Below are 288,358 nucleotides of genomic sequence, written 5' to 3' on the forward strand. Positions count from 1 at the left end.
AATGCAAGGACAACGCCCGCAGCCCTTAGTGTCCTTTAATTGCCATTTACATAGTAGGCTAATCATTATTTTTTTATGTCCCCTATTACCCACTGTCACCCCTGTGTGCTCCCTCTGTGTCTCTGTGGGCTCAAACAATAAGCTGTTTGTCACAAGTGATGCTCTGATGCTCCGCTCACTGATGGGGGACGGGGTTTTGAGAGGAAACTGTTTTAAAGTGACACACCGAGTCACAGTGTTTGGATCGATGCTGCACTTTACTCAAAGAGGGTGAACAATTTGTTTTATTTTTAATGCATTTGACAGTTTTATTAAAAGCATATAACTCCCCAAAGCAGCACTTTTACACATCCATGTCCCCTTTATTTATGTTTTCTACACTAAACTTTTGATCAAATAACATGTCGTGCTGGCCCACTACATGTATATCCTACAGTTTATGTCGACTCCCACAGCTTTGCCTTGAATTAACAACTATATGCATCTAGAATTTGTTTTTTTATAAAACAATGTCAGAAAGTAATGTAAATGCTCAACTCATATTACCGAAGCCTGATCAGTTAATGTAAAACTTTTCTTTATATTGCTTGCTATGTCCAAAATCCACAGATTTTCACTATAAAATGAGGGTTCTTTGAGAAGCATCTTCAAAAGTGGTGAAGTCCATGACGTTAATTTATTCAGTTTCTGTCATTGATAATAGCTCAGCAGAGGCCTGAAGGCCGAAAATCATTACATATTTCATAAAAGAGGAAACAATTATTCCCTAATGGGCAATTTGGAGTACAGGGATGATATTAAAAAATAATACAACACATTTAAAACACTAATTCATAATGATCCTTCTGTCTTGGGAATCCAATGGGCAATAATTTAACCGACATAGAACTCAATGTCTACTTTCTTTTTCTTTGCTTTGTCAAGAGTTTTTAGTCAGCATTTCCAGTTCAGTTGTCAAATTGATACTTTTCAGTTTTATACTTAAGAGCATTTGGGCTCACACCACGGAAAATCACAGTTTTTGACCTTCTGCTCATGAACATATAATGTATTAACACTGTTTAAAGAAAGGTCCTGCCTTAAGAAGACATACTGAAGTAGTATCCGCTATTTTCTCATTGTGGCATTCCATTTAAATAATTATACTTGAGAAATGTAAGAAACATTTTGAATTACATTTCAATCTCCCACACGGGTTACAGGCAAACATATTTGAGTCATTTAGAATAGTGGGGTCAACATTCCATTTGTAATATTACAGTAGTACTTTAGCATGTATATGATGAAGTCATATTAAGGCAAACCTCAATCCATTTCACAGCAAAAAGGGTAAACTGGTTTTGAGGAGTATGTGGGGAAAAGTTGAGTGACGCCTTTTGTGGCTCCGGGGGAAACTGTGAGTGACATCGAGTCTGTGTCTGTTAGGTCTGAAGAATACAAGTTTAAAAATGTTTCAAATCTGCTGCTGAAGGGAAAGCATTGAGGCCTTATCTCTGCTGCAGGCTAGTGGCGACCAGCATAACACACCTGAAAATGCAAAAAACTCTGTGAGATTTGTGAGTGAGTGTGAGTTGAGGGTGGGTTAGGTATATAGGCGCCAGGTTTTGACAAGAAAAAGATTACGACGAGTACAAAAGACGACATTTCTGATTCTGCTTTGTTGATGTTTGTTGTTTTGATCAGTGTGACGTGCGATACTAAATGTATGGAGTAGGTCTACTCTTTTGAAAAACATTTCTCCAACCACGGTTTTCCGTAGGCAGGAGCTGATAGATTATTCTTCTTTGGTTGGATGTTTTGCATCAGCATGATAATATTGAGAAACTATAATCCTGTTTATCTGATAACAATGTTACACTTTTCAATGATAGCTAACTTTGAGCAGAAAACTCGTTCACATACAAGCACCCACATGATTACATTCATGCGTAATATAATTCATTTAATATGCTTGGACCCTTTTATCATTCTAACAGTTTTCATTTGGTTTTTTGAACAAAGCTTTCCTGGACAGCATGCCTACTACACTACACTATATCAGAATCAGAATCAGAATACCTTTATTCGTCCACAGAGGGGACATTTTAATTTGTTACAGCAAAAAGAGCCAAAGACAGCTTAATATGACACCCAAGATACATAAATATATAAAAGAAATTACACAATTTTACAAAATACAAAAAAATAGACCTCAGAAACAGTTCTGAGTTCTAGCAGCCAGGTATATATTGCTGTTATTAACGGGGTATATATATACAGTATATATTGCACATAATTGGTATGGCACATTGTATTGTCTGTGTTGTTATATGTATGGGGGTCTACCGGCGGCCATGATGGTTATATAGTCTGACCGCTATATTTTGTATTTGTACTGCTGAAATCATTTACAATATTTTTCAATTAATCCATTTAGCAGTCTAACCCACTAGACCAGAACCCGTTGACATTTTTTAAATTTTATTTCTACCTTAATGTGTTAATATGTATACTGTTTATGTATGCGTACAGTATGTATAGGGCATGTATGTACATATACATATCTTCATATCTTTTTATTCTCCCAGTCTGTGTAACACTAGAGGCAATGACAATACACCTGACATTGACTTTGACTACTATGATGTATTATTAGTGCTGATGTCACAGTGGAGCAAACATTAACAGTTTTTTGGGTTAAATGAATGACATTACATTATATGCAAAGCAACTATTACCTGTAGATCGATATAGCTGAGCATACTATTTCCCACTTAAATAATATGTAGTAGTAGTATAAGGCTGAACAAAACAGAGTAACATACCTGAAATCTGTACTCATAAACAGTGGTGTGGTTAAGTAAATGTACCAAGTTATTATCCATGGCTGGCTCACACTAAACCATTTTTTCTGTCAGTTCTGAGTTTGTGTTTGGACTTTCCGTCTGTTTTATTCTCACTTTAAACTTTGACGATCTGCTTGCTGTGCCAGTGCTACCCCCCCCCCCCCCCCCCCCACCACCACCACCACCGGTTTATCCTCCTCTGCACGCATCACAGAGTAATAATGACAAATCGCTGCAATGTTTGCTAATGATTAGTAGAGATTGTTTCAGCTCACTTGTAAAAGCCATGTTTAGGAGCTATGTTTATTGTTCCATTTGCACATTTTGCGAGTGTGTTTGAGAGAGGACTAATCGTTATTAATTAGGGTCATTGTTCTAGTGGTGTGTGTGTGTGTGTGTGTGTGTGTGTGTGTGTGTGTGTGTGTGGTGTGTGTGTGTGTGTGTGTGTGTGTGTGTGTGTGTGTGTGTGTGTGTGTGTGTGTGTGTGTGTGTGTGTGTGTGTGTGTGTGTGTGTGTGTGTGTGTGTGTGTGTGTGTGTGTGTGTGTGTGTGTGTGTGTGTGGTGCCCCTGAAGCCATACTCAGCAAGCTGTGACAAAGGTCCATTACCTTGTCTGATCACAACGGCCTGTGATCTATTAGCATCATCTAAAAGCTACATTAGGATGAAGTGGAGACACTCATAAACAGAGCGCTCTGATCAGGCCTTTTAATGGGTTCACTGGTTTTACACGAGCCCGCTCTGCCTTATTCCCCCTGGTTTGTAGGTTAATGCATTTTCAAGTACCCACCAGACAACACTCAATTGACAATGAGGTGTGTACATCAGCCATTCAATGCGCCGCCACTGTGGATCCACCAGTGAATTCACATGGAAAGTGAACAGCAGCTTTTGTTGTGGTTCCAGTTATTCATTCTGTATCTGCGGGTGTGCAAACAAATAAGAGAGGTGCAGAAGCATGTTTACCTCTCTGTTAAAATAGACTACTTTTTATTAATAATGTGTGATCAAAGCCGCAACATGTCAATATTTTATCTGATCACAGCATCATTAACATAATTTAAATGGGGCTTTTTGCAGGAAAGAAATATCTCCGTAAAAGTTTTTGCAGTTCAGCATATGTAATACCTTGATACCATACCTTGATACACGGAACATAGATAGCCTTGTGAGTTGTTCCAATCCCTGCAATGATTTCTATTCTAGTTAATATTCAGTCATGGTGATCTGTAGCGCTCGGATTGCCTGAATCAATTTTAAAACTATTAACAGTTTTGCAGGCTAATGCCGTATCTGGGAGATCGTTCCGGTCTGGTGTGACACGCTGGCTAAGTACATTCTGTCGTAGGTCTGTTCTGCTTCTCTGTTTGAGGAATCAGTTCCCTCGTTCGCTTTCTGTCTTGCACTGAGAATAATATTTCTGGGTCCACTTTATAAAATCCTTTCATTATCTTATTCAAATCTCCTCTCCTTCTTCTGTACTCGAGTGATGCCAGTTTTAATATTTTCATGCAATCCTCATATGGCAAGTCTCTTAAGTTGAGTATCAACTTGGTTTCTCTCCTCTGGACCTTCTCTACCTCAATTTGATCTTTCCTATATCTGGGGCGTTTCCGTATTCCAAATGGGGGGGAATTAGAGTGGTGTATAGTCTAGGCAGCGTTGTTTCGTCTATGGTGAAGGTTGCTTTTAGTAGTCCTAGCATCTTAGAAGCTTTTTTTGACTGCATTTATCATTAGTGGTTACCAAAAATACTACTTGGATTCACCAAAGTCTGAGATAATTAAAATCCTACACATTTGTGTTTTACAAAACAAACTGTGTCTATGTAAAAGGTCACATGTTACGCAAGTTTTAGCCAGATAGTGGTTGTATTTTAGCTTTGACAATAATTGCAGGTTTGGTGGATCATCCCTGAAAGAAAATAGAAATTCTTGTTCTTGTTGTGAAGTAGAGCATGTGATATTCGTTCATTGATGTTTGCCCTGGCGTCTTTTGGCAATAAAGTTTCTAAAATTTGAGATTTTTAATGTAACAGGTATGGATACAAAATGTATTTACAAGTTCCAAAGTTTTAAACTATTTCAGGCAAAGAGGGAATAGTTGTGTTTCAGTTTATTTGGAAGCTTGGCCAATAATAATTATAGGGTTGAAGGTTCGATCCCTGGCTTCTCCTGTCCACACTGTCTTTGGTTGATTTGAATTAAAGCCATGTAAATGTAAAAATAGTGGTGGTTGTAAATTGTAGTGATAGTTTGCTTTTTGAAAAGCTTCCTCCAAGGGTCATTGAACCCAAATGAATGCATAATATGTTTCTGTCCCCTCTAATTTTCCTCTTCCTGTAAAATCACTTTTTGTCAAGATGTAAAGTCTTTGATCCTGATTCGGTCATACGACATTTCTACCTGTCTGAACCTTTATACAACCTTTTATTCTGTGCCTCTTACTCATGTTTGTTGACTGTCTTCCAACTCCATGTTTGTTCTGAGCCACACTGGCCATGTTTTCCTTCAAAACAATATTAAAAATAAATATATTCAATACCAGGCTATGAAAAAAGATAAACGAAAAATGAATAAATCATATTCAGCTACTTCAAAGGTCTTGTCGTGCCATTTAGGCCTGAATGTAAATGAGACCGACAGACTAATGCTGGAGGTTGCAGGGACATAAAAGAAATGTTATTAAGAGGAAACAACGCTGAAATCAATGGAGGGAGAACTTGAAACACCACAGAATACATTTACAACAGTACCACAATTAGCGCTCATATCTGCAGCGTGGAATCCCTTCATTATATTTTGCATGATTTCTGAGATCTATGCAAAGATATAATGGTCGGACGAGTCTTCAGATGAGATGTGTATAAACGCTGGTGTTTTTGATATGCAGAGAGGCAGCATTGAGGCCTGCCAGTGATATAAGGCTCACAGCAGCGGCCTTATTGTGCGTGGAATTATCATAACCTCCCACTACCTTTAGGATCTGCCTTTGTAGCAGTTGCTAAGAGCTTCACTTTACAGGAAATGCAAATGGCTGTGTGTGCAAATTGGATTCTCATAATAAAAAAAAAGATAGTGGCAAAGAGAAACCAAATAGCCTACAACGTGACAGGGTAAACAAATAAAAGATGGACGTGTGCGATGATGGAAATAACAGCTCGGGCGATACCAAAGTGTAAAACCTGAGGAGTGTGTGTATTGCTGTGTGTTCTCCATCAGCCTCAGTGGAGGAGAGGCCAGCTGCCATATTGTGCTGATTGATATACTACAGCGGGACATATGGACACAGTGTTAATCCAATGAGGGAGACATCTGTGTGATGATTTATGATTTGGTCGTGATTTGTAAGCTGTGGGTTGCATCCATGACATCATCAGCATTACTCAGAGCCTGTGATGCCAACACTTTTCCTAATTGATGGAGAAAGACGACCTGCGCACAAAAATTCACATTACTGTATGCAAGAAATGTGACATAAATATAGTGTTTTTATACGTATTATTATAAGAAAAACTGATTTTAATTAACACCAGTCACACAAGAAGACAGTAAATAATACAATCATGTATTTAAATACAGTTATTAAATCATGTTTTAGAATATGTTTAAGCTGCGTCTGCATGAAGTTGGTAAGAGAAAAAGCATGGAAAGGAAAACAAGTGATAAAAAACACAAAATAAGGAAATGAATAAAAAAGATAATACAAAACAATAGGACAATATGTCAGGAAAGGGAGGAGATGGAGAGGAAAGGCAAGAAAAGGAAAATAAAAGAAATGAATTGAACAGGAAAGGAAAAGAGAAGAAAAAGAAAGGGAGGGAGATGAGGAAAAGGGAAGGAAAGGGAGGGAACGGAAAAGACATGATAAATGAAAGAAAAAGATCTGTGGACAGTAAGGTGAGAATGGGAAGGAACGTCGTAATAAACATTATGAAACAAAAGATAGGAAGCTTGTTAGAGCAAAGGGAAGGAGATGAGAGGAAATGAAAGGGAGGGAAAACAGGGAAAAGTAAAGGAAAACATCAATTACAAGAGACATGGAAATAAAATAGAGAAAAGTAAAGACAACAAAAGGGAATAAAAGGAAATAGAACAACAGTACAGAGGGGGGAAATGTCAGGAGAAAGAAGGACATTAAGGAAACATAAAAGAAGATGAAATGACAGAAGAAGGAAAGGGAAACAAACAATAGTAGGGATCACATTCTTACCAATTAATGAGAAATGATCCACTGATGGTGATATTGTGACCCTGCAGCACCCCCCCCCACACACACACACACACACACACACACACACACACACACCTCGGATCTTTATCCCCCTTTGAATTTATTTACCTGCTCACCTGAAATGATGGATGGTGCTTGCGCTATACAGCTGTCTAATTGAAGGATTGAGAGGCTTTGAATTAGAATAAGATTTATAATAATTTAGTTGCGTGTCAAATAAAAATGTCTGTAACAAATGGCGAGAACTGATTCAAAGTGACATTCATTTTAAATGATCCTCCTTAGTGAAATATTTTAAGTTACAATCTGATGGATCCAACGCGATGTAAATCATGCAGGTGTACTGTATATATGTAGCATGTAATCCTAAATGACGGATCGGAGCAAGAAGACAACATGATTATTCTACATGTAATGCAAAAACACATAAATAAACCTGTTATTCTGTAGATAACAACTGTAAGGGTGTAATGTAGCGCAATAAAGCCGGTAAATGACACTAAAGTCAAGAAATGCATACTGTACATAATGTAACTGCATAACCTGTTCTTTTACTGAGATGTTTTGGAATCTTTTTTTAAACATATAATGAGTTTTTATCATCTATCTTTCCTATCCAATATCATTTTGTACATAGAGATGCTGAGCTCAGTGAGGCACATGAACAATGAGCCTTAAACTGAACCGTTCACCTGAGCATCACAAATATCACCTAAACTGCTGAGGCAAATTACTCAAAGATCCACTTTGAATTGTCCTACTGGGCTTACCGTAGTTGAAGCAACACACACACACACACACACACACACACACACACACACACACACACACACACACACACACACACACACACACACACACACACACACACACACACACACAATGCTAACTTTAAATCAAAGTGAAGTTGCACAAATAATTATTGTGCACCTTTTTATAGTTTAAGTCTGAATATTGTAATTGCATGACAATCAAAAACTTATTGTGAACTGGAAATTAGTGGTCAGTCTGTTTAAAAAAAGAAAAGCTAATTCATTCATTTTTGTGTATTTTTTGTCCTTTCCAAAAATCCTCCTGAGTGTATCTCTGTGTTTACAATCCTTTTTTTCAATTCCAATTTTTCCTCCCTTTATTAACACAGTAAATTCCACTTTACATTTTAATGGAGCAACTCTAAACAAATAAAGGAAATCATTTGACTCTCACCAGGTAATTGAGAAGGACCTTTTTACTGCCAGCTCATATCCTACTGACACAGCTACTATCGGTTTCCAAGGAGCCTCTCAGACATCACATAATAAGCAAAGAATGTACTGTACATGAGAGATGATCCTGCAGTCAACTGAGATGGAGTAATGCAATTACCGCATACCAAGAACTGCACTTAAATAAGATTCTGAGGTACTTAACTTCAATGTTATGCTACTTTGTACTTCTACCACTGCATCTACTTAGTACCTTTAGTTACTTTGCAGATTTGGATTAATGATAAAAAATATGATCAACACTTAAATGAGACTTAAGTCACACCTGGAGTAAATTCACACGCTGCCCAGCACTTGATAAACACATTTAAACATCAATGATTATAATGCAAACATACAATATATTTGATTCTGAAATGCATGAGTACTTATATAGTAAAAATATACTTAGTACCTTAAGTATATTTTGATGCCAACGTAGTATTTGTCATATTTTATTTTATAGTACTAATTTCTTACATTACGTTTATATTTTGTGTAAATATTGTCTTTAATTTAAAGTTTTTAGTAAAGTCTTTTAAACAGTTTTGAAAATACTTTTTACAAAAGTACTACTTTTTGCTCTTTGTATAAAAAAGCAGAGGTATTCTTCGTTCTGTGTCTCTGTATGAACCATTTGCACCAAAGCAAATTCAATTCTGATTATACTTTTACTGGAGTAGGTTTGATTACAGGAATTTTACTTGCAACAGAGTATTCCTACACTCAGGTACTTCTACTTTTATTTAGGTACAAGATCTGAGTACTTCTTCTACCTCTGCCTACCAGCTTGCAACTTGAAGACATTCATTCCCCAGCAGAGGCAGCAGGAAACTGGTCAGCACTCTTACTAACAGAGACAAACATCTTAACTGCAGCTTTTAAGGGATTGTGCTTTGTAGAGATCTTTTTGGGTCAGAAAAAGAGACAAATTGTGTTTTAAATGAAAGGATATGTCACTTGAGAGGCAACAATAGGCGCCTCTGCATGGGGCTGACAGATTTCAGCCAAACATTTGAAAGAAAAAACAACAACTAATCTCTCCGTTGATCCTTTTCAGGCATGAGTAACAGATCAGACACGTGACGGCAGCATCAGCAGCATCTCCCACTGACGGCTCAGAGTCTCCCTGCAGGGAAATCCTCTTTGTCTGAGCGGACCCTGCCCGCCGTGTCTTTCAACAGGATATCCCAACAGAAGGTGAGGTCAACTATGAGCAAACTCTGCACAATAGGATCTGGAGCTGGATTTGATGTTTCACAAAGCACTGGTCATATTCTTTGAAGATTTGAGCCTGCTACCCCCGTCAGGTTCTGGGAGAGTTAATTAAACATTGGACAGCTTGGGGTCAAGCCTCAGCTGAAAGTGAAAAAGGAAAATACTTTCTGTTTTATTATGTCATCGGAACAGGATGCTGCATGAAATATTTGTTGACGTGAAAATGAATTATCATTCACTTCTGATTAAGTTTTCCCATATTCACGCAAACACATAAATGCATATTGGTTTCTCTGTGCTGTACCAATAACACTTCAACTGCATGTCGACTGAATTCATCTCCTGTTATTCATTATCTTCATTTATTATCTCAACCACTTTTAGTACTGATTATTATTATTATTTTTTTAATCTTTAATGTACAATATGTCATTTTCTACCACTCTGGGACTCTCAATCAAACATTTGGTGGCCGTGTTAGCATCATTGGAGCTTGTCATAAAAAGACAGCTTCTCCAAGTTAGGATTACTTCAATGTTCATCATTCAGGAGTTTTTTTTTTCAATTTTTATAAACATAGGTCGACTCTAAAAAATGAATAGTCCCTGTGATCAAAACCACTGAAAACACTCAGTAATTTACGTTTAAATGTGTTTTACTGGCAGATACAGGGCGAAGTGGATGCAAGCAGGTAAGACAATTAAACTTGCAGTAACTTTTATCATAACTTTCACCTCCACTCAAACTTCATGTATTACCTACACTTAGTCCAGGCTTTAACTCCTTTCAGTAAAACAACCTTAACTTTAATTAGTTTCTGCACTTTTATTTCTTTCAGTCATTTCATTTTAGCTGAGACTTTAACTTCAGCTTTCTAATATGTAAATTACGTTGACCTCTTAATATATACCATCTTTATTAATCTCTTTAACTGACATTTTAAACCCTTTTGAATGATCAGGTCTTTTCCTTTGAGCAACAACAAACAAAAACTTCTTCAGCTCCTCTGACTCTCACACCGTCCACTGTTCCTTTACAATAAAGTCAACTCAACGGCTTTCAGCTCTATCGCTTCAGCTGACACTTTAACTGACTTATGTATTTTAGTTTACACAATTGAACTGATACATCCAGCGCAATTTACCACTACTGCTGAATTGTGTGCACTTTTACTTCAACTTCAACTTCATTTTAGCTAGCTTTTATTCACACTTCAATTTCACCTACACTTAAGTTACGCCTTCCAGTACTTCCACCGTATCCACTATTTAAACTCCTTTCAGTATTTTTAATTCCATTGCCACTTTTACAACAACTTTCACTCAGTTTCTCAAATACTAATGCTATGTCAAGCTGCAAATGTTTTGCTACATTTCAAAAAACGTGTATAAAAATCTAAATCTAGGTAATATGGCTAAATGTCTAAGTGTTTTTAACCCAAGTTATTTTTCATTCCCCTCATGAGTGGGTTTGGCAGGGCAGTAGCAGGATCTGAGCTGTTGGCTGCCCTTCCATGTCTTCTGTTGTTGTTTTCTGGAGGCCTCAATGGGATGGGTAGTTTGTGAAATGACAGGACATGCCAACAAATTGCATCACTTCTGGCTCAGCGGCCAAGGACAATGCCATGCCATATGCCAATCGGGGGGGTCATGGGTAGAGGGATGAATGGGTCTCATTTCCATGTGCTCCCTTCGAAGCCTGACCCCCCTCCTCCTCCAACCCCCCAAAAATGCCGACTCCTAACTCTCTGTTACAGCCACACACACGCACACACACACACACACACACACACACACACACACACACACACACACACACACACACACACACACACACACACACACACACACACACACACCCGTGAAGCCCTGTCGGGAGGCTGATCTTGGCCGGTGGTGTGACACAGACATACGAGCTGACACATCAGCCATTAGCCAAAACAAAACATCCAGAGATTCATTTCAATACACGGGCGGGCCGGAGGAGCCTCATTGTCTCTGCTCATCTCTGTGTTGCTGCAGCACAGAGTCATCACAGTGACACGGACTCTACACACTGTCACTCTCGCACAGAGCATCTTCTGTTGCACTAAGAATCATCAAGAGACAAATAAGTTTGTCTTTATGTTCTCCTCAAAACTTTGTATCTACGTTGCGTTGATATCGAGTTCATTTTCTAATATTGTTCCAGTTAGCATCTACTCTCCAACTTGTCAGATAGTTTACATATTTTTTCTTCACGGACAATTTTTATATTTTCACTCTTTTAGTTCTGCTATTACGAGAAGATCTTTTTCTACTCTTTGTTAATTTTAATTTTAATTATGTGCAATACTTGTTTTAAATGCCGCTGCAATGAAAATATTTCCCGATTTGGAATTTATAAAATATATCTCATCTTATCTTACTTTCTAATTTGTATCTGTTTTTTTTATTTTATCTACCTTACATTAATTTGCATCTATTTTCTCTCTCTGTTTTGTATCTTCCGGGGGTTTTTGTCAACCTTTTTGCCTTTTTTTTCTATCTACTTTTTTTTGTTATCAGTGTCTCTACTTTAGCTCTGCATTCATTTTGTATCTACATCCCGTATTCTAACTTTTTGTTATTTTTTTCCCTTTACTTAACACTTCTCTGTCTCCTTAGTTTCTACTTTGTCTATTTGATGTCTGTTTGCGTTATCTACCTTCTATACTTTTATAATGTAATGCTTGTAGATGTTTATGATGAGAATTATTTAGTTGCAACATCACATGTCTCACTATACTATAATCCTGTATCCTGTAATGTTAGTTAAATGTGCACAATGTGTTTCATTCATTTTTTATGTCGATTTAATGGTAGATAATTAGCCTACTGATAACCAAATACATTTTTCCGTTCTTTTGTTTAAAAAACAATAGATGTTAACAAAATTAAAAAACATAATTACTACAAAGTGATTGCAGTGAAAATATTGAAGACTTTAAGAGGTATTTTTAAAAGCACCTGGTTTGATTACTCTTAATTGTATTAAGCTTCCAAATGATCTTACACTTGTTCTGCAGTAGGACACAGTCCCATTTTGGAAAGTTCACTCCAAACTGTGTCTCTGTCCCATATCTTTGGGATCCCAGGTTTAAACAGTGTACGGTAATTTGACCGGCGAGAGACGAGCCAGTGATTTAGGAGCAGTTTTTTCATTGACACGATACAAATGAGGATGGTGCTAGAAGGTCAAGCAGCCTGTGCCATCGCCATAATCGTGCTAATTGGGACAATATGTGTGTGATAAATCACCACGGGCTGACATGGGATCCTCTAATCGCATTTATTTTGTTTCTAAATGTTTCATTACTTTCACCGCTTTCGCTTCAAAGTGAGCTCTTCTATTGTTTCAAGAGATGAAGTTTTGCTGCTGACCATATGTTTTTAAAGCGCATATGTTCTGTGCTAATGCTACCGAGGGAAGGAGGGAGGGAACTGTGAAAGGGTTTTAACCTTCTACGTGGGGGAAGTTGTGCGGTTAATACTCCAGCCACCTCTTCACTGGGCCGGTGCCAACTCTTCCTCCAGCCTGGGCTCTATGAGGAGGGGTAGGGGGTTGCGAGACCCCACAGATGCTTTCTCTCGGTCCGCTCAACCTCGCAGCCAGATGCCAAGAGGATAAACTCTGGTAGCTTCAGGACCACAACATCAAGGTTGTGTCCAAAACTGGAGCCTGTGATATTAGTCATGGGGAGAGCGTGATGTATGATGCCAGTTTTTGTTTTGGCTTAGCTACATCTAAAATCACAAGACAATACAACATTAAACAAAGGAATAGACTAATATCATTTAGTACGATGTAAATTACAACAGGAAAGATTCAGAAAGTGCCAAAATGTCCTACTAAACTTTTACACATTTATAAAGCGCTTTGTGGGGTACTCAAAGACACTTTACCCTGTAAAATTCATAAAACATCATTAAAACAACACACTTAAAATATACAAGACACCCCGACTGTGGCGCAACTGGCTGGGGCACCTGCACCGTACGCCGGTGACCCGGGTTCGATTCCCGACCCGTGGTCCTTTCCAGATCCCACCCCGACTCTCTCTCCCACTTTCCTGTCACTCTCCACTGTCCTATCCGATTAAAGGCAAAAAGTCCCCAAAAGATATCTTTAAAAAGTATATATATACAAAACAATATAACAGATGAATAGCTATTTAGTTGCTTAACAACACGCCTTGAATCTTTGAATCTCAAGAGTCATTATTCCTATATGGAGCATCATCCAAAAACAACATTTGTACTATTATTAATTCTACATTTGATACCCACTAAACCTAATTTATCTAACTGCTTTCTTCTAGCTTATGTTAGCACTAGTTTGGCTAATATGACTAGCAGTTTTAAGTTGTGAATTCAAGTTGGGTTTGAAGGTGATTGGGATTAATACTAAATCAATCAATACATAAATTAATAAATGAACACTTGCAACACTTTCCTAAAGGTTATAATATGTTATTTGATCAAAAGACGTAGTGACACATTAAAGAAATGCAAGAATATTACTTTTTTGCATTATGCTAAGTTGTTTTATGCTTATCATAAACTAAACAAGTAAGAAATATTGTAAATCAGAAAATGCATAACAAACAATACTGTTGCTGAATTAATATGTTCTTAGCTAGTTGCATTGCTAACTGTACCGAAAGTTAGATAATAGTATAAGGCTTATGTCAGCATGTCAGCATATTAAGCTTCAGTTTAGCTGATTAAGCTAGAAAATGTGGCCAGAACTTTGAATATTTTACTACTGATTCCAAATATTGGACTTCAGTATAATACCTGAAAATTGATTAACTAAAATGTTATTAGGGCTACTGGACAAAAAAGACTTTGGTGAAAAAAACCACACTTAAAAAAGTGTGGTTAAAGTTTGTTGCTGCTATCAGATTTTTGACCGGATGAAGATCAGTCTTGGATCTACATGTCTATTGAGATGATTTTGTGTTTTGGATTGTCCTCTCTGTTTGCTGTTTTCCAAAAGCAACTTGCACCTGCATGCAATGTGCATAATTATGCTCCTTCTACACATACAAATGGAACAAACAGAGCCCAGTTGAAAGTAATTGAAGGCGTCCAGCTTTGCTAATTAGCTGTTTACAGAAAAGTTGTTGCTGTGAGAAAAAAATGCAGATTAACAGTCAACATAAAGTATCACTGTAAAATACCATTAAAGTACCAAATACCAAGTTGGCTGGTTACACTTTTGACAGTATTTTTACAAGAACTGATCTTTCCTTTGATGCAGTGTCTGTCTCGGTGTAAAACTGACATAAAGGAAACAAAAATCATCAGAAAAGCTGTCTCGTGCAAATGTGGGAACATGTATAATTCATACTTACACATGCAGATTTATTCTATCAATCTTACATAATCTTTTTCTCTTGTTTTTTACAGATAACTGTGGGGAGGGAGGGAGTGGGGGGAGACCTGTGGATGATTAGCTTCTTTTTGTCCTCTGTTTTTTCTCTGCTTTATTTTCCCTGAGAAGATTAAATATTTCTGCTTGAGAAAATCTTTTTAAACGGCCACTGACTGCTGTCCCGGCCCCCTCTGTCACTGCCTGAGCACACAGGGTCCCCCTCCGAAAAAACCCACAGTTCTCCCCCATTTTGTCATTCCAAAATGTGGTGAAAAAATGTAATCTTCTTACAAAGAATAGAAAAGGGTGGCTATAGAGGAATTTTTTTCTGCAAGTGGCCTCTTTATTGGGTGGGGGATGGGCGGCGGAGGGCTCCTTCACAGTATCCACACACAACAGGGCTCCAATCTGTCAAATAATTAGCCAGTGTGGGAGGACAAAGGTTTTTATTTGCCCGAATTTCATACATCACTGCTTGAATACATCATCACTGTATTGTGACGGGTCATGGGAACTTCAGCTTAGAGACAGAGACGGAGACACAGACACAGACAGGTCTGGAAAACTCAAAGAGGAATGTAAGGTTTATGAAGATGGACATACGACAAGAGTTTGTGTCATATTTTGAAATCTTTGTAAATTTACTGAGAAAAGTGTTGTCGATTGATTAACTAATGCAAACGTTTATTTATACAAGGCAACCTCACTGAAATTAAACCTTCTATAGGGAGTTTTCTCATATAGTTTTGCATATCCAACCTTCCAAAAGGCCAAGATGATGACTTTATATCGCTTCTTTTGTTTGATCAACCGTCAAAAACACAGAGATACTCAGTCTGTATATATGTATCCTGATATAATACAGAGGAAATAAAACAAATCTTCACATTCAATAGCTGGAACCAGAAAATAATTAACAATGTTTGCTTTAAAAGAATACTGAAGAGATATAAAGTTATTAAAATAGTTGCCAATGGCCCGGCCATGGCGCAACTGGCTGGGGCCCCTGCACCGTACGCTGGCGACCCGGGTTCGATTCCTGACCCGTGGTCCTTTCCGGATCCCACCCCGACTCTCGCTCCCACTTTCCTGTCACTCTCCACTGTCCTATCCGATTAAAGGCAAAAAGCCACCAAAAAATATTAAAAATTAAAATTAAAATAAAATAGTTGCTGATAATTTATAGAAAAAATTAAAAAAGCTAGTTAACTTTTCAGTTCAGCTCTAACTAACTTCACTTGCTTGTAGATTTGTAATATTCCTAATGAAAACTGTTTTAAATAAGCAATAACACCTATATATAAGACAACAAATTTGTTGTCTAATGATTAAAAAAATTACTCAAATGTCAATTAATTATCTGTCCCTCGACAAATCGATTGATTGACTAATAATTCTAAGTGTACCCAATATAAAAATGACAATATAAGATGAATTTCAAAATGTCACATTTAGCTCATCTTTCTGTGAAACTGTTACAAAATAAAAAGTGTCCTGTTCTGCCACATAGGGAAACATGCTTCTACGCTGACACAGAATGAGAAGAAGCACTTCAGAAATAAAGTCTGTATTCATTTTACTGCATCCAAAGTTATTTTGATTCAAAAGAGCAACATTTTTTACATCGCTTAAATTATACATTAGGGCCAAGTTCGTTTCCTAATGATACTTTGGCAATTTGTGAAGCATAAACTATCTTAAGCTGATTTCAATTTTTAAGACGGTCAAGATTATTGATAAATACTTTGAAGCCAAACCTCTGACCACATGTCCGTCCCTATAAGCTAAAATAATTCCACTTCCTCTCAAGGACAGCAGTGATCAAGCCTCAAAAAGGAGGCGTTCGAGTGACACTTACAGTGAAGTATTTTTGATTTCTACTTTATCCTCCAGCAGCAAGTGTCTGTCAATATAAGCTCAGCTTTGGATATTTAGTTGAAGATTAACCTGTAATTGGCCCTCGCTGAAACTCTTCTTCTGTGGAGGTCAGAAGTGATCAGGAGCTTCAGATTGTCTGCTTGTATAAAGTCACTGCTCGTTTCACCCCTGAGAGTGTGTGTGAGGGGAATAGAGTGTGTACGGCCATTGTTGGGTATGATTGCACCGCTCCACACGTTTCTCTGCAGGATTAAATTGATCCACTGAGTGAAGTGAAGTGAAGTCCTGTCTGTACTGTACCCAGCATCACAGGAACCAGGAGGGGGTTAGTGGTCTTGAAGCGCCTTTTGTCCTTTTCTTTTACCGGGAACTGAAATTAATTAGCAAGATTAGGCAACAGGGAATCATTCTGTGTGTGGTGTGGTAAGTTAAAAACAATAAAACAATAAAAAATGAAACGTTTAACAGAACGGGCCTTAATTAATCTACAAATGATGCCAGGAATTATTCAAGAGAGTAATAACAAATATCCTAAAATATACCCATTTGTGATACCAGCTGGATGATATCTTGGCTCAGTGTGTTTTAGGTTAACATTTCAATTAGTTTTACATTAAAACAGACCTGGCTGAGTGTATATTTTGCAGATTATTGTGGATGTGAACCCCCTACTCACTTTTACACACCAGTTAAAGGATATTATTTACAGTTTGTCTCTTAGTTAGATTGCATATTACATTGCAAAGTAAAGAGCAATTTGAGGCCTTTTTGATACATTTGCATCTTATGAAAAGTGGATTTGGGCTCATAACTTTTAACTTTTGACTTAATAATATTATCTAAATAAAAGAAATCGAGATAACCAACAATTTCACATATTCACAATACAAAATGTTTAAATGCGGTCCAGTAATCCTGTTTTGGGTTTATCGCTTGTTATTTGGTGTTTCTTTTGGCCTGCTGGGCCTTTTTATAGCCCATTTACTATTTTTGTTTGTCTATGTTTCTGCTACTTTACATCTGTTGATGTTTTCCTTTATGCTTGGAGTATTTATATTTTGGGGATGCAGTGCCATGAGTAAATGTCAGCATATATTAGAAGCATATAAACAATTCCTGAATGCATATTGCGTTCATCATGCAGGAAGAACACATCTCTGACCTCTATTTTTACATTTGTTTAAAAGCAAATGATATATATTTATATCATTAACAATATAATTGCTGCCATTTCCATAATGAGCACAGCTGTTAACATTATTCCGGCCTCTTTTTTCTTCTTTGATTTACTATACTTCTCTTTTCTCTGAATAAAATAACGAATACAATCAAGACTGACAAAGGGGACGCCATAAAATCAGAAAGCTAAACACACTCCTAATTGTCATGTGTGACTGAGTGACATTCTCAAATCTCGTCTCGGACTCGGTGTTTTACTTTCTCCCTCGTCTTTCTTCCTCCCTCTCCCCTCAGACTGATTTATACACACAACATGTTGCACAATGGGAGCCTTGTTTGCTAAATGGGATAGCCTTAATGGAGACTTATATTTCCAGGATTATATCTGTATTCAGTTGCAAATGATTTGGAGGGGGGAGGTGGGGGGGTAGGGGGGTGGGGGTCCGTTTCAATACTCTTCCTCTGTCTATGAATAATAGTATCATTTGAATTAAGTGGACACCTGGTGCAGTGGGTACGGCTCTGAGGCGCGCTGTTGACCCGCTACCACTGCCAACTTCCCTTTTTCCCAGCCTGTCCTTATCCGCGCGTCCAAGCCTCCGATTTCATTCTCCCCGCACAAAATGCCACACACTTGTAACTTTAGTCTCCCTTCGGCAAAAACTTGCTCTCTCTGAAAGGCTTGCAAAAAAAAAACTTTAAGAGGAGGGAGAGAAGGGAAATTCTTATCAATCTCCTCTTAGATTTTGGGCATTTGAAAGCACGGTGTAATGTTTCAGGGAAAACTTCCAATTAAATACTGTAAAAAAGATAAAATGACAGTATCCCGGTCCCTGGTATTAAAGCCCCCTTTTGTTGATTTATTGTACATTAGCCACTGAGCCATGCAAAGGGAAAAGGGGACATTTCAGAAGGGGATTCTATTTGTATGCATCCTGCGTTCTGCTCCACACACAATCAGGCCTGTATTGCGTTTTGCAAATTTATACCAGGATGTAGGTTTAGAGTGTCCCCACACCCCCCTCCCCTGAAAGAAAAAAAGAAAGTTTTTCAAGTAAGTGTCTGCTTTCATGAGCACAAGTGATTGAGGCTCACAAACAAAGCTTTGTTTCTAAACTCACAGATGTACAGCCCCGCCGTAGCTTTGTCTGCCGCCCCTGAGAAGCATTCATAGATTTCTATTAGGAGCACAACATTGGATTGTTGAGGAAATACTTTTAGAGTGGACATCCAATAATAACCCCGAAAAGCTTTCCCAGGGCTGTATTTTTCACCCAAGAGGAGGAAAGGAAAGAAGGCTTTTCTGCCCTGATATCAGATAAAAAGAAAGTAGCCTGCCTTTTTTTATGTCCTCCTTTTCACTCTTTTCTCATGCTTTCGCTTTTGTAAAATCATCCTGAGAAACTAATGAGACTTCTCTACAAAAATAATATTTAGCACTTAAAGCTTTGAGTGAGATTCTGGGACAAGATAATGTGTGTGTATTTCAGATTTAACTTCCTTAAACGTTTGTGAAATATTTTCATTAGTAGTGAAGGAAATTCCATTTACTCAAGTGCTGTCCTCTAGTAGCATTCTGATGGAGTTTGCTTGCAGTATTTCCATTTCGTTATATGTTACAATTCAAAGGAAAATACAGTTTTCATGCCACAACCTTTGTTCTTTACAGTTTACATAAAAATATATTGATATTCATATAATCCAAACCTGTTTAGCTTGTGATCTCTTTCAAAAACTCAGTGTGAGGCCCCTTATATTTTTCAGTTTTAGTAGCAGTTTCATATCACACGCTCCATTCAATAACTGTTGGAGGCCAAAAAAGCCAAAATTATTCAACAGTTGGGAAGGTGACTTTAAATGTATCCGATTACAATGATTACCTATAAAAATCGGTAAAGAGTGTCAAAATCTAGAAGTAATGCAACCTGATCACTTGCCGTTCTTTTGGATTACTTTGAAATCATGCTAATAAATAATAAAGAAAAGGAATATCATAAGATGTTGTTTACTTCAGTGTATTATGTAAGACAACAGAACAATGTGACCTTAGAAAAGAAGAAACCAACATATTTAGGATCAAAAAATGATTTTATTGAGAGGACAACCTGCCTTTTATTTGGCATATTCAGGCAGCAGCCTGTACACCAACACTGAAACACATGAGCACATACTACAGCTTGCTCTGTTTTAGTTTAATGCACACAGTTAAACTCACACACACTGTTTTATCAACATATAGGTTCAGCTATTGAATCAAAACAGAACAAATTAATCAAAAAAGTGAAAACCATAAAGCAGATTCAGGCAGTAGGCGAATAGATTCACTCTTAAAGTATTACAGAACAGAACAGCTGACAGAAGAAAGAGAACATCTGATCCTTCACAGCAAACACTATATGATCTTTTTAGTTTTTTACATTGTAATCCTGTGAGATATCCCCAATTTCAAGAAAAGTAACAATAATCTGAATGTTTTTTATTTTGCCACTGCAAGAAATACAGTCTTTATTTGTGTATCCTGATTATGTAATCTTGTTACATGTAACTCATTACACGCCAAGTCTGAATGATTGAGTTTGATTGAAAACTAAAACGTAAGACAATCCACAACAAATCTCTTCAAACAGATTATTATTTTTTCTTCGTTCGTCATTTAATATTCCCCCCAAAAAACTTCCACCTTGACGGGGACAACAGTTTAGTGCTTTGCACTGACACATCTGTATTAACAATAAGCCTTTATTTTACTGCAGAGAGAGTGCTTTATTTTTGTTTTCATTTTACTGATAATATTCATGTACTGCATGAATTGTAGCACTTTTCCCGTAATTGAATTGTTCTTTTACTCATTAAACCATCTGATAACTTCCTATTCCTCTGGGAAATTAACTCTGAAAAAAAAAAAAAATTGGCAGATCATTTTGATCAGAACTCAATGTGCTCATAAATACAAAAAGTCTTCCCAAACATACATTTTACTTGTCTAAAATATGTGGATATAAGGGGTCTTGTTACATGGTTTAATTTGTTTTCTCTCTGACAGCTGATGACCCTTTAACTTCAAGAAGTCTTCAACTCTGACACACACACACACACACACACACACACACACACACACACACACACACACACACACACACACACACACACACACACACACACACACACACACTCATGTTGGAGTTAGATGACAGAGGAACAATTATCCGTGTGATTGTCTTGTCGATACAGTTATGTGTTATGCGGTCGATGGACATGTAGTTGTTATCCCTGATCGATGCTGAGACACTTCATAACCCATGTGAGGTGATGGAGGCTGATCTCCTGCGCCACATCCTGATCCCCGTTTAGCTGTGACTGCAGCCGCTGGCGTGAATCTGTTTGGCTGCTTATGGATTAGCTACGTTGGCCCTGAAGAGGCTGCAGTTGATGATGTGATTAAATCAATGATCACCTCTGCGAAGCCTCTTTGATTCCGTCTCGTCTGGCTGCACAGCACAACACAGCCCAGTGTCTCTGCAGCGGGGACAAATTACCCAGGCTGCACTTCAAATGCATGTTCACTGTCTTGGTGTTCGAAAAAAAAGGCAAGAAAATAATATTATTTTTAGTTAGATCTGCAAAAGTGGTATAATGTGTAATACATTTTGGATTTTGAATGCAGTTCATATAAGTTACCTTATACGTATATGTAATTTAAAAAAAATAAACTCAAACTTTTTCAGAGCTTTAAGGGTTTTTCAGACTTTTTACATTTTTATTTTAACATGCTTGAGTTTTAAGATTGTTAGTTTCATGTTTAGAGTGTATTTTAAGGAAACTTTATTAATTATATATTACAGGGAGATCTCAACATGTTACGGTTCAATGGCTTTAAAGGTGTTTTAATTAATATTTTTTCAATTTTTTAGATTCTTACCTACGATTTTATTTAGGTTAGCTTTTATTTCATTTATTTATCAAGATTTGTCAGGGAAATCTCAGAGTTTGGGGAATTGTAATTGCTTTTAAGGTATCCTTTTTAAGGATTTCTTTATACATATCTAGTCATTTCTGATTCATAGTTTGTAGTTTATGATTTTCAGATTTTAACGTAGGATTTTTTGGGAAAATTATTGTTACATTGAATGATTTATCAAGTTTTGTCGTTCTAGGGAAATATAAACAGGTTGTAGATTTTAAGGGTTAGGATTTTTGTATGTATTTTTAACTTTTACTGAATTTTTAGATTTAGATTTTGAGGTTTTATCTGTATTTCTTTTTTAATTTTCAGTGAAATTTAAGCGTATTATTATTATTTTTTACCATTTTCACATTTTACGTTCCATCGTAAAGTCTCCAACATAGTCTAGTCTTTCATGTACGTCTTTTCCTTTGTTACAAATACAAATTTAATAACAGACTGGGTCATTTCACCAATATTTTTCTTCCAAGTGGACAACGTGCACTTAGCACTGTGACTAAATGTTTAGGATTTACTTGTTTTACTGCCTTAAACTGTTTATTTTGCTCCACAGATGATGAATGAACGCTGCTGCAGCCCTGCCTCAGTTGTGTCTAGACTACAGGAAATGCAAAATTGCATTTGTTTACAGCCTCTCGGAGCTCAAAGCGGGTGGTGGTTTAAGAGTGCAGCAGGCAGGGAGGATGGCACAGAGTGGCAGCAGTGAGCAGGCCGGATATGAAAGAGGGTTTTCTGCAGGCAGGGCCCAGGATGTGCTGTAAAACCATTGTAAAGCAGATTGGACTCTTAGCTATTTGCATCTCATGACATTTGTTTTTCTCCCTCTCCACTCCCCCTCCTTTCCCCTCCTCTCTTTCTGAATGGAGCGTTTGACGCACTTTCTGCCATATTGTGTCTGGACGAGAACAAAGTGTGAGGCAGGTAGAAACAGAAACATTCCCTGGGTTTCATTGAGGCCAGAGTTTATGACAAAACCTCTCTTTCTTCTTCATCTCTCCTTTTCATTCCTCTGTAAACACCAGCCTAGTCAGAGAGTGTCAGCGAGCGTCGGCAGTATCATGATATCCGCCAGTTCCTCGCCTCAGGACCAGACATAATACAAACATGAGTATGATGACAGATTTTTTCAGCTGTCGGTCTATCCAGCTATTGATTATCCTTCAGCGGGAGGCCATAAATGACCCATGATCATCTGGCTGAGAAACATACTCCCAACATCTGACCTGTCACTAGAGGTTAATCAAATAAACCGCTCCGGCCCTATGGAGCATGACTTTGCAATTATCCGTAACTTGCTCCTACCGTGCAGCCTTTCATTGCATCATTAATATGTGAGAAGCCAAGGTGACAACTGAGGGTGATAGCACCTCTTAAACACACTGTTCGCTGTTCAACATGCACAATCGCTTCTAAGGAAGTAGAACATGGAGTTGCAACAGAAAAACCTTCTGTCTAAATTCGACTCTAGATGGTGACTTTGAGACCAAAATATATATTGCATCCCCTTAATATCTGCTGTGATGCTCTAATATTTAGGATAGGGTAAATAGTGAGAAGAACGCGTCATAACCTGAAACTGTAACAAAAGCAGCATTTTACAGGGTCATTTTTCCTGAAGGTCATGAGAAACGTCTTACTTTTTATCATTATTTTAGATATTTTGTACACAATGATTGAATCGAGGAATTCTTACTGTACTTACTTTGTTATTTTCACTATATACTGTACAAAACACAAATACAGCTTAGCTTCTCATACCATCTTCTAAGAAACATTTGTAGACTTTTTAGATCCAGAAGTATTTTTTACTTTTTTAAATTATATTTTTCCTTCCATCTTCAAAAAAACAACCTTGAAATACATTCAGCGCAGAATTTAAAATACAGAAGTGTGTGTGCAGTCCATGTTTTACATCCCCTCCCTCCCCCTGTACAGAACAAGACAATAATAAGAGCACACAAATATTCAGAAAAAAAGCAACAACAAAAGAAGAGTAGAAATATCACATAGAAAAATAAGAATGAAGTCTGATCGAGGGATCCTGATACTGACTTACATATTTTGCACAAGGATATATCCATAAGTGTTTGGATCCGAAAATGGCAAATGATATACGTTTGCTTACAGTTCATCGCCGTTGATTTAACATGTTGCTGAAAGGTTCAGCAGAGTCTGGAGAATCCAAAGACTCCAGAAATGATAAAATTAATAAATGATTGTGGATCTTAAGCTTCCTATAATGATTCAAGCCATTACATACTAGTTTAATTATAGGTCTGACGACAACCAGCAGAGGTTGTTTCAAACACTACTGCTGATAAAACCACTAAGCATTGTAACCTCCCGTTACATCAACCAATACAGAGTACACTACTATCCAAACACCTTTCAGTTCAGTCTGTCTGCTACGGCTACAACTAGAGAGCAAAGTAGCAAACTTACCTATGACTTTAAAATTCAGATCCTGTTATTTTTGGCTAAAAGATGATTAAGAAGTAGTGTTTCACAGGCCTGAGTGTGAGCGCAGCGGCAGTCAGACTGAAACCCTGGGAATGTGTGCCATCTTGCATGATAAATATCAGTGATTTGCTCCAGGCTTCAGACGGTTACTCACAGGAAGTCACTGTTTGAGTGGGTTTACACAGATGGAGACCATTCTTAGTCAACATTCACATAAAAATCAGTCTGGGCCCTTTTTTAGTTTCTTTTTCCCTCTCGTCTCCTTTTCATTGTGTGTAGACGGTGGCGGAGCTTTGCTGTTTTACTGGGTGGGGGACAACACCTTTATTTGTTTGACAGCTTTAACTTTTCACGAGGATCTGCAACTTCACACAGACATGAGTAAGCTCAACCTCATCGTTCATGTTCTCACAAAGCTAAAAGATGTTTATCTTATCTGGGAGTTACAATTCCTTAAGACTGCTATCAAGACAGCATGGTTTTACTTTCTGGGCTGTGATGATGTGGCAGCACAGCATTCAGGCTGTAGTAACCAGCAGTTATTGGCCTTCTGGTCTGAGTTATGAGGACACTGTGTTTCTCCTGGTGTGCTTCAAGATGAGTTTACAATCATTATTCTGTCCGCTGTCTGTCTCCTACTGAGTGCCACGCTGGACCAGGAGGCTCAAACATCTTCACATATGTTGCTTTAACGTGACAGAAAGGCCTGCAGGCTCCTCACTGTGTGTTTGCGCCACTGGTGGAACGCGTATTCACATATTAACAATACTACGTGTAACGTAGCCTGACAACTTAGCATGTCTGCAAGATTTAACTAAGGCTTGAATACTATAAGTAAAGCGTATCAAAAGTAAAAGCTCTCATCTAGCTGATGTAGGAGGAAATTATTTTGGGCATTTTATTCGCTTTTGGACATCTTTTAACAATCGAAATGACTTAGAAGTGGTAGAAATGTAAAGAAAAAGCAAATAATATATAATTTAAATGAGTTTTAAGGCCTTCTAAGAATTACAAAAATAATTCAAAATGTTTTTTACATGTAATCATTTTTTTAAAAAATGTAAATGTTTAATTTCATTTTTAATTCAATTTCAAGGGTTTTGCTGTTGTTTTTGACAGTACTTTTGGGGAATTTAAAAGATATATCTATATATATATATTTTTTCAGATGCAATATCCTTAACCTGTTTGATTCTCTCGTGACGTGTATCAGTCTGATAATGTAAATAAAGTAGCAATCTTTTTACCTGCATGTTTCTCGTAAGTGGACTTCGTGAAAAGATTCCACACAGATTCTACATATTAGCATTAGACATCTTAATTTCGAGTAATTTGAAAACGTAATACTCCAGTAAAGATTGTACTCAGAGCATTTGAGTCTATGCACTCTCCACCACTGATGTTTGCTGCATGAAGTCACATTAAGTTACGAAACCAAAATAAAATGTTTGTGGATTTCGACTTTGAATACAAAACCCTATTGGGCACAGCTCTGCATGTTTCCCAGATTAATGGATTGCCAACTACCTTGTATGTCATATGAGTTGGTATGAAATGCTGATTCTGTTAATGCTAGAGTTGAAACAAAGGGCTACCTGCAGGGAGTCTGCTTTGTTATTCAGCTCTGAAAAGACTTCTTACTTTCACTTTGATCTGGAACCATCTATTCTCATTCGAAACGATTGTGTTGTTTAATTGTTCTGGAATAAGAAAGAAGTACCATGCGGATATATTCATGTGTATCTCCTCTTTGTTTTATTGCCTGAAAAGTTTCTCATCATTTGAAAACTGACACTTTCAGCTTCTTCCAGTTAGCTGAAAACTTGGTGTATTCCATGTAAAGAAAGCAACATCATGATATTGTAGTTTTCCTCTGCCAGCCTCAGATGTTTCTTGCTCAAAGCTTGTAATTAAGTACTGTTTTATTGCAGCCATTGTTGTAATTGGCGCGCAAGTTTGTGAGAGGGATTAACTTCCTTTTTTTCCTGAAATGTGCAGCTTTTTTCGCCGTTAGGTTTGTTGTCATGTAAGCTTGCAAGTCAACAAAGTCACAACACACCATTATGAAGCTTTTATGTATAAGAAAACAGCAGCTGAGGACGTGTTTTATCTGCGTCCCAAACGGAAAGATGTGTCCGCACCACCAAAAAGTTCCTTACAGCAAATATTCTTCATTTTCTAGCTTGTGCTCCAACAAATAAATAAACCGCGGTGATTTTATCCCTCACTTTTATTTAATTTTCTGTGTTTTTTTCCTACCTCATCCAATTCCCTCCTTTTTGATCCCAGTCCGCTGGTATCATCAGCTTCTTCATTTCCAGCTTGAAGGCGATCCTGACACTCGGGACGTCATGTGAAACCGTGAAGGACAGGAGGCAATAAGTCGGAGAATAGCAGCAATCTTCAGGAAAGTTCTCCATTCACTCTCACTCCCGTAGTTCTCTGTCCTCTTATCCAGCCTTGAAGATAAAGAGAAAAAAAATCAATACAGAAACACAGTGTTAGATAAAAGCAGAGAGGGGGAGAGAGCAGAGCCAAGTTGGTTGTAGAGAATTAAAGCGATCAGAAATTTCCCGGCCCTCGGCCCTCCGTCTACATAACCTAACAGCCCTGTCTTGGTGCTGTCTATCACTCTCTGCTCTCTGTTCAATCCTGCTTTGTTCACTTTTGATTTCTTTTTGGTCTATTCCCCGTCTGCTTTGTGTTTTGGGATGAAGGACCTGCTCCCATTCAGCTGCAATAACTGCTGAGTGAAGGTTTTGGATATTGCCAGGGAGCCTGTCTGAGCTTCCATATCAGCTTTGACAATTGCTGGTCTCTCCAGAGGGACGTGAGGATGGACTGCAGTGATCAGTCTTTTGTTTTTAGCCGTGTTAGCAGCATGGCTCTAAGGATGGCAGTGTGAGACGGTCAGTCCAACACTTTGGTCCAGACTGAAATATCGGGTTCTATTGGATGGATTGTCATGAAATGTTGTGCCGACATGCATTGTCTTCAGAGGATAAATGCTAAGGACTAAGCTGTTCTTCTGGCATTTCATTTAGTGCTACTATGATGTTGACATTTGTGAAATGAGTGAAATATCTTATCAACTTTTGAAAAGATTGCAATGAAATTAAGTGCAGTGCTCACGTTCCCCAGAGGTTGCATCATAATGACTTTGCTGATGCCATAATGTTGCTATGGAAGCAAGTTGACATTTTGTTTTGTTTTTTTCAACAACTATTGAATAGATCACCATGAACATTCGTTAAGACATTTGTGATCCCCAGAGAATTAATAAGTCTGACATTGGTGATCCTCTGACTCCTCATCTAGTGCTATCACAAAGTTGGTGTTTTCTTGTGAAATCATAACAACTTTTGAATAGATCACCATAAAAAATGGTGCAGACATTCACAATCCCCAGAGGATGAATCCAAATGACTTTGTGGATCTACTAAATGTTTTTTTAGAAGCAAAAACTAATTAAAATGTTTTAAGTGAACTGTCTCAACAACTATTGGATAGAGAGCCTGCATGTGGTGATCCTCTGCCTCTTCATCTTGCGCCATCAGAAGGTTCACATTTGTGTATTTTTTTAAATATCTTAACTTTTGGATGGATAACAATGTAATTTGCTGAAAACACTAATTTCCCCCAGAGGATGATCTGTTTGGCCTTGTGATTCACTGACATTTCAACTTTAACCACCATGAGGTTTTTGGTGAAATATTTTGATAATTATTTGATATACCGCCATAGGTCAAGCTTAGCTGTGACGTTATAAATAGCAAATGTAAGCATGCTCAAACACTACCGATAAGCACAATATACCCCAGTTACATCCAAATATCCTCAGTTTAATTACTGAATTTAGCTGTGTCTAAATGCAAGATGCATTTAAATAAGTCTGCATTTCTTTGAATGAACATCTATCACTCATATGATATGTCTCAAATTTTCATTGTACCACATTTCAGCCTCAGAGCTGCTAGCTGAACTGACTTTGTCTCAGTGTTGTTTCACCTGCTTCTTGTACAAATATATGTCTTCCCTCATCCGCTATGTCTTTCAGCTCCCTCTGCTCCTCAGGCACCAGATCACATCGACATCTGATGAGTTGTAGCAGATATCAGGGCCGCATGTGATGCTCTGCAGGACGTATTTCAGAAGGAGTTGAGGCCATAATTCACCGTTTCAGGGCTGAGGCACCGTCATGTATTAATTAAAATCCAAATACCCAGTATTGATTGTGTTATCAGGCTAGTGCAGGCTGGGCCCGGCGTATTGATCTGGCCTTTGATTTATGATCATTTTCACGAAAAATCCTTTTGTGTGATTATATGAGGAAACAAAGCCTGAGTGAGTGTAATTCTTTTAGATCTATTATGTAGCACGGTCCCGGGGGTTGAGGGCTAAACAGACTGCCACCCTGAAGCCCCCCAAAGGAGAAATATCTTTAACAAAAATTGTTATGATCCAGTTGGTTTCGTGGGAAAGTAAATCAAATGCAGTCGCTCTCTCCACAGTCGCTACTAACTGAGACTGCAGCCTGTGGCTCTAACCCCTTTGACTGTTGCATACTCCTTATTTTAGGACTTGACATAATTCCCCAAGCATACTGTAGAAGGTCAGTTTAGCCACATCTTAAGGGCAGCTGTTTCTAAGAAGAATGGTAGTCCACCAATCGGAGGGTTGGTGGTTTGATCCCCTGCAGTCAACTTGTCGATCTGTCCTTGGTCAAGATACTTAACCCAGAGTGTCTCCTGATGGCGTGGCCAAACATATGTGAGCTTCTGTGAGTGTTATTTTCCCTGAGCAGGGGGCACACTATATGTATATGCCTCTGTATGAATGGGCAAAGTGTTGTATTTGTGAAAGTGCTTATGAAGGGATTGCAAAGACTTGTAAAGTGATATATGAATGCAGTCCATTTTAAAAAGAAAATCATGTTTTCTGACTAATCCTTGGTGGCCGCACCCATGTTACTTTTTTAATTTGTCCCACCACCTGATATCAATGGAGGTGAATGCAATTCTATTATTTCTGTTGTTGGAAATAACAATGATATTGGATGATTTTACAAAAGCCTATATCAAACTTGATCTCAGTAAACAAAAAATGTATCTGCACAGTACTGTACAGTACTTTACTGTAGGTAAAGGGAATGTGGGTACACTGAGATCATGACATGCTGCATCACTGTATTGGCAGATTTGTCCAATATGAACATCAATTCTAGTGATGTTTTGTCGGCTCAAAACAAAAAATAATGACTCTTGGTGATGTCACAAAGATGTCTTACCAAAAAAGACTGACGGATGGGACTTTCAGAAAAATTACAGCCAACTCCACCAATGTTTTCCTGACAAAGGTCCCTATTGTGTTTGTAAAAATAATGTCTGTTTGGAAGGCACGTACAGAGACCTGTTGTTCTTTTAAAAGAGATGCAAGATCAGAAAAAGCTCACAGGGGTTTTGAATGGAAGGCAATGACAAACGCTTATTTTGTTGTTTACAATTTAATCCTGTCTGATAATATGCATATTTTATGTCTCAGATAGAGGAAATATTCTAGATGTCTTATGAATCCTTTATCAGTTTCCTCTCAATTCAAGTTCACATAGTTATTTGCTTTAGAAACTTTTGGATCTCCAACAGAATTTAAAATAAATCTTTTGGATTCGTCTCCTTTTTTGACTGCAAAATAGAGCATGTAATTATCCACCATTAGGTCAGCACGTCTTAAGAGCTGGAATGACTTTTTTAATTTAAAAAGATGTTCCCAAACTTCCCTCGTATTCCAATACATTTGACATGGAAATAATTTTACCTCAGTATGAAGATGTATAAGTCTCAACCTCTTCCCCTGGACTCTTGTAGTGTCTTTTAGCCTGACATATCTCTGCAGAGCTTTGCATTTAGCTGCTGGCTGTCCGTCTCAGCAGCCATTAGCTTGTCATATCTCCATCTGAGGCTTCACGCTCTGCACTGCAGCGCTGCTCTCACATTCCTCAGCTGGCAGCGGCTTCATTCAGCCCCCAGTAAATCACAGCGCTTACTGAAGTCTTCATATAGACTCAAGTCAGTCCCGGGGAATCTTCTCAATTTTGCAGACTCAATTTTCCCTTTTAATGGGCAATAACTCATTTTTGATGACAACCTATCAAATTTGCACACACTGAGTTGAGTTTCTAAGTAACTAAATAAATGTTTAACTTTGACTAAGTCTGGCTATTGAAGTGAGTTTGATGCGTTTTCATCCTGTAACATGTGCTGGAATAAAGTTACAGTAAGTAATTTAAACACAAAATGTAAGATTTGTTTTAATGATCTTACAAAGTTAGTGTTACTTTCACATTTTTCATATTTTCCATGCATTTGATTTGGCATGCCTGGTGAACAGCTTAATTGTCTAATGCTGTAAAATCTGTATTTTCTTAAGGCTTTCACAAATTATTCATCCCATACACGTCTGTTTTTTGTGTATGATATTTTTCCCAAAACTACTTTTACATTAGGGCAGCATGTTACACTAAAGTGTAACATTTGGATGATTTATTTTATGACGTGTTTTGAAGGAAGTTTCAATTTTTTGGAGAAATCAGGTGTGGAAATATAGTTTTCCAGAAATATGATCACTGACTTACTTATATTTTCAAATGTAGGGGCTCTGCTTCATTATTTTAGGTCCAATGGCATTCATTTAAAATGGGGAAGTTCACAAGTTACAAACAATGTTAACTTATTCAAGTTATAGAAAAAATGAACAATGTATAATATCCAATCTGTACATAAACCTTAAACTGGGACATGTAATCCTTTTTTCAGATTGAGTACTGGTTAGTCATTTGCCCCACAAAACCATAGAAAATAAACAATGAGAAAAAGACACCCAAATAAAAAAAAACGTAGAAACAAGATTCATGATGTCAGTATTTCCATAAATCCCTCTGTATGACCCTGCTTATATGGTGATCTAATGCAACTGCTTCCTCATAATAAAGAGTTGAACCAACACTTCTCTGGCACATGTTGACTACAGTTCAACAGTTTATGCTTCACAGTGCTGGTACATGTTTATCAGGTTACTGTGAATAACCCATTGCTGTTTTTGTTCTAGTATTATGTCTGTATGTGGTGTAATTTGATGTGTTCATTCACTTCCTGCAACACTTAAACTCAAAACGTGTGTCTTATAATACCAAACAATGAACATATTGATACATGTTCCTCTACACAATAATTACACTTGAGTGGTGCTTCAGTGTGAGTGCAGTCTGCGTTAGTGTAGGCCAAGTTAGAATCTGGAAGAGATCATGGTCAAGTAGTAGCTAGTTTGATTTTGTGTGCTGCTGCTGGTTACAAGGAATCGATATCGAATCAAGGAGGGTTGAGTTTCCCAGATAAGCCCTCTGCGTCCACTCTGGCTATTCATCATAAGTCTGTAGAAACCTGATAGGTCAGAAGAAATGATATTCTGGCAGGAGCGGGAGCCTCCTTATCTCTCCATAGCAGGGGAACGGGAGACATGCCGATCAATACCGGGCTGTTGTGTAGTACTTGCAATTATCAACAGCTGATTCTGTCCTCCCCCAGCTGCATCTTTTAATACCACATAATTACAAGTTGTGGGACAATGCCATGGTGGAAGGGGATTACAGCTTTACTGAAGTATGCTTCTTCACTCAGCTTTGAAATAGCTACAGTTTGGAAGAGGAGGATCAAACAATAACAGATTTTATTCATAGTGATATTTGGCTTTAATTACCATTGTGATCTTTTAGTTACTTCACTATGTGGTGTTCAAATGTTAAACAACCACAAAACCTTAAATAATTGATGATGAGTTTACCGTCCTCACATCCCTGATCATGGTGGTGTAAAGTAATTAAGACATTTACTCAAGTACTACTTATTTTTAGATACTTGTACGTTAGGAAAAAAACAGTTATTCACTGCATTTATTTAGCTGTCGAATTATTTAAATATTAGACACAAAGTCAATCAGAACTACAACAGTAAAATGCTTCTTGATGCAACAATATTATCTAGCAATATCACATGTTAATATAATTAAATACACACATAAAGGCCATTTTTTCTGCACAATGGTTACTTTTAGTTTTTATACTTTAAGTAATAATTTGCTGAGAATACTTTTGTACTTTTACTTAAGTAAGGACTTTTTTGTATTGAAGTATTTTGACAATAATGTATAAGTTATTTTACTAATAACACATCTGAAAACTTCTTCCATCACTGCTGATCATCACTCAAAGGAAGACAGTGGTGTAAGTAACTACTCAAGTACTGTACTTTAAGTAACATCTTTAGGTACTTGTACTTTACTTGAGCATTTAAATGTTGTGACTTCTACTTCTACTCCACTACAATTCAGAGGTAAATCGTGTAGTTTTACTCCACTACATTTATGTAGTAACAAATTTTGATTAATGATGTGAAATATAATCTACCCTTAAATAAGATTTTAGTTCCACATGGAGTAAAGTTACCCTGCAGTATACAACGTCATTAAAACTAGCTGCACCTTTACCAGCTCTGATAACACTTTAATGCATCAATAGTTATAATCAAAACATATCTTATATATTATTCTGAAATGGACTACTCTGCAGAATGACTACTTTTACTTTTGGTACTTTAAGTAGCCTATATTTTGATGGTAATACTTTTCTGCTTTTACTCGAGTAACATTTTTAGTTCAGGACTTTTTCTTATAACAGAGTATTCCTACCCTCTGGTACTTGTACTTTTACCTAAATAAAAGATCTGATTACTTTTTCCACCTCTGAAGGAAGAATTCTTTAACAACTTGGAGACATTTTTCGCTCTTTTATTGCGCCAAATTGTGGGAGGTCGTAACAAATGAAGCACGGGCTCCAACACCTCCTGCGGTATCCTGGCAGCAGCCTATCGCAGGCGGCTGAGGGGCATCTAATGATGGACCGGAGGCGGAGGCAACAAGGAGAGCGCGGGTGCCTCGGACAAACCAGGGAGCCTCACTTCCGACACACACCGGCTTGAGACAGGACCTATCTGCCAGCTGAGTGAGGTGTTTGCCCTTATTTAATCATTTTTGCGCTCAAACTACTTTTCCAAGGCTTTTCTTGAGGACTTTACGCACTCTTTGGAGACATAAAGCGCTTCCTCCTGTGGAAGGATAACTGTCCAGAGGATCCATCCATTCATCTGGAAAATCAACTTAAACTGGATTGTCTCTTTTGACGCAAACTCGTCAAAAAGCTCCCAAAGAAAGGCATTCTTAAACCCACACGGACACCAGGATGCAGCATTTGACAACAAAGTTAAACCCAGTTCTGCTACTCAACGCACGAGCCACTCACACTTCGGACTAAACCATGTTGGAGTTCCTTGGAGAGTTGTGCGTGAAAGCATCACCGGACAGGAAGTAAACTAATTATTATTTACCCCCATCCCTCATTTCCATATATTGCGTGAGTTGGCTGGACTGCAGCCAATCACCCTCCGAAGGGCAGCAGGAGTCGTAAAAGCGCTATCCTTCCTCCATCACCATCACAGTGACATGCGCAATCTGCACACGGGCATCAGCAGCAGCAGCAGCAGCAGGAACAGTTCGTTTATTCCAGCGGCCCCGCTCCGGCTGAAGGGTCCCACTCGCTGCTCGTAGATGAGCCGGGGGAAGGAGACAGTGAGGCGCAGAGAGAACTCAACATGTCCCGCCGCAAGCAAGCCAAGCCGCAGCAGCTCCAGGCTCAGGGAGAGGCGAGGAGCGCACTGCTTTGCACAACCGGTACGTGTACAAATCACTTTTACTGTGTTTACTGCAGTTGCTGGGATAAAAAAACAATAAGTATTTGAAGAGCTTAATTTAAAGGTTGTTATTGCAAAGAAAAGTTTTAAGATTAAGAATGATTGTGGCCCTATTAATACCTAAAATGTTGGACAAACTCTATTTAGCAAACTAAATTAAGTAATTTAAATTAGTTCCTGGCAACGTTTCAAATTTCAGCATAATTTAGTTTTCACACTCTGAATTTCTGAAGTCTGCTAGATTCAAAAAGTGTCGAAAGGTTTATGAATCGGTTACAGGAAGGGAATTAAATGTTGGACAGTTAAATTGGTTTTTAGTGTTTAAACAAAAAACTGTTCTACATGTATTTATTTGGAGAATAAATATAATGTCGACACAGTATAAAGTTATTACATTAACGTTATTCTGCAAACAGTAAAAGACGATCAAACCTCCCATGAATGAAGCTATTTTCATATGTTATTTAATGTAAGTTTATCCATTTTAGCAGATACATGGGAAAGGCCTGTTGTGAACTACTGTAATTCATCCAAAAACTGAATAAAACCATTAATATAACAAAAAAAGTAATATGTTTCAATTTTTGGCTTGAGGCCTTCTTAACAACTATTAAAACTTTGGAATGAGAAACATTTACCTCATACATCATAAGAAAAATAAACAAAAATGAAATTGTGGCCTTAATGATAATACTTTAAAGATAAAAAAGTGTATTTTACGTACATTCCGGACCTATTGGTTTTAAAGTCATACTTAATTTAAAAAATATAGATATTTTCCCTATAATTATCTTTAAAAAACTAAATATCGAATGAATATCATCATGTCCTATAAAACATTCTAGTTTCGCCAGGAGTGTAAAATAAGGGATTGTTAAAATCATCAGCCCTGTACACATTGTAACGAGAACTCACTTCTCTATCCTATTGCCAGCCTATGGTATGGAACACTAACAACATTTTAATAATTTATTGTTTCAATTAAACAATTACATTCTATCCTCATACTTGCAGGAAAGCTGGATGTTATTTGAACGTTTTAACGCTTTTCATCAGTACTGTTATTATAACATACATGAACCTTCAGTGTATTGGATATGTGTTTATCCCCCAAAAATACTGAATTTTAAATTAAATTTGGCCTTTGGCCCAGTTCATAAATTAATCTGAATGAATATAATCTTGTATGAGTCAATTGATTCAAGTATTTATTCACTGTCGACTTTATTAGCAATAAAGACATAAATCTGAAAAGCAAAAGGCCTGCACATTAATTCAAATCATCGTCCCCTCAGTTGTAGTCTCATGTTCGTCAATGATTTATTAATTATTATTAGTGTGTGTGAGAAGGTGTCGGTGTGCTCGAGTTCCCCCCACAGCCCTGCAGCCAGGCGGGGGGGCTCGGCCACTCGGAGAGGGGCTTTGATTGAGCCTGCTGATTTAACCTTTGTCAGCCTCACCCTGCGAGGGGCAAGTGCTCCACGTCTGCATCATAATACAATTAGTACATGTGAAGCAGTGACCTCTGCAGCCGCGGGTCACACAGAGGCAGGGAGGCATTACGCTGGCCCCAGTCTTGTTTGCTTTGCAGCTGCAGACCCTTTTTCGGGCCAAACCACACAGCGAGAAACACTCATAAATCTGTTTTCTGCTCCTAACATAACGGATTGAGCAATGGGTGACATTTAAAAAAGACATGTCTATCAGTGTTATTATATTTAGACTCTAAATCAAAAGTGATCTTTTCTTTGTTTTTGCTGGAAGTGAAAAAAATCTCAAAATCCACAAGGAAAGTGTTTTCGCTCCTGTGTTTGCTGAATCGCCTTGGTGATCTTCAGACCACCCACATGGAGAGCCAGCCACTCTGATTATTTACCTCTTCACTTTCAAATACATTTTACCCACTCAGCTGTGGTCACACTCTTCTTTTTTTTACACACAAAAAAAAGATTTAAAATATTTCTTTATGACACAGATGTGACACAGTCAAAGGCTTAAGCCTATAATTGAATTAAAACCATATTAGTATTTAAAACAGACATTTATCAGTGTGTTTGCATGAGATTTGTTGAGTGTTCTGCTATAATTGTAAATACAACAGATGTCTCAGTTGGAGTTATAGCTTGAGAACACTGATACTCATCCTCTCAGGTGGTGAGCACACATACACACAAACTACACGGATAGTAAAACACATTCACACAAACTGCGTGCATGTACAGTCTGGTAGCACACACACACACACACACACACACACACACACACACACACACACACACACACAAAAACATAAACACATTCATGGTTAATTTAACACAAAGACAGGCACGTTAAATTGTCCACATGTACTGCGTTTAAGAGCAAAAGTGCAGCACATATGTTGGCCATGCACACACACACACACACACACACACACACACACACACACACACACACACACGCACACACGCACACACTCACTAGATTTCCTTATTCATGATTTTGTTGCATGTTTCTATTTTTCATAAAATGCGTTCTTATTTTCACATTGCAACTCTAAATCTTTTCGACATTCTTTTATGAAATAACATCCATCTTCTTTCTTTGGTGATTTTTAAATTGTGATTCTTAATTTGGTGTAGCGCAGCCCGAGTGTATGTAAAAATAATTTACTATTGATTTCCCCAAATCCTCCATCTGGTAATGGTGTCTGTTCTTTAATGGGGCAAAGCCTGAACAGACGCAACAGTGATAATAAAATGTAAAATCTTTTCTCAAACTACGTCACTTATGGGCTACTGTCAGAGGAGGGGCGGAAAATGTGATGTCAAAAAGTCACTTTAAAATGACGGGAAACCAAAATGTGTTATTCAGCAATGTACTGATGTACAATAAATGAAATAAGTTGATAGTAAGTGTGAAAAAGAAAGAAAGAGTGATTGAATATTGCAATTTAAACATTAAATCCATGGGCTTGATTTATGGAAAAATTGAATTTTCCAAATGTGTTTTTCTGTAAATAAAAAAACATTGAAGGGCCTGACCATGCTCAATCTTAATCTATTTATAACTTATGTTTCAAACTGCTTTGAAAAGCTGTGATGTTTTGCATAAAGCAAATTTACCTTAAATTGTAAGCTGAAATCATCCAATCTGACATAATTTTAGGTTTTTAATCTGGTTTAACAACTATAAACACATTTCAGCTTCTGGACAAAAGTAGAAAGTGCACAGTCGTTGTGCTTAAAGATGAGATACTACTTAAATGTATGAATGCACAGGAAAATCAATATAGTGTATGAGATTTCATTATCGGTCTGAATGCACAATGGAGAGGTCAGATAACTTCATTGAGCTTTATTGATTTTTGGGGAAGATTATTAACATCTGCAAACAGGGGGTGACAGTTTAAAACCTCTGTCAACACTTTAAAGAGATGTTTATTATGGACCCTGTTGAATTCTAGGACTCAAAGTGGTATCATAAAAAAATGCTGCAGTGAAAATGTATATAAATAGGAATATTTTATATTACTGTACATATAGTCTAATTTGAGATATAAAAACAGAAAGAAAGTGTCTAATATTTGCTGTTAAATGGATTCCCATTTATTTTCCCTAGGTAGTTTTATAGTTAGAAAAACACATTTCCACACTGTACCACAATCTTAAAAATATGATTATAATACATTTGTTTTGGGTGAAATAAAGAATTATGACAGGTTTTCTTCTACATTTAATGATCTGTTTCTACATGTGTTTTGCAACATTTTATAAAAACCCATGTTAAAACCAACATGAATTGTTAGTTTTGGACACTGAGATCTTTTTTTTAATTTTCATGTTCAGTGGTTTTGAACAATCCTTGTCCACAACAACTTAAGAAAGATGGACTCACTGCTCTGTGTGTGGGGAATAATTACAGCATGATAGAGGAAAATGTGTCCCTCTGGTGACATATCAGGACGATAAGTGATCAATTATGCATTCCTAATCTGTTTGTTTTCATGTTTCAGACATGGTGGAGGGCCTATACAGAGAGGATACCAATGGAGGCTGCCACAGCAGGGAGGAAACACACATCTGTGAATGTTGCTGTGCGGAGTTCTTCTCCTGGACTGAACTGAGTGAACATCGGAAAGTCTGCACTGAGGTTCCCTTGGTGCTGATAGTGAAGGACAATAACAGGATGCCAGTTCCTGATGAATCACCTGTTGGACCCTCTCCAGTTCCTAGCGTAGCATCCAGTGACTTGTCAGCTGCAGAATCTAGCTGTGAGCTGGGGGAGACGTTGGTGAACGACAACGATAGCATGGACAATTTCGAAGAAGGCATGGAGCGAGATGAAGCCATGGAGCTTGAGCATCACCTGCACGACAAACAAACATCCAGCCCTCATCCTCCAGATTCCGCTGAGTCCCCCACGATGTCAGCTGCTGACAGTCACGGTGTGCCGAGTACAAACGTGACGCTGGAGATCCTCCACAGCACCAGGGTGGCTGTTGCTCAGTTCTCCCAGGGTATCAGCAGCGTGGGGACTGGAGGGAAGGCTTCAGCGGCCATTCCTGTGATCCTGGAGCACCTGCTGGCCCTTCAGCAACAACAGGTCCACCAGCTGCAGCTTATTGAGCAGATCTGCAGCCAGGTAGCCATCATGAACAGACAACCAACACAGGGGGCACTAAAGCCAGTCTTCAGATCTGTGTCTCTGGCACCTATCCCTTTCCCTTCTCAAGGCACCAACCCTCCTCCCATCCTGCCTCTATCAGGAACCATGCCCTCAACCTTCAACGGACAGGCTTCTGTTTCTTTGTCTTCTGTGCTTGAGAAGTCACACAGTCTCCCCTCACAAACTCTATATGGGCAGTCCACCTTCAGAAATGTGACATGTACCTCAACATCTTCAGAAAATGCAACCCCATCTGTAACCAGCTGCAGCAACATGTCCACGCTGCTGCCTCCTTACATGGGCTCACAAAGCAGCGGCATAAGCTGCACTCAGACACTGAGCTCCTCCAGCCCGCTCCCCCTGGGACAGAGCAGCCTCCTCAGCTCACCCTCCACCCTACCATTTCTACCTCAGAGCCCCCCCAGCAGCGTAATTTTCCCCAATCCGTTGGCTAGCATCGCCGCCACAGCTAATGCACTTAACCCTCTCGCAGCCCTCATGAAGCACGGGAAAGGGAAACCACCTAACGGGCCCTTGTTCGAAACCAAGCCCAGCCCAGAGGAGCCCTTCTTCAAGCATAAATGCAGGTTCTGTGCCAAAGTGTTTGGCAGTGACAGCGCTCTGCAGATCCACCTGCGCTCCCATACAGGAGAGCGGCCCTTCAAATGCAACATCTGCGGCAATCGCTTCTCCACGAAAGGGAATTTAAAGGTGCACTTCCAGAGGCATAAAGAGAAGTACCCTCATGTTCAGATGAACCCCTACCCCGTGCCAGAATATCTAGACAATGTGCCAACAAATTCTGGGATTCCCTACGGAATGTCCTTCCCCCCAGAAAAGCCAGTTTCCTCATGGCTGGAGAACAAACCTGTTGTAGCAACTCTGCCAGCCACTATGGGTCTTCCGCTTCCCTCCGCTATTACCAGTATCGGAGGCTCGAATGACCCTGTAAGTGTAACACCATCTGTTAAATCACCCTTCCAGCCAGCTCTTGGTGAATGTGTATCTTTGTCATCTAACCACAGAGGCATTGAGGCTCATTTCTCTCCTGTTTCAGAGTCTAAGCGTGAGACAGAAGTGTCCGATATACTAAAAACCGAGGGGATACACCTGCCCCAGAACTGCTCCCTGATATTGAAAGGCAACCCTATAACAGAAGCAACCAGCACTACTATCCCATCATTGGCCACCACGCCTGAACCCATCACCTCAGCATCCCCCATCTCCGAGTCCCCACCTCTATCGTCCAACTCGGATGAAACAAAATACCCAGGTGGGGGTTTCCTGGACTCTATGCACACATCTGAAACCTCAAAGCTTCAGCAGCTGGTGGAGAACATCGACAAGAAGATAACAGACACCAACCAGTGTGTCCTATGTCACCGCGTCCTCAGCTGTCAGAGTGCGCTCAAGATGCACTACCGCATACACACCGGGGAGAGACCCTTCAAATGTAAAGTGTGTGGCAGGGCTTTCACCACCAAAGGCAACCTGAAGACTCACATTGGCGTTCACAGAGAAAACCCTCCTGTCCAGGTGCTGCACTCGTGTCCCATCTGCCAGAAGAAGTTCACCAATGCTGTTGTCCTTCAGCAGCACATCCGCATGCACATGGTCGGACAGATTCCAGACTCCACGCTAATGGAGGGGCTTCAGGAGATGGACAGCGATATGTCCTTCAACGAGAGGAACTTTGAAAGTGTCAGCAGCAATGACAATGACCTCTTTGATGATATTTCAATGGAGGATGATAATGAGGAAGAAGACGAGGAGGTACAGAGTATTGAGGAAGTTGTAATTCCATCCAAACCCTTAATCTCTGAATGTTATTCACCGTCTAAGTCCACCATTGTTTCAAGTATAGCCGCACTGGAGAACCAAATGAGGATGATTGACTCTACTTGGAGCCTCAACCACTCCTTTGGTATTACATCTATAACAAATGGTTTTAATGACACTAGCCAACCTAATTTTAAAAGGTCTTTGTCTGAGCAAGGCTTGGAGAACTGCGGAATTAACAGCCCAAATGTTTCTGAATCTTCCTGTTCGCCTCGTGTATCAGGGTCTCCGATTCAAAGCAACTTAGAAGGCAATACGATCAAATCACCTGCAGTGAACAACAACAGGCCAGAATCCCACGAGTCTTTGGCAGCCTCAGTAAAGAGAGAGCAACCTGATTCTCCTACCTCGGCATCAGCAGCTGCAGTGGTCCAAGAACCGCGAGGAATACCAGCCAGCAAGCTGTGTGTGAAAGAGGAGACTCCTTATAGTATGTCCTTCCAACTGAGCCGAGAAAGAGGTAATCATGCAATGTTGAAATTCAAATTGTCCTAGCCTTCTAAAGATAAATGTGTGTTTTTCTTTGGAAGATGATTAATTGATCGATCACTTTTGCACTTTAATTTCAGCTGCAGGTCAAAGCATTCCCACCCTGGTTGCCAGCACATTGTCAGGCCTGATAAAAACCGAGGTGAACGGTCATAGTCAACCGAACAATTTGTCTGAAAGGCAGCTCCCACCGTTTAGCGTCCACATCCCCCCAGCTTACGCTTCAGTTGGAAGCCCAGGAATGACCTCTTTGCTCGGCCCCGCGGCTCCCCGTCGGACACCGAAGCAGCACAACTGCAACGTCTGTGGGAAGAACTTCTCTTCTGCCAGCGCCCTGCAGATCCACGAGCGCACACACACTGGAGAGAAACCCTTTGTCTGCTCCATATGCGGCAGAGCGTTCACCACGAAAGGCAATCTGAAGGTAGATAAAGGAGGTTTTCCTTTGTTGTGCTGTCAAGCTGTTAGCTGTGTTGGTATATTTAGTGGTAATAATCTGTCTTTTATGAAATATAGGACGAATGGTTCTCAACAACAACAGTAAACATAAACAAATGACTGGTCAATCAATTTTTGAAATTATATTTTTGTAATCACATCGTAAGTGGGTCTTTTTTAATGCAAGGCAGCATACATAGCAACAACATGACCTCCCTGTTATTTTAGATAAACTAATCATTGACTCATGATGTGTGTTCAAACAAAAAGAGAAAGTAAGCCAGTTAAAGACAGAACATTCCCCCTTTTATAAAAGTGCACACATTCTCACTTAATTACAACATATTTATTCTCATAGGCATGAATTTGAACTAATGTAAGAAAAGCACAACAAAAAATGTTAACATTTAGCCACATGAAATTCTGTAGGAATTATGACTGCCCTGTTAATAATTAGGTGCCACATGTGTCCTATGATATTGTTTCAAAGTATATTCTTCCCCATAAGCCAAAAAGCATGTTTATAGCAATTCAAGTCAAGTCACTTCTGAAAAGAAATCAGTAAAGGGCTGGCATTTACATTATTGATTAGTTTGCAGATACATTTCTCCATGGAATAGTGATATCTTTTTGTCATAAAATGTCACAGAACTTTAAATATGCATTACAATGTGTTGTTAGGTCTAAAGTAAAAACCTAAAATAATTTCTCTAAAGAATAGCATAAAATCTTAACATTCAAGTTAAACAAATATTTAGCAATTTTGTATAAACTAAAACTGGTGGAATTACGCTTCTGTCGGATTTGGTAAACACAGATGAGATCAAATAAAACCTATATCTGAAACTTTTTCATTGTTTCATGTTTTTACTGGGAAATAAAAGCATCCATCAAATATAATTTCTCACATGTGATTTTCAGGTTCATATGGGAACTCACATGTGGAACAACGCACCAGCCAGGAGAGGCCGGCGTCTCTCCGTGGAAAACCCCATGGCCCTGCTGAGCGGAGAAGCCGCAAAGTTTGGAGAGATGTTTCAGAAGGACCTGGCAGCTCGAGCCATGAATGTAGATCCTGGATTTTGGAACCGATATGCTACAGCGATCGCCAACAGCCTGGCCACGAAGAACAACGAGATCTCAGTGATTCAGAACAGAGGCATGTCTCAGCTGCACCCTCTGACTGCAGGCATGGACAGAGTGAGCACCGCAGGAAGTCCAATAAACAGTCTGACCAAGACAGGCATGGACCTGGGGAATAATAGGCATTTTTCTATGCTGATTGATGACAGCAAAGAAATTGGTATCAATTGAAAAACAATGAATGGAGACTTAATACTTATGCAATCTATTATGGACATTAAAATATTTGTAAAACATCTTGTTGTTCGTATGTATTATATATAGACTTAAAAAAATGAACTTTTTATCAATTGACAGAGAATAGTAGGGTATTCACATTTTGCTATTTTACTTTGCCGTCATTTGTGAATGTTTTCTTTTTCCAATACATTAAAAAAGTTGTTTATCTTGTACCTGTGAATTCCTATGGTGCTGAATAAGGGAACATACTGTATGTTCAAATCAATAATGCAAAGAGAAGTGCGTTATCTCCTCCGGACAGCTGCCCAGTGCTGCTAGCCCGTGCAAAGCACAACACATGCTTATACCCACAGTTAAGAGTTGTCAATGTTATGGTGAGGAATTGTCATTCTTAAACAACATTTGGACCCGAATAAAAAGTAGAACAAACAGTCTGTATGGTCAATTCACTCCATCACTCTGGTTAAACACTTTCAATGTTATTTTACAGATCAGAACAACACAAGCTAAATTATTGTAATAAAAAGTTAAACTGAGTTCTTTCATTTTATTTCAGTAATCTTCATCTCCATTACTTTTACTTTATGCATTATATAAGTGAAGTTCCCACAAACAAGCAGGATCAAGCAGACGTAAGTTATAAAACAAAATCCATCTGTTAACATGTGGTTTCTGTATATTGTTTGTCTTTTCTGTTCTCTTTGCAAGCCATCAGAATAACTGAACCCATCTCAAGCTACACTAAATGAACACAATAGATGATGATCTAATAATAATAATAATAATCACAATATTAATAAGCTAATTTATTTTTGATGCAATCAGTTTTCAAGCATAAATCAGTTTTGTGGAAGTGTTGTGTTTTTCCTTTTTTATTTATCTTTTCTCCAAACTGTATGATATCAACGCTCTTCTTAATCTACACTGCAAGAGTTTACAGGCTACTCCATCATTTCTCTGGGGCACATTTGAAAGTGTAATTTTAACTATTGAGGTTTAACTATTCTAACTAAAGGACTACATAAAAGAATCAGTCCAAACGGAAATGTAATTTCTTATTAGCTATTGCGGAGCTTTCAACCGTATCATGGCTCTAAATTCGTTTTCAAAGGAATATAAAGCTGCATTCGCGGACTCTCGGGAATTTTGACTCTCCACATTGTAACATTCAAACAGAACCACTTTTTGAAAATAGTTCAGAAATTCGTAACCAAAGGTCAGGATTATGTTGTGCTACGGTGATAGAATAACTGAAAAACACACCTTTTGTGTTGTCTAACCTAAAATGCAGTAATCCATAACGGGAGGTTCATAGTTACGACATGTCTGGATAGTAAGTAAACGCAGCACAAATCCTAAACGTTTTTTTTTTACGTGACTGCAGGATGTGTACTGCCCAGCCAAGATGGCTGACAGCATCCCGCTAAATCCACTACGGAAGAGCTCGAAGAGGATCCCGTATTACAACTCAGCCAGACTTTCAAGGTATGGAGGAGCCACCTGACATATTTTCTTCTGTTGCATACTTAAAACGCAGTAGTTTATCCAAAACGTTTACATTTTGTGTGCCTCAGTAGCTCCCCGGCTGTGTGTTTGTGTTCTGGTTGTAGCTGTTAGCTTGTGTGCTAGCTCTGCTTCTGACAGCTTCTCGCATTTTCTCCTTTGACAGCTGCTTTGTGAGCTCTCACCAGTTTTCATAAAATTACAAACCCTTCTAATTTTAGTGTACCTTTATTTGCCCAATACCTCAAACTCTATAACCTCTTAGTGACATATGTTTACCACTGCAGTGCTTATTACCCTGCTGGCATTTGATTTAAAGTCACATGATAGCTCCTGGGTGTTAAGTTCGTCACATGTTATAATAATATATTGCATACTTACGTCATCATTCACTAGCATGTTTATTTTTCAGACAGGACAAGCCCTTAGATTCAGAAATGGAAATGAAGGGAACTAGTCGCATTATCAGGTACTTTTAGACTAGATAGTAGGTTTAGTAGTAGTGTTTACATTGTATACGTTGATATGAGTAATGTAGCCCATCACTAGTGTATCTAGCACCATTTGTTTTGATGTTTTCTAATATCTCCTATTTCAGCTTTTAAAGGACACCTCATCCTCTCTGTATTCCTTCCTCTTGCTCTCAGTAATTAGATTCATGTGACAGTTATTTTGGGAATTTGTGTGGCCTGTGTTGGGTCGGAGACATACAGAGCAGTGGGTCCTGAAGCTGGTATAGCCACATTATTTAAGCTTTTGTATTGTAACGGAAAGCAATTGCTCAAATCAACTCCAACTTTATTTATATATCACTTTCCATACACAAATGTAACTCAAATTTCTTCACAAACTGAACACATATACATTTAACGAAAAATAAAAACAAAACTATCACATCCTTCCCAGGTTTAATCCAGTATAAGAATTATAAAAAGGAATACAAAAAGAAGCCTCACTGTCTTTGTTTTCACTTTGTTTATGATTAAAAGGCCAGTGCCAGATGACCTAAGGGTTTTAAATGGCTCATAGGTTAAAAGCGAATCATATAAATAGCTAGGCCCAAGACCACTAAGAGCTTTATAAACCAATAAAAGTATTTTAATATTGTTGTCTATATTGCTTGTGCTTCACTGGAGAGTCATAAAACCTTTCAAAAACCACCCCACGCTTCCATTAGATAAAAAGTTTTGCAATCAGAAGTGGAAGTTATAAACCATACAAACACTTTAGCTGTTATTGTTTCCTGTTGGAAGGTCCCAACCGTTCGTAAACAAAACAGTGGTGAGAAGTTGGTGGTAGCCTCAAGTGCTAATGCTGCTGAGGTCAACGCCTCAAGAAATGATTGACAGGTTTTGAAACCAAATCCAACACACACTACCTCACACCTACCTACCTTTTCAATGTATCATTTTTATAATCCCTTTAGTCTACAGTCCATGCATTTTGAAAAACGTCCCACTTGTTGCAACTAATATTAAGGCATTAAATAGATCTTTGCTTTTCTTTGCAGGCTTTTCAGTTAACCTTTGACCACAATTACAGTTTTGTTCCTATCTTTAGACATGTTATTCTCTTATGCTGCTCATTATCTTTCCAATCCCCATTGAATACGTTACTTTTTACGTGTTGACAACAATAGTTAACACTCGACATCCAGTACTTCGTATTTGTAGACTAGTAGAATCAAGAGTTAGAATAAAGCTAGTTTCCCTACTTGAGGTCCATCAGTTAATGAAGGATTCAAAGCAAAACTATGATTCAGTTATAGATGCATTTCAATCATTTACATCTTGTTATTCACTGCTTATGAACTCCAAGGCTATGAAAATCATTGACTGTCACATGTGTTGAACTCTGCTTCCTCATTGGGTTATCTCGTAAAATTAGATCAGCAAGGGTTATGCAAACAAGACCTTCATATCCACATTTCACCAAAGTGTGTCAGAAGGTAAATCACATGATCCTGTCATTACCAGCAAATACCTCCCACAGCGAGACTCAGTGTTTGACTTTCCCCTTTTTAAAAAGCAAGTTTTATCATCTATCATCTATTTTTGCCATCTGTTTATTACCTTCAAATATTTGCGACACAAAACAGCAATTTTTTTACCGTTGCCATTGATTGAAGATGAGTTTTACTTCAACTTTAAATTTCAAGCGATTTGTAATTGTTTCTCCATAGGATCAAGTATACACTTTAGTTAAAATGTGGACAGCGTTAATCTGTTGTAGCACTACACGGTGAGTGGTGCAAGTTTTCTGAGATAGCTGCAGTTGAGTTCATGAGGGTTTGGTTTGATTGGGGTTAAGCTTGTAACATAATTTAGGGTTTATCACATGATTTAGATACTGAAATGTATTTAGGGGGAAAAAAAGAACTGGGAATTCACAAACCAGTGTTTGAAGCCTTGCTGTCACAATCCACTCTGGCTATGACAAAGATGGAGACGTTCTTTAGGGCTGAACCGATCTTAATTACGAGGCTATCATTATCTCTGGGTCTTAAATTGAACGTACAGGAGCTCTCAGGTGAAACAGGAAGTCATGTTGTAGCAGGCTGTGCTGTTTAGCTCTGGAGGGCCATATCAGTGTGGATGGTTGATGTTAGGCTCCTAATGCTGCTGATGGTAGTGTTATGCTTGTTTACATCATGTATTTTGTAGGTACAAGACAGGGATTTGTGTACAGTAGATTGGCATTTCATGCTATTATATTCTATATTAGATTTTCTTCGAGCATTTACCCAAATAGGTATGCATACACCCACAAATATCTTCTGTTTGTATTGTGTTTTCCTTTAAAGCATTTTCAAATGGCATTTAACATGCATATAATGTAATTCAAATCTTAATTCAGCTTAACTTAAGTCTCAAGCCTATGACTCTACACAGCTGTTGTTCCATAAATAATAATAATCAGTCCTCAGTTTTCCTCATACTCACACCCTGTGTGCACAAAATAGGAAAGCATCTGCCAGCAAATATTCTGATATTCAGCAACACCTGCAGTTAACACCTTGTAAGATGCTCACACTCTGCTTTTCAAGAGAAAAAGAAAAGGGATATAATTAGGAAACCCCACAAGCCCATGGTTTTATACTCTATGTTAAAGTAGGTTTTTAATTTAACAAGCAGTTACTGGAAATGATGGCAAACAGGCATTGTAGAGAGAAGCTAGAGTAGCTAGACTTGCTTCTGAAGGTCAATTTATTTCAGATATGAATGAATATTGTACTATCTAAAAAAAGTAGTTGTGTCTGATCAGTTTTATTTAGCTTTAACAGCAGTCTCGTTATTATCCTATCAAAACCAGGTGTGGGATTACACCATATAAATTGACACTATATATAGCATAACTTGTTGTATTCTCATTTGTTTAAAAAAAGCAGGTAAACAATAGTTTATGCTCAGCTACGGGCCAGCAGAATGGGCACTGGCCTTGACTTCATTTTAGCCAAGAGAGTATATCCTGTAATAGTAAACCTGATCTCCCCTGTGGCATCCAGCACTTCCCATGTCTACAGCATGTGTCTCATTTAGCTGATTTTTCAAGAGAGAACTGTAAATGTTACCTTTTATTTACCTCAATGTAAACCTATAGCTAAACCTTTCCAGCATCAAAATCAGAAATCCTTTCTCCTCCCACAGTGGGGACATTTACAAAGTTACAACAGCAAACGTAAAGAGCGGATAAAAGACAAAATTGCACGTGTGGATATAAAAAATAATGCAAGCACAAATGAATAAGTGCACATCCATGCTAAAACATGGGAAGCAGTATTTAAAGAAAAAAATGAAGAAAACATAACACAGGATCCATTCCTAACATTTGTAAATGGTAAGCAATAAGTGTTCTAGTTAAATGTGTATTTTACTTTATATATTTATATATTCATGTGTTTTGCATAGTCTTTTGATTTATATTACTACAGTGAATGTATAAACTATGTATGCGTTCTCAGTATGTAATACTTTATGTTTACGGCGACTTAGCCAGTAGTTTTTATATTTTATTTTCTGTTTAGCTACAGGCTGCCTTGATTCTATAGCTCATAAATAAGTCATTCTGCGCTTCTCCAGACCCACCAGTGTGTCTCTATAACGTGAACAGGAGAAACGCTCAACAGTACTTAGTGATGGAGGAACTGAGGCACTATGCTAAATAGATTTTAATCTTGCCTTTTCTTCAGACTTTGCACATCTGGTGCTTCCATACCACCAGCACGTATAACCAACACGCATGCTGCTCACCCAACCAACAGCGCCACCTTGTCATTCAACTAAGTTCTTCAGAATATGTACCTATTCAAAGAAAAGGGGGGGAAAAGTCAAATAAACAATGTAGCGGACACACAAATGCTCTTGTTTCAATTTAGTTGGGAAAGCAGGCTTATCGTTACATTTTTACAGAAACAAAGACAAGGAAAGAAGACATTTCTGACCCGTGCAATAAAAGTTGGTTTCAACCCATACTTTAATATAAAAAGGTATGTACTGTGTGTTGCCTGCTTTGATTAATTTGCCAGGGGCAGTGCACATCATTAAAATGTTATGGTGTATGTTTCGTTTAAAATATTCCAGAGTTAGATATTTGGATTTATTTTCCTTCACCTAAAGTTTATATTTTGACATCTTACATTTCAGGCTTGAACATTGTGTGCTTTTGCACCTTTAACACAACATTTTATCATTCCTCATTTATAAAAGTATGTCGCTTTGACTGTCCCCTGTCCTGGCAGATACTCCCTGGAAGATGAGCCCTCTAACCTGGACGAGATGCCTTTGATGATGTCGGAGGAAGGCTTTGAGAATGACGAGAGCGACTACCAGACGCTGCCCCGGGCCCGAGTCAGCCACAGACAGAGGGGCCTCGGCTGGTTCCTGCTGGGGGGGTGGAAGGTCCTGTGTGGCAGGTATTTCTACACCTTTTGCATTATTATTTTTTAAAGCTTTTACTTAATCATGATGCACGGATCTCATGTAGCTCAACGTTCTTCCCTTGCTCAAGTTCAGGGTTTTGTCTAAACCGGGTAACAGGAGCGCTGCGCCCTGTAACTGCCAGCGTGCGCCCTCATACAAAAATGCTGATTCTTCCCGTAAAATGCTTAAGTGATGCCAGAATCCAATATTTCTGTTCGTCAAAAATGGTGTGTCAAATGTCATGTCAGACGGCAGATTTGTTTTTACGGAGAATAAATAGGGGATGGATGGTGGGTCTGCCGGTGGACTGAATCACATTGTTTCTTTCACTCTCCTTTTTTCTGTAGAGGAAGTAAAGAAACCGTAACTCTGGATTTATTTGTTGTTTGAGGTGCAATATATGACTCAGCAGCTTTAAGACACTATTATTTTCCACTTCACTCTAATGCAGGATTTTAGTTGGAAAGTGAAGTTAAGTCCAACTCCTTGTTGAACAGGTTTCCAAAGTAAAACTATAATTTAATCCAGAAAGTTTCTGCTTTTTGCCTCTGCATCATGTATTAACCTCCTAACACCTATTTCCTGGGTGGAAGCTCTAATATTATATATTATCTCTTTTTACACTATAGCATTTGAATGACAGGGTATATACATTTTAATGTAAAATTCAGGCGAATCACGGTCCAGGTTGTATGGTCAGGCTTATTACGTCGTTTTTGAACCCTGCAGGAAAATGCAGGTGTTAAGCAGCAACAGGAATTAGATTGTACAGGAAAAAAGGATAATAAGAATAACGAATATAAGTAACAGCATATAATAAAATACCAAAAAAGGTGACACTGTTGACTTATAAACGGGTTTGAATAGTAATTCATTTGAACTATGTATATATAACTACCTGTTTATTGCGTTCAAACCTAAATAAATTCCTGTTCTGCAATACAAACTCACAGCAGGAGTTATTGTCCTTCCATCCGGACCTTTTACCCACTATAAAAGTTATCGTTCTGTTTTTTCACATTATACACACAATGCAGAGTGTAATGTTAGCGAGTGCGCTGCTGATGCTCAGTGTGGATTTCGAACGCACCAGTAGCTGTGCATGAAGTGCAAAGAGAGGATAAGGGCATGTTTTTTGGTCGAGTTCCTCGATGCGCACCATCAGTCCAAAAAAGATTTTCAGGTCAAACACAGCGCTGTGGTTTATCCAGCTAATGATTAATTTGACAGGTTTTGCCCTCTAAAGATGCTCTTCTTTTTTTTGAAATGCTTGTTCATGCAATAACGTGAAACATTTATACACAAATGTTTGTTCAGTGCCCATAAAGAAACATTTACTAATGAAGGAGTTCCATGGAATACTCTGTGTGTTGTTAGCGATGCATCTCCAGTTGCATATTGATCCACCCCCTCCCTCCCCCCCCCCCACTAATGAACAAATCGGATTTTTCACAGCTGACCAGTTTGATGCTTTCCAGTAATTTTATGTGTGCTTAGTGTGGGATTATAAAACTCAAATAATTCACGCTGAATAAGCCCCGACTGTTCAAATGGCATATCGTTTGAATAGCATTCATTTGCTCAAATAATGGCTCTTATGAAACCGGACCGGGGGTGCACAGAGACAGAGAGCAGTGACGCCAATACAAACAGGACTTTTTACCAAAGTTGATTTATTTAGTTTCATGTTTTGCCAACTTGCTTAAAAAGTGGAAAAGCCAAGTCGATCAGCATGACGGTATACACACACACTCTCCCATCTTTCCCCCCCAGGTGCCAGCACTCTCATTGTAATTTACCCCCGCTCTACACCTCTGTTTGCGTTTGATATCAGATATGCTAGATAAGCTCCAATGTAGTCATTAGCAGGTTGATAGAAAGTCAAATACTTTTTCAAAAGTAAATGTCACAATCCATCAATCTAATCTCTTCTCAGAACTTTGATACAGGAACATGTGGCGGGGTATTGCATGTTGGGGAGAGTCAACATGAGGCTAATGATAAACACAAACATAATGAATGGTTCTTGAGATTGTTCTGATATTCAGTGCCTGACTCCTATAGTGTTTACAACTTCTCCACAATTCCTCCTGGGAATATACCACTGTCAAATAGAGCGTCAGATGTTAGAGCCAGCTTTTATTTTCCAGAGAATAAATATGGGATGGATGTCCGGTTGGTCTGCCGGGGGACGAGTGGCAGGCAGCAGTCTTACTCTGAAACTGTGATCTCTGAATTACATTGTTTCTTTTTGTCTTTAGAGGAAGTAAATATTATTTTCCGCTTCGCTGTTAATGCATTTTTTTTTGCCATACTTTTGACCGCAAGTGTTGTAAGCGCCCTCATACTGTATTTTTGCGAAAAACCCCTGTGTACTAACATTTCAGATAATTTAAATGGTGTTGGCAAAGGGTAAATTAAATTGTGTCAAAATAAGTCTTTAAGATCTGATTCATTAAAATCTTCAAATCCTCCCTGCTGAACAGTTGACAACATGTTTTTGTGTGACCTTTAATCTTTTTTTAGACGTTTTAAGGGAATTTCTCTTTTTATCAAAAACATGAAAACAATGAGATATTTGTTGTGAAAGCTGTTAAAAATGAAGAAGGTGTCAGCTTACTCTTTTTATTAAAAAAAAAAAAAAAATCTTTCAACTAAATTATATTTTTGCATTAGGTCCCTAATGTGTCATTGGTCTTCTTCTGGCCTCAATCATTCTTGCATATTTTTAGAGCTCAAAATCAGCCGTTGCCTACAGCTACATAAATTACTCAATCAAACCCATAATTCTAAGGCATCAGTCAGAAACTAAACTATATTTATGATTTAGAGTCTGTAAATTAAGCAGTACTTTGATTGGTTACATTTTCGTAACAGTTAGAATCTGCTGCTTGACTTTATGTTATGTGTTTGTTTATTACATCCCTTAGAGTTTTGACTGTTGGTCATTCAAAATATGTCACCACAGACATTTATAACAATTCCTGGACTGATTATAGACCCAAAAATAATCAGAGGATGAATTGCTGATGTTGTAATGCTGTTGATTGTTAGTTGCAGCCCTTTCCATTGAGCAGCATGTGTCTGGTGGGGTGTGAACACTGGATAACATGTTTCTCTTTTTCCTCTCAGCTGCTGTGACTGCCTGGCCCGTGTGTGTCGGAGGAGGAAGGAGCTGAAGGCCAGGACCGTTTGGCTCGGCTGCCCGGAGAAATGTGAAGAGAAGTACCCCAAAAACGGCATTAAAAACCAGAAGTACAACATCTTCACCTTCGTGCCTGGGGTACGTTTGATTCCAGAGAACAACAAACCATTGTCCAGTGGGTCATATGTAGCAGAATTCATATTTCATGCTCTGATCTTTGGTACAAAGTTAGAAGTTATGGCTCTTTTTAAAGTCAATGATCCCACTATTATAGCCTTTTATAGTCCAGACTGGCCAGTGCGTCCTTCCAGTTGAAATATGTGTATTATGAAAAGACCAGCAGCATGCACTGGGTCTAATTGTTAACTGTTCTGTCATTAAGGCGAGGGTTTACACTGTAGGGGACATAAGAGATCCATCAGACTTACTTATTAAAAACCAAATGGTTCCATGATTAAGAGGACCGCCTTTGGCCCTGGCAATAAAATGTCAACTGTCTGTTAGAGACGCAGATATTCTCGTGGCTGGCGAACACAACGGCTCTGTTTTGTCCCTCCGCGATGAATTATTAAATACACACAAATTGAGTTTAGCAGTGTGCATTTTTCCCTAAAGGTCACGGGGTTCATTAACCGTTGAGAGCCGCACATTGATCCCGATCTCTGATAATCTGCGACGAGGCGCAGGACTCTCATTATTGCAAACATTATTCAAAATTTGACCTTAGATGAATAGGATACTAAGAGATCCCTGTTGATGGATGGCCCATTAGCAAAGAGCCCTCGCTAAGTCACAGGTGGCACTTTGCTCCGTGTGATTTAAGAAAGTTCCTTCTTTATCCATTATTGTGGTGATCCGTCCTGTTTGTGTTGTGCTCTGTGTTCGTTCTGCAAAGCCTAGGCAACAGACATAATACCAGAGGAGGAAAGAGTACTCAGATATTATACTTACGTAAAAGTAGCAGCTAGACATTTTAAAGTAAAAGTCAAATACATTTTTTTTTTTTTAAAGAGTAAAAGTACAAAGAGTATTGGCATGAAAATACACTTCAATTCCAAAAGTAAAAGCATTGTTGTAGTGTCAAAGCAAATTTCAGTTCAATATAAATACAATCAATGGATGATGCTTATTATTTTTTTCAGATTTAAAATCAGAAGTCCTTTACTCTTCCTGCAGCGGGGAAATGTACAATGTTGGAGCAATAGACGCAGACAAAAGGTAAACAGTAACATATTAAATAGAAAGGCAAGCACACGTTAATATAGAAAATCAAAAGAATACATATCCATGGAACTAAGTAGCAGCATTCGGGGGCGGGGCACTGCTCATTCCTATAAAAGCTGCTATGTGGCGCATGAAGCCAAAAAGGCGAGCGACTGTAGATAATCAAACATTTGGGATTATCAGGGGTCTTGGTCACATCGAGTGTGTGCAGTTCAGTTTTACTTAAGTCCCCACAACTTTTAAAAACAAATGATTTATGTAAGTGCTATTGGTAATCTAAACAAATATCATACGCTGATTTACAGTTTTCTCTTTCCACTTGTAAGTCTATGGGAAAACGGTATTTTTGGCAATGACATCACCGACTGACACGGTAGTTTTAGTACCACTGTTTGGCCTCTACTAAAATTTGCCTTAGCGCCCAGCACACTTCCTGGGTGCTTGGTTCATTACAACTTTTAAATGTGGAGCTTACTTCTATTACTTTGTATACTGCTGCTGGTTATTTTAACCTTTAAGTACTGTATATGTCAATGATTATCTCATAATTCATAAGAAACTATTGATTTAAGCTTTCAGATAAATGGTTCACAAATTGCAATATTGGCTTAATATTTAGTAAAAGTAGTACTTAATGTAAAATACAAGTACCTGAAAATTGTACCTAAGCACTGCACACTACTGCTTTCACAAAGGTACCATGCCAGGGGAATCCTCACCCTGGATGCCATGTGTAACAGAAGTTCTGAAGTGTCCGTTTCCATTAGGTTAATGTAAAGTCAGCAGCGTTAACATGTATCTGGTTCTCTTTTGGAACTGCTACAGGAACCCGTCCGTTGCTGCTGCATCCTCTTTGTCTTCTCTGGCAGCTGTCATTGTCTCTGACCCGTCTCGCTGACATGTTCCCTCACCTCTCTGAATCCTCTCCTCTGCTCTCCTCTCAGGTTCTCTACCAGCAGTTCAAGTTCTTCCTCAATCTCTACTTCCTGGTGGTGGCCTGCTCCCAGTTTGTGCCATCCCTGAAAATTGGATACCTGTACACGTACTGGGCACCACTGGTAAATGCACTTCAGTTTTATCTCTTTAATTGATTTGTATGAAAAATATGTTGGTGTCTTTCTAAAAAGCTAGAAGCTAATTGAAGAGTGTTTACTTTTACGGGCCTACCCAAGACCTGCCTTATTAGTTTGCCTTTAAATTGAATCGTATTTAGTCCTTTGTATTTTCTGTTATGTTGGTTTTCAGTATTTTTATGAAAGACAAAGTCATGAGTTGCTCTGTCGGGTGGTATTTGTTAAGCATTTTTATTTTATTGTGAAGTACTTTGTGTAATCTTTGGTGCAAATAATTGAATTTTAAAATGATTAGTTTATTTGAGAATTGGTGAATTTTCTATTGATTTGATGATAGACAATACTTTTAGTTGCCTATTCTAACAAAACGTTTTGACACTTTGATACAGAATCAACCTGGAGATGAATATATACGTACAATACTTTATAAACATCTGTTTTTCCCATTGAGACAGTTAAAAAAAAAATCAACTGACTGATTTCCAAGTTGAGGCTGTTCTCAGTTGGTTAATAAAGTTAGGAAGGAGCCGTTGTTGTGTGTAAAGGTCAGCTTTATAACTCACGTTCATGAGCTTTAATATTAACGTAGCTTTCTGAATGATCTTGCTGACTTTAATGTGTTTTGTCCTAACTTCTGTGTGTCAGGGTTTTGTGTTAACCGTGACTATGGTGCGCGAGGCTGTGGACGAAGTACGGCGCTACCGACGGGACAAAGAGATGAACTCTCAACTGTACAGCAAGCTCACAGTGCGAGGTTAGCGAGAGAAATCCATCCACTCTCTTCCTCCAGACTGTAACTGTTTGCTGACATTATGATAACGGATATTCTCTCCCCGTGCAATTAAAGAGACGGCACTCCACGGGATCTACACTTGTAACAGAAGTCATTCCTCTCGCTGTAATTGCATTGATTTTTCCTTCTCTCACTTTCTCAAGACCGTATGATCTAAGATCTGTCCCTTTGTTGAACGTGTGGTGAAATCCCCCTGTGTGCTATCTGTGACCTGAGGCTGCAGCTCTCACACTCTCCCTGTGCTCGTGTGCATGTACGCAGTCAGAAGAAGAAGGGTTGTGGGGGATATTGAGGCAGTATAATTGAGAGTGACCCCATGTGCCATTGTTTTTGTCTATGCCTCTGACCAGAGATGCAAACAGAGGGGTATTACATTATCCTGCAGGAGGTAACCAATCTGTTAGAAAGTGAGACGGGAAAAGTAAAAAGTGGGTTGTGGTTTTAAGAGCCAGATTCATTTTAAAGGGCCTGAAATCAATACTTTTAGTTTATTTCAGAGCTATTTAAATACTCACAGTGTCTTAAAAATGAAAGGTTTAATTTTTGTGTGTTTTTTCCTTTAATTGGTATTTTTTCTTAGGTAAAATTCAAGTGAAGAGCTCAGACATACAAGTTGGGGACATGATCATCGTTGAAAAGGTAAATCTTTAGTGTTTCCTCTAGATACCTCTGCAATGATTTTAAAGGGGCCCTTCATGGTTGACCAATCCTCACAGAGCCGGCCAGCTAACCAATCAGAGCAGACTGAGCTCTGGTTTTAGCCGTTACAGACCATTTACATGCACAAAAACACAACCCACTACAGAAAAGGGAATCCCCAAAGAGTATACTAGGGCCTCTTTAAAGTATATAGAGTAACTTCACTGAGTTTAAGGCACGGTGTTGGTTTGATTTGTGTTTCATTATGATATGAAACTTGCAATGTGCTTTCGGTACTATTTAAAACTCCCATCCACTTGTTAAGCACGTGATCTTTAGTTTCAGCCAACATGAAATCCAGCTGCTTCTAGAAAGTAACATTTCCATTACTGCGTGTCACCCTCCGTCCTTGTTTAATTATTCAGGAAGATTCTGCCATAGCGCTCAGTAACACTCCACGATTTAAAACCTTTGTATCTTTCTTTTTGTAGAACCAAAGGATTCCTGCAGACATGATATTCCTGAGAACATCGGAGAAAAACGGTGAGTGTAACGGGCTGAAGGAAGACATTAATTACAGTGTTTAAATCAACTAACATTCTAAAATCATCGAAATCAATTGAACACAAATATACAATTAACAGACAGAAGAAAGCATCTCAAGATCATTTGGATGAGAATGTGACTGATCCTCATACCACCAGTCCTTTGACATGGTCTCCAAGGCAGCTTGTGATTCATATGATTTATGTCACATTCTTCCAGTGAGTGATGATGCGAATTCCAATCAATCAATAAGCTGCGTCAGATCCCCGCTCCCTCCTGAGGGGCATCGGCAGGAAATGTTCTGAGGACATCATTTCCATCAATCTTTGATGTGCCAATATGCTTGGCAGGGAGTTGTTGATGTCTTTATGCCTTTAGCAAACACACACAAACACACACTCTTACATAAACACATCTTTATATTTCGTATGCTTGTACACACACCCACGTGAGTGATGCTTTAGTGCCAGTGCAGCAAAGCATGAATCCTCCTCCTTAATGTTCTCCATCATAGTGATCCCCCCAGGGATGGTTTATAGCTGCCCTTTACCCGCCCCCCCCTGTCAAATAGTTGCTCTCATCCATCAGTTTCATATGTAATATTACCTCAGATCAATACAGGTCACGACTGCTCAACGTTTATCGGACCCTGCGGTGTCCATAGCAGCCACACTCTGAATCTGCTACAGGCTGCGATGTACCATGCAGTTGGTGATAGATATATGATAGTTTATCACAAATAAGAAGATGTTTTTACTTAACAAGGACCAAGCATAACTCAGCATCTCCAAAAAGGAAGAGATGATTTCTGCCAGATTTAGTTCTTAGTTCATTTCTATTTGCAGTCCCTTGGAAGACTCACACATTACCAACAGACACTAAAAACATGACAGTCTATATCACACTAACAATTATAAAAATCAGATATACATGTAATTACCAGCTCAAATATTAGTACAACTGTAATATATCAATTCATTTGAACTAAAAACACAATTACGGTGGAGTTGGTAATCATTCATGTTAAATTTCAACAAGTTACGTATGTGTTTCAAATATTAAATATATCATTTCTAACAAGATGTTTAATAACAATTTGACTAGATTTCTTTTCTTTATTATTAGAAAATGTTCAGAAATGTAGTTACAAGCCTACTTGGAACTTGACACAAGTATTGTATGCTGTATGGAACCTCTTCAGAAGCACAACCTCTTACCAAATCTATAAAAATAGCCAGATGATATGCTGAATAATTTTGATTAATTATGTGTTTGCAGTCATTACCAATGTAACACCCTAAAGGGATTTGCTGCTTTTGGTACTTGCTCTGGTACCACCATTAGCTTATAGTCAGCTATTTTTAGTCATCTTTAGATCGTTTACTAACTGGCATTACCAGGTCAGTTAACAGCTTAATGACTTTGCACTTCTTCAGCTATAAAAAGGCTTTGTTTTAGCATTTACCCTTACTCTGCAAAGAGATAGAAAAGTACTCTTTACTTAAGTGAAAGTATAAAAAAATTAAAATAACTAGTATCTAAAAATACTCCATTACAAATAAAAGTCCTGAATAAAAATGTTACTTAAGTAGAAGTACAGAAGTATTATCAGCTAAATGTATCAAAACAAGTACCTAGTAAGCTGAATGGCTCCTTCACAGTATAATGTTATCCTAAAATATTATGTATTCCTATTTGTTTCACCTTAAAATACATTTAAAAGTATTTTGATGTCAATTGCCAATAAGGATGTCAGTTTATTTTACTTTGTAAAACCGGGACCGGAGCGCTTGTTGATGTTCAGGGATTAGAAAGTTAGCCAAATGCCGCTCTCGCATAGTTAAGTCTGTTTCATAATTGCATGTGTTTCCTCACTATATTTGAAAAGAGTAGGTTAGCTACGTGAGCTAGCTAGCTTACAGCAGATCCACAATTATATTGGAAGGCATCATGAGATCACATTGTTAAAGTAAGCCAATAAAACTTACATTTGAGCTAGGTTTCCTGTGGCAGTTAACTTTAAAATCCCCGAATGTCAGCAAGTGCCCCGGTCCCAGCTGGAGGCGTTTTGTTAATGCAGCGCTTTTAGTAGTTTTGCATATGTTTCGTGAAGTTGGTGACGATGTTCCTTCATTTGCATGTGTTTTGAGTGCGTGTCTCTTAATGGAAGTGTTTTGGGCGGTTGTATCGCGTTTGCACCATAAAAAAGTAGAAAGAATCTATGATTGTTAAATACTTTTAGTTGTGTAAAAATGATGGTATTTGCCTCTGAAATGTAGTGCAAAAGTATAAGTTCAAAGTAGCATTAAATAGAAATACTCAATCAAAATACAAGTATGTCAAAATAGTTGTTAAGTAGGGTACTTTAGTAATTGAAAAGTTACATTCTACGACTGACACTCGCAGTATTTATAGAATTCTGTCCTGCTTTTTCCAGGTTCCTGTTTCATCAGAACGGATCAGCTCGACGGAGAAACGGACTGGAAGCTGAAGGTCGCCGTGGGCTGCACACAGCGGCTCCCAGCAGTGGGGGTGAGGATACATTACGATGTAGTGTATCTCTGGTAACAGACAAACGGATTGAGCATGAGTGAATGAGTGTTGTGTTATCACTAAAAGCATTGCTCATCAGACGAAGTTGTGATGGAAACCTAATCACTGATGACGGACAGCGGGAACATGGTGAACCTGACGGCCGCTTCCTTTAACTGCAGATACTCAACACTTAAGATTTAAGCTCAGTCGATTGTTGCCACTTAGTGTGATCAGAGAATTAAAGTTGCAGCAATTCATCTGATGATTGAGCCGTGGCATCCATATTGGGTTTCAAGAGACGCAAAGATAGCAAGTGCTGTCTTCACTTTAGCCTCTATACGACCTTCTTCTTACAAGGGTATCCATCAAATTGTCAGGATTTGTTTGAGCCTGTCGTACTAACTCTGTGCTATTTTGTGATTGTTTTCACAGAGAAAGTTGATCTTAATTTCTTTATGTAAACACTATTGAGTATGGTCATGCAGTGTGTACAGTAAAGCAGTATTACTTTGAAGTGTCCTGAAAGCAAGGTGGTCAATTTAAGATCAAATAAATTATGATTTCTTTTCGGTTAAGTTTCAAAGACACCAACAACTTCAGAGTACTGTCAACATTAAGTGGTGGAAAAGAAGTATATGTAAAATATATTCACATTACTGTAAAAAACAACGTGTCAAATTTAGGTAGTGGAGTAAAAGTGCAATCTCTCAGAAAGTGATGATACTTAAGTAGAGTTATACTTAAATACAGTACTTGGTTTCACTTAGTTACATCACTGGCCTTATGTGTTATTACTCCCCTGTGTCAGCTCTATATGATTCAATAACTCCCGTTTGTTCAGCAGCCATACTGATCTCTGAGTCTCTGAGCTTTTCTCTGTGAAGTGCTGGAGCAACACTACTCTCCGTTGGGGCCTCAGTAAAATAATCTTCCCTGCTCCTCTCTAACCGCTCTGCCCGTGTTCTCAGCAGGAGAACACTATCTGAGCACGACTGAGGCCGCCTGGCCGCTTCAGAGGCTGCCTGCCTGAATTATTTAATATTTACAATCAATTTTGTTCCACTTGAGGCTAAAAAAAGAGGCGGTGTTAGGTGCTATCCAGGCCAAAGGCTGCAGTCTCACTTGTTAGGAGGACTTAGAGAAACAGATGATTGAACATTTAGGATTCAGTGTTTCTGATTGTCTTTCTTAAGGTTATTTTTCTTTTCTTTCAACTGCTTCAACATACAGTATCTCACAAAGCTGATTACACTCCTCACATTTTTGTAAATATGTTATTGTATCTTTTCATGGGACAACACTGAAGATATGTCACTTTGATACAATGTAAAGTAGTCAGTGTACAGCTTGTAAAACAGTGTACATATGCTGTGTCCTCAAAATAACTCAACACACAGCCATTAATGTCTAAACCACTGGCAACAAAAGTGAGTACACCCCTAAGTGAAAATGGCCAAATTGTGCCCAATAAGCCATTTTCCCTCCCCGGTGTCATGTGACTCGTTAGTGTTACAAGGTCTCAGGTGTGAATGGGGAGCAGGTGTGTTAACGCTCTCACACTCTCTCATACTGTCCACTGGAAGTTCAACATGGCACCTCATGGCAAAGAACTCTGAGGATCTGAAAAATAAAAAGATGGCTTAGGCTATAAGAAGATTACCAACACCCTGAAACTGAGCTGCAGCACGGTGGCCAAGACCATACAGCAGTTTAACAGAACAGGCCTCGCCATGGTCCACCAAAGAAGTTGAGTGCACGTGCTCAGCGTCATATCCAGAGGTTGTCTCTTGAAAATAGACGTATGACTGCTGCCAGCATTGCTGCAGAGGTTAAAGGGGTGGGGGGTCAGTCTGTCAGTGCTCAGACCATACGCCGCACACTGTATCAAATTGGTCTGCATGGCTGTCGTCCCAGAAAGAAGCCTCTTCTAAAAATGATGCACAAGAAAGCCCGCAAACAGTTTGCTGAAGACAAGCAGACTAAGGACATGGATTACTGGAACCATGTCCTGTGGTCTGATGAAACCAAGATAAACTTGTTTGGTTCAGATGGTGTCAATCGTGTGTGGTGGCGACCAGGTGAGGAGTATGAAGACAAATGTGTCTTGCCTAAAGTCAAGCATGGTGGTGGGAGTGTCATGGTTTGGGGCTGCATGAGTGCTGCCGGCTGTGGGGAGCTACAGTTCATTGAGGGAACCATGAATGCCAACATGTACTGTGACATACTGAAGCAGAGCATGATCCCCTCCCTTCAGAAACTGTGCCGCAACATGATAAGGACCCCAAACACACCTCCAATATGACCTCTGCCTTGCTAAAGAAACTGAGGGTAAAGGTGATGGACTGGCCAAGCATGTCTCCAGACCTAAACCCTATTGAGCATCTGTGGGGCATCCTCTAACGGAAGGTGGAGGAGCGCAAGGTCTCTAACATCCACCAGCTCCATGATGTCGTCATGGAGGAGTGGAAGAGGATTCCAGTGGCAACCTGTGAAGCTCTATGCCCAAGAGAGTTAAGGCAGTTCTGGAAAATAATGGTGGCCACACAAAATATTGACAGTTTGGGCACAATTTGGCCATTTTCACTTAGGGGTGTACTCACTTTTGTTGCCAGCGGTTTAGACATTAATGGCTGTGTGTTGAGTTATCTTGAGGACCCAGCAAATTTACACTGTTATACAAGCTGTACACTGACTACTTTACATTGTATCAGAGGGACATATCTTCAGTGTTGTCCCATGAAAAGATACAATAACATATTTACAAAAATGTGAGGGGTGTACTCACTTTTGTGAGATACTGTATTTATATCATTTATGTATGGTTGAATCCTAATATTAAAACCCATAATAAGAAAAATATAGGATTTGAACAGACACTCAACTTAAGTGAATTAAAACTGTTATTAATTAAGTACAGACTGCAAACATTAAACCTTATTACTTTTCTTGTACTTATCTTTATATCAATATTATTTATTATATCCTAAAGTGGTTCAAATGTCACAAAACTTTTTGATTGATTGTTTGATTAATAGTTGCAAAGGTTATTCACAGCACCCAGTATTTTCTCATACTGCCCAGTTGGCCGGCTCGGTTGTGATTTGTCAACCGCTTAGAAATGTCCGTAGCCTATTGCGTACAATGCGTTGGAGCGCCAGCCAATAGAAGCACAAGCTTTACGTTGTGATGTGACTATGTTATAGAAGTAAACAAAGGAGTCCAATGGAGTCATTTCGGGCAGGGGGCGAGTGTGTGGGAGAGAAACTCCCTCTGGAGGGAACTTTGGGATTTTAGCCTTTTGAAGACCATTTACATGCACAAAAACCTATAGAACACACAGGAAAGGGAAACCCTATACAGCATAATAGGACTCTTTAATGTAGACTATACGACTGTGCTTGAGTTTTATTTTTATAAATGAATACTAAATCCTTTCCCTCCCCCTCCTTGTCTCAGGATCTCTTCTCCATCAGCGCCTTCGTCTACGCCCAGAAGCCTCAGCTGGACATCCACAGCTTCGAGGGGAACTTCACAAGGGTACAGTACCTCGTTGACATTTTTATAACCTGTTAAACACATGCAGAGTTTTTCCTATAGAAACTGGATTGACATGGAAGATGTGTATCACTGCAGTGTGTTGACAAGCGGCAACAATGGGAGCTTGTGTGTCCATCTGGGCCCTGTTGTTATCTCCAGCAGGCGTACCTCTTACATCACAGGCAGCTTCTCGCGGCTCCAGCTCCATCCATCCTGCTTGTTGCTCAGTGATTTTCTTTTTTTCTTCTTCTGTTTTTTTTATTTTTTTTATTAATAGCAGATTAGCGCAGCCCCCACAGAGAGTAGAGCTCCGGTACAAAGGCAGGCTTTGTGGTCCTTCTTCACTCTTGGCCACACACCAGGCTTAGTGAGGGAGCACTTCCTCCGCTCATTCATCCTCCGCGGCCTTCCTTTGCATAGCGTGTGCTTTTAGTCCTGGCAGGATGGGAAAAAAATGGGTTCCCACAGATCCGCAGCAAATGAACTTACCTATTTATGAGGGGTTTTCCTCTTTTTTTTTCTCTCCTCGAGACGGATATGGTGGCTTTGTTTCTGCGGTCTTTTATTGAGACCCTGTGCAGTTATGAACACCAATGTCAGAGCGGTCAAGCACTCTGAAACCTGCCATTTATTTTTCATGCCCTTCTTCCCATGTTTGGGTTGGATTGACAGGATGTGGGTGCTTAGGTATCATAATTATCATATCAGGCAGGCAATTTGAGCCGAAACTGGAGCCTTGACTCTGCACTCCTGACTCAAGCCATTTTCGTTTTTATTAAGAGAGATGGGTAAAAGCAGGGACGGGGGAGGGTGAAACAAGAGGCTCTCCTGGGGCTTATTTATCACTGAAATCTCATCTACGTGCACTCTCTATACTGTTTTAAAAAGGAGCCTCTATCGCTATGCCAAATCTAGTGAAAGTATTGATAAAGGGACCACTGTATTGCCTGGTCTGCACTACTGTGTCAGGTGCTTGTGAAAATTAATGGCACAGCAGAGCCCGGTCATTCTGCTCAGGATGTATGCACTCTTACTGAGCTTGTTTTCCTCAATTCGGTAGAGCTGACATTTTATTTCTTTCAGGCAGTTTTGTTGAAGTGATTTGCCCAAAAAAGACAATAGAATGTCAAAAGAAAAATCGTTTTATTGAGCAATTTTCAGCTTAATGCAAAATGTATACCTATAAACATTTCAATATGTTACTCATCCACTTTAACATATAAATCTAGCTAGCGGTGAAGAAAATGTAAGTCAATAAATTATTGCCTAATATTTTTGAGGCAGGTCAATCTCTAATAACGTTCCTGAATTTAAAAAGAAACGCATATAAAAAATCTTGTATTAGGCGTCAGAATAAAATTCAAACAAAAAATGTTATTTTCTGCCCGACTAAAGTGATTCATTAAGGGACCTTTCAGAGTTAAAACCTACACACACACTGTCATTTTTTAACCAACCTATTAACATATTTTGAGCACTGACAAAAAACACTTTTTTTGAACTACACTGCTCAGGAATCATTGTTTGTTAGGAGGTTAAACCGACATACAGTGCCCACACGGTCTCACAGCTTACCTGCTTCACTTAAAAAAAACACAACCTTACAGTATTCTTTCAAGCTTAAACACAAATACACATAATTACAACACAATTGTATTTCCGTCTTATGTTTTCTGCAGGAAAACGTAGACCCTCAGATCCATGAGAGTCTGAGCATTGAGAACACTCTGTGGGCCAGCACCGTCGTCGCTTCTGGTGAGTAAATGACATCCATTTAAATCTGTTTTCATCTTCTGATGAAATATAATATCATTCCGGATGATGCATTGCAGACACAGACATTGTTACAGAGTTCCTGGCAACCAATACTCTGAGTGTCCATGTTGAGTTTAATGTATGGTCCTCTGCCCATTGAAAATGAACTATTGGTAGTCTAATTTGAAAACCTTATACATACAAATTCTGTGTCCCTCAGTTCAAAAGTATTTTTTTGATCTGCCTGTTTTTGTGAGCAATTTTCTTTTACACATTAAAGAAAATCTGTAAGAAATTCAACCTGATAAAAACCAGAAGAAATTAAGAGACCACTGCAGCATTATCAGTTTCTCTGGTTTTACCATTTATAAGTACGTCTTTGCTGAAGTTGTCTCTTAATTTTTTCCGGGGCTGTATATCGGGGCTGTATATCTATCTATATATATATATATATATAGATAGATATGAACTTTAAATTGTTGACAGATCAAACTCCTTAACGTCCCAGCAGCCTGTTCTGCTTCTTCAGTTGTGCACACACATTCATGTCATTCTAGGACCCACTATTACCACACTACCATGACCAATGAAAACACCTCAATGGCCCTGATTCAAGCCCAAACATGGACCCTTGTTCAATCCAACATCCCTACACCCGCGAAGGTGGCACACTGGAAATACCTAAATATAAGTAAATGTCTTTGTATCGGTATATGTATATCTGCTGTCTGCATTTCTTGGTAGGTGCTTGCTGTGATTGCTTTTTGTCTATTTATGTGGGCTACAATATTTTCTGTACATTTGTGAAAACACGCTGCTACCTAAAGGGGTTTATTCAAACATATTTCCTATAACACAGCAGGATAAAGCTGGATCACAAGAGAAACATTTATATTCCCGTTAATGAAACCCTACGCAACATTTGAATAAAACACTTTCACAAATACCAATCCCTGCTTCATGGCACTAAACCATGAAAGATTTGACACTGCTGTGCTCCTGTTTGAAGAACTCTGAGAACAGTTGAGGTAATCCTCCTTCACTCCAACTTAGCGATTCCCCACAGAAACGCTCGTGTCAGTTGAGAGTGTTTGTGACGCTCGCAGCGACGGCCACACCATTGATCTGCGGTGTTGCTCTCCCCTCTGGCCTGACCTTGACCAGAAGAACAAACACCACAGACACACAGACACACACAGACACACACAGACACACAGACACACACACACACACACACACACACACACACACACACACACACACACACACACACACACACACACACACACACACAATTAGCTTGACTTAAAACCCCTTACATCATCTCTGCTCGGGAAAGTCATTCTCCCTCACAAGCCTCTCCTTGACGGACACTTCCTTTGCCTTTAGTAGCATTCTGAGCAGTTGAATATCCCTTTTCCACTGAAAATCTGTTTGGTTCTCGCTCTGTGCTGGTGCTTGTTTAGTTTTCAATATGTTCTGCGTGAGAACGTGTTTCGCTTTCCATCGCCAAATGCCCAAATGGTGCAAAGTCATGACATTTTCTCGACAACAGACACTAGTAACAGTAGTAACTCACTGTCCGACTGTCACACAAGTAACGTCACCTGATGCACATTTCCCAACCGTATAAGTGAATGCTTTCTCGTTTGAATTGACACTGTTTGACATTAAAGTTTCTCTGGTAATAGATGGGTGATGTTAGCATAGCAACCGAAGCTAATCTGACTATCTTGACTGTTTGTTGCCATCACATTTTGGCATAAGCCGTTTCCTGCTGGTACATTTTACCGTAATATTTTTCATCATGAATTTACTTGTAATAGTCGGACATGCTAGATGCTATAACAAAAATAGCTGGAAAATGTGTGCCACTCTGGTCCTGGAACCGGGACAAGGGGTAGAAGTGGCCCCAGGATCAGCGTGCATTCCCTCCCATGCAGGCCCCCAGTCCAGCTGTGACAAGAGAATTAGTCGTTCGCATATTCAAATTGAAGCCCCTCTGCATGCTGAGTCACAAACCATTTGTCACATATTTCTGAAAGTCATCAATTCATCACCTTTCTTCCCCAATCTTCTTCTTCACTTCACTTTCCTTGTTCTGTTTTTCGCCCATTTTTTACTTTCTTGCCATTTTTATAGTTCGGGGATGTGAGGCTTTGCGCCCCCATTAAGCTCATTTAATATTAATGACTCATTAATCCTCCGTAATAAGGCCACCGTAATGAATTGGCAAATAAAGATGGCAGAGTATTGATCAGCTTTTATGAGCTTCCATAGGGTGGCCGAGGCCCTCAGAGTCGAAGCGTATTAAAGTCCTGTCTGTTGCCGTGAGTGGCAATGAGACAAAACTGCCTGGGCTCAGCCTTATTGTGTTTCCTCTCATGCAGTTCATCTTACTTGTGTGTGTGTGTGTGTGTGTGTGTGTGTGTGTGTGTGTGTGTGTGTGTGTGTGATGGCGGGGGTGGGGTGCAGTTAATGAGCAGCATTACTTTCCTTGTCTCTCTCCTTGGCAGGCACGGTGATAGGGGTGGTGATCTACACAGGCAAAGAGACCAGAAGCGTACTGAACACATCCTCTGCCAAGAACAAGGTGAATACTTTTTCTGCTTCTGCAAGAACAAACGGCAAGTTATGATTTGTTTTGAGAGTTTGTGGTTCCACATGCCTTTAATGAAAGGATCATTTCAACATACATTCATGTTATAGGAAGGATAAACGTCATGATGGTATACTATGATCATTTGCCTTTTTCTCCTTATGTGCCTTCTTATTTCTTGACATATCAATTCACTTGGTAAGTGTATAAAATGTCAAAAAAAAGCTAAATATGACACCTGTTTACTTTCACATAACACAAAAAAAACTAAAACAAATCGTCACGGCTGGAATTAGAAATATTTGTTTAAAAAAAGAAATGAGCAAAACAGTTGGCAGTTAGCTTTCTGAATATTAACTAATAATTTGGACTATATTTCAATCAAATTTATTACAGAACTAAATGCACCTTTTTTATTATTTATTTTCTGCATAGATTTGTACCGAACTAATTGGGATTTTTTTTTTCAGGGATATCTTGGTTTGACATGCATTTCATAAATAAGAAAGAAAAACCTGTATATATTTTAATATACAGCTCTGGAAAAAATTAAGAGACCACTCCAAATGTTTCTTAAATCTTTATCTCTACATGTATGGCAGCCATTCCAGTGTCTGTTGAATTCCAGCAAAAATTGTCAGTAGTTTATAGAATACAATAAATGTTTTAACTCAAAGACATGTCTATAAATAATAGAACAAGAGAAACTGATAATGCAGAAGTGGTCTCTGAATTTTTTATATATATATAATACACATTATATATATATATTTTTGTTATCTATTTATTCAATAAGCAATATTCCATCCACATTATAGTATTTCATTATTGTTATTATCTTATATATTACATATACAGTCTACAGTGTATCATGTCATTTGCAACTTTTCTTGCAGCATTCCCATTTCTACTTCTTGCACTAATTGTATTGTTTTATATAATTATATAATATGTTGCATTGTTGGAGGAGCCTGGGATTTAAGATGCTCATTTAAAAACTACACTTTAGCTACTGTGCATATGACAATAAAGCCTTTAAATCTTTGAATCTTAAGCCAGTATAAACATAAATGTTTAGTAAAAGCTGCAGAGGGTGAAACACCCAAAGTAACATCTGCTCCAAGTCCCCCTCCATGCCATTGTCTTCCCCCTGCCTGTAATCACTAATCAATCACTGTGGCGAGGTGCTTTTTTAACCTTGACTTTCTAGATAAAGTTGGACCTGTCAATGCAAAAGGTCAGCGCCGGTTGCTAATTAACCAAAAGGGAAATTAACTAACCGAGGATTTAAATGACATTTCCAGCCGAAAGTTAATCCCGCAGAATCCCCATCGAGTGTTTTGTCCCCAGATTGAGGAGACTAATGAAAATCTGATTCTAAATATAAGATTTTACCTGGAAGATAGGGGAGCTACATAGACACGGGTCAACTGATAGAGGCGGTGTTTTTGCTACATGACTTTTACACACAAAGTTACAAATGTCTGCACCACTAAAGCTCTACGTGACACAACACAGCCCCTTCCTACTGCGGCACAGTTTTGACACCGGTGTCTTTTATTAGGAACGCTGATGTGGCTGGTCGAACGGCGCGTGGGGGGGCCTCTGTTTTGTGTAAGCTCGACAGTTGAGAGGAATTCAATATTTCAAGGAGATGATGTCAGAAGTGCCAATATGGAGACTGGAGATTGGGGGAGAAAGTCGATACAGTGTGGCTAAAGTCTCAAGAACGTTTTGGCCTCATATAATCTGTTGTGACAGCGGCCGGGGACAATGCCTGCACTTGATCAATCTGACAGCACGTCAGACATAGATTCACTCTTTGTTTCAGGATTGTTAGACAGACCTCTGTCTGAGTAAAGAGGCAGAACAATGTCATTTGACAAGAGGCTGCTGCTCAATAAAGATTGTTAGTTTGAAGTACATATGCAGCTCTCAATACTCTTCTACTCTTCACATGTCTCTCAAACTCTTTGAAAAAGTTGTTTATTAAGAACCTACTTCAAGAATCAATTTCACTTTATGTTTTCTTGATTCCCTGGATCAGCACCTCCAAATCTGAGGCCATTGTTTCCCAGCAGGAAACCAATGGACTGTCCACTCCAAGTAGAGAATGAGTTCTTACCCAAGTGGAGCTATTCAAGTATCTCGGGGTGTTGTTCTTGAGTGAAGGGACAATGGAGCCCGAGATGGGCCTGAGAATCAGAGCAGCGTATTGCAGTTGCTTTACCGCACCGTTGTGATGAAGAGGGAGCTGAGCCAGAAGGCAAAGCTCTCAATCTACAGGTCCACCTTTATTTTTACTCTCAGCTATGGTCATGAAAGATTAGTCATAAACAAATGAACGAGATTGCGAACCAGTTTTTCAGTTAGCCGGTATTTACCGGACTATGACCGGAAAGATCTTTAGAAGGCCGGCAAATTCAAATCTTCCAATCATATTGTCTTGGAACCCATCGGAACGGCACTTCAGGAAAAACAATATTCACAGTTTGCGTTTGGGGCCGTACACATGCCACCTTTTGCATACTCAAATCCAGTATTGTGGATTAATTCCCCTTTTGCGCAGTGCGACCTGGCTGCAACGGTTGTGCCCAGAGTAAAAAGTAGTTACACTTTTCTCCGCAGAGACAGAACACACATCTCAGCAAAGACAATTTACGAAAACACTGTCTCGAATACAATCGGCCGAAATGGGTTTCCTCCGGTTGGTGGGTGGCAAGTTCAGTCATCCGACAGGGACTCAGGGTAGAGCTGCTGCTCCTTCGCACTGAAAACAGCCACCTGGTCGCTTCCTTAGCGATGTTTTCCAGGCTACTCCAGCTGGGAGGAGTCGGAAGGGCAGACCCAGGACCAGGTGGAGGAATTCCATCCCCACGCTGGCCTGGGAGCGCCTCTGAATCCCCCAATCAGAGCTGGTTGATGTGACCAGGGAAAGGGAAGTTTGGGGCCCTCTGCTGGAACTGCTACCTCCGCGACCCGACTCTGGATAAGCGGTTGACAAGGGATGGATGATTCACCGGTGTCTCAAGCACCTAAACAAAGTGCTACTCACTCACTGAACTCCTGAAATCTTTGCTTTTTACTCAATGAATATTCATGTCCATCAGATTTCACACACATAAATACAAGCCACACAGGCAGACTGAGTCTTTCCTTTCACTTTTAATGGCTCGTAGATGAATAGGGTAAAATATGCACTTTTTTTTTTTAAATTCATTGATAGCATCTTTAGGTTGAGGTAATTGAGTCCTTCCACCACCCCCCCTGACTGAATGAATAATGACTTCATCTGATCCCCGGCAAGGCTCGGAAAAATTTAGACCCGCCATTGTTCGAGCAGAAGGCGATCCTTTGCTTTTCAGGCGTGCTCTCTGTCTTAATTTTTCTTCATTTTAATCCACCCAAACCCCCTATTTTTCTCAATAGCTCAACCATGAACCATGTAGTGAAGCAGCGGGGTGGGGAGATACCCACCCACTTGCTCCCGTTACCCTTCCCTTTTTTTTTTGCTACTGGGAGTTTAACAGCGACGGATAAATCAGTCACACTGGTCCCCCGGCTCTCGCAGTCCTCAGGGGAATGGGCTCGGTGGGGGTTTGGGCAGCGGAGGAATTCTGCTGCTTTTTTATACGCACTTGCCCCCTCCCCTTCTTTTCAGAGCAGTTCCTTTTATTTGAGGGAGGAGAGATGTTATGTTCTGCTGTTTTTGTAAGCGTGGTGCGTCAGAAGAAAGCCCTCTGTGTACAGGGCTTTGCTGCGAGCGCTGCCAGAAAGGGGAAGGGCACTGCTTTATTTGACATCTTTTTCCCACATGCTCCATTGGCTGGGAGATACACTCGAAAAATAAAAGACAATTCTGACCCCCCTTTTTTGTGTTTTTTTTTCTTTCTTCCTTACATAAAGCCAATCTCAATATGGGAACTTTATTTTTGAGGCCTTTTGACCTTCTGTTGCATTCAAGGACAATACTTCAGCGTGGTAATAAAGCAGCTACAAACCAAACGTATTTATGTCGTACACATGGTTTGCATGATAAAAGCCTGCAGCTAAGAGTGTTTTTCATTGGCTTTGTTGTTGCTCTCTGTCTGGCATATTGTAAGGCTTTTGGGAGCAGATGGGAGTGTCACAACTTCAAAAAATAAATAAATAAATACCGTGTGTACTCCCGAAATCTGTGAATCCCATTGAAGGAAAAACCCCACAATGGACTGTAGAATCAAAACCTAATACACACGATGTATCTTTATGAGTAATGCCGTGCTAATGGGAAATGAGTTGGACAATGATGAAGAAGTATGTCTGACCTCTGACCTCTTCTCTCTATAGGTGGGCTTACTGGATCTGGAGCTGAACCGCCTCACCAAGGCTCTGTTCCTGGCCCAGGTGGTCCTGTCTGTTGTCATGGTAGCAGTACAAGGGTTTGTGGGTCCTTGGTTCCGCAACCTTTTCCGATTCGTCGTGCTTTTCTCCTACATCATCCCCATCAGGTACTTTGAATTCCATTGTTTGCTCTTTTGATATTTTATGACGTATGTACAAAGAAAAAACCAAATATTCGATTGCTGCTTTGAATACCAAGCTTCCCGTTTCCTTTTGCAACATTTTTTTTATAACATACAATATCATTGATTAAGTTTGTGTTGCAGTTTTATTATTATTAGTTCTGTGATAGATAACAGCTTAATTTTTGGTAGTTTGCGTGTAAATCTGGACATGGGGAAGTCAGCCTACGGCTGGATGATCATGAAAGACGAAAACATCCCTGGCACTGTAGTGAGAACCAGCACCATCCCAGAAGAACTGGGACGGCTGGTCTATCTGCTGACAGACAAAACAGGTAGGTGTACATACACACTGAAGATTACATTCACATTCCACAGTACTTGAGTTAAAGAAATTATAGGCCCAACTCGTTTTGCCATTCTGCTTGATAGCAAAATGATGGTGGAATCATCTCATCAATAAAGATCTGACTTTAGAGGAGGTGCTGCAGGAATAAATCCTAAAGCCCAGAACTGAGCATGTAGTTTCTCTTTCAGTTTTTGGTACCTGAAATAAGGTCTGTAGAAAAACAAGTTTAAGAGATTGTTTATTAACGGTTCACAGTAGAATCCCTTCTGGAAAATGTTTAAGGGTTCAATAAACAAATAGCCTATTTATTGAACATATTTATTCATTTTAATTCAAATAAAAAAAGGACAAATGTTAGAACAAATCTACCTAATTTGTGTTCCTTCAACTTCATTTTGCAACCCTGTCCTGATTGTCTAATAACAAATGGCTGCTCTTTACTAATGCTAGTCAATGTGCCTCAGTGATGAACGCCTGTTGTGCTCCTAAGGTGCTCCTCTGACTTACCCCACTGATCTAGGTAGGAATAGATTAGCTGTAGAGCCTATTTGTCCAGGTTGATAGTTAAAGCACACGGAAAGAAGAACGCACAATCAATCGGATAGAATTGGTTAACCCCGTGTCTCTGATGTTTTTGGAAGTGAGATGCCCTCTAATCAGCTTGAAGCTCCATCGCCACACATTATGTCGACCCACATCCATTAAAAAAAGCCATCGCTCTGGATTTCAAAGTTGTTGTTTGGTAGTGTCTGGACGTTCATTCAGTCTTTTTGTATGCACTGTCTGTTAGTCTGAGAGGACATGCACTCCATATTGGTAATGAGATTAGGTTCAATGAGAAGGCACAATGATGCATTGTGCGCAGTCCACTGGTGATAAATGCTGTGTGTGTGCTCGTGTGCTTCACATATGTTAAATATATTTATTTTGCTATGAAACCTTTTGAGTCAAACACCTTTTGTGTTTTTTTTGTTTTGTAAAATACTACTCCACATTTTTCTAGTCTCAAAAAAATTCAAGAGCAAACCAAAGGCAAAACTTTGTTTAAATTTGGAGCTAAAATAATATGTTTTTTTGTCAGAATTTTGCTTGTCAGTGTGGCAGACTGACTTTGTACTGTACAGAGTATGAAATTGAAAGACACATTTTGGTGGCTTTTGATAAAAGCTAGACTAATTAAATCAGCTAGAATAATATATAGTCAGATATAAGTGTATAACAGATATTTAACAAGAAATTACAGAACAAATACATAAATTCCAACCTAGGCCACATGTTATTTGTTAACCTTATCATTTGTATAGTTTATCCTCTAGAAAACACTGCCATGATTTTTTTAAAGATAAACTGTACATTTCCCAGTTAGTATGTACCCCGGTCACACTTAAAAAAAAAAAAGGTATTCTACCAAAATTGTTGTTTCCAAATTTTGTTACACACACTAGCCTCAAAGACCCTGTATCAGTCAGGCTTTACTTGTTATGCTTTAGATAGTTCTGCTATAAAGTGGACATGGGAAAAACCTCAATCAATTAGGTAATGTATTTATGATTTATTGGTTTGTGACATCTTCTGAATTACAGGAACCCTGACTCAGAACGAAATGGTCTTCAAGCGACTGCACCTGGGAACAGTATCCTACGGCACGGACACCATGGACGAGATACAGAGCCACATAATCCAGTCATATGCACAGGTAAGATTTATCACTGTTCATAATTAATTAATTAACTGGATTTTTCAGTAAACATTCAGACCATAAACACAACCCCCTTCCTAAAAACTATAGAATCAAGTTTTAGCGCTAATTTTGAGAATGACTCGGCTACTTTTAATTCCCTTCAGCTATACAACTATATGAATTCCCAATAAATAATATAAAATCCACATGATCCAGTATGTATAACTGGACAGAACCAATCAAAACAAAGGAAACGTGCCAATTGCAACATATAAAATGCGTTTCCAGTCATGGAGAGGATACATTTAGATACAAACGTGTGCGCTCATGTTTTCCTGCTTATTCACGCCTCTCCCTGTAGATCGCTTTGATCAATTTTTATATTGAGCTAAGGATGAGATTTCCAGGAAAGAAGCCCATATTGTTCATTCATCAGGCAGTGTCCCCGAGCGCGTCCTCGTACTGTAAGCAAGTGTTTTCCTCACTGGGTGGCTCAGATGTGCCTGCAGTCTTGACAGAATGATATTGTTCGTACTCAGCCAGCTCCAGCAGCTGCTCAGCACTGAAACCATCTGCCCCACGCCCTTATGTGTAATCTCCGCTAATGAAAAATGACGAGTCCTTTTAGAGCTGCAGCTGAAGCAGTGCAGAAAAGCAATGCCTCTGACTAGCTGCTTGACTATGTTGCTCTTTATTTACTGTGACAGTAACATAATTACAGGAAGCTGTCTATTGTTCATTTAAACATTCCACCCATATTAGGGCAGAAACTAACAGTTGTTGACATTTGTTTATTTATATATAATATTTGTTCTAAACAAAACTTTTTTTTCTCCTAATCTTAAAAAAATGTAAAAGGGGTCCTATTATGACTTATGGTATTTCCCCTGGACTATAGTGTGTTAAGTAGGTTTTTGTGCATGTTAATGGTCTTCAAAGGCTGAATTCACAGAGTTCCCTCCAGAGAGAGTTTCTCTCCCACACACCTGCCTGAAATGCCTCCTTATTTCGACTTCTGTAACATAGTGACATCACAATTTAACAACTCTTTTGGCTGACATTCCAACACATTGTACATGATAGGCTAAGGGGTGGGACATCTCTAAGCGGTAGAACAATCCTAACAGAGCCAGCCAGTTAACCAAAGCAGACTGGGCTCTGGTTTCAGACAGAGGGTAGACAAAGACAAACAGCAACACTGGAACAGGAGAATAATAAATAGTGATTTTAACATTTCATCTGGATCAGGGCAGCAACTAACAACTCACGTATTGTCTCTTTAAGATAATTTACATAACTATATAATATATATCATAAATCCTAAAAAATGTAATTCTTTGTCAGTGATTATCAAATGTGACAAAGAGAAGCAGAAACCATGAAGATCATTCGTTCTGCATTTTTGCTTAAAATATCATGAACACAGCTAATTGATGGTTGCAGGTACATTTTATACAAGTCAACAAATAAAAACATGTGTGTATCTTTAATCCAGGAGAAGGCATCATCCACTTTACAGATGGAAAAATAACTTTTAAATGTTTGTTAATGGTTTAACCAAAAAGCAACAGAAACTTTCCTTAATTGTGTTTTTTTAGAAGGAATGTTTCTATATATTCATAATCTTTCATAAACATTGGACTTCTTCTTTTGTAGTTTTGTTGGACTTGTTGACTAATAATAGACGTCATTATCTCGCAATGTCAGTAGCCTAGCTTGTGTCACACTCATCTGCTGTGTAATAACTCTCTTTCAGTATCCTCCTCTTCATGTTGCTGCAACGCTAAACTTGTCAGACAACATAACCCAATGATCTCTCATCGATCTTTCAGCCACTTTCCATGAAGGTTGTCATACTGTATTCCCCACAGCCCCTCCCTCCCTGCCTGGCAGGACTGAAGTTTAATAATAAGCCAAAATCAAACGCTTCAGCAGAGCGCGTCGCCCCCGTCAGGCGCAGCTGACACAGTGGGCTGCCTGCCTGCTCCGCGAGTCAACCCCCAGTTAAACTGATGGCTGATGTCAAAACAGCGGAACACATAAAAGGTCCTCAAATCAGATATGACGCGATAAAGACGGTGATACAACACTTCCCCTCGCTCAGTCGTTTATCTTGAATAAGGGTGTCAGAGTGAATAGGGATTCAACCTAGGGATCCTTCAGTTGTGACCGTTTTAAATGTATTTAAAAGTGATTTTATTATGTTCTGACTCCTTGGTTCATATTATTTCAGCCGACCTCCCAGCCCTCAAATGGAAGCACCAGCGGCACCACTCCAGCACGGAAGACCCAGAGCTCGGGTCCGAAAGTCCGTAAGAGCGTCAGCAGTCGCATCCACGAGGCTGTGAAGGCCATCGCCCTGTGCCACAACGTCACACCGGTCTACGAGTCGCACGCCATCGTGAACGGAGAGACGGAGTCCGCTGAAGCCGACCAGGACTTCAGTGATGACAACCGAACCTACCAGGCCTCCAGCCCTGATGAGGTAAATAATAGATCCAGGAAACAGTTTCAGCACTTAAACTTGAGATGGAAAAATGGGTTCACTAATTACTTAGTGTATCAGAGGTTTCTCCAAAGACAAGGATGAAGTTAAAATTGCAACACGTTATTGTAAAGTTGAATTGGTGCACTCCAAATCTGTGTTTTAACACTTTGAAATAATTGATTTTTACCAGATATTTGACATATTTCCAAATGTTGACATTGACAAATGATTTTGTTTTCTAAAGCACCATTACACTTTTTTAAATGTCTCATGTTGGTCAAATCGAGCTACAATTTGACTCCAATTGCCATCTTGGCAAGAACAATCAAGGAGATTATCAGGAGAAAAGCCTGTGTGTTTCTGTCTTCATGTTTTATTGGTGATCCTAAATAACCCTGGTTTGTCATAATAGTCATTTAGTGAACGCAAAGTCAGAGGTCATGATCCCCTCACAGAGGTTAAGCTATATAACTGTGTATACTTGCTTCCTGTGAATTTACTGCTCCTGGAAGAATGCTGCGCAAAAACAATCCCCAAAGGCATCACCGCTTCCTTCCCTCTGAGCGTTTCTCTCAAGAGTTTGAGCTTCAGTGGCTGAATGTGCTGCTTTACATATAGCCCTTAATAATCATTTTAAAACCCAAGGAGAGTCTAAACTAAGACCTGGGGAAGCAGGGAAAGATTTTTGATCAGGTAAAGTAACAGCCAGTATTTGTTTTAAAGAGATGTTTAATGCGTATTGAAGGGTAGTTAATCCCCCCATACGCCCCCATTTCAACACTATTTCTCACCCATGACATGTGAGAGCCTTTGTGAGAATGCCGCACTCCGTGTTGAACCCAGAGTCCAGCAGTCTAACAATCAAAATAAAGATAAAAAGGTGGCGAGAGATAAATCTCAGTTGTCCTCCCCCTCTGAGTTGATGTATATATTTATTTATATCCCTGCCCACCCTGCTCTATCTCCCCTCTCTGTATTGTGTCTCACTGCTTGGATTGATCAATATTTAATTTTCTCCCAGAGACGATGAGAGGTGGAGGTCTGTGATTGTAGCTGGAGCCTTCCCTTCCCCTTCTACTATATTCTTTGTTCTTTCTCTGTCCTTTTATCCCCCCCGCCCCCCTCCCTCATTGTCTCTTCACTCTCATTGACTGCGGCATCAGGTTTTGGCTGCTGCTCGTCAGTTGGTGATAGTTCGGCACTGCTCTCTGCTCAGCCTGTCTAATGTAATGAGCCGGCATTAAGGAGATGAAGTGGGCGGCCGCAGAGGTCAACTGACCTGCCGGTGAACAGAGTCCTCCTGTGACCTTTGACCCTCGTAATATCAGACAAGAGCATTGGATGATAGATTTGAATACTGCTATGTCCAGGAAGTGGGTGCCTCATCATTTCCAATTGGATTCCACTGGCAGTTTCAATGAGTCTGATATACACCATAAGGTATCTTAAAGTGGACAAATCATGCTCATTTCAGGTTCATATCAGTATTTAGTATCTCTCCATGCTTTAATGTCCAAAAAGCTCTTTATTTTCTCATACTGCCTTTGCTTCATCACCTCTTTTCACCCTCTGTCTGAAACCAGAGCCCAGTCTGCTCTCATTGGTTAGCTGGCCGGCTCTGTTGTGATATGTCAATCGCCCCTCAGCCTATCATGTAAAATATGTTGGAGCATCAGCCAATAGAAGAGCAAGTGTTATATAGTGATGTCACTATGTAATGGAACTAAACAAAGGACTATAATGGAGACGTTTCAAGCAGACTGGGCTCTGGTTTCAGACAGAGGGTGAAAACAGAGCTTTTTGAACATCAAAACATGGACACATGTCACAGGAGAGGCACAACATACAGATATGAACCTGAAAATGAGCATAATATGTCCCCTTTTTTTCTTGGTAAAACTGTTAAATGACCCCCAGAATAATTCACTTCCAATACCTTTGATATTGACATGGACATTCCATGAGGAGTATTTAACCTGCTAATGGTCCATTTTCCTCATGACATGCTCGAGCTGCCTTTAATGTTAAAGGCAGAGCTGCCATTGTGATTTGCATGATCACTAGACCATTGTGAACAGTTGAATATTGATCCGGTTGTTTAAGCCGGCCATTCTCATGAAGCAGCTTTTCTATCACTGAGGTAACGCCTGATTCACATGCAGTTTGTATCAAAGTTGACAAAGCTTTAAATAGTTCCTGTAGAGCTCAAATAGGAGATGGAACAGCTAGATTTAGGACTCTCAGTTCATGGTGTATGTGTCCATGCGTGTGTCTGTGTGTATGAGCTACACACACAACCACCAGGATAATGACACACAGATGTGTGTTAAGTAAATACAGGCAGCTCCTTTTTACGGAGCTCAAAGGGGGAGCAGGAGAAATGACGGGGTATTAACAGGAAGTTCCAATTTGTAGGTCAGAGTATAATAACAACCTTTGAGTGAGCAAATTGAAAATGAACCCATTGAGGATTGAGTCGTGTGCAGCTGAACACTCATTCGGGGGCCGCAGTTCCTGCTGAGGAGGGAAAGAGGAAAGAGAAACAGATAAACACTTATCTGGAGCTGAAAGAGGAGCTCAGGAGAAGCCGTAACTCTCTCCGGCTTTGTCTTTCAACTGCAAGAGAGATTAGATTCACGCTGCTCTGTGCTCTACATTTTGGAATATATTCAACATGTTTTATATTTGGTTAAAAATGATCATCCCAGAATAAAAATCACCTCTTTTTCACAATGTATTTTGCCAAATTGGCTTTTTTGTTGTATTTTTCCTTTCTATTGAGTAAATTCCTTTTTTATTTGGTAAAATGTGATCATCCTAAAGATGCAAAAAATAAATCAGCTGCTATTCATATATACATTTGCATGGTCACTTGTTTATGTATTATCTATGTGTATTATTTAAGTAAATGCCTGAGTCCTTTGCAAATTATTGGTTTATTGCAGTATATCTCCATCCTAAACTAGGGATGGGACAATTTAGGGGTTTTATGCGGAACAGGAAAGCTATGAATATCTTTACATTTATCCTTGAGTTCTGAAGGGGCTGTTTTAGGTTAAGATAACCTTATTTAGGATGTTTGATTGTAATTTACTTTAAAGGGGGTTTAAGATGCTTTTGTTGCGTAAGCATATGTGGACAGTAATATCCTGAATCATAGTTAATTTTGCCAGGATAAACATGACATGCCATTTAGATCTGTTGTATTGTAGGGATCAGGCCATTGATCTATGACTGGGACATTCATTTACATTATCCTTTTAATCAGTATATTAATTGATCAGCTCTCTTTGATTTATTGAAGTTAGAGCATAAATGTTATTGTGTTGGGGGTCAAACTGTCCCGTTCTAGACTTCTACTACCCCTTTCTTTGTAATTTCTTCCTCAGGTGGAGCTGGTGCGGTGGACGCAGAGCATCGGCCTGACCCTGGTGAACAGAGACCTGGCCTCCCTGCAACTGAGGACTCCCTCCGGACAGATCCTCTCCTTCCACATCCTGCAGATCTTCCCCTTCACCTCCGAGAGCAAGAGGATGGGCATCATCGTCAGGGTGGGGAACTCGTTTACAACAATTTGACTTTTATATGATACTCCCTCATAGAACCAGACATGTATATTATATTTATTTTGGTTTTTATAACCCTTTATCACATTGATGTGTTACATTTTGCCGCTGGGAGATGACTGGTGTAGAGCTATATGTTGCTGCTTCCGTCAACAGGAAGTGTACTAATTGTCATTGATCATATGGATAGGAGGAGTCGACCGGAGACATCACTTTCTACATGAAGGGTGCTGATGTTGCCATGGCGAGCATTGTCCAGTATAACGACTGGTTGGAAGAAGAGGTAAAACCTACAAATCTATACGACATCCTGAGCTTGCATTCGCGTTAGAATGACAGGGAGACTTCTGTTTATTCTGACTTCCGACAAATGCACGATGTTCTCCCACAATGCAATGACGATGAAGCTTCCTGCTTCTATCAACTGTAAAGTAAATTGTGCTGTCAATCAATAAAAACAATGTACCCCGTTAATCACGATAGTAATCTGTGATACATCAGTTAATCATCGCAGAATAATAACAGGAAAACTTAAGTTTATTCTTTCAAATTAATCATGATAATGATTATTACATCATTTTTTTTTAAATTAAGAAGTAAGGTGAATTTATTATGAAGTGATTTTTGAAAAGAATTGACATTTAGTCTGACCAATGCTAAGCCATCGAGTTACCGGCTGTCACAGGGAGCCACTGAGATCACCCTCTGTATAATCTGAGAGAAACAAGGCATATCATCTCTGCTGCTAATATACTGCGAGCACTATCTGTTCCTACAGTATCCAAAACTGTCCAAACACCTGTGCTACTTCCAGAAACTGGTGCATGGTTCAGCAAAAAATAAAACATCTGCCCCAAAACATAAAAAAAAAACTCTTTAATTTTCGGCAAAACATGTAATTCTATGTTTCTGTGTCTGGTTGGACCCATCCTCCAGGCCTTATCTTATGTGTCTTTTAGTAAATCGTCCCTCTTCGTTTGTTATAAGCACCTCTTGATGAAAACTGTAATGAAATAGATAATACCAAGCAATAGATGAACACACACACATCACACACAGTGATATTTTTGCCCCGCTGTATTCAGGACATTCATTGAGGGAGACATCGGGCTGTGTCTACACCAGCTTTGTGGTCGAAGGTCTTGTGTGCATATGTTCATAATTATATTGGCATTATTGAGTCATTTAGCACTGCGGGCGGCGTGTGATTTAATTAGTGACCTACATAAAGTTGAAGTAATTACAGTATGTCATATTCCTGATCAATTGTTCTAACGATGTCCTGTTGGATGTAATATCCCGCAGTCAGATCAGCCGGCGCTACGCTTATTCTCCTGTCAATAACCAATCAACAGAGCAGATTCGCCCCATTGGTGTTTCATATCAAATATAAACCGCCGTCCGCCCCTTTGTTTTACTGTGTCCTCTGAATCACACCAGAGGCTATGTTATTCACTATTGATTTCTCTGCTGTTGTAACAATATGCTGCTATCGACAGTACTGTACATGGTGTACTTATAACAGCTGCTCTGATAGAACAAATTATCCGCCCTATGTCTGATTTATATTCATCTTCGGGAGGCATAATTCATTCAAACCCTCGCTTTGAAAAAGTCAAAAAGGTGTCAATAAACAGCAATATAATAAGATATATAAATATTTCTTTCCATTTTCACTGTTAAATATTGTCACCAACATCAATCCTGATCATAACTACCAGATATTTATTCATTTTAAACTTTAACACTTTTATTGCCGGCTTGTATGAACTGGTTTTTTCCAGAAAAATAAGCGCAAATGTGCGTCCGCTTAAATGCTCCGCATGCCTTAATCTGCACACATTCATACATTTTCACACACAACTTAATAACCTCACACACACTTGCCCTCCAATCAGAGATTCAATGTCCAAAAGCTGGGGAAGTTGTTGTGGATTGATTTTGATGCGTTTTTATATTTTGAACAGGAAAGACCTGATAAAAATTGCTTTCTGATGGAAAATAGTGAAAACAACTATTTAGAAACTTTAGCTGTTTAGTTTAACCCGTTACTATATAGTTATAAAAAATGGCTGAGAATGATCTTTAATAATTAAAAAAACCCCGAAATGTATGCTTTATGCTTTAACAGCCGAAAAACACTAAAATGTGTCTCGAGCGGCACACGTTAAATAACCAAAACCTCCAAGAAATAAAGTTGTACAGAATTGAAGTTGAAAGTCTTTCTGTCTTTTTAAATGTAAAACTACGTATATCTCATAACATCCTCTCCTCTCCTCTCTGTCAGTGTGGGAACATGGCCAGGGAAGGCCTGAGGACTCTGGTGGTGGCCAAGAAGTCTCTGTCTGAGGAGCAGTATCTGGACTTTGAGGTATGGATCATCAATACAGTGCGTGCTGTTTTATACATCTCTCCATACAGTGCATCCTTTACTTCAATGAGTCTTGTGTTTTCTTTAATTGGAACTACAAGTAAGTCTTTTCAACAAAATAGCGGTGTGAGCCTGTTTCCTCTTGGATTTTGATTGTGCTTACATCATGTCAACAGCTTTTTTCTGTCCTTTAATGATAGAAAATATTCAGCACTCTTTTATTTATGTTGACATGATTATTTGTCCCTTGCCTGGTGCACTTTCACCTTACAATTTACCCTCTCCATGTATAGAACCGCTACAACCAGGCGAAGCTGAGCATCCATGACCGCGGCCTGAAGGTGGCAGCAGTGGTGGAGAGCTTGGAGCGGGAGATGGAGCTGCTGTGTCTGACCGGGGTGGAGGACCAGCTGCAGGCCGATGTCAGACCCACGCTGGAGCTGCTCAGGAACGCTGGCATCAAGGTAGGGCTGTCACTATGTCAGATTTCCACCATATCTGTAGGAAACTTAGAAACAATGCTAATGTATCAGGGAAACTCATCTTCAGCTGTTTTTGTTTTGCTGACAAATTAATTCCACCTAAATTACTTTTATTATTATCATGATGTTAATATTTCTGGTATTTTCGCAACATACCTACTTCAAGCTTAACTACTAAATGAACTCTGCCACACGGGCTGTTCTGGTATATTCTGTTGGAGACACAAATATTAACCTCACATACCTCGACAGGGATACAGTAGTTAAACCAGAAATTATATCAATTATAATCATCTGAAATATTACACATCCAAAAAACTGAGTTTATTTAAGACACAATTCAAACTTTAGGTTGAGTTTCAGTTTAAACGGAAAGACAATCAAGGCCCCTTTTTAAATACAAGTAGGGAGGGAAATGTTAAAAAGCCTGTATTTAAAGAAATGAGTAAATACAAAAATATATATATATATTTACTTACTCAAATCATTTAAAATAGAAATATATTATCATCTATTAAAGTAAATAAATAATAAAAGCTTGATAATTGAAAAGCCAATGAGCCCAAACATTTTATTAGCCCTGACATACAGCAGTCAGAACATGTTTGGGTTTTAATAAATAAGAGTTTTGAACATTTCCTTTCTCATGGTTACTTATATTTGGCCTGGATCTCCTTCCTGTTGATTCAGATTTGTCCGTGTTTGCTAAGAGCATGTAACACACATATCATTTCAGATTGAGTATACAACCAGTTGTGTCTCTTTACTTAAACTGCAGATCTGGATGCTGACCGGGGATAAGCTTGAGACAGCTACGTGCATCGCCAAGAGCTCCCACCTGGTCTCCAGAAACCAAGACATCCATGTGTTCAAGCCGGTACGCTGTTTTCCCTTTGATGTTATCATAATGCGCTTATGTATCGGGAGATGACTGAAAGCCTAATGTCCGCACGGCTAATTGTATTGTGTGGCTCTCGAGCAGATCTCCAGCAGAGGAGAGGCCCATCTGGAGCTCAACGCCTTCAGAAGGAAGCATGACTGTGCTCTGGTCATCTCTGGAGACTCCTTAGAGGTACTACAATACACAGCGCAGAACTCAGTGGTGTTTACTCAGGGAGCAGATGATGCTGAGGATGCAGCCAAAACCAATACTTCACACTTTAACCAGAGCTCTGAAGATTTGGAAAGGAAGGCAATCATAAATGTCCTTTTTATGAGGATAAAGTTTTATTTTGTTGTTTTTTAAACTTGTTTGTTTAACTTAAAAAGTGGTGACTGGGACATCACAAAAGATCTTAGGGTTTCTTTCATCAGTATTTGTACCTAATGCGACTTCATACTCGTACCTCTACAATGGAAGCTTTTTATTCTCCACTACATTTATTTTACAGCTTTATTTACTAGCTACTTTATTATAAAAGAAAACAATAAATCATAATGTATTATTCCAGTTTAAGCTACCCAGCAGCATATCAAGTAATTTAAATAAACACCAACTTTACTCAGTGCTACATTGAAGTGATGAGCACGATAATGCATCATGATTGTTAAGCATAATTTAATAGATGTGATTGTGAAGTGGGCCATTCAGCATGATACACACTTTTACTCTTTGTTCCTAAAGTATGTTTAAGTTCAGTACAATTTGAATGCTAGACTTTTATGTAAGTACTTCTTCCACCTCTGGAAGTGCATTGCTTTTATTGAAACCATAAGGGATATTCAAGGTACAAAAGGGAAAAAACTATTAAGATTGTGTAGGAGATTAAATGGTTCACTACTTTCGTAAAAGGCTTGACTGTCATCAGTGTGTTCAGTTCAAGTCCAACTGATAAAGTATTGAAAGAGATCATGTGAATATCTGTAGAACTTTTGGTGTTCAGTAAAATATGATTTCCTGTGTACAGATTTTAAAAAAGATCATATAATCACAACAAAGATAATCTAAATGTATCTCTGTCTGTTGTTTTGCAGGTGTGTTTGCGGTATTACGAGCATGAGTTTGTGGAGCTGGCGTGTCAGTGTCCTGCAGTGGTCTGCTGTCGCTGCTCCCCCACCCAGAAGGCCCAGATTGTCACGCTCCTCCAGCAGCACACAGCCAACAGAACCTGTGCCATAGGTGAGTGTTGACACAGACCTGACACATGATGTGTCTGCAGCTCAGGGAAAAGGCTGTGTATGTACAGCTCAGACCGCTAGGGAGGATGAATGAAATACTCTTCCAGTGATTTATTCTTTTAATGTTTGGGAGATGATGAATTGGATAAAGTGAGTATTTGCCTTCCAACTGTCTGTCATACCCCAGTACGGACTGCATTTATATCTATCAAATGCTGACAATGCACAGACACTGGAGCAAATATATACATATATTATACTTCTCATATCCACAAGATGGCAGTCAAAGCTCACTTACAGAAGCACCCAGCAAAGTTTGCATCTTTCATTCAGTTCAGATCTTTGATGTCAGATTTGACTTACAGGAGATGGAAAAAACACAACATACAAGAGTACATGGGATTCTTCCCCACATTACAGCCTTAACCCCAACACAGAGTAAACTATGTTCATATAAAGATTCTCCAGAATCATATATTGTAAAATAATGTTGTTGTTTTTTCTCGTTGTGTGACAGGTGATGGAGGAAATGACGTCAGTATGATCCAGGCTGCAGACTGTGGTATTGGAATTGAAGGAAAGGTAAAGACCTTCATTTCCTTAAGACCTCATGAGCGAAAGACAGACTGCAGTTATCTTGAATAACGTATCAAACACTCATTTTAGTAGGAAGTAATACTGATATTATTCACACACCTTTTACTTAGGGTTTAATACTTTGGTTTTTTACAACTGCGTCTCTCTTCTTGTGTGTGAACAGGAAGGGAAGCAGGCGTCTCTGGCTGCAGACTTCTCCATCACGCAGTTCAAACACATCGGGCGCCTGCTCATGGTTCACGGCAGGAACAGCTACAAGCGCTCTGCGGCGCTGGGTCAGTTCGTCATGCACAGAGGCATGATCATCTCCACCATGCAGGTATTCAAACTCTCACACAATACCTTTAGGTCCACAGTTATGTTTCAGTTGTTTTGTTCTTGATGTGTGTTTTAAATGAGTGGTCCTGCTTTTAATAAGTGCTCAGCGCTGAAGCCCGAGACAATTTTCCACAGTGTGGACAATAAGGTTCTTAAGTAACTTTATGACACAATTTCTGTTCTCTCTCCTCAGGCGGTCTTCTCATCCGTGTTTTACTTTGCCTCTGTGCCACTGTACCAGGGTTTCCTCATGGTCGGGTATGTACCTTTTCCAAATGTCTTCATGTGGATAAAAATGTATTGTTTTAATTGTATCCTCACAGATACTCGTATATTACAGCACAGATTAGGTGAAATAAGTGGTCCGTCTAAACACTGTTTCTTGTGTGCAGGTATGCCACCATGTACACCATGTTCCCTGTGTTCTCCTTGGTTCTGGACCAAGATGTGAAGCCTGAGATGGCTCTTCTCTATCCAGAGCTTTACAAAGACCTCACCAAGGTACAGCGCTGTTTTTAAATATATTTGAATTTCTTGCATTTCACAATATGGATTCTAAATCAGAAATCCATCCAAATAAATTTTGATTTGAAAATCAAGAACAGGATTAGCCATTTTCCTAGTCCCTAGTTCACCCCCTCTTACTTATATGCATTCGAAGGTAAAAAAAAGCACTTAGCGATAGCATTAAAACACTAAAGAAGATTTATTTCTGAATAAGGGAAGTGTAAGGGAGAAAACCCTTTTTGATCATAAAACAATCGCCTTCAATCATGGCTAACTTTGGCTGTGAGGTAATGCGATCATCTTTCAATCGGAAGCTTTGATCCCAGCCCTTGCAGTCGTCATGTCGATGTATACTTGGGCAAGACACTTAACCCAAGTTTCTCCTTATGGCCAGCGGTGTGTGAATGTGTGTGAATGTTAGCTTACTCGAGCAAGTGGCACATTGCTCTGTATGAATGAGTGAATGATGGCTTGTAAATGTAAAGCACTTTGAGGAGTCTTAAAGGCTGGATAAAGCGCTATAAATACCATTTACCATGTCCATCAGTGCTTTAAAAATCTAATCAAATCCTGACCTTTAAATCTAAAGTTTATTTTCTGCATTCCCTTACATCAAGTCGTATCATGTGTATGTTGTACTTATGGATGATGTTTCTCTTTCAGGGTCGTTCATTATCTTTCAAGACATTCCTCATTTGGGTTTTGATCAGCATCTATCAAGGTAAGGTGTTCATTGTAAAAGTAACCCAATAGCTCTTATATATGTCACTGAGCCAGGTACAGCATGGCTGGTCTGTACAGAATGTGCACTCTGCTACTGTAGACTGTCAAAGCAACTCTTCAACCACCATTTCATCATCTCTCTCTAGCGTGTCTTAATACCAGGGTCCCCGGGCCCCCTTCAAACCCTCGGATGGTCACTTTCTCAGTATCTTAGGTTTCCAACCGCCATCCGCCGTTACATGCAGGCTTTTGTCCGTCCAGTAAATCGATATTTCTGTAATCGCTAAGCCATGCAGCGTGTGAGAAAGATCTATGTTCCTGCCGGAGCGTGACTTCCTGACAGCTCTGGGTTTTTAATTAAAGGCCAATACCAGGTCTCTTGTGGATTGGGGGGGGGGGGGCGGGGTGCAGGTTAATGTAAAGACGATATGAGAGGACAGCAGAGGAGGAGGAGGAGGAGGAAAATATTAGCCGCCAATCTAGCTTAATTTATTACAGAGTTTGACTTGCTGGAATGTGCTGTATGGAGACTGTATGAAGCAGCAATTATGGGATCCGTTGGAGGCCATTGAGCTCAATTTGTGTTTATGATAGACTGAAGAGCTATCAAGATACAGCAGGCGCCTAAAGATGAGCGAGTGTCTGGATACTTCAAGATGTTAATCAGACAGACTCACTAAAGCAAGTTTAACTCTTGTGAAGTTATTAAATCAGTTCTTATCTCCAGACATCCTTCACTCCATGTCCCAGGCAGCTGATTGTGGAGCACACCTGAGAAAAAATGATGAATAAATAATAAATCATTTGAAAGAGACACAGCCTTCTTTTTACAATCCTGGGCTGCGAATTCAATGAAAACAAAATCTGGTTTTATGTCTTTTCTTAACCTCAGTGAAAACGTCCTTGTGTTAATGAGAGATGTGAAGGAGAAATCCTCAGGACTTAAAAGTGCTCAGACGATGCAAAATCTAGTGGAATGAGCGTCTGATGTGGGAAAACAACCACATTTTCCATAGAGGGACTACAAAAAGAGCATGTAGACACATCGCCCCATGTGTTCATATCAAGATGGTTCATTCAGGCTCTATAAACGTGGACAACCAAAAGATTATTTACAGTTTCTTTATGAAGGTTTGAATGAAAAACAAATAGGGAAGTGAAAGGAAATGGTAGCCTGTGCTCACCCTCCCCTCCTCTCCCCTCAAATGCATCATTTATGAATCCTAATAATTATGAGTGTATGAATCAATAATAGGTATGTGCATCACTTGATAGGCCTACACATTTACTACGGCACACATCACCATTCACACATGGTTCATTAAAAAAGAAGAAACAACACCAGTTAACACGGTTAAAAAGTATCTGATGCTTTACAGTAGTTACCGTACCGTTCATAGTTCCTTTTGATTTAACATATTGTTGAAAGTCCAAAACATAAAAGCAGGAAAAATGCTAAATAAGATATGTAAATGACATGATGTTTTTTGTCACAGTAGATTGTTTCTGTGAACGGCAAATGTGGGACAGCGTTATCTCCTTTCCTTTAGTTGAGGATGGTCCGTTGCGTCCTAGGCTACAGGAGATAACAAAGGAAGCTTTGAAGCTCCTTTCCTGTCATCTATTCTAAAAGATCTTATCATGGCTTTCACGGTACTACCGGGTCATTTCACTCCCTTAAAACCAAAATATTATAATAGCAACCCTGGTTTAACTCTCCCGCCTCCTCCCACTCTCATTTGTTCTGGTAATGTCATGTGGTTGATGTGTTTCCTCTGGCGCCATCAGGGGGCATCCTCATGTACGGCGCGCTGGTGCTGTTTGAGTCGGAGTTCGTGCACGTGGTGGCCATCTCCTTCACGGCGCTCATCATCACGGAGCTGCTGATGGTGGCGCTCACCATCCGCACTTGGCACTGGCTCATGGTGGTGGCCGAGTTCTTCAGCCTGGGCTGCTACCTGGCCTCCCTCGCCTTCCTCAACGAGTACTTCGGTAGGTATCCACTTATTCCAAATTTCAGAAATGAAAAAATGTATATATTTTTGGAATAATTCAATGTGTCAAGGTTTATTAAAAACTGAAGGATGATGCGATAATACAGAAATAAATATGAGAGTTGAGACTTTTGGAAACAAGTCAGTTAACTTACATTTTGTTACTGATTTATCTGCTTATTCCTGTCTAAATAGATATAACTTGTGACATTATTTCTCTGTAAAATGTCAAACTATGAAGAAAAATCCTAATTGTAATTTCCTAAAACCCAAGTTAAAATATTACAATTGCTGGTTTTGTCCAACCAACCCATCAAAACCCAAATAAATGTAGTTTACTATCGCATGTGACAAAGAAATGAGCCAATCCTGACATTTCAGACATTGACTAGACCTTGCCTTTTTTTGAATAAATTAATTCTGCTGTCATGTAGCACATAGCTATCACATATTAGAAGCATAACTTCCCTTAACTCTTTAATCCCGTCTTCATTTGACTCAACACTTTCTCTCTGTAGCTGCTTGGTGTTGAATCTGATGTAACACTTCTACACTCCTAATTGTGTGCAGCAGCTGTAGCTCTGTGCTTTACTGCTTCCGCCCCCCCTCTCCGTGTCTCTGTCTGTCCCTGTCCTCACTGCTAACCTTTGTTCTGCTCTCACTGTTCCTGCTGCTTTCTGATGCTTCTGTGCGTTTGCAACAGGCATAGGCAGGGTGTCCCTGGGAGCTTTCCTTGGTAGGTTGGCAGCCTGTCCATTAACCTCCTCATGCATCTCTTTGCACTTCTGTTAGATCCTGAGATGTTTTACCGTGTCATTGTTTTGTGTTTTTTATTTGAGCTTGTTCCTTTTGTGGTTGTACTGTCCTCTGCTGTATGTCCAGTTTTCACGTTGCTTTCCAGTCTTGTTATCAAGTGACGTTCACTCTTTAATTATTGATTAGGTTGTCATTGGCCCGTGAAGTCATAAACAAAACAAAGATGTATATTTAACCCTTAAATGGGCATTCAATATAATGAAAAATTAATTGACTGCTATTTTCTACATGACACCTATATTACACATTAATACACCCCTATTACACCATTGTACTGTTATTATTGCACCCATATTACACCCTTATTATACCCATGTAACATCCATAATACACTGTTATCAGACAAATATTACACCCATGTAAAAGCAATATTACACAATAATGCATCCTTATTACACTAACATTTCCCCTATATTACACCCTAATTACAACACCCATTTCACCCATAAGTATATCCCCCCCTGGATACAGAAACCATTAAAGCTTTAAATCTGTTTTTCTCCTGTCCCCCCCCCCCCCCCAGACCTGTCCTTCATCACGACCTGGCCTTTCCTGTGGAAGGTGTCGGCCATCACATTGGTTAGCTGTCTTCCTCTCTACATCATCAAGTATCTGAAACGCAAGTTTTCCCCCCCGAGCTACTCCAAACTGTCCTCATAAGCCATGAGCTTTCCTATTTTCAGCACTTTTTCTACTCGCCGATCCTCAGTGATGGACAGGTAAGGAACCACTGGAACAATCGAAAATGGAGGGGAATTAATTCTTCGGACTATGTCACTGAGATTTGGGATTACTTGAACAAAATGGAGCACATGAAAAAAAGACTATGAACGATGGATTTAGTCACGCAAAAGAAGGGCAACACGGTGTGAGTGACTGCACTTAGACCCCATTTTCCATAAAGGGTCAATCTGCCTTTTTTTTGTTTTAACACATTTCAAACAATTCACATGTCATTTTATACATTTCTGGTGCATTTATTTTGGATGTTTAAAGTTTTTTATGTGAAGTTTAGACATTTTTTAGTGTCGTTTTTTATTCTTGGTCTTAATTACAGTTGCTGGCCTGCATTTTTTAACTGAGTTGAGTAGCTGTAAGGGACAGAAATGTCTTCTTCGTTACTGTAAATAAAACCTTTACTTGCAGTGTTGATCCTCAATGCTGTCACGTTAAAACCTCACTGCGTTAACTCTTTAAAGAAAAACATCACGACATTCACAAATGCTGGTAAAAACAGAACTTCTGTGCGTTGGATGCTTTGTGTCCTTTACTTTTTTTTACCTGCGAATACATCATCATCTCCGTAGTATGAACCAGCACTCCGTAGCAGCATTAAACGTCGCATTGTCAGCGTATTTAGCATTTGCGATGTTTGTCGATGGCTGCCAATCTTCCTGTTGTGACGTGGCCGCTCGCTTTGTGCCTCATGACGTGTGTTAGTGGCCCGAAGCTGCATCTCACATAAACAATCTTTAGAGGGGTTTGTTTTAGTTACCTCTGCAGCCAGATGTGAGGAGCTTCCATTCTCTGGCTCGTAAAAGTGAAACCACTTCAAAAGTCACAACAAAGGACCCCGAACACTGACGACTGTATATTCTTAAAGCTTTATTGACAATATGACTCCCCTGGGCTTCCATGTGACGTCGTCCTGTAGCAGACGATGACACCGAGCTCTTTTTGAGGAGGAATGAGTTTTATCATTCACTCTGTGTAATGCTGTTAATGATGATGACCTAAGCTCAGTGTTAAACAGAAGGAAGAAGTGATTCTTTAAAATTCAGTTCAGTAAACAGGATTTAGTATAGCTATGTTTATATGTTGGGTTGTCATTTCTTTCTGAATCATAGTTGATTTAAACTCAGGTCAATCATTCCTAAACACGGCTGTTTTATTTAGTTAAATTGTGGCAACCATACTCTAAAATGTAGCTGCACTATAATAAAAAAAGACCAATTTTATTATTTATAAGTGACTACAACTGTTTAATGCAAATTGCATTAGCTTTTAAATTCCTGATTGACATTCTCATGAAGAACAATTCCAAAAGTGTTTACTGCTGAGACGTGTGTTCTGTGTATGTGATGATGTATACACTTTTCTTTCTTGTCAACTTGCTTTCCATGTCCTAAACAGCGATTTCTAACAGTATGTCTTTATTTATAAAGTTGGTATTGAATAATGAATAATAAACAAAGACAACAGTTGCCATACATGTCCCATTTTTACTATAAATCTAAAGCAACAGAAACTCTTTGGGAGAGTTTGTTTTACTCACCATGAAGTTCATCGTGTGGCCACTAGATGGAGATAGAGACTAAGCCCTGGACAGAGGTGGATGTGGATCAAAGTAAAGTACTACAGTAAAATACTTAATCCGCTAATATATACTTATACTTTTACAATTCAGAGGCAAATATTGTGCTACATCCTTCTCTACATTAACTGCCAATTTTTTTCAGATTCATATTATTAATTTATAATGTCAACAAATATATATTTTTTATTTGAGATGTATACATCTTTTTTAATCTCCTGTTGAACATCTTGGCAATCAAGCTTTTTTTATGGAAAAGCAAATAAAGTGCACATTTATTAAACACATTTCTATTAAATGTGACTTATTATTTGTATTTTTATACGTTTTGAAGATCCCATGGTATATTAAGTGAGATGTTGTCGATTATAAAGCATGTTTAGAAGCCATACAAATACTGTAAAAGTGTCAAAATGCTAAATCCAAGTGGAAATGCGAGCAGTCTGGTGTTATGTCTGTGATAGTGATGGTTCTTACTGATGTCGGTTTAAACCATAGACTATACATATAAAGGTTTAACTACATGTAGAATAGCTGGACTGTGCTGGAATTCTGGGAGCAACTTTGTGTCAAACTTGGTAATGTGATTCTTTTAAACATTTGTTGTTTTTTATTTATTCCTTTAAAATTCCACAGTGAAATGCATTCAGTCTGGTTTGAGAAACTGTGCCTTTAAAGGATCTGCCAGGACTCCCGTTTTGATGTCACACCTAAAGTGAGTGGCAGAAAAAACGCTGACCAGTCAGAGAAGAGTACGCTTTTTCGGAAGGGTTCTTAAAGATGCAGGCGCTACAACTAAGTGTTTCCGACAGAGGGTAAAAACAGCAACATTCAGGCCTACATTATGAGAAGCATGATGTGTTTTTGTACATTAAAGCTTGTAGACATATTGGAGTAGAAGCCTTTAATACAAGTCTGAACATGGATATATGCATTATATGTCTCCTTTTAAACATGTCTGCAGGGGAAACGGGTAACTGAACGTTTTGTTGGGATAATGATTTGAATAATGAAACCTCACTGTGTGTAATGAGAGCAACGTTGGAGAACATGCCCAAGCACAGAGTAATTACAGATAGAGATATCAGTTAAAAGAGATTACCATGTAATCTGAGGAAGTCATGGAGCAAACAAATGTGTTATCAATTTATTACCGCAGAGGAGGAAACACTTTGTGGACGGAGGAGTGACCCGCTGATGAATGTGATGGTCCGCTGGCTTTAACATGCCAAGAAATGTTCTCTTTCATCTCCTTTTTTACTTTGTAGCTGTGCATCCAGGGAGTGCTGCAATATTGTGTGTGTGTGTTTTCCAAAGCAGATGCACTTAATTTTGCTGCATGAGGAGCTTTGATGGAGCGGATAATGTTCATGTGACTCGTGATTTATTATACTAACAGAGAACAGTTTGTCTTTGTTGGAACAATCCTCTTTTCATGAAGCTATTTTTAACTAATTTATGGTTACATGAAATAATGTAGAGCTCAAATACTGTATATCTGTCTTCTCCATGTACATTATGACATCTTAGGGAAGAAATGATGACATCATTAGAAACAAAATGTTCAAAGTGGTTACAAAATAGTTCGACCCTTAATGAAGTTTGAATGGAAGCAACTTGTAGACAGTGTGACCATATGTTAATTGCTCTGTACTCGGCTTTAATCTTACTTTAAATATGTTACTGTTAAAAAAAGTGTTTTTATTTTTCATTTCATTTTTGTATACTTTATGTGAAAACATGAGTTTGTATTCTGACAAAAAAGCATTTTTAAGAAAGTGCATCAAATAAAAGTACAAATTAAATCAATATAATTAATAGCCTAAAAAAAACAGAAATGGCTTAAATTGACTCGACACATTTAATAAAAAAGAAATGTTTGCAGAAGTGTACGAGTAAGCGTGAATTGACTTCTTGCTCACGAATGATCGTTTTTTATGCATTCGTAATGTTGATTCACATCTCTTTTTTTTTACATACTTTTTAATTTAAAAAATGTGGTTATTGGTTTTCTAATTTAATGTTGGTGTTCAACTTTTCCTGATCATTTAATAAAACCAACAGCATGTGATCAGACGGCTCTACTGACATTAAACCTTCCCCAAGGCTCACAACGTTGAGTGTTAGACAAAATGCTTGTAGGTGTAAGTGTGAGTGAGGCTGCTGGTACAGGAGTGATGTGTTCACTCGTCTGTGCTTCCCTCATCACTCCCAGCACAGCTCTCAGCTCCGTCTGAAGGCTCAGCGTTGGTTCCCCAGTGAGACAGGAAAACAGAGCTCAAGTATTCTAAGTCATCCGTAAATAACTCTAACAGAGAACAAGGACCAGGCTAAGTGCTCAGTTAACTTCACATGTCCATGGAACCTTAAGGTGCTCTTAAAGATTAAAAGAACTGGTAACGGAAAGAAAATGTTGCTCAGATACAAAGAAAACATCCGTCACAACCATGTCTGAATATTAATCTAAAAATAAGAAATAAATATAGAATTACTAATCATTAGCACTAAGAATAATGCATTTAAAATGTTCCCTTTAAACCCAGCATCACATTAAAAAACCCATTAAATATATTATATATATTTCTGTTTGTATTATTATTGTAATCATTTCTGTCTTTAAAAATATCAGATAATAATAACTTACATGAATTGTACATTTAAAAAAACTACTTGGGTTAAATTATTTTCTTAAATAGATTTTTTATACGTTTTTATTGATCTATGTTTAGTAAAACTAAGTAATAACCTACAGGAATTGAAAAAAAACCTGAATTAAACTATTAAATATCTATTTTTTATAATTGTTTTATTTATTCTAAATTATTCATGTCCTCAAATATATTAGATTTAAATTACTGCATGAATTATACAAAATGTAGATACTTCAGTTAAATGATTCTTTTTTATATGTATTTATATTGTAAAAAGATTCAATAATAACTTACAGGAATTATGAATGAAACTTAAATCCTTATTTTCATATGTATTCATTCATTTAGCCTAGTTGTTAGGAATTATCTTTTCAAAAAACTATGATTCTCAATTTTTTATATTTATTTACTTGAAAATGATTTCTGTCCTCAAAGAATTGTAATAACTTACAGGAATTATTAAAATACTAAGATACTTGTGTTGAATCATCTTTTTTGTATTTATTCATTGTCATTTATGTCTGCCCTCAAAAATATTAGATTGTGAAACCATATAATTATATGTAGATACTTATACGGCTATAGAGAAAATACTATTTTAAGATCATATGATGTCGGTTCTCTTTTACAATAAATATAAGTTCATATTCCTTGGCTTATTTTTTTAAATCATTACCCTAGCTCTTCAGTCAGTCCCTGCATTACTTTGGCAGTCAAATGTGTTTACATACATTTAGTGCATCCTTTATGTAAATCTACACAGATGAGAGTCCAACCCAGACTGCAAAGCAAACAACTCTGAGCCTGTTTCTGTAATAGAAGCTCAGGTTTAATATTGTTAAGTGCAGAAACAACAGTGGAGCTCTTACATTATCAACATTTTAGCGTACGTTGTAGTGTTTCATCTCTTGTACAACAAATTGTTGTCCATAACTCAATTTGAAATTCTGCGGCATGCTGTGTTTTTGAAAAACACTTCTCTGTATAAACTTGATTTTATCCAAGCCATAAGTGTGGATACAAAACACTTACGCAGCAGGAATTTCAGATGGAACATTTTATAAAATCAGATGTTTTTCACTTTTTTACATGCTGGAGGGAGATCTGCCATTATGCTATCTTGTTACTAAGCAGCTAAGTGGCTTCTGCAGCCATATTCCATCTGACTGAGGTTGTTGTTAAAATCCACAGCACCCTGTTTGAATTAAGCAACAACAACCAGAGATAAAGTTACTGCTAATGATATTTTCTGACTGGAGGAAGAAAGTTCGTTATTTAACTGTTCCAGTTGGGAAAACATTACAGGGGCCGTATCATGCTCATCTTCAGGTTTCATATTTGTATTTAGTGCCTCTACTGTGACATGTCTCCATGCTTCAATGTTCAACAGGCTCTTTATTTCTCTCAGACTGCCTGTGCTGCAGCACCTCTTTCACCCCCTGTTTGAAACTAGAGCCCAGTCTGCTCTGATTGGTTAATTGGCCAGCTCTGTTGTTATTGGCCAGAACAGCTTAGAAATTCCCAGCTCCTTAGTCTATCCCCGACAAACAGTTGGAGCGCTAACCAATAGAAACGCAAGTGTAACTTAGTGATGTCACTATATTATGGGAATTTTAGCCTTTGCAGACCATTTACATACACAAAAACCTTTATAACACACTACAGGAAAAAGAAAACCCCCAAAAGCATAATTGGGCCTCTTTTAACTTATGTGTCCATAAAAATAACTTTAGTTTTCATTTCAGCCACTCCAGGGGACTTCTAAAACATTGTTTTCTTTAATTTTGACGATTTTGTGAGTCAGTTGGTGACCATATACGTTTTGCCTATTCTTTGAGTTTGTTCACATAAACTGTCGAGAAGAAGAAAAGCTTTATTTTCTTACCGTCAACTAACACGTCAACTAACACGTCAACTAACACGTCAACTAACACGTCAACTAATTTTCTTTACAACTGACTGTTCATCTACTTCCACAGACTGCTGTTTGAGTTTACATAATAACTGGCACCTAAACCGCTGCTTCTGGCTCGTAAACTTCAAATGAATTTTCACTGGCTATCATTGGTAACAGTTCAACCCTTTTTTTTAAGGGGCCCTTTCATACTCATTTTCAGGTTTCATATTTCATATTCAGTGCCTCTACTGGGACATGTCTCCATGCTTTAATGTTCAAAAAGCTCTTTATGTTTCTCATACTGCCTGTGCTGCAGCATCTCTTTTCACCCTCTGTCTGAAACCAGAGCCCAGTCTGCTCTGATTGGTCAACCAGTTAAACATGTCACGACCCTTAGTCTATGAGTTACAATGTGTTAGAGTGCTAGCCAATAGAAGTGCAAGTGTTATGGAAGTAAACAAAGGAGTCCAATGGAGGTATTTCAGCCTGGAGGGGGGATCTGTGGGAGAGAAACTCCCTCTGTATATATAACTCACTACAGGAAAGGGAGAACCCCCCAGAACCCATATCAGGGCCCTTTTAACTTATTTTCCAATACAAATAACATTACAGTTTTAATATTGGCTACTGTAGCCTCCAAACAGCGTCTGTAAGTTCTCCAGATGAGTTTTTACAACATTGTTTTGTTTCATTCAGTCATGTGATGATTGTATTAGTTTAGCCAAGTTTTTGAGTGTGGACCAAAGTGTTCACATAAACTATCCAGAAAAAAAAAGCTTTATTTTTTTTGCCCGTCAACTAACACTTCAACTAATTCTCTTTACAACTGACTGTTCAGCTACTTCCACTGACTGCTGTTTGAGTTTACATAATAACTGGCTTCTAAACTTCTGCTTCTGGCTCGTAAACTTCAAATTGAATTAGTATTATTATTTGTTTTTATTATTAACAGCTCAACTTATTTGTAAGTGCTTTCATCTTTTTAGGCTACGTTCAAAATCACATATTCACCTGCTGCATAAAAATATAATACGTTACAATAACTAGTGACCTGTTAACAATTTCATCGGTGACCTAATCAGAGTATCATATAACAGACATGACATGATTATTTTCCATAACTTTTGGATTACCTCAATATCAAATGCTATACTAATAAATAAAAGAAATATCAATCAGAAGTTTTCCACTTAGGTCTATTATATAAGAGAACAGAACAATGGGACCTTAGAAAAGAAGAAACCAAGATATTTGAGGATCCCGACTATGTCCTCTGCTCAGAGATTTCATTTATAGTCAAAACTGCCTTTCATTCAGCATATTCTGAGAGTAGCCTGTACACCAACGATGAAACACATGAGCAGAAATCAAATCTGAGCTGACAGAAAATGCTACGTTTTAGTTGAGCTCACATGCTTCACAGACTGAATTTAAAAAAGAATAAATGAACCAAAGAAAGTGAAAACCATAAAGCAGAATCAGGCAGTAGGCGTATAGATTCACACTTAAAGTATTAACCTACAGAACAGAACAGCTGACAGAGGAGAGAGAACGATCTGATCCTTTACACCAAACACTAGATGCTCTTTTTAGGTTTTTTTACTAACATTATAATCATGCTAGTAGTCCCCAATTTTGAACAAATGTATCAGTAATCTGATTAACTTTGCCTTTAATTGAATTACACTTCAGCTGCATCCAGTGCAAACTCACCAAGTGACAAATCCATTGCTGTCTTGTCTTAGAATTCAACTAACATTTAAGCTGCAGTTATCTCTTTCTCTTTAGCCAGCAATTCAAATGTTTCTAGCTTTTATCCTTCAAACTATTTTATGTTCATACTGTATTTATCATTAGAAAGTTTACAGTCTTTCACCTAAATTGTAAATAAAAGAGCCCACCTACTGTCAATTTTCTTCTGAAAACGTCTTCTGTCGTTTTGTTTTTTACTAATATAGCATGATTCCTCTTTATTAAACGGCTTGGTTGAATACTCGATTCTGATTGGTAAGATAAGAAATGCCAATAATTCTTACAAACAGAGCGCTGTTAAGGAGAACAGAGTGCTGCTAAGAAGGATCAAGGGACCATGTGCAGTCATATCAATCCACAGGAAGAAGTTAGGTCAATTTAAGGTGGTTCAAGAGGTTAAAAGACAGAGAAAAATCACCAGAAGAAGACAGATAGGAAGTAAACACTGACAGGAACACGAAATGGGCTCTAGCAGTTGTTAAAGACTGGTTGAAGGAAAATAAAATGTGAACAGACTTGGACGGGTACAAGAAACAGACTGCCATTTTAAGTTATGCTGCTCTCGCCGCTGTTCCAGCCGTTGCTATGCAGTAGAACAGTCTTTTTTTCTTAGTGAAAGCAATGCGATCATTTTCTTCGACAACATCGTTTTTAAATGTACCTCATGATCCTGATCACCATGTCAGTGTTCTTTTTTTCAATAATGACCGCCCTGATGTACATTATCCCTTAGTTATTCCTCCCACTTTGGATGAGTTTGTGGACTTTCTGAACTAGCTTTGGACCGAGATACCATTTATTCTCTTTGCACACTTCTTCTGTTTGTGTCTTTTCCTAACATACCTTAGAATGTACACTTGTTTTTCTAACCAGAGTGATAAACTATGTTATGACAGTCAGTGAAGATTATTGTAAGGATGTTATTCAGCCTGGGATCATGTAGGGACAAACTACACAGGCCTGCCTCAGTGTGTCCCACAGCAGCACACTGGTGTATAGCAACCACACTTCCCTACACTCACTCCATTCTTGATTAAATTAAACGGCCTTGGGCACGTGGAGCCGTGACTAACAGCTACGAGATAGTGAAGTGCTGTGTGCCTCCTCGGGCGGCTGTTGCTCGGCTTTTTGCCCGAGTTAATGCCGGCTTTGGGACGTCAGGGGGAGAACATGAACCTCCCGGCCCTCTGCAGGCGCTCCCTCGGCTATGAAAACTCCTCCCCCGGCTGTAACCAGGCAACGGGCCTTCACAACAGGAAACAGAGCAGGGGATTCCGTCACAGCGGCAGAGAAAAAAGGGGAACATTGATGGGAGACAGGAAGTCTGACTGTTAGAAAGAGCAGGGGTGGTGGCGGGGCGGGGCGTGGTGCGGTGAGGGGGTCAACACCAAAATATCTAACCTACCCAAACAGGAAAAACAACCAGTCCTTTTTAAGAGATGCAACAAGAAAGATATTGACTCCCTAATTCCTCAGACTAGTATAAATGTTAGGTTGATTAACACCAGTGACTCATCAGGTGCGAAGAATTCAGGTGTCCAAATCTCAATATCAGAGTCAAGCACCAGCCAAAGCAAAATTGTATTTATTTGTTTCAGTACTATTATTGGTAGGCTACAATAAAAGTAGCCACGCTCCACGAAACGGCAGCACAGATCGAGGTTTTCTGTGACTGTCCATGTCAGTTTATTTTCCTAAGTCCTTTTGAACTTTCCTAACCACTATTCCTTAACCCCCTAATGTTTCACGCAGAGGTCAAGGAAAAGTGGATAGGAAAAGACAATAGGAGCTGATTTTTGGACAATTCGACCGCAATCCATGTTTTTTGGTGGTGTTAACTTCCTGTCTGTCTTCCTCTGCTGTTCCTTTTAGTTTTAACTTCCTGTCTGTTTTCTATATGGATTTCTGTGACGCCCAGCGCTCTGTCTTTTAACCACTTAACTTATCTTGCGCTGTTCTTCTTTTTGTTACTGGGGACAGTTTAGCGATCGTGAATCCAAAGTTTCTTGCTCTCGACAAATGTGAAAAATGAATATTTAAAAATAATTCCATGGTCTTCTTTCTGCGGATTGATAGGACGGCACATAGTCCTGTTCTCCTTAGAAGCCATCTGTTAACGACAATTAACAACTTCTGGAATGTCCGAATTGACCAATCAGCGTTGAGTATTCAACTTAGCATGCAATACTGTCTTTTAAATATTATTGCAGTATTGTGTTTATCACAATATTGTGTATAAATGTAGTTATCAAATTGACTTCATATACTGCTGGGTAGCTTAGGCTATATTAATATGTTGGTGATTTATATTTAGTTTTAACAAACTTAAAGTATCTGGTAACCCATGCTTTAAAATAAAAACAAAACATGCAGTGGGGTAGAAGTATAAAGAAGAATAATGTGAAAATATTCAATGGAAGTGCAAGTAACTCAAATGTTTACTTGAATACAGTAATAAAGCAATTGTACTTAGAAACATTCCACCACTGGTTTGTGCGTGATGATGCGTAACACGACACATGTTGGTTGGATTTCAGCTCCACCTTTCTGCTCCTTTCTCGTGTCTTTTCAGGTCACTGTAAGCGGTGCCATAGCCTTTTTGAAGTTTAGGCGAATTTTTTTTGGGTTGCCAATAGTGGTTGCGCATTACTTAATGTCCCCTGAAGCTGTTTTTCTGGGCACAGACGGAACTCAACTTGTGGTCATAGAGACTATTTATACTCTTTTATTATTCTACATCAAGAAACACTTTATAAAATAGCAATTATGAGTGCACATGTGGCCAGAGGGGTGTGTGAGCAGGCTTAGAAAACACAAAGAAGTACAGTAATATTTTTTTTACTTTCCTTCCAATTCATTTTTCCAAAACAAACAGGTGATTCAGCAGTGGGAAAGCCACCATTTTGGGTTGTTTCTTACTTTATGAATAACTTACAACGACGTCCAATGTTCCATCGTGTTTTTGTTCAGACACAAATAAAGCAAGGCACTGGATTTTGAGGTTTGGAGCTGTGGAAAGAAAGGCGAGCTGAGGTCTTTTCCACCTCGCCACCGCCAAGCCACGTCATACCGGGCAGAGTATTCGCAAATTGGCAGCGGCCATATACGGGATGGCAGACAACAAAAATGCGTGGGTTTGTGACAGTAAGACCACCCTCACCCCTGATGCTTTACCCCTCCAACGCTTAAAATGATGATACACAAGGCAACACTTCCGAGAGTTCGGATCACAGTGACGTGGGGTAAAAGCAAGTATTTACATGTGTGCATAAGATGATCTACAGTGTGATTAAATTAGCAATGTGATTGTGTCACTCATTAGCCAAAAGGATTGCACCATACAGGATCTGGTGTGTGTTATTATGTGTTTGTGTTTTCCTCACAGAGCTGCACTGTTAGCTCACAGTGAAGGTCACACATTGGCTCAGTGTGAAGGACTCACTGTTAACACAGTTTGTATTAGGGATTGAAACCTGCTGCAGTTATAATGCGACAGTTTTATGATGGCAAAAACATATTCCGACATATGAAACATCCAAAAACTTCAGGGTTACATTACGTTCTCTGGCAATTATGGCAAGAAAAAAAGTGTCTCTGTTCATTTTTCATGGTGACAAAATATTCCTGCGGGATTGAAGTGAGTCAGCTCATTGCCGCCTATCCAAGTTGCCCAACAACTGCCCTGTGTATCACTGCCTTACAGCCTAAATACTGAGTGAAAGTCAGTCTTTGTATTAAAGGGCAACTAAACGGGCGCTAAACACTTCAGTGATGAAGACATGTACAGAACATCCCGGCTGGGTGTGGTTACAGGTGATTAGACCGAACAGAAAACTTGAAACCTACAAACCTGAAGTGCAAATGCTGCTATTCAGCCATCTTCAAGTATGCAGTAACCTTTTGAAACTGCAACTGATTTAATTTACATATGATACATTTTTATGGTGAAATTGTTAGCAAACAGTCGCTTATTTAAACATCAGAGCAACATTAGCGTTTATTTGGAGTCTTTTATTTTGACACCTGATGAATGTGCATTAAGTATTCACCTTCTTTAAGCTCTCTTTTGGTCTCCTCCTACCCTGAGAGAGATATCTGTCTCTCAATGCTCCACTATCTTCACAAAGCTAGCTACTAACTTTGCCCTAGTCCACATATACACAGATATGTGAAAGAATTGGGTTATTTTTTCTCCTTCGATCTCAAAGAAAATATTGTCCTCTCAAGGAATGTTTTGAAACACATGAAAGCGCAAAACACAATTAAAGCGCTATTGAGGCCAGAAGTTGGGTTTGGCCAAACACACACACACACAATACAGGTCCAAATTTATCAAGTTGGCGGCAGAGCCTGTCATGGGGGTGTTGGATAATTTAGCAGTGACCTCAATAGCACATTCTGACACCTCTGTTCCTTAATAGAGTGCTGCAGTGATGACATATTTTGATATTAACCCCACTTTTACAATAGTTGAACTCAATTTCAATTTGCAGAAGGTAGTAGCTAACGGAAGGCTAAACTGCATGCTGGTCCCATGACTTCATGTCACCACCGCTAAGCTGAAGGTGGACTTGTGTTTGGCCTGATGGCATTTAGATGTCTCATTTAGTCACTTGTAAGAAACTGCTGTTTTAATTTAAAAAAGACATTAACAGTGGGGAGTTTACGAACACATGTTATGTCGTACAATAAAATGTAAAAATCCTATAAGCTTGTCATAACCTTAAACTATTGACTTTGAAATGAGGGAGCCCCTAAGTGCTAAAATGCTAATCTCTGGGGACTCATTTCTGCACCCCTCTGTATAGTGAAAGAGTAAGTGTACATGTACTTCATATGCAACCATGTAAAAAGTCCTATTAGTGATGTTGGAAGCAGAACTATTTTGGCCACATCTGCCATTGCATAATATGTTGCTTGAGTTTATGTTGCACAGCTGTTACAAGCCAAACCTAGTTTTGGAAAATCTTCACCCTGCAAGACAAAAGTTCAGTTTTTAGTGGACTAGACCTTTTCTGTCTGTCTGGTGCCTAGCACATATAGAGTAGACTCAATACTTGACGTAAACTTGTCTGAACTGACCTCAGACTTAATTAAGATTTGTCCTACAATAACTAAAAACAGCTCCAATATTGAATTAATTCAGCGTCTGTTGTGTCAGCAGTAAAAGCAGCTTGTTGATATCAAAGGGAGTATTCTGTTCACTCTGCCGTGTCCACATTATCAACGTGTGACGGTAGTGTTGGTCCTCATTATCTGCTGTACTCTTCCTTCAGTTGTGGCTCTGGATCCATCCGGTCTGTAGGGGCTGTTACCAAGGTGTCCGCTAACCAGCACCAGGCCTAGCCAGAGAAAGTACGAGCCCCAGCACCGTGCTGACGTAGAAAGGTCCACGAGTCAATCAGCAAAGGAGCTATTTATTAACTGCAGACGGGTGGAAGTGTTTACTGCAGCACATGTTTCAGTTACACATAATTGTGGAGCAGCAGTCACCCGCCTTTTGCCCCTGGCAGGCCCCCCAGGTCCCATGAGAGATTTCCATGAGGTCAAACAAACGTGTGGGGTTCTTCAGATGACTGGGGAGCCATGGAGCCACGTCCCCATGATGAAACAGATGGCTAGGATTTCACAAGTGCCGTCACTCTCTCAGATCCTCTGCTGGAGAGGGGGCTCGGCCAGAAGGACATCCCAGTGGGTGAGGAGGGAATATTGCTTTGGATGTGGGGCATGCATGCCCTTTTGTTGCACAATGGAGACAAATATGGATTAAGAGCTGATGTCTGAAACGGTGTCCCTACGAAAATTGCAGTAGGAGGAGAGGAAGAGTTATATTTTGGAGATAATCGTGCGGTTGGATATCCATGGTTTAGGAAGAAACTACAGAAACAGTTAGTAGTTGAACGTTTGCACTTCACAAAAAATCTACAAATGTACATCTTACATGACAGAACTCGCTGTTTCTTGGTATTTTGCTCTGTCTTGTCACCTCCCCGTGTATTTTACAATGACAAATGTCAAAAGGTGGCATTCTGTCAGGCACATAAAACAGTAAAAGAAGCCTAGCGAAACATCACCTTTTTTTCCTTTTTTATTTCTTGTTAGGGCCAGAGCTTCTATTTAAGAGACAGAGTTGAAAGCGGAAGAAAGAAGAGATGGCCTGCAGTAAATGGTCCCAGCTCAATTCAAACTCCGGCCATCCACGGGTAGCATGCCCCAGTATTCGGGGCCTTAAACATCAACTTGTGTATAATAAAATAACTTGGTACATGCAGATGCTTTTGAAATACATTAATTAACCCATACATTTTCTGTACTTAGAATTATTAGCCACAATAGCATGGTTGCTCTTAGAATGTATGTTGGAGAATCAATCCACACCTCTGGTCCAGACTGAAGCATCTCAACAACTGTTGGAGGATTCTTTAAACACAGACATTATGCCCAGGGAATTAAAGCTAATATGTGTGGGTTTGAATGATTTATCTTGAGTACTGTAATAGTCATTCTCAGCTGTACCTTGTTTTTAGAGCTAATAGAATATACTCGTCCACCCTTTACCAAAGGACTATCACATCATTAAATACCCTCGTGTATTTGCAGTATCTCAGTTACCCAGTTGTCTTTGAAGTCCTTCACATATTTCCTTGAATTTGTAACGTTTTCCATCAAGGTCAATTACATTTTGAGTGGTTAGGAAAAGACATAGGACAATTTGTTTTGACTGTTCAACCACAGTCTTGGTACATTTTAATTTGTGTTGTTGTGGCTGTTAATATATGACTGCCATCAGTTGCTTTACTGCCACATCAATCAACTCAAGAGGGAAGGCATTTAAACGACATTGCTTGTCTTTTTAGAATGAAATAATACTTGTCTGGTGTGATATTTTAAAAAACTCTTGAACGCAAGAGCATTCTGCAACATTCAATTGCTCTGTGTCCCGCATAACACATATTGGATGCAGAATTCCCAAAATAAATTAAATACTGTAAGCACACTACAAATGTGCCACACCAGATGGAACATTCTTTACAACAGATATAAAAAACAATAAGGAGTAATGACCTTTATGTGAAGACACATCCTCACCCTTCCTGGCTGAGTGTGGATCACACCAACTAGGGCCAGCTGATAAGATGCTGTAGTGCAGCATGTAGCTCCCCACCTCCAGGGATGGACAGACTCTTAGAGAGCCAGCATGTGACTATTGTCATCACAGAAAAAGCACAAGCCCGCTGCCAGCTGCTGAGAGATCCAGACCTGCCAAAGATAGCATCAGCCCAGCCTGTATGGAGAAGAGAGAAGCCGAATAAGTATGCACCAACCGCAGAGAGAGCGGCATGTGGAAAACTTTGTGAAGATTCTCAGTTCGGTGTGTCAAATGACTGGGTATATGACTTGATTTTTATATAGTACTTCTATGAAAGTATGGATAATTAAGCGTTGTGTGCCCCGCAGACGTGCAGTCTGTCAGGAGGAAGTGGAAAGCAATTATTTGCCTTTGCAATAACTTCATGTGAAGCATCATTTGGAGCTATATGTTCTGGCATGTTTCCCTGGGCTCACCTGTTCTCAGCTGCAATCTGAGAAAAAAAAACAACCCAGCAGCCTTTAACTGAACATCCGACAGCTGTATAACAGGTTGATGAATGGCTCTTTCAGGGTGAAAATGGCAGCAGTTTAATGTAAAACGCTGGGAGGATTAGCCCGCTCATAAATCTTGATTTAGGAGGTTCCATGTGCAGTGTCTTTCAGCAGAAAAGTGATGGCTCCTTTGTAAACGGTGCCAAGGGGAACAGATACTGTAGAAATGGGTGGAAACTCCAGATAAATGTCCTTCATGCTCATTAAGTCAGCCGTGGATAATGGGGACAGTTTCTTTTAACATCTGCCACCCAACAAGCCATGGCGTTTAACTGTTTATATTCTCAAGGATGTTCACCCTGGCTAGTAGTAGTACCTGAGTAGATTTACTCTATTAGTACTGTACTTTATTACAGTTTGAGATACTTGTACTTTACTTGAGTATTTCAATTGTGTTCCACTTTGTACTTCTACTCTCATTCAATTCAGAGGAAAATGGTTTACTTTTACTCCACTACATTTATTAATACATTTAGTTACTTTACAGATTTGGATTAATGATGTGAAATATACATATATTGTAACACTCAAGGCAAGGCAAGTTTATTCAAACAGCAACTTTCAACCCAAGACAATTCAAAGTGCTTCACAAAAATGAAAGACATTAAGAGCATTAAGAAATAGCGCAGTGGAAACAGAGTATAAAATAGCATTGAAAACAGTCATTAAAAGGCAAAGAGAATAAAATAAACATAAAACAAGCTAATTATGAATAACAAAGGTATAAAATACATGAATAAAAGTTACAGTGCAGTGTGTGATGTGAATGGTTCAATTAAAAGCAGCGGCAAAAAGAAATGTTTTCAGCCTGGATTTAAAAGTAGTAAGAGTTGCAGCGGCCCTGCAGCGTTCTGGGAGTTTGTTCCAGATATTTGGAGCATAATAACTGAACGCTGCTTCTCCTTGTTTAGTTCCATGTCTGGGGACAAAAAGCAGACCCGTTCCAGAAGACCTGAGGGTTCTGGATGGTTCATAATGTAGCAGGAGATCAGAAATGTATTTTGGGCCTAAACCATTCAATGCTTTATAAACCAGCAGCAGAACTTTGAAATCGAGCAGCACCGTTCTGAATCAGCTGCAGCTTTTAAAATATCGATTTTTATGTGAGCAGATAAGATTTTAGTTCTGCAGTAAATTCAGCAGCTACCCTGCAGTATACACAGTCATTAAAACTAGCTGCACCTTTACCAGCTTTGATAACACTTTAATGCATCAATCATTTTCAAACACATCATATATTATTCTCAAATGGACAATGAGTACTTTTACTTTTGGGGCTTTAAGTATATTTTGATGCTAATAGCCTACTTTTCTACTTTTACTTCAGTGACATTTTGAATGCAGGACTTTTACTTTAACTCAAGTACAAGGTCTGAGTACTTCTCCCACCTCTGCCCCTGGCTCACATTCAGCACTAGCTCTAGCAGGCACTGTACAGGATGTGTGTTCCAATCACTGGAGGTTTGTCTTCAACTCTCCCGTGGAGAGGGCTTATTTTACCCATCTAGGAGCCTTCAGGCTTTCGATGAAAGCTTCTTTAATTGGCCACCTTCGCCTCTGAAAACCCCGGTGTGAGAGAGGATCTCCATTGGACCTGTCCTGTGGCCGGGCGTGTGTCTGTGTGTGCGTCAGAGTTTGGAGATGGGCGGTGCGTCGCTGCGGAGGTGATCCCCGAGTTTAAAAGCGCAGAAGTCCTCTGTGCGCCGGAGCAGTGCGTCACAGCCAGCCAGCAGAGCCAGGATCCCCGCGTCTCCACACAGCGACGAAAATAGCTTTATGACCATGAACTTATTCCACATGTTTTAATATATTTTAGCGCATTTTCCCTTTTTGGATGCGACTTTTTGGGTTATTCTCGCTCTCTGTTAGCGGTGATACAGTGAGTGTGGATCCTGAGCAACAGCTGTGGAATATATAAACTCCGCTATATGGATAAGGCATCTGCAGCTGTTTGATTCCAGACGAAGAAGAAAATGAAATCCGCAGAAGAGGGTAAGTTTGACTTTTATTCATTTCAGAATGCTTTCCTTTTTATTATAACAGTGTCTTTATTCAACTTCTCATCAATGTTTGACACTTTACACCCGGATGTGATACATGGAGCTGTAATGTAACATTGAACGTGCCGCACTCTTTGCCCTTCTAAGTGCCTGTATTCAGCCTGAGTGCAGTTAAAGCAGTGGTGGAGATATACAGTGTGCGCCCCTCCCTATGATTTGGGATTGGTGGGCGTGGTTCTGCTTCTGTGAGCCACTCAAGACTAAAAAGTGTTCCCAAAATAGTCAGAATTTAACTTGTGCTACTCATTCACATGGCATTGTGGGTGATTCTAGAGTCATTTAATGGCATAGCCCCTCAGGCTACCTGTCAGCTAACTGGCAGCAGTCTAATTATAGAAGAAGAAAAAAACATTTCAGTGCTACTGTGTCAGACACCGCAAGCTGAATTAAACGTAAGCATCATTTTCTTTTATTACAAGGATTCACATGGTGCTGCACTGATGTCATGGTCTTTATGGCGGGCCCCTAATTCTCTTTAATTCACAGCAGACAGGAGCTGTGGTGACTGTCTGTCTGCATCTCCATCCATATCAATGTGCTCCACTGTGGGCACATTCACCCAGCTTCATGCAGCATGTAACCACAATTCCCGTTCCCATGTCCCCCTCCCACCCCTGGTTGTGACCTCAGTCTTTGCCACAGACAGGCAGAGTTTCATATGACCCAGCGGGAGCTTTGGCACAAGACCATGAGCTTACCCCCGAACTGGGTACAGCATGCAGCTTTACAGCATGCAAGTAAACCAAACATGTCCCTCCTGTGTTTATTTTCAATGGCTGCTGGGTCATGAAATCAGCCAACAAAAGCATTGGTGTGTTTTCATAATGTTAGAGTTTAGGGGCTACAGCATGTGCATTAAGTGGCATTAATTTGGCATCGAAAAGTAGTAAAAAAGCCACCTTGGTTTGCCTTTTGTTATTTTAGTCTGGAGTTATTTTTGGCACCTTTATTCGTGTCACCCAACTCTGCTTTGTATAATTTGATCCATTCAGGGATGTTTTGTGTCACTAGATGGAAGTTTTAACTTGCATGCATTAGGATTAATAGCCAGGGCCAAATCTGGAAGACAAGCAGCTCTTGCCATTACAGGCAACACCTCTTCAACAGCTCTGCAACAGCTCTCATAAGACTCCACTTGGCAGCTGTGTCCCACTCATTGAGCGTGCCAGTGAATGTGTGTTTGATTATCATGGTAACAAAGTCAATCTGTTTGCCTTCCAGATGCATATGGCTACACGCCAAACGTCAGTCTCTCCCTCCCACTGGGCAACCCATGTCTTCCCTCCCAGTACCTCAGCCTCCAGTCCGGCCCCACTATATCTGTCTCGGTCACAGAGCCTCACAGTTACGATTCCCAGGACGACATGATAGCGGGCGGCTACTATTCATCCTCCGGTGTACGCCCAAACGGGGCCCCGACCCTTGAGAGTCCTCGCATCGAGATCACAGCCTACGGTCAGTTTCCTGAGGATGAGGTGGAGGAGAGCAACCTTCCTGTTGCCAAGCGGGTCAATTCCGTAGTGACGCTGACCCTCCCCAGTGCAGACAGTTACAGAGACCCAAGCTGCCTGAGCCCGGCCAGCAGCATCTCATCCCGCAGCGGCCACTCCGACGCTTCCTCCTACGAGTCGAGCTTCTCCTACAACTATGACAACTCACCCCAGAACTCTCCCTGGCAGTCGCCCTCTGTGTCCCCCAAGGGATCCACCCTCGCTCTGCCAGGCGATGGCTTCACCTCTGGCGGATCTACTCGCAACTCTCCCTCCACCTCCCCTCGCACAAGCGTGACAGACGACACCTGGATGGGTCAGCGCGGCTCCAGGCCAAACTCCCCTTGTGGTGCAAAGAGGAAATACAGCTTTAATGGCACCGGACCAGTGCACAAGCAATACCCGTACTCACCAAATCACTCCCCAGGACTCTCCCCGCAGACCTCCCCTCGCCTCAGTATCACAGAGGAAAGCTGGCTGCCAAACACCAACCAGTACACCAACTCGGCTATCCTGGCAGCCATCAATGCCTTGACCACAGATGGAGTGACCGACCTCGTTGAGGGGATCCCCATTAAAGCCCGGAAAACCAGCCTGGAGCACAGCCCTACCATCAGCTTGAAGTTGGAGCCCGGAGGTGAGGACCTGATTCCAGGGGAGCTCGGTCAGGATGAACAACGGCTGCCATTAAAGAAGGAGGGCTACTGCGGTGGGTTTCTGGATGTGCCACAGCACCCGTACTCCTGGTCCAAGCCAAAGCAATATGTCAGGTAAGCGAGCACCCTGGTTTGAGTTAAAGAAGACCTTGAGGTAAAATAAGTTTGAAATAAAGCCTGAGGGGAGTAGAGTTTTGTTTGCTTGAGACAAATAAAGTCATTAAACTATTAATTACTTACTGACAAGAAGTATTTTTAAACATATTTGTGAAAAAGAGTTATCCCAAACTAGTGCATATCACAGTGTTCACATTCTGCACATTCTACCTTGATAAGTGTATCTAAAACAAGCCGTCCTCCCTCCTTGCTAAGTTAACATGTTGGACATGTTCTCGCCCCGGCAGCCCATCCTTGCCTGCTCTGGACTGGCAGCTTCCGTCCAGCTCGGGGCCGTACAGCCTGAAGATTGATGTGCAGCCCAAGTCCCACCACCGAGCCCACTATGAGACGGAGGGCAGCAGGGGAGCGGTGAAGGCCCTGGCAGGAGGACACCCTGTCGTGCAGGTCTGCTAAACTCATGCTTCTTTATCTTGTGATGTCTTTATACAAAGCAGCATCTATCTGGAACACTCTATCATGGTTGCATATTTCATATTCTGTCTTTGAATTGCCAAATGATTGTTTTTGAAGTACAATGTTCCAGTGTTTTGCAAGAAAAAACAACATAATTTTCACATCATCTTGCAGATTTATGCTGTTACCCCTCAGGGGCCCAAAGCCAATGTTGAGAACCCCTGAGCTAGACTATTTGGTTTCCTGTGATGATTAGACCAACACATGGTGCAGCCATTAGACCCATTTCTCCTTACCTCGTTGCGTCTCGCCTCAACACTAAACCTTCAGTGTTTTCATACCTCATGTATTAAAATAGATTTGGGCAACTTGTGTTTCATAGCCTGTCTGTTATGTTATTAAAAGACGTCACATTTCTGAATGGAATACCATAGGTATACTATTAGAGAGACCAGTCCACTCAGTCAGTTCCTGTCCAGACAAGAGTGACTCAGACTTTTCCATTGCGTTGTCGAGTGCAGTGCAGACAGTTACAAAGTGATGTAGCATGGCCAGTAAGAGCTTAGTCATGAGCTTTAACCACAGTAGCTCTGGTGGTCGTGTCTAAAGAAAAAAAAATGTGGACAACTGCAGATATGTTTTGGTTTTAAACCCATCTGGTCCCCCAACCATTACTGCACACCGCTGACCTCATTCTTTGGATAAAAAACGGGTATGCAGCGCCGAGTCGGACAAAGTGAGTGGTGAGCCAGGCCGTCTGTTTAATTTATACTTTTTGACATTTTATTATTACAATAATTCTACAAGTTAACCAGACATTCGTCACATGTTGGGTATAGTTTCTTTTGTGTATGGCTTTCAGTTTGGATAAAATGACTTTTGAGTACTTTTCTATCACACTTGCCGTTAGCTAACTGTTTCCTGTAGTTTGAGTGGGGAATGCTTACATAGCTAAGCAAACATTTAAAGGATGGAGCAGATGTGTATTAATGCTATACTTCATATTTACTCAAAGAAGATTTTGTGTTAGACAAGTTTCACCAGAAAAGTGGCATGTGATGTAGTGTACTAGCATTCTCCCTCCCTAAAGCCAGTGAGATGAAGTTAGCAACAAGCTAGTAAACATAGTTGAGCATTTAGCACCTAATGGGATATATCTTTCCCTCAAGAGTTAGTATAAGTTAATGATCTAAAACAGCACGAGTAGTTGTCTTCTATTTCTCCCTACAAAGGTTCTTCTGGTACATCTTTTGGGGTAGTACTTCTAAATGAAATAAAAACATCAATCACCAATGTTAGCTTAATGTTGCTCTGTATTTGCTCTTTGTAAATAGCTTGTGTTCTTTCCCTAAAGTGGTCAGAGAGTTATGCAGGTTTAACACCTGAAGTATAATGAATTGTTGATATTGATGTGAATGTTGATATATATTATACATATATACATATGTGATATATATATTTAATCAAGTGAAAAAATTATAAGAAAACAAATAGTTAAACATCTCTACAACCACCACAGTCACTAAACAACACAAGACAGAGAATAGGATTACGTTACTATACGTTATGGCTATTTCTGAAATAACTCAATAATACAAATTATTATTATGTGATTAGTTATAGATTATAATATTATAGTCAGGGTGAAACCTCTTGATAAAGATCTTATAAAACAACCACATTTGTGTAAGTAATTTCCTGTGACAACATAATGGTTAAATAGATTCATTTATTTAATCTAACTGCAAAAACATGCAATTTATACTTATTTAACAATATCGATATTACTAATTTTGTACTATTAGTTTGCAGAATGAACAGAGTTTTATCCCAGAGCAGGATTACTGTATCACCAACAAGCCATAGTTCAAAATGCTTTAAGTTTAACATTGCAGTAAGCTTGTGACATTATATCAGTATACACCAATATGACATTTGGAAACCAAAACATGTTACATCCAGTTTGTTACAGCTACAACCTCACATCTGTACAGGACGTGTGTATTTGTCCATGAGAAGGTGCTAATGATTTAATGACAGGGGTCTGGGTTCACCCGGGCTGAAAAAGAGAGTGTGTGTTCTCTTTAAACCTCAACCCAAACTTCCCCCCTCCCCTACTTTTCCGCCAGCTACCACCCCAACCACACAGACTTCCCTTTGTTTAGGAAAGTTCCCGTGTGTACTGGCTGACATCATTGCGCGCAGCGTCCTGCGGAGGCGGCAGCAACCAAACCACACACGTTTCTGGCAGACTGTGATGGAGATGTTGGAGGCCGCCCCATCTCTGTGACTTCCTGATTACATGGTACACAAAGCGCTGTTGCCTCTGCTGTGGAGGCTGGTTGACGAAGCCTCTGTGGCTCGTCCGCCGCCCCTCTGACTCAAACCCTGCCCAGACTTTACAGAGTTTATTCTGGAAGGTCCTTTTCTGTGTCGTACACTTTTCTCTCCAATGCAGCACAGCTAAGCCAGCTATTTTCTGTTCTCTTTCAATGCCATCTCCGCTGCCTGCCTCAACCACACCCGTCCTTACACCAGCAGCAGACTAAAGTATGCCCCTCTGAAGTGCTGTGTGCAGTCCTCACCGCAGTTAATGCTCAGGGTTTCATGCTGTACTTTGGTGGAGAGGACTTACCCCCTATTCAAGTCTGTGAGGTCTTTTCTTCTCTGTCTGAAGTCAGCTTTCATGATCAGCCTATTGCTGGAAAAACACATCCAAAGAGATTGTTAATGAATATTCTGGAGTCATGTGCATTTTCATGGCCTTGATCAAATTTAGATTTCTGAGCAAAGCGGAATAAACAATTATAATGTGAATAAGAAAGAATGCAGGATTAATTGCCAGTCACACTATCCCTCTTTCAACAAAAAATGAAAGAAAGCAGTGCATATTGTGCCGGTGTGGTCATCCTTTTAGAGCTGAGAAACTCTTTGATACACAATAAGAAATACATGCTGCTTACTAGAACCATAAGAGTTATTTGGCTTGTTGACTCCTAACCAAAAACCCTGTTAACGGACTTTATCGATACCCTAACAAGATCCTAACAAGGGGTTCCACACAGAACCTTTCATAACCCAAAGGTTTTTTGTAGATCTATCACTTTACTGGCGCAATCATTGAAGGACTGATTCTTCCAAAAAAATATTATTTCAATGGAAACGGTTCCCCCTCAGTCTTCACAGGAAAGGGTTCTTCGCAAAGAAAAAAATTCAGTTTAGAACCTTAAGTCCGCCTTCACGTGAAACGCTATTTACTCTTTGGTCACTGCGATGTAGGGCGTTAGTTTTTTACTTTTGTTACTTCCAGTGCTATCTTGTGGCGCTACATACTCTCTTCGTAAATCTGATTGGTTGTGTGTCAAAAACCTCAACAGCAATTGTGGTCAAAGTTGAAATAATTTTAACTGGACGACATTTTTGAGCTGTATGAAATGCTAAGGGCCTTGTCAGGCGGTACCGTTCTCTCCATAGGAACACAACAGCATCGTCAGCGAAGAGCCGTTTTACTGCTGGTCATGTGAAGGCAGCTTAAGACTTTCTGGAAGAACCCATTTGAAGCCCTTTATTCTAAGAGTGTAAGAATGGAGAGGAAGCCCTGAATGCCCTCACCCCTTCTCTCTCCTCCTCTTTGGTGCCTTGAGCAGTCGGAGTGTCCGCATTCCTCTTGTGGGTGATAAATAGGAGGAGTGCTGCATTGCCAACGTCAAACTGCCAGGGTGGAAGAGCGGAGGCTTTTCATGCAGCGGTATCACAGGGATTTAATTGCACTAACAAATCATAAGTGTTGTCTGCTGCAGCTGCTTTATGAAACAGATGATTCAGAGCGGCGAGACTTTTTGATTTCAAAAGGGACACTTTGATATTGTTATGTCTTAAAATGCTGACATAAGCAGAAATGTTCAGACAAAGGCCTACTTTTTAAAAGTTTTGTAAGCATAAGGAACAGCTGAAATCATTCAGGTGACATTATCTAGTTTGATTATTTCTATTTGCTTAGTGTCTCACTCTGATAATAAATCAAAGTATATAATCAGTAATCTGTTTGTAATTACAGTTTGAGAAGTAAAACCTTATGAGCAGGCTTCCTCACTTCATCACACTCCTTCCTGCTGCCTAAATAAACAGCATTGCTAGGCAGCAACCCATTTCCTTACACAAATATACAGGCCTGCTGCTGCAGACTCTTCACCCTGACAGAGATCCTCCTCCAAATCACATGTTGTGCTTCTCTGCGCCGAGCCTTTCACTCTTGTTGTGGGCACTCCTCGCCTCCAGTGCTCTTCTTATGCAAGTGAAAGCTGCGGTTGTCATTTCAACATCTCCCTGATGATCACTTCTGCTGACAATCTCAACCACAGTGCTTTCTAATTAGGTGGGGTTCAGCGTGTGCCTCTGTAACACTTAGCATCGGCCTTTGATGGTGCACACATTGTCCTTTTTTTATCCACTCATTCCACATTTGACTCATAAAATTGAGTATATATTTGGCTTTTATTTATTTTTTAAAGATATTTTTGGGCAACCAGTGCCTTATCAGGACAGAGTTGAAACGGGGAGAGAGAGGGTATAAATGGTCCCCGACTGGATTCCAACCCGGGTCATCTGCTTGGGGACCAGGCCCCAGTACATGGGCCGCCAGCTCTACCAAACCAGCTATACGGAGGCTTATGATATTCGTTTTAAGAATGAAATGTTTAGATTATGATTGCATGTTTTTGAGCATGAACTCCTCATAAAGGGAACAATAATCATACATTTCCCTGACAGGCCAACAATATTAGTTCCAATAGTGCATCAAAGTTGCTCAATTTGAAACAATGTTAGCCTTTTGTGATGCTTAGGTTCAAATAAAGGGATTTAGGAACATTTAAAACTTGGTATTTGAAGTTTAAATTCCTTAAGTTTTATTTTTTTTAATGCTGTCAGAATGTAAATAATTCACTCAATTGCTAAACTTTAGTAAATTCTTGAGGTATTTTTACTTTACATGCAACTTTCTACCTCTACCCTTCTACATTTCAGAGAAAAATATTTTACTTTTCCTCCACCACATATATTGAAAGCTTTAGTTGTTTTGTATTTTTTTAAATATGAAGTATTATAAATAGAAAAACATAAATATGTCATAAAGTGTGTTTCCTTAAAGAAACAACCGGTTAACACAGGTACAGCTGCAGCATTTAGATGATTAACCAATACATATTTTTGTTTTTATCTATTAACATTTCATTGTATAGTTTATAATAGTACACACAGGGATCAGTGTTGAAATGTATGCTTTTACTTCAGTAACATTTTAAATGTCGTTTCAGATGTTAATACTTTTACTGTGGGTAAAAATATCTGAATACTTTTTTAGCAATGATTGAATATTATTATATCATAATTATATAAGTCTAGATAGAAATAGATTGTGCCAAACACTAAAGCATATATATCATGCTGTAAGATGAAAATCCTGATCAGGTTCCTTTACAATGAAAGTGAAGTACTTTTCAACTCCTCAGTAAAATACTAAATATATACTGTATATATATTTATTGTTGCACACATACCTGCTTGATTTATGACATTAAAACTGATTCAAAAATGAAACACAATATTCCCCTCCATCTCTGCTATGAAAACAATGGAGTGCAGCTTTAACCTTTGAAACAAAAATTACACATTGAGACTTTGTCCTCATAATATGTACATTTTATCCCTTAATTATACTATTTAGTCAATTCCTTTCATTTCCTATTATACACAGAGTGTTTCTTTCAATGATATTGTGATTGAACTTCTGCTCATGTGGATAATAAACATAACTCTCAGACGGCGTGTCAGTAGTAGCTGTGTTCTCAGGTTTCTGTCTGTTGGTTTGGGCTTCATGCCTGCACCCTGCAGTTTGGGTGGTTGAGGTCATCCTGGCAAGAGGCCTCCTGTCAGGCAACACCTATGGAGGTCTGGGAGTACTTTGGGTCGAGCCCAGCACACAGCGAGCAGCACGTCTGTGTTGTCTTCAGCTCCATCGTGCCGGGATCGTTTCACTGATAAAATCAGAGCTAGGAGCTTTTCTTGACCCTGATTGGCCGGGGCTCTGTGGAGCTGACATGACTTTGACTTTTCTGAAACACTAGCTTAGTCTTGTCACAAATCACAACGCTGCTCGCTGTAGGTGGTTTTACTGCTCTCTGGCAGCGGCGGTCCCTGGAGGCCAGCTACTGTAGGATCAACATCTTGGCAGGCCTGACACTAACTGATGGAGGAAGTGTGTACGGGCCAGTGGTAGTAAGTAAAAGAAGATGAAAAGGGTGATTACAGGATCCTAAATGGGTGCTTTGTTTGAAACCCATCACACTGAGAGCCTGACCTCTGAAGGACCTACATTTGCAGATGGATGTTTTTTTGGGAGGACATTAGGGCTTTACCACAACTGAGTCTTTTCTTTCTTTCTCCCCCTTTAGCTCCACGGGTACATGGAGAGCGAGCCCCTGACCCTGCAGCTGTTTATTGGCACAGCTGATGACAGGCTGCTGAGGCCGCACGCCTTCTACCAGGTCCACCGCATCACCGGGAAGACAGTGTCCACCCCGAGCCACGAGGCCCTGCACACCAACACCAAGATCCTGGAGATCCCACTGCTGCCGGAGAACAACATGCGGGCCATGTGAGTGTTATAGGGAGGTTTCAAATAGTCTGATCACATGTTGACTGTAGGTTTTGAGTGGAATTAGCGTTTGTTCTATGTGTTCCAAATCAAGTCTCAAGCAAATCAAGATTTGTCTACAATGTTGAGTCTCGATCGAATAATTGACATGGACTTGCCCCACAATAAATTCTGAAGGTATAAAGATATTAAGAGCTTTTTTTTCTTGTAACTCTGGACAATAACCGGTTTATGTAATATGGGTAGAGCATGCAGGAGGCAGGACTTGACAGGGGTCCCACCATGGTCACATCTTGGTGTGTAATTTTGCCTTGCTAATCGTTCAATTTGTCTGAGGATTTCTATGTCACCCCTTCATCCAAAAGTTCCTGAACCTCGTCGTATCTCTATTTAGACTGTTTCGTTGCCGTCTCTTTGTAAATTACCCGTCTTATTGACCCTTGGATGTTTGATTTCTTTGGTCTTTTACCTGACGGTCCAACAAACAACCTCATACTCACACATGACTCATCACTGGGTCTCTTGCCTTCTCAAATGTGTGAAAAGGGCTTCAGTTGAGTTTAGTAAAAAATGTAATGTTCTAAGACATCTAGAGTTATATTTAAGTCTTTCAGGCTAGTTCATATCAAATTTAAAGTCATTTGCGATCAATCCACACCAACCCTCAAGTAATTTGAAAAAGTCAAAAGCATCTGAACCTGTTCTTTAGAGTCCTCACCGTGTCATAACTTGTACGTGACCTGTCTAAACGGGCTTGAAACTTAACTTTAATTCCTAAAAACACTATAAAATAACTCCTGCCATGTGAACATCTGAAGCAGCTGCTCCTAAACTCCAATTCAATGAGGTTACTTCACCTGGTGTATCCATCCAGGCCTCAGAGGGAAATGTTGTTCCTTTTTGGGCTAATATTATCCTTTCTAAACATATTAGAGAGCTGCTTTTCTAGAATACCTAACAATTTGGAAATATAATGTTTTCTGTCCACAGCGTGTTACCCTCTGTACACAGACGGGTGGCATTCCCATTTTATTAGCCCGAGAGATCAGATTAGTGGGGAAGCTCCTGGCTGCGACCGGAGCTCTCTGTCTGAGCTGCAGCCCGCTAGCATCAGCACTTTCTCTGTGATTTAATGGATGTAACACATAAGCTCCCGTTATACAACGACTTCACCTCAGGATACGGTTTCTCTCTCCTCACGCCTCAGAGTTCTTACAGTTCAGGCTCTGGGATTTGTGGGAGATTTATTTGTTAAGACATGCTCCCCAGTGTGACATATAGATGTTTTATTATGTGGTATAGAAACAGGCCCTATTATATGTCTTTAACTCCTGATGATTCACGACGACGTGCTTTAAATTAAATCATTAATCAAAATCAGTTAGTTAATATGTAGTCACTTTGGTCATCTTGGTATGACTGGTGTTGTCCTGCCTTTCTTCTTTTTTTGTTGTATCCAGTGTTTTGCTCTCAGCCCTACAGTGTAGGCGTAGAGTTGAACAGCTGGGGTCCTTAGCATCAACACCTGATTACTTCTCCAGTGAGCAGGCCCTGGTGTCTGGAGGGAAGAATGTTAGGGAGTGTTCAAATGTGTGTAAAAGTTGACATTAACTAGGCTTCATGGAATGCAGCATCAAGTAGCACAGCGATAGAAAAGCCAGAAACAGTTTGGAGAGGTATTTTTAAGTAAGAAAAAGTTCGATGAGTGCATATAGAGAAGAGCTTTTATTAAGTGTCTGATGAAGAATTCATCACAGCCTGAAGATTTGTGGAAGGGCAACAGTATTTCAGTCTCTGGTGGGTCATAGCAAAGATATTACTCATGTGATGAATGTTCCCAGCTATTTGTTTCTATAAAGTTTGAATATCACCCATGAGTGGATGCACTGAGGTGTTGAGGCTCTTTTGGGGCTGGGGGTGTTAATCTTCTGTTGACATGGCTCTGTACGGACTGCACTGATGGAGTGAAACACATTTTTGTGGTGGCAGTAGTGTATATATCACATCCTGATGAACTGTGAATGCATAAAGATTGTTAAAGCATGTGATATTTTGGCTCATGGCAAAGTCTTTATCTTTTGTCTTAAACAGTATCGACTGCGCAGGGATCTTGAAGTTGCGTAATTCGGACATTGAGTTGAGGAAGGGGGAAACTGACATTGGACGCAAGAACACTCGTGTGCGAATGGTTTTCAGAGTCCACATCAGCCAGGCCACGGGGAGAACCGTGACCCTGCAGGCCTCATCCAACCCCATTGAGTGCTGTGAGTACTTATCTCCTTAACTCCTCGGCATATTTATATTGGGCTTAATTGGGTATTTAGTTGACTAATTACCAACCTACATAGTGGTCAGGACCCCTGTAAGGGATTGCAAGTTGATCTAATGGACATAAAAAGTAAGACGATTTACCGCTGAACTGAATATTCTTTAATAATTGATAGTTTTCTGTTAAATTCTTTTCAGATTTATTATGTTGCCTGCAGGATGAACTGTAACCCCTTTGGTGATTTTATGTTTTTTCATCTAGCTCTCTCATAATTGGTTTATGACAGCATACCTACAAAAATCATCTAATTCCCATGAGCCTCAGCTGTAATGTGCATTCTTTCAAGGCTTTGTTGAGTAATTGATTCTGATAGGCCAATACTGTGATGCTATCAGACTGCTCTTATGGACACATTTCTGATCACCAAATACAGCGAGTATATAAAGATAAAAAATATATAAATCAAATGTATATATAAGTATTGTTGTATTAAATATTTGATTTATTTAGAAAGTAGTGAGATGCTAGAATGTGCAGAAAGCCTCTGCTCACCCTGTAGTGGTTTATTTCACAAATAATGACCTGTGTGCTGTACATTATGCTAGCATGCTAACATGCTATACTAAAATGGGGAACATGATAAACAACCTAATGACATACATCTGCCTAACAGAACTGATAGAAAGGATGTAGCAGAATTTTTCTATTTTCATTGTAAAGACAAGAAAGAATTTAGGCAGCTTATATTTACCCAAATTCAACAATATAAGGGGGAAAAGAAAAACAAGTTTTCAGAAATCTTGCCAAGGTACTTGACACAAGGATTGCCAAGTGGTTCAATAACAAAAAATAGACTCAACAAAAAGTGTTGGATTGATAACTACATATATCAATTAGCAAATAGACAATTTTCCCTCTTTTATAAAATGTAAAAGACTAAACGATTACTACTATCAAAAGATGAGCATTAGATTAACCTGAAGCTGTAATCATTCAATGCAGCACTCTAACAACTGGTGCATGTGATCGTGAGCTACATTGTACCTCAACGGTGCTCAATAAACTCTATCGACTCTCTGCTCTGCACTGGAGTTGACCTCTCGGAGGACCGGGACAAACTCACCCAGATCAACCACTGTATGTGGTTCTGGCACGGAGAGCTGCCATAGAGATTAAGCCCTAGGAGGTAAATGAAAGACAGTAGTTAAACCATGATCTCAGCCCCTTGAAATAGACCATTGTTAGTTTCTGAACGGCTGCCACACAGCAATTGTTTTGACCAAAAATTCTTTTTGTGCAAGAAACCGAAACAGAAAGATGTGGTAAAGATTGATGCTTTCCGAGAACATAGAAATACAGTTTTATGCAAATCAAGAAGCAGCAGAATCAAATTTATTCAGGTTTTTATTGAACCTCTAGTTGTGTATCCCGGTGGTCACGATTAAATACAGGAATCCTCCTCAAGAAAGACCCTAACCCTAAGACATATGCATTACATTTAGACAAATAATGTTTGCAAATACTTTGTAAAAAGCATCCAAAAAAGGGAGAATTAAGCAAAGGCTGAAGAGCCAAAGTGAACAAGAGAGAAGTAAAAAAAAACACCAGGAGCGGTAAGATAGTTATATATGAGACAGAACATCCACCATATTTGAAGAAAACACAAATAAACACCACTTGGAGCCTGTGTTTACTTAGTGGCAACTCATTCTAACATAAAGACGTGGAGGTTTACAGCCGTCCAGACTCTGAGAGAGCTGTCTATGTAGTGATTCAGCCTCAGCCTGGATGCTCAGGTCTGCATGGGGAGAGGGTGTGTATTAGCTGAATGCTGAGGCCGGCTTCTCTTCCTCCTCCCATAGCCCAGAGATCGGCCCAGGAGCTGCCGCTGGTGGATAAGCGGAGCCTGGAGACGTGTGCGGCCCTCGGGGGTGAGAGGATGCGCATCGACGGACACAACTTCCAGCACGACTCCAAGGTGGTGTTCGTGGAGAAGGCTCAAGGTAAAATAGGAGGAGTTCTGGACTCTTAGTACAGCTGTGTGTGTGTCTGTGTGTCTCCCTCTCACTTGTTGGAGAAACCCCAGCACTGCCTCCCCCTCTTCTCTCCCCCCGCCGTCAAAATATCCTCCATCCTGCCAGAGAGCCACATGTGGTGCACATTAATGCGCTGTATTTTTAACCCAGCAGATTTAGATTTGCAGAAGTTTCCATTGCCTGTTCAGCAAAGGAATGGATCACCAATGCAGTGTGTATGCGTGCGTGAATGTGTGTGTGGATGCAGGCACTTTTGTGTGCGCCATGTGTCATTATTTGTTTCTCTTTTTCTTACTTTAAGCCTTTTTGGTTTGGAGGCACAGGGGATTGCCGCCAGATGTCGATGCGTGGAGGTTTACAAACTGCAATTTCCTTGATTAGCCTCAGCAGAGCAACGTGAGCCGCAGTGTATGCCGAGGCTGAGCCATGTAAACACATGTGATCCTATCTGCCTGGTGACTCATTCAAAAAAAGAGGGAAGCCTTTTCATTGTTCCACCTGTGAAAGGAAGAATTCAAGGCTGTCCTAGCACGGACCCCCTCTACCCTCAAGCACTGGACAAGTGAGATTGTTTTTCAAAACAAGAAGTGATTAAATGAGCGAAGGCCCTTTTGATTAACCCTGAACACTTCCTGAGAGGAGTGTTTGAGTGGTGTTTCCTAAAGCTGCTCTGGAGACAACAATAGTGTTGCCGTTTGGATTGAACTTCAGTTAAAAGGAGAAAAAACATAATTTTTACAGTAAAAGTTATCCAGCTAGCAAAAATAAAGTGTGGTTTAAATATAAAGCTTAAAGGCAGCTAGCTTATTAGCTTGACTAGTTAGCTTCTAGCTTATCAGTGTTTGAATGTTGACTATATGCAATTGTAACTAATCATTTTAATAAGAATAGTTTTGTGTTGTTTTTAAGTTAGTTTGCCATCTTTTATGATAAAGTTAAGTTGCCTAATCTAGCTATAATCATGCTATATTAGCTTAACCTAGTATTAAAATTGATTTTTAAAAATTAGCTAAATAGTTTATCTCTAAGTTTGATATGCATTCATTACAACATGTTTGACCAATTGATCTGGTGATAATAATTTACATCTTATAATATTAAGAATAACAATTAAAACAACCTTGCTGAGGACCTCGTGGTCAGGTGCTATAACATTGACAGTATACAAACCTAATAAATGGAGGTCAAACTGCTTTTTCCAAAGTCCAGAATACACTTTTTTACAAGTTAGCCATTTCCAGTTTTTCACAATTTCCCGAGTCTGACCCTGCTTGACTGAGGCATGATTACTTTAGCATTGTCCTCTTGAATTTAAACCCTAAGCCTAACCTAACCGATGCTTTTGCAGCTGCCTCTGTGAAAAGAAATCGATGAATTGGGCAATGAGTTTCGTAGAAGCAGAAAGGGAGTTATCACTAGATGTACACATGTCTGTAGCTTCTCTGGTTCCGTTTTGTTCTGATCGGACCGACTTTCAGTCCATGTGCAGGCTCTGGACTGATGCTGATGGGTGTGCTCTTGATTTTTGATGAGGGTTTCCCCTGCGTCTGGCTCCAGCATCAGATTCCTGGGCAATCCTACCATGGAAACACCCTTAAGCCAGGCTTCCACTTCTCTGCCCCCCCTCCCTTTCTGCTTCCCTCCATCCTTCTGCATCTCTATCCAAGTTGCCTCTGTGCCATCAGTTCATTAATTCTGCTCCCTATGGATCATGCTAGGTCTTGCTATCTGTATAATAGGTACAGTACACAATTAGAGGCATCAGTCGTCTCTGGAGTGAAATGGCGTCATTGGCGTAATGAGATATAATAAGTACGGGAAGATACAAAACAACGTATTTGCATATTAAAAACATGTAACTCATCTCTGCTTTCAGAACTTTGAAGGGATGGTTTAGATGTTTTGAAGTGGGATTCTATGAAGTAGTTATCAATTACCTGCAGTAGATAGAGGTCATCACGACAACAGTTAAAAGATGTATTTTACACATAAAAAAACGTCCCACCTTTACAAACCAATAGAGTTTCAGTGTATCCTATATTCAGAATATTTGTACCATTTTACCTTAGAGTGATACAGCTATTTCAAATATAGAGCGGAAGCCTTAACATCTATCAATCTTCTCCCCACAGCCACCAGACTTCATTGGAAAAAAACAACTTTTTAAACATCTAAGAACAGTGGTTGCTGGTCTACTGCTGCCTCAATTTGTTACTTTGTTTTTGTTATTGTTTGACTTTTGGTAAGCTCAGATTTACCAAATTCACAAAATAACACAAACTAACTAACTGATTGAAGCAGTGGTGGACTGGCACCTCCTGCGTCATGCAAGCTAAAATGACTGTTTTTTCAATGGAGTTTGATAAAGTATAGATAGCATAGATAAAGTTTTGATTTCCATGTTAGAAACTTAAAACTGTACTCTAGCTGTCTCATGGAAACAGCAGTAAAATAATGATACATTTAGCATACACCTAAATGTATATATATTTGTTTTAGCTTTAGCTAATCAATTATCCAATCTTGGGTTGTTTTGACCTACAGTACATCTACTGTAGATAACAAACTGACTACGGATAGGTACCTCATACAACCCCACTCAAAACATCCTAATTATCCCTTTATTATGCTATATTGTTATTTTATTCATGCCAAAGCAGATCTCTGGGAAACACTTTAACGATCAAACTCATAAACCCAGATTGGTTGATGTTGTTGCCACAAAGAACTTAGGGTATTTAATTTTACCGATGTATTATTTTCCTGACGATTCTCCAATAAAGCACTCTCGCAAAGTAGCATTCACGAAGCTGTGGTCACAGAACCTGTGGGCGTTGACATATTATGTGTTTGTATGGGACCCCAACTTAAAGCATGTGTGTTTGTGTGAGTGTCATTACAGGGAGAGCTCGACACCCATCTTAAAATACAGCCAACAAACTGAAAGCATATTTATTTTTCTTTACGTTTTTGTGTCTGATAGTCTGCAATATGTTTTTTAGGATTTTTTGGGGGAAGAGACAGTGACACTTGGGGCTTCTATGTATTTCTCATTCATGTTTGAGAGTGTTATTGTTGCTATGACTCTGGGAGAAGGAAATCCCTGCTTCCCCCCCATAGAGACACACTCTGTCACCTGTTCCTGTGTCTTAGCACAACATCTGAAAACAGTAACAGCTCTGCTCGATCACGCCCTCCCGAGCTTCTCGGTCCTGCCTCACTGCCGCCTCAGTAGAAATATCCCAGATAGGATCAGTTCAGTTGTCACTCCTGGTTACATCCAATCTGTCATCAGATTACTGTACGACCTGAGCACTGCAGACATCAGCCTGTAATCTAAACCTCACTCATCTCACCTTGCTTTCATTTGTCCCCGGCCTCCCCGGAAGATGATACCTCTGATATGTCCCACTCACTCCATTAGTAAAATATGACCCTCCTGTCCTTTATTCACCTCCGTTTGGTGTCCTATGTTCACAGATATCATTTATTGGCTGAAAAAGGCTAAAGGTGCCAAAGTTCTAAAAGAAGTGAAAGAGTGAAGTCTTTTCCAAACATACAAAGACTACTCAAGCAGCAGGCATGAACAAGTAACCTAAAAAACCTCACATTTTCCAGAAAAGAACAGTCCTGCTCTTATCTTTGTGACGATGCATTTCCAGCTGATCTATTGTATCTATTAAATGGTTTGTTTATTGAATAGGCAGGAAAGTGTCTATCTGGAAATGTCTAAATCACCAAATTTGACACCAAATGGGAGTATTGATGATCATTTGGAAAATGTATTACCATAGCATTTCCTAGCAAGAGTATTATACAGTGTTTATATTTAGTGTAGGCTTAGTAGAGGATATTATAGGATTGCACTAAAGTAAGTAAATTAAACACATAAATGAAGTAAACAAAACTAGACTAGGAACATATGTACCTGCAACAAATGTAGCCTAAAGCTGTACTTACCAGGTTCTAACTGCACCTCACAGTCAGCATTTAGCAAGTGGAGCAAAACGGAAGCATTTTTCATTAAATTGAAATCCACGTTAAGTTCTTAAAACAACAGATAATATAGAAGAATAACCCTATTATTCCACAGCCACTTGGCAGCAATCAAGTTATAAGGTTTTTTATTTTTTATTGTACAATTATGTTTAAAATGTATAAATGAGATGATGCATTTCCGTACTTATTTTCCTGTTTTGTCTGTCTTCAATACTAGTGTTTATCACTTAGCTACTTATATGTTCAGTAATGATTGATAAGTTAGTGTACTCAGTTGCTAGGCAGAAATTGTAAATCATTTTAACCAAAAGCTCTTTGGTTAAATCCAGTAAAAACACATGGTGTCCATTACAGTAGACACAGGATTTGAAGAGGTTAATTACAAACTTATTTTGATGTAGATTTCGTCACTATTCAAAATAGGAAATGAGAAAATGTCTTTCCTAGTACGACTAAAACTAACATCCATCAAAATATGAGCGTTACTTTAGAACAATGGTGGTGTTTCATTTCATTAACAAATAGGTGCATATAAATGCAAAATCACAGGACAAGATTTTGGGATAGGAGGATTTCTAGTTCCCGCTTGGTACTCCGTGTAATATTGACCAAACATGTATGAGCGGGTTTGGTTCAATGTAAGTAAACAATCTGTGTCGAGAGAGGATGCATTGGCAGAAATCCAATCACATCAGTTATCTTCAGACGACAATCTGGCTTTTCATTAGCTCTAAAGTAACTTTTGAACCAGCAACTTCAGTAAAATACAGTCATAGAGGCATCTCAAGTTGCTTATCAAACCAAAACCATAAATATTGACTTTTGCACCAAGAGGCTTGTTGCCTCTGTTTCAGGAGTATGCAGTTATCTGAAAATAATGCTCACTTTCCAGCCAATTAGAATTCAGGTCTTCCCAATACTTTATAGCCATAGTTTAAGTGTTTAGGTTTGCATGATCTACTTCAGGGTATAGCGTCTTTCTACTGTCTTATTGATTTCCTTTACTTCTTACCTTTTCAAGTCTGTTTAAAACATTTTGATTTCTGCTCCCCGAATCTTAATTGTCATAAGCTTAACTTGAGTTAGATACCCTGCAGGAAATCCTTGCAGAGGAGAAACCCCCTTGGAAAGGAAGAACATTCACATCTGGCCTGTTTCACTGAACACCTGTCTGCGCTGCTGCACTGTAGCTGTGAATAACCCTTTTCCTGCTCCATCAAACCTCCTCAGCTGCCAGGGGGAGGTCTTTTTTTTTTACTCATTCTCCCCACCTGTACGTCTTTTCCTTACCCGATGAGTTGGAGCGTCAAACGAAGATGAAACCTGGACGAGTTTTACTTTAGTGACCGGAAGACACTAACAATTGTGTCTAATTATCATTGGCCAGAGCAACCGCACAAGAAACAGGACCTGAAAATTGAACTTCGAAAGGATTATCCTTCTGTTGGACTGCCAGATGGTGTCTGGAATTACCTTTAGAAAATTACAGATAACCATCCTCCTTTAAGCCCCATGAGAGCTGTGAGTAAGATGACCGTAATGTATCAGCAGAGGCTGTTTCGAACATGTGGTGGCTCTGTTAGCTCTGCTAGCTTTGAGCAGTGGTTTTGTGTGGAGGGAAGGGCGGTCAACAAGCTTCAGTTTCATTGCATTCATAAAAACAATGACTTCCACTCAAAGCCGTTCGGTGGTTTGGCTGCCTATGACACTTCTGGGAACAATGGCTGTTTTCATAAACAAATCAATTACAGATGCATTAACAGCAGGGATTAGGTTTTCATAAATTACAGTGCATGATACATAAAAATGGCAAGCCCATTTGAGAAACTCCAGAGATGATTTCTTGATGAAAGCTTTGCACTGCGTTAAGATGACGTTGTGCAGTGACAGGCGCCACTGCAGCTGCAAGTAGCTCCGCTGCAGAGTGAAGGCAGGATCTGGTTCTCGACTGCTGACATTTATCAGCTCGAACCTCGGCTCACACCTTCCATAGTTGCAACCTCTTGCATTGAACTTCAAAATACCCATGTGTTTTCAGAGGTGGGAGGAAGGAAGAAGTCTCAGTAACAGTCAGAGGACAAGGGAACTCTTTGAGCATGGGTAGAGCATGTGTTTATATTTACTGTACGTTATGAGGGTTTTGGCACACGCCACCACGCTGTTTCACTCTGGGCACCAACGCTTTACTCCACCCAGCCCCAATTAAGGAGCACAAGGAGCTGTTTGATTCCCTTTATAAATCCATCATGACAAATAAGCATATTGTATATTGTTTGATCTCCATGGCTCTGTACAGCACCCTGCTGCTGCGCCATTGACGGCTCTGTGTTATGTCTGTTCTGAGAAAGTAATGATTTGTATAGATCATCGCTAACGAAATGTGAATCGCAAGACTTCTGCGAGGTTGGGACGCAGCCAATGCCAGAAGAGCTTGGGCGTTGTGAGAGTTGGAGAGGGGTACTGGGTTTATATGGTGGTTTAGGGGGAGAGGTTTTAGGCTGAGTTGTTTAACTTAGACAATATTGGATATTATCCAGCACAGTGGGCCAGGGAGTTAGAAACCATATTGAGCTGGAGAGCTAAGGGTTTTTCATTGGACGTGTGCGGGCGTTGTGCAGATGGTGCCCTATAACTCCGGAACATTCTGCGGTTATCAATTACATTCTGTGGTTATCAATTATCCGGTACGCTCTTTGTCAAAACAAAGGCATCCCACACGTTCAGAGCTCTTTCTTTTTGAGAAGTTTCCTGGCAGTAGGTAGCTCGGCACAGAAAGCAGAAAAGTGCTAAATTAGATTTCTCTATCTCTGTGAGGAAAAATGATGTGAGTCAGAAAGAGACGCAGACAGGGAGAAGCAGAGAGAGACATTGAGGGAGATCTGAACAACATGTTTACCTCCTGTGGATCCACATCGAAGGCGAAGGCTTCCCTTTTGGAGATGTTCCCGAAGTGAAAAGAGGCAGAGAGCAGGAGGGAACACAAAATATCAAACAAAGTCAAACAAACATTTTTTAGAGAAAGAACTTCTTTCCTAGAGGAAAACAAATATTATTGGTTGAGTTAGGGTTTTTTTTTCTGATCTGAACCCTTACGAACATATGTTAGAAGTAGTAAGAAGAAGCATCTCTTCCTTGACAAAGAATATGCCTTTACAACGTAAAGATAAACAACCACTGGATCCTTTACAAAGCGTATCCTGTACAACTTCCTCTAAGCCGTTCTCTTTTTCATTTCTATTATTTACACACAGGCTTCCTGCGACACGGTTTGCCAATGTTCTGTTTGATTCATGCTTCCACACAGTGGTGTGTTTTTTCTTGCTCGCCAGATGTCATGCACCAATCACGATTGATCCTGTGGTGCCCAGGAAATGCAGTATTTTCGTTTTAACCTGCTTTAAATGTATTCAAATGGTGTGGAAATTAGGTACCCTATCTGTTACCAGGAATACATACTGTCATGTCTTTTTTAGAAGAGGGAAATGTATTTAATCTGTTTGACACAAAGCCTTTTGTCTGTCTTCACCAATGTTTAGTTAACAAAGACAATAATCTTTTCCAGCTGTTGGAGTCTCTAATGTTACGCCTGGCGTTCTGCAATATCTGGCATATTATCATGCATTTCACTTGGGCAAAAGGTGGACACACGTGGCAAGAAAAAGTGGGTCAGGCGTCAGTTATCATGGATAATAACCTAAAATAAATATTTTGAATGAAATACTAACAGTATCATCCCTCTGTCTTCTGGGGCTCTTTATATTTAAATATATAAAGTACCTTCTCTGATTTCTCAGACTCACAAGGGTAGGGAGAAATTACACAGCTTTTTCCAAATTGTACAAATGATGATCAACAGGGCCTAGAATGTGACTTCAGTCATTTGGTTCTTATGCAAGTCACAAGTATTCTTGATTTGAGCAAGTCAAGTCGTAATTCAAGTCTAGGCCCCAAATATAGTGCAGACACACCCACAGTTTCTGATCCTTTGGGAAAGAAAAGCTAACTTATAAGTCTACCTGTCTCATTATGATGTTGGCAAGTTTATCACCTGTTCAAAAAGTATGACATTACATCTTGACTGACAGGGTAGTCATCCAGTCGTGAAAATGCCATTCCCGGTGTGCACTCAAATACCGGGTCTCATTACAAAGACACTTGTGTTGTCAACATTGAAAACTTCCAATATTTTTAAATGTTTGATATTTTAAACTTAATATAACATGTACAGAATAAATGTTTTAAGTCATCATGTATCCATGTCACTCACAATTCGGCTCAAGTCCACATATCGGTCAAGTGCGCTTCAAAAGTGACCAAATGTAGTTTACTCAAGCTTAGTAGTAGTTAACTTCTCTAAGCTTTGAAAAAATAACTTGTTTAAGCCCACTCACTGACTAAATCGATAGTTCTGAGCCAATTCCCCCTTTAGTTGTATCCTTTAGGTACTCTTTAAATGAAAGCCCACTGTAACTGTGCTCCTTTTCTAAGCTTATTTTGTGCCGAAATTCTAGAGATCTGGCAACAAAACAGAGTTTTCCCTCTGCGATAGAGGGTTCCTTCTCTCTTAGGTGACACCCGTTATATAACTTTCTTCTGGAGAGCAACAGCAGCTCCACAGCTGACAGTGTGGGAAAATAAAAGGACGGGAACAGGTTTCCTGTGTCTTCTCAGACATAATAGGAGCTGTCACTGCCAAGCTGCACCTCCTCCAGCTGTGCCACCTCTCAAACTCTATGCCCGTCCATCTGCAACGTGCTGTGTGCTCGATTCAAATTCTCCACTTATCAAACTCCAGCCTGTTAAAACACATATCTCAATTCATTTTCTACAAGAAAACGTGGCCACAGCTGACCTTTTCTTCTTAAACTGCAGCTTCCTTTCCACGTAAAGTCCTTTCACAGTCATTTTTAGGGCCTTGTTAATGCGTCTAAAGAAACTGAAATGTTTTCCTTCCGTGTCGAATGAATAGTGTTACTCTGACACCTCACTGGGCAGGGAGACAAAAGTGTTTTCCAATAGAACACATTTACTGCCTGATGGGAAAACTACCATTTAACAATCATATATATGGGGATAACAGAATGATTCCTAAGAGAACAGGAGGAATTAGGATTTTGAGAGTTGAGGCGAGTTTCCAGTCGTCCTGCTTTAATGAGTCCAGCAGCTGCTGCCGCTTGTTGGGATTCCTCACTGCGATGAAGTCAAGGTTTCTCCCTTCCACCAAAGATATCACTCATCTCTTTGGTATGACTCGTTTTTCTTTAGGATTGCATCAGATTTCTCTCTCTGTCTGAGTCTTTTTCTGGTTTGCTAGACTATGAGCTCATGACGGCGGGTGAGACGATACGTGGTGCGGCTGTTTAATTCATCACTGATGTAACAGATAATAATAACATCGCTCATGCCATTTCTTATTTCTGATTCGTCTCTTAGAAAGTCATTTTCTTTTCTTTTCAGATGGACACCACCTCTGGGAAACTGAGGCCAAGGTAGACAGAGACGCCTCAAAGGCTGTAAGTGATACCCATGACACTCTTAACGTGACAAATCCGGTTTGATTTCAGAATTAAAGCAGTTGTTCTAAAACTGAAGAAAGTGGAAAACAGTTGATTTTGCCTTTAATAAATGATGTCTAAATCAAGTGAGCTGACACTAAAGGTTCAGTCGGCTCAAGCACATTGGTTCCTGAAACATAAAACTAGATTAATCTGCAATCGTAACACAACTCCTACATTGTATGGTCAAATCACATTAAAGGGGCCATGTTATGCTTATTTTCAAGTTGATATTTGTATTTTGTTGTGATTGGTCAGCAGCTTAGCGTATCACCTGCATTGTGCTGGAGTGCGAGCCAATTAAACCGCATTACGGAGTGATGTCAACATGTTACAGAAGTAAACAAAGGGTTCCAATGGCTGGGGTGGGGGAGTGTGTGGGGGAGGAACTCCCTCTGGAGGGAATACAGGGATTTTAGCCTTTGAAAGCCATTTACATGCACAAAAACCTATATAACACACTACAAGAAAACGAAAGCCCCTTCAATGTGAATATACATATATAAAATGATACTTAGGCTTTTGCTCCGGGTCTGAATGTTTGCAAACCACGCCCATATTTATACATCATGTACTCGAAAAGGCTGAGAAGCTCCATGATGGCAGTGCGGTTATAAACATACCTTGCCTTGCACCTATGATGTGCCTATCACTATAATCTAAGTGCAAATCATGCATTCCTAAGGGCTCATATGATGGGATAACACACAGTACAGTGTAACTGGAATATGACTGTAGATTTTCTCAGCCTCGAGGTGGAACAGCAGTGTTGTGCTTTTTAAAGTGTGGAAAGGTTCTTAAAAGTTCAACCTTCATCCTCTTGGAGTTTGTGCTGGACCATGTGTCCTGTCATGTGGCCTGAGAGAAAGAGAGGCAGAAGATAGAGGGATGTAGTGGTGTGTGTTCGGGAGATAGACGAGGGGATTAGAGGGTGTCTGTGTGAGGCGCTGCACCTGCTCTCAGTGTCTTCCCATTGAAAAACACACACATACTTTCCCTCTCTCTCACACACACACACACACACACACACACACACACACACACACACACACACACACACACACACACACACACACACACACACATACTCAAAGACACATATGCACAGAGACTGCTGGGACACATCTGTCTGCTGGAATAGACAAAGCCCCCTCCCACCCCTCTCCTCTCAGCCCAGTCTGCTGGATTGGTCCCATGTTAAACACTGACGCTGCATGTCTTGGCCAGTTCTACCACTGCTGCTGCGCCGAACCACAGTTTAAGAATACCTCACTGCCTCCGTCACCTACACAATAACCTCTTTTTGGGAGAGGACGGTTGAGATCAAGTTTTAATTTGAAGAGTTCTTTTCAATTATATATATAACCAGATTACTCATAAACTAGGATAAACAGTGTTGAAGTTGACTCCAAGAAAAAGCTCCCTCATGCTCAATCTGTCACATTGTGTCTTCCTCCCTCCGTAAATTACTTCTGTCAGGTAAAAACAGCTCTATGCTGTTTAATGGATTTTTTTTTAAACACAAATTGAAAGTTCATTCTGTCTTATTGGATTGAGATAGTTTTAAGAAACAGCACATGCACACGAAACCTTTGAAAATTAGTTAACATATATAATGTACGTTTTCGGAAGCTTAATTGTCCCTTTCAAGCTTTTTGAGGTTTTCTCTTTCCTGTAGTGTGTTCTATCGGTTTTTGTGCACGTAAATGGTCTGCAAATCCCATAGTTCCCTCCAGAGGGAGTTTCTGAAACCTGAAAATTAGCATAATAGGGCCCCTTTAACATATTAGAATAACAAACCTGAAAATATTTACAGCAATACAATGCAAACGGCGAACCAATGTTTGTATGAGCTACTTCTCTAAAGGACAGATGTGTCGGATAAGAGAAGTTTAAAAAAGTCCCATCTGGCTCCACTTCACTTTACGATGAGTGATTTAATGTAATGTGTGTCAGCTCTCACCTGGACAGTCAGGGCCAGCACACTTTAGTTGAGCCTGACTTGCTCCCTAGCTACTGAGCACCTCTAACACACACTATACATTCACAAATGAACACACACACACACACACACACACACACACTCACATATGGAGCTGATGAACGTGGCCGCTCCTGGCCTTCGCTCTCCCTCAGACAGCAGGAAGCTCTGATGGGGAAATAAACTGTCTGGACAATCCCCACTTTAATTTATTCATTGTGCAAATAGCCATGGCTCTCCATAACCTCGGTTCATGGTCTCTCTGTGGCTCCCTGGTTTGGGATTAGAACCAGATTTTCAGATTTTATCCACAGCCTCCATCACACAGAACCTCAGGCTTTGGATTTAAAGTAAAGAAGTGCAGTCCCAACCTCACATCTACAGAATAAATATGATGGCTACTATTATTTATTTGCTCATGCTTAGCAGCAATTAGTCAACTGTTTGAAATACGATAATTAAATACAAACAAAACAAAAATCCAATTGTGTTCTTCCTTTTAAACTACAAAACATTAACTGTAATGCAATTTATGAATTATGTAATGTATTAATAAAGAAGTATAATTAAAGAGAAACCAGAAAAGACCAGTCTCCTCCTGCTATGCAGTTATTTTATTCAGGATAAAAACACCCTATCACTCTTATCAGATGACAAAGTAAGTGATTGAGCAGCACAAGAAACATACAGACAAGGATACAAAAAAAAAAGAGCAAGTGGAACAAGAACAGTAACAAAGTAAGATGAAAAACAGTAAGACAAAAAATAAAGAATAAAATAAAAGGCCTTCATACAATACAGTAACGTATGCGTTGTCTCTTGGTTACAAACAATATTATCCCTTACTTTATTTTACCCGCAGAATTCATTACTCGTTGAAATCCCTCCCTATCGGAACCAAAGACTCTCCACTCCGGTCCATGTCAACTTCTACGTCTGTAACGGCAAGAGGAAAAGAAGCCAGTACCAGCGCTTCACCTTCGTCCCCGCCAATGGTAAGCTTTACTCCCCATACACATCTTCTGCTGCTTCAAGTGGAAAAATACAACTTTGCAACATTTCCTTAGACAAGGCTATGTTTTACTCAGAGCTGCCAAGAAACTGTGACACTTAACTTGTACATACCAAAGACCTTAGTAAACATATTCTGTCCATTGATTTCTGTTAGCAACAAGGCTACTGCTAGCAGCTAACGCTAATGTCTAAAGCAAGACACCAACTGAAACCGTAATGTCAGCGCTGTAATGAAGGCAGAATAAACACTTTTTCGAATCAATAAGACGTGTTTTAATCACTACCCCTCTTTATCTTTATAATATCTTCTGTTAACAGGGCTCTTCTGGTGGGTAAACAGTGTTCTACTTTTTCGATAACTGGATAGCTACTGTAAGATATTTTATTAAGTTGTAAGCTTTTTGAGGAGTTGCATCATAGCACAATGCTCCCTGGTAGGCAGTGATATCATGTATGTGTGTGTGTAGGGCTTTTATTGTGAAAGGGAGATCCAGACCTGTAAGTAGTCAGTTACAGGGCACCTAAACACTGATGGTGTCCTTATTCTACAGCCATTGCCTTTTGCAATCAACATTTACTTCATACTGATGGAGAAAATGTGTTTTAACTATTGCCACTTAACTAGAAATAATTCTATAGTCTTCGCAAATTTTGAATATCGTGTTAATGATGTGCTCTCTTCTCTTCTACCTAACTTTTTGATGAAATTTCACAATACAAATAGGACTTTTTGAGCTGCCCCTTACTGGGATGTCCCAACTTAATATATTGGGATTGCCAGTCAATCCATAGCAGCCATAGCCTCTTCCCGTAAAGTTAGGAATTGGGCTAATATTTGGTAAAAATGAAAAACCAGTGTACTTCATGGACATTAAATTGCTGTAGAAATCGGTGCCCAGAATGAGAGGGAACCCCCTCATTAACTCTAAGCCTTCAGCACATTGTCACTTATTGTTTTACTTCACCACTCTCCGTCTGCTCTTCGCATTTCATATCCCAGACTAATTAGAAACATTTCAGCCAGCATTTAACATTGAGAACAAACTGTTTGTATTCCCCCGTCTTGTGGTTTGCTAGGGAGGAACAAAGCAACGCTATTATTCCTTCATTGTAAAAAAGAGAAATCTATAAAATCTGTTCTTTTCCGTACCTGTACACTGCAGAGAGTGGACTTATGAGGGCGGGGAGAGGGGCCTGGGAAACGTGTGTTTTTTGAATAGAGAACCTGTTGCCAAGCTAAATATAAACACTGACCCACCAACTGAAATGTAAAAACCACTTGCTAATTACGCTTCGGGACTTGGAGAGAAAATCCAGTGGGTGGTTCAAAGCTGTGATTCAAGTGGACTGGCCCAGCCCTGCACGTGGGCGACGGAGTGCCCCACTGTGAAAGTGGAGCATTGTCCTCAGAGAGTGTGAGGGAGTGGGGGAGAATGGGGACGGTAGTCTGGTCAGTGTCTCCTTAAGGGTGAGTCAGTACACAGAGACATCCACATGAACTCTGATGTTCAGAAGGTCACAAAGACGAACTTAAAACAAGTTTTGGAAGTCAAATAAGTTCATTTGCTCAAGTATTGTACTTGTTAAAGGATAAGAAAATATAAACAAATAATTAAAAACGTAAATATGAACATTAAACTAATTTGGAATACAGTTTTTCAACACATATTTACTGTTGTATAATAATATATATATAGGAAAAGCAGTATTAAATATAATTTAATAAATGCATTTGCAACATTAAATGTAATATTAGTTATATAAAAAGTAAGCACTTTTGAATATCCTTATGATAAAAAGTTAACAAACAAATACATATATCTTATAAAGCGATTCACCATGATGAGTACAAACTCATTTGTATGCTGATTCTGTGCTTCTTTTCTTTTCTAATATAGATTGTATTTCTATAATTGTTTTACAGTTGTAGAAACACAGTCCTGCTACACTGTGTGCACATCTGAATGTTTTTTTATTACCACAAAAAAACAAAGGTGGAAAAAAAAATCTATCTGTTTTTTGCAATAATGAAATGTAAACTTATTTAACTTTTCCTGTTTTTCAAATCACATCACTTTCTTGCTGCAGCAGGTGTTACAACACAGCTGGTAGAAAAACAGCAGATTTATTTTGGGACATACAGTACACACACGGCTGATTTCGACACTCCGGAAACCCAGGGGCACATTACTTTTTGTGGCAACACAAACATTTGCACTTCTTCGGTGCCCTTTCTGTGCATTTGCCTCCCCTCCACAGACACACTTCCTCCAAACAGCCAGAAATGGGGGTGCATGTGCTATTTTGGTGCTGCGGTCTGCGAAACCATCTCATCGCAGTTCCTCTTTCATAGTGGAGGCTTCAGAGAGGCATGACACGTCTTAGTTTCACTCCTTTTAGTCTATTCATCCACTTACTCTGTAAGGTTAAAAATATCCTCTTCAAGAGACTTCCCTAGGCAAGCAAAAGGATGCAGATAAACAACAAACAATTAACAGTGTGCTTCAGTAAAATACCGTTTTTATCTTTGCGCATTAATCTAAATTAAAATGTTTTTTTTAATCGGGAAATCTTTTTTAGCTACAGGTTCTTCTTTTTTAAATGAAAAAATTATAATTAAATGTATCTACCTAAGAAGTGACAGTAAGAATAAACATAATTAAATCAAATAAAAGAAACACAATATTTTACAATAAAATGTCTAAAAAAAATACAAAATAAAACATCTTTTAACATTTTTATATATTTATGTAAACCTAAAAAATACAAAATAAAATACCAAAATGTTTATATATTTATGTAAACCTCAAAAGAACCAGAATCTGGGTCCTTCCCATGGGACCATTTGTCGCATGTCATCCCTTCTGTCCCCCCTTTTTCAACACTGTCCCCTCGATAACGGCACTGGTTGCATCAGACATCATGAACTTTCAATTTTGCTGTGTATTAGTATTAATACAAAAACAAATCCTGCATTGCACAGTTTAGAAGGGTTTTGGCTACTGATGGTGAACGGAGCACATGCTTCTTATTATAATCCAAACCAGCGTCCCCACAAAAGAACAGAAGAAACTGATCCAGTGATGAGGCTCAGGGTCAGATTCTTGCTGTCGTTGTCTTGTAACTGGACTGAAACGCTTGTTATATAAGATTAATGTTGTGTCAGATCTGCAGCAGACACATTTTACCACATTTTAAAACTCGGTGTCCAACATGTGTCTTCTGGAATCTGGACAGGAGGCCAAGTCGCTGGTGACTAATAACAGCCCGCCTCATTTCAACTCCACTATCCTCACACACCCTGAACTTTCCATCTTGTCTTTTAGATCTTTGATTGAGGAAAGCAGCTTCACTTTTCCTCTCGGTCTAAATAAGTGCGCAGTAATTTACTTTAAATTACCAGACCCTGCTGAGCTGATATAAAGTCGCAGTTACAGCAACATATTTCATATCGCACGTTCGGTGGATATTAGCGCCAGAGCAGGATCCAAAGAAAATAGGCTTTTTATTATAGAAGCAGCAGGATGCTTCTGGTGTTGATGACTCATCCCTTTTTTCCTGCTTTTTGTGAATATTTTCAGCGGGGTGGGAGAGCTCGGGCGCAGACACAGAGTCTCATTGATGCGAGTGTTTGTTTGGCAGCGTGTGTATCCTAGCCACAAACCCTCTCTCGCTCACACACGGCTGGAATATGTTTACTCATTTAGCTTCTTCTGTGTCCTCCCCCCTCTCTCAGTTCCAACAATAAAGACGGAGCCGCACGACGACTACGACGCCCCTCTGGTGTGCGGGACCGGGCATCCGAAGACATACTTCCCCTCACAGGTCATGACCCCCATGGTGACCTCTGACCTCAGGCCATGCGTGGTGGGCGGGTCTTACTCTGTCAGCCAGCAAAGATTGGCAGCCAAGCCCTCGTCCCTACCCACCTCCTCCACCCCGAGCCCCAAACTGCACGACCTGTCGCCCCCGCCCTTCTCCAAGTGCCTCTCTGGCAGTCCAGCTCTCCAACAACCGGGCCAACAGTCCCCTGTCCCACACATCTCCATCATCCAAGAGACCCCCGGGCGCTACCAGCCACCCATTCTCTACCCGCCCAGCAGTTCCTCCTCCTCATCATCCCCAACCTCGCAGGCCTCCACCCCGACCGACGGCCCTTTCTCTCCGGCCTTGTGCGTGACCCCCCAGCCGGTGAGTGGCAACACCAGCCCGCCAGCTCAGCAGCACCCCAAGGTGCCACAGAGGGGGCGGGGCTCGCTTCAGGAGGACGGCAGCCCCTCGACGCTGGCTGTCAGCATCAAACAGGAACCGCAGGAGCTGGACCAGATGTACCTCGATGATGGTGGGTGAATTTTTCAAAAAATTAATAAGCAAAAGTAAGCCATAGTTCTTAATTCAACACATGACATTATAAATCCAACAAACCACTATTTACCAAACAAGTTTATTGCCCTCAAGCCCACAATGATCATAATATTTCAGCAGATATCTATGTAATGCTGTATGACTCACCAATCACTTTTCCAGGAGTTGAACATTTCTGTTGTCACTTATTATCATTTAAAGGAATAGTTCCATATTCTGGGAAACACTTTTTATTTGCTTTCTTATTGGAAGGAACTGTAAGCATTACTGCAGCTGGTTAGCATAGCTTAGCATAAATGGGGAAAACAGCTCCTCAGGGTTCAATTCCCCGACGGGGAGCCATAGTCTTTTGATTTGATATTTAATGAAGTAAGACTAATGTAATCCTAGGTTGACAGTTCTATAATATTAAACTTCAATGGCTGAATAGTTTAAAAAATATATAGCCTTTTGAGGCGGTGGGGTTATTTCTAGTATTTATTAGATTTCTTTTCTAAACTATTTCTCAATGCAGGAAAAACAGAAACAGGTTTTTTTTGTCAGTATTAACACATACAAGGGATTTGCTCACATGTATATGGTGCATACAAAGAGACCAGTCAAATACACTACAAAATAAAAAATGACTCAAAATGTACTCAGAAAATTGTTTAGAATCGGGATTTAAGTGGAGAGCTGTGTAGCCTTGAACAAAGAATTCAGAGGGATGTGCCGGTTCACAATGTTAAAATGTGCATTAAAGTAATCATAATGCCTATGGAGGGGGTAAGGGTCAATGCACTGGAGGTCCTTGGCCTTGTTAATGAGGCCAGTAACAGATAGGAACACAATTTCAACTCATTTTCCCCAAAAAGGCTGGAATCAAATGACATTGGCGTTTTATCGAAGCAGAATTTAGGCCAGATCTACTTATCCTGTGCAGAAGCTGTTTCTGTTGGACAGCACGCTGAATTGTCTGTATTGGGAAACCATGATAGTACTGTTTGTGTTACAGGCCACTGGGGGAGGAGTAGATTTATATGAAATTGATAACTGTACCAAAAGGTTTATCACTGCTGCTGGGAGTCTTGAATTTCGTTATATTTCTTTACAAATGTTCTCTTTTTTTGTTGCATTCCTGTGAGCTTTCTTCGCCTGTATTTCTGAGGTAATTGGATAAAAGGAACATGGTGGTCTAGTGTTTGATATATCTGGCTTCGGACCCTGAAATGAGACAAGCCTGCCTGAAGCTCCCTGATCATGAATTCAGTTTTTTTGTGAGCCCCTATTCATCTCACAGAACCAGCATTATGATCTCACTGCTCTGGCCCTCTGTGCTCACCGCTGAGGTTCGGGGCGGCGTGCTCTGCGCTGAAATAAATTGGATAAATGATCTTCCTCGGGCAAGAAGAAACAGTCCCTGGCTGAGTGTGTGTGTGTCCTGTGGAGAAAAGGAGCGCAGTAGATGAAGCAACACTAACCAGCAGCTATCAGCGGACGGAGCGGCAGGGCTTTGATCCGTCACCATAGCCCCCGCTGGATCGTCTGGCCCGGCTTCCTGGGGATGGAGAGTGAGACGCTGTTGTTGGGCCGCAGACTGCAGACTGTTCCCATGCCACTTCCTGTGGACAGTCTGGGTAAATACATTAGCACTTGTTAGCCTCGTCTGCGGGGAGATTTGGCCGTCTTGAGCCACAGATTTGATTATATCCTAACTGGTGCTCACGGCTATTCAGGGGTTTATTGGTTAAACCAGGTGTATTTAAAGTAAATACATCGCTTCAGAGCGTGTTTAACAAATGTACATGGTTCCCCTTGGCTCCTTCAGCTCCTTAGAATCTTGCAAATGTGAGGGGAAAATGTAAGGCCTTGAAAGTTTTTGAACAAAGTCCAGAATAGACTATTAAAACAACCTTGAAATTATGTTTTTTGCAAGAATACAAATTTAATTTGTATTCTTTTTTTCTTTCTTTAAAAGACTGCTTATTCAGTATTCAGTATTGTTACAGTATCTTTCCTTGATCTATGTATTCAAATAGGCCACGTTAGGCTTAAGAATTTCAGGGATTTTTTTCTTAAATTTGATGCCTGAGAAAGTGGTGGAAACCCTGTTTATATTATGCGACGCCGCCATAACGTAAATGGACGTTGAGGAGCTGAGTCCCTACTACATTTGTTTTCATTGGCAAACGGAAGGACATTTTACTATGCACTCCATACTTAATGTGGCTTCTAACTTCATTAAAACGTTTGGCAGAGGTTTGAAACCACTTTATGATTCATGGCTCACTGAGGTGTGGTTGGCCATGCCAAATACGAATGATATCTAAGCCTTTTAGGAGGCACTGACTGTCATTACAGATGTTCCATTAAAATAGGATCATGTTTATGTGTTTGTGGACTTTCATTTGGGGTATGCCAAAACTCAAGATTTCTCATGGGCATTGTTTTATTTAATGTAGTGTATTCTCGAAACTGAGCAAGGAGCTATACTTTGGAGTACCTGGTGTAGCTGGCAGATATGTGGCCATCACTTCCTTTTCCGTAGGTCTGTCAAATTAACAACTTATGATGCTAGAATGAAGTTAGAGTTGCAAGAAAACATCTGCAAGAGGATTTTTTACAGTTACAAGATAACTTTCCCCTAAAAAACACTAAAATGAGGTTGGAGATTGCATTTTGGCTTTTCACATCAACTGTTTATCTGCATTTAGCCAAAGCTTGCTCAAACGTGATTGGTCAACTCGGAATACAAATGCAAAATATGTTTCAGTTTGCCGAGGGCAAATTGATTTGGTTTTGAAATAATTTAAAACAAATATTAAATGCATGAGTGTTTGCCCACCTCTGACGTAGCAGTAGTACATTTGAGGTAACTATGAAAGTAACATATTGAGGTCCCACCCGAGCTTTGTTGTTTCCCCATTGTGTGTAGTCAGAGCCAATAGCCCTTTTGATAAGTCAGGATCCCCCTTCTGATTTTTCGCCTCGTCCCCCGGGAGCCTACAAACTTGTCTGCTCATGGAAAGTCTGACTCCATGTCTGGCTTCAGGCCGGAGGTTGAGGCTGCAGGGTGCTCAGTCTGAAGTCCAGCACTGCTGAGGCTGCCAGAGATGAAGTCCGGCCACGCTGCCATAAAACTTGCTGACTTCAGAGGATTGCATGCTTCCCTCTGGCTCAGAGAGTCTGGAAGAGGGGGCCAAAGCCATACGTTATGCTGCACAGTAGTGTGCCGGAGACTTTACTCAGCGGTGAGGTAACATGAGCAAAATGTGCATTCTGAAGTCAAGTGTGAGCCAAATAACATTACGATTGGCTTTTTTATGGCGTGTTGTGGCCTTGTTAGATGTCAGAACAGTAGGATTGATGAGCAGAGACTTCACATGATCATAGGAAAGGTATTTGGGAGTACATTTGTGGGAAGGCTCTGCCTGAAACTGATTATAAAGGAAAACTCACATACTTCCTCAAATAACTTGCAGCCACAACTTTCAAAAAGAAGCTATAGTTAGCAATAACATGTAGCATTTCAAGTCGGACTTAACACATCTGGTCACATTTGTTATTGATCAACTATTCTTTTTATTATCTTGTTGTTTAAAAAACACAAGTATGATATAATGCAATGCAACAGGCCTGAAATTATAAACAACTGAACGGAGTAGTGGCTCAATTATGGTATTTATTTACATTTTAGTTAAAGAGGACATATGCTCATTTTCATGTTCAAATGTGTAGGAGAGAATCTCCCTCTGGGATTTCAGCCGTTGCAGACCATTTAGATGCACTAATACCACATACTACATCACACTTCAGGAAAGGTCAAACCCCAAAAGGGCACAACAGGGCCTCTTTAACAAACACATGGATACAACAGAGAAAATGATAATATAACCAAATAATATGATTGACAATTGTACAAGAGATGGAAAGTGAATGACACATTTAAACACGTTCTTAACATTTTTCTGACCACACTGAGCTTTCTGTTTTTCTTCCAGTCTGAAAGAACATTTTTATTACAGTTATATTTCGCTTCTCCATTTCTATTAATCTAGTTTATTCAAGCCTACAACGTTTCCAAAAAGCAATTGTCCACAGACAGTTTCACTTTAAATAATTATAATACCTGGTTTAAGGAGAGGCTTGGCAGAGTGTTTGCTGAACTTCAGATTTGCTCTAAGGGACCGGCCTGCAGTAACCCAGTAGGAGCCTCATTATGAGGGCCAAGAACATCTCGTGGCTTGTGGTCGGGACTTGACGTGGCGGTAAACGGGGAGGGGGACTGGGGTTTTTGTTGTTTTCTCCCTCCTCCCCAGCTTTTTTCTCTCATTGTCTCAGCTCCTGTCCCTGATATTCAGAGAGATTGTGTGCAGTATTGTGTTATAACAGGCCGGATCACACTGATGCATTCAGTCCTTAATGAGGCAAACAGTGGTGTCCTGATAATTGTTCGAGAGTTCCTCGTTTTGTCGGGGGTTTCCTTTGTCTCAGAGCCGGAGGTGTATCAGGCTGCTGCAGCTACTGTGGTGCTCCATGGGACAGGAAACCAGTTATTGGATTACTTCATATCCAACCCCACCTTCCAGGAACATGCATAACTGTAAAGTCTGAATAATAATAATAATAATAACAAGCTTTATTTGTATAGCACTATTCATGCACAGGGTGCAGCTCAAAGTTCTTTAGCAAGGCACACATCACAATAATTGCTGTTCGGATTATTAGTTTTGTTTGTTTAGTAGCAATCCCATCACCATTTCCATGTAGCAGCAGTTCTGGGACTTTTATTCAGGTCCCATGGTCTTCCTCAGTAGATGGAGTTTGCTCAGATGACACAGGATTGTAGATTTTTTTTACTTCTAAAAGGCTTAGATATCATTCATATTGATTGTGAATGTCCCCTTTTCTTGGTTAGTGAAATACTTTTTGGCCATGTTGTTAAAAAAAACCAAAAAAACATTTGAATTGACTTTAGAAACAGCAGTTGATAAACCATCTCACTTCAAAGGTCCCTTTATCAGGTCAAACCTGTAGTCCTTACAATCATCAATCATAATGAGAAGTCCTGTAGAGAAATATTGAACATTTGTAAAACAACTGAGGACTCTAAATCCTCTGATGAAGATGAATCAATTACATTTCTATGAAACTTGATTTATGAAGCCCAATATAACAAATTGCACATTTGTCTCAGGGGGCTTTATAGTGAGTACAGCACCAAACCCTCTGTCCTTAGACTCCTGCAGTGTACAAGGAAAAACTCCCAAGATACCCAACAATTAATGGGGAAACCTCTGGAAAGAGAACAGAGGACAGGTCGTTTACCCAGTCTCTTAAAATTGAAAAGGTAATGAATCTACACTATAGACAGTACACATGTTAGAAAAAGAGCATGTGTATAAAGATCCAAGGATGTCAACAATCTTCCAGGTGCCGCTATCATGTGATATGATGGAAACCTCTACATTAGATACCAAATGTACCTTGAATTGAGACTTTCTAAAACTATATTTATCATATCAATTTAATATTACTGTTTGTACAATAACAGATATCCTTTAGGAATACTTGGATTACATTAAAAAGAAAGTTGTTTTTTTCGAATTCAAATCAAATCTTCTGAGGTGTTTTTCTGAATGGTGGCCCAGAGTTGACTCCCCCGCTCAGGTGGTGTTAGCATGTTTGCAGCCTCTCTGTCACTCCACTGCGTGTGACGCAGATCCATGTGACCGCATGACACAGATGTCACTCCGGTGCTGGTACTATTTTTAGGACTTTGTTGTAAACACACTTAGAGATCAATAGATCGACTTTTTTTGTTTTGTTTTCAATTAGATCCTCCAGTTCAAATGTGGCGGCACAATGAAAAGTGGGCCATGGCAACAGACACGTAAACAGTGAATGTTGTGGCCTCAGAGGCGTCAAAGACAACAGGGTTACTGCCTTTCTTTGTTTCAGGTCTCGATAAACTGCTGAATTCTGTCTTTTATTCTTTCATTATCACATGAGAGCTATTCCACAACATATAGCATATTATGACGCATAAGGAAAAATATCTGAAAGCCATAATTCAGCCGTGATTTTGATAGCTACTGTCAGGTGATGCTGAGGTCTGACAATGTCTTCATGTCCTAGATTTACAATCGACATCCGGGCTGGATGTGCGCATAGAGAAGTGGTTTTAATAACGTCCCCTTGAGGATTTTGAACTCAAAGATTATATCCTTCCACCTCCAGATGCGCAGAAGGTCAAAGCCAGATCAAATAGAAGAGAGGAGGTCAGTCAGTTCAGTCTGGGCCGGGAAGAGCACACATGGCAGCAGAACGACCCGCTGTAGGAGGGTGGAGATGAGGTTAGACTGTTTATTTATTCTGGTTCAACTATGTCTTCTTGATGATATTGGTCATATTCTCACATTCACATAGCCTCTGGCGGCAGTGTCCTTATGATGAGCTAGTTCAGAAAACATGTAGCATTACCATAAACACAGAAATATGAACCATTGTAATCATTGTGCTAACAGAGTTTCTATTGATTCTGCTCAGACTGTAGCTTAAAGCTAAAGAGAGTTTAGGTTTCATTCATTCATGTCAGACCTCTCACTACTCTAACAGATGGGTCTACCCAATAATCTATGATGAATGTTACACAGCTAAAAAAGGTCAAAACCAGTGACTTTGCATCTTTTATTTTTCAGGTTAGTTTTTAAGTCGTTTTGTTCTACATTCTGCTGAGTATACAAGCAATATCAACTTGTAAAGATCTCAAACGTGTTTGAAATCTTTCAATAGTCAAAAATGCTTTTGTGTTGGATGACAAAACAGCCATGAGCAGAGACCATTTTAACAAAGGCCAAAATGTCTGTGGAAAATACTGTCAGCAAAACAAACATATAAACCATTTTAAGGCTGCTGTTCAAACTGTAGCTTAAAGCTAAAGGAGGGTGTAGGTTGAATTTAGTCAATAACATTTCAGTTTTTGTTCTCTCCAATGAACTCATAGATATGGGTTAAACCATGTATCCATAATGTACATTACAGAGCAAAAATGAAGATCAAAACCAGTGTCTTTGCATGTTTTATCTCAAGGCAACACAAACAACTTTTCTTACCTTCTATTTTAGTATACAAGCAACGATCTTGAAAAACCTGATACTAGTATCATATCATTTATTAATAAAGCTCAATTTGTGTAGGATGACAAACTAGCAGAGATTATTTTGGCAGAAATTCAAGGAAAAAGTGTCTGTCTTGCAAAGGACTCAATGCTCTTTGTCTCACTCAATAAACCAGAAATACTCTCAACAGCAATACATCAAATACATTCAAACCATAATTAAGGAATCAAGTGTGTAATAATTAAGGTTATGAATGATGTCTTATACAACTGGAAAGTTATGTGCTATTACTTTTTGGATTACAAAAAATATGATCCAATATAGAGAAAACTAACTAGACATATGTATAAACAATACAGCTCCATATGGTTAAAATCACTCTAATATGAATCAATATGAATCCTCATACACTGAGACAGTTATTTTTCATACTGCTCATTTGTTTGTTACTGTATGTTTAAATATGCAAATGAGGCACAATTTAATGCTAACATTTGTTGAATTTAGAGGAAAACAGACAGGGTATTTAACTCAAAATTGACATGAACATTTTTTAGTTTTTTCTGTAGTTTGTAGCCTTGAGAATAAACGCTTAATCAGGGATGATGAGGCATTTTTTAGCCCCCTTCTGAATCAACAGGAAGTGATTCAGAGCACCTGAATAAAATGAATGAATATCTCCCACCCTGCCAAGTTCTCCACAAAGACATATTGCTGTGAATCTCACTCTGTCTTCATAGTCGCATAATAGCTTCAACGTGTTTCTGTCACACAGTCATGCCAGATACCCGCTGCTCTTTATCAAACCTCTCCAGAGATCTTCCTGTTGTATAAATAGCCGTCAATCAGCCAGCCAACACATTAAGTTCATGTCTAGACGAGTGTGTATCGCTCTGTGCCGGCTGATTTGTTTTTGTGCAGCCACACTTTCACTTTGTGTTACTCTGACCTGCTTCTGAGATATTTTTTTAAGGTAACGATGACACACTTGTGATGTTTTGTTTTCCTTCCCCATGGCAGCCTCCTCCACTTTTCACGAGGCACGTACACCCGTCATATTTTTTCGTTATAGGAAGCGAGTGGTATTTCTGGTAGGAAGCTGCTGTGCCAGTGCTGGGTCACTGAGGGAAAGGCTGCTGATGAAAATAAACACTTAAAAAAAAGAGAAGCATTTCCATTGTGTGGAGGGAAATGTCAGGTTTCCAAGGCCACGTCCAGTCCGAGGGAATTCCTTCCCCAGCCCTGCTGGCTCTGTTTCCCAGAGGCCGGATCCAGCCAGGGGTGTTCCCCCTTCCCCTCTCGCATTTCTCATCCCTGTAAGAGCTGAGAAAAACGGGCCTGATCTGAACCTGGAGGCTGATTAGAGAGGCAGGAAACGTGGAGACTATCTCTAAAAGTAATAAATGAGTTCACAGATAAGAACTGTTTTGAAAAATGAGCTCGCTAAATCCCTTTAGTGTTTGAAAAAAACAAGATTTGTCCTTTTTTCTTTTATCAGTACTTTGATATTTTAGATTTGTCCTGGTTCAGCTTCAGTTATTCTGCTCTGTTGCTCTTGGATCCCCACTTTCCCCCCATCCATCAGCTAAAGAGCACAGCTGATAAAAACACATAAACAAGTGCACCTGGATCCTTTAGAGACAGCAGGAGGTTGCATCATCTCTCTTGACACAACCAAAAAAATGGTCTGGGGAAATCAGATACAGTGATTCTATTAGTTTGGCTCAGAGGAGAAACACTATCTACAGACCTCAGAGCATTGTGTGCTGAAAATGCCTATTTAAAGCTATCCTATATGTTTGTATTCCAAAAAAATAAATGCCTAATATTTCAGGTTATGGTTTTGGTGTTACAATTTGTGACTTCAATGTGTTTCTTCTGCCTCACCGCTGATATGATAATCTGATAAACCCCCTGTACACTACCTGCTCGCTAGCAAATGGCTAACCAGCAAAGTTAGACGGTTATCAAAGTCGAGCATTTATCAACTTAAGAACAACATTTGTTTCCCAAAACAGGACTAAAAGGAGAGTTATTATTGGACAACGATTTGGTCAGAAACTTCAAACAAATGCTAACTTTCCTCCCTGTCTGCTCTATGAGTAAATTAGCATCTTTGCTAACATCAGCATCGGTTTACATGTGTATTTACAGCTTCTTTTTGTTAAAAGTCAAATTCAATATATTGTTCATGTGGAAGGTATATCCATTTCTAATAGATATTGAAACTTGTTCAGTTTAAAAGGCTCATCTGAAGAGATAGTTTGGATTTCAAATATGAAAACTATATGGCTACAGTTGCAAACTCCTAGCTTGTCTTCATGATAAGAACACAAGCTAGGAGATATACATATATACACAATGCCCAAATACAGTATACTTGTAAACTTACACTCAAGATTCATATGTCAAAAAAGGTTAGTAAAGGAAAAATGACATCAAAAAGAAGCATCTCACTATTATGTGGTTTGACAATGTAAGACAATATAAACTAAAACTGAATTTGGACATCAAGCACTATAATTATAAAGTTAGTAACTTATATATGAATGTGAATGTATGTCTATATATTGTATTGAGTGGTGATTAATAAAAATCTTTGTATCTGGGTCTGCATGAGGCTTCATACTGCAATAGATTGTATTAGATGTCTGATGCCTTTTCTGGCAAGTAAACGCCCAAAATCATATGCTCCTTTCCACAGGATTTTTTTATGCCCACACATAAATGCAATATTAAGTTGGTTAAACTGAAAACTGGTTGAAAAAATCACTCCTTTAAGTAAAAAACAAACAAACAGTGTTAACCTATCCGTAGCTGGAAGTTTATTATGTGTACTGTACATGCTCAACGTGACTTTACTCCACGTGGAGGTCGTACATACTCACCATCCTTTTTCTCTCTTTTCATCCACAGTCAACGAGATCATCAGGAACGACCTGTCGAGCATCTCTGTCCACAGCCACGCGTAGTTTCCCACCAAACTGACACAGGAGTAAAAAATAAAGGGAAACACCAAACAAGATTTGACATTGTGCTTTTCATGCTTGGACTACAGCGTGCAGAAAAGCATCCAAAGAAAATGCAAAGAGAACAAATGTAAATGTCCAGATGACCAGGGTCCAATGTGTGCCTTGTTTTTCATATATATAATGCCTTTACTCAGAAATTAGCACATGAATGACTTTTTTGTAAATTGAGTATAGCAATCACAGCTGCCACCCCAGAGCAAAGTATGCTTTTAGAGGACCAAAACATTTTTACATGTCTTTTTTGCTGCAGTTTGTAAATGATTCAGTGCCTATGAGTTATGTTATTTGTATATACAGTATCTGCCATGCTTCAGTTTGCATATCTGGCTTTACAGAGGGACAATTTAAAAGAGAAGTGCCTTTTTGACTGGAAACACGAAGACGTGGCCTTAGTTTGGTGTCACACCTTCAACTTGAAAGAATTTATAAAGATAATGTTACTTTTCCTGAAAAGTTGCGACAAATGGTCATGGTAAAGTAATGACAAAAGAAAGTTTAACAGTAGCACAAATAGAGAAGAGCCACCAAAAGCTATACCAGTCGTACCAGACTAGGAGAAGCTGTAGCAATGAAACACCTGAGTGTTAAATTGATTAAAGGTTACTTTTCATTTGTCATATTTTCAACTTTACGTTTTTATTTACAAAAGCTGCATGGTTTCACTTTAAATTATATTTGGTTAGCATTTGGTTGTAAGCATGGCGTCAAGGTTAACACAATTGAATACATTTTGTGTATTTAAAACCAACAATTAGCACTTAACCTGTGGTCTGGACTTAGTTATAGTTTATTAAGTCACTTAATAACAATGACAGTACTCTACAGATGATCATTTAACCAGGAATTATTTCTTTTTGTGTAGTTAAAGAATATTGAGTTATTTTTACACTTGAAAACAACATGATCTCTGGAGTACACTTTTCTGTTTTTTATCAAAGAAAAAATCATCTCAGTTGTACTTTACCCCTGAAGCTATGCAATCTGCCTGTAGTCTCTCAAAGAACTCTCTCATCCAAAGAATACTTAACACAAACAGCAATACGAATATAAAATTCTTTCGGGTTTTTGTATTTTCATATTCATTGTCGTAGCATGTGCTCTGTTTATTCATGTTAATCTTACAGCCTCTTTTACATGGTTACCTACATAATGTGGTTTATCTACTCATTTGTACTCTTTTAGTAAAACTTAATGAGCTTACACACTTAGTTTCAAGTTTTTACATGTATTTATGAGTCTTAATCCTTATAACTGAAGCCATACTGATACGTTTACAGAGGGGGTTATTATAAGTCTACAACTCGTTATTCTGCTTTGTGACTTATTTTGTGTATTTGTCAATAAATAAGCTTCATCTCTTGTATCTGAATAATCTTTCCATTACTCCTAGGGCCTATTACAGGACCTCAATCCAGAAAAATGTCCCATTGGACCAAAAATGCCATTTGTGCAACTTCCAATAATACTGAACATAGAAACCCATATTCCAATGGCGCATTATTTGACCCCAATCTAAAAAACTGCCCATTTGTCCAACTGCGCATTCTGATGGCCCTTTATTATTCTGCTCTCCAAGAAATGTCCCAATTTGACAAAAACCTTATTTGTCTGCCGCCACTTTATCCTGAAAACAAACAGTCATTATTCTGATGGCGCATTCCCATTTTCCTAAATGCAGATGTCCCTAATTTCGAGGGCCCATTATTGGACCGAAAAAACAAAAAGTGTCCCATTGGACCTAAGGTGCCATTTGTGCAACTTCATATTAGAAAGTAAATAAAAGCCCATAGCCCAATGGCCCTTTATTTGACCCCAGTCTAAAAAGCTGGCCCTTTAGAACGAAAGCCCATTTATCCAACTTTCCATTATCCTGAAAACAAAGTTCCATTATTTCAATGGACCATTACTGGACCCCAATCTAAGAAAAAGATTTCACTAAATGTTTCCAACACACTCTCCCTGCAACAAACAGAAGCACATGGCTAATTATGCAGAATGACATCATCAACTTGTTTCTTTCAATGCCTGGGAGTTGAGAAGAGGGTTATGAATGTATAACCATCATTTATTTACAAAAGCACAAACAGGCGGTGGAGGCAAAGTCCATAGGGACTTGGCTTGGGAACTGGAAGGTCACTGGTTCAAGTCCCCGAAAGACCAAGTGACAGAGAGGTCCCTGAGGAAGGCACAGTTCCCTGCTCCCCGGGCTCCGTGCATAATGGCAGCCCACTGCTCCTAACACCAGCAGAATGCATATATCCTATAAGCAAACACAGCCGCAATGTGAAACTCACACAGGGAGTGTGCAAGAGTAATGACAGTGCTGGGAGAAATTTGATGTTCTATTTTTTAGAAGCACCGGGCCCAGGTGCATCTCATCAGCCAATGCCGGCCCCACCCCACTGGAACCTGCAACAGGAGGCACAAAGCCAGAACCGAACCCCTAGTGGTGTGGAGGGATCTTCACAACCCGTATTACAGTCAATATTTATCCCTTTAGGTTACGTGATGTATGTATCTATCACCGATATCAGAATTTAAATCCATTTCATGTTTTCCCAAATACAGAGACAGAAAATGATAATTACAAACAAATGTCCATTTGTTCCTGGGTCGGAGTCCCAGCTGCCCCAGGCAGGAGTTTATGTTAAAGCCCTATACCAGTTATTTTGCATGCTACATATAGCATACAAAGCAAGGTAAGAGTCAGCTTTTAAATATTCTTATTATTTAAAACAAAACACATCACACGCTGATAAATCTCACACTATAGGGTGCTTTCACAGTTTAAGACGACAAGGTATGCTGTAGTAGTTATTCACACTCTAAACAAATGTTGATACAAAGTGTGCTACTGTAGATGTTTTAGTCCACTCTTGGGAATTCTGAATCCTGTTGTTGCACAGTCAATCTCATTCAAACACACAAGAGAAATGACTGACTCTGTAAAAGCGTTAAAAAAATTATATTGAAAACTGCACATGTAGCACAGAAATGAAGAAACTATTTCACAAACGTTTTTTATGATGTGATATCAGTCTTATAGGCCTCCCCACTGCCTTGGTGGATGTTACGGTGCACACTGACACCCTGTGGTCTGCAGGATTCCTTCTGGTTTGTTAAACATTGAGTGGTTCATTGCTGACAAACATATTTATTTCTCAATATCGTATTATGTCACAGCCAGAAACTCGTGCTGTTATGGAAATCATGACGTGACAGGTTCACAGTTTGTTGGTTTTGCATGTCTGCCTCACACCTGTCATACAGTAGGTCCATTAGGAAAATCAGGTGTGATTTTTACTGTCAGTCAGAAATTTTGCAGGTCATTCTTTGGTAACTGGAGAAGTTGCTGAACACACCTGGTAAGCTCTGTCTTCATAAGTGTTAGATGTAAAATTGTTACTAACTGTAGGATTTATTGACAGCTAAATGTAACTGTAGGTGGTTAATATCCAATCTTAATTTCAATGTTGACCATATCTGCTAATATGTTGTTACGGAGACCGAACACGTTTTCAAATTTGAAATAAAAACCTACACAGAATCTAAATATACAAACATTTATTTCATTAAGTTTCTTTTGAAAATCAAGGAAATGTATAAATAAGTATGTTGCTGTTATTCTGATGCTATTTTCACTCACAAATTACTATTATTTTAAAAACCAAGCACTATTTTTCTTCATTTTATTTAATGATCGGCTTTATTTGGTCTCGTTCTCATAAATACATTCTACTACTGTGAAAAGGATGTATTTATTTTGTATTGGTGTATTTCATAGAATAAGTAGAAATAATATTTGGGCAAAATGTCAGACCCTTAAGAATCTTGTTCTCACTATTTTGTTCTTTTAATTATTTTATATTAAAACATAAACACACGGTCACTTACAGTTTCCTCCATCCGCAGCTTCTTTCTGATGTTTTTTTAGCTCTGGAAATATGCGTGGTGACATAGGGGAGCCATCCAGCAATATCTCAGGTAATAATGTCCATCCAAACACTTTTTGGGAAAAGCACAAATTTCGATTTATATCACTTATTTAATTCACCTTTTTTAAATGTTTAGCTTAATTCTTTAGTCACAGGCTGCTGTCTATTCCCGACTGTGTTTCTTTCAAACCACAGCAACAAAATGAAGCTTGGATCCTGTCATTTTTGCTTAACGTGTTAAATATTGAAGGAAACGATATTGCAGTGTATGTCAGTTGATATGTATATTCAATATCTGTCAGCCACAAGTTTAATAGCAAATTCAGTTGTGTAAAAGTGCAATAGGGATGGTGGTGGTGGGGTTTGGATAGTTAAAATTATAGTATGAAAATAATATGGCCACATATGAAATCAATTTCAGGCTTTAAAGGCACAAAAACAGCATTGCATTCATATATCAGGTTATAAATTGATCATTTCCTTTGTTAACTATGTCCAGTCTTCTATATGAATACATATATGGTACATATCATTTTGTTGGATGAACAGATACAGATAATGTCATCCTTGTACACATCTGGCCACAGGCAACCACAGCCAACATGAGTTCCCCTGTATGTTCGGACCATATCATCCCGTGCTTCTCGGACTGATCGACATTGCTTGTCTTCTCATTGGACAGCCAGTGATCGTCCAACTGCTGTGGGTCACCTTCACATCCAGGAAGAGTACTGAGATCCTGAACTGTAATTTAGCTCTCTTCCACAACATGCAGCACCTGTTTACCATTTTGCATTTATGTGCCCTTTGTTTGCTGCCAAACAGGCATCAACTAGTCCTCCTGTTTTTGTTTGTGTATGTACTAATCGGAGGGCCAATGAGTTTGACTTGTATTTGCCTGGAGAGATATGTTGCTGTCATACACCCCACATCTTATCCTCTGCTCAAGAAATACAGGTACAGGGAGATTTGTGCTGCCACAGTGTGGTCTTTTTCTGTGCCTACTGCTCTGGCCAGAGTTTTGTCTTTTTTTGATGTCTTTTTCAAAGACGACGTTATAGAAAGTATTCCTAACTTGATAACGATGGTGATGATAACAATAATAATGTGGTGCAGCTTCCACACTGTGAAGGTGCTGAGTAAGTCTGGTCCGGGGAGAGAGGAGCTGCATCCGGCCAAGAAGAGAGCCTTTAAAACCATCTGTGCTACTTCCTCCATCGCCCTGTTTTTTTACATTGCAGTTTCTTTAATGCAATGGGCTTGGAAGTCTTATGAGACAACTCGTAGATGTATAATTGTACCTTTAAGTCTAGTGTTGCTGTCTGCTGCGAGTGTTGTGCATCCAGTCTCTTATCTCCACACTCAAGGGAAGCTGTTTCCCTTCTTTAAGTGTGAACAGAAAGCCTCTTGACCTTAAATTCCTCTTGACCTAAGACAGGCTGATAAACCTGCAAACCAAACTCATCTGTATTCTAAAAAAAAAAAAAATACCATTTGATTGAAAACATTTTGACATACATTTTTTAAAGAACACAAATAGGTCTTTTTATTTTTCTCATACTGCCTGTGCTGAAGCACCTCTTTTCACCCTCTGTCTGAAACCAGAGCTCAGTCTGTGCTGATTGGTTAGCTGGCAGTCTCTGCCCCCTTATCCTATCACATACAATGTGTTGGAGCGCTAGCCAATAGAAGTGCTAGAGATTAATAGTGATGTCACTACGTTTCAGGTGTGCCCCCAGGAAGAGAGCCAAAGCTAATTTGCCTAACGGGTTACTAGTCTGTAAGGTCGTGTGGGCCTTTTCCCATTGAATTACATTTTGAAAGAGACCTCTGTTAGTCGATATATATTTTGTACACCTAAATAAACCATCCGGTATGAACACCATTATAGCCCTTATTTTAAAGGATCAGGGTCTCAATGTTGTAAAATGATGAGCGGAGAGTGGGAGATCAGAGGCGGTGCTCAGAGAAAAATTATGTACACATTAGATACCCTATTTGAAATCTGCAGTCACACCATTTTGAGCTTCCTGCGCCACGGAACAACTCTTATAGGAATGAACGAGGCCCCGCCTCTGACACTATAACCAGTATATATATATAAGATAAGATAAGAATTACTTTATTAATCCCAAACTGGGACATCTTTGATCATATATTATATATGATGTATTCATGGTTGGGGGATAGTGTGTGGGAGAGAAAATCCTTAGCCTCTTGTTAATTTGAATATATTACATATGATTATCATTATGTCTGTCTCATACCTTTGTGCCATCTGACTATAAGAATATGTGTTTTCCTTATAATCCGCCCAAATATGTTCTATTTAGACGTTATTTAGCTTTATATAATAACTTTGTCTTTAGGGAGAAAAAAAAAGAATATGTTATGATACCTGATTTTCCAGTTTGTGTCAAGCCAAATATTTGAGTGATGTTGAAATGATATATTTATATTGTAATGTTGTCTCTTATGATAACAAAAAAATATGAGGAAAAAACAATACTGTGCATGCTTGAAAATGATCATTTATTTCAATACAGCCTTTTTATTATCGAAACAGATACATTCTAACAGATATTAATATTACTACATTTGTATACTTTGTATACACTAAGTTGAAAAGAGTTTTTGAGTGTCTTCATTACATCTGCAAACTTCTCTTGTCTACGGTAAAATATGTAAGGCATATAACTTATTTATGCTTGCTTTGTCGGCCACTGTACTTAAATGGGAAATTCAGATGTTTCAAAGTAAGTAAATCATGTTAATAAAAAGAAAGAAAAACATTCAAAGATTGCCTCCATTGAGTATCTTGGAAGGATGTTTCTTTACTGAATCCGCCTGCACTCTCTTCTCATGACGTCTTCACTTAGGGACATTTTGTGTTGCATGGGTCCCCTGATGAAAAGAAGTAGTACACGTTGACCACTGGAATCATGGTGACAGCCCCCAGCAGAGAGCCCAGCTGCACTACAGCCCCACACCACACCAGGGCGCTGTGGCCCTCGTCGCGCAGGATCACACCGATGATCACCTTCACATAGGACAGAGTGAGGACAAACAGGATCCAGGCCAACACCTGTGGAGGGAGAGCAGAGGTGAGATTGAAACCTAATAAGTACTCTTTGAATGCCTATGTGTTTTAGTTACATTCACACACACATATTAGGAAGTTAAAGGGGGGTAATTGTGTCCATGAAGCTTGACTCACAATAATGACACCTCCTGACGTTATGTTAACCAGCAGTGGGCATGGGCTCAGCACCGCCATGGCCATTATGTAAGCTCCAACTCCACTTCCGGTCACTGTGAGAACTCCCATTAAAAATAGGGATCTGAAACCACACGTTTGGAATGTTTTAAAATGTCACAGATCTAAACTAAAAATGGACACGCTAAAAAGGAAAAAAAAAAGTTTAAGTTTAGTTTTTTAGTTTTAAATAGGGTTTGCTGCCGAATGAGCGAAGGGCTGCAATTGTTAGTATCTAATTGATCAAGTGGCAAGTATTTTCATTTTTCGATCTATTGGTTGTACATTGGGCTCACAAGAACCTGTACAAAACTACTCATTGATTAAAAAACTGATATATATAAAGGCAGGTTAATCGATAATAAAAATAGAACAAGATAAAATGGTTGTTTTCAGAGACCTACGTGCACTTTTTTAATGAGCACATTCTCATCCAAACAAACTAATTCTTCTTTTGGGTTATGTACAAAAAGTCTGCTATCATTTATCTTACTTGATATATCTTCATACCAGATATCTGACTTTCTAAAGGAAATACAATGCTATGAAAATATTTCAGACTTGTTTCCTTCAAGGCATATACCTTTTGCAATGAAACCTAGAAGAATTTTATTAATTCTGTGCTGTGAAGTTATTAAATATATCTTATGCATATTATCATATCTATTTTTGTAAATAATATTAAAGTTGAAAATAGTTTGTCCACATTCAAACACATTTTTAAAAACGTATAGAATATAAACATAAAGTAGCTTCACACTTACCGTAACTTTCCAGATTGAGCAATATAAATGTAATGGAATTATTTTGTTTAATAAAAATAAAAAAAGAAGTATGAAAGAGCACACTGACCTTATAGGGAAGAACATGGCGATGAAGCAGGCAAGAGGGTTTGCCACAGCAGCCATAGTGGCTGAGAGATGGTAGGCGTTGTTCCCGTATGGCAGACATGAGTAGGATTGCACCGAGGGGAGCACCACGTTGGTTAGGGCGTTGACCCAGGCCAGGATCCCAAAGATATAAACCACCTGCGCCCAGCTGTAAGACCCTGTCCCGAAGCCGCTTCTGCACTTGGTGTTTGCAGGTCTGAATGAGTCCATCATGGGCTTCTCCTCCGCCCACTTCCTGTTCCTCTGAGATTTCTCCTTCCCCCTGTTGTTGAATCGACTGTCGGGTTGCTCCCTGGCCACAGATGGGTGGTAGTTTAGCAGCAGGAACGCCACCAGGCACACGAGCATCATGGCACTGAGGAAGAAGAAAAACACCTCCGCAGAGAAGTTAGCTGGCTGGTACTCTGCACGAAGGTCAATGGTGGAGGAAGAGTTCAGCGTGTGGTTCAGAGACTGAGTGCTGTTTATGCAGTGGACCACTCCAACCCCCTGGATCAGTGCCACCAGAGCAGGCAGCAGGCCGCTCACCCCCTCCCCGATGTAGTACGTGGTCAGGTATTGAGTCTTGAGGCGCATCATGAAGGGCAGGAAGGTGACGGAGGAAGTGCAGTCAACAGTTGCGAGGAAGAACGTCAAGACCAGGAGGGCTACACTGCGAGGAACCCCCGCCACCATGACAGTCTCCTTCCAGAAGAAGCCCATCAGGAAGGTCGCCACGGTGCCCACGCCGATGATCAAATATATGACGGCTGCTTCGTTCAGGGCGCCGGGCCGGAAGCGGTGCATCAGGGTGACGAAGAGAGGCCCAATGTTGGCCATCTGGATGAGGATGGAGAGGTACGAGGGCAGGTACCAACCCTCCGGGATATGGGGGACGATCAGGGGCAGCTCCACCCACAGGCCGTTGATGGAGACCCAGGAACCCATGCCGAACAAACACGCCAACAGGTGTGTGAGGAGGGACATGTTGGAGGTGTGTTTCTGGAAGAAGAAGGAAAGGAAGGAAACGCAGCATTTCACTTTACTTTCACCCCAGACGTGTTATCACCTTATCGCCATCATTTGTGGTATTGCTGCGGAATCAACATAGTCTTTCTCATCAATAATGACCCTCTAAAAGTGTGTGTGGTGTCTGTACCTGCTCTGCCTGGGATTTCTCTTTTCCTTTTGCAAGATTACCCAATGGATTTTTAAGATAGTTGAAAGAGAGTAACTGTATGTAACTTCTCTTGTAATGTCATCATTATTTATTCCTTTATTGGTACCTTTTAAGTTCAATTTCTTAAAAAAACAAACATTGGAAATCGTTCATTTTAATTCTGTTCAATTTCCAAAAGCAATTTATAATACTGTTTACTATAGAAGGCAATATGTAGTACACTTTAAACATATCTTTATTTATACCAATATTCAACAAAGTTATTGCATATTTTAAATGTTGTCATGTTCAGCTTTAAGAACGCCTGTGTCTTTGCACAAACCCCATAGCTGCTAGCATGGCTGTTCACAAACACCAGACATTTTAGCTCAAGCTGAACATTTACATTCAGACAGTCTTTTAAACATTTCTGCTCTCTGTAAGGGGGCGGTTATCTCAAAAACATAACAAATATTGTTAATTAATCCATGCATGCATCTTGTTTTGCTGTTCTCACTATGAGTACACACATAGCCAATTGTAGTACAGCTCAGGGTATTAGTTTGTAGACCTCTAATTTGCTAAAAATGCTGAAAAAAAGACAGACTCTGAAATCAGCAGTTCGGAAAACAGTTTTCTCCTGAAGCATTGTTTTTGTCTCTCTCCATGCAGACTAATCACAAGGCCTGTGGAATGTTAGGAGCAACTTGCGCTTAGAGATGTCCCGCCCCTAAGCCTATCACAAACAATGGGTTGGCGCGCTAGCCAATAAAAGCTCAAAGTTACGTAATGATGTCACTATGTCGCAAACTGGACAATGGAGGCAGGTTTCAGGCAGGGGGGGGTGAGTGAGTGGGAGAGAAATGTAGGGATTTTAGCCATTTGCACCATTTACATGCACCAAAACCTATATAACACACTACAGGAAAGGGAACACCCCCAAAGCATAACAGGGCCTCTTAATTGTGCATGCATTGTCAGTTTATTTGTTAAGCCACTCTTTCAAGGACAAAACTGATTTCCCCCTTTAAACTGTACCGGTTCACACACTTTGTTCAGGCAAACTTCTTAGAAAATATTTAGAAAATGAATGTACATGTAAAGAATCAAAATGTTAACTTGTAATTATATTGTTTTAAAAAGTATGTTTTTTGGGCATCCAACAAATATGTATGTACAGTATTTCTGATTAATGCAAAAGTTGTTCACGCTTCTTTTACTACTGATGGTCAAACATTAAATACTTTGTCTGGGTTTGCTGTAAACCAGCAAAGAATGACAAGGACTTGAAATGATTAAAACAACAAGGCAAAGGTAAACTCAGCATCACAGATTAATCTGTTACCATGAGAAACACTGCTGCCAACACTCGTTAAAGTGCAGAATGTGGATCACTCCTGTAGTTGATTAATGTGGGCTGTGCTGTCTTTCCTGGACGGCTAGCTTTTATGTTGTGCAGATTCTCTGTTGCCACATGAGCTTCACAGTGGTGTAAAGTAACTAGGTACCTTTACTCAAGCACTCAGTTTAGATACTTGTATTTTAGGTTTTGTGACTTTGTACTTCTACTCCACTATAATGCAGAGGTCAATTGTGTACTTTTAATCCACTACATTTATTTCATAACTTTAGTTACTTTGCAGATTTGGATTAATGATGTGAAGTATAATTAACACTTAAATCAGACTTTAGTGAGTACATCTACCCTGCAGTATACAGAGTCATTTAAAGCACTTTAATGCATCAATAATTATAATCAAAACACATCATATAATTCTGAAATGGGCCAATCTGCATAATAAAGTCATTTTACTTTCGGTACTTTAACTTTAGTTTAATGACAACACCTTTGTACTTTTACTTGAGTAACATTTGCAATGAAGAACTTTTAGTTGTAACAGAGAACTCATACTTTTTACTGAAGTACTAGATAAGAGTACGTTTTCCATCTCTAAAGGTTTTACATGCAAAGTGCCAGATTTCATGCAAGTTATGTTAAGTTGTTTTCATTTTTGCAGGGTGTGTGTTAAACATGATTGAAACACTAAGCATACAGCCAAAAACATGACCACCTACTATACTGGTAACTATTATATCACCTATGAAAACATCTGACTCATGCATTGTTTATTGTGAAAGAAAGTACATGCAGTGAGGTCTTTGATCAACAATAATCGGTCCTCAAAGCTAAAATAATAAGAATGTTCTGTTTGATCTGGAGCCATAAACATGATTTTTAGCTGCTTACATAAAAATATGAAGCTTATAATATCATCATATCACAGAAATGCTGATAAACATCCCTGTACATAGATAAGCTGTTGCACAAACACCGATACAGTATTATTAAATGAAATATTGGTATGCACCCCCGCAGATACTCACATGCTGTTTGGTGGAGAGACTGGAAGTTTTCTGCAGAGAGGAGGAAGCCAAAGTCCTGTGCTCAGTGTGTGTGTGTGTGTGTGTGTGTGTGTGTGTGTGTGTGTGTGTGTGTGTGTGTGTGTGTGTGTGTGTGTGTGTGTGTGTGTGTGTGTGTGTGTGTGTGTGTGTGTGTGTGTGTGTGTGTGTGTGTGTGTGTGTGTGTGTGTGTGTGTGTGTGTGTGTGTGTGTGTGTGTGTGTGTGTGTGTGTGTGTGTGTGTGTGTGTGTGTGTGTGTGCCGAGGAATTAAACTCTCCTTGGGGTCAGTGGGTGTGGCAGCATTTAGCCAACCATGACACATGTTTAGTTAACCCATCACTGTCTCAAAAGTAAAGTACCGTCACCGACAGTCACTTTTAGGATCATCAAAAGACATCACATGTTCTGATCCCCACTCCCCACCCCTCACCTTGAGGCAGTTGGCATATGTGTGCCATGATTCAAGAATATACAGATTCCTGAGGGGATCATGGGAGCAGAGGTGGAAATTAGTGTTTAGACTGACCGGTTACACAACTACATGTTTGATCAGTTGATTCAGTTTAGATTTAATAAAAGGGTTTATACAACCTTATGTAATCTTTTCCATTGTTTCTATTTACCAAGAGTATACCTGTGTTAATTCAATTGATTATCTGAGGAATAAAAAGATATAAGAATAATACAAATATTACAATAACAATAATGCAATAATTGTTTTTATGTAGCACTTCTTTTTTACAACAGTGCTCTTAAAAATGTGCTTCAGAAAATGATAAAATAACAAGTAAAAGACATTTTTAATAAACTACAGCAACAATAAGATAAAACAGAAACTAAAAAGAAAAGTAAAAAGAATAGATTAACAATTTGTGAATTGTTAATCTATTCTTAGACAAAAACCTGTATATTGCTTGTTTGGGAGGAAACACAGGGTCTCTAGCCTTTGCAAACCATTTTATGTTCAAAAACCTGTAACAAGTTAAGCAGAACTTTCCTTTAATATCAAATGTTTTGTTTTGTTTCGTCAACCAGCAATGTACCTAATATACTTTGTTTTCATATTTGTAGTAAAAAATGTGCACTCCCCTCCATCATCATGAAGTGCTTTGAGCGGTTAGTCAAAACGTTTATCACCTCCTCCCTCCCTGACTCACTGGACCCCCTGCAGTTTGCCTACAGGGCAAACAGGTCCACGGGTGATGCCATCTCCCTCACCCTCCACACTGCCCTCTCCCACCTGGATCGGAGGAACACTTATGTGAGAATGCTGTTCATTGACTACAGTTCAGCATTCAACACCATTCTGCCCTCCAAGCTCATCATTAAGCTCAGGGACCTCGGGCTCAACAGCGCCCTCTGTGACTGGATCCTGAGCTTCCTGACGGGCAGATCCCAGGCAGTGCGGATGGGGAACATCACATCCTCCACCTTGACCCTCAACACCGGAGCCCCTCAGGGTTGTGTGCTCAGCCCTCTCCTCTACTCCCTGTTCCCGCACGACTGCGTGGCCACACACAGCTCCAACACCATCATCAAGTTTGCTGACGACACGACCGTCATCGGCCTGATCAGACGGCGACGAGACGGCGTACAGAGAGGAGGTCAGAGCCCTGACATCTTGGTGCCAGGACAACAACCTCCATCTCAACATCAGCAAAACAAAGGAGCTGGTTGTGGACTACAGGAAGAGGCAGAGAGAGGCACCCACACCCACCACCATCGACGGGACTCCTGTGGAGAGAGTCAGCAGCTTCAGGTTCCTCGGGGTAAACATCAGTGAGGACCTGACATGGACACATCACACCAGGGTCATATCCAAGACGGCTCGACAGCGGCTCTTCTTCCTCCGCAGGCTGCAGAGGTTCAACATTGACTCCAGGATACTCTGCAACTTCTACAGGTGCACCATCGAGAGTATCCTGACTGGCTGCATCACCGCCTGGTATGGCAGTTGCACCGCCCTCAACCGTAAGACTCTACAGAGGGTGGTGAAAACTGCTCAGCACATCACCAGGACGGAGCTGCCATCCATGGAGGACCTCTACACCCAGCGGTGTAGGAAGAAGGCCGGTAGGATATTAAAGGACCCCCATCACCCCAGCAACAATCTGTTCTGTCTGCTGCCGTCTGGCAGACGGTACCGCAGCATCCGGACCAAGACCACCAGACTCAGAGACAGTTTTATACCACAGGCTATAAGACTACTGAACTCCTGAGCTGTGTGAATGTCTACTCACATCTGTTTATAGTACACACATATATTTATTATACACCTCTGCCATAAATATCTGTTTATACGTAATATATGCATCTGTCTATACCTCCTCATACAACAGTGTAAAGTATTTAAATACTTTCAATGTATTCTACATATGTATATATTTTACATCTTTACATCCTTATTGTTGTTATTGTATATACTTTCTTGTCTAATTTTTGCACTATTGTATTTATCTTATTTGCACCATGTATGTTGAGTTGTTGGAGGAGCATGGGATATAAGATCTTCATTGCCAACATATACGCTGTATCTGCTGTGCATATGACAAATACAACCTTTGAACTACATATGTATTCTATAATTGTGTAAATGGAAACTAGTCCAATATTCTTCATCAGATCTGCAATTTTCTTTATAGATGATTTTTAATGAATTTGAAAGCTTGATAATACTGCAGCTTTACCACCAAAAAACATTTTCAACAAATATTTGTTTACAAGTTGTTCCACAACCTTCAAAATAAACACATCAGCCATTTCAATATCAACTCAAATAAGAAAATCAACCAAAGAAAATCACCAGACATGAAGAAAAAACCTTAAACATAATTTAACTTCCAACACATTTAAAGAGGGCACACACATGGCACCATTTCAAAAAAAATGTATACCCCTTTTTACCCCCCCCCCTTTTTGTTCTAGGCTCTTATCTTTTTATGTTAGATGTTCTTGTTTATATTTGCACTGTGGGACTGCCAGACACGGTATTTCAATTGTCTGTATGTATAACACAGGTGGAAACTTTGACAATAAAGTGGACTTTGACTATTAAACAGATAATTGATAGATTAGAAATGTGGGATTGCAACCATTAAGTTAAGGCAACATGAACAAATGTTCTGTAAACGTCTGTAGAGTTTGATTCAGTTATTAAATGAGATTTACTGTAGCAGCATAGTTGAAACAATTACCCTACAAGGAATTTATGCGTATCAAGGATATCAATAATTAATTCAGTGACTGCCATGACAATGTAACAGTTGACTGAAACTGCATTTCTTTACTCCCCATCAAAGCCAGCTATCGTTCCCTAGCACCACATCGATGTACATTTGGAATCAATGAAAATCTAAATTACTAGTAAATAAACTAGTATACCAACACATTATACCAACACATTATACCAACATATAGAGCATTATGAAACATTGTCAAGTGTAAAGGATCGTTTTCATTGTGAGTACTTCTTTTGAAAAGTTTAACATCTTTCAGGCAGAAAAATGTTTGGCATTGATAAAATAGTTTATGTAACTGCTTAAGTTTATATCAGACAAAAGGGCATTATGTGCTTTAACGGAATCAAAAGGAAAGAGGTAGGCAACATTTTGAAAAAACTCATGTCATTAAAAAAAGATTCAATTAAAACACTTCTTGTATGGAAGCGACCAACAGTTTAAATATTTCTTATGAATCATACTTAGGAGCAGCACATGTAAATGAATAAGTCAATGATTGTGTCCCTGAGTAAAGAGCTTTTCACATGGACTCTTGTGTTGGGAGAAAATCCATCAGCTGCTGTGTTTGCAACAGTAAACAACTACAGGGATTCAAAATACCACACAAAGCACTAGTGGTATAACGGCATCATATGCTTTTTACTTCCCTCTGGCCAAAGTGCAGCATACAAAGCTTCCATTATCTGGGAATGTTGTCTCAGGCTCAGATGCCTCTGCATCAGGAGAGGAGTCTTCATCACTTCATACGATTCCTCACTCCGGAGCCGTTAAACAGTGTTAAAATAGTCATTCTTTTACGTATAAATGGGAATTGAGCCTTTATAAATTCTTACATTTCTCACTCCTGCAACGTGCAGTTATTCACGCAATCTTGGGCCTGTTCAAACACTTGGTAGATGTTGATGAGAGGGAACATGGTGAGGGCTCCGATCAGTGAGCCGGCCTGGATGGAGATTCCACACCACAGCAGGGCAGAGTGACCCGCCTCGTGAAGCATAGTCCCGATCACCACCTTCACATAGGAGAAGAGGCCGGTGAAAATAATCCAGGAGATGACCTGTAGGGGGCACAAGCAAGCAGCTGAAATCAGTGGAGGACAGGAACAGGCAGGTAAAACACAAGAGGCTCTAGATCAGATCAGATAATATGAACTGGAATCACTTTCAGCTCAAACCTGATGGCTGAAAGAACATGTGATACCTCGGTGTACGTGCAGGCGTTTAACACAATCCAAATTATAAAAACAAATTCACCCATTTGACAACACATGCCAAGCAAAAAGCATTTAAGCATACCATTTCCACAAGGGAACTAAAACAGGGATGACCTTGCTCATGACTTGGAAGAATGTCTTCCCACCAAAAAAACTTTATTTTCCAACAAACAAAACTAACAGATAAAACACACAGTAATCAGAGTTATCATTCAGTGTTCCCTGGAAACAGTGTCTGTGGTTCATTTAGGTATTAATATTGCAGTCAAATTGGGACATACAGAAGTACTTTATTTAGAATAACCCAAACCAAAACTTTGGCAGTCCGAAAATGTGTTAATTTCCAACTGCTAAATTACAAACTGAGGAACAAAAAGGGTTTTGGTATGTGTGAGTGTTTAATAATGACTTTCCTTCAGACTGAAATGTGTTCTTTGGATCAGATAGTTCTTAATTCAAATCAATTTCTTGCCACCAGACTATTTTATTTAGGCAAAGTTCAACAGCGCTGCTTGACTTAATTTAAAAAGGGCCCTGTTATGTTCATTTTAAGGTTTGTGTCTTGTGCCTCTGTTTGGACATGTCTCCATTCTTTAAAGTTCAGAAAGCTCTTTATGTTTCTCATACTGCCTGTGCTGCAGCACCTCTCTTCACCCTCTGTCTGAAACCAGAGCCCAATCTGCTCTGATTGGTTAGCTGGCCAGCTCTGTCATGATGGGTCAACTGCTTAGAGATGTCCCGCCCCTTAGCCTATAGTATCAAGTAGAATGTGTTTGTGCCCTAGCCAATGGGGAGTGTGTGGGAGAGAAACTCCCTCTTAAGGGAACTTTTGGATTCGAGCCTTTGTAGACCACTTACATGCACAAAAACCTATAGAACACACTACAGGAAAGGGGAAACCTGGAAGAACATAAGTAACCCATTTAAGAAATTGAAATTTGGTATTGGGACTAAATGCTATGTATGCAATGGAAACATTTTAAACCACATATTTATTTATCCCCACTCACCACTAAAGCTACTGCTGCAGGGTTTCCCAGGAGAGGAGGACAGGGGCTGATTGCTGCCAATGCCATGAGATACGAAGCAAATGCAATCCCCGCTACAGACAGGATGCTGAGACCAGTGGAGGACCTGGAAGACACAAATGGGAGTAATCAAAACACTGTACCTGAATATTTTTTAAAAATCCGTCAGGAATAGGTGTGTTTTTTCACCTTAGAACAACAAACATCGCTACAAAGCAGGCCACGGGGTTGGCTATGTTGCCGAGGACGACGGACAGGTGAAAGGTCATGGTCCCGTAAGGCAAACAGGTGAAGCTCTGCACAGACGGCAGTACGCCGTTGGTGAGGGCGTTTGAGATGGCGAGCAGAAACAGCAGGAAGACGTTCCTGTTGGTCCAAAATGTCTGTGACGCTTCCTCAATCTGAACCAGGTCCTCAGACACCGGGGTCCCTCCGTTGTGTAGCAGATCTGTTTCTATTCCGTTTTTCACCGGTGCTGGATTCTCGGACTCCTGTGAGGGTGCATCTTCCTGTGACCTTATCTGTCTTCGCATTAAAGCCTGGAAACTCAGAGCTGAGATTGCCAGCATGACAAACAAGGACCAGAAGAAGTTCTGTGCAGGAAAGTTCTCTTTTAAATATTCGGGATGCACCGTGCCATTCACGATTTTACACTCCAGCTTGCCAACGCCTTGCCCTAAGGCCACAACGCAAGGGACCAAGGCGCTGAGGCCCTGACCGATGAAGAACGTACGAATATACTGTTGAGGGTAACTAAACATGAAAGGCAGGAAGGTGACGTTGGATGTGCAGCAAACAAAAGACAGCAGAAAGGTGAAGAGCAGGAAAGGCAGAGACCTTTCCTCTCCAGCTATTGTGACGGTGTGTGACCAGAAGATGGCCAGAAGAATGGAGGACACCACAGCCAGCGCCTGGATGCAGTGGATGACGATGCGTTCATTTAAACGTCCCGGAGCACAGTGGTGAGTGATGGTGACTGCTACTGGACCTATGTTCCCAAATGCTATCAGCACTGAGATGTAGGCAGGAAGATTCCAGCCTGAAAGCAGATACAATTATCAGTTAGGGTAATTAGGAATAGGTAAAAAAATAATGTATCACATATTTTTGTATGTTACAATACATTTACATTGATATAAAAACAAAAACTTGAACTTCTCTTTTCGATGAAAAAGTACTTATTTTAAATCACTCATGCAGCTGTTTTGTAGGCTTCTACTTCCTATATTACATTGCTACTAAATATAAATTCAGATATCCAGTAGTAACCATATGAACACATTAATATGTAGCTTGCAGACACATAAAATCAGAGGTGAGGAAGTATTGCGATATGTTACAAGTAAAAGTTTGTATGATGTATGATCTCATATAAAAGGTATAAAATTCGTAACAGCAAAATGAATTCAATTAATTTAAGTAGTGGTGCACGATATATCGATATGGTCACTTTTTTTACACATCGGTAATGTTCCGATGTCAATATAGGGCCGATGTGAACAGGCCGATAACCATTCCTGTGTATTTGACGTGTGTGTCGGCTTTGATGTGAGTGTGGGGGCGGGGGCGGGGATGTTTGTTTTTACACGAGCGCATAAATTTACACGTCACATAATGTGCCAAAGTATGTGCTGGAGGCGACAAAAAAAGTCAGTTGGACTTTGCCTTTGGTGAGGGAGCAACTACCCAGTGTCAGGGGGGTATGCAGCAACAATTTTGCCGCCCCCCCACCCAAAAAAACAAAACAATAATAAATAAATAAGTCTGCCGGACATCATCATGTATGGGCTTTAAATTATAAGGGTTTATTTTAAAGTGTATCAGCCACTATAGGCCTACCATAATTAAATAATAAACTGTTACAAACATTGTCATTATAACCAATGCAACAGAATGCCTTAACGTGCAAAAGGAAGCCCACACACAAAGATCCTTTAGAACCCTCTCTGTTAACAATAATGTAGTTTATGTAACAATGTTGCTACCAGAGATTCTAGAGCGCTCTTTAGTTGCTACTAAATTGCAACATGGCGTGCCTTTGCAATTGCTCATTCATCTAGTATTGCATCAAATGAAATAGTTCGTGCCACACTGTTTTCAATTGAAATGACTGCTAATTGGGTTAAGCGATCATTACTCATGTTGAAACGAAGGTATGTCTTAATCAGCTTTAGCTTGCTGAACGATCTCTCAGCAGAGGCAACTGTTATAGGCAGTCAGGAAAACTCTCAGGGCTACTGTTAGATTTGGAAAAACCAAATCAAGGTTCTCCTGTAGGGGGAAATTTAATTTATCTAGAGCCTTTTCATGACCCCTAAGTAGACGGCTCGCTGGGTAAATTTCCTGAATGACATCCCTTGAAACATCATTGGTAGCCAGGGCATATCTTGTCACTGATTCCTCCAATTCAGCTTTTGTCATGTGTTCCATTTTAAAGGTGACCTTAAACTTTTCGGACACAAGCTGAAGATTGCAAAATCTGTCAGACAACTCCTGAATTACTGTGTCAACAATTACATTGAAATCCATGCACCTAAAATGGGTCTCAGGTTCCTGTTCATAACGGCCAGTGCTGGAATCATCTCCATGAAATCTCTTTCGCTTTCTGCAACGTCTCTCTCTAAAGTCAGGTGAAGCATCCATCTCAATGGCTATTCTGCATGTAATGTCAAGGGATTTCTGAAACCCCTCCTCTCTATACTTAAGGAAGAATTCCTTAAGAGAATCGATCATCCTTATGGCAGTGTCCATTGAAATGTTCACTGCTTGCATTGCCTTGCTAACAAACGTGATCTCTGACAATAGATCATACCAAATCAAGAGGCACATAACAAACTCCATGGTTACGATCTCGCCAGAGAGCAACTTTGCCTGAGACTGTTTTGCCGTCTTTATCCACCTCCTCGAGCTTTTCCAAATCATCAAGAATCCCCCCTAACTGGAAACGCACAACTTTGACGGAGTCTATTTTCGCCTCCCACCTGGTTTCACTGAGAGGCTTTAGAGTAATGTCCACAAACTCTTTGAGAATATCCCACCTCTTTACTGACGCTGAAAAAATGGTGTACAGTCTCTGGAGAGTGCCAAAAAGGTAAGACACAGCATCACATAAGAGAAGGTTGAGACTGTGGCTACAGCAGGGGATAAATAGTGCCTCTGGACACTTCTGCTGCACCAAGGCTTGTACACCTTTGTGTATACCCCTCATATTTGAGCCATTGTCATTGCTCTGCCCCCTACAATTCTCCAACTCCAACCCCAGGCTATCCAGCACCCCAGTCAGTGTTTCTGTGAGGCCTTTACAAGTTGTGTCCCTCACGACTGAGGCAAACAAAAGACTCATTGATGGTGCCATTCTTTTTGTCGTCTGTATGAACATACCGGAGTATTACTTATTACCGGATTAGAGGCCTGCTCCTGCTTTGAATTGAACCCCAATTTAATGCTACATTCCCCGTGTTAGCAAATGAAGTATATCTTGTAGCGATGTTTGTGAAGATGATGAAGAAGTCTCCGGAGACACCAGCTTGTATATAATAAGGTTTATTACAACAGCATAGTATCATACACCAACACGGGCGATGCGGGGTTCCCAGAGCCAATTGTGGAAGTCCCCCCGAAATCTCTTTGTGCATGCAATTTATAGGAGAAATGTGGGTGTGTGACCAAATGCGATGTTCTATAAGAATGTGTACCCAAATAAGGTGAGCTATACGTTCGTACACCATGTCTTGCGCGTACCCAAATACGGTGAAATATACGTTTGTCTTTTTCTTACTCATCCCTGGAGGTCTTCTGACATATTCCAGAGGTTTGTTATACAACACCCTGTTGTAGCACATCACTCTCTGCACTCTCTATGAACTCAAAGAGTAACTAACTGTATATGAACCGATTTAATACACCACACAAACACTAGCTACTCTGTTTAAATTAATATTTACAAGTCTCCAAGTAAAAGGGAACAAATCTGCATGATTCCATGGTAAACCAGAGTCATTGCATTAGTTATATTTTCCAGATTCTTGTCATTTACTGTACATGCTACCTCAAAATTTCCAGTTTACAACTCAGTAACTTCGGCTTTGCATATTCTAAGGTAGCCATAAAGCCACCCACCTTTGGCTGCTACATGCCCAGTGTTAGCATGCAATAGCCAGTCTGTTAACATGAATATTTGCAAGCCTCCAAGCAAAGACGTCACACTTTAAATCCTCCTACCTGTTGCCTTTCACCATCCACTTATTTAACTGTTGTCGCATCCCTTGACATGCCATCTCCTTTTCCCTCTTTCTTTTCCTATTTTCAGCCTCCGACAGCTTTTTTGCTTTATCCATCTTTCCCCATGGACGTCAACTCACTACTAGTGCCTGCTCGCTCAGCGCTCGCGGCGCCCCTGCTCCCTCTTCTATGTCAAAATTCTATGATGGAATCTTATGAGATAGGGCGCCCTTCTCTAGCATGTTAGTCCTCTAAAATGTTATATAACCTTAAGGAAATGCAGAAACTATTTAAAAACGCACAACAGCAGAAACATAAAGAAAATACCAATTTTATTTTATTATCTTTTTTTTTTACCATCGCTTTGGCCCCCCCCCCTGGTGTGGCGCCCCTATGCCATCGCATTTAGTGCATACCCACTTTTTGCGCCACTGCCTTTGGTGAGGGAGCAGCGATGTCATCTGTTTGGTCGTTCTTCAAAGTGAATGAAGAGGATCCTCGCTATGCTGTATGCAATGATTGCGAGGGCCGGGTGATGCGAGGGGGAGTTCGTGTCAAATCGTTCAATACAACCAATTTGATCACCCACTTAAAAAACAAGCATCCCGAAGCTTACAAAGAATATGAGAAACTAGCTAATGCTAACAAGCAGCGGAAGAAAGCTACGGTAGCTGCACCAGTCGGTAACCCCATAGAACAAGCGCTGGAAAAGACCAAGAAATTCCACAAGAACCACCCGAAGCAAAAGGCATTGACCATGTATCTTGTTTACAATGTTTGGTGCGTATGCAAAACCGGGGCAGAAAGACCGTTTGGTCTTAATACATTCTGTGCTGAGAGAGTGGGTCTCCACTCTCGTTATAATATTTATTTTACACTTACATTTAGAAAATAAATAATGACTATCCAGCGGCATTGTACCTGCAAGTTAAAGAATCAGTATCAGGGGTTTTATAAGCTGTCAAGCTGAAATAATGATGATACACATATATTTAGAGCTGGCTACCTCTAAAGCTAACAGACTGCCATCAAAAGCAATTAGTAGCCTAATAGCCCTGCCATGTACATTTTTGACAGTCTACCTGTTTTGTTGATGGTGGATAACTTGTGGATAATTTGCTTTTACCACCATAACCAGAAAAGTTGAGTATGATAACCAACAATCTCGTGAGTATAAAGTTTAGGTGTGTTATTACCTTGTTTCAACGTTATAATTGTGTACGAATGCTTACGTTAGCTAGCTAGCAAGCAGACGATGCTAATCTGTTTACCAGTTACGACTAGAGTAGACACGACCCAAACGATACAAACAACCCTTGTCTGTGTTTTTATATGCCACCTGAAAAACTGTTATGTATTGTAGTGGCTACTGAAGTAAATCCTCATTTATTTGTGTAGCTCTTGAGCTTTTCCTTTCATTATACAGCCCAGCAAAAAGTATTTCAGAGTCTCTATGCTTCTCTATGGGGTCTCAGATGCTTTCTGCCCCGAAACTCGTGCGCATCGTATCTTGACGTTGCCGAGAAACCCATGTATTATATCATGTGCCAGCTAGCTAACGTGTCTTTGATTAAACGTTTTTGTACTCTTTTATTCCAGGTATCGCCATAGCCAGTGCGTTTCACGCATCGAGACAGCGCACGCAATATGGTGAAGGCGATAGAGGAGTTTGGGCTTAAAAGCCTGGGCTGTATGGCTCATTTGGGGCAGTTAGCAGTGCACCATGCAGTACTAAGCCAGGGAAGCGTCATTGACTCTTTGGCTATAGCGAGAAAATGAGTCGGACATTTTAAAAGCTCCCCCCTTGGTACCTCTCGGCTGAGAGACGTCCAGAGAGACATGGGAATGAAGACCAAGATGCTACAACAGGACGTCCCGACGCGCTGGAATAGCACATTCCTGATGATGAGAACTCTCCTGGAACAGAAGCGCGCACTGGTTATGTACGAGGCTGACCACGGACTGCCTGTATTTCTCAACGCAAACCAGTGGAGTCTCCTTGACAAAATCACTACACTCCTGGCACCCTTTGAAGAGTTAATGAGAGAGATTAGTTCGCATACAGCTACGGCTGCTGAGGTGATCCCGTCTGTTGTGGCACTCAAGCGTTTTCTGAACAAGACAGCCGAAACCGACGGTGGGGTGAAAACAACCAAGTCTGCACTGCTTGAAGCCGTGACCAAGAGATTCGAAACCACTTTTTCCGAGCAACTCTACTACTTGGCAACAATCCTGGACCCCAGATACAAAGATCACTACTTTGACGCAGACCTCAAGCAAGTGGCAAAAAACAAGCTAGAGAAAGAAGTGGACAAGATGACAGCGTCAGCGACGACTAGCGACAGTGCCACAGATGGGCCTACACCAGACGCAGAAGACGCTGAGCCAAAAGAAAAGACAATGTGTACGCCAATTCAAGGGCATTCGTTCCTGGACATGTTCGATGAAATTCAGGATGAACAGGGAACAGGTCTAACGAGTGTGCAGGTAGGCTACTAAGTTACTATACTATTTGAATCAGATAATCTTTTAATAGTCTTTTATTCAAATTAAGCATTTCACATTTCTTTGTGTGATCAGATCAGTTATTGACAGTCAAATCTCATGAAAAACTGCGGTCCATAGTTATTATTGAACTTGTAGGATTGCTGGTGCACACCACGGCTAACATGGGTGCATCTCAATAGTTTGTCTTTTCTCCGTTATGAGATAGTGTAATGGGTGCGTCTCAATAGTCTGTCTTGTCTCAAATTCAGTGATAGGCCTGTAATGGGTCTACTGGGCTGACCAATGATGGGGTAGGTGCTCTCTCCAGTGGATAGATGGTGAAACAATCTTATCAATTGGCTACGACATTGAAATGACTAGGCCTACATATACTGGGACTTATACAGTTTTCTGAATTCAGAGTTTTGGCCTCACAAGAAAAAATGATAATTGAATGAACAGTTATTTTATTTCGTTTGGTGTCATGAATGCAGATGTTGAATAATAATTTCCTGATGATTTGCCAGAGATGTATATTTATACACTTGACTTGTCTATATTTCTTTTAGGTGCATGGTTACCTGAGTGACCCCACCATTCCCAGAAACGTGAGCCCGCTGCAGTACTGGCAAAGCCACATGACCCGCTTCCCTGCCCTCGCCCCAGTGGCACGCAAGTACCTGTCCGCTCCTTGCACTAGCGTGGATAGTGAACGTCTCTTCTCTGCTGCTTCAAATGTTGTCAGTGAAAAGAGAAATAGGATAAGTACAGAGAGAGCAGAAATGCTTCTGTTTGTTAAGCACAACATTCGTCTGCTTCCAAAGCCTGTGAAGGCCAAGGGTTAGGCCTAACCCTAAAGTACTGGGAAGTTACTGTACTTACAGTTCAGAAGACTGCAAAAGCCAGTGTCTGTTCAGTCCAGTTTATTCTGGCTCCATTTTCACATTTTATCTTATCAATGCTTATATATACCAATACTTTTGTCTTTGGCCATTTAAGGCCTACTACTGTACTTTAAAGTTTTGAACTGTTGCACAATGTTCACAGAATACAGTGACTTGGTCTCAAGTGAGTTAAATGTTTATTGAGAACACTCAGGGTTGGCTTATTCATAGTGTCAATTCAAGACACACTTGTATCCTTTATAAAAATGTATTTTCATGTAAAACATATTTTTATTTAACATGTTTTGGTCTTAAATTGTTTCAAAATATCAGTCATTTCTGAAAATAAATTACAAAAGTAAAGAAAAATGCGTTTTGGAAAATAGCTCTTTATTTGATTATCATAAAAAAGTGTTTTCTATACAGAGATATCGACATCGGTAAATATCGGTATCGGCCATAACAGCAATATTAATATCGGTTATCGGTATCGGACACAATGTTCACATCGGTGCATCACTACATTTAAGGCCACAAAATAAGCTCTGTGTATGATTGTTTTGTTATAAAAGTATGTTACCGTGTAGCTGGAATAAGGATACAGATTGACCATTATTCTGTTGATTACTATTTATTGATTGATACTGTTATACCCGTAACTATGCTGTATTTAACCGGTTACATTTCATTATTCGTTATACTGAATAGAGGAACCATCACACTAATACATTGGATGACTGAATAAAATACGTAGATAGCTGTGGTCGTTTGGTACACTTCCCACTGAAGCCAGAGATATTAAATAATAAAGCAATTATATGGCTACATCTATTAATAGAGGCTCAAATGTGATAGAACAAAGGTCAGGTAAGTTGCATCACTGACCTTCGGGCAGCACGTTGACTACCACCGGGAGCTCGACCCACAGACTGTTGACGGAAATCCAGGACCCCATGGCGAACAGAACCACCAGCCCGTGGGTCACCGGCTCACTGCTCCACCAGCTGCCGAACATGGTGCTGTGGACTCCGGACAAAAATAACAGTCAAAACGCTGGCACCACGTTTTACCTTGTTTATGCGGAACAACGAGACTGTTTGTTCTTCACAAACTGCTTTAAGAATGGCGGACACTTACGCAAAGTTCCCGCCCCTTCAGTTGCCTTTGTATGTGCCTCGTACATTCTAAATTGAGATTACCAAACGTTAAATTAGTCATTATGTAGAACAACCTATTTCAGAATAATGTAATGTTATTGTACTATTATTAAAGATGCATCACTTTGATAATCAGTATTATATACCGATGGGTATATTTGCCATTATTAACCTAAAGTTGTAAATTCACCTTAAGAGACTTAAGATATCCAGTCTATATAGTGGAGTAAAAAGTGCAAAATGTAAAAAGAAGTAGTGAAGGAGCATTATTGTTTCAAAAGTAGCACGATAAAATAGAAATATTCAAGTGAACTAGACCTATTAATACCTACAAAAGGTTAACTCGAGTAAATGTACCCCCATTTCTCCAGTGGTTACAGACGTCTGGTTAATATTAATGTGCCTTTCATCCAAAAATTTATTCCGCATTCTTGCCAGTGTCCAGCTTCTTCCATGGACTATCCTTTTATTTGTATACTGGCTTTTGGACAGAAAAAGAGGCACTAAACTTGAAAGAATTATAACAGTGTATACAGCGTATTTATCTGTTGTTGTTGTAGAGCCATAGTAACTGCGGTATTTGACCTTTCAGTTTTCCGTGAAACATGAAGGCACCATCGTCAAAGAAACTATTCCTAGACCACCGGTTGGATGAAACTGTTGGGTGCGTTCGTTTTCTCCTCCGTTTACAACTGATACGGGCGGCTTCTGAGAGACAGCTCATTACAAAATCAAGGCTTTTCCGAAACATTTTTTAATTTAAGGAATCTTTCATTTGACAATTCGTTGCTGGCTATGATGTATATACTGATTAGCTGTAAATATGTGTCTGCTGTATGTGGAGATATATTATTATATCATTACAATGTTTGGGGAGTCCATCATCTTCTTGGAGACATAGTAGGTTAGGTACATTTCTTTTCAAGTATACTTGGAAAAATAACTGCATGAAGGCATTGACATTTGGCACAGTGAACACTCATTGCTGCCTTTCTGTAATCTTGAGCCCCTCCTCCCAGTCAACGCTTTTATAAGCATGAACTCATTGACATTGCTGATGCAATGCAAACACAAACACCCTCAAATCTGAGAAAAAACAAGACACGCTTACATTTCTACAGGCAGTAAATAACAAAATATGCACAAAGGCATTGTTTATTTCATTAGTGGTTTATACAACATATTTTAAGTCAGCAGTTATCAACTGACTTTCTCATAATTTCATATATTTGTGTATAAAAAAAAAGTTTCCCTCAGCAGATAAAAGAGTTACTTTTCAAGAAAGGCTTGTTACCAAACAGCACCGTACAAATTATACAATTATATGCACATGATAATCTACAAGAATCAAACCTCATAATTTCAAATAAAGGTGTTTGAAGTACAGTAACACACATGAAAGCTGCAACAGATAACTACGGAATCATACAATGAACAGGATAAAGGTCATTGTTTGCAAAACGTAAAATCATAATGAAGTGACATGTTGACACAATAATTTACTTTTCCTCAAAACCACCATTTTTTCAGACGCCATGAATATTCTCATGTGCTGTTGTCACATCACCTCCAGTAGCAGCATTAGGTTGAAACACAGGCTTTGTCTTTGTTTTTTTAGGCGCCCAAACAAGAGAATAACCAGGTTTAACACGAGGAAGAGCAAGCTTCAGCTTCAACACCATTTGTGTGGTGTTGATGAAAGTACCATACAAGTTTTGGTCTGTGTTGTCCAAAACCATTTTCTGGTACATTATCTCACAACGGATTGCTTCCCGTTTCTCTTCTCTTGGTTTTCCATCAAACCGCAGCATCATTTTATCAACATCCTGCTGTGTCTTACATGGCCCTCCGTTTCTTTTCACTTTAGCTACGATGTAATCCCTATCATTGTTCTCCACCCGCTCTTCCTGTATTTTTTTTACTTTCTTCATTGGTGGACTGTCAGCATCATTTTGGCCACTTCTGGACAAATCCGAAGGTTCATCAGAGCTGCTGTCAGAGGAACCGGTTGGGTCATCTTCTTCCTGAAAGTTCTTCGGTGAAGAGCGTTTGGGGGACTTGTCAGATTTTTTCTTCCTGATAGTACTTTCTTCTGCAGTGCTGAAGGGATATTCCGCCATCAAGACGGAGAATGTGCAACTTTCCAGTTGTGAGATCAGATCTGGTAAAGGGATTTGACCAAACGTTCCTCCTGGCAGGAAATCCTTCAGGTGTTCTTCAGTGACAGCAGCAATCACCTTCACTATCCTTTTCAGGCAAGCTCTGATTAGGTCCCTATTGGTGTGCCACTGGCCACAGAAATGAAACACTCCATCAAAGGTTTTCTCCTGGGATGGGTACTGCAGAAAAACGTTTGTCTCCGCTTCAGGTTCCAGCAGTGCTGAAGGATCTTTGGACCAATCAAGGAACTTTTGGTACAGGAAGAGCATGTACTGGCTGAAGAGCGAGTAATCTCCGCTGCTATTCAGAAGCTGCCAGTAAGGACCGAGGACTTTGCAGTAAACAATGGCCAGGACACACACAAGGCTCTGAATCACAGAGTCATTAGCATCAGCAGCAACGCACTCCAGAATAATGTTTGTGTCGTTTGTCATTGCAAGCAAATCCGAAAAGAACAGAGCCGTCTCTTTGTGGTGGTGGATAAGACCCGCTGCAGCCTCAAAGTAGTTCTGGAATCGTTTTGACGGATTTACTGCAATCCTGGAGGGGTTTCTCTTTTCTTCGCAGAAAGCTACCCAGTGTTTCCTGTAGTTTTTTATGCCAGGTGTGGTTGTATTTAGGATATCACAAGCCATGTGGATGTAGCGTGAAGTGGCACTTTCAGATAAATTCACAAAGTTCTTGAATTTTGGAAGTCTGTCCCGGCCTAGTTTCTCTCCGGTCGATAGAATGATGTCTTTCTCAAAGGCCATGATCTGCTGCTCCACGGCATCTTGCAAGTCAACAAGGAAATTGGCATTGTAGTTTAAAAACACAACGGGGTAAACAAGTGAAAGGTCTTCACAAAGCGTATCAAGTTTTTTCTCAAACGCTGCCATGGCTGGATGCTCCTTGCACGTCAGAGCATACTGATTTTTGAGGAGATCTAAGCAAACTTGCTTGCATGCTTCGTTTTTCCCCCCGTACATTTTGGATAGCTTCTGGACAGACAGCATTGCAATGTCAAGCAGAGTCAGGGTATCTTGTTTGTTATCTGAAGTTTCTTCTCCACTGTTGGACTCATCCAAATCTTCATCACTGTCATCGTGTATAGAGGCTTCTTCTTTCACAATTAGTTTCTTTGCAACGTCAGACTCCTCTCCTTCCATGATTTCATATCGCTCGTATTCCTCCTTGATTACAACTTTTTCAACATTGATAGTGTCGTCTTTTCTCATGCGCTTCTTCACAGTCACTTTGGGCATTTTCTTCCGCACCAGTTCAAATGGACTTTGAAGCAGATTTTCCATTGCTGCATTCCTCCTGTGACTCCTTGTTTCATAATTGCGGTAATGCAGTTTTAACTTTTTTATCTTGGGTCTAAGGACTTTATGTGCCTTTTGAATATCCCCTTTCTTACAAAACTCAGGGTTGAAATTTCTAAGCCAAGTCACTAAAACAACTGGTGCAAGTTTCTCCCTGCTGACAAAGTTGCTCAACTCGAGAATCAGCCCGTTAGTGACTTCTATGGACTGTGCACGCTCACTAAAATCCCTGATTTCCAAAAGATGTTGCCGTTCAACTCCAATGCTGTCACATATTGGGCCAACAAAGTTAAAGTTGACTTCTGATTCCAGAAAGGTTTGCCTTGCATCATTGCCCAGACTCAATGTGGTTGCGATGCCTCTTTCCACCAAACAACGAAAGTCAGTTGACCAATGACTGGGGAAAATTTTCATGAGCCAAGATACGACGGCAATCCATGGAAAATTATTGTCCTCGACCATAAGTCCTACTTGAATTAAAAGTCTGTTCTTGCATGGTGCCCTTTTAAGCTCTAACCCTTCTCCTGATTGAGGACCAATGAAGTCTGCAACCAGCTTCCAATAGTACTCATCTCCTGAAAAACAGAGAAGTTGGCAAGTGAGCAGAAGAGTACAAAATCTGTGATTGTACTGAATTTTATTTATTTGCGCTTTCTGATAAATTCCAATTTGAATCCCTAATGATACAAACATTTCTGAAAAGTTGTAATGCTATAAAAATACAATAATTCCAGAACACTGTTCCCCAAGACTTGCAGTACATAGAAATGTTATCATAAAGTATCTTAATAACAATTGAACTACACATTGGGCTTACTCAGATTAAAAACATGATTAAAAGTTTCAGACTCACTCAGATTAGCTTCTGTTACTGCATCTTTACCACCAAGGGATACATCTTGGACATCCTCCATTGTGTGCAGTCTGAAAAGAGAGTCAAAGTTAATGAAAAAGTGGCAATCTTCAGCATGCTGAAGCATAACCACAAAAAGACGAAAGTGGATGTGTGTCAATGTGTAGCAATACTTGAAGTTTGGGTAAACAATTTTTCAGCTTCCCATATAGTCTGTGCTCCTGAATGAACAATAGCAAAAACCACACAGAAAAGTTTCACGCTTGCAGTGATGTCTGGAGAAAAAAGAAAAATGACTCCCCCTGGCAGTAGCATGCACAATAACACTATACAGAAGTTCTGCATAGTGTTGTCATTCCTTACCTTGCCTATACAAAAGACTAAGTTGTAAACATTTTTCAGCATTTCACTTTTACATTAATGCTACTGAATTGTATCTAAAGATTGTAATAGTTTTTAACAAAAAGTTAAATTGTTATGTTGTAGAGCGGTTTCCGAATCTAGATCTACACTCATCGATATAAAGTAGACAAAATATTAAACATCATAAATACAAATAATCACAGTAAAATAAACTTCGGCGTCTAACAATTAAGCATAGCCTATATCTTCGTGATGCGTTTTTAAAAGAACCCTTTACTTAAAAACATTAATACTCAACTTGCAATCCAGTGCTAATGATGTACTAGCTCTGCATGCTAATGTTAGCATTTTTGTGAGCAACTTGCTAGCGTTAGCAACAACTTTATATGCAGGACATATCAGGCATAATATACTGCATTAAATCTTGAATTACACCAGAGAAGAAGCCCTTTTTGCATAATATAGCGTTCCCAAGTAATTTCAAATGTAGAAGCATCAGTAAAATATGTTTTAAAGTATTAGTTCTTACCCAAAAACAACAACACCGTGCTTTACTGAACCTTACTCAGTACACAGCGTGAGGGAGTCAAAACGTGCCAATGATTGGATAGTTTTACAAAGGCGGGCTATAGTTGAGGTCTACCCAATCACAGGAGGGATGTGAAATGCATTGTGGGTACACTACTGAGGATGGAAGTAGCCGTTAGCCAGCGGTGTTGGTGAACCAGCAGCAGGTAATGCAAAAATTGCAAAGAAATGATATGGGTTTTTTTTCTGTTATGTGTGTGTTAATATCGTTTGTTGTCAACGCAGCAACACGGGTAGTTCCATCTTTCTGCTACATTATGTTGCACACTGACTCGTGAACTTCCTAGTTAGTTGCAACAGTAACATTAGCTCATTACATTATGAGCTAGTATGGTTAGTTTAGCTAGCTAACAAATCAACGTTGCAATGTGCTCTGATATGTAAATGCTCAGTAGGTATTTAGCACCATACAGAACGCTGGCGTTTATGTTTATATTTTATTATGGGACGGTCTTCTCGTTTATCACTTAGTAGAAAATCTGGCTTGTCTTCCGTTTACAAACAATCGAGGATACGCATGGACCTCTGATGTGGAAAACACATTGACACATTTATGAAATTAGTATTTTTGACGTTACATTTCCATGGATTCCTACAGTTTCCTGGATAAAAGTTGCAGCACGGGTTTAAAACAAGAGATACCTCTCACCTCACATAACTTCACTGGTCGATTTTACGAAACTCCCATAGTGTATTAATAATACAATAGTACAGATAGCCTACATGTACCGAGAGCAATGCAACATGATTGTAACCAAAAAGCATAACATAACAAACTTAATCGCCTTTATTTTTCCAAAAATGTGTACAAATACAAGGAATTTTACTCTTTGTTTATTTTTATTTTTTTGCATTTCTCTCAACCAGTGTTGGGAATAACCGTTATTTTTTCAGTAACGGGATAATCTAACGTATTAGTGTTTCCGTCGTTACAACGCCGTTATCATTACTGAACGTTACTATGAATTGATTGAATGAAACACCCGTAGCCTGTTGTCATCCGAGGCTTGGGGTGCGTTCACACAAACTGCCAGTGAGGAGACCGGGTGGGTTAACAACGAGATAAGCGATTATGATTGGCTAAGGCAGAGTCATGTTTCATGGTAGCCAATCGGAGCCAGTGTTTTTACACACAGGCCAGGACACGCGCGCCACACACGCACACAAACACCAAACAGATTCGAGGAAGCAGCAATCCGATGAAAAGTTGGCATTTTCAAGGTGGAGATATAAGCAGTACTTCAAATTCATGGAGGTCAAAGGCAAGAACGTGCTTGTAAAGTGTACATTATGTCCAGGAGGGAAGACTTTGTGGAAATCCGCTGTAAGCAACTCTAATTTAATGAAGCATCTCACAGCAACACACGCCTCTACAAAGCTAGTGGCCCAAAACACCAATACCTGCACCACGGATGATAGCTCGCCATCCAGTAGCTATGTACAAGTACCTGTCTGTTCTACTCATTTCAACTGACTTGTGAAAACTGCTGAAAAATCCAACTTTTTACAGTAACGTGCACAAAAATAGACACTGCATTTAAATTTCACTCTGTGGGAAGAATAAAGGGATTCGGATTCGGATTCAGTACAAGAACAACAAAGGTTAAGGTCAGAAAAAATGGTTTAATAACGGTATATATAAATATAAAAGCACCAATGACCAACACTAAAATAAAAGTGTTCTGTTGTAAATTAAACAAAACGTTCAACAGAGTAAACAGTGGAACACGGACTGAAGAGTAATTATTTACAATATGTGTGCTTGTCCATATACTGTATTTGTTCAAAGCATGTATGATTTATAAGACACTATAGGTAGGATTCTGCTGTATTGTACTATCCAATTTAGCTGACTTTGCCCTAAAAAAATGTGTCTGTCCTCTAACATTTAAAAAAACAACAACTCTTATTTAAGTCACACTATGACATTAAGCATCAGCTTTAAGTATTAAAAATGCTCTAGAACAAGTAAATCACTAGATATGATTGCAATCTTACAAGTTCATCTGCTGGATTCACATGTTCCCTATCCACTGCCTATCACATTCTTATCCACAATAAATCACCCACACAGATACAGACTAATCTTATTTTTGTTTTGTTTTCAGATGCTTATATGTTACTTCTCAGCCATCGGTGGTTATTTGAATGAAGCTTGTGATAAAGACTAATTATTAGTACACGATGGAAGCATCGGTTCCAACTCACAGTGAAAAAAGTGAAGACACTGCACCTAGCACATCAAAAACATCAGGTCAAGGAGAAGACGGACCGAAGCTAAAGAAGGCCTCTTTGAAGAGGACCACTGGTAAACCTACAAATGCAAAGGCAAAGAAGCGTAAAAAGGCCAGAGTCTCCCGGCCTGTCCCGCTTGGCTACACTGTGCATCAAGGGGAGGATATGCTTCTGGTCATATCCAGTTCCACTTCTCAATACAGCGGCTCCGCTTGGAGCCCCCCAAAGAAGGGAAGCAAAAAAAAGAAGCTGACTAAAGGAAAAGGAAAAGCTAATCTGATTAACAAAAAAAAGACAGTCCGTGCCAAACCTAAAGTGGCAAATATTCCTGTTGTTAAGGAAATAGTAGACACTAACCTGTTTGTGCCACAGAAAGCAACCGACCACAGATGGGGTCAGAGTCTCCCTGAGGAGGTGCTAGTCAGTATTTTTCAGATGGTGGTCGTCCAAGATGGCGCTATTCCATTTCTATGCAGGTAATAAACACATATTTGATGTAGCTTAGCTTAGTAACTACTTAAATATCTGGAATTTTAAGACGTCTCCTTTTAATTGGAAAGATATGAGATGATCATATGGCTTTTAGGAATGCCATCATTATTTACATGATTGTTGAAATGACAGATTATCACATAACTTAATATTTGATCCATTTAATGTACACAATTTCAGAGAGCTACATGTGAAATATCATTATAGGCCTGGACTTGCAATTGTGTTCAGCCACCAGTCTAAAATCCACATGTATTCAATCAAGTACCATAGGAAAAAATAAAACACCAAATGTTAATTGATTTGTTGCAAACAATGAAAAACATTTGCAGGACATTTCAGTTGGACTTTTTGATTGTAATGATGGACTAATGCTTTGCTAATGCTAATGAATAATTATTATATTGTTGCTGCTGGACAATTCTGTTCAATGTATTGGTGGCGATATGACAGTAGTCGCCATGTAAGGCATTTTCTGCATGTTCCGTTTATTAATACTGTTTATTTCAGACCAAACAAACTTTTCTTCTGTGGTTCTGGCTCAGGGTGGGACGAGTTTGTCGTTTGTGGAATGCTGCTGCCTCCAGTCCAGTCTTGTGGCGTAAAGTTACTGTGGGTCACTGCTGGATTGCTTCAGGGAAAACCCAGCTACCTAAAACTGAGATGAAGATTAAGGAGACTTTTGACTGGCTGGCACAGAACAGGTCTGTATTTTTAGTGACTATTAATTTAGTTTGTGCTTAAAGGTCTTGTATTTTTCGATATCGTAAAAAAAAAAGGAATCCTAATCAAATACAGTCCTTGTTCTTTAGATTCTCTCAGCTACGAAACTTCTCTCTCTGTCACTGGAAAAAGAATGTCACCTATGCAGTGGAGGTAATTCATCAACACTAGATATGTTTTTTATTTTACAAGCTTCTTACCTGAAAAGATTATTAAATAAACCAAGCAGATAGAAAATCAACCAGGCTTCTATTTTGTTGATTATTTAATTGTTTCTGTCACTTTTTATACAATACGTTACCTTGGGCACAGGAATATCATAGTGTGACATTTTAAAAACAAAATGTTAATTGTGAAAATAATCAGCAGATGCATCAATCATAAAAATCATTTTAAAGCATTTCTGTTACAAAATATTGTCAGTTAATTCATAGGTTGCCGTCGTTGCATGTTGTATTTACCATGTGTTTTCTGCTTATTTTTTGTTCAAATGAAGGTTGTGTCGCAGTTTTGCCCCAACCTCCTCTCCCTCAAGATCTCCTCCTGTACAGGCCTGGCAGCGGCAGCCTTCCACAGCCTTGGTCTGCATAGCCGGTCTCTGCAGTGCATCGATCTGCAGTACACAGAGGTATGTCCAAAACCAGCTCAGTTGTTGTATTAGCTTCACTGTAAAAAGGACATGTTGTTGGTGGTAAATGCATCCTAGAATGTTTTGGATGTTGTCACCTTTAAAGGTACCATTAACCCCATAATCACGAGTGTTTTGCTGAGTTGCAATGTTGAAATATCGGCATTTGATATCTTTCTTATACTGGAACAAGATGGCACTTGGCACAAATAAAAACATTTAAAACAGTGGCGGCTGGTCAATAGAAAAGCTCAGAAAAGCGCCCCAGCAAGGGCAGTAGCCAACCAATCGCTGACCTTTGCTACCTGAAAGCTAAGCAAGCAAAAGAGAAATTCAGCCAATAAGCATCCTCTGGTCTGACAGCCACAGGGCGGCAGATTCAGCACTCATGGCAGTCTGTGCGTGTGAATACTATGAGGTAACATAACAGTATTTCTTGAAGATGGCTGCTTGTGCAACTACTTCTGGACTTCGGTCCCAGTTCATACTGCATAAAATATGCCCAGAACAATGTGTTTGGAAGTTTTCCTTCATAGCAAACCATACTGAAGATTATGGAGGTATCCCACACTACTCACACAGTATACTTATAGCAACTATTTCTGTGATAATACACACAAGAATTCCAGATGTCATGACCTGGTATATAAAGATTTAACAGGCCAGTCAAACTTTGTCATAGGTTTACCAAATGAGTCACCTTCAATACTGCTGTACAGTCTTGTGCTAAACAGAACAATGCCTGGTTTAGTTTGAATGCAACTTTAGACAGTTCTGATTGTGTACTTACAGGACAGAAGGAGGTATGGAAAAAAACAGGTCTTCAAATTATGTATAATATTTGTCAAATTACTAATTACCACCACCTGCTTGGTTTTGCATTTCTGAATAAAACTTGTTTTTGTAGTTTCAGGTTGAGGGGCTCCTGGAGTATCTTGAAAATCATGGGAGCCAGATCAAGCAGATTCTGTTCACTCATGGAATAAAGAATGACAGACTTCTGGCTGCCATCACCGTAGGTCACACCTAGCTCTCCAGCTATGTTTCTTTAGTGTATGCAATATACATAGCCCCTATGCCACGAAGAATAGATACACTTGTTACACTCAACATATTGCATTGTTATTTCAGAAGGGGAGCTGTCCTGATTTGGAGTTGTTGGAGGTCAACACAAAGCTAGACAGTAAAGATTGTGAACTTCCTGTTTTCATCCACGCACTACAGATGGCATGTCCTAAACTCAAGGTAGGAAAATAACCTAATATTTCTGCTTGCTATGCCAATGAGATCTTTATTTTGACCAAATGCAACTGAGTTTTGATAATAATCTACCCTTAGCTAAGCCGTTCCCCCCACTGCTACACTTTCCAGCTGATTAGCAGAAATATCACAGTGAAAAACACATTATGATGAAGATAGAAGCTAACATAATAGCCTACTGATCAACAGGTAACTTGAATGAAAGTGAACCCTTACATTACCAATCAAGACCGAAAATAAAAGGAATTCCTATATAACAGGGTAGCTTTTTATTTACTGTTCAAAATTCAAAGCAGCATGTTTATTTATTTAGCATCACTATAACATGAGAGAGAAAGGTAGAGAAAGGCCCTGATCATAAAGAATACAATTTGCAGCTCTCCTGTACACATTAATTGTAATGCTTTTAAAGATAAAAAAATTAATCAATTAGGTTATCCACAGAAAACTAAATGTTTTGTTTGCTGATTCATTATTTTGGTTATTTTGTCATGCAAAAATGTCAAACTACAGCCTGTTCCAGCTTTTACAACGTGAGAAGTTAATGTTTTACTTTGTCGTATATTACTATAAACTGAATCTCTGGGTTTTGGACTGCTGGTCAGACAATATGTAAATGTTTACTATTTAATGACATTTTAAAATCAACATGATTTATGGAAGAAATAATTGGTTGATTAATCCTGAGTTCATTTCTAAGTTTTAGCCGCTTGTTAGCGATACATTTTTCCCTCTCCATGCTACCTGCCACTGAACAATAAATGAGTATACCATTTGTGTTTACAGTGTTTACCCATGAAACATGCACTTCTATTGTGATTCCTATCAGACCTTCCGGATGCTGAATGTGAGACCCCTGCATAAGACGATGCGTAATAGTGCAGATTCATCATTAGGCTTCCCGTTACTGGAAGAGCTGTGTATCGCTACCACCTCTTTTTCCTACATGACTGACAAAGATTTGTGGGACATCCTGTTTGGCTCCACCAGGCTGCGGGTGCTGGACCTGCGAGGCTGTTCACGAATCACACCATCCGGTCTCTCATCACTACCCTGTCTTGGTACGCCAAACTCATGTGATACATACAGTATCTCACAAAAGTGTGCAAGAGTACACCCCTCACATTTTTGTAAATATGTTATTATATCTTTTCATGGGACAACACTGAAGATATGTCACTTTGATACAATGTAAAGTAGTCAGTGTACAGCTTGTAAAACAGTGTACATATGCTGTGCCCTCAAAATAACTCAACACACAGCCATTAATGTCTAAACTGCTGGCAACAAAAGTGAGTACACCCCTAAGCGAAAATGGCCAAATTGTGCCCAATAAGCCATTTTCCCTCCCCGGTGTCATGTGACTCGTTAGTGTTACAAGGTCTCAGGTGTGTTAAATGTGGTGTTATCGCTCTTACACTCTCTCATACTGGTCACTGGAAGTTCAACATGGCACCTCATGGCAAAGAACTCTGAGGATCTGAAAAAAAGAGTTGTTGCTCTACATGAAGATGGCTTAGGCTATAAGATTACCAACACCCTGAAACTGAGCTGCGGCACGGTGGCCAAGACCATACAGCGGTTTAACAGGACAGGTTCCACTCAGAACAGGCCTCGCCATGGTCCACCAAAGTTCAAAAGTTCAAAGGTTGTATTTGTCATATGCACAGCAGATACAGCGTATATGTTGGCAATGAAGATCTTATATCCCATGCTCCTCCAACAACTCAACATACATGGTGCAAATAAGATAAATAAAATAGTGCAAAAATTAGACAAAGTATATACAATAACAACAATAAGGATGTAAAGATGTAAAATATATACATATGTAGAATACATTGAAAGTATTTAAATACATTGTACAGTAATTTAAATACTTTACACTGTTGTATGAGGAGGTATAGACAGATGCATATATTACGTATAAACAGATATTTATGGCAGAGGTGTATAATAAATAGATATGTGTACTATAAACATGTGAGTAGACATTCACAGAGCTCAGGAGTTCATCAGTCTTATAGCCTGTGGTATGAAACTGTCCCTGAGTCTGGTGGTCTTGGCCCGGATGCTGCGGTACCGTCTGCCAGACAGCAGCAGACAGAACAGATTGTTGCTGGGGGGATGGGGGTCCTTTAATATCCTACCGGCCTTCTTCCTACACCGCTGGGTGTAGAGGTCCTCCATGGATGGAAGCTCCGTCCTGGTGATGTGCTGAGCAGTTTTCACCACCCTCTGTAGAGTCTTACGGTTGAGGGCGGGTGCAACTGCCATACCAGGCGGTGATGCAGTGTTGAGGGTCAAGGTGGAGGGTGTGATGTTCCCCATCTGCACTGCCTTGGATCTGTCAGGAAGCTCAGGATCCAGTCACAGAGGGCGCTGTTGAGCCCGAGGTCCCTGAGCTTAATGATGAGCTTGGAGGGCACAATGGTGTTGAATGCTGAACTGTAGTCAATGAACAGCCTTCTCACATAAGTGTTCCTCTGGTCCAGGTGGGAGAGGGCAGTGTGGAGGGTGAGGGAGATGGCATCATCCGTGGACCTGTTTGCCCTGTAGGCAAACTGCAGGGGGTCCAGTGAGTCAGGGAGGGAGGAGGTGGTAAAAGTTTTGACTAACCACTCAAAGCAATTCATGATGATGGAGGAGAGTGCAACTGGGCAGTAGTCATTGAGGCAGATGGGTTTTGTCTTTTTGGGACAGGGACAATAATGGACTCTTTAAAACATGTGGGGACTACAGACTGGAGCAGTGACCTATTGAAAATGTCTGTGAACAAATCTGCCAGCTGAACTGCACACACCTTGAGAGCATGGCCAGGGATGCCATCAGGTCCAGGAGCCCTGTGTGTGTTGATCCTTTTCAGAGATCTACACACATCTGCACTGGTTAAAACCAGTGAGCAGGGATCCTGGGCCTTCTGTGCCTCCACAGCCAGGGGCCTCTGAAAGCGTGCATAAAATGTGCTCAGTTCATCTGGGAGAGATGCAGACAATCTGTTATTGTTTTAGTCCAGACCACATGTTTCTGGCATTGGAGCCCTTGTAGTTAGACTCCACCTTGTCCCTGTATTGTCTTTTCGCACTGCTAATAGCTCTCCGGAGTGCATACCTGGAATTCCTGTACTCATCCAAATCACCGCCGCTGTGCGCGATGGCCCGTGCTTTAAGTTTAGCTCGGACCTCGCCGTTTATCCAGGGCTTCTCATCTGGGAATGTCCGTACAGTAATCCGCGGCACGACGTCATCGATGCATTTGCCGATGTAGCAAATGACTGCGTCAGTGTGTGTGTTTATTTCGTCCTCCTCTAACACACACCACTCCGTGATGCCAAAGCAGTGGCGGAGAGCAGTCAGAGTGCCCCGACCAACGCTGCACTGTCCTCGTCACAGGTCGGTCCCTCTTCAGTCTCTGCCGGTAAACGGGGAGCAGAAGAAGAGATATGTGGTCTGACTTGCCGAAGGGGGGGCGGGGGAGGGCTTTATATCCATGCCGGAAAGGAGTGTAAACATGGTCCAGTGTATTTCCACCGCGCGTGGGGCAGCTGACGTGCTGATAGTATTTCGGCAGGACTTTCTTCATGTTGGCTCTGTTAAAATCCCCGGCCACAATAAATGCGGCCTCTGGCCGAGAAGTCTCTGTCCTGTCGATAATCCCATACAGCTCCTCCAGCGCTGTGGTGTTGTCAGCATGCGGCGGAACATACACTGCTGTTAGAACAACCGATGTGAACTCCCTCGGCAGATAAAAAGGCCGGCATCCGATCATGATGTGCTCTAGGCTGGGAGAACAGTCCGAAGAAATGATCTCCACATCTGAGCACCACTTGTTGTTAATCATTGCACACACCTCCTCCCTTGCTCTTCCCTGAGTTTATTGTCCGGTCCTGGCGATGAATGGAGAATCCGTGTGGAGCAATGGCGGCGTCCGGTATTGAGGGGTCGAGCCAAGTCTCCGAGAAAACCAAAACATTACAGGTCTTAATGTCCCGTTGAAATGCCATCCTGCTACCAAAGAAGTTGAGTGCACATGCTCAGCGTCATATCCAGAGGTTGTCTCTTGAAAATAGACATATGACTGCTGCCAGCATTGCTGCAGAGGTTAAAGGGGTGGGGGGTCAGTCTGTCAGTGCTCAGACCATATGCCGCACACTGTATCAAATTGGTCTGCATGGCTGTCGTCCCAGAAAGAAGCCTCTTCTAAAAATGATGCACAAGAAAGCCCGCAAACAGTTTGCTGAAGACAAGCAGACTAAGGACATGGATTACTGGAACCATGTCCTATGGTCTGATGAGACCAAGATAAACTTGTTTGTAAATGTAAGGATGGCGGCGCGAGCAGTCGCAGCAACCCCTCTCGGTCCCGAAAAAACAGTGTTTTCGTCGGTTTCGTCTAGTATGTCAAGTTTGTCGCTGTGTTCGTCATGTCTGAGCGACTTATATCGGAAAGTACAACAATACAGCCGTGAGTTTCTTCTTGGAAAAAGTACAACTTTCTTCAATTTGGAAGCCAAACTCTCCGTGGAACTCGGCAGCCTGGGACTACTGCTCCCCCTATTGTGCTGACCCCCATCCGGAAAGGAGACGCCGCAAGCGCTGTGAGAGGAAACAGAAGAGGGGGAAGCGTGGAGGTATTCGGGCTATGCTAGCGGCTAGCCCACACAAGCCGGCAATTCCAACACTACTCATGGCAAATGTCCGTTCACTGGACAACAAGATGGAAAACATACGGTTAACTTACAAAAACCCGGCGTGAGGTAAGGGACTGCTGTGCTTACGTGTTGACGGAAACATGGCTCCACAACAACATCCCGGACTCCGCTATTGAACTAGACAAGCTAACATGCTACCGAGCAGACAGAAACATAGTTAGCGGGGGGAAGACCCGCGGCGGCGGTGTGTGTGTTTACATCACTGATGCTTGGTGTTGAGATGCTATTGTTGTTAACCAACACTGTTCCCCGCTGGTGGAGTTTATGGTTCTAAGGTGCCGTCCTTTTTACCTGCCGAGGGAGTTTTCCGCCATTCTACTGGTGGCAGTTTATATCCTTCCGAGCCCCAACAACAAGGACGGAGAGGAGGCACTCAGTGAACTTTACAAAGCCATCAGTGAGCAACAGACAGCACACCCAGACGGCCTTCTCATCGCAGCTGGAGACTTCCATTGGCCTCTCTGACCACCTCGCTGTCCTGCTGAAACCGGCCTACAGAGCAAGGGTAAAGGTTACCAAGCTGGTTTCAAAACAGGTACGGGTGTGGACAGAGGACAGTACTGCTGCACGTCAAGACTGCTTTGCTACTTACAATCATCACATTAACATACAAGAATACACAGAGACAGTCACAGGCTACATCACCAAGTGCATTGATTATGTAACTACCACCAGAGCCATCACCATCTGAGCCAACCAGAAGCCATGGCTGACAGGGGAGGTCCGCACGCTGCTCAAGGCCCGCAACACCGCCTTAAGAGCCGGAGACCCAGCTGGGCTGAGAGCAGCCAGGGCTGACCTGTGCCGTGACATCAGGAAAGCTAAACGTCTGTACACCAGGAAAATCACAGCACATTTCAAAGACAGCAGGGACTCACGGAGCGTGTGGCAGGGTATTAGGACCATAACGGACTACAAACTACTGCCGCAGACCTGTGACAGTCACACCTCCCAGCTCAACAACCTCAACGGCTTCTTTGCGCGCTTCGAAGCACAGAACAACACCACCCCCCCCCACCGACGACCAGGCTCTGTGTCTGTCCCCAGCCAGTGTGAGGAGCACCTTAATACCCGCAAGGCTGCGGGACCTGACAACATCCCTGGTCGAGTGCTGAGGGACTGCGCAGAGGAGCTCACGGATGTCCTCACAGACATCTTTAACACCTCCCTGAGCCAGGCTGTTGTTCCAACGTGCTTCAAGGAAACCACCATCATTCCTGTGCCGAAGAAGTCATCTCCAGCATGCTTCAACGACTACCGCCCCGTAGCACTGACCTCGACCATCATGAAGTGCTTCGAAAGGCTGGTCATGAAGCAGACCAAATCCACTCTTCCTCCCTCCCTGGACCCATTTCAGTTTGCCTACCGAGCTTAACAGTCCACAGAGGATGCAATCACCTCTGCTCTACACCCAGCCCTCACCCTCCTGGACACTAAGAACTCCTACGTCAGATTGCTATTCATAGACTTCAGCTCAGCATTCAACACCATCATCCCCCTGCAGCTTGTGCGTAAACTTACAGACCTGGGCCTCAGCCCCTCTCTTTGCAACTGGTTGCTGGACTTCATCACAGAGAGACCACAAGCTGTCTGGGTCATCAACAACACATCAAACACACTAACACTGAGCACGGGGGCCTCCCAAGGCTGCGTGCTCAGCCCCCTTCTCTTCACCCTGCTGACCCATGCCTGCAAACCCAGCTACAGCTCCAACCACATCGTGAAGTTCGCTGACGACACCACCGTGGTGGGTCTCATCAGCCACAACGATGAGACTAACTACAGGAAGGAAGTGAACCAGCTGGCCCGTTGGTGCCAAAATAACAACCAATGTGGGGAAAACAAAGGAGATTGTTGTTGACTTCAGGAGAACCCACTCCCAACCCCCCCTCCCTCTGAACATCAATGGTGCTGCTGTGGAGCAGGTGAGCAGCACCAAATTCCTGGGTGTGACCATAACAGACGACATCACCTGGAACAACAACACCACTGCACTGGCAAAGAAGGCCCAGCAACGCCTCTACTTCATCAGGAAGCTCAAGCGAGCACTTTCTTTTACTTTTGATTTGGTTCGGATGGTGTCAAGTGTGTGTGGCGGCAACCAGGCGAGGAGTACGAAGACAAGTGTGTCTTGCCTACAGTCAAGCATGGTGGTGGGAGTGTCATGGTTTGGGGCAGCATGAGTGCTGCCACCTGTGGGGAGCTACAGTTCATTGAGGGAACCATGAATGCCAACATGTACTGTGACATACTGAAGCAGAGCATGATCCCATCCCTTCGGAAACTGTGCCGCAACATGATAAGGACCCCAAACACACCTCCAATATGACCTCTGCCTTGCTAAAGAAACTGAGGGTAAAGGTGATGGACTGGCCAAGCATGTCTCCAGACCTAAACCCTATTGAGCATCTGTGGGGCATCCTAATGGAAGGTGGAGGAGCGCAAGGTCTCTAACATCCACCAGCTCCGTGATGTCGTCATGGAGGAGTGGAAGAGGATTCCAGTGGCAACCTGTGAAGCTCTATGCCCAAGAGAGTTAAGGCAGTTCTGGAAAATAATGGTGGCTGTGTGTTCAGTTATTTTGAGGGCACAGCAAATTTACACTGTTATACAAGCTGTACACTGACTACTTTACATTGTATCAAAGTGTCATATCTTCAGTGTTGTCCCATGAAAAGATACAATAACATATTTACAAAAATGTGAGGGGTGTAATCACTTTTGTACATACATATTTAGTTTTTTGGTTGATTTGTTATTAGTAAGAACTTAAAGAGGACATAGTAGGCTCATTTTCAGGTTCGTATTTGTATTTAGTGCCTCTACTGGGACATGTCTCCATGCTTTAATGTTCAGAAAGCTCTTTATGTTTCTCATACTGCCTGTGCTGCAGCACCTCTTTTCACCCTCTGTCTGAAACCAGAGCCCAGTCTGTTCTGATTGGTTAGCTGGCCGGTTCTGTTGTGATTGGTTAACCGTTAGTGATGTCCCCCCTCTTAGCCTATCCAGTACAATGTGTAAGAGCTCTAGCCAATAGAAGCGCGGTTGTCACATAGTGATGTCATGATGTTATGGAAGTAAACAAGACCAACAGAGTGGTTTCAGGCAGGGGGGGAGTGTGTGGGAGAGAAACTCCCTCTGGAGGGAACTTTAGGATTTTAACCTTTGCAGATCATTGACATGCACAACAACTCACACACTACAGGAAAGGGCAAACTCCAAAAGCTTTAAGAAAAATGTATAATGGCACCTACTTATAAAAAGGCTGTTCTTTTCATATGTAATCCACAATGACCTGAACCTTTATTGATGGGATGAAGTACTTGTGATTGCCCCATTTTTGTACTTATCTTTAAGCACATTTACAAAGGAATAATGATTATATTTAATCACATAAAATAGCCAGCTGTGTTCATAATATCAGATCTGAGTGTCATTAAAAACCCAATTTATTCATTAATGCTCCTTTTTATTGTGCTGTGATTTGGCAGAACTGGAGTGTCTGTTCTGGGGACAGTATTTCAGCAGCAATGTTGGGATAGCATCGCCGAAAAAGGAGCTTCATATGGTCACCCAGAAATGGAGTCGAACACTGCAACAGCTGGACATTGCCAATCAGCTCTTCTCCGAGGATGACCTAGAGATCGCCATGAGTCACCTTGCTCAGGCCACAGAGTCAAATACTCTGCATTCACTAAACCTGAGTGGGACCAGGATCACACCACCTGCCCTCAGGTAGTTAATGTATAGTTTTCCTTTTCAATTAATCAAATAAACTTTGAACAAGTACTTTTAAGAGACAATCATCAGAGCTGATCATGACTCAATCATGACATGTGTAAATCTTGAGTATTGCTGATTTAGCATTGTCATTATATATCCAAGGATTTCAGAAGAATAAAGTGGTCTCTTTGCTGTATTCTGCAGGCCAGTCATCGGCCAAACGACGGCTCTTAGCTACCTCAACCTTTCATCCTGCCGCTATCTTCCAAGAGGAATGAAGAGAATTTACCGTGGCCAAGAAGACATTCGCCAGCTGCTGGACAAATTGTAGTGGCTTGTGGTATTTAATCGGGTTTCAAAAATCACACACCGAAGGCTTATTTCAATGTCTTAAAAACAAACTGCCTTGTGGATTGTGTTTTTAGCAATGTGAATATTTTTCACAGAGGGGTTTGTATTTTGTTTTATAAGTATGATAAAGAAGAATAACAAAAAAATGTTGCTGCTGTATTTCTTGTTCTGTTTTTAAGGGTACTACTGTCAGTTACTCAAAGGTAAAAGCACAGTTTTCATGTCAGCTTAAGCAATAACATGTATGATTAAACGACAGAAACACTCAGCTGTGTTGAATCAGATTTCTTGTAATTTTGCCTCTTTGTAAGAAAAAAATACGTTTAAAATATGTATGTCAAAATAATACCAGACAGATGTTGTCAATTACTATTTGAAAAAAACCAAAAACATTTATCATGTCATTATAAAGTTTGTAATACTGTCCTTCCACTAGAGGGTGCTGCACTTTTAAGCTTAATTTGAAGCATGACCAAATGCGTTCTTACTGCAGTCACACATTTGTCTCGGATATACATTTAAGTGTTTCCAATTGAGAGACATATTTCACAGTCCTGTTTGAAATAAAACACGTGTTTTTCATTTTATTTGCTTTATTGTAGTTAAACACAAAGTATTATGGGTAATTTTAAGAGTTGTCCAACACATGACGACTCTTCAACCAGGAACATTTTTTACAGTCTGTTGATCTATACACACCAAGTTCCAAAAATGTCAAGATGTTTTGACAATATACTTTAACGGAAGACCAAATATAGTATTTCAGTTGGCCACACAATGAAACAATTTGAACAAAAAATATTTTCCAATAATACAAAAAGAGCAGGGCTGGCTTCAGTTGAAATGAAATTAAATGAAAACATAACTAAGTCTAGGCTAGGCAGAGGCATAACCCCATCTACCCACATAAAAAACAAACACACTAATACAATTCATAATTCCCACATGTCCAATCCAAATTGAATTATAAAGCACTTTAAAACTTTCACACCATACTGCTGTACAGAGAAATACAAAATCCCACAGCATAATAACCTGAACAACACTAAAAAAGGATTTTTCTTCACAGCGGCATCCGTTAATGCAGTCAACAAAGATGCAAAAACAATATATGCTGTATTGTAAGTGTTTACTCAAGCAAGATCTGTATGTATGATTTTTCAGTTATTAGAAGGATCAAAAAAGTGAAAAGAAGCTTGTGCATGAATAGCTCTGTGCTCTTCAAAAATTCCATCTTCATAATCTTTTTAACTGAACCGCTTAGATTTGATCTATTTAGACCTTGTTTCTGACTGACTGATTGTTTATGGATAGCGTGAGTTTCTATGAACGATGTAGTAAGTGCCTTTTTAGGTTGATGATATCAGTTTATTTCTTTTGTTTAGGAATCATAAAAAATGTTGATCTAATTGTAATTTGGTTTTTGTGCATATTTTCCAAACAAATAAAATCTTATCAACATTCATTTAATGAATCTTACAACTCACACTGAAGTTTGATGTTTGTCAGGCCTTGTGTCATATAGACATTATTATCAGTTTTTATGACTTAGTTTGTTATGTACTAATTGGTTCAAAACGAATCTTACAATGTTTTGGTTAACAAGAAAGTCAATTAGGTCTTACGGCCTTGATTTTTCATGCAAACATTCAATAAGAGAAGCTTCGTTTATGGGTATGAACCTAGTTGCTTAAGACAAATATCCAATAAACCTTTTTTTTCATAATTCGTCTGAATTAGGTACCGAAACTAACCTCACTGAAAACTTCTATTCTGCAGTGAACATTAATTGAACGTATTATATGAAGATGTGTAGTCAACAGTATTTTTATTAGTTTTTGTAGTGAGATGTGTTACGTTATGGTTTGTGCAGGCACTAATTGCAGTTTTGGTTAAGCGAATTTCTGTCATTTCAATGTTTGTTTTCAACTTGGACAAGCACTTTTCGAGTTATGAGTTATCCGGGACACTTTGCTGATTTTCTTGTTTTGTTTTTTAGAGCTGCTAAAAATTCTTTATATTCTTTTCACTGTAATAGAGGAAGGACTGTGACCTCAAAATGAAAATGAGCTTCTGGGTGTGGGTCAGAAGCCCTTGTTGTTCTATAGGGTCAGACGACATGTTCATTCTCATCAAATAACCATTTTTGTCACTTAAGGTATCTGTCTTCACTGGGTCATGATGCTCATTGGCAATTGGGTTCATGAGACAATTCCATATCTTACAATAAGATTTTTGCAAGCTGGAAAAGAATTGTTTTCAGTTAGTCTTTGATTTCACTTTTTGCGAAAGAGTTTTTTCACTCGCCAACCTTTTGAGATCGCTTTTCTACTGAAAGCTTCTTGTTTTTGGGCATGACAAACCAGTCAGTTGGCCTCTAATGAACAAGACTTTTCCAGAATTAGCAGGCTTTGCTTTTGGTTTATAATACTCAGTCTTTTGGTGGCAGGTAACTCCTGCAATACAATTCCCTCTAAGACTCGCACTAATCATTTCCTAATTCGTCACTGTGCATCAGGTAAGTTTGTAACTCTCATATACTTGTGTTCAAGCAATCCTAGCTGTACGCTTCCTGATTTCCATGGAGTTTTGATATTCAGTTGCTCTGATGTGTTGTGTAGTGTTTGTGCTGCTGTTCACTTTTTCGTGCGGCACATGACAGATTGAAAGACAGGTTTTGACTGCGCTCAAGGTTGACTACTATTTCCAGGAAGCGTTTGATTGTGATTGTCAGACTGTTGTTGCAAGTCTCTATTTCTCCTCAGTGTATGATTTGAAGTAACAGATCAAAGACATGTGATCTTGTTTTTCCTCTGCTTTGTTTTTGTGATCAGAATGACTTGTTGCTCATACAAAAATAAAAGTCTTCACTTTCTTGCAATACATAAGCTGAGGTGTAATGGATCTGTGACACACTCTCAACGTGAAGATATTGAGTTCTTTGGGTTTGGGTCAAAGAGTTGGTGTCATCTCAGGTCAGACAGGACCTGGTTCATTTCTCTCATTTGAAACAACCTTGTAGCTGCTTATGTATTACGGCTCTGGCTCTTGATAGTATTTGGCTCTCATGTTTTTCTCAATAGCAGGATATAGACTTATGTTTCATAGACTTTTCAAGCTTGACTGAAATTTGTTCAGTAATGCTTTATCTGTAGTTTTCTGCGTTTTGTTTTTGTTCCACTTGCCGACATCTCTTTGGATACAGTCTTATGAAGCTTTTGTTTAAACGGTCCATGAAAGGAGTGGCACTTGCTTAATACTAGTTTTCCAATTAGAGCTTTCATGGCTTTTGAACTCAGGTCTTAATGGGTCTCCCTCAAAAAACAGTAGTCTCTTGTTTCCGACTGTCCAAATAATTACCTTTCTTTCACACTGTGTACAAGATGATCCGCGTAATTTGAGATTCAGTTTTGTTTATGATTCCGACTCCTAGCGGATCTATGCATCAGAAAGTTTTTCATACTTCTTTGTTCTGTGTGTTTTAGAAGATTTGTAGTCTTTCATGATTATTTTAAGTAGCAAATGACGTTCAGTCAGAGGATTTTAGCCATGGTTGCATGTTGTCAAGTATCAGTTCGGTATGCTTTGATTGGTTGTCCTTGAACTGTACTGTGCAAGTTTCTCTACTTTCCGCATATATTTAGTAGCAGTTAACAGGCAGTTTGTACTCCTTGATTTTTCTCCTCTAGTGTGTTTGCTTTCCTGTTTTTTTGTACGAAGAATTTTAAAATTAATTTTCTTTGCAATACGTAGCTGGGCGTGAATGGATCTGTGACAACCTCTACCGCTGAAGATTGTGAGGTTCTTTGGTGTTGGGAAAAGAGCCTTGGTTGTCATCTCGTCGCAGGACTGTTGATTTTTACAGTAATCCCTTTGTAGCACTGTACGGTCTCTGTGTGTGCTGGGTAGTGACCATGGATGTTGGCCTTCAAAGGAAGAAATTCCTATTTCACATAGTACTTTGCAAGCTTGGAACAAGGAAATTGTGTTTCCAGTGTAGGGGTCTTTGTATCCTGTCACTGCCCTTTCTGCAGAAAGCAGTTTGTTTTTCCACTCGCCGCCAACCACTCTTTGAGATACAGCTTCTTCTACTGAAAGCTTCTTGTTTTTCACTGGGTCAATGACAAAGCCAGTGGCAGCTTGGGCCTCTAATAGAACAAGACTAGTACCAGGAGTTAGCAGGCCTTTGCTTTTGGCTTCATAGATACTCAGGGTCTCTTTGGTGGACTGCAGGTACACTCCTGCAATACAGTTAGTTCCCTCTAAGTACTTTCGCACTGAATCCATTTCACTAACTTCTGTCACTGTGACATTTCCAGCGGTAAGATTTTTGTAGACGTCCTCATTGATGATTTGTGATTCAAGCAACTCGCTAGCTGTGACGTCTTTCCTGATTCCATGGAAGTTTTGAACTTCAGTTGTCTCTGTGACTGTGGTTGTGATAGTAGATGTTGTGCTGCTGTTCACTTGTGTTTCTGGTGGCTGGCACATGACGATTGAAGAGGACGAAGTTGTTGTAGTCTGCTGCTCAATGGTTGTCAGTACTATTTCCAGGAAGCGTTTGATTGTGATTGATCCAGACTTGTACTGTTGCACAAGCTCTCTCCTCTTCTCCTCAGTGATGTATTTGGAGTAGAGCAGATCCCACAGAGACACTGTTGATCCTTGGTATTTTCCTCCTGCTTTGGTTGTGGTTGTAGATTTCAGAATGACTTTTGTTGCCTCATCGACAAAGAAATAAAACTCCCCTTTCTTTGCAATCACCAGTAAGCTGAGGCCTGTAATGGGATCTGTGACACACCTCTCAACCAGCTGAAGATATGTGAGGTTCTCTTGGGTGTTGGGATCAAAGAAGCCCTTGGTGTCATCATCAGGGTCAGACAGGACCTGGTTCATTTCTTCATCAAAGTAACCTCTTTTGTATGCCACCTGTACAGGTACTCTGTGACTGTGCACTGGGTCAATGATGCCTCCAGTGGCAATTTGGGCTTCAAGGAGACGAATTCCATGATCCTTCACAATAAGATCTTTTTGCAAGGCTTGGAACAAGGAAATTGTGTTTCCAGTGTAGGGGTCTTTGTATCCTGTCACTGCCCTTTCTGCAGAAAGCAGTTTGTTTTTCCACTCGCCGCCAACCACTCTTTGAGATACAGCTTCTTCTACTGAAAGCTTCTTGTTTTTCACTGGGTCAATGACAAAGCCAGTGGCAGCTTGGGCCTCTAATAGAACAAGACTAGTACCAGGAGTTAGCAGGCCTTTGCTTTTGGCTTCATAGATACTCAGGGTCTCTTTGGTGGACTGCAGGTACACTCCTGCAATACAGTTAGTTCCCTCTAAGTACTTTCGCACTGAATCCATTTCACTAACTTCTGTCACTGTGACATTTCCAGCGGTAAGATTTTTGTAGACGTCCTCATTGATGATTTGTGATTCAAGCAACTCGCTAGCTGTGACGTCTTTCCTGATTCCATGGAAGTTTTGAACTTCAGTTGTCTCTGTGACTGTGGTTGTGATAGTAGATGTTGTGCTGCTGTTCACTTGTGTTTCTGGTGGCTGGCACATGACGATTGAAGAGGACGAAGTTGTTGTAGTCTGCTGCTCAATGGTTGTCAGTACTATTTCCAGGAAGCGTTTGATTGTGATTGATCCAGACTTGTACTGTTGCACAAGCTCTCTCCTCTTCTCCTCAGTGATGTATTTGGAGTAGAGCAGATCCCACAGAGACACTGTTGATCCTTGGTATTTTCCTCCTGCTTTGGTTGTGGTTGTAGATTTCAGAATGACTTTTGTTGCCTCATCGACAAAGAAATAAAACTCCCCTTTCTTTGCAATCACCAGTAAGCTGAGGCCTGTAATGGGATCTGTGACACACCTCTCAACCAGCTGAAGATATGTGAGGTTCTCTTGGGTGTTGGGATCAAAGAAGCCCTTGGTGTCATCATCAGGGTCAGACAGGACCTGGTTCATTTCTTCATCAAAGTAACCTCTTTTGTATGCCACCTGTACAGGTACTCTGTGACTGTGCACTGGGTCAATGATGCCTCCAGTGGCAATTTGGGCTTCAAGGAGACGAATTCCATGATCCTTCACAATAAGATCTTTTTGCAAGGCTTGGAACAAGGAAATTGTGTTTCCAGTGTAGGGGTCTTTGTATCCTGTCACTGCCCTTTCTGCAGAAAGCAGTTTGTTTTTCCACTCGCCGCCAACCACTCTTTGAGATACAGCTTCTTCTACTGAAAGCTTCTTGTTTTTCACTGGGTCAATGACAAAGCCAGTGGCAGCTTGGGCCTCTAATAGAACAAGACTAGTACCAGGAGTTAGCAGGCCTTTGCTTTTGGCTTCATAGATACTCAGGGTCTCTTTGGTGGACTGCAGGTACACTCCTGCAATACAGTTAGTTCCCTCTAAGTACTTTCGCACTGAATCCATTTCACTAACTTCTGTCACTGTGACATTTCCAGCGGTAAGATTTTTGTAGACGTCCTCATTGATGATTTGTGATTCAAGCAACTCGCTAGCTGTGACGTCTTTCCTGATTCCATGGAAGTTTTGAACTTCAGTTGTCTCTGTGACTGTGGTTGTGATAGTAGATGTTGTGCTGCTGTTCACTTGTGTTTCTGGTGGCTGGCACATGACGATTGAAGAGGACGAAGTTGTTGTAGTCTGCTGCTCAATGGTTGTCAGTACTATTTCCAGGAAGCGTTTGATTGTGATTGATCCAGACTTGTACTGTTGCACAAGCTCTCTCCTCTTCTCCTCAGTGATGTATTTGGAGTAGAGCAGATCCCACAGAGACACTGTTGATCCTTGGTATTTTCCTCCTGCTTTGGTTGTGGTTGTAGATTTCAGAATGAGTTTTGTTGCCTCATCAACAAAGAAATAAAACTCCCCTTTCTTTACGATGGACAGTAAGTTAAGATCTGTAATGGGGTCAGTGACACACCTCTCAATCAACTGAAGATATGTGAGATTATCTTGTGTGTTTGGGTCAAAGAAGCCCTTGGTGTCATCATCAGGGTCAGACAGGACCTGGTTCATTTCTTCATCAAAGTAACCTCTTTTGTATGCCACCTGTACAGGTACTCTGTGACTGTGCACTGGGTCAATGATGCCTCCAGTGGCAATTTGGGCTTCAAGGAGACGAATTCCATGATCCTTCACAATAAGATCTTTTTGCAAGGCTTGGAACAAGGAAATTGTGTTTCCAGTGTAGGGGTCTTTGTATCCTGTCACTGCCCTTTCTGCAGAAAGCAGTTTGTTTTTCCACTCGCCGCCAACCACTCTTTGAGATACAGCTTCTTCTACTGAAAGCTTCTTGTTTTTCACTGGGTCAATGACAAAGCCAGTGGCAGCTTGTGCCTCAAGCAATACAAGAGATGTCCCAGGGGTAAGCAGGCCTTTTGTCTTGGCCTCATAGATGCTCATCACTTTCTTTGTCGATTGGACTCTGACACCTGCTATACAGTTTGTAGCCCCGAGGTATTTCTGAATCGATTCCATCTTGTTAACATTATCTTCGGTTATTTCCCCTTGTATTATCTGTGTGAAAAGCGCTTTTGAGATAATCTTAGATTCAAACAACTCACTTGCTGAAACTTGCTTTCGTAGTCCCTTAAACTTTCTTTCTTTGGATGATACCTCTGTAACAATAACAGTGAGTACTTCAATGAGCTCCTCTACCTTCATGGCTCCTTTCTTGTATTGTTGTATGAGTTGCTCCCTTTTTTGTTCTGAAATATATTCAGAGAGTAACACTTCCCACAATGTTACTTCTTTGTCCTTAAATCTCCCTGCATTTATGATGATATATTTGTTTTTGAGTGTAAGCTCAATTTGCTGTTCTGTGTGAAATACATGGGATTGCTCTTGGTGCAGGGGTAGAAGAAGTAGCCCTGTTTCAGGATCTTTCTCGCATTGCCTTATCAGCTGAATGTAAGAAATTTTCTCTTTGGTGTTTGGGTCAAAAAACCCCTTTATGTCATCTGAGTTCAACAGAGTTTTGCTGATTTCCACATCCAGATATCCCTTTTTGATAGCAACATGGACAGGTAGTCTGTGACTTTGATTTGGGTCTATGATTCCTCCAGTAGCCATCTGTGCCTCAAGAAGACGTATACCATCACTTTTTTGAATCAGCTGTTTATGTATGGCTTCAAACAGTGATATTGTTGCATCTGTGTATGGATCTTTGTAGCCAGTGAAAGCTCTTTCAGCTGAGAGAAGTTGCTCATGTAAATCTGGTCCAATTATTTTTTCTTTTGCTGCCTCATCAACAACATAGTTCTTGTTTTTCAGAGGATCAATGAGCCATCCTGTTGCTGCTTGCGCCTCAAGCAGTAGAAGTGCAATGCCAGGTGTCAACAGACCTTCTTTTTTTGCCTCATATATGCTCATTACTCTTTGAGATGGATGAACTTTAATTCCAGCAATGCTTCCGGTTCCCTTAAGGTATCCTCTCACAGGTTCATGTTGGACTATGGATTCAAGAGTGAGATTTCCTTCATTCACCTGTTGGAATGTATCTGCATCAATAATATCAGAATCCAGTAGTTTTTGTGCAGAGACAGGTTTTCTCAGCCCCATTATCATTTTGGAAGTTTTGCTCTTCTCCAATTTTTCAATGGTGGAAATCACTGATGTAATTATGGTTTCTGTGGTAATCTTTCTTGCTCTGTACTTCTCAAAGAATTCAAGCTGCTGATCCTCTGTAAAGTACCCAGAGTGAATCAAGTCCCAAAGACAAACAGATTTTCCTGAGTAGCGTCCTACTGATATGGTCACGGTTGTCTTTTGAAATTCCTGCTTTATCTCTGTGTCCGTGTACGTTTTTACCTTTGTTTCAGAAGCTTTTGGCTTGTCAGTCAGTGGAAGGAGAAACAGTCCTGTTTCCTTATCTTTTACACATCTACCCAGCATCTCCATGTATGTCAAATTCTCATGTGTCTTTGGATCAAAAAACCCCTTTGTGTCATCAGTCGGATCTGTTAGGACCTTATTGAGTTCTGCATCAAAATAGCCTTTCCTGTATGCAACCTCAAGGGGTAAGTGAAGACACTTCAGAGGATCAATGATACCACCTGTAGCAATCTGGGCCTCAAGTAAACGTATGCCATGTTGCTTGACAATCAGATCCTTTTGCAATGCTTGGAAAAGAGATATCTTTTGACCAGTATATGGATCTGTGTATCCAGTGACAGCCCTCTCTGCAATCAAAAGCTTTTCATGCTGCTGTGGACCAATCAACTTTTCTCTGAGAGCTTGTTTTACTGTGAGTTTTTTGTTTTCCAGAGGATCTACAATATACCCTGTGGCCGCTTGTGCTTCAAGTAGGCAGAGGGCAGTGCCAGGTGTAAGAATGCCAATTCTCTGTGCCTCATAGATGCTCAGCTTAGTATTGGAGGGTTGCAGTATCACTCCAGCTACACAACTTTTCCCATGTAGGTAATCTCTCACACTCTCCATGTTCATCACATCATTGCTTGTTATCGTTCCATCAATCAAACTGCTGTAAGTTGTTTCATTCACTATTTCAAGTTGCAAAAGATCCACCACAGAGACCTCTCCTCTGAGGGCCTGAAAGTTCAGCCCTGCTTGCTGTTTTATCTCCTTTCTCTCAATGATCTCTAAAATGGTGACAATCAGTTGCTCAATTGTGATTTTCCTTGACTTGAAGAGCTTGAAAAACTCCTGTCTTTTGTTTTCTGTGAAATACTCTGAATTGATAAGTTCCCAAAGTGTTGTGTGTTTGTCTTTGAACCTGCCATATTTAACAGTTACGGTTGTTGTTTTGAACGTCTCCTTCATATTATCATCTATGTTAATTATTTTGTTTTTGCTTTTGAGTGGCAAGAGGCACAGACCTGTACTAGGATCTTTGACACATCTAGCCATGAGCTGCAAGTATGTCAGGTTCTCATGGGTGTTGGGGTCAAAGAATCCTTTAGTGTCGTCACTTGGGTCAGCCAGTATCTCATTCATTTCCTCATTGAAGTATCCCCTCTTATAGGCCACGTGGACAGGAATGCGATGGCTGTTCACTGGGTCAATGATCCCACCAGTGGCAATTTGTGCTTCCAAGAGTCGAATTCCATGGTCTTTGACGATGAGATCTTTTTGCATGGCTTGGAACAATGAAATTATTTGGCCATCATATGGATTTTTGTACCCAGTGACCGCTTTCTCTGCTGAGCGCAACTTTTGACACACGTCAGGCCCCACAATCTTTGCTTTGATAGCATCATCCACTGAAAACTTTCTGTTTCCAATTGGGTCAATGATGAACCCGGTTGCTGCTTGTGCCTCCAGTAGAATCAGAGCAGTTCCTGGCATCAACTTCCCTTTTTGTTTGGCCTGGTAAATGCTCATGATTCGAGAATCAGGAAGCAAAATGCCTGCAATGCTGTCTTTCCCCTGTAGGTACATATTTACACTTTCATCTGCTATCACTTCCTTCACTGACATTTTTCCCTTTTTCAGATCCTCCATAACCTCCTTACTGATGATATCTGCATCCACAAGCTGTTTGGCTGTAACAGTTTCTCTGATGCCTTCAAAGATGCAGTTTGATGTTTTCACAGACTTTTCAATGACTTCCAGAATTGTTGTGGTAACCATCTTGATATTGAGCTTCCCTTCTCTAAACTTTTGAATGACGTCTCGCCTCTGGTGTTCATCAAAGTATTCTGACATGAGGAGTTCCCACAGAGATACTGTCATTCCCATGTACTTCCCACATGTCACGTTGACCTTCTCCTTTTTGAAAGCCAATTTAGTTTGGTAGTCAATAAAGTTGAAATTCAGGCTGTCTGACTTGGAGAGGAGAGGGAGGAGACACAGTCCAGTTATTGGATCAGTGACACACCTTTGCATCAGCTGAAGATAAGTTAGATTATCTTCTGTGTTTGGGTCAAAAAAACCTTTTGTGTCATCCCCTGAATCCTCTAGTATGGTGTTCATTTCTTCATTAAAATAACCTCTTTTGAAGGCCACTTCTGTTGGTAGTCTGTGACTGTTGATCGGATCTATTATTCCACCTGTAGCAATTTGCGCCTCAAGAAGGCGGATCCCATGTTCCTTAACCATGAGGTCTTTTGACATGGCTTGAAACAGGGATATAGTTTCACCTGAGTATGGGTCTTTGTAACCGGTTACTGCTCGCTCAGCAGAACGCAGCTTGGCATGATATTCTGGACCAACAACTTTGTTTTTGACGGCCTCATCCACAGTGTACTTTTTATTTTCTACAGGATCAATCATAAATCCAGTTGCAGCTTGTGCCTCCAGTAAAACAAGTGCTGTTCCAGGCATCAGTATACCTTTCCTCATGGCTTCACAAATGCTCATTCTCTGATTGGATGAGAGTACAGCAATGCCTGCGATACTGCCTTTGCCCTCCAGGTATTCTTTCACTGTTTCCATCAACATCACATCCTGTGTGCTGGTCTTTCCCTTATGTAGGTCATCAAATGTTTCTTTGTCAATGATCTTGGACTCAAAAAGTTCAGTGGAGGAAATAGCTTTCCGCAGACCTTTAAAAGTGATGCAAACAGGAAGGAGCACCAGGCCTGTTTCAGGCTCCACGGTGCATTTTTCAAGGAGTTTTCGGTAGTTTAGATTTTCTTGGGAGCTTGGATTGTAGAACACTTTGAGCTCGGACATCTCGTCATTGAGCAAGCCTTTTTCATAGTAGCCCTTTTGAATCGCTGATTCAACTGAAATGTTTGACTTCTCAACAGGATCAAAAAGGCGTTGTGTGGCAATCTGTGCTTCCAGCAGCCTTAATCCATAATCTATTGGGACTAAATCTTTTTGAATAGCTTGGAAAACAGATATCATTTGGTTAGTGTAGGGGTCTACATAGCCACTGACAGCTTTCTGTGCCATGAGGAGCTTCTCTTTCATCTCCGGTCCAACTATTCCCTCCTTAACAGCATCTGCAACAGGAAGTATTATGTTGTTAATTGGGTCTACGATACCTACTGTGGCTGCTTGTGCTTCAAGCAGGGCTAATGCTGTTCCTGGCTTAAGCAGACGTTTCTTCATGGCTTGATATATTGTTATCTTCTCCTTTGTTTTCTCCAAAAATATGCCCCCCACAGGTCCCTGGACTTCTGTGTGGTCATTTTGCTTGGAGTCCATCTTTGCCTCAAGAGCTCTATAACAGAGAAACAGTTACTTAGATTGGTTGGGATTTCGCATGCATTTTCTGTAAGTCAAATACAGTACTTGTTGTGTCCGCTACAAATCTTTACGGATGCAGAAATTCCTATTAAGAAAGTCTTTATATTGTTCAATTTTTAAGCCTATTCTATACATTATGTTAATTCTGGAGACTGTAGTTCATTTTGCTGTTAATATTATTAATAACAATAATAATAATAGTGAATATATACATTATTTGTATAAATAAGTTTGTCCCTTGTTTTTAATGCAGTACAATTTAACAGCAGCACTTACTACACTCGCTACGATTACCATAAAGTAATATTAATACATTTTTAAAACAGTTTTAACATAACTGAACTTGATTAAGGGTTCTTTGCATCTACATTAGTGAAATTATTTCTCTAAATATCATGTGGTAAGAGGATATCTATACATGTATTTCTTTCAAAGTTCTAGCTCACAATCAGTTTCTCTATAAGTAAACAACCAGGTACACTGAATATCTTACTTAAAGTTGTGGGGTGCTCTTAATATTACTATGAAATCTCACCAGACCCTGAATGGAAATTATTTGTAATTATTATGCATTATTTCGTTTTTCTGGCATGCATTGTTACGCCTTGGTTATGTTCTCCACAAGTTGAAAACATGCTTGATTCCTAATCACGAATTGTTGGCCAAAAATGTGTTATCAGTTATTTAATCTTTAGAAGAAGCCAAGATAACAATTCAATATGTTGTAGGGTATAAAAGCCTTAATAATTGAAGTAAAGCAGTTCCTAAATGAAGGGAAGACAGTTCCAACTACTACAAATGTGAGGCATTTTAAACATATTAACATGAGGGTTTACTGTGGCTCTTTCTTTTCTGAAAAAAGTGCTGGAGGCTAATGTTTGCCTATTGGCCGTTAAAGGAATTGAATATACAGCCCCGAAAAAAATTAAGAGACCACTCCACGTTTTTCTTAAATCTTTTCTCTACATGTATGGCAGCCATTCCAGTGTCTGTTGAATTCCAACACAGAGAAAAATTGTCAGTAGTTTAAAGAATACAATAAAAAAAAGAAAATATATAATTTAACTCAAAGACATGTCTATAAATAATAAAACAAAAGAAAATGATAATGCTGGAGTGGTCTCTTAATTTTTTCCGTGGCTGTATATTCAATTCCTTTAAGGGCCAATAGGCAAACATTAGTCTCAAGCACTTTTTTCAGAAAAGGAAGCTGAAATTTGGTTATTGAGTTAAGCCCATGAAGTATAAAAACAATAAAGTAAATCCTCTAAATTACCAACCTGTGCTAGAAAAAGTTTTAAAAAACACTTTACTTTATTTCCTCAAATAAAAGTATCTTTTGAAAATCTTTTCCTCACCTTTCTCTTCCTTTTCAGTCTGCAGCCTCAGCTCCTCAGAAGTTCCAGGCCGCTCCTGAAGGCCAAAGGTAGCGCGACTTGTTTAGGTCTTTGAAACTCAGTCCCTGTTGAGACAAGGCAAGAGATAAACATTTGGTTAATCAAATTTCTTTTCCATAAGACTATTCACTATCAGCCTAGTGTTTTTATCATGTATGTATTGCCTTTGTGTTTACCCAGTTTATATAGCCTACTTGCTCACATCTCAATTGATACACAATCTCACACTTTATAATAATAATAATACATTTTATTTTAGGCACCTTTCATGACACCTAAGGACACCGTACAATTTGCAATTGTGACTGATTGCAACAAGGGTGATGTTGGATAGTGGCACTCAATCCACTATAAATGTGGGGGTCTTTTAGCCCAAACATGTAAATAAAAGGTTTTTATACCATCAACAGTATGTCTTATTTGACAGTACAGACTTCATCTTGTGTAAATGTGAAAATGTATTCAGAAACAAATATAAATAATACATTTTGTAGGCATTCTTAAACAATTGAAAATATCTTTAATAAAACCCAATAGAGAATAGAGAATTGAGGTATTTATTCTACATACCTTGCACCTTATTAAAAGTATTTTCTGAATGCATGATCCACCTTTCTTCAGACATAATTTCTACATTAGTACCAGGAGTACACGGATAGAAATATTGTAATTCAATTTGGACTTTTCATCTCATTTCGTCATATTTGTTTACGGATTAGAAAGAAACTGTGCCAGTTGGTGAACTCCTTTCACAAGCGTCACGTGTTTGCTTTGGCATGCCACCATGTTATGCTTCAGAACTGGTCCAGCCAGATGCCCCCCCCCCCCCCCCCCCCCCCTCATCATTACAATTATCAATGAGGAAGAGACCACAGATGGTTATGTACCGGCAATGCTGGAGAATATAGGGGGGGTGGGAGAGTTGTGGCACATTCCGATGGCCCGTTAGGTGTGAAACTTAAAGAGATCCGACATTATACGATCAAACAAATAAATAAAAACAATAATTGTGGCTTATTGGTGAGTAAATAACTGTGTGGTTTAAAAAAGAATAACACATTAGAAGGAAAAAACGACGGCGAAAAAGTCCGACATTATACAATCAAAATAAAGACGTAAGAACAATCATTGTGGCTTGATACTGAGTAAGAATAAGTTGATAATCGCCGGCCCGCGAGACCGAGTCGGCGGAGAGCATTCCGCATGCTAAACACACAAATACAAACAGTAATAGTTCAACAATAATACAGTGAACAATGGACACTGTATTATGGTTGTCTGCCCGTGGTGAGATCACGAGGCTCCATTAGAAATAAATGTGCCTATTTTAGTGAATTACTGAGTTCAGATAAGTTATTAACGTTTTAAGGACGTTGACTACAGCATAGGCTATTTGCATTTGTTAGTGCTTTCGTGTGAATTCGGCAAACATGTGATACATAAAATGATCGTTAAGATGATGATTAAATGATGATTAAAAATCATGCACTTCATCCCGTTGGATGTGATACAAAAACAAACCGATTATTTTTGTAGTTGTAAACACGCGTGGATTAAACCACATTTATTTCGTTTTATTAAATATTCCATTTCATTTCACTATTTTATTTGTATATTTCTTATTTCTATTTCTAATTATTTATTTTTGCTTCATATTGTATTTCGCTGCTGTAACAAAAACAAAAAAAATCCAGTTTGGGATGAATAAAGTCATTCTGATTCTGATGAAATAAAAACTTTTTTTTAAATGATTGCATTTATCTTATTTAATGCACAATATGATTCTATCTGTGACAGTGGGAATTTAAAAAAACGATATGCTATAGTAATCAGAGATAAATCCCTCTTGTTGTTCCTGGCAGAGCAAAAATCCTCCAGCCTTTTGCTTGAACTTGTTTAAAACATATCTAAATACATATGTGTGTCCGGGCCATAAATGTAATTATGCCGTCAGTTTTCAGATAAAGCCCCGGCATCAACAGCTAGCCTACTTCTGTATTCTACAGTATAATTATTTTCACCTCCCGTATTGCTTTCAACCCTCCAGCTTTTATGGAGAGAATAAGTTATATAATTATAAACCAGAGGCATGTTTTCTCACTATTTTACCCATAAAAGTAACAGGCTGCTGTGTCTGTGCCAGAAGCAGCTCTGAGGAATCAGCTGTTTATTTCATGAGTGCCATGGTGGCAGCGTCCATCAATGCGCCAATGAGCCATTGCAGTTTCTATCCATATCAAACATCAAGGGGGCGTCACAAGTCTGAGCCGTGTCCACTACGTCACACTGGGGGTTTTCCTTTTGGGGAGGGCCGGCTCCGCACCCACGCCGGTCTTCTCAAGTGATCTATCCGTGTAATGCTCATTTTCAGGTTCTTAGCCTATCACGTACAATGTGTTGGAGGGCTAACCAGCAGAAGTGCGAACGTTATGTACTGATGTCACTATGTCGTGACTCGTGAAGCTTAACAAAGGGGTCCAATGGAGGCGTTTAAGGCCGGGGTGGAAGTGTGTGGGAGGGAAAGGTCAACATTAAACAGGAAGAGCTCCAGTGAAGTTTGAAAAAAGTGTTCTACATCCAATGAAAAGCTTTGAATTATAAGTGGATGAAATGATACAGTACCAGACTCACAATGAATAACCACAATATTCAAGTTCCAACAGTTTCACTAAAGCAAAATTACCTCATTTAAAGAAATTAACTCTGATATCCATTCGCCATTATTTTCCACACCTTTCGTTGATAGATTTGTGGCTCAGGCTCTGTGTGATACATGATGTCATTGCAGTGCCGCCGCTCCCATAACGCGCATTACGCGCTGTGCGTAGGGCACCAAGTGTCGAGGGGGCACCACCAAAAATAGCCTAATGAAAAATCGTCATAATAATTATAAGGCCGAAATTATTTCAGTAGACTATAGAAATATGAGGCACTTTTTAGGCATACTACTCAAAGGTACCGATGGTGCCCCCCTCTCCCCTCCCCCCTCCCCTCCCCACTCACACAAACACAAACGAAAACACAATCTGCACAATCTGCGTCCCAAGCGCCCTGTGGGTGCCCTTGCTGTCAGTGGTCTTTTGGATTACTCGACATTTTTGGAAATGAAAAGGCAACAAGAGTCAGGAGCAGAAAAAAGAAAAAAGAGGAAACAGCGAGATGATGCCCGTGCATCACTTGCAGGTAAGTGTCCACGTTTAATCTTTCTTAAATACGGGAAATATGTGCAGCTAGTGTAAAGCTTAGCCTATGCATACACCTTGAACTAGCTGACGTTATTGCTAATGTTAGCAAACTCAAATATGTGTTATAACTTAGGCGCAAGCTAAATTGAGATTTTGCTGTTAAAAATTATAACTGCATTTTGCAAGTAACTGATGCCAGTTAGCCGTTACTTTACTTTAGATATTGAATAGTAGACAGTTTATGGTTTATTTTGACGTGACGGTGGCCAATACTTTCTCAGTAACAGTTAGCAGTCATTGCACTAGGTAGGCTAACAATTCTGGCTTCAGACCATTTATCACTGTGTGGCGTGAAATTAATAGTGTTTAGCCAGGCATTTAGAAAAGTTTACATAGCATTTGAGAAATTATATTTTATTTTGGAGTTTGCACTTTCAAATGTCAAAAGTTTGTTGTTTTGCTGTGTGTTTGCTGCTGCTATTGTTTTATATGTTTGGTAATAAAAAAGTTAAACTTTTCCGCGAATGTTTTTTTATTGGGGGGGGGGGGGGGGAGGGCATCATGAAGGAATTATGCTTAGGGCACCAAAATGGCTAGCAGCGGCACTGTGTCATTGCCTCCAGGAGGAATGAAAAACACACTCTAAGAAAACAAGGTGTGGAGGGAACTTGGCCAGGACCTTCACAAACCTGAGAGGGTAAGCCTAGACAAGGCTGTATTCTCTTCATTATCACTTCCATGTTACTTACTGTGCAAATTCTGTCAGATAGTCGAATAAATTAGCTTTACCGCATGACATGTAAATCACTTATCTGCCATTCAAGCTTTTTCTCACAATGCCTTATGCAAGTAAAAAAGTGGCACTCCTGTCATGTCTCAGTAGACACATGCATACTACTGAGACATGACAAAGGCAGTGTAATTTTATGACAACAGCTGTTATGCGGTGCTGCTGAATGTGCTGTTTGAGGCCGTCTCCTACTTTGTAAATGTTTGAATGTCTCTAAAGAGGTTAAACATCTACTTTACATTTATTGCACCGTGCATGTTTGCTTATCATATCGTGATGCTCCACTTGCCTGTGAACATACTGTGGCTTTGCTGTTCATACTGTACTTATTGTACTTTACTTCACGCCACAGAGGAGATAATGACATTAAAGTATATAGTTAACTTGACGGGAACTTTATCAACAGAAACTCAAACTGGTTGGAAATATGCACTGCATCCTTTCTTTTATTATTCATATTAAGACACATGAAGGAGGGTGCACAATATTAGAAACACTCCTATATAGAATGCAGTTCAATACAACAACACAGTGCTAAAACATGTAATTTAATTACCACCTTTGTAACAGTGTCGGCAAAAACAAACAAGTGTTTGAGATTTTGCAAGCATAGTTACACCTCATTATCTTTTATCTACGTGTTATCTATTTGATTTACTCGTCTGAGCGAGTTATAGGGCTTCTAACTTTAGCCAGGAACTTGTCTGAATAACTAGAAGATGTTTGTGCCCATGAGTAAAATAAGTCTTGGTCTGTAAAACAGTCATTATTTTCTGAGTGCCTGATGTGATGATCTGATTGTTGCAGGTCTCATTCTAATGACACCAAATACTTTTTAACTGGGTCACAAAAAAAGCTAAACTACGTTTTTATTCCTTCCTTTTGTTTCAAAGAACATACGGATGCCTTTGACTTATATTAGATGATTTATAACATAGATGACTTTCCAGTATTAAAATATGTAAAATGGTTAATATTTTTGCATCAATTACAGAGTAAGGGTTATTAAAAGAAATGTATTTACAGGAAAAGTGAAATCATGTTACCGCTACTTGTCTGAAGGAGTTTTATAGGGCATAAATTAAGTTTAGTTTCAACTGAGCCAAGAATCTGTTCAAACGACTGGAAGATGTTGTGTCTCGGAGTAAAATAAGATTAACAAGACACTACAAATGTGTTCACCCCCTGAATGACACACAGTATGCATGACCTGTTGCATCACCACTATAGACACTCAATCTTTATCATTGTATTCTTGACACATTCTCAGCCAATAAAAAACAGGAATGAGTGAGGCAACGGAGTGTGACCTGTTGCATAAAAGTTTCCATGTCTGCGGAAAATGCTGGATTAATACATGAGTGTCTGCTCAGAGGGTTTAAAGACATAGTGTTTGACAGGGATACTCAGGTTTTCTTTGTGTAAACAAATTATTATAACAAGGGCGGTCAAAGGTAATCAGTGAGGAATGTTTGCTTTCCCATTTCATCGGAAGGGTGTTGTCTGACTTCAGCAATTTCAACACTATCTTTGAATAAACTAAGCTGCGGTTTAAAAAGTGGGTTTACTCTGGATTAACAACACTTTCATTACTTAGAAAGAGCCTTTTCTTACAGAGACTGATCATTACGTTAGAAACAAATAAAATAAGTGATTGAAGTTTAAATCTCCAAATTGTTAAGATAAATAAGCCTGCTCTTACCTGATGTTTGTAGAAAGTCTCACTGTGGTTAGGCAGTGTTAGCTGATGTGAGAGCCACTGATGTTTAGAGGTGCTCCAAACATCTCATAGGCAGTTCTCAGTGCTCACTGGTCAGGTATAAAGCAGGTCCAGCTGTTAAGGCCCTCCCCCTTCAGAGGAACACCCTCCTCTCCTCCCTGCAGGGAGCAACGACCGGAGATCCCTTTGCACTGATCTCAGGATGCCAGGAATTCCTGCAGATTTCCTCAGCACAGAACCATTGTGCTCTTAAACAATAACAAGCAGGCAGATTGATACTTTCTTACTGTACCATAGGTGAGCATATTTGCTAAACTGACAATCATTTAATCAAAGCTCACATAACGAGTTGAACCTTTTCTAAGTCTTAAAGATTATTCTGGCAAAATACAGGAGTCTCTCTGAACTCTCTGTGTCTGTTATTGATGTACAGTAAGTGATTTTTCTTTTAAAAACTTAAAGTGAGCAGGGATGCTTATCTTCTTTATCAAACCAGCAGGTTTTGACATGCTGGTGGTGGTTTCAGAGAGCATTGTCTTTGTGTGTTAACATCCCTCAGGTTTGGCAGGCTTGCAACTGAGAGTAGAGATTTGACAGAGCGGTGACGGATTGATGGGCTTTGAATCCTTACATAAAAATCCATTGTGTAACAAAAAAAACAACCTGGACTATAAGGACCTGTGAAATGTTCCCGGATCCAGATGCAGACACGTGTCATGTTGAAACATTGACGTTGATAAATGAATTATGTGCAAGTGCAGGTGGAATCATTTTGTCCAGGTGGCTCCATCAGGTGACAATGAAATTCCTCTCAATCACGCGTCAATTCTTTCAAATAATGACTTTGTTTTTCTATCAAATTAAATAGACAAATAGTATCCGTATTGTAAATGGCTGGATACATCAGAAAATATCACTTGTGCAACAGACATATAGTTAACATTCATGTTAAAAAGTCATAAATAATAATCGTAAACATTTAGTTTCCAGCAAGTTGCCTCTCAAAATTATAACACAACCTGGCAATCGAGTGATTCATTTGCCACGAGGGGAAAAGTGGGTAGATTACACAACTCAAAAATCAATCAAGCCAACACTTTTATGGCTACCAACTGCTTTATCTCAAAACCCATTTTCTTTATAAGCTGACACTTACATTTCTGCAACAGAATCCTCAAACTCAGGGTGCTTTTGTTAATTTGGGCGGGGTGACCCACAGCAAATGCAGCAACACACCTTTGTGTTACTTGGAACCCGATTGTTAAATTCTTCAGGGGTAGCAGGGCAAATCCAACCCTGACTTTGGGTTGATTGGTCTTTTGAACAAAAGTGAAAATCAGCGGTAGCAATTATTACTAACATTTAAATCTTGGCAAATGCTGATGAGAAGAAATGTGCAATACTGAACATGAGTGGTTTCAGAGATTAACAAATGTCAACTAGAATTGGTCACCATGGTTTATGGACCTCAAGGGTTAATACAAATACCACCAGCTAATCCCATCAGCTTTTAGGACTATTTGTGTTCTATTAGTTTAAGAAAATAACATTTTGAGGCTAAAGAAACACAATAATATGCAAATACAGTATAACATAACGTCTGTGTACCAACACGTAAATGTGTCTTTTGACTTGCTAATTGAAAGTTGCATCTGCATACTCTACTTTACTTACTTTTGTTTGTGCCCAAGAACCTGCAAAAACCTGTCCAGACCTGTGTTTTACAATTCAGTGAAAGCATGGCTGATGTCTGGCAAGTAATTAGTCAGTGAAAAATTCAGGTTTATTTAAACAAGCTGTAATGGTAAACAAGAATACACAGGCTTATAAAGATAAAGGGTGTGTGCCTAAATTTAATATATTGACAGTCACATAGAAGCAATTACTTACCGCATGTTCCTCTTTGTGTCAAATTGTAAATTGTAGCAGTCTGGGTGGTATATTATTGTTTTATAGCATGTGATTTACAGAAGCGATGTGCTTTAGTACATGTGTTATGTTGGATTAAGAGACAGAATAAGCATTTGTTCATCTTGGATTCCAGTGATGGAATGAAACACAGAAAATTCACTCAAGTACAGTTTTGAGTTAGTTTTGCGTTTCTTAAGTATCGATTTAATACAATTTAATAAAGGACATATTTATTATATTGAATTTTCACTCTATCGGAAGGCTATAATGACTATGCATAAACATTTTACATAATACATAAACCATTATTAAAAGTTCTCGAAGTGAATACATGACTGCTGCTTAATGCTTAAATAATAATATTTTTTATGATATTATGACATCCTGAAATGTGCCATTCTGTATAATAGGTACTTATTATATTTCTGGCCACTTGGAGGGAGCAGAAACAATCTGTGAACACAACGACGACATGTTATCACAGCGGTTGCCTATAAATATGCCAGCAGACACAAAGCTATGTTGGCATTAATGCTGGTCTTGATTGTGATCACTTGACCTAAACGTCCAATTACAACTCTCGATTTAGCTCTGTTTTGTCTTAAAAAACATTGATAATAGTCCTATTATATACCTAATAATAATAATAATAATAATAATATATAAGTTATTTATACAGCACTTTTCAAAACAGAGTCACTAAGTGCTTACATGCAACAAAGCATGCAGTCAAAATTCCCCAAACCCACCCAATAAAATATAGAGCGTATAGAGTGAAAGAAAGTAAAACAAATATAACATGGATGTTGAGGAAAACAGAGTGTTGTCATCATTAGTTAAAAGCTTTAATAAAAGTTGAGTTTTAAGAAGTGATTTAAGGATGTCAATGATTCTACCAGCCTCAGATTCTTGGGCAGGGAGCGCTGCAAAGCTCTGACGGAGAAAAGCTCGGTCATCATTTGTTTTTTAGCCTAGTTTTGGGAGCAGCCAGCAGAGCCCTACCCGAGGATCTGAGGATATGTCGTGCCTGAAAACAGTATTTTAGAAATTGGTCTAAAATTGTTAAAATCCAGAGGGTTTAAGTTTGGCTTTTTGATGAATAGATTGACTAATGCATGCTTAAGGCAGGGTGGGACACAACCACAGGATAATGATCTATTTTAAATGGATAAAATTGTGGGACCAACACTGTTAAAAACCTCTTTTAGGAATTTGGCAGGTAGTACTTAAGTTCGCTGATTGTTTCCTTAAAATCGCAAATGAGAGAACGGTTGAATGAGGAAGAGCCTTTCACTTTTCTTCGATGCACTTGCAACTACTCTTTCAAAAAGGATGGATGAGTTCTTTATTTTTAAAGTCCTGTATTTTGTTTGTACTCTACATAACTCTCCTCATATGTCTGTCATTGCCCACTTATAAGCAAAGTATTTCTTGCTTTAGCTCTCCCATTGTTGAAGCTCCTGCAGGATATTGCTTGGTGTTCCGAGCCTGCCTGAAACTAAGGCACCATGCCAGGAATGTTTCTCAATTGTGCGTTCTTGCCAGCGCCGCACCCAGCTCACTCTGCTGAAAGTCCCCACATTCCTTTCCTCATTAATATCTGTCCAGCTTTCTTTAGAAGCATCAGTACGTAAAATCCCAAGATTATGTGCAGAGGTTCAGATTATTTAAAAGCATAATGACTCTTTATTGACAACAACTTTCCTTGCTAAGCTCTCCAGTGATTGCATGCAAACTCTGTCTCCTTATCCTTACCCTAACTGCCACTTTATTTCTAATCACAATTACTAACCTGAAACTAACCCCCAGGCTAGACATGATGGCAAATCATCATGACTAAACTCCAACTTCATAAAACATTATAAATTAAACCTGATTGTGCTTGTAATTTGAAAAGATTGATGCTTGTTGTTTATGCTCTAAAGCAGGGGTGGTCAACCCGCGGCACTCGAGCCGCATGCGGCTCTTTGCCCAGTCTCATGCGGCTCCTCAGCTCATATGGAATTTTAATTGTGTGGGGGTTTTTTGCGCATATGTATCCAAGTTCAAAAAGGGTTAACGACACACAAGTTCCAGGCCAATCGTTACACAGAGTTTTCGAAACAGAAGTGCTTTAGCCAATCAGAATGCAGATCCTGCAGTACAGGAGGCGGGTTCTACTGCACTCGCGATGTGACAGGGAAGGGAGAGATCTACCTGCTTCTGAACGGCGAAAATAGAACTCAGATAAAACCGTAGTAACTCAATACAAAGTTGTCAAAACGGTAACACTTTGCAGTTGTAGTTGTGTGAGAGGGCCTGCTCACGGAAAGCTGGCCACCGACACAGAAGGACTCCCGAGTTGCTGAATCGCCTTAACGAAATGAATGAGAGAAAGTGCATCTCTGTCAGCAGAGCTTCTGCCAGACATATGGTCAAAGTTGAGATAGTTATCATGCGAGGATAATGAACTAAAATACACTCCATTTAAATGACTGTCATGAAGCAGTATTTGAACCAACCTTAGTCATGGGATTGTTTTAAATACAAACATTTAAATATTGTAAGCCAGATTTGTAAAGGATTGCTCAACGCAATGAATGCCAACTTAGTTCAAAGAAGCAACATGCAGTAATATAAAAATAGTTTTCACATGATTAAGTGAGAGTGTGTGTGAGGCAGTGCACACAATCTTAATGGCTGAAAATAACTGGCCTCTAGTCTTAATACTGATTTCTGTCAATATCATGGTGTGTGACATTTACAAGAAATCTGGCTGAGCAGAGGTATGTGTGTCTGTCTGTGTGACAGAGTGTGTCTCTATTGGAGTGTGTGTCTTTGAGTGTGTGTATGTGTCTGTGTGTCAATTATTGTACATTTTTAGATTTTCATTTTCTATGTGTGAGAGATAGAGAGGGGCACAGAGGAATAGAGTGAGGGAGCACACCAGTTGCGTAGCTATACCTATTTTAGGTGAACTTCAGCCCACCTAAAAACAATTAAATCCCACCCAAATGAAGATTTTGAAATTGAAAAGAAACATTTATATATATTTTTTTATGTCTCACATTAGTGTTGAGAGTTGTGCCCCCTCCCCTTACCAAGACCACACAGTTCTATTGTGTAGCCTCTTAATTTTGCTCTCAAAGTGCACCAGAAGCATGCAATTCACTTTAAAATGTTTTTAAAAATCTGCCGGGTAAGCATGCCCCCGGACCCCCCTGGAGGATGTGAAGTCCACCCCACTCAAACTTCAAAACTAGCTATGCCCCTGGAGCACACAGAAAGGGTGAGAGCAAAAGAGAAAGGGCAAGAGAGAAGTGGGGGGACATACATCCATGATGTGTGTATGATGTGGCTCTTTGCTGTAACACAGTCAAATAATTGTCTCTTCGTCTCTGACTGGTTGGCCACCCCTGCTCTAAAGGTTTCTGTTGGAGTGGAGTCAGTGTGGGTAGTTTCTGCTCTTTCTGGCCACCTTCCAGGTCTAATACACCCACCAAACACTGACTTCCTGTTTACCATGGCCCAGCAGTTTCTGGCAAGTAAAGACTGTGTTTTTGCTCTCCCTCCTGTGTCTTTGTGGTGAGATCACAAAGATACATGTGTGGTTTCAAGGTTTCAAGGTTTCAAGGTTTTATTTGTCATATGCACAGCAGATACAACGTATATGTTGGCAATGAAAATCTTATGTCGCGTGCTCCTCCAACAACTCAACATACATGGTTCAAATAAGATAAATAAAAGAGTGCAAGAGTTTCAGCCGATTATTAATGATGTTAATGAACGTGATAAGAAAAACTTCATAGTGTGGATAATTATATTATAGTATGTTGTGGAAATCCTATTAAATCATGTTGTGAAAATATGAAAATATGAATAGTATGGGATGTCCAAGATAGTAATGTGTAGTAGGACAAAAACAATAACAAAATAAAGTTAACCCAATTACAACCCAGAATTTTAAAGTAGCATTATTCATTTATTTCAGTATCTTGCATAATACTGATCCACACGCTTCATGTGTCAATGTCACAATTGGGAGTAACAATCAGGGTCGATCAGCGTCCCCTAGCAACGGTCTACATAGCAGCAGTCTCAACCACTTCTCCAATGTCAACCAGCGCTTGGAGGAAGGTGTCAAGAAACATGGTCCACTCCACAGAGACCTTGCCAAAACACAAATGAAGCGAGATGCTGAAGCGATTGAACTTGTCCTCAAATGGTTTGAGGAGATCAACCCATTTGACCAAGATTCAGACAAGGAGTTGCTTGTGTCTTTCTCGACAGGATTCACAAGCACAAGAGATGACCCAGTTAATGCAGAGGGAGGAGCTGAAGTATGGAGGGAGATGCAGATAAAGCTGGATGGACAGTCAGCCACATCGACCATGGAGGTGAAGTTGAATCATTGTGGTCTTTGATGGCTATAGCAGATCGCCAAAAGATCATGACCACATCAGACGTACCAAGAAGTCATGCTGTGATCTCCAGATAAGATACATTGGACACCAAGAGAAAAGTTCTTCGACAATACTCATAACAAGAGTGAGCTCATCACCTCCTCTCTTCAACATTCCGAAAACTTCACATCACTGCCGAGCAGTGTCACAATGATGCTGACACTTCAATTGTGAGAGAGACATTGGCTGCTGCTAGAGATGGCTCTGTTGAGGTCAGTAACATTTGTGTACACATTTTACTTTCATCAGCGATGGTTACTTTGAAAAGAAGAGTATTCACATTGCATAATAACTTGACAATGGTTATCTGTTTTTGCATAGTTCAATAAAATTGCATATCTTGTTCTATTTTCAGGTGCAGGCAGAAGACGCAGATGTGCTGGTAATGCTGGTGCACCATAGCTCAAGCACAAACCATCCAATCTTCTTAACCACATCTAAGGGCTCCTATGATGTCAGGAGAGTCTGAGAAGCTCTCTCTGAAAGACAGACACGCTACCCCTGCTCTTTTGTCGTGCCTTCCCTGGTTATGATACGGTTTCTGCAATTGCTGGCCATGGGAAAACAGCATGTGACAGGTTATAATAATAACAATAATAATACATTTTATTTCTATTGCACTTTGCATTTGAAACAAATCTCAAAGTGCATTTTTTGAAGGTTTGTGCAGGGGATATCGATGAACACATGGACATCTTCCTTGACACACAGGCTACAAAGGAAGATGTGATTCAAGCTGGTACAGCCTTCTTTCAGTGCAGTTACCATGCACCAGGTACGAGTTTGGGTTCAATTCGATACAGCTTGTTCTCACAGAAAGCGGGAGCTGGGGTGATCAAACCAGAGACTCTGCCTCCAACAGAGGGTGCAGTTCCACAGCACTCTCTCTGTCGTACATACAAACCCGGGACTGGATCCTTCTTGAGATCATGTCTTTGGACCCTAGTGACTATGGGTGGACATTAGGTGTTCAGGGGTATGAGACAGTTCCAACACTAGACCCCATGGCTCCTGTGGAGCTTCTCTAGTTTACAGCCTGCAATTGCAATGGAGATTGCAGTGACTGCCGGTGCAGCTGCAAAAAGTCTGGAACCCTTTATTAGTGAATAGTGGCTAAAATGCAGTGAGTGGGAAAAGTGGGGGTGGCTGTTTTTGCACTAAGGAGTGGTTTTGGTGAAAAACGAATGCTTGCAATCAACTCAGAATCATGAAAAACCCCTAGTTTGACCCGTCACAAGTTAATTAAAGCCAGATTTAACATTTTCGATTTTGCAGAAATCGGTTATGGGTACCCCAACTTTGAGCAATTTTTTTAGGAGGTTTCCCACAGGAGTTGAATTTCAACATTTTAAGACATGATATTACACACCTTCCTAAACACATTGGTGAAGAAATTTCTTGGTAGCCTAAGGATTTAGTTCCTAGATTTGCATATGTTGCCCTCACTAAACATTGTGTGTGGTGAACACAATTATAATAAAAGAATAAGAAAATCCCAAGGTCAAAGGTCATAGAAAAGTTTGTGTCATGGGCTATGTTTCCATTCAGTTTAAACATTCCCAAAACCCCAGGACACAGATGATTCGTTTCCATGAAGTTTACTGGGAATCAAACAACGGTAAAGCAGAAAGCTAACTTTAGCACTAACTTAGCCTAGCAACACAATTAGCGTCTTAGCCGTCTGAATATACTCGCAAACTCAAAATACTTGACGACTTAATGCTATAACATGCATTAATACTTACAGACTTTGCCTTAGCAAAGAGAGAGAAAGAAAAGCCTTTAACTGAGGAGCTGATGACTGGGTGTGCTCACGCAACTGTATCTGATGGCATGGCAAATGTACTTCCTGTCACCCAGCATGCACTGCTTATATATTGCCATGGGTTGCGAAAATAAACAAATTGCATTAAACTATGATAGCAGAGTAACAAACACATTTCTAAAAGGCATAACAGTTTGATACATCATCAAAACTTACATTTCAAAGTATACTATTAAAAGACTCATTTAAAAGAAAGTGTGTTGTAAATACAAATCAATGTAAAGGAATACATTATTAAATACATTCATAGTATAGTATGTCATAAAAATATCAGAAATATTATTTCATGACAAATATAACACAAATATAGTCACTCTACTGTATTATAATTTAATAATATTTATAAAAATCATACAAGTCATAAGAAAATACGCAATGAAAATGTCATAGTATCATACGTCATGATTGTATAATCTAATACTGCTTTAAAAATGCATACAGTGCAACAAAATGAAATGGCATAGTATAGTATCTTGTAAAAAGAACTCATAAAAAGAGGACTCTGTAAACGCTTATTATCTGTTGACTGTTGAATGACTTAAATTGGGCAACATGTCCTCAAACACTCAACAAGTGCTGCATTCCAGCACCGCACAGGACAGGTTTTATCAGCGCGTTATCTCCGGCACACCCCGCCTCTCTTTTCATATGCAGTCAGACCAAACTAAAGTCGTGGGAGCTTTCTGACTCTGAGCTGCTTATTGGCACATTGTCAAAATGCTCAACCGTTGTTTTCTTAATCCTTACCTATGGGCTGAAATATGTGCCACCAGAAACTGAATTTGAATCATTTATATTTGAATTTGAATTTATTAGTTTGGAACTGAAGTCCAATAAAATTGGATCCTCAATGAAAATTCAACTCTCTCTACATATTCACATTCAGTTCTCACAATTCAAATTCAGTTCTCAAAATTCAATTTCAAGTTACTGTGACAGACATCCGGGTAGTTGAAGGATGCAGAATGAGCAATCGAGCGCAGACACACAGGACTCCTCTTCGGCCAATCAGCACCTATGTTTTTTAAGCACAGTATGCTTTCTACCCGCCATAAAAACGGAGAACTCGCCTTGCCTTGACTGGAGTGAGAATGGATTCGGCTGGGACAAATACGGTAATGGCAATTTAACATATATATTTTAACGATCTTTTGTTTAACTGTTGTTAAGGTTGTAGCTATTTTGTAGAAACATTTCGTTTCGTCAGCGAGCATAAACAAATCATGTTTACAATTACATTAGACAACTAGCACGTTAGCATTGTTTCAGCTAACGTTATCATTTTAGCAACGCTGCAACGCGCGCTGGACCTAGTCTACAAACAGCAGTGCATACAATAACGACACATATTCGTTTTTTACTGTCAGTGAATAGCACCGAGTGAAAGTCAACGTTTTCTTTATATCTAGTGACAGTGATCATGTCGTTAGCTCAGATAAGTACCGGTAAACTTAGTCAGAAGATCTAGAAATAGAAGGCATCATGCTAGCTATCTTGCCAGTCCCACCTGTGACTTGCCTGTCCAACTCCCCAGTCATCTAATACATAGTGTGTCAGTGATTCACAGTGGTATCAGTAAAGAATAGCTCCACTGGATGAAATGGGTTGCATTACTAGATGGTGTATGTTAACAGTTCAAATTGCTTTTGCAGAACATTGTCATTCAGGAGTGCTTGGCCAGACTGAGGGAAAGACTGCAGTGTGCCCTCAACAACAACCCTCCTGATCTTGACTATTTAGAATATATAGTTACCCAAGAGAGGACCTTCATAGATGCAATGGAGAATGTAGCTCTGCCTAATGATATATGTGAAACCCTCCATCAACTGAGCAGTTTGTTTGACTTGCGGAATAAACCTCCCCCCTCAATATCTGTGGTGAGGAGTATAGGTCCCCATGGACGTTTAAGACTACAGGTCACAGAGGACCACCTCCAAAGTCTTCTTCATTTAGGTCTACCTGCCACATGTGGTAGCAGACATTCTTGGAGTCTCAAGAAGAACCATATACAGGAGGATGCAGGAGTACAACATGTCAGTTAGGAGTCTGTATTCCACCATGACTGATGATGCTCTGGATAATGAAGTGAGAGCCATCAAATCTAGACTACCTCATGCTGGATACCAGATTGTCAAGGGGTGTCTTGAAGCAGAGGGCCACCATGTACAATGGACCAGACTCAAGGCCTCTATGCATAGACTTGATACAGAGGGCATCTTATCAAGAATGACAAGTATGGGCTGTGTTGTTCGTCGAAAATACTGTTTTCAAGGCCCACATTTTCTGCAGCACATAGACACCAATCACAAACTCATTAGGTTTGTATATTACATTTGAATATAGCAGAAAATAGTTATCTTTGGAATAATTTTTCTGCGGGTAATTATCCTCTGCTTCTTTCTTTTTAATTAAACCATGTCCTTTTTTCACCAGATATAACATGGTGATATTCGGTGGCATCGATGGCTACTCTAGGAAGGTAAGTTTCCTACTGTAACAAAATACATACTCATGAAAATATTGCTGGTACAATCCATCATTTTTTGGTAGGGTATCCATCTTATGACAATCATCCCATAACTATTATTAGTATAACTAAGTCTGTTTTCCACCCGCTAGATCATGTACCTCAATGCTGGATCCAACAACACAGCAAGCACTGCACTTCAGTATTTTCTGGATGGAGTGAGGAGATTTGGATGGCCTTACAAGTGATTAATGCTGCATTCAATTTATTTAGAATTATGGTTCTCATCGTATCTTTTAAGCAATATAAATGATTTGTCAGCCGTTTATGAAACATGAAATTATCAGGATTTATTCAATGCTGCATTTAGTTTTCATGAACCTGTGTGAGGAAATGATCCAGTATTTTTAGTGAAGGTTTTTTGTGGATTCAGTTGTATGGATACTAATTTCAACATCTAATGTGTTACAGGGTAAGAGGTGACCAGGGTGTTGAAAATGTCAGCATTGCACAGATGATGTTCACTGTGAGAGGCACAGGACATGGAAGCTTTATAAGTGGAAAAAGCGTGCACAACCAGAGGTGAAGTATTCCTTTTGCAATAATTATTATTATCAAATTACCTCAAGATCCAAGTAGGTACATGGCATGTGCTGTTGTTATTGCCCTTCAGTGTGATATTTACTGCAGTTGAATTGCTGTTTGGCTATACTTTTTTAGTTTGATTGACCCTTGGGGAACTTTTCTATGTATGAATTGTAGAATCGAACGTCTATGGAGGGACGTTTGGACAGGAGTTACACACATTTACTATGACGTATTACACAACCCGGAGGAAGATGGATCCCTCGACATCTCGGATAACCTTCATCTCTTCTGTGCTCAGTACACCTTCCTCCCCCGACTCAAGGCTGATTTGGCCAAGTTTTCTGCTGGATGGAATGATCATCCTATCAGGACAGAGGGCTTCTTCTACTACCAGCTATGGGAGCTTGGGATGCTGCAGCACCCCATCAGAGAGCCTGAGATGTCTCAGGAAAATGTGGCAGTTGAGTAATAATGGCAATGATGTTGTTGTCCTGCCTTTAACTATATGTTTTTCAATCTACATACTGATAATACTATCTTCTGTTCGTTTTAGGGTCTCCAAATTGAGCATATTGATTGGGAGAGCTCAGTGCTCTCTCATGACAACTCTGCCAACCCAGGTGTTACCGTGCCAGAAATTGAATGTCCATTGAAGACCGAGGACATTGAAGCTCTATGTCTTGCCGTTGATCCCCTTTCTCATTCAATTAGTTTTGGAAGAGACATTTATTTGACCACGCTTGCACATGCCTTGTACCTACTTCACCATCATTGACAGTCGTGTACCAATCCGAGAAACTAATTGAAACTAAATAAATAACAAAATGTTGTATTTTGCTTCCAAACTTTTTTTATCGGACACACACATTCATTCTGTCAAGAACACAGTGAAGGACATCTTCATATTTGAAACAGCAACATTTCACCTATACCTGATGAAATGCCTGCCCTAGATGGAAGGCCTCTATCACCACTTGTTTGAACTCAGTATAAGTTTGCATATGCTTAACAGGCAGGCGGATTGTATTACTGCATGCGGCGACTGTTGGGTAGCAAACAGTATGTACACCATACTGGATGTTACAGGTGTGATTGAACTGCACACAGACTCTGAAGTTTATCTTCTCTTCTGGTAAGACAGGAATGTGGCCCTGTCCTGTGAGCCACTGGAGAAATGTACTGGGGGACAGGTGACCTGGATAGTCACCCACCTCTGGATGTTCACCTTTTCAGAGACATAAAGCAAACAATCATATAAATGAAATATTGGACATGGTTTACCTGTCCCAGCACAGAGGTAGAATTTGGAAATCTAATCTGACATAAGTGTACTTACAATGATAATGTAATCTACATAGAAACTTCATGAGATGTGTAAGACAAACTAAGTACACAGAGTTTACAAGAAGAAAATTAAATGAGCAATTACATGCTTCCAGCTCCTGCAAGAAGTCCTGTAGATGGTTCATAACGCTCACTTCCACCTGTTCTTGGTTGGAGCCCTTCTCACTGAACTCAGGATGGCACACCGCAAAGACGAAGTCAGCATCAGCCTGAGAGAAACAATGTATCGTTAGAGCTAGAGAGTTAATGAATAGAGCAAGCGGCACTGGGTGAGAACAAAGCCAATGAATGAGAGAAATAAACTGTCAGTGTCAGTCAAAACAGACACACTGACAGCAGAGGAGAGACGGAGAATTGGTATTTGAAATAAGCTGAGTTTAGGACTTGGAATCACTATTGGTAGTAAAAAGTGATATCAGTACTGTACATACCTACTAAAGCCTACATCTATTAACTCACCTTCACCTCCACACCAGGGACAAAGAGTGGTTGACAGATGTTTGAGTATTGGCTCATAAGATCAGCGAGACCATAAAGTTTCAGACCTTCATGTAGCTGGGAGAGAAGGGGCAGCAGCCGAAGTATGGCATGAAGAACAACAGCACTAAAATATAGAAGGGAAAAAGAAATGCTGTACAGACTGGTAGGCAATGCCTTCTTTTGTCGCTTCCATTGAGCAAGGCCTCACTCCACCAAATGGGATCTTGATACAGTGAGAGGAAATTCTTCCTCGTTGTTAACAGCAGCAGAGATGGCATGCAGAACGTCATCAAGGCTGATGGAGAAATAAATACCTGTTAGGCAGTGTGATTCTGGAAAGTGTATATTGTCTTGTTGTCTTGCATTGTTATGCTTTCTCTATTGTGTGTGAGTATTAGCAGATTTGTGTAATTTACTTTTTTGTTGCTTCTGTAGGGTCATAGCTTACAGGTGATCCCTGGATTCTTTGACATGATAAGAGTTACTTGGCCCCAAAAGCTTGAGAGCCTTAGGTTATTGACTGTTGAAGGAGACTGTAGAAGCGTACAAACCTAGAAATGCTCATCTTGTGTTTTGAGGTTGAAGGAATGAAGTCAGCTTTGCTGAAATGACAAAACACAAGTATGAAGTTGAGAGTGAAACCCATATCCTCTGAACTTAAAATGTAAAAAGGTGTACAATAAACTCAGTACAGAAGTCACATATGAAAGTTTAAGTTAAAAGGTGGATTTTTCTAAGGAAGTAATTTTGTTATGGTCAGGACTAACTGATCAATAAAAATCATATGGCAGTGACAACCAAAGGAGAAAAAATAGCCTTTATGGTAACAGCACAGTCAATTTAAAGGTATTAAATCCAACTGGTCAATACATTCATCCATTGGTGGGAAGACAGATGCTTGGAGGGATATCCCTAACTAAAATACTACAATATCTTGACATATTTTCTAAATTGTGCTAAAAGATTCAGTTACCTCTCTCCACACTGGCTTGCATGTGCCTCCAGCTCATTGGGAGGAAAATTCTGGCCACAGATTGGGCACACAGTCTGCAACGAGAATCACTTCAATGTTTAACATAAAAGGTGGAGACAAGAATACCTCAAAAAGGAATGAAATTGTGATGTGTCTGCAAATATTCATTTTGCTTGATTGCATATATCTGTTGTTATTCATCTTTCAACAGATGTTTTTGCATAATCTGTTAATTAATTAACACAGCCTAATTGAAAATATAGCTTAACTACCTTAAATATCCACATTACATCAGGTGGAACTGGCCACTACACAAGTCATGACTAAATCCAACTGTAATGGTGAGGCTCCTCTTTGTTCTCTTAAGACATTGTATTCAAGCTGAATGGTGCAACATGTCAAGGGGAAAGGTGACTTATGTGGTTAGATTGACATTTTGTTCTTTGAGCCTAACTTCCCTGTCAGACTCCCTGTCCCTGTCAGGTGCTAAAGGGGCTGATGTTTGCTTTTTGTCATGGATGGTTAGGGTGTTGAGAGAATTCTCTGTAGGTCTATGGGAAAGGTGATTCTACACAAAAATGGCAACTGACAATTTCAGTAAGCGGTGGTGAAAAAGATATGATCTACAGTACAAACTTGTGTCACGTCTGTAATTGTGTAATATGTCCCTTTGTCCAAACACTTTTTTAACCCAACCAAAATACCACTGATGCTTGAAAAGGTACCAATTATGTCACCTTTTGATTTGAGTTTACCTCAAAGTCTTCCATATCTGGTTTGGGGTGCCTGTAATCCGGGTCTTCATCACTAATCTGATGAAGGAGAGTAGCAAGTTCTCATTTATTATATGAAGACGGTCTATGAAGTGAGTATTATGCAAGCAACATTCACAATGTTGGACCTGAGGAAGATCCTGATGGAGCAAAACGTTGTCCATTAGAGATATCTAGTAGCAAGCTTAAAAGTGTGCGGTAGTCGTTTCTGTGTTTTACAGAGTAAAGCTATTTGTAATATAACGTGATCTCCCAACATTATCCATACAACGGGTCTGTACATACCTCCTGTGGAGAAGTATCTGAAATCTTGCATGTTTCAACATGCAGCGGTAGGATCTGTAATGGATAGCTGGTGTGACAGGAGTGGCACATTGCCTTTGGCATACTGGAAAAGGACGTGGAGTCAGGAGGCAGTGGTTGAGTGTTTAGTTCCTCCTGTATTGGAGCAATATATAGGACACCCTTTCCGCCTACACTTGCCGTCTTCAGCATTAGCCCAGTATATCCACTGTCCTCAGGAGACACCATGTATAGTTTTCTAGCACCCCAACCTCCTAACAAGAAAAGTTATTTAATAGTTGAATTCTATTGAAATGTGACAGTGCTCATCACTCATGATATTGTTCCAAATGATTTTATAACAACATTAGATTAGACATTGGTTCTATGTACCGGCTCCTTTGTAAATCAGCCAGCCCCCAGACACACTTTCCAGTTTTGGATATAGATCTTTGAGGGTTGAACACACCTTCAAGAGTAATATAAATTATACCATCATATTGATAAAAGAACATTGGTTTTGATGGTGGACTATATTAAAATATTATATGACAAAAAAAAAAAGATTGTCAATCTTGCCTCACCTCATCATGGGTGTAGTTTTCTGGTATCAGCGTGGACCTGCGTCCCAAACCAGCTTGCAGATGAAAAACTTCTTCAGTCCCTTTCGGAGTACGCTCAGAAAGCTTGGGTAAGAGATAAAATGTCATTTGTGTCTCTTTGACTGGCGTGAAGTGGTTGGAAGGCCCTCGAACGCACCTGCGCTTTCCCTTTGCTCCAAAAAGGGCAGGAAAAGACCTGTGATGATGAGAATGTTTTAACTTTACAGTACAAAATAAATGAATGTAAGGGACAAGTCAGTCTGACAAAGTAACCAAATACAGTGAAGGACCTTGTCATTTCTGTGTGGACACTGGGTCGGCAATCTCTCCCTCTTTCCTGACTCCTTCCCTGTCTGCTAGAATGACACCAAGATCTTTCAGAAGATGCATCACATTATTTTATGCGGAATAGTCAACATTTAAATGAACAGGGTACAATGTCTCAGAGGTCAAATGATTGAATTGTTATACATGTTAATCTGGGTGTGTGTTATTTGTTGTGAAACTAGACACATCACCTTGGAGTCTCTGGGGCAGTTTGCTGTTGGGCACTGGACCCAACAGGAGTGGCTCTGTGTTGGGCACTGGGCCCAACAGGACCAGGGGAAGGTGTTGCATTTGTGAGCAAATTTAGGAGGTGTCTTGCTGAATTGACTGCTTCTGAGATGTCTCCCTGTCAAAAGTATAAAAATGGAGCAGTAGGTTGGAAGAGCTATACAATACATCAACTTAAATAACCCATACAACAATATAAATAACAAATATTACCAAATAAAAAATTACAAAGTGGGATGTTTTCCATATTCCAAAGAAAATATATTGCACAAAGTTATTACGTTAAGATGACTGGGGGGCTGGACAGGCAAGTCACAGGTGGGACTGGCAAGTTAGCTAGCATGATGCCTTCTATTTCTAGATCTTCTGACTAAGTTTACCGGTACTTATCTGAGCTAACGACATGATCACTGTCACTAGATATAAAGAAAACGTTGACTTTCACTCGGTGCTATTCACTGACAGTAAAAACGAATATGTGTCGTTATTGTATGCACTGCTGTTTGTAGACTAGGTACAGCGCGCGTTGCAGCGTTGCTAAAATGATAACTTTAGCTGAAACAATGCTAACGTGCTAGTCGTAAACATGATTTGTTTATGCTCGCTGACGAAACGAAATGTTTCTACAAAATAGCTACAACCTTTAACAACAGTTAAACAAAAGATCGTTAAAATATATGTTAAATTGCCATTACCGTATTTGTCCCAGCTGAATCCATTCTCACTCCAGTCAAGGCAAGGCGAGTTGCCCGTTTTTTTGGCGGGTAGAAAGCATACTGTGCTTAAAAAACATAGGTGCTGATTGGCCGAAGAGGAGTCCTGTGTGTCTGCGCTCGATTGCTCATTCTGCATCCTTCAACTACCCGGATGTCTGTCACAGTAACTTGAAATTGAATTTTGAGAACTGAATTTGAATTGTGAGAACTGAATGTGAATATGTAGAGAGAGTTGAATTTTCATTGAGGATCCAATTTTATTGGACTTCAGTTCCAAACTAATAAATTCAATTTCAAATGATACAATTCAGATTCAGGTTTCCAATGCAATGATGCAAATTAAACAATACAATTTCAAATGATGTGATTCAAATTCAGTTTTTCAATGCAATTATTCAAGTTTAGCAATTCAAATTCAAATATAAATGATTCAAATTCAGTTTCTGGTGGCACATATTTCAGCCCATACTTACCTCCCCGTCATCAGGGTTTCACCACCCTGATGGTGTTAAGATAAAAAGCATTAATGTTGAAGGAATACTTCAACATTTTGGGAATTATGCTTACTCTCTTTTTTGCTAATTGTAGACTAAAAGTAAGTTACAGGAAGAATAATTAATTTGCCATTTTAAAGGGGGAAAATTTGGGAATACACTTAAAGGGATTACCATCGGGGGTAAATTGCCCCAAAATTTTTTTTTTTCCAAGTTTAAACCTCCCTTTCCGGCCATAAATTTTATCGGGGTGGAAAAAAAAGTTTTGGGGGCCCCGTTTAAACCGGGGCTTTTTGCCCGGGAAAACCTTTGTTTTTCGGGTGGGGCTCCCAGGGAAAATTTGGGTCCAAAAGGGCCAGACAAAATTTGGGTTTCCCAAACCCCCCTCATGACAAACAAAAAGAAAGGGAAAACCCCGGTCCGGGGGAAGCCCGGGTCCCATTCGGGAAAGCCAGCCCCCAAAAGGGAAAGGACTCTCAGCGACTTCGGGGGCCGGGGTTTTGCCACGGGGGGCCCGGGGCCGGGCACCACCCAAAAAAAACAACTGGTCCCGGGGGCCCACCACCAAAGGGGAAACAGCGGGGGCCCGGGTGCCGGGCCAGAAGGGTGGCCGTAAAAGGGGCAAGGGTCTGGGCGGCCCAGCCTCGGGCACAGAAGCTTTTTTTGGGGGTTTTTGGAAAATGTCACCTCCGGGGGGGGAAGGGGGCCGGGAGCTTGTGGGGGGAGGGGGGAAGCGTTAACCAGTTGGGCATCTGGGGGGGCTCACCTCAAAACCCACACGTCGACTCGGGCCCCCTTTAATTTTCTTGATGGGGGGTTTGGCCCAAGTGGGGGGTGCGTCAATATTTGGGCGCTTGGGGCCCGCCCCCCCACCCAAATTTTTTGAGTTTAAAAAACTTTAAATATATAAAACCCTTAATTGAAATAAAAATTTGACCGTGTTTAGGTTAAATGTGTAGGGGGAACCACGGTCAAAAACCCCAAAAAAATTTTGTGTCCGGACAAAATATTTTGGGCCTTTTCCCTTTTTCGGAAAAGGCAGGTGCTACCGCCAGGGGCGCCGAAAAACAGGGAATTCAATGGGAACTTAAAAATTTCTCAGCTTTTAGCAAGGTTCCCCTTTTCATTGGGGGATGAAATTTTAAAATCTGGGGGGCGCTAATCTTTGCGCCCACACCCAAAAGGCTTGTTTCTTTTTTCAATTACATTTTTAAATAGCGTTTTGGACTATTTGGGGCGAATCAGCTCTTAAAAACCCCAAAACCCAAGCGAAAAAGGGGCCCACTGTCCCTACAGAACTTAGATTGATGAATAGGGGCGACATCAAGGCTGAGAACTCCGGGGCAACCCCTACTTAAAAAAACCGATTCATCGACAATCCAATGTCGAAAAGAAAAATTGAAAGACTTGGAAAAATTGGGGGATGGGAGCGCCCGGGAAAAAACCCATTCAACAGACCCACCCCCCTGATCGGGGGAGAACCTACACTCCGGACTTTCTCCTCAACTTGTATGCAAAGGGGTTTGGGTTTTTGCGGGTTGTAAAAAGGGCCCACCCCTTTTTTTTTTTTCCCTTGTCTTTTTTTTAAAAATCCGGAACTGCCCCCTTTGGACAAAAAACCCGGGGATAAGGGATCTAAAGCACTTCCCCACAAAAATGTAAAATCAAAATGGGGGCCGCAGCCACCTAACCAACGTTTTAACAAAAACCTTTTTGGGAAAATTGACATGCCGAGCAGCGGATGAAGATACCAAATTTTGACATTGGGAAACATAATGAAGGGGTGAGAAAAAACCGACAAAATCCTCTCCAATAAAGACGTTGAATTTTCTGTGGTGCCTTTGATTGGGGCCCTTCGGGGCCATGACAGACAAAAACTGGGAAACCCGGGGTTTTTTCGTGGCTTGGGGGACGTCGTTTTGCATCACGGAACGGTGTACTGAAAAAACATCGGGAAGCGCAACGTTTTTAAAAAAGGAACATCCAAAACATTTCCAGAATAATTTCCCTTAAAACTGTATGCTTCTGTTGGGGGAAAAAACATCATGAAGTTCAAAGCAGCGATTTCTTCATCCAAGAAGTAAACCACGGACTTTAAGCACAAAAGGGCCCAACTTTTGTTGTGCACGCTACATCAACATAAAATCTGGTGGAAAGATTCTTTAAATTCATCCCCCCTCGGTCGGCTACGGCAAAAACCTTTGGGCCGATGTTTTAAAAGAACCCCTTTCTCCCATCCCCCCCAGGTGAGCAAAAAATAAACCATCTGCCAGGCAATGACGGTAAAAATTTAAATTTGGGGGGTGCCACTTCAGGAGTTCAAAAGAAACCCGGGGATGACCCCAACGGGCCCACTAATCCACTGCAAAGGGCCCTCAGCCAACCCTTATCATGCAACGGGCAAACCCCCACTTTAGTCAAGCCCAAAAACTTTTTTTCCGACCTGGGGGGATTTTCTGCGTTTTTTTCAAGATCCCCCAAGGGGCCCCAGGGGTGCTTGATAAAGGTAGGCCCCAAAAAGACTCCCCAACCCACACTGTGAGAGGGAATTTTTTCACAGCCCGGCCGCAATACGGGTTTTGAGCAAAAAAAAACACCTCTTTGAAAGCTTGGGAAAAAATTTCGAGCATCAGGGGCTTTGATAAAAGACCACCCAAGAAGCAAAAGGCAAACATCACCCTACGGGGACCCTCAGTTCAATTTACCTGCAACTGTTTCCATAAAAAATGCCAAAAGGGGACGCCTCAAAGCCAACCCCAAAGAAGACAAGTTTTCAGTCCATATAGAAAGATGCTTTCCACCATTCCAAGGGGCCCATACAAAAATCCGGTAACTAAATTGTTATTTGTAAGCGAATCGGGGCCAATTCTTTCATTTGTACCATAGTTTTAAATAAAAAAGTTTTGAAAATTTAATTTTTATTTTTATTACAAGAGTTTCTCCCTTTCCCAATGGTGGGGGAGAAAAGGGCAGTGGCCCCCTCACCCGGGAAGCCCCGGGGCGGCCCGGAAGATAGCTAAAAAAGGATTGCGCTGAGGTGATTTTCAAAATCACAGTTTGGCCTGGGGTTACAGTTAAATCCAAGCAAAATAGGTTTTGATATACATTATTTGAGTTAATCCCATGGCGGGATTTTCCAAATTAGAAAACTGAAATACTAAATTCTTTGGGGTAGGGGTTGTGTTTGGACCAAAGGGGTAGGGCCCCAAAAAATGTTTAAAGCCCTTGGTTTCCGTTGGGCCCAACCATCAGGCCCAAATTCCTGGAAAACCTAGAAAAACAAAAGGCCGGGAAACCCAAATCTGAAGTTCGGGTTCTTGGGCCACACAAAAGCAAAGAATCAAGTCTAAATTAGGTTTTTAAACATAAACAAAAGGCCAAAGCTTTAAATTGCTTTTGACCGGGGGCAAATGGCAAACCGATTTGTGGGAAATTTTTGGAAGTATTTGGGTGTAAAATTTGGGAAAAATTTAAAAAAAAACCTTAAAAATTTAAACCCAACAAAAATTTGGTTTTAAAAAGTGATCGAAAATAGTTTTTCCCAAACAACTTATCTGTCTTTTCCTCTCTCCTATAAATAAAAAATTTATCTTTTAGGAAAGTAAAACCAATTTGGAAAAAAACCAAAGGGAACCCTTTGCCTTCAAAACCCCCCCACATCAGTCCCCCTTACGGGCCGGGGCAACCATTTAAAAGCACCTCAAAAAATTCCCCTGGCCTTTGGGCCTTTTGGCCACCACTTTTGAAGGCCAACCCAATTCGGATGGGCAAGCTGAAACAAAGTTTGGCCTAAACAATGCACAGCCCAAATTTCCAGACCCGCCTAGGGGCGTGGAATTTTCCCATTTGCCATAGAAAAAAAACTATCTAAAGTTTTTTTCAAGCCCCGAAACACTGCTGAAAAATAAACCCAAAACCCCAAAAACCCACGCTGAGGCGGAGAGGGGGGTTTTTCAAACTCAAAAAGGTTTAAAAACCCCTTCCCCCTCCGAACCCCATGATCGGGAGAACTAAAATTCCCTTACCCCATGCCCCAAAATGGAAAAAAGGCTGGTCACAGACATATAAACTTTAAAACCAAGAGTTATTGAGGAATTTGCCACTGGAAAAGTGGGGGGGCAAATTTCTTTACAAGTAGGGGGGCCAAAACCGGGCAAAAAAAAATTTTCCCAAAGTAAAATTATGTGCCCTGAAAAAAACAAATCAAACCCTAGTTCCAATTTTAAAAAAATAGTTTGTTTTGTTTAATAAATCTTTTTTTTTTCAAAAAAATTCCCGGAATCTCTTTTTGGGTTATTTTCTCTTTGGGGAAAGTGCTTTTTTTAAACCCCCGGGGCCCCCCAAAAACCTGCCCCCCCCCCCCCCAAAAAAAATTTTCACCACCCCACTGGGTTTAAATTTTCTTTATTTTTCCCCGGGATTTTCCCCAAAGGGGTGAAAGGGCCCCCGACCCGGGTGTGGGATACCCCCAAGCCCCCGGTTGAGTGCCGTTTTTTTTGGGAAAAGTTTCCCCCCCAGTGGACGGAGGGGCCCCCCCTACGCCCTGCGGTCAGGGGGGGAAAATTTCTGAAGTTGTTTTTTGCTTTTTGCCCCAAACAGCAGTTCAAGTTTTTGGGCCTTTTTTTGGAACCCGAAAAAAAGTCCTTTGGGGGCTCCTGGGGGGAAACCCCTTTTAGTCTTGGCGGGGAGATTTTCAACCAAAAACTTTGGGCAATGAGGAGACACTTGGTTTACGAAAATTGGGGGAACAAACCCCCCAAAACCTAAACCCGGGAGTTGTTTTTTTTTGGTTTAAATTTGGAAAATTTCGGGGCAGAGGGTTTGGGCCAAAATAACCCCAAAACCCCAAATTTTACGGAAAAAAGGAGGGCTCAAAAGGTGTACGTGGAACCCAAAAAGGCCCCACTGGGCAAAGGTCCATATCGTTTTTTTAATCGAACTTTCGGACCTAAAGGCCCCCAAGTTTTTGGGAACATTTGGGGTTGAAGGGGAGGGGCAGAGCTGCCCAACAAAAACACCATCTGTGGTGAGTTGGGTTAGTGGCGGGGGAAGCCCTGGCCGGACCTGTGGAACACCCAAAAAACGTGTAGTGGGGGTAAAAGGGGACCCATCTGGAGATTTCCAAAACCGGGGAGGCCAAAAAAAACTCACACCTCCGGGGGGAGCTTTTTCGGGCTGGGGAGGCGGGGGACATTAAACCCAAAATGGGGGTGTTCCAACCCCTTTTCCATTTTCCCCCGAAGCTCGGGGGGGACTGTGGCCCCTCAAGGTCTTGATGCCTCAAGGGTGGGAAACCCCTGGGAACCCCTGGTGGAAAAAACCCGGGGGACCGGGGGAACCGTCCACTGAAAAAAGGGGGGGGCCCTTTCCGGAAAAAATTTCCCCCCTTTGGTTATTTCCTGACAAGAGAAAGGGAAACCCAAACGGGCCCAAAAGGGGCCCCCAAAGACCCTCACCCGTGGCCCCAAAAGGGAAAAGCGGTTTTTGGGGAGAAGTTCGGGGAAAAACCATGGAAAGGGAAACTTTCTTTCGGCCACCAAAGTTTTTTCGGGAAAAAACCGTCCCCCCAACCTCAGGGGGGAAGCAGGGAACCACCCAAAAAGCTGGTACAGTAAGGAGGATGCTGTTGACCTCAACTGATATTGTTTTAGGGCGGGGAAGGAACATTTTTAAAAAGGAATTTCCCTAAATTCTGAAAATTTTCCGCCCTCATGTTAGAGGCGGGCTGGAGTATGAAGGGGGGATAAATTTCCCAATCCAGGGGGGGAAGTCCCTGGGGGAAAGTTAAACAGCTCCCACGGGGGAAAAAAGCCCCCGGGGGTGGATGAGTTTCCGCCCAGAAAGGGCCAAGGGCCCTCTGGGGGGCTGAACCCCCGGGAAAGGTGGGAAAAACCGGGTACCGAAGGAGTGGCAGCCCGGGGGTTGGTGGTTTCCTCTTTTTAAAAAAGGGGATTCAAGGGTGTGCCCAAAATTTCAAGCACACATTACTAAACCCCCCGGGAAAAGGTTTCCCTCTAAGGTCGGGAAAGGGAGGGCCCCGGGCCCGTTGTCGAACCTCAGTTTTGAAGAGGAACATGGGTTTTCGTCCTGGTCGGGGAAAACCCAACGGACCAGCTTTTTTTCCCCTTCCGCAAAAAACCCTGGGGGGGCCCGGGGGAAAACCTAAACCCCGGTCAAACCATGTGTTTTGGTGGGTTTTGGAAAAGGGCCTATGCCCGGGGTTTCCCAGGGAAACCCGGGTGGGAGGGAAAAGGTTGAGAAATGGGTGGGGGGGTCTCACCCCGGGGCCACCCCAAAGGTGTGAGGGGTGGTTTGTGTGTGTTGTGTGTGTGTGAAACTCCCCCCAAGCAAATTTTTTGGGTCCGGGCCCCTCCGGGTTCCACTGGGGAAAACCGATTTCCGGGGTGAGGGGGGGGCCCCCGGGCCGGGGCTGGAGCTTTTTTTTTTCCCAAACCGGGTTTGTAATTCTTTGGACAGTTTTCCCAAAGGGCGTAAGTGGGGGGGGGGTTCTGAAATTTTGTGGTTTAAGGGAAATTGCACCCCCTGCTTTTGCAGATGAATTGGGGTCCAAAAGGCTTCATCAGCCCTGTAAACCTTTTCAGCACTCCCCCCCCCCCCCCCCCCCCGGAAAACCCCCCCCCCCGGTTTTCGGGGGCCGAGGGGTGAAGGGGCGGGAAATGGGGATCAGCACCTCCAAATCAAAAGGCCATTTTTCCAGAAAGGAAACCCCCCGATGGACTGCCCCCCCAGGTGGGGAAAAGGCCTTCCCCCCCCAATTTAAGGGATTTTCAAAAACTCGGGGGTTCTTTTTTCTGGGATGAAGGAAAAAGGGGCTTGAGTTTGGGGCTAAAAAAGGGGAAGCTTTTGGGAGCGGGTCCCTGAAATCCCCCTTTAAAAACCCCCCCTTTTGTAAATGAAAAAAAGAGCTGGGGCCAAAAAGGGAAAAAGGCTCTCTTCCCCGGGGCCAAACCCTTCTTTCCTACCCCACCAAAGGTCGGAAGGATGGGCCCAATGACCGAAAGAACGAAAATCGCGGAAAAACAAAAAACCGAAAGGGAAATTTTCCCCCGCAGGTGGCGGGCCATCTCCCCTTGGGGGAAAAATTTTGAAGAATTCATCCCGGGGGGAAATTTCGAGTAAAACCCCGCTGACCCCCCCGCGTTGAAAAGAGCCAGTTATTGGTTCGGGCCCCTAGTAGGATGCCCCCTTTTGGTTTTGCCCCCAAAAAAAAGGAAAAGGTTTGGGATTTCCAGGCACGCCCAGCGGGAAAAAACCGAGGGTAAACCTGGGCCCCGGTGGAGGGATTAAATCCTTCGCTGGCCGGGGAGTCCCAAATTGGAACCCCCCATTCAGAGCGGTTTTTTGTGGCCCGGGGGAAAGGGAAAGGGGTTTTTGGGGCTCTCTGCCTTGGGAGTGTTACCACGCAAACCCTAAAGGAAAAGGGGGGGTAGAAGATGGGTGGTTTTAAATTGGATGGAGGGGATGGATGGATGGGATGGTTTGGATGGAGGGTAGGAAGGAGGGAAATGGTGGATGGGAAAATTGGATGGATGGGAGGGATGGAGGGAGGGGGAGGGATGGATAAAAATGAGGGGGAAAGGAAAACGCGGAATGGAGGGATGTTTTAAAATTTTGGATGGAAAAGGGAATTCAAGTTTTTTTTTAAAAAAACCTTTGATTTTTTTTTAAAGGGAATGTTTTTAAAAAAATTAAAAAATTGAAAAAGTTCCAATTTTAAATTTTTTTTTCCAAAAAATTTAATTAAAAAAAATTTTAAAAAAAAAAATTAAAAGGCCACCAAAAGGGAAAAATTGTTTAAATTTAAAAAACCTTTTAAAAAATTTTTTTAAATAAAAAATAAAATATTAATTTTAAAAAAATTAAAATTTTTAAAATAATTATTTATAAAAATTTAATTTAAATCCTTTTGGGGGGCCAAAATACCGACTTACAGTTTTTGCACGGTTTTTTAAAAATAAATGAAAAAAACAAAAAAAACCCCACAGGCGTGTGGACTGTGTTTCCAAAAATTTTAAACCCCGTTTCCCCAACCTTACAAAACCTTCCCTTTCGTTTGGCTTTTAATACTGGGGGGACTGGGGCATAAAAAGCCCTCTTTCAATAAAAAGTAACAAAAAATAAACCTAAGCAGCCCAAATAAAAAAAAAAAAAATTTTTTTAAAAAAAACGGGTATAGTTATAATTCAGGGAAAATCATTCATTAAAGTTCACTTTAAAATATTGCTTTTTGGCAAAAACCAAACAAAAATACAAACCATAAAATACCCGCCGGTTTTTTGATCTGGTCTGAAATTTCCCCTTCTCCTCCGTGTGAACCCTCTTCCCCCCTGTGTTCCACGGAAACTGTTTCACCTCCTTTTTCCTTCCAATTTAAGAATGGGGTTGCCTTCAAAAATTTTTTTTTTTGGGCCCTACTCAAGGGTTTTTTCGAAACCTTTCCCAAAAAAAGTGCTGTTTCCCCTCCATCTCCTAAAGTCTTTCTCTTGGAATTTCTTGGAAATTATAGCTTTTTTTTACAATTTTTAAAATAAAAAAATTAAAAAAAAATTTCAGTTGTGAAAAAAAAAAAACGGGAAAAAACCATTTTAAAAACCAACGGAATTTAAAATTTAAATTTAAATTTGCGTCATGGGGGGTTAGTTGAAACCCCCTGGCTAATTTTAAAACCCCCCAACCCCGGGGGCAAAAATTTGAAAAAAAAACTGTTTTACCTTAAAAGTCTTTCAAAGGCAAATCTTTAACAAAATAAATTTACATTTTTTAAAACCCTTTCTAAAAAACCCAAACCCATGTTATAGGGGGGTTTTCAGCCCCTTGATACATTTGCTTTGATATATCGGAAAAATAAAATTTACATGTTAAAATTTTACTTTAAAAAACCCCCAATTAACCACTTTAAAGGGCCCCTTTCCCCATCAAACCCCAAATAGAAATGAGGGGGGTTTCCCTTTAAATTTTAAATGGTCACAAGACAAAAAATTCCCATTTGCCTAGATACAGGGGCTGGGTCAACTTACCAACTGTGTCAACTCCCACAAACAGGAAACCGTGCATAGCACAATATAAGGGTCTTCGATCACCTGACAGTTTGGCCGAAATTTGTAGTGGCGCAGCAAACGACGCAAAACACAAGGGGGCCTAAATTCAACATGTCTTGGGATTGCATATTTCAAAGTATTTATCTTTAACACCCTGTAGAAGTATTTTCCTCTCTGGTCACCATCATGTTTAAGCCTAAAGCTGAAGCGGCCTTGGGTACCTAGAAAGGCGCTATATAAATTCAAATTATTAGGGTCTGAGACCAGAGGTCAAAACACACACAAAACAGGGAAAACGATGGGCAAAAGCACAAAAAAGGGGTCTCGAGTCACGCTGACAGTTAGGACGCGCGAACATAGTGACGTGGGCGCAGCAAAACGACGGGCAAAAACACCCAAAGAGGGGCCAAAATCATGACAGTTGGGTAGCCCGCTATTGTAGAGTGACGTGGGCGAATTGATATGATTATTATTATTATGATTCTTATTCATTTATTTTTCCATTTTGAACGCATATTGGACCCCCCGCAACATATGGGAAAAGTCACCGAATTATGCACGCGCGTCAGGACTGTTGAAAATAGATGTGTGAAATGTGTTCCGGAACTTTGCGTAAAAAAATGCGCAAGCCATGCCCACTTCAGTTTTTAACGTAAGCTCCCCCCCTATAACTTTCTCGTAAATAAACAAAATTTGCTACGTACGTCTAGGGGGCGGAGACGGACTAAAAAACCTCTTGGAGGGGTATGAAAAAACTTACAGGAAGTCGGCCATCTTGAATCTGGCGTTGGGAAAACGTGATTTATCGCGTTTTTCGCCCTCCGTACTTTGACAAACTCCTCCTAAGGCACTTATCCGATCGACTCCAAACTTGGAAAGTAACATCTCGAGACGTGGGTGGTAAAACGCTATCAAACTGAATTTTTTTTTTATCGCACGCTGTTGTCGTACTGTGGCGCCCATTTTCACGTTCGCGCGATGCTAGGTGATCCCTCGCCATGGAACAAGATGATGTCATAACTCCAACTGACATGCTCAGAACAGCTCAAGATTTCAGATGGCGATTAACACTGCTGCCCTGAACAGTCAAATAGGATGTTTAAACATGTCGCGTTTCCATGGCAACGCATCCCTCGCCACAATACACGATGTCACATTAACTCTTTGGAAAATGGTCTGATCTCCACCAAACTTCACGTGTACATGACCGGTCAATGCTTCAACAGCTCTACGTAAAATCTGAGGTTTCAGAATGTGCGATTTCCATGGCAACGCATCCCTCGCCATAAAGCACGATGTCGCCGTAACTCCAATATACAAGGTCCAATCGCCACCAAACTTTTGCTAATGATGCAGACCTCAAGCGACCTATGCCTATTATGGGGTGTCATTGTATGCTGTTGCTATGGTAACACAATGCTTGCCATGAAACAAGGTTTTCTCATAACTCCAGTGAACATTCTCCAAACGGCCCCAAACTTAATATGTTTCATAACGATGCAAACCTCAAGACACCTACGCCTATTATGGGGTGTGACCATGTGCCGTTGCCATGGCAACACAATGCTCGCCATGAAACACGGTTTTCTCATAACTACTGAACATTCTCCAAACGGCCTCATACTTAATATGTTTCATAACGATGCAAGCCTCAAGACATCTAGGCCTATTATGGGGTGTCACCATATGTCGTTGCCATGGCAACACAATGCTCGCCATGAAACAAGGTTTTTTTCATAACTCCAGCGAACATTCTCCAAACAGCCCCAGATTTCATATGTTTGATAACGATGCAGACCTCAATGGGGTGTCATCATGAGCCGTTACCATGGCGACAGATCCCTCGTCATGTTTATGTTACAGCTGTAACTCCCATGTACATTCTCCGATCGGCCTGAATCTTCCTACGTTTGCGAATGGCCGAGTCCTCGAGACACCTTTGTGACGAGGCGACGTGCAGACAACAGCGGACCTGCACTGAGTGTCGAAAACCCGCCCATCGCTGCTCGCAGCTTTAATTATCCTTATTATTGAAGCTCTCAGACCGGCAACATTAAAGCGGCCATATACAGTGGGGCAAAAAAGTATTTAGTCAGCCATCAATTGTGCAAGTTCTCCCATTTAAAAAGATGAGAGAGGCCTGTAATTTGTATCATAGGTATACCTCAACTATGAGAGACAGAATGGGGGAAACAATCCAGGAAATCACATTGTAGGATTTTTAATGAATTAATTGGTAAATTCCTCGGTAAAATAAGTAATTGGTCACCTACAAACAAGCAAGATTTCTGGCTCTCACAGACCTGTAACTTCTTCTTTAAGAGGCTCCTCTGTCCTCCACTCGTTACCTGTATTAATGGCACCTTTTTGAACTCGTTATCAGTATAAAAGACACCTGTCCACAACCTCAAACAGTCATACTCCAAACTCCACTATGGCCAAGACCAAAGAGCTGTCAAAGGAGACCAGAGACAAAATTGTAGACCTGCACCAGGCTGGGAAAACTGAATCTGCAATAGGTAAGCAGCTTGGTGTGAAGAAATCAACTGTGGGAGCAATTATTAGAAAATGGAAGACATACAAGACCACTGATAATCTCCCTCGATCTGGGGCTCCACGCAAGATCTCACCCCGTGGGGTCAAAATGATCACAAGAACGGTGAGCAAAAATCCCAGAACCACACGGGGGGACCTAGTGAATGACCTGCAGAGAGCTGGGACCAAAGTAACAGAGGCTACCATCAGTAACACACTACGCCGCCAGGGACTTAAATCCTGCAGTTCCAGACGTGTCCCCCTGCTTAAGCCAGTACATGTCCAGGCCCGTCTGAAGTTTGCTAGAGGGCATTTGGATGATCCAGAAGAGGATTGGGAGAATGTCATATGGTCAGATGAAACCAAAATAGAACTTTTTGGTAAAAACTCAACTCGTCGTGTTTGGAGGAGAAAGAATGCAGAGTTGCATCCAAAGAACACCATACCTACTGTGAAGCATGGGGGTGGACACATCATGCTTTGGGGCTGTTTTTCTGCAAAGGGACCAGGACGACTGATCCGTGTAAAGGAAAGAATGAATGGGGCCATGTATCGTGAGATTTTGAGTGAAAACCTCCTTCCATCAGCAAGGGCACTGAAGATGAAGCGTGGCTGGGTCTTTCAGCATGACAATGATCCCAAACACACCGCCAGGGCAACGAAGGAGTGGCTTCGTAAGAAGCATTTCAAGGTCCTGGAGTGGCCTAGCCAGTCTCCAGATCTCAACCCCATAGAAAATCTTTGGAGGGAGTTGAAAGTCCGTGTTGCCCAGCGACAGCCCCAAAACATCACTGCTTTAGAGGAGATCTGCATGGAGGAATGGGCCAAAATACCAGCAACAGTGTGTGAAAACCTTGTGAAGACTTACAGAAAACGTTTGACCTCTGTCATTGCCAACAAAGGGTATATAACAAAGTATTGAGATGAACTTTTGTTATTGACCAAATACTTATTTTCCACAATCATTTGAAATTAATTCATTAGAAATCCTACAATGTGATTTTCTGGATTTTCTTTTCTCATTCTGTCTCTCATAGTTGAGGTATACCTATGATAAAAATTACAGGCCTCTCTCATCTTTTTAAATGGGAGAACTTGCACAATTGGTGGCTGACTAAATACTTTTCTGCCCCACTGTAAATGTGGAATTTGAACCCGAGCATCAGCGGTGAAATGAAAGCAGTTACTCCTTTAATGTTCAACGCTTGGATTGATGTCAAAAAGTGAAAGTGGATGGGACACATCAGGTGTGTCCTTAACTAGTGATGAAAAGTGATCATGCAAATCTTGTCAGGTTGCATGCAAGACACCACAGAAAAACTCAGGTAATAATCACTTCCTTTTTCTCAAGAAATGCTCCACAATAACCCCTTGGCACTAAGTGGCTGCCTCAATAACCTTTATATCCTGAACAAGTCTGTTTAAATCTTTTGTAATCTGCTGCTTGTGATAGTTCCTCTTACCCTCATTGATCTTATCATAGAGGAACTCCAAATCTTATCTCTATAAGTTTACACACTTGCTTTTTTCGGAAGAAACTTAAGACTGCTGTCACAAGTCTTCCTTTGTTCATGCCAAAAAACATAGGAACCAACGGTGAAGGTCATAAACTTGCAAAAGTGTTGTCAAGGTTGCACCGATTAAGAGAGCACAGACTGCAAGCTGTAGCATCTTTGTATCAAAAGAGGACATTGCGCATGTTTTCATTTTGAATATCCCCACAGCGTAACCGCACGGGACCTTTCTGCTGTCATCAGATAGCAGGGGAAGGCGTAGCAGGGTGGAGATTACCAGGAAAGACTCATTTTTTAACCATGCACTCTGATTGAGATGCTTTTATTAGGGCATGTACCTTAAAGGACATGTTGTAATATGTCTGTTTGTCACCCAGATGTAATGCATTTCTATGTAATTAAATACAAGCTGCAAACTATTACTTATATGAAACTCTTTGTTATCATATTCAACCCAACTGCTCCTTAAATTATAATAATTTGTTTTATTTACCCTTAATACAAATGCATTTAACAGTTGACATTTACAGTGAAAAATAATAATATTAAGACTCACTTCTAGCAGTGTCAACATCTCTTGTTTAGTCACTAGAGTAGGGGTCAGTAACCTTTTTTACACTGAGATCTACTGAAGGATAACGGGGAATATGGAGGGCTGCTTGTTAGATATAATCTCTTTAGATAATGAATATTATGCATTTAATAGGATTTATATAAGAACATAATTTTTACTGAAGAAAATCATTATTAATAATTGTTATATATTATTATTATATATATAGCGACAGTCCATGGTCATCACACGGATCAGATGAGAGTATTTTCCCGATGCAGTGATAGCGGAGGACAATATAAAACCCTGCTTTGATTGGGTCCCAACAATTCAATATAAACAGCATGTGAGTGAGTGTGTGTGTGTGTGTGTGTGTGTGTGTGTGTGTGTGTGTGTGTGTGTGTGTGTGTGTGTGTGTGTGTGTGTGTGTGTGTGTGTGTGTGTGTGTGTGTGTGTGTGTGTGTGTGTGTGTTTGCTTCGGACAGAAGTGTTCACTTTGTTCTGACGGCAGAGACTGCTGACACACGGAGACTGAATCAGTTTTGAAACATTTCTCCCAGCAAAGAGATCATAAGTGTGACATTGTTATTTTTTGTTTACATGTAAAAAAAATGTATCTATTTAGCAATGATCGTTTTTAGAACGCCCCATGCAGTGACTGCCTGCAGGCGACACGTTGTGTACCCCTAGGGGTCCCAGTACCCCTGGTTGGGAACCAGTGCTCTAGATTATTGTTTTTTTTACCTCTCACATAATTTCTTGAAGGCATATTGTAATAAAAATGAATTTTTTACATGGTGTCTACATGTTAATGCATTCATATTAAAAGGGCCTTATTGTGCTTTTAGGGATGTTCCCTTTCCTGTAGTGCGTTCTATAGGTTTTCTTGCAAATGGTCTGCCAAGGCTTAAATCCCCCCGCTTTATGAACATTAAAGCATGGAGACATGTCTCAGTAGAGACACTAAATACAAATATGAACCTGAAAGTGAGCAGTTGTGAAGAAACGGCCCCTTTAAACAAGAATAAAAGTATTTATGAGCTGTAGTAAAAATATTTTAAAGACAGGGCCATTTCTGATATTTTACTTTTGATACTTGGGTATTTTTTTCTGGGCAAAGGAAGGTAAACAAATGTTCAAATTTCTGCCAACACTTGTTTTTTCCCTGAAAAACTTTCATGTGTAGCTTTGTCAGGACTGTGGCTGGCTCACTCTTTCCGTAAAGCAGTACAAAATACATATTAGCGGTGTTATCGGAGCGTCAGTAAAATGAAAACAGCTCCTATGCTGCCTTTGTCTTACAGTTCTATAACCAACTTGGCAGCTTCTCTCAGTTATGATTTTCCTGAGAACTGCTGGTCCACACCACCATTATGTATTGCATTACTGTTGGCACTGCAAACAGAAACCACACATACTCACATTAGTTGGCATATCTTACTCTGTTACACGGAAATGTGAAAACACGATTGGAAATATAGTAGCACCAAGGCATCAAACCTGAGTCATATAAGGTCACACATATTATAAGACAGAACTGCATGAACCTCTTTCTGTTAGAGGTGGGGGAATTCCATGCCATCTCATGTGTAAAAGCCAGGCATTTGCTGATGCTTGTTTAGCTTTTTCACTAAGGAGGTAAGGATTTCAAAAGTCTGAATTCATCACCCCTGACCTTTCCATCTTTTCACTCCCTTTCGTAGAGCCGTGATGACAGAGATCCTTCTACAGTATGCGGCTGAATGTGGGCGATGATGAAACGTTTATCGCCTTCAGTTCCATGGAAGTAAATCTAGTGCTGGCAGTGTTGGAACTTGTTTTGATTGTGTATATTCATAAGAACTCCAGTGTTGACCTGCTCTGTGTTGCATTTAGTCTGTGCTGACTGATACAAGGTCTTATATTTGTCCAGTTTAGCAAACAAGTGGTGCATCAGTGTTAAATTATTACAGTAGGCATGCTTTTGTAGAATCAAAAACAGCTGCTTTTGTGTTACTGTTACATCACCAGCTGACCTGGTAGCCTCTCTGGCATTACAAAAACTGCAGACACACAAATCAAGTGCAGGTGGGTCTGGGATTTGCTTTTCACTTCTACTTGAATCATGCAGATGCCACATTTTTCAGTCAGAATGGCAAGTAAATGGCAAGTAAAGTTAAGATAACAAGCAGTGCCATCTGTGTGCAATGATTTCCACTTCCTGTACCCTAAATGGGCGAAGTTTTACCCTAATAAATTATGAACACAGCTAACAAATATGATTAGCAGTAGGAAAAGTAATTCAATTTTAGCTTAAAATGTTGTCACAGTTTGACTATGCTGTGTGGCCAGTCAAACTCTGGTTGATCTTCTCCACAAAAAGTAAATAACAAAACAAGATTTTGCATTGATAAAATAATACATTTTCTTATGAATTCTTTCTCAAAGATGAATATTAGAAAAAAATACAAAAACCACTTCTAACACACACTCTGCTGCCTGACAGCTCAATGTAGTTATCAAAAGTCAACTTACACTTATTGATCTTAAAATATTGTTAGGGCCTTAACTTCCCCTATGTCCCCGGCACTCTTGTCCCCTCTGGCAGGAGCCTGCGCTGCATCAAGACAAAAACCTCTCGCCACCTGAACAGCTTTTTCCCCTCTGCTACCGGCCTCATCATTAACGCCCGGGACCCCCACTGACAGGGACCATTTATCGCCCCCACAAACATTATGTATCACATTAATGCACATCATGTGAACAACATCTTGCTCTGTTTTTCTTCTGAATACTGTGAGCCGTGTTCATGCTCGGCTCTGACTGCAATCTTGCACACGTCTGCACAACCCTCCACTTTAAAATACCACTGTTGTTTTCCATATATTGCCATATGTTCGTATGTTAAGATTCAAGAAGCTTTATTTATCCCGAGGGAAATTGCTGTGCAACAGTTGCAGGACAAAGTGGGAAAGTAATATGAAGTGAGAGGTAAAATCAAACTAACATAAAATAAACTATACAATAATATATACAACAATACTGTCCAGCAGTGGCTCAGTCAGTAGGGGCTTGGACTGGGAATCGTAGGGTCGCCGGTTCAAGTCCCCGAACAGACTTGAAATATGGAAAGTGGACTGCTACTTGGAGAGTTCCCAGTTCACCTCCTACGCCCTGCTGTGGTGCCCTTGAGCAAGGCACCAGACACCTCCAATTCCCCCTCTCCATTGCTCCCCGGGCGCTGCACGATAGCTGTCCACGGCTCCTAGGATGGGTTAAATGCAGAGGACCACCTGTGTGCATGCATGTGACAATAAAGAGGGTTTCATCCTCCGATTCTATCTATCTAAAGCATCAGGTTTTTTTTGGTTTTTTTAGCTTTTAGGTTCTTTTTATATTTAAATTTGGTGTAAATACTTGTCTTTGGCATTTTCTTTTTTAATGATAAATATTTCCCATAAAATACTTCTTTTTTATTATCTTTATATTTTTACCTACTTTTACAACTTATTTTCTTTGACTGTTTATGTTCCCACCACCAGACACCAAATTCGGAGTGTCTATTTGTTCCTGGGTGAAAATAGTCACACGGTAGCTATTCCGCTATTTACACCCACACCCGCCCCCCTCATCACTCAAAAAGTCACAAAAAAACTAAACTGTGTTGCATGCAAGGTTGCACGTCACTTCATGCCGTAAAGCAAAATTCATAGGCGCCAAAGTCATGGCCAAAGTGGGATGACGGTTCAGACTGAGCATCTTTGGTGATCCCACAAACATAAAAGGTATGATATATTAAAGACAATATATATCCTTTTCAACAATGCAATGTTTTCTCACAGTTTGTATAATTATATTCATAATTAAAATGGTCTAATGTGCAGACTTGTTCTTGTTCTATGAATAGCGTATGCAGCTAGTTTAGCTAATGCTAGCTATAGGTTAGTTAGCCAAGTTGAATGCTACATACCGTAGCATTCAACACGCTTACGACGCGGTGGGTGGTAACTATAGGTGGTAACGTTACCGTATTTTCCGGACTATAAGGCGCACTTAAAAGCCTTACATTTTCTCAAAAAACAACAGTGCGTTTTATAATCCAGTGCGCCTTATATATGGATTACGGTAATTCTGGTTGTGCTTACCAAAGCCCGTCTACGGAAAGCCCCTTCACTCTCTATTCACCCCCATTGTACCGAATTTGGCTGCAGTTCACCTAGGGGGCGATCGCGGGCGAGTGCAGAATACATGGACCCCTATGGAGCTAGGCGGCTAGCTACATCATTCTCCTAGCATATCGTCTACAAAATCCAAAATACTACTGTGGTTTCCGAGAGGTCGACAGGGATTTTTCGTCAAAAGTGGAATAATCTGGGGGTCATAGCCTTTTGTTTTCTTACAGGTTGGGCAGTTGCGACCCAGGTTCTGCTAGCATCTGGCTAATGAAAGCCGATTGGTCAATGAAGAACTCACGACTGGTTACGACCGAAGAATACGCTTTGTGGTACCTGTCCACAGAACATCAACAACGCTCTTAAGGTGCCAACCGCCGTTAAAAGAGAAGAAGAAGAAAGCTCTTAAGGAGGACTCTGAAAGGACATTACAATCGAACTTTTTTATTTGATTATGGTCAACTTTGGATGTACTGATCCTACCACACACATACATTGTATTGTAAAAATAAATTTGAAAGTTAACTGATTACGAGCATGTGTTTGTTTTCTTACCTTGAGCGTATGTTCGATATTGCTATATTGCTGCCTTAAGGATAAATCCCGCTTTCTAGAACATTAAACATTAAACATTCCGTAAAAAAAAGTTGATTAAGATAAAGATGCCGCGTCAGTGTGCTGCAATTAATTGCAAAAATTCTCAAAAAGGACTGTCCTATTTCAGCTTATAATCAATAATAATAATATATAATCAGTCAGTGGCGGCGCTACAGGGTTGCTTGCAGTTGCTCTAGCAACCCCACGAAATTACTCAGCAACCCTAAAGCAACCCCAGACTTTTTGTCAAAACGACGACCTATTTAAAACAATAATCCACGCTTTGCTTGACATTTTAGTAAAACGGCATTGAACACGTCCAAATAAACCTCTGGCCGAATCATATCCGGCACCATCCCTAGCTACCATTTGTGTCATATGAATCGGTGGAACGGAGGGAGCGCATAAAAAACTTCAACTCTGGGCCGTGGGCTCTCGTTCAACACGACCGTTAACAGCCTGGGACCCTCCCCCACCCAGCGCAGATTCTGCTCAAGTGACGTAATAATATCTAGAGATTGAAAAAGAAAAAACACACACAATTTACACTAACTATCCCAATACAATGAAAAACGATTATTTAATTTATACATAAAATAATAAATTTCATTAATACCATATTCGTACGAAAAATATATAAAATTTCAGAAGTATATGCGGACATCTCGCGAGAGATTGTCAGTCAGAGATGTTCGTTGTCGGCTCGTTGGTGCATGCTTCAGAAAAATGGAAAAGTTTTTACTATTTCGTAAAAGACAATCAAGTTCAAACATACAGGAGGAACCAGCTCACAGAAATACGACCCGCGATGGTGAGACTGAGGATGGGCTCGTTAGCCAGAATTCTGTTGGACTTGACCGTCGTTCGGAGGGGGATTGTGCGAGACCAGAGGAGCAGCCTGTAACGGGTGTGCTAGCTGGAACGGGTGTGCTAGCTAGGCCAGCTACCAGTGAAGGTGCACCGGCACCACCAGAGGATATAAGCCAGACTCCGGGTGACGACCTACGTCGTCCTGTGCTGGGATCATATCCCAAGAAAAAATCCAGTTCACAGATGCGCGCCTTTACCCCAGGATGGTATCAACAATATTCGTGGGTTGAGTATTCGACAATTCGAGATTCAATGTATTGTTATGCATGCAGGCACTTCGGAAGGAGGGGTATGGGAGTCCACCAGGACGCTTTCACAGTGAATGGGTTTAGCACATGGGTGAAAGCACAGAAAACACTACAAACCCACAACATGTCAGCGGTACACAAATATGCAATGGCGGCATGGGCTGAATTCAAAACAAGGAGAGTCGCTGGCTCTAGGATTTGCAATGCGCTGGACGAGGGCCATTCTCAGGCGGTGCGTGAGAATAGGGTGTATATGAAGGCTGTTGTCGAGGCCTTGCGTTACACTGCTTGCCAAGGGATCGCTCTTCGCGGACATCGGGAGGGAGACGAGTCCTCAAACAGAGGTAACTTCTTGGAATTTCTCCATTCAATTAGCAAATTCAACCAAACTGTAGCTGAGAAAATTGCCACTTGCGCACAGAACGCCAAGTATACACACCATAGCATCCAAGACGAAGTAATTGCATTAATGGCCAACATGTTAAGAGATAAAATAAGTAGTGATGTGCGAGACGCAGGGATGTTTGCGCTTCTGGTGGACGAGAGCAAGGATGTCAGCAAAAAGGAACAGGTGTCAGTAGTGGTCCGCTACCTGCAAGGGGATGGAGTCCGTGAGGACTTCCTTCATTTCACACCAGCAGAGGGTTTGGACGCGGAATCATTGCTTGCGCTAATCAAAAACACATTATCCAAGTGTAACATCAATCATCAACAGTGCATAGCCCAATGCTACGACGGCGCCGCAGTTATGTCCGGTGGCAACAGTGGTGTGCAAGAGAGATTCCGAAGAGAGGTCCCCCAGGCTCTCTATGTGCACTGCCATGCGCACCGGTTAAATTTAGTGTTAACAGACTGTGTAGGCAGAATACAAGCAGCGGGAGATTTTTTCGAAGGCGTGCAAATCCTGCACAATTTTTTTTCTAGTTCTATAGTGCACAATTTGTTCCTGCAGAAGCAGAAAGAATTAGAGCCAAATCAACAACCGCTGGAATTGAAATCTCTATCTGAGACGAGGTGGGCGTGCCAATACTCTGCACTTCTGGCAATAAAAAAAACGCTGCCTGCGATCCACGCAACACTTCAAGCCTTGATAAGGCAGCAGGGGGCTCGATTGAGGACAAAAGCTAAGTCCATAATGGCACTGTTAGATGGACAGTTCGTTCTGCAGCTCACTCTGTTTGAGGATGTGTTTCGCACCACTAAATTTCTGTCTGATACACTACAGTCCCCAAATCTGGATTATTCATCAGCTTTAGACCTTGTCGAGTCTGTCACAGCATCCCTGTCAGAAAAACGAAATGAGACATCGTTAAAAGACATATCTGACAAAGCACAGGCCCTGTGTGCCAAGACGGGCATCAGCACCCAGCTCAGAGAGGAGCCACGTTCAAGACAGCCTCCAGGTCATCTCCAAGAGTTCATAATTGACACACAGACAGGGCAAAGGCAACCACTTGCCTCACTAGTAGATATCAGGAGACACTGTTACTACAATGTCCTTGATGAACTGATCAATGAGCTGAGAAGGCGTTTTTCTGCAGAAACCTGTGGCGTTCTACAGGGCACATGTGCCCTGAACCCAAAGCACAAGGCATTCCTCAGCATGGAGATGTTGTGGCCAATGGCTCAGCATTATGGGGTTACACATGACAACCTGACTGCTGAATTGCACCAGATACAGCGCCTGCTCATAACTAAAGGGCAGCAAGGACACTCTGTGGGCACTACACATGAATTTTTGGCCCTTCTCCAGCCATACAAAGACTCATTCTGTGACATACATAAACTCCTCTGCATATCCCTGACGGTCCCAGTAACATCTGCAGCATGCGAACGAAGCTTTTCTTGTTTGGCACGAGTGAAAAATTATTTGAGAAATCGTTCGGGAGATTCAAGAAACAGTGACCTGGGTTTACTAGCCATCAGTGCTGCACGTGCAAGATCCCTTGATGCGGATGCCATCGTTGATACCTTCGCTGTGAATCATAACAACAGACGCATTGTTCTGCTGTGATATACGTGTATGTAAGTGTAGATTATTCCATTGCATTGTTAGTTTAACACTGGCCACCGTACTTGTTATGTTATGTATCTGGCGCGAGCAGTTAAGTTCCTCAGTCAAATCAAAGTAAACTACAGTAACGGTGACCTTGTGTCGTGTGATCCTTGACTCATATCATACACAGAGAGTAGACTTTTTACATGGTGTCAGAAGTAAGTAAGACTTTATTTATATAGCACATTTCATACAAGAGTTGCAGTTCAAAGTGCTTTACATAAAATCAATAAAAAAACAAGCAGCAAGAGCAATACATGGAGTAAGAACAATAAAAGTTTAAAAGTAAACGAAGTAAACGAACCTTCTCGCCTACTTTACCGTTTTATACCGTGTACGGGTAGTGTTTGTTTGTTACGTTACGTTTTGTTAAGTTAGCCACAGCAAGAACGTCAACGAGCCATTTTTGATACACATCATTCTATGCAGTTGCACAGTGCGACATCTGTCTGTTTGTGAGCAGTGAGCTCCGCTGATTACTTCCAAGTTTGCAGTATGCAAGGCTACATTACACTATGCAAGGCTGAATGCATGACTATGGGTCAATTAATGTTGCGTTGTGCGCTAGGGGGGGGGGGGGGGGGGGGGGGTGGGGGGGGGGCGGCGGCGGGGGTGCTGTTTTGACTAGCAACTCCACACATTCATGTAGCAACCGCATAGCAACCCCAACGAAAAATTGCTGGCGCCGCCACTGTAATCAGTCAATATTAAAAGTTCTCTGGTCCCACGGAGCCAAATCAGCTGCGATCGTATGCAGCTGTTGCTGCGAGGGAAAGGAAAGGGAAGGAGAGACACAAGGTGCCGTAAAGCAATTTATCACGCATGACGTCATCCGATTTACAAAAACCTAATTTTAGTCAAAATCAAGCGAATATAAAATACTAGCTATGTGTCGTTTGTGAGGATTATCCATTCCATGTTTAAAAAAACTATAGCAGTGATTTAAAAAAAAATGATATCCAAAGAAATGTAGGAATCTATGGGTGGGGCTCCATAGGACCACATTCATTCTGCACTGGCCCACCAGCGCCCCCCAGGTGCAGTACCATACCGGAACGGTTTTGAGAGTGAACGTTCTCGTCAATATTAAAAGTTCTCTGTGCTTACTGACCTCGAAGTGATTTTGTGTGGTACACAGCTCTCACGGCGCTCTGTCAAAATGTTTTAGTACGACTTTGGTAAACTACAAATCCGCACCGCTTGCAGCATTACGGCTACCGTAGTCAGGAGCGTCGTGGAGTTGCACCAAATGGCACCCATCAAGAGACACGCTTACGACGCGGACTTCAAACTCGAGGCTATCAGTCACGCAGTAGAACATGGGAATAGAGCAGCTGGGAGAGAATTCAACATTAATGAATCAATGATACGTATTTTACGTGTTATAACTGAACTTATTACTGACTTATCTGACTGTTTTGTTTCTGTTATATAATTAATAACTATATAATATGTATCCGTTTTACGGCATGTAGAAAAGGAGTGTGTAGGAGAGCGACATGCGGGGTGGGCGTGTGTGTGCGGAAGAAGTAGTTTTGGGAAAGTGAAGATGTTGCCAGGTTGGCTGAGTTGTCAGCGAAGACAATAAAAAAGGATTACTCCAGCTCCGCTGTTTCCCCCTCCTCTTTCCTCAGAGTGTCACATACCCAGCTGCTCTTCACTACGGTATAGAGCATAACAACGCTGGAGGTAACAACATTTCGCTTAATGCGCCTTATAGTCCGGTGCGCCTTGTATATGAAAACATTTCGAAAATAGACCATTCATTGACAGTGCGCCTTATAATCCAGTGCGCCCTATAGTCCGGAAAATACGGTATGTGCATGTTCGGTTTCCCTCGGAGTTACTGCAGCGCCTGGAGCTCCAATGGATGTTGATAATCAGCAAAGTGAGCTAGCCGATGGCACACAGTAGCTAATCTTGCCTCAGCACTAGCTAGCTAACTTGCTACAGTTCAAGGTGTCTACATTTGGATGGACATACATAAATAAGGGTACAATCTTGTGTTTCAGATAAAACATGAAGAAAACGATACTTAAAAGACAATCCATGGTAAGTACACGAATGAGACATTAGTTTTTATTAAATCGAGTGTCTAAGTAACATTTTAAATCATATGCCACTTGTTAGCATGGAGAGTAGTCTAGCGATAAAATAAGCGGCTGGTGACTCCACGTGTGTCAGAGAAGGCATATAGTTGTGTATACCCTCTGTACTATAGTAAACACTACAAGTTGGCCATATGTGTTCATTATTAACTAAAGGCAAATATGACGTATTAAAAAGTGTTACCAAAGAGGGACACTATTTAGAAGTGCTAACTCATGTCTGTGTTATTTGACTATAGGCAAACATGTGAGGCCACTCCAGCATTATCTGCGGATGGGGTGTTTCGTGGCCATTCAGCTTCGATATGACCGGAAAAAGGGGAAACTCTGTGTCACAAGAGTGGATGATGAACACAACCATCCTATATCTCATCTGCTTTTTCACAAATACCCCAAAAATAGGCGCCCAAATGCAGAAGAAAGAGCTGAAATTAAAAGGCTGGTACGGTTAAAGGCGAGTCGGTAACACAAGTACATTTTGTGAAACTAGAAAGTAAATATAATAATATACTTTTCTTTATTTTCTTTTTTATATTTTTACAATTTTCTTACATGTAGGTCAGTTCATCCACCCTGAAGAGCCTTTTCAAAAAAATGGAAAGCACCTCAAGCTTAAAGACATACACAATATCAAACAGCAAGTTTAAAAAAGTGCACGAAATGACCAAAGTGAAGCTGAAATGATGGTGAATATTGTCAAAAACTTGAAAGAAAAAGGATACACAGCAGAAATAGTGGCTGACAATTTAGGACTTTTCCTAATGCTTTTTATTCAGTCCCTGGAAATGTGTCGTGCATTTGAGAGGAACCCTGACATTGTATTTGTAGACTCTACATACAAAACAAGCCGGCAAGGCTATGTCCTCCAATGTTTAGCAGTGGAAAATGAACATGGTACAGTTGAACATGTTGCATATGCATTCTTACGGCATGAGACTGAACAGTATCTTTTTAAGGTCTGCACTTTGTTTAAACAAGGAAATCCAAGCTGGCGGAACATCAAAATGCTCTTTGTCGACAAAGATGCTACAGAATGAAAGCAAATGGAAGCAAAAGTACTTTTATGCTCATTTCATGCCATTAAGAATTGGGGAAAAAGAAAGTTGCAGAGCTTCTTGACGAAAGAACAAAATAAAAGTCTTCTGTCCACACTCTGCTCAATACTGGACAGTGAAACACTACAAAGATATGACTCGGGCATACAGAACCTGAAAGAGCAATGCCCAGACAAGAGATTTGTGGATTATTTTCGGACCAAATGGGATGCCCAAAGAGAAATGTGGGCTCATGTCTTTAGAAAGGACATGCCCACCATGGGAAATAACACAAATAACAGGATTGAAAGCCATTTCCAAAAACTAAAGATGTTCCTTGAACCAAATCTCTCAGTTTCTGAAAGCCTTATTGAATTGATCAGATTCATAGACAGTAAAGAATGTGAGAAGAGTTTCCAGGATTCAACAATGACCATGTATCAGTTGTTGGATACTCGCTGTGACAGCCAGATGGCAATGGATTCATCCAAAATCCTTAGTGACAGAGGTTTCAAAATAGTGGCTGAAGAGCTACAATGAAGAGCTAAAATATAACAGCAGTCAAATCTGCATTGGAAAGAATGACAAAGACGACAGTGTTTACTGGAAAGGCCAGGGTAGACATAAGACATACACAGTGGACAAAGACATGAAAGGATGCTCTTGTAAACTATCTGTGTCATTTGGACTTCCATGTGCCCACATTTAGCCTAGCAAGCTAAACCCCTACAGCAAAAAGCTGTACCGGGGTCTAGTCTAGCTCGAAGGCAGTGTGGGCGGGATCAACGGTTGTCTGTCAAGTTGCCTCTGCACTCAACGCCACGCAATAGGATGGCGAACAACCAATCAGAGCTATGAAGAAGGATTACGTAGTCCGCGCGACGGGAAGTACATGGTGGAGTGTAGTCACTAGTAAACCGAACTTTGTGAAACATGGAACTGAGTGATTGTTGCCGTTTTTGCAAAAAATACTTGAGAATATCTGGCGTGCTTTCAAATTCGGTACTTATCTTCGACAGACAGAAAGAAGACAAAACGATTGCCGAGAGATTAATACAGGTTGGAGTGCCGGTATTAGAAACACAGGCAAAATCCAACAGAATGTGCAGGTGTTGTGCACGTTTCTTAACGAGAATGAAACAGGACCTGCCGGTGTTCCAGAGATGGGTGCTCGTCTCGCAAAGTAAATTGAATATTCAAATGTTCAAGAGTCGCTGCCAAAGCCAAATCGAAAGACGCTAGGAATTCGCTAGGATTAGCCATTGGGATCAGCCAGTTTACCTCTCTCTAAAACTACACACTGAAACGTCGCACCTCTGTCGTCACTAGGTAGCCCGGCCCCCGATCTCGCTCCTCACGATTTGATTGGTCCGAACCACCGTGGCCCGAGCAGCCTTGCTAACTGACGAGGGTTGACTAGACCGCCCCAGCAGCAAATTCAATTTGCGGTCGCTAGGGGCGTCTAGATTTCTAGGCTAGCCCACATTATTTCCTGCCGGAAATACGAAAAATGTGTCCCTTAATGACCCATCATTGTTTCACCCCAGATGGCATAGAATTGGCGGCCAACCTGAGGTTACGGTTGGAAATCACCTTTCAGGTTCCCTTCAAACCACATTGAAGCCACCTGAACATGGTGAGAAGCTCAGTGGGAATGACCGATTTAATGCGGTCCGTCCTGTGGCCATGGAGGTAGCAACTCTGATAGCAAGCTCAGGGGGTAAAGAATATGACCGAATGTTCCAGATTCTGAAACAACTGCTTCACAGCTGGAAGCTTAACAGGAAGGTGGCATTACTTGAAGTTGGCCAAATGTCTGAAACATGTAGTCTGGAGAGGTTGAAGTCGGATAGAGATGCTGCACATATAGTTGATGGTGATGTCATGATGGTGGCAAATGAATGCACTGGAACAGAAAGTGAGCCAAAGAGGCAAGGGGGCCTTTCTTTAATGAATGATGCTGATGACATGAAAGTGACTCGGAAAATCACACCAGTGAAGAACAGACGAGGAAGACCAAAGAGACAGAGAAACTTTACTTTAAAAAGTAGGTGGACGCTTTGCTTTGCTTCCTTTCCTTGTGCCCACTGAATCTACAGAGATACCATCACCTTCTGCTGGCTTTAGTGCTGGAGGAATCACTCTATACGAAGATGACCTCAAGTCCCTCCAACCAGGAGCATGGCTCAATGATAACGTGAGTATAAAAACCTGTTTTAGTTTTCTTATGGCAATCAAATGGCATTCATCATACATTTTATTGTAAAGCGATGTTACTGAATGGTTAATTTCAAAATATTCACCCTTTTTACCCATTACTTGTGGTCTTCAGCATGAGATTATGTTACACTTTGCCTGATAGCAACAGCCAAGTTACAATTAAACACTGATTAAATTGTATATGAGGGTTTTCTTTTGTATCACATGTAGATAATACATGCCTGTCTTGAAGTCTTGGCACAAGAGTCCACCAAGCAAGTGTGTGTTATTCAGTGTGCCATTGTGAATTTTTGGAACAAGTCTGAGTACACCGTCTGGGATTACAAAAAGGTAAACAAAATAATTTTAGTCATCAACAATGCAGAACTTAATGTTCTTGTTGTGCTCTTATTAAGAACATGTTTTGTTTGAGTGAACAAGTGCAGTTTGAGGAGTATAACTGGATTTCCCTCCAGTGTGCAGACATGGACACTGGTTCCTTGTTGCTGCAAACGTGGAATCGCGACAGGTCTACATCATGGACTCTCTGCCAAGTCTTGCAAAAGAGCGGCAGTTCTTCTTGCACTGGAGGTATATTTACTCTTATGATAGTGTAAAATCAGTAAAGCCAATGACATGTTTAAATGATGTTATTCTTTTTAGTTATGAATTAGAAACTTCATGAAGGAGAGAAGTGCTTCAACAGGCGAGTGTCTGAATGGATGGACCCTACAGAAAGTCCCAGTTGCCAAACAGCAGGATGGCTCAAGCTGCAGCCTTTTTGTGCTGATGGAAAGTATTGTTTTTCAAAGCACAGATTTTAAAATTGCCTTGTTATTAAGAGTCTATTTGTTTGTTTGTGGGTTAAACTTAAAGCCACACAAGGGTGGGGCATGAAATAATTAGTAAAGTGTTTAAATGTATTTATACTGTATATTGTAGACGCTATAAGGGGCATGGTTTGTGAGCCACTGAATGTTTTCTAATTGTGTCTTTCAGAATGCTGAAGCCCTGCTCAAAGATGCAGATCCTGCCATGGTCCAGCAGGAGCAGATGAAGAGCTTCAGGGGGTACATCCAAAATGGGGTATTTTATGACCTGGACTTGACTTTATACATTGGTTCTTGTGACATACATGATTAAGTAGTATTTCCAGGGCTCAGCATAGATGTGCATGTTATGTGCTAGAAGCCAAAGGCCCAAGTGTAAATAGAGTGCTCCTTTGCCATGTTCATGCAAAAAATGACTTGTAATGGGTAGAACTAATACTAGGTATTGTGGGTGTTTTTAGTATTAGTGACATACAGTAGGCATACAGAGGCTGTAGTAATACACCTGAAAGTAATGAGTGCCTTAGATGTGCCTATTTACACTTGGGTGCAAATATTACACAGTTCAGTTCAGTCACTTTATCTTGATATATATTATCCCAGATGGGAAACTTGACTTGTAGTCAGGGGCACTAGATGATAAAAACAAAAATGTTTCCTACATGTACATACAGAAATAATACAAAGCAATCTTTAAAGTGCTATATTACATGAGCAGATTAAGCAGGGTTATTGCACAGGGAACTAAGGAGTGTCTACTCCTATTGCACTTGAATCGGGGTACTCTATATCTACGGCCTGATGGAAGAGTTTCAAAGTGAAGGGGTTGGTCTGTGCAGCCCAATACAGACCTGGTCTATCGGAGAACCTGCTGGTCAAAGATATCTATCAGGGTTTCTGTGGGACACCTATTAGTTTACAGCCACATTCACAATATAACAGGTGGTTTTTGTGTTGATGTTCAGGTTATATATGATATTATATAATCATAAAAAAAGTAAGAACATATACTGTATACAGTACAGAAATTCAATTTGATGCAGAAGCACAAGGGAATGAAGTTAATATCAATGAGACATTTCCATAAATACCTATACATCAAAAGCGGTATCTACTGTGTGCCCGGGTGCAAATAGCATTGTTGACTACGGACACCCGGGTGTAAGTAGCCACATTGGCTATGGGCACCTCGGGTGCAAATAGCATCTGCAAATCAAATTCCTTGCATGTGTACCTGGCAATAAACTTGATTCTGATTCTACTGTAATAAATGTAATCTTATAAAATGTAGTTTTATTGAAAACTACATTTAGATCTTCTAAGGCAATATAAAATACACATTACAGAGGGAATTATGACATGTTTATCTATATTCTATAACTACCTTTATGCGGCTTGTAATAAATATTTAAAACAACTAATGACAATCGTTTTTTTTATAATCAAATAAAAATAAAAATGTTTTCCTAATAACTTGAATGGTGTGTTTTTTGAGCAAATAACCAGTAAAGAGGACAATAACTAGGGCAAAAGGGTGAATTATCGACCGTTTACACAAACTTAAGGAAGGTAGAACTGTTTATTTTCAGGACAGGAGAGAAACCTTTGGATGAGGGGCCCCGAAGACTTTTCCATTCCACTGTGGCTGGAAACCTACCGGCACGTAGAGGGAGAGAGACAAAGACAGGAAGAGCAGATTTGCTCAAATGACACACACACACACACACACACACCCCTTACCTACCTACCTCCTGGCATTTTCACTATGATGCCGACATTAATCATTGAGATGACAACCCCAGCAGCCGGTGAGCCTAGGGGCTGCGGTGTACTCTGTGCTCCTCTTCCTGGAATCATTCATTGGGAATTAGGCCGACACCTCAGTGACAAGTGTCAGTCAAGAAGCAGCACAGTGTGTACTGAGTTAGGAAAGGCAAAATACATGCTCTGCAGAGTCGGCCCAGTGGCAAACACATGGATATGTATCATTAGATCGTTAATCCTAAACCATGTTTGTTCCAGCAGCATCTTAACTGTTGCAGCTGTAATGACTTTATATAATTGTGTTCTGTAGTTTTATGTAGTGTTTGCCAACCTGGGGGTTGGGTCCCCTCTAAAATACAACCAAATACATCTCAGGGGTTTTATGATTACTACAGTTCAGAAATATAAAGCACAATTAATTTAACCTGTGTAGTGTTCTCACTCAGAGTGTAACAACTCTGATTCAACACCAAGTTAAACCGTGTCCAATGAAAACATGAGTCGTAGTGGAGTTGACCTTTTACTCTGAAGTCTTCATGACATTTGGTGAAAACTGCAAACAAGCAACAGATATTACATTTTAAACAACCCAAAATATGAATTACTAACATTTAACACATGTTCTGTGTCCTTACGGCGTTGCCTGTACAATATTTCTTAGTGGATGGCTTCGGATGGCTTCAGAACACACCTAGCATGTCTGCCTCACTCTCAGTCCACACAAGCAGGGAACATAAACAGGAAGTTGCGAGTACACAGGTGACCTTATCAGGAAGTGATGTCATGAGTAACTCAACTATCAAAATAAAATAATCTTAATAACGTTTTTACTGTTATTATTAACTACAATGGATATAAATGAATTATTACACATTACAGATAAATGGTATAATGCCTTAGAGGCAACACACTCCCCGTCTGGCCTATGTGAGGCCACTATGAACTTGTGGGAGTCTGAAACATCAGTCTTTAGATCAGTCGTTAGGCAGAAGTAGGACTACCTCTGCAACTGGCCTTAGGAAGGTTCTTGCATCCCCTTGGTTGGAATGTTTGCGAGATCTTGCCATATGGATGAGGCCTGCCACCGCCCGCAGTAGAGATTTGAAGGTGGAAAAGCGCTGAAAGCGGTCAGAGGTAAGTTCAGGTTCCTTCAGGTGAGTAGTGCAGGTACGCACCTGTGGTCGGATCTCTGAGTCATTTTCCGGTCCGATGAGCTCAAACGTCTCACTAGTTTGTGTTGTCTCTGCAGATGGCTGATGCAGGAATGAAGGTCCTGAGAACCAAGAACTCTGCGCAACATGGGATGCAGGTAAAGATCTCGATGCATGGTTCGCAGGGTTTTCTTCTGTGCGTACATAATGCCATTGTTCTGGTGTGGAGGATTGTCGGCTGCGTTGAACTCTGTTGTGGACATATGTGTAAAAACGTTTTGTCCCATTATAAATGTACCCGAGTACCACCTTGCTGTCCGTGTAGAACCTGATAGCATCCAGTTTCAGATCTAGCTCCTCTCTGATGAGATCTGCCAACTCTACAGCAAGGACGGCGGCGCAGAGCTCAAGCTGTGGGATCGTAGGTTCGGACTGAGGTGCTAATTTGGCTTTGCCCATAACAAGTCCTACTTCAGCTTTTCCATCCTCCTGAACTGTTCTCAGATAAGCGACTGCTCCAATGGCCTTGATCGAGGCATCCGAGAATACACACAGTTGCGTCTGCACAGCTTTGCTGAGCGAGGTTGGTGTGTATGTTCGTGGCACGTTAAGCTCCTTTAAGACCTGAAGAGAATCTCTCCAAGTTTCCCATTTCTTCAGCTTGTCTTCTGGGAGGGGTGTATCCCAGTCAGACAGCTCTGAGGTAAGTTCCCTAAGAAGGGCTCTTCCCTGGATCGTGACGGGTGCCAACAAACCCAGGGGATCAAAAACACTGTTGACAGTGGACAGGACTCCACGTCGGGTAAAGGGTTTGACAACAGTAGATGCAGAGAAGGTGAATGTATCTGACCTGATCTCCCATAGCAGTCCCAAGCTACGCTGCATGGGTGTTGTTTCTCCACTCAAATCTAGATCCTTGGTGACTGGAATGCAATCCTCAGGCAGGAAAGCTCCAATGACTGCTGGACTGTTCGACACGAACTTATGTAAGCGGAGGTTTGATTCAGCGAGTGAAGCTTGAGTTCGTCGGAGGAGGTCGATTGCCTCTGCTTCATATGGCAGAGACACCAAGCCATCATCTACGTAAAAGTGTCTTTCCACAAACTTCACTGTGTCGGGCCCATACTTCTGGGCGCCTTCAGCGATGGCTCTTCGCAGGACATAAATGGCTACAGCAGGAGATGGCGAATTGCCAAAGACATGAACTCTCATGCGGTAGTCGACAACCGACTTACTTAGGTCATTATCCTTGTACCACAAAAAAACGAAGGAAGTTGCAATGATTTTCATGTACCAAAAAACAGTGAAACATTTATTCTTTATTAGGATCCCCATTAGCACTAGCATAAGCGTTGGCTATTCTTCCTGGGGTCCTCACACACACACAAAACAAACATTAAACAAAACTAAAAGCAAAATAGAACAACTCATTTCATCATATGAACAATGGTATACAAAGTGAAACAAAAATGGTCATCACATTTTAGCCATCATCACAAGGCCAAACCACAGGCACAGTTACATTTTACTCTGTAATGCTCATATAAGGTTTTAGCAACCTTTTAAAATGTACTTGAATTTTCCTGAATTATGTGGACTGGTAACGAGTTCCAGCTGACCATGGCTCTGTACATGACTGTTTTCTGTCTGATATTTGATTTAGATGTGGGTAATACGAACCTTCTTTCTATTGCATGTCTTGTTTGATAGTTATGTTGAGTGTACTGCGATATAAACCTTTGTGATAATATATGTGGTAAGTGTGCCACTGTAATATTCCTAACAAAATTTAACAAAGTATAAGTGGACCTCTGTCTGACACTCAACCATTTAAGGGTCTCCAACATCTCAGTCACTCTGGTTCTGTAGGAGCACTGCAGTGCACATCGTGCTGCCTTATTTTGAGCTACTTGTAGTTTGTCTAGATCTTTTTCTGCAGCACTAGACCAAATAACAAAACAGTAATCAAGCTGTGACAGAACCAAAGCATCTAGAACTTGTCTACTGACATCTTTTGGCAAATATTTTACAATTCTTTTAACAAGTGACACACCCCTTCTCATTTTACATACAACATTATCAATTTGTTTAGACCAAGATCATTTTTGATCCAGAGTTATACCTAACAATTTCGTTTCCTTGACCTGTTCAATTTCAATATGGTTTAAATGTAATAGCAATTTAGGTTCACCTTTTATCTGATGATTTGATCCTATTATTAAAGATTTAGTTTTTCCAGCATTAAGTACTAACTTATTATTTATGACCCACTCTGAGATCTGTTCTAGATCCTTGTTCATACAGTGACTCGGCTCACTTGTAGATGAAGCTGCTCCATATATTGTCGAGTCATCTGCATACATTACAATTTTGGATTCTTGTAGCACTAATGGTAGATCATTTGTAAAAATAGAAAATAAAAGTGGCCCCAAACAACTACCCTGAGGAACTCCACAAGTGACTGACTTAATCTTTGACAAACTTCCATTAAAAAAAACAGTTTGACATCGATTGGTCAAGTAACTTTCTACCCACCTCAGCGCATTCAGATTAAAACCATATTGTTTTAGCTTGTGCAACAACAATGGATGATCAATGACATCAAAGGCAGAACTAAAATCAAGTAGTACTGCACCCACTAACTTCCTATCATCTACTTCCACCTTCCAGTCATCGGTCATTTGTGTTAAAGCAGTACATGTTGAATGGCCCGGCCGGTAAGCATGTTGATAATCAGTGTTAAGGTTGTTACCTTCAAAGTATTTTTGTATTCGGTTAAAAATTATTCTCTCCATTATCTTTCCTAGTGCTGGTAACAAACTTATTGGGCGGCTATTTGTACCAAAAATGGTCCAGCTGGATTTTTTGCAAGTGGAATAATTTTTGCTATTTTCCATGCCTGTGGGCAAATGCCTTGTTCAATACTCAAATTGATGATATAGCAGATAGGCTCTGCAACCAAATTAGCAACATATCTAAGAAATTTACCATCTAAATGATCCACACCTGGCGGTTTATCATTACATTTACCTAGGAGACATTCAACATCTGCAATTGTCACTTTCTCTATTTTAAATTTACAATTCTTATTTTCCATAATTAAATCATTTATTAGAAAAGTGGAGTTCCTATTTATAGGTGGCTTCATATTTCTCCTCAAATCATTCACTTTATCAAGAAAATAATCATTCAAATAATTAGTCATTTGTACTGGTTTAGTCAAGAATTTCCCTTCTACCTCAAGATATGTTGAGGTGGATTTCGGCTTACAGCCCATCATGCCATTTACTAAACTCCACAGCTGTTTCTTATCATCCTTAATATCTTTAATTTTATTTCCGTAATACAATTCTTTTTTCTTTTTATTTAATGCTGTAACATCATTTCTTAACCTTATATAAATTTGCCCATCTGACTCATGACTTGATAAGAAAGCTACAATTTTGGCATCATCTCTTTGTTTCATTAGATCTCTTAATTCATCATCTAACCAGGGTGCTCTAAAGTTCCTTACTATCAGTTTTCTAAGTGGTGCATGTTTATCAATCACTTGCATGAATAACAAATTAAATACTGCAAGAGCATCATCTGGATTTAGTTTTTCAAAAATATTTTTCCAACATATCTTTTGAACATCCTTTATAAATGACTCTTCACAAAAACATTTCATTGATCTCCTCACAATTACTTTCGGTCCTGCTTTTGGCACCTTTGTCTTTCTCACGATAATTATTAAATTATGATCAGTACACCCTACTGGAATTGATATTGCCTGTGAACATAAATGGCTAACATTTAAATATATGATCAATACAAGTTGCACTTGTTGCTCCATCTTTCTTTATGCATATCCTAGTTGGTTTAGTCACCATTTGTACCAAGTTACATGTATTAGCTATTGTCTGCAACTTGTTTTTTAAGGCACAGTGGGACATATTCCAGTCAATGTTTAAATCACCGATAAAATAAATCTCTCTATCAAGATCACAAACTTTATCTAACATTTGACATACTTTTTCTAAATCATTTAGGTTTGAATTAGGAGGTCTGTAACAACATCCCACCAACAAAGGTTTCAAATGAGGTAAATGAATTTGCAACCAAAGTACTTCAATATCAGCAGACATCAAATCATATCTGACTTTAGCTGGTATTTCCTTTTGAATGTATACTGCTACCCCACCTCCATATGCATTCCTGTCTTTGCTAAATTTACTATATCCCTGAATGTCCACTGCAGCGTCATTAAAGGTGTCATCTAAGTGAGTTTCTGATATTGCTAACAAATTAATACAAGGTGATAATATTTCCTCTATCTCAGACACTTTATTTCTTAGGCTACAAATATTGATATGAGCCAATTTAAACCCTTTATTTGGTAACTTATTTGACATTAAGATGGCAATTTAAATGTTTTTTCTTTTTCACTTCTTTTCAAGGATTTGTTGGATGTCGGCTAAGACAGCAACTCTCTCCTTCCGAAATGTAGAAGGACGCCTAGGAGAGAATTGTTCAGGTCGGGACCTGTCAGAAGCACGTCGTTGAGGGAGACCCCGGAGTACTGTGCGCTGGAATCGAAAACGACCCTGATTTGGTTGGGCTTTTGCGGGTGGTATACCCCAAACGACGGAAGATACCAGCACTCCTCGTCTGCCTCCAATGGCGGTGCTACTTCTGCATGACCGTTGGCAAAGATCTTTTCCATGAATGCCACATATTGATCCTGCATCTCAGGATTCCTCTTAAATTGTCGTTGCAGGGACTCAAACCGTGACTGCCTGCACTCTGTTATTTGGCAAGCGCTGACGTGGTTCCTTGAAGGGCAATGGGGCAACCCAATTGTGAGCATCATTTCTGTGGACATTGGTGTCCATGATCTTTAGAAAGAAGACATCGTCTATTGACGGAGCAGGTTTGTTATCATGTTCAGTTTGGTCAAACACTGTGTGTCCTAGCATCCTCTCTGGCAGTCTGCTAGGCTTGCTGAAGTTTGGTTGTGTTTCCTTGACATGCATGAAACTTGTACAAGGCTGAAAAATGGACTGGCGACCACCATCTAACACATGGGTCTTGAATGTGTCAACTGTTGGCTTGTGCACATTACCTAAGCACACTTCTCCTATCACCACCCAGCCTAGATCAAGACGTTGTGCAAAGGGAGCGATATGTGGCCCATTTACTTGTTGTCTGACCTTGTGTGCTCTAAGCACGTCTCTTCCGAGTAGCAGGAGTATCTCCGCTTCTGGGTCCAGTTCAGGAATATGTTGGCGATTTGATGGAGATGAGGCTGATGCAAAACTGCACTTGGTGTCGGGATCTCAACTCGATTGTTTGGGATTTCAAGACACTCGAGGAGTGATGGTAGAGAGATGAGCACCTCTCCATCCAGCGACTCTATCTGGAATCCTTCAGCCTTCCTGCCATAAGTTTCCATGATGCCGGAGCATGTTCTGAGATGGTACGAAAGTGGTTTGTTTTCCACACTGAACAGCTTAAAGAATTCTGGTCTGGCTCAAGAGCGATTGCTCTGGTCATCCAGGATCACATAGGCTCTAATGGCTTTGTGCTTTGAATGTTTGGGGTAAACCTTTGCAAGGCAAATCTTCGAACAGGAACGACCCCACTGACCTAGGCCACAAACCTCTGTGCAACTTGTTCTAACATCAGTCTTATTAGAATCTTCTCCCTCCCCGTCGTTCTCTTGTGGCAGCGGAGGAGCCTTGGTGGGTTGAAATAATGGGCTAGGGTGCATGGCTGCATCATGATTGGTGCTTTCACACTCTAAGCACCTCACAGAAGATTTGCAGTCTTTGGCTACATGCAGGGCTCGAAACTAACTTTTTTCCTCAGTGTCCCACAACTGTCCCGAATTCTACTTTGTACTGTCCCGGATATAACCAGCAGTGTCCCAAATTTAAATTTGTATCGTCGCCCCCCGTTATGCAGAATACATATAATTTGATACTTTTTTTGTCACTTAATCATCACACCATGGACTCTGGTCCACCATATAAGTTTAAAATACTTATGAATATTAGTCTGATCTGTTGCCTCTCCTAGAGTAGAAGGGAAGAGAGTTGTTTTAAGACATGTTTCTATTGTTTCTCCATATCCAGGCTAATTTATCATTGTCATGTCAACATTGAAGAATTCTGATTTGTATTTTTCAATTCAATATGGTCTCTGTGTTTTATGATCGAAACCCTCTATCTGGCAATAAAAGTGTTATGAATGATAATCAAAAAACAGAAGTTCCATAATACAGTTTAATAAATGCATGATTTCAGTTGTAATTACAAGTCAGTAGTACTATAAGAATATAAATTGATCTTCTATCATCATTCAATGTCAATCATCTTGCTCTCACTCATTCACCCACCCACCCTATGGCGTTATTTTTGTGCCTCTATCCTGAGTGCACGCGCTCTCTCTCTCCATCTCTTAACCTCTCCACCCTGTGTGCGCTCAAGTTTGCCAATATATTTTCCTATGCTCAAAATGTTTAATTGCGCGCTCAGGATAGAGGCACAAAAATAACGCCATACCACCCCACCAGATCTCCCCCTTTACATTTACTCTGTGTCATTAAACATACAGTGGTATGCAAAAGTTTGGGCACCCCTTAGGAAAACCACTGCATCAGTTTGTCACTTGCTGAGCTTTTGAAGCAGCAACTTCATTTTAACATATGTTATACCCAGAGGTCGCGTTAACCGACAAATGTCCGTCATTGACGGATATTTTTTAGCTATGACGGAAAAATCAGAAGGCCGTCCGTCATTTTGACAGATTTTTACAATGATCATTACCAATAATAAACACAACAATAAAAATCACAATTGAAATACCAGGCAAGTTGTGACAGTTTTCTTACTCTGCATAAGCTTCATTGCCGACACCAACTTTCAATCTGAGCCGACGTTACGGCTGTTCTGGTGTTCAGTGGGTCGATACATTGTAGCCAGCTGCGCAAGTTCAGCTCCATCGCACTCAAAGCCATGCTCCGATTTAAAACCATTAGCGGTCTGTGCCATTAGCACAGTCTGAGATGTAGCCTATGGCTGCAGTAGTGTAGGCTATCTACCTGTTTCAGTGGGCTGTTTCCCCTTCTCAATCATCTGCAGAAAGCATGTGGGCGTAATTTTGCTATTTAAAAGAGATGCATTGAGTCGTTTGTGTCACTTCGCTGTCTCCTGTACCGCATGCAGAGGGATTTTCTCCCGATGAAGAGAGTGCTGGCAGGGTCGGGAAATCCCTCGTTCAGGGGCTCCTGTCGGCTGCTCATCACTTCGCTAGGGGAAATGTTTCCCGATTTTAGAGCGTTGGCTGAGGTGGCGCTGGTTATCCCAGTGTCTAGTGTTGCAGCTGAGCGGGGGTTCAGCCTTCAAAATAAAATAAAAACCGCCACGAGAAGTTGTCTGTCGGAGGCAAAGGCGCAGCATTTAATGTCAATCGCCTCGGCAGCAGAATCCATTGACACTTTTGATTACACGCAGGCAAGCGCGCTGTTCAAATCCATGCGGCCAAGAAGGAAAGTTTGAGCTGCTTGAGCTGTTTGTATTTTCACTATAATTGACTTCGTTCGGCTAAAATAGCCCATCGTTCTAAGGCACAGCCGCTATGTTTTCACAGCTGAAAAAGTTCTGATCGTCAGAAAAGAAATGCATAATAAATAATTATTATTAAAACACGCTTGTTCTGTGAATTATTTTTTTTATGACAATAAGTCAATAAAAAACAATTGAGGCTATTAAATATAAGCATTATGGCTTAGGCCTAATATAACCATTTAAAAGTTAAAATACAATGACAGATAATAATGGACAATGACGGATTTTTTACGACCCTGCCCGTCAAAATGACGGACAATGAAAAAGTCTAGCGCAACCTCTGGTTATACCTTATGGTAACAGAAACATCTCAGTAGTGAAATAACTTTTATTGGTCAAACAGAAACATGTTTATGTGCATTCAAACAAAAATAGGCATGTGCATAAATTTGGGCACCCCTAAGAAATAATTCCATTAATATTTAGTATTGCCTCCTTTTGCTGCAATAACGGCCTGTAGACGCCTCCTGTAGCCACAGACAAGTCCCTTAAGCCTGGCAGGTGGTATTTTGGCCCATTCTTCCACACAAAACGTCTCCAGTTCAGTCAGGTTTCTTGGCCTCCGTGCATGGACAGCCTTCTTCAAATAAATCCATACATTTTCAATGATGTTAAGGTCTGGGGACTGGGATGGCCATTCCAGAACATTGTACCTGTGCTTCTGCATGAATTCCTTGGTGGATTTTGATCGGTGCTTAGGATCATTGTCCTGCTGAAAAATCCAACCCCGGCGTAGCTTCAACTTTGTGACTGACTCTAGAACATTCTTGTCAAGAATCTCCTGGTACTGTAAGGAATTCATGTGGCCCTCAACTTTAACAAGTTTTCCAGTACCTGTGCTAGCCACACAGCCCCATAACATGATAGATCCTCCACCAAATTTTACAGTGGGCAACAAGTTCTTTTCATTGAATGCAGTGTGTTTTTTTCGCCATGCATACCTGTTCATGTTATGACCAAATAACTCAATCTTGGTCTCATCTGACCACAGTATTTTGTTCCAAAATGCTTCTGGCTTGTCCAGATGTGCTTTTGCATACCTCATGCGACTCTTCTTGTGATTAACACTCAGGAAAGGCTTTTTGCACATCACCCTTCCAATGAGCTCTTCCTGGTGCAAAGTACGCTGGATTGTGGAACGGTGAACAACTACACCATCAGCAGCCAGATGTTGTTGTAGTTCTCTGGAGGTGGTCTGTGGCTTCTCTGTGACCATTTTCACCATCCTTCGCCTGTGCCTTTCCCCTATTTTTGTCGGCCTACCACATCTTTCCTTCACACGGACTGTTCCTGTGGCCTTCCATTTCACAACTACGTTTCTGACTGTGGAGACAGACAGTTTAAACCTGTCAGATAATTTTTTGTACCCTTCTCCTAATTTATAATGTTGGATTATCTTAGCTTTCAGGTCAGTGGAGAGTTGTTTTGAGGTCCCCATCTTGCCACTCCCTAAGAAAGAACCTAGGCCAGGCACAGCCAGCTATTACCTATGTTAAATAGCCTTTTTCATGATTGGTTCCACCTGTCTTTGTAATTGAAGGTCTAATGAGCTAATCAAAGCAATTTTGTGCAGCAACCTGTCAGCTATAAATCCGTACAGGTGTTGAAATGAATGCTATTTATAAGGGTGCCCAAACTTTTGCACATCCCATTTTTTGCATGTTATTTTATTATAATAAAACTATGTAATGCTACCCTAAGAATTTTGGTCTGGAAAACACTAAAACGTCTACATCTTTGTAGGAAAACAAATGTTGTTGCTGTGATCTTCTATTATAAAGGAAAAGCAAATTGTCATGAAATCTCAGAGGGGTGCCCAAACTTTTGCATACCACTGTAGGTCGTCGTGTTCTCTGGCTATTTTGCCACCACTTCTCAACTGCCTGCTCTGCATTATAGTCCTCAACCTCAGGGCCATGCAGAGATATACGGAGGAGAGAATTTAGCATTTTGTTAGAGAGCGATCCTCTCCAGTCAGACTTGATCCTTTTCATGCAGGAGAAGCCTCTCTCACAGCATGATGTTGACATCGGGAACACAAGCAGTATCTCTACGATCATCTGCATGTGGGGAAACTGTTCAGGCCTCCCTATGGCACCTTGCAAAAGTCTCTGCCATAACACCTGAGACTGAAGATGCCTGAAGCAGACATGTGGACTCGAGTCACATGACTTGGACTCGAGTCAGACTCGAGTCATGATTTTAATGACTTCAGACTTGACTTGATCAAATTCGGCATGACTTACGACTCGACTTGGACTTGAATACTATTAACTCGAGACTTGACTCAGACTTTGCCTCTTTTACTTGTAATGACTTGACATGCCTCGAGTCAAAAGCTAAATTTCCTGATCATGGACATCCTTCCCTGCAATGCGAACCTGCGAAGCCCCAAAGACCGCAAAGTGAGAGAGCCGGCAGGCAAGTGCGAGCAATGCAATCATGTGGTGGATTTTGGCCTTTTTGGATTGGATCAGGGACCTAACCAGCGTGATTGGATAATCCCCGGGTTTCCCTTCATTAATATTCACGATTTCATCTACGGAAAACATGCAATTGTGCCACGGAAGGGAAGCCTAGTCGAGAGCTGTCCGTCTGGTCTGCGTCTCTCTCTCTCTCTCTCTCTCTCTCTCTCTCTCTCTCTCTCTCTCTCACACACCCTTACATTTGGAGGCACAACCAGAGAAAAATAAATGTTCCTGATGACTGTACCCGTATTTTTTTCTCAACTGTACTGATTTCTGTTGCACAGATGTTGTAGTTCTGCACAGATGTTGAACACACTGTTGTCAAAGTTGACTTTACAAATGCTATTCATCTTAAGTTCATCAGACATCTTCTTATTTTCACACACACACACACACACACACACACACACACACACACACACACACACACACACACACACACACACACACACACACACAGTACATAAATACACGAACACACTCACATACAGTACACACATACCTGCAAACTAGTCACCTTTCGGCGAAATTCGCCGTTTTCAACTCAAAATATGTCATTGACGTGAATCGTGTAGATCCGAAGAGTTTTTTTTTTAGGGGGGGGGGGGGGGGCTGACCGACGACTGACCGACCAACCATAGACTGTATAACCGACTGTATAATGAGCAAGAAACAAGTTTGCTATCTTCACAATAAATAAAATCTTTGTTCAAATGACTTGCGTCCCACGACCACCGACCAATCATAAGCAAGATAAACCACAGCGCGCGTCTTTTTACCCATCGGTCCCTCTTGGAGTGGAGTGCTCAGTCGTCAGCGAGTGGTTCTTCTGGACAATTTTTGGGATACGTTACAGATACAAGTTTTGAGGTAGGTCTAGTTGCAGCTAATCTGGCAAAAACATTGTATGCTGTATCATTTTAACGTTGCTGAAGTAAAATTATTTTAGCCAAATAAAGTGTATTAACATGCTTCAGCTGGTCAGCTTGTTAGGTTGCTAGCTAACCTCAGTGAATTGTGTTAAAGTTAGCCTAGCTAGACCAGTTCTACGTCACCTCGTTCAATGTGAAAAGAAGACGTTTGTGAAGGCTGATCTCCACAGCATCCATCCTGTTACCTGATATTACTGGCGGCTATGTCATTGTGGTCAGATATGAGAGGGATGAAAACGAACACGTAATGAACAAATACACATCCGTGTGGTTTAGTGAGTAGCTGGTAGTGGTGCAACGGATGATCCGTGATCCGTTCGGATCAATTATTTCGGTTTCGCATTCATCAACTTTTTAGTAGCTACGAAAAGTTTGGAGTTACGAACAAAATCTACAAACGCTGGCGACCGTGTGTAGAGTTTGTTTACAGTAAGCACATATAACGCTTCACTGTTGGAAATGACAGCATTCATATTGCGCTGTGTTATGTACACAAGACGCAGATGCCTTTGAAACACGCGATCTAAAAACGAAAACATATTTTATATGTAGTAACAATTGTTGGCAATTGGCAGGTTTAAGATCCAGATTAGGTTCATGGTTGTGAATTATCTATGTAAATCGACTCTATAGATAACACCTTCATTCTACATGTTGAATGATGATAGTGTAATACAAATATAGGCTATACATACAATGACAAAACTGCCGTGGGCGATATGTTATCCGTATCCTTTGTTAAAATTAATGTTCAATAGCTCTATGCCAATGGAAACAACAGAACGTGCGCATTACATATGGACCAATGCGACACGTTCATTACGGCCGTGGACCGATAAACACTCAGTAACGTACGCACACCAACCGGCATGTGCGTGTTTAACACCGTGTTTAACACTGGCGTTACCGCCGCTTAACTTAAATAATGAAGAACTGCTTTTAATTACGACTTGGCCGAGATCTTAACGTGCTGTTCATGCGTTTCCCATGAATAGCCTACTACTATAACTCGGAGCGGAGCAGGATATAATGCGCATGTGCGACGTTGCTAGGCAACGTGTACAAAGGCTGGGGGGGGATGCCCCCAGACCCCCCTACAACGGTTTAGTTTGTCACCTTTTTCAGCCCTTCTGAGTTTGCAGGTATGTACACAAATAACTAAGATTAGGGAGGTGTACTCTGTCTCTCTCTCTGTCTGTCTGTCTCTCAAGCGCCTACCCCCAGCACCTTTCATTGTGTGTAGTCATGCTGCTTAATTGTTATGCAGATTAAACATTGTTTTATTGAAATATTAGGTTTCTTTGTGATTTAAGCAAAATGTTGACCTACTGTAACTGGCATCCACTGAAGCATCAATGCCAGTTACATGCATCCACACAGTCCATGCCTCACTAGTCAAGGCGCTTTACCAACTTTAGGATGACAGTGGTGCCTTCCGTGCTCATACATTTCTAACCCACCATTCACACACAATACTTTGAAGGTCTTTGGGCGCATGCGTATATACAGATATATAAAATATATGCATAGTTTAATCTGTATGTATAAAAAAATACTGAAGATTAGGTTGATATGTTGAAATTGTGTGATCGTTAGTCTGATAATGGCATTATTAAGTGAAGAGTACATGATGACTTGTTCAGGACTCGAAGAAGCTTGGGACTTGGACTCGACTTGGCTTTGGTGTTACTTGGACTTGGACTCGACTTGCCCTTCTCTGTCTTTACTTGGGACTTGACTTGGACTTGACTGCTGAGACTTCGGACTTACTTGGGACTTGCCAAACAGTGACTTGGTCCCACCTCTGGCCTGAAGTGTCGATGCACTAGTACCTTTAGGTCAAGCCACTCCTGTTTCGCTTCTTGAATTGATCTGAAGTCCTCACATGCTTCAAGAACTCCCTTAAAGTGAGAGACAAAAGTCTCAAGATCAGCCAGGCCAAAGGTAGCCAGGTCAGTGATGTCCTCTGGCCAGTTGCTAAGGTCAAACATGGTGGCAGCAGCTTTAAAGACACCATCATCAAGGTTGCCAAACCGTGTGGTGACGTAGTCACAGAAGCCATTGATAAGTTTTTCTTTCACTTTGTGGAGGTTGTCATCATCCACTTGTTTCCTGTTGAGCTGTACACCAGAGTACATGTTTCCAGGAAAGGGCCCCACTTCATCCAGGAACTGCTTCAGATGCTGGCCTGGGACTGTCTGAAATACACGATAAAAAGAAAAAGTATTTCATTGTCACAATCACTAAACATACACTGTAGCATACAAAATTCTCTCTAGGGAGTTTATTTACCAACTATTTTGTTTACCTTCATGGCTACAAGAGCCAGAGTCGTCTTCTGCAGTCCATCTGACACCATCTGTAGTGTCAGCCCATCCCTCTGAAAGAGAAGGCTTAGGTCTTTCAGCTCACTGAGAATGTCAAGAAGAAGATGAACAAAAATGACTGTCTTGAATTGCTTAAGTCCTTTCACAGTGTGGCTGGCCCGCCCCTTCATGAGGTCACTTGCTTCTCTATCATCCATGTCACTTGCGTGGCTCTCCAAATGGAAAAGGATGGCTTGGTAGTTCCTGATAAGGGCTGACAAACTATGGAGTGTGTGCGGAAGCCACCGTGTACCATCGATAGTCCCTGGTTTGACCAGATGTATGTTGAGGGCTTCTGCCACAGTCTTGAGCTCACGGCTAGCTTTGGCTGATGTATGGTAGTGTTTGTAGATTCCGTTGATAATTTGCTTCAGTTCTGTGAGAGCTGGAAAAGATTTCATGCTGTCTAATGCGGCCAGCTCAAGACGATGAGCCACACACCAGATGGTCACCAGCGATCCAAACATCTCTTTCAGCCTGGCAGACACTCCATTTCTATGCCCGATCATCACAGAGGCCCCATCACATCCGAACCCAACCAACTTTGCGTTTAGGTCATCTTCTGAAAGCCCAGCTTGGTGAAGTCCAGACATTATGGCGTCTAGGATGCCCTGGTTGTTAGCATGCTGCAATGTCACCATAGTCAACATGACGTTGACAGGTAGACCATTTTCAATATAGGTGACATAAATTATCTCCTGGTCCTGCACTGATCGGTCAACAGAAGAGTCAGACATTATAGAAAAAAATCTTGCAGCCTTTATCTTCTCTTCCAAAGACTTGTTCATGGTTTTAGCTATGTTGTCTATGAATGTCTGGCAAGCGTGGTCATTTTTGTATGTTATACCCAAGTTAAGGCCATTTTTGAAATGCAGATTCACTAATTTGGGAAATTTTGTAAAGGGTTCCTCCTCCTTTGCAGCATAGTATGCTATGTTAAATAGCTTGATTAATTTATCCTTAACCCTGATCCATTCTTAGAAGAGTTTGGCAGAGGTGCGTTCTCAGGATTCTCCCGTACTCTGAGAGCCTTCTCACAATCATTGTGAGCAGATGTAAGGACGTGCATTTTTAGTGTTCTCATACGTACACTGTCGCCACTTACACCGATGAACAAAGAACTGTCTTTGGCCTTTGCTGGGAAGGATCTGCATGTTGAGCAGTACATCATTTTGGCAGCTGGATCAAACTCGGCAAAGGGGTATTGTAGCCTCCATTCAGGAAGCCGCTTCCTCTTCCTCTTTGCCTCATAGCCTCCTCTGTCCTTGGGCACTTGCAGCTCCTGAATTTAGTTAAGACAAAACACATGTTCATGTTATAATAATCTGATATAACATTACATAACATAGTAGGGTACAATGCTGTATAAAACTTTGTCTTAAAGCCCCGATGATGTCTTTGAACCAGACCCCTGTTTTGTTTTAATATAGATATAGAAGACAAAAACATTATCAATTGTAGAAGAAATGTTATTACAAAAGTGGTGAAATGCAACATTTGTATGAGCATTATAACCTCAGTCATTTTGATATTTTTCTACAGCATTATTTTAGTCTTTGGTTTCAACAGATATACACGTATTTTTTTCCGCCTGTTGGGGGAGCCCTGAACCCAAAAAATGCCGACATGCACAATGGTCAGGTCAGTTTGTTCTTGTTAAAGACACGTTCGATCGAACTGCCTGTTCGCGAACGTGCCATCACTAATGCACATTGTAGCCTTGCTTTTGCGGGCAAAATCTACTGGGAGATTAGCTAGGCACAAAAACAACTGGAACATTACTCTCTCTTAACATGACACATTATTCTCATACCAAAGTTGATTGACAAACTAAAATTACCTTGCGACCTCCTTTCTAATCCTCAATCCAATCTGACTGACGTTCTTGACCAAAAAAACCCTCATGGCTCATGGACTAAAAAAAGAATGATTAGCTAAATGCCTTACGTTTTTGCAGCTAAAGATTTTAGCCTAGTCACTGACTGGCTGACAAAGAAAATACAAAAATGATAGGCTACACCTCTTATTCTGGTCAACTGTATTTCACATCATTTTCACAAACTTCAAAAGAACATGAGACCGCATTTTAGGACGTTTATATGCATTGTAAGGCACACTTCAGTAGCTAGCGTTAGCTATTGCTGAGCACTAGCTAGCGTAGCTAACATTGACACTTAAGACAACTAACTTACCACAGTGGAAGACGATGAATCATGACCAGGACTTGGGATGTCTTCGTTTCGGGAGTCAGCAGTATCGGGGCTTGCATCAGGGGGCTTTTTATTCAACCACCTCAGCATTTCTTTCTTTTTTTTTTTAACTGTGGTTGATGACGGTGTATTCTCTCGCTCTATGAACGTTGCAGTGGCGCGAATCTAGCTAGCAGCAGTCAGCGGCAGAGTGGATGAAGTAGAATGCATGCTATGATTTGACAGCCAGGGGCGTAGCCAGGACATTATTTCTGGGGGGGCCAGCTCTGGCCAGTCTTTTATTTGGGGTGGCACTTGATTGTCAAAAACTACTATTTTAAAACTCACGCACTGCATCACTCAGAGCAGCAGTTTTTCTAACAGCTCATCTAGCCATAAACAATGGATTGAACCTTCTTATGGACACTAATGATGTCTTACTGTTACTGATAATCCCATGTTATTGGAATGGGTGCTTAGATAATGTGCGAGTGCGATGTGTCATGATTATGTGAGGGGGTTCAGGACTTTAACATGAGAAGGGGAAGCTTTTAGTGCAAATGACAGAAAGACACGATATGAATTGTCATTTTAGGCGATCATTTATTAAAGTAAACTGTAGCCTTTTAAGTGCAATATTCATTTTATTTGCGATAATAAACATATGTATATATAAAGAGTAAAAAATAAACGTCACACACACACATGTCCCATAAAACATAAAGAAAAACAAATATCAACAATGTGTAAAATGTACATTGAATTGTGTGTGTGTGTGTGTGTGTGTGTGTGTGTGTGTGTGTGTGTGTGTGTGTGTGTGTGTGTGTGTGTGTGTGTGTGTGTGAGAACATGTACATTGAACTGTTTCACTACAAACAGTGTGTGTGTGTGTGTGTGTGTGTGTGTGTGTGTGTGTGTGTGTGTGTGTGTGTGTGTGTGTGTGTGTGTGAGTGAGTGAGTGAGTGAGTGAGTGAGTGAGTGAGTGAGTGAGTGAGTGAGTGAGTGAGTGAGTGAGTGAGTGAGTGTAGGTAGATCCATGTAAATAATTTGACAATTGTCTTTTTTGTAATTCTTGAGAACATATCTGAGAGTGTCTGTCTGGGAAGCTGACCAGATAAGTCTAAATAGAACAGACATGTACTAAAATTGCAATACCCATGTCACATAATACACTTTAGGAAAAACAAAAGAATGTTGGGGCTGTTAATGATGCAGAATTGGCAGGTATAACAGACAGATGCTGGTTACTTAGCTGTTAGTTTACAGCAGCTGTATTCTTCGGTTGTGATGATTTCTAGCAAATCGATCAACAAACTCATCTAAATTTAAAGACGCTGCCCTCCTGTGTTCTATGCTCAACACCCCTAGATCACTCAGCCTATCCTCTCCCATTGTAGTTCTCAGGTGTGTTTTGACAAGCTTCAAGCAGGAAAAACTGCGTTCACAAGCAGCTGTGCTGACAGGTATTGCCAATGCAATTTTACAAAGCCTGGAGAAAACATCAAAGACATCCTGGTATGGTTCAATAAAAGCTGCCAGCTCTACAATTGTAGGTGGTCTCTGCATCCCTTGCTTTATCTTACGATCTAAAACTCTTTTAATTTGGTAGAGCTCATGCTCAAGGTCCACAAGGTCACACCCATACAATTTGGCAAATGCAAAAAGGCTATCTTTGTCACAGAAGCTTCTGCTACTTGGATTTAAAGCTTGTATTCCACGCATTATGTCACAATTCTGATTGGAGAATCTGTTCCTGAGCTCAATGAGCATCCGGTCCAATACCAGATTAAAGATTCCTGTCCTGTAATAATCTTTGCCATCGCCTGTTTCTTGTCTGCCCACAGTAGACAGAACATGGTATCCCTGTAGCTTTGAACTTAGTGTTCTCTTACGTTTTGGAGCAGTGTCTACAGAGACATCACATTGCTTTGCAAGCTCCAAAACAGTGTCCCACAAATCACCAAACACCTGCTGCTCACTCCTGTAAGATTCAAAAGTACTAATAAGTGCCTCCACAAGATCCACTGCTTTGGCCAAATCAAGAGAGGAAGACTGGAGCATGTCTGACAGTAATTTTGCATCTCCCAGAAGTTTCTTAAATATGGCAAGAAACACAATGAACTGGAAATCAATCTGAGGCAAAAGGCCTCTGGCACCTACTGACCTCTCGCCACTGTTCTCATCACCCAGTTCCTCAAGAACTTTCACAACTGCTGGCAACCTATCCCACAAATTACGGCAAGCATAATATCTGGAGGCCCACCGTGTGTCACTCAACATTTGCAACTCTCTGGGTGCACCTGCATACATCTCCTGTTGCACCTGTAACCATTTGGGATGCACTGCCGATCCAGACATGTAGACGTACAGCTGTTTTAATAAGGAAAAGAAGCAATCAGCCTCTGGGATCCCTCTCACAGTGTCCACCAGCACCAGATTAAGGCAATGCGCATTACAGTGAACGTAGAAAGCCAGCTTCGCTACTTCCTTAATTCGGGCCTGCACACCACTGTGCTTGCCACTCATGACTGCAGCCCCGTCATAAGACTGCCCAACAAGGTTAGTCTTATATTCTAGACCATATTTGGACAAGAGGTGAATTATTTTTATTGTCAAGCTCTCCGCATCTAGCTTCTCTGCTACCTCGAATTCCAGAAAACTTTCAAGGATTTCACCATTGTAATAGTATCTCAAAACAAAAGACATTTGTTCCATTTTTTTTTTGTCTTTAGTCTCATCCACAAGTATGCTAAAAGCACCACTTTCCTTGACTTCTTTGATTATTGATGTGCGCACCATCTCTGCTAAGCATGACAAAATCTCATTTTGTATGTCAGGACTTGTATATTTAGCATTCCTGGGACCATCCATCTTTTTCAAAATCTTGTCGTCATGGTTTGCTATGATATTCAACATACCCAAAAAGTTCCCTTTCCTGCTTGAGGCCTCAGATTCACGATGCCCTCGCAGAGCAATGTTCTCGGTTGCACAATGAAGAACCACTTCAGCAAGAGTTTTGATGTACCCCCTGTTCTCTTCAACAGTTTTGTTGTACTCTTTATTTAATTGCCCCATTAGAGATCCCTGATTTTTTTCTGCAATTTGGTATTCTTTCCATGCTAGCATGGCATTCTTGTGATGCTCAGATCTACTATGTGCAGCATACCCTCCGTCTGTATAGGTAGCTTTCTTCCAGTTTTTGAAACCGGAACCTGAATTAAACGTAGACTCATGGCCAGGTAAGCTGAAATGCCTGCAGGCAAAGCAAAAGGTGGAGTCTTCACATATTGAGTACTCCAACCAGGGGTGAACTTCATACCACTCACCCTTGAAGCTCCTGCTTCTGTCTCCCTGGAGTGTCTTGGGGAAATTAACTTTAGGTTGAGCTGGAGCTTCACCCCTGGACTTGGAAATGTCTGTAAAACACCAAAGAATCCCATTAATATCAGCTTTTAACATAAATGCTATCCACTTCCAATTACATGTTGTTCTTTAGTTGTTTTTTAAGACTAAACATGCAATCATTAACATTTTACAGATTTAATAAATACATGTTTATTATATGGCCAGCCTTTAAATTATTGTTGTTTGCCATAACCCGACCGAACATGTCCCATTATTCAGCTACTGATAACCACTCACCTGGAGGGCAGACTTTGTAATTAAATTCTCTTCTCCTAGTATCAGTCTCCTCCTCCTGCTCTGTCTCTGTCAACTTGTCTGCTGAATATTCACTGCCACTTGCTTCCCTTTCTGTACTTGTCATGCTTTCGCAACTAGCTCCTTCTGTTTCCCTTTCTCTGTCTGCAACATTCTCTGTCGTGCTAGCTTGCTGGTCTCTGGTGCTGGCAAAAAAAGCGCTGATTTTTCTGTCTCCCCCTGAGGCACTTATCCTTTTCATTGTGTCCTTTTTAAAGAAAAGTTTTACACAACATTAACTTTAGATTGCTTTTATTCCATTTCAAGTGTAAACTAGCGACAGTGCGTTATCTATGACTTAGTGACACCTGGGAATGGACTTAAGCTAACTAGCTAGCGATAGCTCGCTAGCCATAGATCATTTTACAAGTTTGCAAAAATAACAACAGCAGCCTTACTCAACTCACTCTGCCACAAATCCTTAATGTCGAGACATCATTACACATTTAATTGAGTGTGAAGATAACTAAATGATCTTATCATTTCAATGATCCTTTCAAGTATCACCAACTTACTCACCTGTTAGTTACAGTGGTATATCCAGCGCGTTCGTCTCCAGTGCTAGTCTCTCCACTGAAGCGCTGTCAGAATGCAGGCACGTTGGAGGGGGCGTGGCCCAACATGTTGCGAATATGGGGCTTGTAGCAGAAGTGACGAATGACAATATAAAACGACTTGATAAAAAAAAAATACTAATGCATTTATTTCAGCTTTATACCATTTCTGTTCATGAGGGTTTGTTGTATTTTTTTTTTTTTTTTCGTGCCGTGAGGTTGGGGGGGCCGGCAGGGTGGCCATACTCTGACCAATGGTGGCCGTGGCCCCCCCTGGCCACCACGTGGCCACGCCCCTGTTGACAGCCCTCGTGAGGTGCCGCGAGAACGTCAACCTTCTATAGTTTCGCCGTTCACACGTTTTTATTAAATTATTCAAACCTAAAAAGATACTCATATTTAATGACTTTGCAAATAACACCAATTTCAAAGTTTACTTTGAATTTTTTTTCACTGTCCCGAAATAGTCCCAGACAAAATATATTTGTGTCCCAGTAGGAATTTTTATGGTCCACGGGACATCGGGACATCGTTAATTGCGAGCCCTGGCTACATGGGAAGTTGAAGAACAATACTTGAAGCATATTCCTTTCTGTTTTAGAAAAGCCGTTCTGTCGACGATGGATTTGTTTCTGAATATCCTGCATTTTTTAAGTGGATGTGGTTTATCGTGCAGTGGGCAGTTCTTGTTAGGGTCATTACTGATTGTCGAGACATCTGTTTTGTGAACTGTGATAGATTTGTTGGTGTTAAAACTCTTCACAGGTAGACGTTCTGGTTTTGTGGGGTTTGTGCCGCTGCTTTGATGAATAAAGCTGGGGTCATTTCGCTTCTTTGCCTCGTAACACACAAAGTCACAAAAGTAAAAGAAGGGAGGGAAACGACCATTGTTCTCTTCTTTGTACCATGACCCAGATGACACCCACTTATCTTGAAGTCCATATGGAAGCTTGTCCACAATTGGTCCAATACCTCGGGAGGTATCTAGATACGACAGCCCAGTGAGATATCATCCTCCTTGGCGCCTTGTATCTCCATGAGCAAATCTCCAAGTTCACGTAATTTGGTGTGATCTTTGGCTGAAATCCTTGGAAAGCTGTCTAGCCTCTGGAACAGTGACTGTTCTATTATTTCAGGGGCGGCATAGCAGTCACGCAGCCTCTCCCATGCTTTACGTAGAGCTAGATTGGCATTGTTGACATGCACTGAGCGTATGCTTCTCACCTGTTCACCAGACTCTTTCCCTAACCACTTGGTCATGAGGTCTAGTTCTTGTGTTGCTGTGAGTTGGACTTCAGCCACTGCATTGGTGAATGAGGACTCCCATGCGCGGAAATTCTCCGGCTTATCATCATATTGGTACAGACCAGACATAACAAGATCTCGTCGTGCCAAATACTGTGCCAAAGGGTCTGAAGGGAGAGGCGTGCTGGCTGGAGACCTATGTGGGGGGGGGTGTGTCCGAGCACGTACGTGTTGGAGGGTTTATCCTTTAAATGTCAGTCTTTGACTCAACTTTGTTTAGTTCAGACAGGTTTGGTGCAGGTAAGTGTGTTTCATCTCCTTTTTCACGCTTGGTCTTATTATTGGTAGGTTGAAGTTCTGTTATGCTTGCAGGTGGGTACTATGTCCTGAAACTGTCCCATGATTCAGTTTGGTCTGGCAGTTTTATAGGTGGGACCGGTGCTAATGGAGAGGTAGGCTGATCCTGATCAAATTGAGATTGAACATAATCACTGGTGCGTTGCTGTCTAAACCTTTCCTCTGACTTTCTATTTTCCAATATAGCGTGTGTTTCTCGCACATCCTCCAACACTTGTGCTTCCGCGACGGCTGCATCTGCTTCACGCTGTAGCGTTAGCATTTCCAACTCTGTATCAATTCTAGCTGCTTCTAACTTATTTTGAGCCTCTTTTGTTTTCCTTTCTGCTTTTTTAGCAGCCTTTTCCAGTTTTAATTTAGCCTCCTGGCCAGCATATGAAGTGCTTACCTTAGCAGCTTCTGCTTTAGCTCTGGCACGAGCTGCGCTTGATGATGACGATGATGTCATGTTGCTCTTAGCACTTGCTGCTCTTGACTTGTTGCTAGCTGCCATCTCGGACCATAGGCGCCGATACCGTGGGTGCTTCGGGGCCCGAGCACCCACGGAGATTGCCGAGCACCCACGGAGATTTAACCGCACACACGGAGATTGCCGAGCACACACGAAGATTTAAACCGTTTAACCGCCAATGTAGAGCGCAGCTGGCTTACGAAATGGAGAGATTTCTGATAAAACCCCCCAAAAAAACATCAAGCGATGCTCAAACTTCCACAAGTGCCCAGTCAACTAACGGTAGGCCTAACGAAGATAACCAAAGCAGTGAAGGTGTGCGGAAAAAAGGACGGTCATTTCAGGCTAGTTGGAAGACGAAATTCCCGTGGATAGCATATGCCACCACCAAAGACAAGGTATTTTGTGAAGTTTGCACAACTGCTAAAAAAATGAATGCTCCGCTTCCATCAACAACACACGATCAAGAATCGTTCAAAGGTTTTGTACAGGATGGCTTTTCCAGCTGGTCTAAAGCACTGGAACGATTCAGATCTCATGAAAAGTCAAATTTGCATCGCATTGCTGCTAGCATTGTTGCTGCTGCTAATGCAGGTGTTAATGTTGCCGCTTCTATTTCTGCTGGAAAACTAAAGCAGATGTCTGATGCCAGAATAGCTTTGTTGGCTGTCCTATCGTCTATTCAATATCTCTCGTGTCAGGGATTGGCCATTCGAGGAAAAACAGACCAGGCTTCCAATTTGATACAGTTGCTAAACTTACGTGCAGAAGATATCCCGGAGTTACAGTCATGGCTGGCTCGGAAGGAGAGCAAGTGGCTATCTCATGACATCCTCAACGAGATGACTGAAATTATGGCCCATGATGTGATGAGAACGCTAATTGGAGAAATTAAGTCTGCTGAGTTTTTCTCTGTGATTATGGATGAGACCGCCGATATTACGGTCAAAGAGCAGGTGTCTATTAGGGCTGTGCAATTTAATCGATCCTGCGATATATATCTATATTTTGTTTCCCGAGAAAGTATCGATATTTCAGCCGCGAGTATCGATACATTAAGTCCCATTCAAATCCCCCGTGATCCGCGTGGCACTCTGCTCGCTGCCCATTACGTCTGCCAGCCGCTAGTGTCGCTGTAGAGCATTTCTAGATACACAGATCTAGTGTGTCTTCTTCTCGCGGTGAGTGCGAAGCGGTTCAGGAGAATGGCGGCGGACATTAACCCAGCACCTCCGCGCTTAAAAGCAGATGTGTGGGAGCACTTCGGGTTTAAAAAGAAGAAGGAAAGTGACAATTTAGATAAAACTATTGCGGTTTGCAAGCTGTGTCACACAAACGTGAAATACTCTGGAAATACCACTAACCTACGAACCCACCTACAACTTCACCACCCGGACAAGGTAATGCTAACTGAGGAACTCAAGAAGCTGCGGCCACCTGCTGCACCTTTTAATTCTCCATTGTCCATTGTGATACTGCACTTTATGTACTTATGTTTCAAAGGCTTGTAAGCTACAGTTTGCACTGTTTCAATAAATGAAACAAATTTTCTCACCACATATTTTGATTCATTTTGTCCAGCATTTGCAAGCTGTAGACTCTCTGTCTAGTCAGAGCCATATATTGTGTAATTGATGCTTTCAGTTGAATTAATTCAATCCAAGTCAATGGAACACTCACCAAAGATGTCACCAAAATCACACTGTCCCTTTAAAATCTTTCAGAAAATGATGTTAGTGTATCGAATTATATCGAATCGTATCGAATCGTATCGTTGGCTGAATATCGTCATATATATCGTATTGTGAGCTGAATATCGTGTATCGTATCGTATCGTGAGATTAGTGTATCGCTACAGCCCTAGTGTCTATCTGCTTCCGTTTTGTGACTGAAGATCTGGAACCAGAGGAACTTTTTCTTGGATTTTATCAGACATCAAAAACGACAGCAGAAACCCTTTTTCAGCTTTTAAAAGACGTTTTGGTTAGATTCTCACTGCCAGTCAGTAAATGCAGAGGACAATGCTATGACGGTGCGTCAAATGTGTCTGGCATTAGAACAGGTCTAAAGGCTCGCATGCGGGAGCTGGAGCCCCGAGCACAGTACATCCATTGCACTGCTCATGTTATGAATTTGGTTGTGCATGATGTCGCCCAAAACATTCCACCATGTCGGAACTTCATGGTACTTATTCGTGACATGGTAACACTCATCAGAAATTCCCCAAAGCGACTCACCTGGTTCCAAGAGTTTCAAGGCAAAGACGCATCATCTTTGAAACCGTTATGCCCGACGCGCTGGACCATGACAACGGCCTCGTTACAAGCCATTGCTTCCAACTACAGCGCGCTACTGGAATTTCTGGAGGACCTGTCTCTGAACGAAAAAGGTGACGCAGGAGGTAAAGCCTACGGTTTTCTTTTGCACCTGCAGAAATTTAGCACTTTTTTCTCTTTGAAACTCATGCTGAAATTCTTCTCTCACATGGAAACAGTCAATGCTGCACTCCAAAAGAGGAGTTTGCACCTACAGAAAGCTAGGCAGATGGTTGACACGCTCAGAGAAGACATAAAGTGTCTTCGTGAAGAAGGATTCCAAGGATTTTGGGAAAACACAACTGCAGCAGCACATGACTTGAATTTGGAGAGCCCAGCTGTGCCAAGGCCAAGAAAAATACCCCGCCGACTGGAAGATGGAGGTTTGCCGCACTGCTTTCAAACACCAGAAACAATGTACCGACAGCAATTCTTTGAGATCATGGATACAGCGTCAACATGCCTGGACTGCAGGTTTAGTCCTTCTGTATTCGAACGCATGCAAGATGTTGAGGATTTTCTGATCGGGAAGGGTGACTGCAAAAGCATCATGGAGTTCTATAGGGATGATTTGGATGAGAAAAGGCTCAGGCTGCATCGTGATATGTGCATTGACTTAGCAAAGCAACGAGGAGTTCGCCTAGCTTCTTTTCAAGATGTAGTGGACTTCCTAAAAGGCAATCAGGGAGAGCACCTGAGAATCATGTTGCCAGAGATGACCAAACTAGTGAAACTCGCACTGACTGTCCCAGTAACATCCTGCAGTTCAGAGAGGTCATTTTCAGGCCTGCGGCGACTTAAAACTTATTTGAGGTCCACGATGGGGCAAGCAAGACTGACCCATATTGCTGTATTGAACACTCACAAGGATGTATCAAGAAATAGGAATCTGGATGTAATCGCAGACGAATTCATCAAGCGCACTGCTGCGAGGAGTGTCACTTTCCTCATAAAGAAGTAGCGTCAATGGTGAGTGAAAACAAATCCAATTTTGATATTTAGTAGCTGTGTGGGCCTATGTGTTGATGGTTAATTGACTGCATTTTACTGCGTGGACCTGTATGCTTTGTGTGTGTAACAACAGCATTAGATGGCCGATTATAACTTGTTTGGCTGGCGGCGTACGTGTCTCACAGCCACGGTGGTGTGGAATTTGCGTTGGATTGTGCACTTGGCCTTAGTTAATGCGAGTCGTTTTACTAAATCATCTTGGTGGAATTGATTATTACTTCAGATCATCTACCTGTGCATCGAACCATCCTGCCTGCCTCAACGACGACTCTTTTGCCTCTTCCTCGCCGGTACTTCTATATCTGACCTGCCTGCCGTGCATCGAACCTGGACTGTGACTGTGACCATCGGACTCCTCTACTGCCTTTCCCATACTGGATATTGTTTTATTTGTTTTTGAACTGCCTACCTGTTTACCGAACCTTTTCAGTAAAGATTATTGATTGCACTCACCCCCTCGTGCGTTTGAATCCTCAAACTCTGCATCCAGGGCTCGACATTAACTTTTTGGCTTACCAGCCAACATGACTGGTAGATGAAAATAATTACCAGCATATTACCATCATATTTTTACCGGCCAAAATTAAACCTGGCTTTTCAGACCTACTCTGACATTGTTTGACATAAACAACCTGTAGCCTAAATAACCCTATGGAAGTAGTATTATTTACATTCATTTGTGCCTAATTTGATATGTGCCTAAATGATCATTTATTATTTGAATAATTCATAGAGGCTTATGCCACCTTCCGTCTTAGATGCAAAAGACTTTTATTTTGATAAAGGTATCGAAAATGTGTTTATGTCACCGTGGGAACGTGAACTTGTCATTACGACTTCAGATCTGGTTACGGATGGATGCACATGCACAAAGTTAACAAATTGTATGGTTTAATGGACCCGTAAGAGAGCTCTTATGGTGTTTTACCCATTTATATTGTTAGGCTACAGAAGAATACATGGCGCTGAAATCCATGCGTTTGACTACTTTTTCCAAATCCATAGGGCAAAAAGTCACGTAGGCTATGTTTTTTGCATAAGGTTTATCTTGGGCGTCGAGGGTCGGGCTTTAAACTTTTTAGAGCACCCACCGGCAGAAACATAAATCGGCGCCTATGTCTCGGACACTATGAAACATCGAGTGCCGCCTTTTCACTGTAGTGTTCTCACTCAGAGTGTAACAACTCTGATTCAACACCAAGTTAAACCGTGTCCAATGAAAACATGAGTCGTAGTGGAGTTGACCTTTTACTCTGAAGTCTTCATGACATTTGGTGAAAACTGCAAACAAGCAACAGATATTACATTTTAAACAACCCAAAATATGAATTACTAAAATTTAACACATGTTCTGTGTACTTACGGCGTTGCCTGTACAATATTTCTTAGTGGATGGCTTCGGATGGCTTCAGAACACACCTAGCATGTGTGCCTCACTCTCAGTCCACACAAGCAGGGAACATAAACAGGAAGTTGCGAGTACACAGGCGACCAGGGGCCTGTACTACGAAGCTGGTTTTCTGGCTTACCGGGGTAACTTCGAGAGTAACTTGGTCACGTGCAGCGTATGTTGCTGGTTAACCCATACTACGAAAGTTGGATATGTTAAAACCGAGGTATGCTGCCATGGCAATATACGTAGGATCCCAAAACTGGTCTTCCCAGTTTTAGTTCTTGGTTAACCCTAGGTTTCCGATTAACCACACCCTATTTAGACACCACTCCTCCACCGACATGTCCCCTAAAGACAATGCCAGCATACCTGGACGATC

The 288,358-nt window shown here is 40.4% G+C and overlaps 12 protein-coding genes and 1 long non-coding RNA gene across 16 annotated transcripts in view; 7 read left to right on the plus strand and 6 right to left on the minus strand.

Annotated features, from left to right (window-relative positions):
* The first annotated feature begins 33,479 nt into the window (after nucleotides 1-33,479).
* Nucleotides 33,480-43,374, plus strand: sall3b (spalt-like transcription factor 3b). Its single transcript, XM_063898567.1, has 4 exons — nucleotides 33,480-34,174; nucleotides 38,189-41,140; nucleotides 41,250-41,593; nucleotides 42,529-43,374. Exons 1-4 carry the CDS (start codon nucleotides 34,096-34,098, stop codon nucleotides 42,919-42,921), a joined length of 3,768 nt encoding a protein of 1,255 aa, XP_063754637.1. The 5' UTR covers nucleotides 33,480-34,095; the 3' UTR covers nucleotides 42,922-43,374.
* Nucleotides 43,375-44,322: 948 nt separating this feature from the next.
* On the plus strand, nucleotides 44,323-91,921 carry atp9b (ATPase phospholipid transporting 9B). The gene is made up of 29 exons (XM_063899429.1): nucleotides 44,323-44,415; nucleotides 49,172-49,345; nucleotides 52,485-52,635; nucleotides 54,666-54,779; nucleotides 55,440-55,548; nucleotides 56,168-56,226; nucleotides 56,718-56,769; nucleotides 59,210-59,304; nucleotides 62,764-62,844; nucleotides 64,524-64,599; nucleotides 67,116-67,192; nucleotides 71,528-71,688; nucleotides 71,896-72,038; nucleotides 73,636-73,748; nucleotides 75,967-76,218; nucleotides 79,611-79,772; nucleotides 79,978-80,070; nucleotides 82,075-82,158; nucleotides 82,452-82,622; nucleotides 83,419-83,517; nucleotides 83,623-83,712; nucleotides 84,615-84,759; nucleotides 85,276-85,340; nucleotides 85,519-85,674; nucleotides 85,867-85,931; nucleotides 86,066-86,174; nucleotides 86,844-86,901; nucleotides 88,692-88,895; nucleotides 90,237-91,921. Exons 1-29 carry the CDS (start codon nucleotides 44,336-44,338, stop codon nucleotides 90,371-90,373), a joined length of 3,375 nt encoding a protein of 1,124 aa, XP_063755499.1. The 5' UTR covers nucleotides 44,323-44,335; the 3' UTR covers nucleotides 90,374-91,921.
* A 15,768-nt stretch (nucleotides 91,922-107,689) lies between these two features.
* On the plus strand, nucleotides 107,690-150,119 carry nfatc1 (nuclear factor of activated T cells 1). Of its 2 annotated transcripts, XM_063900121.1 has the most exons (11): nucleotides 107,690-107,963; nucleotides 109,253-110,291; nucleotides 110,582-110,741; nucleotides 117,203-117,405; nucleotides 119,497-119,669; nucleotides 121,537-121,677; nucleotides 131,167-131,222; nucleotides 134,108-134,240; nucleotides 137,996-138,601; nucleotides 144,844-144,959; nucleotides 148,641-150,119. In XM_063900121.1, the coding sequence occupies exons 1-10, from the start codon at nucleotides 107,945-107,947 to the stop codon at nucleotides 144,942-144,944; spliced, it is 2,631 nt and encodes an 876-aa protein (XP_063756191.1). In that variant the 5' UTR covers nucleotides 107,690-107,944; the 3' UTR covers nucleotides 144,945-144,959; nucleotides 148,641-150,119. The 2 variants fall into 2 exon arrangements, with proteins under 2 accessions (XP_063756191.1, XP_063756192.1); XM_063900122.1 differs by lacking the exon at nucleotides 144,844-144,959.
* Nucleotides 150,120-155,204: 5,085 nt separating this feature from the next.
* On the minus strand, nucleotides 155,205-160,459 carry slc52a3-2a (solute carrier family 52 member 3-2a). Its single transcript, XM_063898496.1, has 4 exons — nucleotides 160,361-160,459; nucleotides 156,800-157,818; nucleotides 155,909-156,032; nucleotides 155,205-155,776 (listed from the first exon to the last, which is right to left on the minus strand). Exons 2-4 carry the CDS (start codon nucleotides 157,801-157,803, stop codon nucleotides 155,567-155,569), a joined length of 1,338 nt encoding a protein of 445 aa, XP_063754566.1. The 5' UTR covers nucleotides 157,804-157,818; nucleotides 160,361-160,459; the 3' UTR covers nucleotides 155,205-155,566.
* A 2,547-nt stretch (nucleotides 160,460-163,006) lies between these two features.
* Nucleotides 163,007-174,602, minus strand: slc52a2 (solute carrier family 52 member 2). Its single transcript, XM_063899952.1, has 4 exons — nucleotides 174,334-174,602; nucleotides 166,046-166,895; nucleotides 165,839-165,962; nucleotides 163,007-164,672 (listed from the first exon to the last, which is right to left on the minus strand). The coding sequence occupies exons 1-4, from the start codon at nucleotides 174,461-174,463 to the stop codon at nucleotides 164,454-164,456; spliced, it is 1,323 nt and encodes a 440-aa protein (XP_063756022.1). The 5' UTR covers nucleotides 174,464-174,602; the 3' UTR covers nucleotides 163,007-164,453.
* Nucleotides 174,603-175,725: 1,123 nt separating this feature from the next.
* On the minus strand, nucleotides 175,726-179,898 carry LOC134875333 (uncharacterized). The gene is made up of 3 exons (XM_063899876.1): nucleotides 179,815-179,898; nucleotides 178,923-178,993; nucleotides 175,726-178,644 (listed from the first exon to the last, which is right to left on the minus strand). Exons 2-3 carry the CDS (start codon nucleotides 178,981-178,983, stop codon nucleotides 176,132-176,134), a joined length of 2,574 nt encoding a protein of 857 aa, XP_063755946.1. The 5' UTR covers nucleotides 178,984-178,993; nucleotides 179,815-179,898; the 3' UTR covers nucleotides 175,726-176,131.
* On the plus strand, nucleotides 179,888-194,560 carry fbxl6 (F-box and leucine-rich repeat protein 6). Its single transcript, XM_063899877.1, has 10 exons — nucleotides 179,888-180,019; nucleotides 181,982-182,584; nucleotides 183,146-183,304; nucleotides 183,413-183,476; nucleotides 183,820-183,951; nucleotides 184,859-184,966; nucleotides 185,083-185,196; nucleotides 186,041-186,272; nucleotides 193,414-193,657; nucleotides 193,850-194,560. The coding sequence occupies exons 2-10, from the start codon at nucleotides 182,058-182,060 to the stop codon at nucleotides 193,974-193,976; spliced, it is 1,707 nt and encodes a 568-aa protein (XP_063755947.1). The 5' UTR covers nucleotides 179,888-180,019; nucleotides 181,982-182,057; the 3' UTR covers nucleotides 193,977-194,560.
* Nucleotides 182,559-213,325, minus strand: LOC134875339 (uncharacterized). 2 transcript variants are annotated; one of them, XR_010167184.1, is made up of 3 exons: nucleotides 213,251-213,325; nucleotides 183,785-183,936; nucleotides 182,559-183,258 (listed from the first exon to the last, which is right to left on the minus strand). It is a non-coding gene; the product is annotated as an uncharacterized LOC134875339 (long non-coding RNA). The 2 variants fall into 2 exon arrangements; XR_010167183.1 differs by lacking the exon at nucleotides 213,251-213,325 and adding an exon at nucleotides 186,630-188,078.
* Nucleotides 196,081-206,149, minus strand: eppk1 (epiplakin 1). Its single transcript, XM_063899642.1, has 2 exons — nucleotides 197,957-206,149; nucleotides 196,081-196,098 (listed from the first exon to the last, which is right to left on the minus strand). Exons 1-2 carry the CDS (start codon nucleotides 206,132-206,134, stop codon nucleotides 196,081-196,083), a joined length of 8,196 nt encoding a protein of 2,731 aa, XP_063755712.1. The 5' UTR covers nucleotides 206,135-206,149.
* An 8,823-nt stretch (nucleotides 213,326-222,148) lies between the features above and the next one.
* LOC134875336 (uncharacterized) lies at nucleotides 222,149-225,309 on the plus strand. Of its 2 annotated transcripts, XM_063899878.1 has the most exons (7): nucleotides 222,149-222,561; nucleotides 223,099-223,764; nucleotides 223,880-223,925; nucleotides 224,066-224,157; nucleotides 224,385-224,495; nucleotides 224,676-224,961; nucleotides 225,055-225,309. In XM_063899878.1, exons 2-7 carry the CDS (start codon nucleotides 223,463-223,465, stop codon nucleotides 225,274-225,276), a joined length of 1,059 nt encoding a protein of 352 aa, XP_063755948.1. In that variant the 5' UTR covers nucleotides 222,149-222,561; nucleotides 223,099-223,462; the 3' UTR covers nucleotides 225,277-225,309. The 2 variants fall into 2 exon arrangements, with proteins under 2 accessions (XP_063755948.1, XP_063755949.1); XM_063899879.1 differs by lacking the exon at nucleotides 223,099-223,764 and having other exon boundaries at nucleotides 222,167-222,561.
* A 118-nt stretch (nucleotides 225,310-225,427) lies between these two features.
* LOC134875229 (uncharacterized) lies at nucleotides 225,428-228,680 on the minus strand. The gene is made up of 7 exons (XM_063899703.1): nucleotides 228,357-228,680; nucleotides 228,054-228,110; nucleotides 227,299-227,372; nucleotides 226,877-226,927; nucleotides 226,305-226,449; nucleotides 225,931-226,054; nucleotides 225,428-225,726 (listed from the first exon to the last, which is right to left on the minus strand). Exons 1-7 carry the CDS (start codon nucleotides 228,600-228,602, stop codon nucleotides 225,428-225,430), a joined length of 996 nt encoding a protein of 331 aa, XP_063755773.1. The 5' UTR covers nucleotides 228,603-228,680.
* A 56,656-nt stretch (nucleotides 228,681-285,336) lies between these two features.
* Nucleotides 285,337-286,536, plus strand: LOC134875230 (zinc finger MYM-type protein 1-like). The gene is made up of 2 exons (XM_063899705.1): nucleotides 285,337-285,661; nucleotides 285,755-286,536. The coding sequence occupies exons 1-2, from the start codon at nucleotides 285,337-285,339 to the stop codon at nucleotides 286,534-286,536; spliced, it is 1,107 nt and encodes a 368-aa protein (XP_063755775.1).
* A 1,565-nt stretch (nucleotides 286,537-288,101) lies between these two features.
* Nucleotides 288,102-288,358, plus strand: part of LOC134875337 (putative nuclease HARBI1) — a 1,698-nt gene continuing 1,441 nt past the window's right edge. Inside the window, exon 1 of the mRNA XM_063899881.1 lies at nucleotides 288,102-288,358. This exon is cut by the window's right edge and continues 408 nt beyond it. Coding sequence (XP_063755951.1) covers nucleotides 288,337-288,358 — 22 coding nt within the window. The 5' untranslated portion in view covers nucleotides 288,102-288,336.

The sequence above is a fragment of the Eleginops maclovinus genome, chromosome 13 (genome assembly GCF_036324505.1).
Source record: "Eleginops maclovinus isolate JMC-PN-2008 ecotype Puerto Natales chromosome 13, JC_Emac_rtc_rv5, whole genome shotgun sequence".
Classification (NCBI taxonomy): Eukaryota; Metazoa; Chordata; class Actinopteri; order Perciformes; family Eleginopidae; genus Eleginops; species Eleginops maclovinus.

Coding starts and splice junctions, on each gene's coding strand:
- sall3b (XM_063898567.1), top strand. CDS start 34,096: ATGTCCCGCCGCAAGCAAGCCAAGCCGCAGCAGCTCCAGGCTCAGGGA. Junction 41,141..41,249: donor CCAACTGAGCCGAGAAAGAG/GTAATCATGCAA, acceptor CTTTAATTTCAG/CTGCAGGTCAAAGCATTCCC. Junction 41,594..42,528: donor CCACGAAAGGCAATCTGAAG/GTAGATAAAGGA, acceptor TGTGATTTTCAG/GTTCATATGGGAACTCACAT.
- LOC134875336 (XM_063899878.1), top strand. CDS start 223,463: ATGCAGGAGTACAACATGTCAGTTAGGAGTCTGTATTCCACCATGACT. Junction 224,158..224,384: donor AGATTTGGATGGCCTTACAA/GTGATTAATGCT, acceptor AATGTGTTACAG/GGTAAGAGGTGACCAGGGTG. Junction 224,962..225,054: donor TGTCTCAGGAAAATGTGGCA/GTTGAGTAATAA, acceptor TGTTCGTTTTAG/GGTCTCCAAATTGAGCATAT.
- LOC134875230 (XM_063899705.1), top strand. CDS start 285,337: ATGCGGGAGCTGGAGCCCCGAGCACAGTACATCCATTGCACTGCTCAT. Junction 285,662..285,754: donor CGAAAAAGGTGACGCAGGAG/GTAAAGCCTACG, acceptor ACATGGAAACAG/TCAATGCTGCACTCCAAAAG.
- nfatc1 (XM_063900121.1), top strand. Junction 117,406..119,496: donor GAGAACAACATGCGGGCCAT/GTGAGTGTTATA, acceptor TGTCTTAAACAG/TATCGACTGCGCAGGGATCT. Junction 138,602..144,843: donor CCAGATGTACCTCGATGATG/GTGGGTGAATTT, acceptor TTCCACCTCCAG/ATGCGCAGAAGGTCAAAGCC.
- atp9b (XM_063899429.1), top strand. CDS start 44,336: ATGGCTGACAGCATCCCGCTAAATCCACTACGGAAGAGCTCGAAGAGG. Junction 72,039..73,635: donor TCTGCTGACAGACAAAACAG/GTAGGTGTACAT, acceptor TCTGAATTACAG/GAACCCTGACTCAGAACGAA. Junction 82,159..82,451: donor AGCAGTATCTGGACTTTGAG/GTATGGATCATC, acceptor CTCCATGTATAG/AACCGCTACAACCAGGCGAA.
- fbxl6 (XM_063899877.1), top strand. CDS start 182,058: ATGGAAGCATCGGTTCCAACTCACAGTGAAAAAAGTGAAGACACTGCA. Junction 184,967..185,082: donor GACTTCTGGCTGCCATCACC/GTAGGTCACACC, acceptor TTGTTATTTCAG/AAGGGGAGCTGTCCTGATTT. Junction 193,658..193,849: donor ATCACACCACCTGCCCTCAG/GTAGTTAATGTA, acceptor TGTATTCTGCAG/GCCAGTCATCGGCCAAACGA.
- slc52a3-2a (XM_063898496.1), bottom strand. CDS start 157,803: ATGTCCCTCCTCACACACCTGTTGGCGTGTTTGTTCGGCATGGGTTCC. Junction 156,033..156,799: donor GCCATGTTCTTCCCTATAAG/GTCAGTGTGCTC, acceptor GTGTGGTTTCAG/ATCCCTATTTTTAATGGGAG. Junction 155,777..155,908: donor CGTCAGGAGGTGTCATTATT/GTGAGTCAAGCT, acceptor CTCCCTCCACAG/GTGTTGGCCTGGATCCTGTT.
- LOC134875229 (XM_063899703.1), bottom strand. CDS start 228,602: ATGGTGTCTCCTGAGGACAGTGGATATACTGGGCTAATGCTGAAGACG. Junction 226,928..227,298: donor GCAAGCCAGTGTGGAGAGAG/GTAACTGAATCT, acceptor TTGTCATTTCAG/CAAAGCTGACTTCATTCCTT. Junction 225,727..225,930: donor CTTGCAGGAGCTGGAAGCAT/GTAATTGCTCAT, acceptor GTCTCTGAAAAG/GTGAACATCCAGAGGTGGGT.
- LOC134875333 (XM_063899876.1), bottom strand. CDS start 178,983: ATGGAGGATGTCCAAGATGTATCCCTTGGTGGTAAAGATGCAGTAACA. Junction 178,645..178,922: donor AGTAACAGAAGCTAATCTGA/GTGAGTCTGAAA, acceptor TCTGTTTTTCAG/GAGATGAGTACTATTGGAAG.
- slc52a2 (XM_063899952.1), bottom strand. CDS start 174,463: ATGTTCGGCAGCTGGTGGAGCAGTGAGCCGGTGACCCACGGGCTGGTG. Junction 166,896..174,333: donor AGTCAACGTGCTGCCCGAAG/GTCAGTGATGCA, acceptor ATCTGCTTTCAG/GCTGGAATCTTCCTGCCTAC. Junction 165,963..166,045: donor GCGATGTTTGTTGTTCTAAG/GTGAAAAAACAC, acceptor TGTGTCTTCCAG/GTCCTCCACTGGTCTCAGCA.
- eppk1 (XM_063899642.1), bottom strand. CDS start 206,134: ATGGACTCCAAGCAAAATGACCACACAGAAGTCCAGGGACCTGTGGGG.